This window comes from Oscarella lobularis, chromosome 1 (genome assembly GCF_947507565.1).
Source record: "Oscarella lobularis chromosome 1, ooOscLobu1.1, whole genome shotgun sequence".
NCBI lineage: Eukaryota > Metazoa > Porifera > Homoscleromorpha > Homosclerophorida > Oscarellidae > Oscarella > Oscarella lobularis.
The window spans coordinates 1787270-2029159 of record NC_089175.1 but is presented as its reverse complement, the minus strand read 5'-3'; the positions used below and the strand labels follow the sequence as shown (position 1 = coordinate 2029159).

Here is a 241890-nt window from a genome sequence, read left to right as displayed (position 1 = left end):
CCTCTTTACTCAGAATATGCGAGTCGTAAAGACGCTGGAGATGAGGACGCCAAATTTCCACTAAATCTGGCAAGAGCACTTGAACGACGTGCATCCATTGAAAAAGATCAACCCTCAGAAAGAGAAACATGCCACGAGTCAAAAATGACTCCTCCCAGTCCTCGAGCACATGGACGATGAACTTTATTTCTTTGCTTCTCGGTAGCATCGCGAGAAAGGTGCCGTAAGCCCCGCGTCCTCTCTGTGGCAGAATGTCAATGAGCAACGTTTCGCATAGTTCGAATCGAGAAAGAGAGTCAGGCAAGTCGTTCTTATCAACACGGAGCGCAGCGTAAAGCTCGTCGAGATCGGGAGTCCAAACGTCGGCCAACTCCTGCAAGAGCGGTCGAACAAACGACTCCCAGTCGGATCGGTATTTAGGCTTCTTCCTGTACGGATAACCTTCCCAACTGGCCTTCTCTCGCCGAAGCATCTTCGCGATGACCTTTGATTCGTTATTCCTCTCCAAAACCGCGAGAAACGTGTCGAACGCGCCCATCCCCTTCTGCGGCAGAGATACGAGGAGTAGATGATGGCATTGTTGAGATCGAGAAAGAGAGCGCAGCAATTCGTATTCCTCGCTATTGACGAGACCAAATTCGTACAGCTCATCGAGATCGGGAACCCAAAGATCTTCCAATTTCGGCAGAAGCGGGCGAACTGACTTCCATCGAAAATCCATCCGGGACTTCAAGAAATGCTTTCAACACAAGAAAGACTGCAGCTACACCCACGTTCACTTTCAATCTTATATCGGCCACGTAAAAAACGTTGGATTCTACGTTAGAGCCTGAGTATATCTACTTTTAGTCCGATCTAGTGGTAACGCGGTTGACACAGTATGGAATCGGTAGATTTTGCAGAGACAAAGAAACTTTACTACTACAGTATCACAAACTGAAGACAGCGGCAGCATGCATGCAGAAAGAGAAAAATTTGCTGTTAGAATTCCGACTCAGTGATTATAGCTATAGAAGCTATAACCTACTTGTAGTAGACTTCAGTCGGCGCCTGGTCGGTGGCTTTGACTGTCGGTGTAAGGGCACCCCAGCACATGGCGGTCAAATACTTATATCCGTAAAACGTCCACGAGCGAGCATTTCCGCTCACGTCGTATAGAGAAATGTAAAGACCGTCGGTTTGCGGGTTGATGGTGTGAAAGCCAACAATTCCTTCGAAATCGACGACGCAGTGCGGGTCTTTGAGATACGATTGCTCAAACGGTAAGAAAACCGTGTTTCCGGAGCTGGTTGCTGGCAGTTTGAAGTTGGCTCCTCCGTTGAACGAATGTCTGGGCTCGTAGAAGACTTTGCCTTCGTGGATTGCGCCGTAGAGAGAGCTGACGCCGAAAACAGCGTCTTTCTCCGCGTCGATCACGTTTGCCACTAGCAAATCAGAGTGGAAAATTGGGAGCGGCGAAGTAGCGCAAAAGGACAGGAACGAAAGAAAAACCAAAAACTTGAACATTCTGACTCGGACTTAGGTGATATGTGAATATGCCAGCGTGCAGCGCAAATTTATAGCCTTCCGAAAGGCTAAAGTGATTAGGTCGTGCTTGCGTGACTGCGTGGGTGGTCAGGGAAGCTGACGTCACTAAAAAATGCAAATTTTACTAAACGTTTCCGTGGTATGCACGTCAGTAGGATCCTTAGCTAAAAATGTAAAGTTCCTACTATTGTTCTACTGTTATCAATGGCTTCCGTTCGTAGGATCCTTAGCTAAAGTTCAATCCGTGGTTCAATTGTTCTACTGTTCTCAATGGCTTCCGTTCGGTTTGCGTGATCTGGTCCATGACGTCATCGTGCATCACAATCCTTTTCCTTGTTTTGCACGGCTCTCAGCTCCGTACGCATGAAGAGGGAAAGCATAAACTAGCGGTTAGAACTTTTACTTGAGGGAGACAAAAATAACTGAATAGGTTAGAAGCTGTGCGTGCAGTACTGTATTCGACTCTGACTTTTAGTGCGCTGAGAACCGAGTCTGCACTTAGAGAGATCAGAAACACATCTGCGGTAAGAAGAGAGACGACAGCACCATAGAAGAGTTAGACAAATGCACAATAAACGCACATGCAACAACTTCCAATGAATCAAATAAAGTTGAACGCTAACACAACCAAAGCCAGCGTAGAAACAGCCGTCGCCACTTTGTCCGCTTTCGAAGAAGCTTCGAAAAAGATAACAATTTCACCGTGAGGGACCGCGTACGCGTAAAGCAGCAAGTCGTACCTTCTGGAAAGCAGCCCATTTGAATTTTCGTCTGTTTCGTCGTACAGTCGGCGTCGTCCATCGGACAGATGCACATTTCGAAGTCGGGCGAGGACAAGACGAGATTCTTCAGATCGTCGCGGCAGGCCTGCGAGCAGTCGCTCGCCTCGCCCGAACTCAAGACGGACCCGCACGACGTCAGATATTTCGTAAGCAACGAATTGCACGCCGAATCCTTACTGCACGCTTCTTCGAGAGCCGAGCAAGACTGCGGCGTCGCCTGGGTCAAATCTTCGAGAGACAAAGAAATCGATTACGTATATTTCTCAAAAGACGTCGCTATCACTCGCCGTAGCACGCTATTCGAATGTTGACCTGCGCTTTACTGCAGGTCCGGTTTCCGCCGCAGATGCAGGTCTCAAGGGGAGGCAAGGCGGCAACAGCGCGCTCGAGATTGCCTTTGCATTCGGCCGTGCAGTCCACGACATCGGATTCGAAGACTTTGGCGCACGAGTCGAGGTACGTCTCCACGATCGATTTGCAAGTCGAGTCGCTGCCGCAGCCGTCCTCGACGAGAGCGCTGCAGAGTTGAGGAACACCTATAAAAATAGAGGCGGTAAGCGAAGGCATGAAGACTACAAAGGAAAACAACAAAACGCTGGATTCCTCACCGGGTCCGCTGTCGACGCACGATCCATCCGGGACTTCAATAAATGACGTACAGAAAAACAATTATTAAAAAATTAAAAATCTAGAAAAAACCGATTCAAAATACAGCGTTTCATTCAAAGAAAGACGAGTACTTAAACACCTTATTCGCTGTTGCTTTTAGACTCACCGATTCTAGAGCTTTGCACAGCTCTTTGACTGTTGCAGCATCGCCTTTGCACTCCTTCCAAATAGAAAGCATTTGATACGCTTGTTCTCTGACGTCTCCCTTTGCGTCTGCTGAAGCGGCAATGACGTTCTTTTCTTCGACGTCAAGGTACCTAGCCACAAACTTCCATCGATCAAGGATTTCCTGTGAAACGTCAAGGAGCTCTTTTTTAGTGGGGAATCGGTTTAGTTCAGCATCTGTTAGCATATTAGTGAAATTAGCATCGGTCTTAGGAAATGCCTACCTTGTTTAGAAGGTTCCATCGAAGATCGTCCTATAACAATCAACATCGAGTAAATACCAAAAACTATTAATAATCTACTCACTTCTTTCACTTGAAGACACGGAAGATGGAGGAGTCTAGGTAAGCAAGAACATGACTTTAGTTCACCACTCAAGAGCTCCTATTTAGTCTTACATGGAGTGAAGCATATTCGTCTAATAGGAGTATACAGTCTGTTTTCTCTTCATCTGTTAGACGAATTTCTAGCCAAGGCTTTTCTGCGTCCTTCTCGATTTTTTTCAACTTAAAAAAGCGAGTACAGAACTTGGACAAGTGCTTCTTTGCTCGAGTTAGTTCTTCCTTCTCAATAGACATTGGAGAGGAAGATTGAAGTTCCCAGCCGTAGCTAATCTTATTGACTTCAATATTGAATCTGCCTGAGCATTCTTTCTTTGAAAAGTAGATTGTCGCATTATCCTTCAGAAGTACAGGCATTCCTCTGTTGCATTTTTCCACGTAGTCAACATACTTCCGTCTGGTAGACGTGAAATGAAGATCGATTGTCGCCGTTTGCAAATGCAAAGATTCTCCCTTTGTCCACCTACCAAACGCCAAGGTACGATAGCAGTGTCCAATGCAGCGACGAAAGCACGCAAAGAATTTGCAGAAGTGCTTCGTATTAATATCAAGACGGGATGGATTAAGTATAGCCGTCATGTTATCAAACACCGTGGACTCGGCTGGTTCCACAGGAGAGGGCAAAAACAAGCCTGTTTCTTCCTCATCATATAGAAGGGTGGGGATTTTTTTTTCAGAAAATATTACAGTCGTTAGGTTGAAAGAGACTGTGACGTTCTTTGCAAAGCATGTGCCACGTGGATGTAGCACAAGAATATCTGTTATATAACAATCATCTTCAACTCCTTCTGCCGCCTCCGGCTGATATTCATAAATGGTGAATCCTATTCTGACAGGGTTTCCCATAACTGCTCCACGAGGAATAGTCAATGAGAAAAACTCAGACTCAAGCTTGCCGCCCAATTCATCAATTTCTTCTTCCACAGTTGTCGTTCTTGTGAAGCTCAGTGTCATGTTGTGGAATCGAAGAGAAAATGTAGTAGAAGACTCTTCGCCTTGAAGCACAGCATCCTAAACAGTATAGATGTACGTACTTCGGCGTTTAATTAAATTAAAAGACAGTATTAGACCTTTGCAAAAGCAGTCTGTGTAGCCGTCGCTGCTTCTTCCAAGGACGGGACATAATAAGCAATGCCGGACGCAGCAAAGTGCAATATGGGCCATACATCTAATTGTTCCGTTTGGCCATCTTTCAGTACATTAAGAAAGTCGTTGAAAGAAGAAGAGCCTTTTTTCGGTAGAAGATCAATGAGCAGCTTTCGGCACTCGCCTTCACGAATTCTGCTATCAAGATCTTCTGGAGAAATCGACCCTTGGTCATACTCATTCTGCACTTCCTCTCTATCACTCAAAAGTGATTCATACTCTTCGAAACTGATTAGCCCAATTTCGCAAAGAGCACTCAAAACGTAGCTACGGTAGTTCCAAGTGCTCACCACTTTCGAATAGAGCGGCTCGCGGATTAGAAACCAACGCCTGTCCATCGGTTTAGAGTCAAATTTGATCCTACCAAGAACTCGTTACCACCGCGCGTTCTCTCCCCTACTTTAGCTCTATACCTTCGTTCTTCCTCGCGTTTCCTAAGCATGTTGACAACAACGGAATCTTCTCCTTCCGTTTCCAGAAGCACATTCAAAAATGCATCGTAGCATCCTGGTTTCTTAAACGGAAGAATTTGGATAAGCAGCTTTTTGCACTGTTCCAAACAAGGAAGCCCGAGCAGCGTGCCATATTCCTCTTTACTCAGAATATGCGAGTCGTAAAGACGCTGGAGATGAGGACGCCAAATTTTCACTAAATCTGGCAAGAGCACTTGAACGACGTGCATCCATTGAAGATCAACCCGCGGAAAGAGAAATCCCTTGGTCAAAAATGACTCCTCCCAGTCCTCGAGCACATGGACGATGAACTTCATCTCTTCGCTTCTCGGTAGCATCGCGAGAAAAGTGCCGTAAGCCCCGCTTCCTCTTTGCGGCAAAATGTCGATGAGCAACGTTTTGCATAGTTCGAATCGAGAAAGAGAGTCAGGCAAGTCGTTCTTATCAACACGGAGCACAGCGTAAAGCTCATCGAGATCGGGAGTCCAAACGTCGGCCAACTCCTGTAAGAGCGGTCGAACAAACGACTCCCAGTCAATCTCGTCGGATCGGTATTTAGGCTTCTTCCTGTACGGATAACCTTCCCAACTGGCCTTCTCTCGCCGAAGCATCTTCGCGATGACCTTTGATTCGTTATTCCTCTCTAAAACCGCGAGAAACGTGTCGAACGCGCCCATCCCCTTCTGCGGCAGAGATACGAGGAGTAGATGATGGCATTGTTGAGATCGAGGAAGATAGCGCAGCAATTCGTACTCCTTCCTATTGACAAGACCAAATTCGTACAGCTCATCGAGATCGGGAACCCAAAGATCGACCAATTTCGACAGAAGCGGGCGAACTGACTTCCATCGAAAATCCATCCGGGACTTCAATGATTGCAACACCCACGTCCACTCTTACCATTCGGCCACGTAAAATTAAACGTTGGATTCTCGTACATGACGTTATATCTACGTTGGAGCCTGAGTATATCTACTTTTAGTCTGATCTAGTGGGTAACGCGCTTGACACAGTATGAAATCGGTAGATTTTTGCAGAGACAAAGAAACTTCACTACTATCACAAACTGAAGACAGCGGCAGCATGCATGCAGAAAGAGAAAAATTTGCTGTTAGAATTCCAACTCAGTGATTAGCTAGAAGCTATAACCTACTGGTAGTCATATTCATCGCCATTCGACTTCAGTCGGTGTCGGCTGGGGGACTTTGACTGTCGGTGTAATGGCACCCCAGCACATGGCGGTCAAATGCTTAGTTCCGCTAAACTTCCACGAGCGAGCATTTCCGCGCACGTCGTATAGATAAATGTAAAGACCGTCGGTTTGCGGGTTGATGGTGTGAAAGCCAACAATTCCTTCGAAATCGACGACGCAGTGCGGGTCTTTGAGATACGATTGCTCAAACGGTAAGAAAACCGTGTTTCCAGAGCTGGTTGCTGGCAGTTCGAAGTTGGCTCCTCCGTTGAACGAATGACTGGGCTGGTAGAAGACTTTGCCTTTGTGAATTACGCCGTAGAGAGAGCTGACAGCGAAAACAGAATCTTTCTCCGCGTCGATCACGTTTGCCACTAGCAAATCAGAGTGGAAAATTGGGAGCGGCGAAGTAGCGCAAAAGGACAGGAACGAAAGAAAAACCAAAAACTTGAACATTCTGACTCGGACTTATGTGATATGTGAATATGCCAGCGTGCAGCGCAAATTTATAGCCTTCCGAAAGGCTAAAGTGATTAGGTCGTGCTTGGTAGAATCCTGGTGAACTGCGTGGTCGTCAGGGAAGATCCTAGTGAACTGCGTGGTCGTCAGGGAAGATCCTAGTGAACTGCGTGGTCCTCAGGGAAGCTGACGTCACTAAAATGCAAATTTTACCGTGGTATGCACGTCAGTAGGATCCTTAGCTAAAAATTTAAAGTCCCTTCTATTGTTCTACTGTTATCAATGGCTTCCGTTCGGCATCTGGTCCATGACGTCATTGTGCATCACAATCATTTCCTTGTTTTGCACAGCTCTCAGCTCCGTACGCATGAAGAGGGAAAAGATAAACTAGCGGTTGGAACTTTTACTTGAGGGAGACAAAAATAACTGAATAGGTTAGAAGCTGTGCGTGCAGTACTGTAATCGAGTCTGACTTTTAGTGCGCTGAGAACCGAGTCTGCACTTAGAGAGATCAGAAACACATCTGCGGTAAGAAGAGAGACGACAGCACCATAGAAGAGTTAGACAAACGCACGATAAACGCACATGCAACAACTTCCAATGAATCAAATAAAGATGAACGCTAACACAACCAAAGCCAGCGTAGAAACAGCCGTCGCCACTTTGTCCGCTTTCGAAGAAGCTTCGAAAAAGATAACAATTTCACCGTGAGGGACCGTACGCGTAAAGCAGCAAGTCGTACCTTCTGGAAAGCAGCCCATTTGAATTTTCGTCTGTTTCGTCGTACAGTCGGCGTCGTCCATCGGACAGACGCACATTTCGAAGTCGGGCGAGGACAAGACGAGATTCTTCAGATCGTCGCGGCAGGCCTGCGAGCAGTCGCTCGCCTCGCCCGAACTCAAGACGGACCCGCACGACGTCAGATATTTCGTAAGCAACGAATTGCACGCCGAATCCTTACTGCACGCTTCTTCGAGAGCCGAGCAAGACTGCGGCGTCGCCTGGGTCAAATCTTCGAGAGACAAAGAAATCGATTACGTATATTTCTCAAAAAGACGTCGCTATCACTCGCCGTAGCACGCTATTTGAATGTTGACCTGCGCTTTACTGCACGTCCGGTTCCCGCCGCAGATGCAGGTCTCAAGGGGAGGCAAGGCGGCAACAGCGCGCTCGAGATTGCCTTTGCATTCGGCCGCGCAGTCAACGACATTGGATTCGAAGACTTTGGCGCACGAGTCGAGGTACGTCTCCACGATCGATTTGCAAGTCGAGTCGCTGCCGCAGCCGTCCTCGACGAGAGCGCTGCAGAGTTGAGGAACACCTATAAAAATAGAGGCGGTAAGCGAAGGCATGAAGACTACAAAGGAAAACAACGATTCCTCACCGGGTCCGCTGTCGACGCACGATCGAACGCGGCCTTCATTTGCTGTGCAGCTCGAATCGGCTCCGCAAACACAATTGCGACTATCTGGAAGATACTCTTGGTACGCCTTAATGCTCGATTGACACTGAGCCGTGCAGCCTGATCCCGCGAATAAAGAAGCGCAACTGTTTGAATAGTTATCCAATAGCGGCTTGCATTTGGCATCGTAAAAGCACTCCAAGCCCCAAACGCTGCAAAAGTTGGGACTCGGCGCAGCAGTAGTATCACCTAAAAAAAACTGAAACAACCTAATCGAATGATTGACCTTTTTTTAGCTACCCAGACAAGCGCGAACATGAGGTTCCGCCGTAATGCAGGTCTGATCCGAACCGCAACGGCAATCGCGAAACGCCGGCCAGATTTCAAACAACGCTGCCGTGCTGGACGAGCAAGCCGACGTGCAAGGTTGTCCCGTGAACACGCCACTGCAATCAGACAAGTACTTGTTTAGTCGGGGACTGCAGTTGAGATCGAAGGAACAACTTCCTCCGATAGTACTGCACAAGAATCCTGACGTCGACGGGGTAGCAGTAGGCGGAGCTGGAGTAGCTAAACAGATAATGATACGACGCTAAGACAAAGCAGCCCCCACGCGAGGGGGATTTATGTAAAATCGATATATGGGCGTTGGTCCCAGGATTTCAGTGCAAAATCTTAGAAATGGCCTCACCGAAACAGCCCTTTAGGATGTTGGCTCGGTATTGCTGGCTTATAGGTGACGTGACGTTGCACGTTACGAAGGCGGGCTCCATTTCGTTGGAGGCGTTGAGTTTCGCTAGGCAATCGGCCGTGCAGTCGCCTGGAAGACCCGAGTTCAGGACTCGATCGCACGCGGTCAAATACGCCGTGAACGTCGCGTTGCACGACGGATTTTGGATGCAGTTGGCGGCGACGGTATCGCAGTCATCAGCACTGGCCACGAAAGACGCTTTGAGAAGAAGAAGAAGCGAGGCGGTCAGGACGAGCATGACGTTGAACCATATGGTTGAACCGTACTCACTAGTAGATCCGGGACGGCGTCGGCAATGCACGTGCTTTCAGACGATTACATACCGTAGACTCCCAAACGAAAGAGGGGTGCGCTCCTCAACGCTATCGTGTACAAAAAGAGCTGCCATTAGACTCCATTTTCTGTAGTTACCACCTCAATTTAAGTGCAGACTCACGTCGTAAGACTTTGACAAAGTCTTACGACGTGAGTCTACAGCTGTACACTTAGAGAGATCAGAAACGCACCTGCGGTAAGAGAGACAACAAACAGCACATCAGACAAACACACACACACAAAATAAACGCGCATGCAAACCCTGCCATTGAATCAAATGAAGTTGAACGCTAACACGACCAAAGTCAGCGTAGAAACAGCCGTCGCCACTTTGTCCGCTTTCGACGAAGCTTCGAAAAAGATTTACGTAGCAACAAGGAGAAGCGGGAGCAGCGAGTGAGTCATACCTTCTGGAAAGCAGCCCTTTTGAATATTCGCCTGAGTCGTCGTACAGTCGTCGTCGTCGTCGTCGTCGTCGTCCGTCGAACAGAAGCACGTGTCGTGGGCGGGCGAGGCCAAGACGAGATTATTGAGATCGTCGCGGCAGGCCTGCGAGCAGTCGCTCGCCTCGCCCGACTTCAAGACGGACGCGCACGACGCCAGATATTTCGTAAGCTTCGAATTGCACGCCGAATCCCGACTGCACACGTCTCCGACAAACGAGCAAGATAGCCCCGACGCCGGAATCAAGTCTTCAAGACAAAAAAAAATCAATTATTTGTATTTCCCAAAAGACGACGCTATCACTCGCCGTAGCACGCTTTCTGAATGTTGATCTGCGCGCGAGTGCACGTCCGGTTTCCGCTGCAGACGCAAGTCCCAAGAGAAGGCAAGGCGGCAACAGCGCGCTCGAGATTGCCTTTGCATTCAGCCGTGCAGTCCTCGTCATCGGACTCGAAGACTTTGGCGCACGAGTCGATGTACGTCTCCACGATCGATTTGCAAGTCGAGTTGCTGCCGCAGCCGTTCTCGACGACAGCGCTGCAGGCCTGAGGAGCAACTGAGAAAAATAAAAAAGGGTAATTATAATTAGGACAAAGCACGATTTAAAAACGAACGCCGGGTTCTTTACCGGGTCCGTCGTCGATGCACAACTGAACGCGAGGTTCATTTACTGTGCAGCTCGAATCGGCTCCGCAAACGCAATTGCGACTATCTGGACGATACTCCTGGAACGCCGTAACGGTCGAATGACACTGAGCCGTGCAGCCGTGTGGAGATCCCGTGAACAGAAAAGCGCAACTGTTCAAATAGTTTTCCAATATCGGCCTACATTCGTCATCGTAACCGCATTTTAGGCCCAAAACGCTGCAAAAGTTAGGACTCGGAGCAGCGGTAGTATTACCTACAAGCAAAAAAAGTTTCAACAACTTAGTCACGCTTTTTTTGGCTACCCAAACAATTGCGGACATGAGGTTCCGCCGTAATGCAGGTCTGATCTGTACCGCAACTACACTCGCCAAACGCCGGCCAGATTTCGAACAGTGCTGCCGTGCTGGACGAGCAAGCCGACGTGCACGGTTGTCCCGTGAACACGCCACCGCAATCAGCCAAGTACTTGCCTACCACGGGACCACAGTTGGGGTCGATGGAACAACTTGTTCCGATAGCACTGCACAGGAATCCTGTGGGAGCTTTACTAGTAGGCGGGGCTGGAAGAAAGCACGAGTGACTGATGACGCAATTAGGATAAATCAGCATATGCCCTCGTTGGTCCCCGACACTCACCGATGCCGAAACAGCCTTTTAAGATGTTCGCCTGGAATTTCTGGCTCTGAGGTGTCGTGACGTTGCACGTTACGAAGGCGGGCTCCATTTCGTTGGAGGCGTTGAGTTTCGTTCGGCAATCGGCCGTGCAGTCGGCTGGAAGACCCGTGTTCAGGACTCGATCGCACGCGGTCAAATACGCCGTGAACGTCGCGTTGCACGACGGATTTTGGATGCAGTTGGCGGCGACGGTATCGCAGTCCGCCGTAGTGGCCACGAAAGACGCTTTGAGAAGAAGGAAAAGAAGAAGAAGACGAAGCGAGGCGAGCATTTTTCGAAGCATGCAGGTCTATCCGGGACGGCGTCGACGATGACGTGTTTCAGCCAGAACTGATGGGAACTGGACAGCGGCTCCACAAGCAGCGTAGCCAGGGCTGCAGCGTAGCCTACTTCATCTCGCTGGCAGGCGTTTGCGACAGCATGCACGGCAAAAGGAACCCCAAAAAAGTCAGCTACAGTCTAGTACCGCTCTTGATCTAAATAACTCGTATTGAGAGTCATTGATTTTTTTATTTCTCGAACACACACACACACACACGAAGCTATAGACAGACCGTCAGCCTATAGATACTTTCATGCTTGAACAACGTACGCACTATAGTCGTCTATCTGAGTTTAGTTGGGTCAAAAAATCGCGCGTAAACAGGATAATGGTCAGAAACTTCTTTCCAAGACGAAAACGCTTTCATTCTCGTGGTAGTGTCTGGAAACGTATATGTTGACCCTCTTTTGTGCAGTTCGGGATTGATCACCCTGCAACCGGTCTGCCCAGGATTTTTGTTTCCCACGCGCCAGATATAGTCTCGAGAATTTTTCGAGTTTGGCATTGTAAAATGCCACTCAGAATCTGATCCCCTTTCATGTTCACATCTATATGATTTAGACGATAGCCATTTATCGACTTGCGTGCTTTCTCTAGTGTTTCGATCTAACCTGGTCGATTGCAGACTTTCAGTGACATAAGGCTCATCAACATTAAAATCTCCTAAGACAAAAGCAGGCGTACTTGCCAATCCGAAGGCAGCATACGTCACTTGAGCTTCCGCTATGTATTCCCTTGCAACGGCGAGAGTGCTTTTAGCGTTGAGAACGTGAACGGAAACAAGGCTGAATTTCTAAAAGTTGGTCTCAATTTAGTTTTGATTCTTTTCTTTCCGCACCTTATTGTCGTCTTTCCTTCTAAAACTACAGCCAAAGCCGTCACGATAAGGTTTATCGCCCTTGTTCGTTTTGAATGTATGTTGTGACATGTCGAGCTTCGAGCACGAAACGACATTTAGAATCCCTTCATCGTAGGCGAATTCCAGTTCACTGACATCTCTACTTATAAGCCAAGTTTTGCCAAATAATTTTTGGCCACTGACACGATAGGGTTTCGTAGGGTCGTCATAGAGTTTGCTTGAAGCGAAATTGGACGAGAGCTCCTGAACGGCTAACACGTTGAACAACTTAAAAATGGTTTCAAATTTATCCCTGTGCTCTCTCTCCTTTCGATCGGGGTTCGGATCGTTTGGCACGGTGACGTCAAAATGCTCAACGTTCCACGTACCTATGGCCGTTTTGCCGTCGAGCTTGTAAATGACAGGCAAATGATCACTAAGGTCGGTGTTACGAAAATCTGGAGCAAACTCGCGGAGAGTAGTCGGCATGAGCGGAATATAATTATTCAGGTAAAATCGGATTCGGTCCGATTGGGTACGTATTCCCCTGGACTGACCAACGTCACCGTACGGCCAGTAATGGTGCATCAATCGTAGGTTTTCGCTCACGAGTATTCGATCGTAATGAGACTCACCGCCCACTTTTGGAGTCGTCGGACCTGGATCGTGAAAACGCATGTTGTTCCTGAAGTTAAAAAGCGGTAGTTCGTATATAAATAGAAAATAGAATCTTCTTACAAATTTTTTAGTAGGAATTCTGCATCCGTTATTTCGTTCGGTGGGTTATTTCCGCCTCCTGTGTTAAAGTCGCCTAAGCAAAGAACGACTTTGGAACAACCACTCGGTGCTTTATAATTGTCAATAAATGTTCGCAGTGATTTGATTTCCGAGTTTCGTTTCGTAGGTTTTCCGTACGTAAGATGAACGTTGATCATAGCAAAGCACTTCGACGCTCTCTTAAACTAAGAGTACAAGATTAATTAATTAATTAATTAATTAACGTAAGAGCAGTAGATGTATATTGACGCACTCACTTTAAAAAAGCATATCTTACCAAAATTTTGAACAGGTTGGCATGTGCCCGTCGGGTCAACTTCAGTCGTTTTGTAGAAAAAGACCAGATTATTGACCACGTCTGTGTGAGCCATCGAAACCCAGCTTAATATGTCGCTTCTAAGGAACTCTTCAACGGTAGATGTTCCCTTCATGGCTGGGACCTCTTGCATGGCCATAATCGACGGTTCGGCTAGAATTTCTCTTACGCTTTCCGCTAAAAGTTCCTTCGTGTCACGTGCATATCGAGCCAAACCGTTCATATTCATCGTTCCGACTGTCGCGGCGAAAAAACATTACCGGTATGAGCAATGAAATCTTATAACTCTGAAACGTACCAATCTTTTGCGACGGTATGACGTCCAAATGCGAAGAAATACGACCGCCAGACGAGACTTCATTCATAGTGAGAAGAATGTCTCTGACGGCGTTCGCATTCAATTGTCTGCCACACAAATAGCCCTTACTACCCAAAACTCCCAAACCGAGTCCGGGTGTCGCATTCGCAGGAGCGTTCCTGCAACGGCTTTTCGCCGATTCTTTAAGATTGACAACTCCAAGTACGGCAATGCTTCGCGTATTCCCCGTCGCCGTGAGCTTGAAAAACGCCGCACCGCTGTAAACCAGCGTTTCGACCGTCTTGGACCTGCACTCTAAAGCGATGCGTTCGACCCGTTTGACAAACTCACACGAGTCCAACGCCGACTGGAGATTATTCGCGCGACTGCTCGACTCGTCGGCAGCGTACCACGACGAAAGCCGGACGGGATTGTCCTCGACTTCCTCCGCACGAATGTTCCATTTCAACGAGTTCTTATCGGTCGATTGATCGTTTCCGTCCCACGACGGAAACGCGTAATAAGCCTGCTTGACCGAACGCGATAGATAAATAATCGCATGGGCTCTGTCCATGGTACCGCGAACGGCTGTCTTATCAAAGGAATTTTCGGCACCCCTATGCCGAAAGGAGAACGTCTGGTCTGTCCCATCGGGAATGAGATTGTCGCTCAGCGCCTTATCCGGCGAGCACGCCGCCGAGGTCAGAACGTAGCGCTCGCCTAAGAGAACGCCTTCGCAGTACGGCACGCTTTTCGGTTGACCGTTTTGATCTTTGTACGTGTAGACGAGGATGCCGAAGACTTGCATTGTCTCCCTGTTGGTTGCCGTTCTCGTTCGGAATTCTTTTCGTTCGGCGGCGTCGGGCGCCGGTTTTTGATAGCTGCCGGACGCTTGACGAACGAAGAGAAGAAGAAGAAGAACGATCGTGCAAAGGCGACGTGCAGAGTGCATCTTGTTCGGATTGCAGCTCCGAGTGCACTGGAGAGGATGTGAAAACGTTGAGCATCTTGAAGGGCGAATTAAAACATCATTATAATGAGTAATTGATCATTTGCCGCAAGAGAAATAAAGACTTGGGAGTCAAGAAGCCGCGACAGACGACCTCTGTTTGGAAGACCCTAGCTCCATTAGTGAATTCCTAATCCCACGCAGAGGCACGCACAATGCGCAAACAGCATCGCACAAAAAACTGTCGGACGTCACGTCAAGTTATATAGCAAAGAGGCGTTTTCAGTCGTTGGCAATCCAATGGGAGTGACATTATATCAGTTTGTTATGCAAATAACTGATAACGGTAACGTCTGCGCTATTCCAAAAGCACAGATCTCTTCGACAAAAACACTCCACAGCGATGACTTGAGTTCCAGTTCCAGAAATTTGCAATAACTGTATATATATAGGTTAGTGTCAGTTTCAAAACGTCAAAGCACTAGTCAGCGCCGGTCTGCGCTGTTGACTTTCTGCACTCACTCACTCACTCACTCACTCACATCGTAATAGTAAATTTAATCAGCCCACGCAATGGACGATTCAATAACAACACCGAAGAGGCTTTCGTCTCGCAAATAAATTCAGCAGACATGTCCCTAGCAAAACCAGTCGACGTCCAGCATCGGATCGAGCTAGGTCACGATGCTGCAGCTGATCGGCGTCGTCGTCGTCGTCGTCGTCGTCCTGCTGCTACACAAAGGACAATGCAACTTTCTCGGCGATCCAGGCGTGTTAGACCAAATGGCAAATACGTACGGCAGCGGTTTCGACACGTTGAACGATGATAACGTTCAGATATACATGAGAGGCAATGTCATGCTCGGCGTCGTCGCCGAGCAAAGCGATCTTCGCGTGCTCGGTCTAGTCGAGCTCATGCTGCCCAGCGTCCATTGATCGCTCGGAATCAGCTCGGCGAACGTCGATAATCCGTTCCATTTTAAAATTGCGAATTTCTCGCTAGATACCGAGCGAAACGAGTGGTCCGTCGGCACGCGAGAGTTTCCTACGTTCACACTCGTGCCCGATTTTCTTCTTCTGGGCGACGTCACCGTCGTCGTGGCGATGGAGCTCAGCCCCGAGGTGCAGGCGCTCAGCGACAAATTCTCTATACAGGGGTTCGCTCTCGCTGGCGTATGGCAAGTCGGCGACATCAACTTCGACTTCAAAATAAGCCAGCAGGGCGATCGATTTTACTTTCGCGGTATTCCAAACAATGGTGATATCCCAGTCGGCGAACTGATAAGGCTTCTCAGCGAAGCCCTACTTCCTGCAGAGATGGAGGGGCCCCTTCGGGAAGCCGGACTCGATCGCTTCAGTCTTCAGAACTCCCGATTCGTTGGAACGTACGGCGAAGACGGCTTTGCTATCGGACTGTCTGGAAATCCGACGATAACCGGTTGGGGCAGCTTTCGGTGTCATCTCCTCGTGACGCGATACAAGAAGACGGCTCTTCAGGACGCGAGAACTGCCGTCACAATTGCAATCAATTTGCCGTCGTTCTCGCTCGCGGGTCTAATTAGGAAAATATCCGGGTTGGACGTCACTGACGTGCCTCTCATTGGCTCTCTCACCGTTCCGGAAACAGGTCTCATTATATCAACAGGAAGTCTGACCCCCAACTTTCTTCCTGAGGTTCTCGATGGGATACTGACGCAAGTGCGTCCCATCAACAAAGGGGTCACTCTAATCGCTGCCATACCCATCATACCGGATAAACCAGCTGTCGTCTTCTCTGTCAGCATCGGTCCTGGTGGCTTGCAGTTCTCTTTCGTCGACCCAGGCGCTGCGTTGAAGCTCTCAAATTTATTGACTGCAATAATACCCGACTTCGATGTTGAAGAACTCGATCTTCCGCCCGGCGTTTCGGGCTTGCTCGACGTTCAGTTGTACGGCTTTCAGCTGACGATAGCGAAGAAGATAAAAACGCTCGCAATCGAACTGAAATTCGGAGATTCATTAGAAATCACTCCGGGTATAGCGACAATTTTGAACCCGTCCATTCTTATAAACATAACGCTTTCCAAACCGAGAAAAACCGTCTTCAAAGCCGACGGTTTCTGGCAGTTTGGCTCGGCCGATTTTCCCGTGACCATACAGCCGGCGGCGTTAGCTCCCATTTCGCCTGCGGCACCCAACCGAGACAAACGCACGGCCAAAGGCTTCATACTATCGGGCGAAGGTAACGATCTCAATGTCGCTGCGATTCTGCAGAAAATGGACGCCGACTTCTTACCCGATGAACTCTCCTCCGTTCTGCAATCAGCCTCAATGGCTGACTTCTCCATTCTCCGACCGTCATTTGAAATTCCGGTCGGAACCGGTGCTAAGGGTTTTCAATTCAAACTGGCCGGCACTCCTCAGATCGCCGGTTGGGCTGGAGCTACAGTCAACTTGGTCGTAAGCAAGCAAACTGGAAAGGCTGCCATGGCTGTCGGCATTGAGTTGGGCAATATTGGATTCGCTGATGTCATAGAGAAGTTGACTAAGAAAAATGTCAAAGCGCTATCTTTGCTCGACAGATCGCTCAAGGTCGCCGTAGTGATATCGTCGAAGACGATGGACGGAGTTACTCTCAGCGGCGAAACGCTGAGCCGAATTCCTATTCAACGCGGACTCACTTGTTGCCGTATTTACGTTTCCCGACGACTGTCAAGGAGATGCGTTCTGCGACTTCGCCAAAGGAGCGCTCGGTAGTGACGCCAGTCTGCAAATCACGACAACCATCACGTCGCTCAAACAAATTCTTATCAGCGCCGGTGTGAACAACATACGATTAGGGGACGGTCTAATTCTGAGCGAGGCGGCGTTGGAGTTTGCTTTGGGCGCCGAAACGTACGTTGGAATACGAGCCGTGTTAGCGCTAACAAATCCTCCTATATCATTCACTGGCGCAGTGCGATTTGGTCTTCAGGGACTAGAGCTGTCGATGAATATGAAAGGCATATGGAAACGAGCTTTTGGTATTAATTTTCTCGCTTTCGGCAATGCGATTCTCTCGGTCGCGCTCAAGCCGGGCGTGCCGCTTGTTGGCATCGAAGTGGGCGGCGAATTGCGCGTGGGAAAAATAGACAGCGGTAAAGAAATCATCGCCAAAGTTTACCTCGGCATCGACCCGCTAATGCCGAGACGCAACTACTTCTACGGTTCGATTAATAAACTTACATTGGGCGCCGTGCTAGAAGCATTTGAAATTGACCTGAGTTTGCCAACGTGCTTGAGAGACAGTGGACTTCCCAAAGGCCTCGAGGTGTCGTTTTCTCTCGATGCTCGAGAACTCGTTCCGTCGGGCATCGTCATTCCTCAAGGCTTCGTTCTCAACGGAACAATCGATATACTCGGTTTTCAACTCTCCGCTTATATAGATATCGGACTTCCGCGCGGCATCAAGATCGACATTCGCATGACTCCTCTCAATTTGGCTGGCGGTCTCCTTCAACTCTACAAGTCGAGTAGCGACAAGAGCAGCGGTCCTATATTGGTCGCCGATATTCAGGCGTTTCCACTCCCGAAGGTGAACGTCACCGCCCAAGGGTACGTGAGTTTGTTGAAGGGTATGATTGAGCGCGAGGTATTTTTGCAAATTACGAACACGCAATTCGTGTTTTGGATTCGCGGGCGGCTTATCCTGTTCGATGCGCTCTTGCGAGTCTACGCTCCCTACGGTTCCCTTCAAGAAGCGTCGTTTCAAGTGTACGGGCTCCTTTCGACAGAGTGGATGGAAGAAATTCGTAAAAAAGCTCTCGCTGTCATTGACGAAGCCGCAAAAGATGCCGCAGCAGAAATCAGCAAAGCCCAAGCGAAAGTGCGAGCTGCGGAACCAAAGTTTGACGCCGCGGTTGCGGACTTGAAGAGGAAAAAAAACAACGTGAATAATTTGTGCAGCATTCGGACGTGCCACAAGAGTAAGCATAACAATCGCTGTTATACGTTGAACTTACTGAATTTATAGTTTGCATTGGGTGCCCGTCTTGGAAATCGTGCTGCAAGAGATTTTGGGGTGCGTGCATAGGATGCCCGGGTTGGAACAAGTGCTGTAGGAAAGCTCCCGATTTGATTTGCGAAGCGGCAAATCTTGCCTGCAAGGGTCTGCGAAAAACTGCCTATGCAGCTTTATGGCTCGCAGAAAAGATCGTCGATAGCAGCAGGTGGACTCTAGACGTGGCCACTGACGTCTTGGAAGCGGCAAAAGTCGCGGTCAAAATTGGAGCCGAAGCGGCGAAATTTATAGTCAATTTAGGACTCGGTGGTATTATAAATATCAAGAAGATCGAATTCGACGTGAAAATTGGGCTCGTGACTGAGGGCCATTTCAAAGGAGCGATCGTCGTGTCGTTTCTCGGTAAACACGACGTGGAACTGAAGTTCGAATTGCGACTGAAAAGCGTTAAAGACATGGCTTTGGACTTGGCCGATGCGGTATTTCCCGGAATATCTGGAAGAAAACGTCGCGAAGTCACCGAACAAATTCGTCGTTCGCTTCCCGACTATAGCCGACGTCATTATCTTCCTGAACTGTACGTCTACAGGCCCGGAAAAAAGCGTCGCTCCATTAGAGCGAAATCGATTGCGACGTCTACGAGCTTTTCCAAAAGAAATGCCGACGTTAACAACGAAGAGCAGCTAACGGCTCGGGAAGTAGAAGATCATCTAAAATATTTTAATGAACAAGTCCAATTGGCGAACTCTGCTCCTGCGATTCCGGACGACGTCATGAACTCAGACGACGAAATTCAAGTCATAGATGTCGCTTTGCCGTCTGCTCTAGGTATGAGTTTTGTACTTACAGAGGTAATTATATATCACGTTGCTGATTTCTATAGACACGGACGAGAAAAGGTGTCAGCATTTCGATCACTTGAAAAACCTTGTTTCGGAAATTCCTAAAGCCATCGAAACGGTCTACGCCGGTTGGTCCCAATCAGTCAAGTTCTACGAAGAGACGAAAACGGTCCTGGATTCCGGTTTTCAAAACCTGACGAAAATAGAAGAGAGAGCTGAAGCAGATGCTGGCGAAGCTCGTCAAAAACTCGAAGCACTGAAGACGGAAGAGGACGAGCAGGCGAGATTAGATGACTTGAGCGAGAAACCTGACGCTTTGACGAATGAAGAGATCGAAGAGTTCACAAGGAATACGACTGCAGAAGAAATCAACAAAGTCGTCGTCGAAGATGTCGGCAAAGGTAGTGAATAGTGAAAGGCAAGACCTTGTTTAATTAATTAATTAATTAATTAATTAATAGGAATTGATAACTTGGAAAAGACCGTGAAAGGACGCCTGACCGAGCAAAATTCAGCCGCTATACGTAGTCTACTGATGAAATACGGAAATGGAATCAAGAGAAAGACGGGATTGGAACTAGGTGTATACATTGAGAGATTGTGCCGGGAATTGTCTCGGCCATACAGAGACATTGCTCCAAATGATCCGAGGAAGGCGTCGGCTTTAGACCTTCTCGAAAGCCTTGACAAAATTGAAGTGGTACGTACAAGAAAATCGCTACTACTGAACTTCCTAAGAGAGATCGATATTTTAGAATCTTCTGACGATGATACGGCAGACGGTGTTCCAAGCGAAGCAGATTTCGAAAATTCTTCAGGAGGAATTGAAAGAAATTGAAAACATCAAAATTTTCTGCCTGTAGACTCTTCCCACCTCGTTATGTATCGAGTAGGCGTGAGTCCGTGAGTAGAGTGCATAGGGCTGATAGATAAACTGATTGTCGCAAGCGTACGACCGAACCCCGTCGACGATCCTCGACGAGAGCTCGAGAGGCGTCTTGATCTTCTTCTTTCCTTCTCCGGCACCGCGAGGAACGTTCCTTGGCTCTTCTGCGGTAAGGATGTCGATGAGCAGCATCTTCTATTGCTCAGATGGCGCAAATCGTCGACGATGCGACGTCCTCAAAGCGTTGAACGAAGAAACTATACGGGTCCTATTGTTGACACGTCACCGTTGCTCCGTCACCGTTGCTCCGTCACATATAATTCGTATTAGAATGTGATTCTTTTTATTTTTCGAACACGCAGAGATAGACAGACTGGCCACTCTAGATACTCTAATGCTTGCGCAAGCAACTGAACGACACACTTGTTTTCTAGTCGTCTATCTGAGTTGGGTCATAAAATTGCGCGTAAACGGGATAATGGTCAGAAATTTCTTTCCACGACGAAAACGCTTTCATTTGCTGGCGAGTGCTCGGAAAAGTAAATGTTGACGATCCTTTGTGCAGTTCGGGATTGATGACTCTGCAACCGGTTTGTCCAGGATTTTTGTTTCCCACGCGCCAGATATAGTCTCGGGAATTTTTCGAGTTCGGCATTGTAAAATGCCAGCTAGAATGTGAACCACGTTCATGCTGACACCTATAATCAATAATAACCGTTTATCGACTAAATACACGGTGTATTTATGCTTTCTCAACCTGGACGATTGTAGAATTTGAGCGAAATAAGGTTCGTCGACGTTAAAATCTCCTACGACAAAAGCAGCCGTGCTCCCCGGTCCGTAGGGAGGATACCTCACTTCAGCTTCCGCTATGTATTCTCTTGCAACGGTGAGCGTGCTTTTAGCGTTGAGAACGTGAACTGAAACGAGGCTGAATTTCTAAAAGTTTGATTTCACATAGTTTTGTCTAAAATTGCTGCTTTTCTTTTCGCACCGTATTGTCGTCTTTCCTTCTAAAAGTACAGCCAAAGCCGTCACGATAAGGTTTATCGCCTTTGTCTGTTTTGAATGTATGTCCTGACATGTCGAGCTTCCTGCACGAAACGAGATCTAGAACCCCTTCATCGTAGGCGAAGCCCAGTTCTCTGACATCTCTACTTATAAGCCAAGTTTTGCCAAATAACTTTGGGCCACTGACAAGATAGGGTTTCGTGATGTCGTCATTGAATTTGCTTCCATCGAAAGCGGACGATAGCTCTTGAACGGCTAACACGTTGAACAAATTGAAGATAGTTTCAAATTTATCCTTGTGCTTGTCTTCCTTTCGATCGAGGTTCAAATAGTCCGGAACGGTGACGTCAAAATGTTCGACGTTCCACGTACCTATGGCCGTTTTTCCGTCGAGCTTGTAAATGACAGGCAAATGATCGCTAAGATCGACGTTACGAAAACCCGGAGACAACTTGCGGAGAGACTCCGGCATGAATGGAATATAATTATTCAGGTAATATCGGATTCGGTCCGATTGGGTGCGTATTCCCCTGGACTGACCAACGTCACCGTTCGGCCAGTAATAGTGCATCAATCGTAGGTTTTCGCTAACGAGTATTCGATCGTAATGAGACTCGCCGCCCACTTTGGGAGTCGTCGGACCTGGATCGTGAAAACGCATGTTGTTCCTGAAATATAAACGGTACTTTGTATATCAAAGGAAGCCGGATCTTCTTACAGATTTTTCAGTAAAAATTTTGCGTCCGTTATTTCGTCTGGTGCGCCGCTTCCGCCTCCTGTGTTAAAGTCGCCTAAGCAAAGAACGACTTTGGAACAACCACTCGGTGCTTGATAAGCGTCAATAAATGTTCTCAGTGATTTGATTTCCGCGTTTCGTTTTGTAGGTTTTCCGTACGTAAGATGAACGTTGATCATGGCAAAGCACTCCGCTGCTCTCTTAAACTAAAAGTACATTATTTACGTGAGTAACAATAGACATTTCTGTAATATAGACGCGCTCACTTTAAAAAGGCATAGCTGACCAAATTTTTGAATAGGTTGGCACTTGCCTTTCAACTCAACTTCAGCCCTTTTGTATAAAAAGACCAGGTTGTTCATCACGTCTGTGTGAGTCATCAAAACGTCTGGGTGGTTTAGTATTTGTTGGCTTTTAAAGAACGTTTCGGCGGCAGATGTTCCCTTCATGGCTGGGACCTCTTGCATGGCCATAATCGACGGTTTGGTAAGAATCTCCACTACGCTTTTCGCTAAAACTTCTTTCATGTCACGCGCGTATCTAGCCAAACCGTTCAAATTCATCGTTCCGACTGTCATGCAGAAGAGAATTGAAGGTCATGATAATGAGCAATGAAATCCTAACTCTAAAAACTTACCAATCGTTTGCGACGGTATGACGTCCGAATCCGAAGAAATATGACTACCAGACACCTCGCTCATAGTGAAGAGAATATCTCTGACGGCTTTCTGATCCAATCGCTTGCCACACAAATAGCCCTTACTACCACCCGAAACTCCCAAACCGAGTCCGGGTGTCACAGTAGAAGGAGCGTCCCTGCAACTGGTTCCCGATGCCTTGAGATTGACGACTCCGAGTACGGCAACGCTTCGCGTACTCGCCGTTGTCGTAAGCTTAAAGAACGCCGCACCGTTGTAAACCAGCGTTTCGCCCGTCTTGGAACTGCACTCTAAAGCAATGAGATTCACCCGTTTGACGAACTCACACGAGCTCAACGCCGACTGGAGATTACTCGCGCGACTGCTCGACTCGTCGGCAGCGTACCAGGAGGAAAGCCGGATGGGATTGTCCGCGACTTCCTCCGCACGGATATTCCATTTGTTATCGCTCGATTGGACGTTTCCGTCCCACGACGGAAACGCATAATAAGCCGGCGGTCGCTTTACCGAACGAGAAAGATGAATAATCGCATGGGCTTTGTCCACGGTAAGGCGAATGTTAGTCGGTTCAAAGGGATTTTCGGCGCTCCTATGCCGAAAGGAAAACGTCGACGAACTCGGGTCTGCCCCTCGGGGAAAGAGATTGTCGCTCAGCGCCTGCGACGGCGTGCACGCCGCCGAGGTCAGAACGTAGCGCTCGCCTAAGAGAACGCCTTCGCAGTACGGCACGCTTTTCGGTTGACCGTTTTGATCTTTGTACGTGTAGATCAGGACGCCGAAGACTTGCATTGTTTCGCTGTTGGTTGCCGTATTCTTTCGGAATTCTTTTCGCTCGGCTGCGCTGGGCGCCGGTTTTTGATAGCTGCCGGACGCCTGACGAACGAAGAGAAGAAGAAAGACGATCGTGCAGAGATGACGTGCAGAGTGCATCTTGTTCGGATTGCAGCTCCGAGTGCACTGGAGAGAGTCTGACAAAGTTGGGCGTCTTGAACTGTCCAAATTACATTATAATATATGTGTGACCTTTTTGCTGCAAGAACAATAAAGACTTAGAAGCCAAGAATCAGTGACAGACGGCGTCCGTTCGGAAGCCCCTCGAGGAATGCATCCCTGATCCCACGCAGTGGCACGTGTAAGGTGAAAGCAGTGGAGTAGGTCCTCGTACAAAAAATTGTTGAACGTCACGTCAAGTTGTATAGAAAAGCGACTCTTTCCAGTTGTTGACAAATCCAGAGTGAGCAAAAGTCTTATCAGTTTGTTATGCAGAAAATACAAGCTGGCGACCACCAACGCCCTTCTGAAGTCTGCGCTATTTCCGGTTCCATGCAAATGCGCGTAAAACTAACAGGGCAAATTTGTAAAGAACACCCCAAATCATTGTGATAAGTTCTAGTTCCAGGAAAGGGCGTAAAGGTGGATTAGTGGTCGGTTTCAGGGCGTCAAAGCGACAATCTGTCCGCTGGCTTCATGCACTCACATCGTAATTGCAAATTGAATCAGCCCACGTAAAGGACGATCAAATAGCAACACTGAAGAGGTTTCCGCCTCGCAAATAAGTGACACAGACATGTCCCAAGCAAAACCAGTCGACGTCCAGCATAAGATCGAGAAGGTCACAAGATGCTGCAGCTAATCGGCTTCTTCGTCGTCCTGCTGTTACACAAAGGACAATGCAACTTTCTCGGCGATCCAGGCGTGTTGGGACAAATGGCAAATACGTACGGCAGCGGTTTTGACACGTTGAACGGCGATAACGTTCAGATATACATGAGAGGCAATGTCATGCTCGGCGTCGTCGCCGAACAAAGCGATCTTCGCGTGCTCGGTCTAGTCGAGCTCATGCTGCCCAGCGTCTATCGGTCGCTCGGAATCAGCTCGTCAAACGTCGATAATCCGTTCAATTTTAAAATCGCGAATTTCTCGCTAGATACCGAGCGAAACGAGTGGTCCGTCGGAACGCGAGAGTTTCCGACGTTAACGCTCGTGCCCGATTTTCTTCTTCTGAGCGACGTCACCGTCGTCGTGACGATGGAGCTCAGCCCCGAGGTGCAGGCGCTCAACGACAAATTCTCTATACGAGGTTTCGCTCTCGCTGGCGTATGGCAAGTCGGCGACATCAACTTCGACTTCAAAATAAGCCAGCAGGGTGATCAATTTTACTTTCGCGGTATTCCAAACAATGGCGAAATCCCCGTCGGCGAACTGATAAGACTTCTCGGCGAAGCCCTACTTCCTGCAGAGATGGAGGGGCCCCTTCGGGAAGCCGGACTCGATCGCTTCAGTCTGCAGAACTCCCGATTCGTTGGAACGTACGGCGTCGACGGCTTTGCCATCGGACTGTCTGGAAATCCGACGATAACCGGTTGGGGTAGCTTTCGATGTCATCTCCTCGTGACGCGATACAAGAAGACGGCTCTTCAGAACGCGAGAACTGCCGTCACAATTGCAATCAATTTGCCGTCGTTCTCGCTCGCCGGTCTGATTAAGAAAATATCCGGGTTGGACGTCACTGACGTGCCTCTCATTGGCTCTCTCACCGTTCCGGAAACAGGTCTCATTATATCAACAGGAAGTCTGACCCCCAACTTTCTTCCTGAGGTTCTCGATGGGATACTGACGCAAGTGCGTCCCATCAACAAAGGGGTCACTCTAATCGCTGCCATACCTATCATACCGGATAAACCAGCTGTCGTCTTCTCCGTCAGCATCGGTCCTGGCGGCTTACAGTTCTCTTTCGTCGACCCAGGCGCTGCGTTGAAGCTTTCAAATTTATTGACTGCAATTATACCCGACTTCGACGTCGACGAACTCGATCTTCCGCCCGGTGTTTCGGACTTGCTCGACGTTCAGTTGTATGGCTTCCAGCTGACGATAGCGAAGAAGATAAAGACGCTCGCAATCGAACTGAAATTCGGAGACTCGTTAGAAATCATTCCGGGTATAGCGACAATTTTGAACCCGTCCATTCTCATCAACATAACGCTTTCCAAACCGAGAAAAACCGTCTTCAAAGCCGACGGTTTCTGGCAGTTCGGCTCGGCCGATTTTCCCGTGACCATACAGCCGGCGGCGTTAGCTCCCATTTCGCCTGCGGCACCCAATCGAGACAAACGCACGGCCAAAGGCTTCATACTATCGGGCGAAGGTAACGATCTCAATGTCGCTGCGATTCTGCAGAAAATGGACGCCGACTTCTTACCCGATGAACTCTCCTCCGTTCTGCAATCAGCCTCAATGGCTGACTTCTCCATTCTCCGACCGTCATTTGAAATTCCGGTCGGAACCGGTGCCAAGGGCTTTCAATTCAAACTGGCCGGCACTCCTCAGATCGCCGGTTGGGCTGGAGCTACAGTCAACTTGGTCGTAAGCAAACAAACTGGAAAGGCTGCCATGGCTGTCGGCATTGAGTTGGGCAATATTGGATTCGCTGATGTCATAGAGAAGTTGACTAAGAAAAATGTCAAAGCGCTATCTTTGCTCGACAGATCGCTCAAGGTCGCCGTAGTGATATCGTCGAAGACGATGGACGGAGTTACTCTGAGCGGCGAAACGCTGAGCCGAATTCCTATTCAACGCGGACTATCATTTGTTGCCGTATTTACGTTTCCCGACGACTGTCAAGGAGATGCGTTCTGCGACTTCGCCAAAGGAGCGCTCGGTAGTGACGCCAGCCTGCAAATCACAACAACCATCACGTCGCTCAAACAAATTCTTATCAGCGCCGGTGTGAACAACATACGATTGGGCGACGGTCTAATTCTGAGCGAAGCGGCGTTAGAGTTTGCATTTGGCGTCGAAACGTACGTTGGAATACGAGCCGAGCTAGCGCTGACGAATCCTCCCATATCCTTCACTGGCGCCGTGCGATTTGGCCTCCAGGGACTGGAGCTGTCAATGATTATGAAGGGTATATGGAAACGAGCTTTTGGTATTAATTTTCTCGCTTTCGGCAATGCCATTCTCTCGGTCGCGCTCAAACCGGGCGTGCCGCTCGCCGGCATCGAAGTGGGCGGCGAAGTGCGCGTGGGAAAAATAGACAGCGGTAAAGAAATCATCGCCAAAGTTTACCTCGGCATCGATCCGCTAATGCCGAGACGCAACTACTTCTACGGTTCGATTAATAAACTTACATTGGGCGCCGTGCTAGAAGCATTCGAGATCGACCTGACTTTGCCCACGTGCTTGAGAGACAGTGGACTTCCCAAAGGCCTCGAGGTGTCGTTTTCTCTCGATGCTCGAGAACTCGTTCCGTCGGGCATCGTCATTCCTCAAGGCTTCGTTCTCAACGGAACAATCGATATACTCGGTTTTCAACTCTCCGCTTATATAGACATCGGACTTCCGCGCGGCATCAAGATCGACATTCGCATGACTCCTCTCAATTTGGCTGGCGGTCTCCTCAAACTCTACAAGTCGAGGAGCGACAAGAGCAGCGGTCCTATATTGGTCGCCGATATTCAGGCGTTTCCACTCCCGAAGGTGAACGTCACCGCCCAAGGGTACGTGAGTTTGTTCTGGGGTATGATTGAGCGCGAGATATTTTTGCAAATCACAAACACGCAATTCGTGTTTTGGATTCGCGGGCGATTTTTCCTATTCGATGCGCTCTTGCGAGTTCACGCTCCCTACGGGTCTCTTGAAGAAGCGTCGTTTCAAGTGTACGGGCTCCTTTCGACGGCGTGGATGGACGAAATTCGTCGAAAAGTTCTCGCTGTCATTGATGAAGCTGCAAAAAAAGCCACAGCAGAAATCAGCAAAGCCCAAGCGAAAGTGCGAGCTGCGGAGTCAAAGTTTGACGCCGCGGTTGCGGATCTCCGAGCGAAAAGAAACAACGTGAATAGTTTGTGCACAATTAAGCATTGCGGAAGGGGTAAGCGTAACAATCGCTTATACGTTAAACTTATTTATTTCTTTATCTTAGTTTGCGTTGGGTGCCCGTCTTGGAATTCGTGCTGCACGAGATGGTGGGGTTCGTGCATAGGATGTCCGGGTTGGAACAGCTGCTGTTGGCGAGCTCCCAATTTGATTTGCGAAGCGGCAAATCTCGCCTGCAAGGCTCTGCGAGGAATCGCCTATGCAGCTCTGTGGCTCGCAGAAAAGATCGTCGATGGCAGCAGGTGGACTCTAGACGTGGCCATTGGCGTCTTGGAAGCGGCGAAAATTGCGGTCAAAATTGGAGCCGAAGCGGCAAAATTTATAGTCAATTTAGGACTCGGTGGTATTATAAATATCAAGAAGATCGAATTTGACGTGAAAATTGGGCTCGTGACTGCGGGCCATTTCAAAGGAGCGATCGTCGTGTCGTTTCTCGGTAAACACGACGTGGAACTGAAGTTCGAATTGCGACTGAAAAGCGTTAAAGACATGGCTTTGGACTTGGCCGATGCGGTATTTCCCGGAATATCTGGAAGAAAACGTCGTGAAGTCACCGAACAAATTCGTCGTTCGCTTCCCGACTATAGCCGACGTCATTATCTTCCTGAACTGTACGTCTACAGGCCCGGAATGTCTGTTCAGAAGCGACGCCCGATAAGAGCAAAATCGATTGCGACGTCTACGAGCTTTTCGAAAAGAAATGCTGACGCTAACAACGAAGAGCAGCTAACTGTTCAGGAAATAGAAGACCATCTAAAATATTTTAATGAACAAGTCCAATTGGCGAACTCTGCTCCTGTGATTCCGGACGAGAACTCAGACGACGACATTCAAGTCATAGATCTCGCTTTGCCGTCCACTCTAGGTATGGGTAGTTTTGTACACTTACAGAGGTAATTATAAAACACGTTGCTGATTTCTATAGACACGGACGAGAAAAGGTGTCAGCATTTCGGTCACTTGAAAAACCTTGTTTTGGAAATTCCTAAAGCCATCGAAACGGTCTACGCCGGTTGGTCCCAATCAGTCAAGTTGTACGGAGAGACGAAAACGGTCCTGGATTCCGGTTTTCAAAACGTGACGAAAGCAGAAGAAAAAGCCGAAGCAGATGCTGGCGAAGCTCGTCAAAAACTCGAAGCACTGAAGACGGAAGAGTACGAGCAGGCGAAATTAGACGACGTGAGCAAGAAACCCGACGCTTTGACGAACGAAGAGATCGAAGAGTTCACAAGGAATACGACTGCAGAAAAAGTCAACAAAGTCGTTGTCGAAGATGTCGGAAAAGGTATGGAAAATGCTACAAGGCTTCGTTTAATTATTTAATTAATTAATTATTAGGAATTGATAATTTGGAAAAGACCGTGAAAGAACGCCTGACCGAGCAAAATTCGGCCGCTATACGTAGTCTGCTTATGAAATACGGCAATGGAATCAAGAAGAAGACGGGATTGGAACTCGGTGTATACATTGAGAGACTGTGCGAGGAATTATCTAAGCCCTACAGAGACATTACTCCGAGTGATGCGAGACACGCATCGGCTCTAGATCTTCTGGAGAGCATTGACAAAATCGAATTGGTATGATATACAGGAGAATTGCTACTCGAACTTCCTAAGAGGGAGATTTTAGAATCTTTTGACGATGATACGGCAGACGGTGTTCAAAGCGAAGCAGATTTCAAGCGTTCTTCTGGAGGAGCTGAAAGAAATTGAAAACATCAAGATTTTCTGCATGTAGACACCCCGTTTATGTGTATGCCTGTGGAGTACGCGTGAGTAGAATGCATAGGGCTGATGGATAAACTGATCGTCGCGAGCGAACGACCGAGGATCGGATCGACGAGAAGCGTCTTGGCCTTTTCTTTCCTCTTCGGCACCGCGAGGAACGTTGCTTGGTTCTTCTGCGGCAAAAACGCTTCGATAAGAAGCTTCTTCCATTGGTTAGGTAGCGCAAGTCGTCGAGATTGGACGATTGGATCAGGATCACGAAGGATCACGATTGTCTCAGCGCGGAGACGAACAAAGAGCCTTCTTATACGGGTCTTACTGATGAGGAGGCAAAACGACGTCATTGTTGTGCGATGTAAATAGAGACGCTGCAACTCCACAACGACTGCAAAAAATGGCCTTGGCAGACGAGAGAGCAAGCTTGTCCAGAGCAATACGCTCAAAATACGGCGAAGACGAGGAAACAGAGGACGTAAACGACGAAGGACAATCAGTGGCGATAATCATTCGCTGCCCGGCACGAGGTGAGACTACTATCGACCCGTGCAGTGCATTGGAACGTGCAAATAGGAACGTCGCTTCGATTTCTGCGTGTCATAACGCTGAACAGGCAACGTATCGCGACTCTGGGCGACGTTCCGTGGCTCCAAACGAACTGCCAAAGCGTTTCCGAGCTCGATCTCGCCTGTAATGCGTTTTCTGACTGGCAAGAAGTCGGGCAGGGGGCTGGGATCGATCGATCAGGGGCTTATGGAGTTGATTTAGGTTTTCGGTATTTTTACGGCGTTTCCCCGACTCGGCTTTCTCAACTTGACGGATAATCCGCTCGACGACGATCCGCCGGAGTCGACGACGCCTCGAGTTCATTCGGAATTGCGCACGTTGATATTGAACAAAACGAACGTCCAATTGAAAGCCTTGGACACACTTCTTAGCGTACTAGAAGGGTGACGTGAAAATTATTTAATTGTGTAATTATTTATGGATTTTTTAGACTTCAAGAGCTTCATATTAGCATGAATGGGTACAACGTGATTGAATTGGAAGGAGAGTTTCCCCAAGTGAAGCGGCTGCACATGAATGAAAACCCTTTGGTCGATATAAATAATCTGGGGAATTTCTTTCCTCAATTGGAAATTCTCGTCGCTCATCACGTGCCCGTTGACCACGTAACCCCGCATACATTCCAGCAGCTCCAAACTCTCAGTATATCGCACTGTGCGATTAATGATTGGCGAGCCATTGAAGCATTGGGAGAATTCACGTCACTAAATGACGTCAAATTGCAGGGAATTCCACTGACGGAAAGGCACGAAGAAGACAAGAGACGTCATCTCATAATAGCTGCTCTTCCCAATATAGCACGACTCAATGGCAGTCCTGTAAGTAATCGATAAATAAATAAATAAATTGATTTATAAAGATGACGTGTTGTAGATTACTGAAGATGAACGCGAAGAATCGGTGCGTCAATTCATTCGCTTCTTTTCTGAGGAACCGTTAGATGCGCAGCCGTTTATCTATAAGAGTCTTGTCAAGATGCACGGGACTACTTCTCCTCTAGCTAACGTTGATATGACACCAGCAACGCATGTTACACTTTGGGTAGTCTATGAGGATTTGGAGCCATTTGAAAAGAGAGTCAGTTTGAAACTGACTGCTGCCCAGTTGAAGAGGGAAATTGCTGAGGAAGTGGTTGGCTTGCCGCCAGAAAAATTCGATCTGATCTACGTTGATTTGGAGGATGGAAAGAGGTATTGGTCAGAGCTGATGAATTCAGAAATTCGACAGCTGTTCAGTTATAAGATGAAAGATAACGACAGATTGGAGATTAGGAGAAAAATTGAGACTAGAAGGAACAAAATGAGGCATTTGTAGAGTTGAACTCTCGTCGTTGTATATATATATATCATTTAATCTGTGTGGGCTTGCCATATCCGGGTACAGCATCGTGCATACGGGTGTCGTCATGGCCGAATATTTGGCTTCGATTTTCGGCACCGAGAAAGACAAGTAGGTTCTGAAAAGTGTGCCGAACGACTTCGCGCACTAAGCCTCGTCCATTCGATACGGATTCATAAAATCGAGGCCCCTTTAGGGTCAACTGCTCGTTCTACTTCAAAATCGGCGCCTGTCGCCACGGCGACCGATGCAGTCGCATTCACAACAAACCGACATTCAGTCAAGTACGTTCGATCTCTCGTAGAGTAGCTACAAACGACATACGGGTTCGCAGACGATTGTGATGCCGAATTTGTATCAAAATCCGCGAAACGCTACGACAATGGACCCGTCACTAAGTTAGAAAACCGAAATATAGAGAAATAACTACTTATAGAGAGTTCTAGCGTGTAGTATGTCGGACGCAGAGCTCCAAGAACATTATGACAATTTTTTCGAGGTGACGTCATAGAAATGATATCAGGGAAAGGTGTCTATATTCTTGTAGGACGTTTTTCTCGAGTTGGACGAGAAGTACGGATCGATTGAAGAAATGAATGTTTGCGATAATCTCGGAGATCATCTGACTGGAAACGTCTACGTCAAAGTAATAAAAATAATGACTATTATTTATTTATATTTGGGGGTGATACTGCGGATTAGTTTCGACATGAAGAAGACGCCGAAAAGGCGGTCACTGAATTGAATAACAGATGGTTTGGAGGTACGAGAGAGAGAGAAAAGACTATTGATATTTAGACCTGATTTTAAAAAAATATTAGGCAGGCCCATACATGCCGAACTATCACCAGTGACTGACTTTAGGTGGGAGCGAAATTACTAGTATCATTTATCTCCAACTTTGATTTTAGAGAGGCTTGCTGTCGTCAATACGAAATGGGAGAATGCACTCGAGGTGGATTCTGCAATTTCATGCATTTGAAGCCAGTGACGAAAGATCTCGAGTACGTTGGTTGCACCTGTGATCGACACATTCACTTTTCCGATAATATGATTTCACAGAAAAAAATTATTTGGGAATCGGCCGCCGCGTTGGGGACGTCGTCGCGGCGGCGGCGGCGGCGGCGGCGGCGGCGGTGGACGCGGTGGCGGCGGCGGAGGTCCGGGCGGCGGCCCGGACGGTGGCGAAGGCAATCGATCGCGCTCTCCTATTAGGAGAAACGAATGGGGAGACAAGACGTATGGTAACTATTGAGAATTGAAAGACGAGGGCGGAGAGCTTGGCAGAATATTTGCGCGCGGGGTTCTACTAGTCGTTGTTTGTTATCCCTAAGAGAAAATAGACACGTGACGGACTGATTGTACGTTGTGTTTGCTGTAGAGAACGGGCGCGCCCGACGCGTGGCACGCTAGTTCAAAAACGATTACGCTCTTCAATTCTTCCGGCGTTTCTAATTCGCTGGGCGTTGGCCGATGTAGCGCTGACGTTTTCCTTTGTCACAACAATGGCGACTGGGAGTCCTATAATCTCATTACGGCGCAGTTCTAAACAATAGGAAACGCATTGCATGTGCATTCGCAAGTCGCGAAGTGACGTAAATAGTGACGTCATTAGCGGCAAAGACATCGAAGAGCGTGCAGCAGAGTGAGAGATGGCCGAGTCCCTGCCATCCCCGTTGCGCGTAAATCCGCCGCCGACGTCGCGAGCACTTAGCCCGTCGAGGTTTGCCTCGCCGACGGCGAAGGATTCGTCGCGCTACGACGCGAGCGTCGTCGTCGACGAACAAATGGCATACGAACCGGACGCGGTGATCGGTCGCGTCGTCGTTCCGGAGCCGACGCTCGTCGGATCGTTGTCGCTGACGGGCGACGAGAAGGGGCGCGAAGGGACGCCGATGGACGAATTTCGCGCACGAAAGGGGACGGGCCAGTTCGATATGAGTTCAGTTCCTTACGATCGGGTTCGCGTTGTGAGCGACAACGATACTCACGTGAGGATTTTGTGTCTTTTTCGCATTTGGAGGTGTGGTGACAGTGGGCGTGGCGGGGTACGTTCTTTATAGGAGGCGTTTGACGGGGAGTTGTGCGAGGACTTGGTTGCCGCTTTGAGGATGCGGGAGAAGTACATGAAGTGGAGTCTTCAGGACTTCTGTCCGTTGAGCACGAAGGAGTTGCACAACGGAGAAAAAGAAATTGAAATTGTGAAGAAGTTCGAGCCAGATTACGATGGTGATTGTACACCTAAATAATAAATAAATAAATAAATGATTTTATTAAAGGAAAGACACCTTCTCCTTCTGCTCCCTATGATCCGTGGAATCCGCCTCGTCGCGGCAGCTGTGGCTATCGCGTCTCCATGAAACAAGGCGTCGTTCACGTTTTTGAAAACGAGGACGATCTGCTCAATGAGAGACCGTGGTCCGGAACGCCGGCCTTTTCTCTGAGTGAATTTTCATCCGACATGGAATTTCTTCTTCATATGTCCGTAAAAGGGCCCCTGTGAGAGAAAGCGAAAACTATTGGCCTTTGTTGTGACTTGTTCTAAAATTATTCATTTTAGGAAATCGTTTTGTTTTCAAAGACTCAGCTACCTCGAGTCGAAGTATAGCCTGCATCGAATATTGAACGAGCACAAGGAACTGCAGGAACAGAAGACCGTGCCTCATAGAGATTTCTACAACGTTAGAAAGGTCAGTCTCATAAAGACGTACAACAGTACATACGTGTATGGATGATCTTTAGGTTGATACGCACGTCCACGCCTCCTCTTGCATGAACCAGAAACATCTCCTACGATTCATCAAGAAGAAAATAAAAGTGGACGGCGACAAGATAGTGCTTCTTAGAGATGGCAAAGAGCTGACCCTCAGAGAGGTAGGTATCCATGGATCAATAAGCAGCTTAATTAATATTATTGATTCTTTCTATTTTCTATTAAGGTGTTTAACACTCTTGGCCTTAGCGCTTACGAATTGAATGTCGACTCGTTGGACGTCCACGCTGTATGATTGATTACCCGGAAAAATTCTCCTTTTAGGCGTAAGAGAGTTTTTGCTAGGATCGTAGCACTTTTCATCGATTTGACAAATTCAATTTGAAGTACAATCCAATAGGTAGACAATAGATCTACTGTATATCATTTGTGGAGTACCTGTGATAGGTGAAAGCCGCCTTAGAGAAATCTTTCTCAAGACAGCCAATCGCATTGATGGCCGTTACTTTGGTGAACTTCTAATGGTATAGAAAAATCTCGTTGGTAGGCTACTTGATGAACGTTTCCCCCCCGTTCTTAGGAAGTGGCGTCGGATTTGGAAGAGAGCAAATATCAGAAGGCCGAACTTCGTATTTCCGTATACGGTCGTTCGCGTGACGAGTGGGACCGCTTGGGCTCGTGGGCGGCGAAGAATAAGGTCTATTCCGATCACGTTCGCTGGCTCATTCAAGTGCCGCGACTCTAGTGCGTAAAAGGATATTTTCCGAAAACGAAACTGATACCGTAACGTCGATTTTTTTCCTCATTCCAGCAACGTGTATAGGGGTGGGAAAAACGGCTTCGGCTGTTTTCAGGAGATGCTGGAGAATCTCTTTCTGCCGCTTTTTGAGGCGACAATTGACCCGGAAAGCCACAAGGATCTGCACGCTTTCCTTCAGCAGGTAAAACCGATAGGAAGTCTAGAGCAGGAAAGTATTCCATCGAACCCCCCCCCCCCCCCCCCCCCCCGCTTTCCTTATTCATACTCTTCATACCTTAGAAAATCCCCCCTACGAAGTCTCGCGCTGGCTTCGCACTTAACTCCGCCTTTGGCGCAATTTGTAGAGACACCCTATTGATTTGTTTTACACACATTAGAGAAAGCGCGTCTGCGAGTTCCGCTTTTACTGTACCTTTTTTTCCTCCTTTCTATTCTCGAAGGTGATCGGTTTGGATAGCGTCGACGACGAAAGCAAACCGGAACCGAACGCATTCCAAGAGGAAACCCCAACGCCGGACCAGTGGACATCCACGGCGAATCCTCCCTACGCGTACTATCTCTACTACATGTACGCCAATATGGCAACGCTGAATCACTTGAGGAAGTAAGAGTTTCGCTAGCCTGGGGGGAGCCCTTCGGGTGATTTCGTCTCCGTTTACGCGCGAAGGGAGAGGAATCTCAATACGTTTGTTTTTCGTCCGCATTGCGGCGAAGCGGGCCACGCTCATCATCTCGTACCCGCGTTCATGCTCGCCCAGAACATCTCGCACGGTCTGCTGCTCCGAAAAGTGAGAAATTGCGTCATGCGCGCGCATTGGGGGGCTAAATTGAATTTGCTAGACACCTGCTATGCAGTACCTCTATTATCTCGCCCAAGTCGGCGTCGCCATGTCGCCGCTGAGTAATAACCTTCTTTTCTTGGATATTCATCGCAATCCCTTGCCGCAATTTCTCAGTCGCGGTCTCCACATATCCATATCGACCGACGATCCTTTGCAGTTTCATTTTACGAAGGTATGCTAATGAATAGGGATATCCTCGTTTGATCTTTTCCTAAGGAACCGCTTATGGAAGAGTACAGTATAGCCGCTCAAGTGTGGAAACTAAGCCCCTGCGACATGTGCGAACTCGCGAGAAACAGCGTTCTCATGTCCGGCTTCGAGCACCTGGTAAGATCTTATTACACTGGGAAATATTTCGAATCGGTCACGCCCTTTCCCACGCCATTCACACAATAGACAAATCCTTCCCACGCCGCTAATGTCTCAGTGTCGATTTTCCCCCCTCCGGTTTAGGTAAAACAGTACTGGTTGGGAAACGATTACAATCTAGACGGTCCCAAGGGAAACGAAGTCGCCAAAACGAACGTTCCCGATATTCGCGTGACGTATCGACACGAAACGCTTCGCGACGAACTCGAATTCATCTGCCGCGCCGCCGCCTCCCTTCGTCGCGATCGAAACGAATAGGAAAGAAAAGGAAACGAATTGTTATAATAAATGAATAGACAGAAACTTCGCGCTATACTAAAAAAAGGATTTCGAATGAACCATTACGTACGGCACTATACAGCCTTTGAAAACGAATAAACTATAGTATAGTCATACGCGACGTCTTTCTCTTCCGTAAAGCTTGCCTAAGACCCTAAAGGAACTACAAGAGCGTTCAGTCAGCGCTACCGGCTTCCGGGTTTGTCAGTCGCCTTTTGAAACAGTGAGGAACAAAGAAGGCCGGTGGCGGTGGGAAAAAAAAGGTGGGATGGTACGCAGGATAAGCGATACGCGTTCCCGCCGGCGTATCAGGCGGTGTCATCGACAGCGGAGTTGGCGCGGGAATAAGCGGCGGTGGAAGACCGGGATACTTCAAAAGATTCGCATGGGACTGTGTGGATGGGGGCGGGGGAGAATTCCGCAGCGATAAAAGAATCGCCGCCGCCGCCGTCGATTCCGTCTCTTCGTCGACGCTCGCGACGCTCGCGACGGTCGCCCGCGGCGATTCGACGCTCGTGTGATCGTCGTCGCGACGCACGTGACCGGCAACGATCGCGCTCGACTGCTGAAGATGCCGCGAACAGAGCCCACGTCTTTGCGACTCTTTCATGCAGCCGGGCTGCGCGCAGAGACGACGCCACTGTTTACCGTTGAACTTCTTGATTCCGCCCGTCGCCGTCACGACGAGTTCGCCTTTCTTGTAGCGTTTCGGCGGGCTCTTCGGTTTGGAGCGCAAAGCGGCTTCTTCGTCATTGGACGGTGAGCTGACTGACTTTTGATCGGCCCCGCCCTGACGCATCCACGACCAAGGGCTGATCGCCGCTTTGACGCTCTCGCGCTTGAGCCATTGTCTCGTTCCGTCGGCGTATTCGACTTGCACGGCGAGCGGTTTGTATCGCTTGTCGACGATCGTGCCTGGAACGTAGGAGGGGCTATCGCCTTCCTCTGTCTCGCACTCGTACGTGTCGACGGGCGGGTACGGTGCGAAAACCGGCGAACTTATGGTCAAATGCTTCGCATTCGGTACGAAGTCGAGAACGACGTTGGGAACGTCGGGCTTGGAAAATTCTTCGACGACTTGAACGATGAGTTTCGCGCCGTTTTCGTTCGTCGTTTCGAGGCGAACGCGTCCGTCCGGCTGGAGCGCGACGAGCTTCATGCGACGGTAGAATCCGCTCGACTCGTGATCGACGATCACCGAGGCCGTGGGCAACAGTTTCGACATCGTTTCTACGCGTTACGACAGATTATGCGACCATCGTGAACACGTGGGTGTGGTGGGATACTCCTACGCGCGGGGACAGGACCCCGCTTGCTCACGCGCTGGTTCTAGGTCCCCGAAATGCTTTCGCGTGACGTGGCGTTGCATAATCCACGCGTAGCACGTACGAAGCGATCGCGATCGTAGCGGAACGTGATTGCAACGCCGATGCGTTCTGCTCGCGATTGTTCGGGCCCTGGGCATGTTCGAGCGCGTCGCGTGTTCGCGGAAGGCGGTGCTTCGATCGGTTGTCGTGCGAAGCGAAGCCAGGTTCCAGGCCGATCCCAGCTGCTTGGGCTTACCAAGGTTTCGCTTCGTTCTCGAACGCTTCAACTGAGTTCACACGGTCTGGATCGAGAGTCGACTCAGTCGAGAAATGACGAACTGTTCGGTAGTACGGGCACATATATGGATGTGATGATGTCGGCATTACTCACACCCTGCTCTGATTGGCTACGGGTTGGTCACAAGCCCGAACCTGCACCTAGGGAAATCCCCATTCAATTATAGGGGCGTTACTCACTTTCAACCTCACGGACAAGGAGGACACCCTTTTAATATTCGTAAACAAAACACACGCACACAATGCGTGCAAAAATCAACTGCTATCAGTCGAAATTGCTGTCGAGTCGTTCAATTCGCGATAAGCGCTTCCGGATACGGTTCGTCGTCGCCGTCGTTGTATACGTCCCATCGCGCAAACGATTGCTATAGCAACGATCGCGACGCCGATGATGGCAGCCGAAACGTAGATCACAACTAAGCTTGCCGACGTCACCGAATGGCTGTCGTATCGGCAGTCTTTTGCATCTGGAAAGAACGAGTTAGACCAACCCGGATGTGGTTCTCGCTCTCCTACCTTGCCGTGTGAACGGGCCGGCAACGGTTGGCTTCTCGAAACTAGAGTCCCGAACTAAATTGGAAGAAGGGGAGGAGTTAGTTGGGATCGACGAGGAGGGGGAGGAGGAGGAATGTGCACGAGCGCGGAGTCCTTTCGGTTCGGAAGTCGCACGGTGGGAGAGCCGGATTGTGCCAGCGCCAAGCGCAACCGCGTAGGAAGCGGACGTCTCGTCAAAAACAACGCGGGGGAGATCGCGAGAAAACGACGGCTTACTTTCGCACGTCGACGTCGCAAAGCCGACGCGCTCGTTTTCGCGATCGAAAACGACGTAGTAGCCTTCCATGACGACGGCGCCGAGAACGGTTCCTAAGAGAGAGAGAAAACGATTCGATTGCCCCTCTTCCATACTTCGTAGAATAGCTGCTCTCCATTAGGAAGAAGAACAAACGAACGCATGCATATTTTCCCCCCAGCTGACCGGACGTTGATGGCAGTATGCTAAACTTGTAACAATCCCTTTCGTCGTCCTCCACGCTACGATAGGCCTGCAGGTACATCTAAGAGGACAAATGGCCCATTAGCGACGGCAAAGATCTCGTTACGCGTCGACTATCCATGGGAAAAAAAGGCGTGGAACCCTTTAGGGGTGATTACCTGCGGTAGGACAGTGAGACGAAAATATTTGTCTCCGTTGTCGCCCTCGCTAGACAAAAAGTCGAGCGTTACCGTGGGAAATCGATCGAATTCGGGACGATCCGGATTCCAACAGTAGAGCGTTCGACCGCCCTGCCAAAACGACGACGACGAGTTGATGAGCGTCTGAAGAGAAAAACGTTGAGACGTTCGTTGATTTAGTCAAGGGGGCGACCGTTTTCGTTTTGATAAGATCGACGACTTTCCCGTGAACGAGCGTGGGGAGACGAAGCGTCGTCGTGCCGCTGTCGACGATCGTACGATCGTTATTCAACTAAACAAACGATTTCCTGCTAGATCGCGCACGTATGCAAAGGAAAAAAAGGGGCTCTTTGTGGGGTCCATAGAGGCGGTTTATCTATTCTTGAATATATAGTACAGTACCTCGGTGCAATCGACGTCGACGTCGTCGTTATCGACGCGCATTCCCGTGAGAACGACGTCGTAGTACCACGCTCTTTTCAACGGCGTATAGTGAATGGAACCGCGATGCAAATCGGGGTCAATACCGCTAAAGACCTTAACACGATAACGGAGCGTTTTAAAACGAAAAGGATCTTAGGTTCTCATACTAACCATCGTTCCCCCTACGCTAACGTCGAGATGCGTTCCCTTATCGACGGTTCCGCACAATTGCATGGAGAAAACGTTCGCCACGCGTTTCGCGTCGACGAGCGTGTCGAAAACGGGCGTAACGGAATCGTCCGGCTACGCGTACACATACAAAAACCGAAAGGTCATCGCATCCCCCTTTCTCTCTCTCTGCCCCTATCTATTATACCTTAGCTAATGATTTATATGCGAGACCGAGGAGACCTTGCATGGGAAGATCTTTGAAGAGTTTCTCCGATTTCGCGATCGTTGCGAGACGAACGCGAATTGGCGACGACACGTTCGACGATAGGGCATCCGGCGACGTGATGACGTCGGTGGCGAGCGTGCCGCGCCAAGAACCGCCCGTGTAATCGACGCCGACCGATTTGCGGAGATTTTCGTACGTCGACGAACTGGAATAGAAACTCCGGTTAGCGAAACTAGCTTTAATTCATGTTATTTCCGTTCTTACTCTTCGATGTGAAAGTAGGATGTCACCTGTTCCACGGGGGCGGCGGCGACGGCGAAATTGCTGCTACCCGTGTCGAGAAGAATTTTGAACTAGATGATCCAAATATTTTTTTTCCAGAAAAGCAATGAATTCATTTTCTACCCATTGTTTTGGCGTTCCGATTGAGACGTTGAGCGTGTAGCCCGTGCCCGGTTCGCCGCGGAGGTTTTGGTATGCGCAATTGTGAGGAACTGTCGAAACGATTCATTGAAAGTGGGAAGGAACGCATGCATGAATTATACACGACGGACTACCACCCGAGTCCCCCCGGCCCTTCATGAATTTTTCGCGCGAAGGGTATGATTCGTTTAGCCTAAACGATTCGTCCTCCTACTCCTCCTCCTTTCGGCTTCCTCGTCTTGTGTAAGAGGCTAGGAAGTTTTGAGGCTTTAGGGCAAACGAGGAAGCCGTCCAGGAACACGGAAACTATGGTGTCAGGGAAACGAACTAGTCCCTATCGTAAGAATCCCGACTATGCACTGCGAAAGAGGAAAAGGAAACTAAGGAAAAGGAAGTCTCGAGGAGGAAGCAAAAAGATAAATACGGTCTGGTCTGTAAGCATCTCCGGTAGACGCTCATTTCTAAAGAGGTGCAAAGGTCGGGTTTGTACAAAATCCGGTGTACACACGCAGTCCGTGGTGGATGGCGTGATCTCATTAATTAAGCAAGGATTCCATTGGAATTCTTACTTTGCATATACGAAGTCCCCCGCTGACATTCTCCCACTTACCTCGCGAGACGGGAGCGTCGACTCTCGAAGACAGTTGAGACGCTGCATCCGCGGAAGGAAAAAGAAAAAGATGAGTTGGCGTTTTTAAAAATAGCGATTATTTCCTGTTATTCCAACCTTTTTCTCCTTCGCACGTCGCCTTGGCGAAGCCGATTCTTTTATTAGCTCGATCAAAAGCGACGTAGAATCCGTCCAAAGCGGCCAATCCCAAAATAGATCCTTTATGTAATCATAACCATAACCTATTTCCTCTCATTCTATTTTCGAAGCTCCTTTACCTGTATTAGAAACTCCGACGCCGAAACTATAACAGGTCCCATCCTTATTGTTCTTCGACTGGAATCGAAGATAGGTCTATATTAGGAGAAAACGTTCTATTACGGGGTCGCCCAGCGGATTTCTATTTTCTCGTCGTCCTACTTTGGGTCCGATGACCAGATTGAGTTCCTTATCGAGTCCCTGGCTCGAGAGAAGGCTAATTGATATATCAGGGAATGCGGAGAAGTCGAAGTTGGGGTCGCAGCGGAGTTGCGTGCCGAGACGCCAAAACGCTTCGGGGGCTAGGACATTCTGAGAGGAGGAGAACAATCAGCGTGAAATCTATTCATCTATAGATTTCTTTTCTTACCGAGTTAGCTTTGATCAAAGATACTAAAGAATTATAGACATTTTCCGGAAATAGCAGTTTATCCGTCCCAGTATCAACTATGGTATTTTTACTATTATACTATAGAAAGAGATGTATATAATTTCAATTTTTGAGCGTTACGTAGTAATATTACCTGTGAACAGGGAATGTTTAGGTCAACCCCGCCCACACGGATTCTCGTTATAATGACTTCGTAGTGCAATTCCCTCTTGATGGGGGTATAATAGATAGGTCCCACATAAAAACTAGAATTACTCCCCCCCAAAATCTAAAAAGCCACTCGTCTAATGAATATATGAATAAATAGTCGATTATCCTACTATTGATCCCACGAGATTCGAAGTGGCGTTGACACCGCATAGTCTTATAGAAAATTGATTTTGAAGTCCGCCCGATGACACCAAGACGTCAAAAAGAGGCGTTACGACGCCGATAGGCTATAACCACGCCCACGACACGTCAAGCGAAAATCGACTTTTTAGAAATTATTTTTACTTTCGCCAATCCGGAATAGGCTAATCCCAATATACCCGTCGCCGATTCGCTTACAACGCCCGGCAATGGGTCTTCGGTTACGAGAAACGATGCGTTCGCGACGAAATCGAGCGATTTCGTCGAAATGACGTCAGATCCGACGTGCCCTACGGCGGATCCGCTCATGTAGGCGATGATGGCGGGCTTGCGCGTGGAAACGTACGTCGACGATCTGCGAGAGTGCGTTTTTTCGGGGAATCGACGACTCTTGTTTCTAATTTGGGCTACTTGTTTGGCTGGAAGTGGTTCGTGCCTATTTTTGGCGTTCGGAGGACGAGATCGCCGCTTCCCGTGTCCAATATCACTCTTACCTGCGATTGGATAGGGTCATGAGATCGTTTGGGAAGGTTTCCTGGCTTTCTTGCCTTCTGTGGAGGTGTTCCAACGCTCAGAGTGATCGTGTATCCTTGGGTAGGAGTCCCCGAGAGGCTATCGACGTACGGAGATGATTTTGCCAATAAAGCAGTGCTGAGAGTAGCGACAAGAGAGAGAAAGAACCGTTCCATACTACCAATTTTTTTACGAATGCGTAGGTAACGCCTCTCCGTTGATATAAACGCAGAGAGAGATCAGAGAATGTTTTTTTACGGCTACAAAGAATGCTCTCGTATTTCGGCACGTGTTTTCTTGAAGACAAAGGACGACTGCGTGAAACCGCGGCAGCGCGGCTGCGAGGCTAAGTTGACCGTACCCGAGCAAAGATATGAACGCTAAGAAAGCCGTGACGACGTTATCACCCCATTCCGAAACGGATGGGCCGACTATCGTCGATCCAAAAGGGCACCCAAAACACATCTTTGTGACCGAGGATGTCATTCAAGACCGACTTCTTTGTTGCCACTGCACACTTGTGCTCAAGGACCCTTTTCAAGCCGAAGTTTGTGGTCACTCGTTTTGTGGAGCCTGCATTGACTTTCTGCTGTGGTAAGTGCCGTGACGCCTTTATTATTTATTTATTTATTTATTTATTTATTTATTTATTTGTTGTTTTGAACTGTAGGCAAGGAAACGACAAATTTCAATGCCCCAAAGACAGAATGACAATTGAAAAGGTTTGTGCCGCCGAATCAGTTTAGTGCCGTATCTAAAAACTTGATATTCAATTTAGAAATTTAGAGATAAAAAAGTCAACGACGAAATTATGTTAATGAAGATTTGTTGCACGGAGAAAAACAATGGATGTCCCGAGACATTTCCACTAAAGGATTTAGAGGTATCTTAGTTCTGCTTATTATCCAGTACCATGACTAAACTATGAGTCTGCGCAGAACCACCGCAAAGTATGCGATTTCGCTGAGGTCCATTGTCCTGATTGCACTAAAGTGTTGCGCCGCAACGTCTTGCCCAATCACAAAAAAACCACCTGTCCAAAACGGACAGTCACCTGCAAACACTGTGAGAATGAAATGAAATATGAGGAACTGAACGTACGGTAACCCAGTGACTAATTTGCAAACAATCACGGATTGTAATTACAGAAGCACAACAAAAAGTGCAAGTATTTTCCAGTACCTTGCGATTTGTGCAGAAATACAATAAAGCGATGCGAGGTACATGTGGCTACCTAATGAACAGAATAGTCTAAGACTTGATAAATAGATAGAGGAACACAAGAAGGACACATGTCCCGAAGAAAAGGTACAGTGCCCTTACTGGGAAGTTGGCTGCCGTTTTGAGGTATGACATAGAGTTAAAACGATTTCATTGTTCCAGTTTAGAGTTGTCTTTTTTTAGCGCGAGCGAAAACATTTGCAGGCCCACATTAAGGAAGATGCCAATGAGTATGAGCACATGAAGAAAACAATTAACGTCGTTACAGATCAAAGGAAACTATTAGAACAAGTTAGAACTGGCACACCCAAACAAATAGCAAGTGAAGCAGAAAAGTGCGCTGAGAAAAGAGAAAAGGACAAGAAGGAACTGTCTCGTCGTCTTGTTGCCGAAGCAAAAAAGTCTGATGATGCCATAAAAGAGATCAAAAGAGAGCTGGAGGCAAAAAGAAAAAGAGAGCAAGAACTTCAAAACAAAGTGCAGAGGCTTGAAGCAGAATTCGAAAAAGCTAACAAACAGCACGAAGAAGAAATGGAAAAGCAGCGCCAACAACAACAACAACAGATGAATGATTTGAGACAGAATCTTATTATTTTTGTTCTCGCTTGTGTGGTGTTTGTGGTGTTTGTTGTTATTCCATTCTGTTTCTTCTTCTTCCGGAAAGGCTAAAAGTGGCCTTTGCACGTGGCTACTGCAGAACAGTGGGCTAATCAGTCGCAATCCCGCCTTTTCCCTTTTTTTGTGGTGCTAGTTGTTTGTGCGCAGTTTGTTGTTGAACGTAAGTGCTGATTTTTGTGTAATAATTGTTCACTTGCCGGTAATTTGGTTCAGAGGAATCTAGGGCAATGGAGCTTTTATTAGATGCATATGTAGGCTACTTTGACCGTCCAGCTATTGGTAGACGTTACGTTGATTTTATTTACAGTTTAATGGTTTTTTTGTCTTGAGAAACGATATACCAGTTTGGAGATCGTTCGCTTGAGCTAAGCCAATTGAAGTCGTCAACGCAGTCCCAGTGATTCCCCTCGCTGTTCAGAGACGGTAATCCACACTCCTAAGGCAACGTGATACAGACAACAGATCGTCTAATCCGAAACGTACCTGGAAATGCCTCTCTATCCCGCTGTAATCCCAGTTATAGGGAGCGAAGCCAACCTGACTGCAATCCTCGATAATTGCCCGACTTGATACGTGAATAAAAAATCGGCTATCGGTTGTAGTATGAATACGTAGCTAAAAAAAACAGAAAGACCTTCAAGGATCGAAGTAAAGGCTCCAGCTAATTTTCCAACCTGTTGACACGCCAAAACGAAGCTACACGCCGTGCAGTTGTCTAGAAAAACAGACGTGGCAACGGGACCGCTAAAAACTCTAAAATAGAAATCCCAATCACTATTAGCATACAAAAATGAGAGAAGCAACATCTGTGCCACAAAGCAAGTGTCTGATGCGTTTCCACTCTGGAAAACGCACACCATCAGACCCCTTCTTTGTTCATTGCGAGAGGAGAAATAGTTCCAAGTTTAAGCCAACATTGTGTTAAATTATGGGTCTGACGTCTCATCGATTTAACAGCCCAATATTTAAAATTGACATTCTACGCGCAATGAACTCCTCCTGTTCACTTACTTTGAATTCGATATGTGGTGCATGCGAATTGCCATTGGCGTTCCAAATATTTTCACCACGCATCCGTTTAGCTGAGACAAGTCCACTTCTTTGCCAGACACATCGTCTGCCTTAGACAAATTCGTGTCTAAAGTATTTCTCCTTTTCATCTGAAACTAAACCTACCTCTAATGTTAAAGTCTCTCCATCTCTATTATGAAATTTGAGTATTCGCGCATCATCGGAACCGAGTAAAATGACTAGAAAAGCGCGTGCTGAGCTACTAATTGCCCAAATGAGACTTCCGTCCTTTTTCACCTGAACATGCTGCTTCTACATTAATTAATTATATATTTATTTAAATTAGTCACTGTGGAGAAGATTGGCTTGCTACCTTCTTGGATCTCTTCCTTTTCTGTTTTCTCGTTCTCAACGGGTTTCTCTGCCTCTTTTTTTCTCGATTTGAAAGCAAATTTCTTCTTAGGCATTAGAACGTCCCTCTTTTCTCGAATGACTAAATCTAAGGCATCTAGTTGCTACAATAAATTAATTAAATTATATCAGAGGATTTTTCGTTTTAGAGTGATGTGGAACCGTTTGAGCCGTTTTGATGCCGAATTCGGGCAGAAACGACGCGGAATCAGAGAGGTGCTTTTTCAATTTTTGCATTGAAAGAGCTAATGCATCGAAATGGGCCAAGAGATCAGATTTCGATATTTCCAGCGATTTTTCCACGAGACGCTCGATTTCTGAATCAAAAACGCGTTTATCAACACCTGCTGTGAATGTCTAATTCGTTACCCTGCTTTTCGGTAGCGAATTCTTTGTTGAAAAGTTCGATGGCTCCTCGCGATTCGTTTTGAGTGATTCTTTCTTCTTTCTTGCGCTCCATTTCGGCTTTTCGTTGCTCGAGCCGCATTCTAAACTTCTCTGACCGATCCTGCAGTTACACAGTTATTGAAAAACGAGGCCAATACCAGAGTTTCGCCCACCGCCATTTTTCGGACAACGCACGCTAAGATTTGAATTATTTTTTAATTATTTCACCCAGAGATAGAGAACAACTCCAAGTTCATTGATTTATCATTCAGTAAAGAACCAAGTAAGCGAAACACAATTTTATAATGATAGTCTATGCTATGCTGAGTATGCTAAAAAAGTTTCATCAAATCATCAAAGTCTGTGCATCCAAATGCTGTCACTGGACCTATCGATAAACAATGCAATTCTGAGCTGCAGTAGCTTGATCAATTATTTGATCCACAATCAGTTGAAGTGACTAGAAATAAAAGAACACTGTAGAATAAGATTTGAAAGTGAGATTGATGATGGCATTAATTAATCAATCTTTTATTCAGTCTTAGCCATGTTTCTTTATCACTGGTGCTTGACTGTGTGTGCAAATCCAAGAGTGTTACAACACAGCTCAATTCCAGTGACATAAAAATGCCACTAAAATCTAATGTGCTATATTCTCACCGATAGATTCCAGATTTCTGCTTGAGAATGGTTTCACTACAGCGTCAATCGATTTTCTTCCATTGTTGACGTACATCCTCCGTAATTTCTCAAGTCGAATTTTTAGGAAGCCTCAGGTCGAGATCTAAGGTTATTAGACTCTTTCGGCTTCGCTTCTAGAGGAGAAGAAGCCTCAATCGCCTGCTAAATCGGAAAAAAACATTTTTTTCTGTCGTTCCCGGATACTCTAAGAATCATTCCCGTATCGACTCATTTCGGCGAACTTCGCGCGTGGGGGAAAGTCCCGAGTTTTGCTAGGCAGCGAAGGGAAAACACCTTCTCGGGGCTGCGACAGAGTTCGTCGTGTACTATCCGAAGTCTCGTCTCGTCTCCCTTTCCCTCATGTCGACGGAAAGCGAAACGAAAGCGGCGTCTCGCTATAATCCGGTGATGGCGCTCGATCGAAGCGGCGTGCCATTCGTCCACGCACCGCCGTTCGCGACGACGGACAAGGAGCGCGCTTCGCCGCCATCCGGCGAAGCGACTGCAAAACGTTCGGCGAACGAAATCCAGTCAACGGACGCGTCATCGCGCAAGAAACGACGACGAAAGAAAGCCCCGAAACCGGAAAAAGGTAGCGCGACCGAGGGAAAAAAAGCGCACGATCAGAAATAGAACGCGAGCGAGATAATAAGACGAGCCCATAAGCGCCAACTCGTGCACGAGAAACGATGCATGGAATCACCACTAATCGACGTCGTTTTCGCGATTCTCGGGTGAGAAGACTCCCAGCGAGTTAGCGCACGCTGCCCCGCCCACAACGAAAATCGACGACTCGCATCGCTAGAAGAGTCGAAAGTCGCTCGAGCTCGATTTGTTTTCGCGCCTCGGCCCTTTTTTTCTTCATGCATGCCTGTCTGTACCACGCACGATGACTCGTCCGTCGCGTCTGACCACGCCCTCTTCCGCTAATCTCACCCCTCCTGGTTTATTTAAATTAGATGACGTAGAATCGCCGCCGGTCATACGGGACTCGTCGCCGACGTCACCCACTGCCGTCGCACCGGCGTCGTTGCCGCAGTTGCGCTATCCGCCGGCGCCGACGGCACCCGTGCCGTATTTTTCGCCGTTGCTCATGGCTCGGCCGCAGTATCCGCCAGCCACGTTCATTCATCCCATGTACAATCCTTTTATTTCCGGCTATCGTTTGCCTTATGCGTTTCCACCCGTTTCTCCTCCCACTTTTGACCCTCGCGTACTTCCTTCGCCACCGCTACCTCCTCCGCCGATTCCTGTTCCCGTATCGGTTGCCCAGCAACCGCCATCGCAACCGCTCGTGTTGTCTCCGAATCCGAATTCTCGGACTCTCGGTCTGCCGGCTTCTCTCAATACGGCGAATGAGCGAGCAGCCGACTCGGGGTTTGTTAGCGATCAAACGAATCAGAGTTCACAAGGGAGCAGCAGGCAAGGTCCTCCAAAGGATGGGCCCTCGTCGAGTTCACAGCCAATGGAAGAATCCTCTCAAAGTCCTATACGCGAAGAAGAAGAAGAAGAAGAAGAACAAAAACAAAAACAAAAAGCAGGAGAAAACGAAAAGGAGAAATCCGAAGTTCCGATGACGTCAGAATCACAACCGGCGCCATCTGCTTCGTTTCTCGATGCAACGTCCTTGCTCTTTTCGGCGACGGAATGTCACTTGGCGACGTTACAAGACGAAGACGGAGACACGTGAGAGTCATTACATCCTAAATATGCTGTATAATGGAATTGGCTCTTTTCGAAAGGCCTCTTCATTTGGCCGTGGCTCAAGAGAACGCTCCTCTCGTATCGTACCTAGTATCTCTAATCAGTGGTGCGAAAATGAACCTAGACATTTATAATTATCTCAGACAGGTAATCGAATTGGACTAATAATTCCTAATTAATATGCTTATTTATTTTTTCTTTCTCAAGACTCCGCTTCATATTGCTGTTCTAACAAATCAACCTCAATTGGTTTTGATTCTTGTCAATGGCGGGGCGAATGCAAATCTCCCGGATCGACTCGGACGCACGTGCGTGCATCAGGCAATCATTATGGGAAATCTCGCTTCGCTGCAGGCAATTGCTCAGGCGAAAAATCCGCCTCCAGATTTAGAAATCAAAAATTTTGATGGCAAGAAATCGATTATTGATTAGTGGGGGTGAGGGAAAATTATTTGGGAATTTAATCCCCTTAGGATTTACTGCCCTTCACATTGGCACACGGTCTCCTAATTTACCCCTAGTCGAATTGCTCTTACGTCTCGGAGCCAATATAAATGCAAAGGTAATAAGTTATATGAACCCTATTTGTCAATACATATTTACATCTCTTCCCCAGGATGGGAAAAGTGGAATGACTCCCCTACATGTTGCCGTTGAGAGTGGTTCCACTGAAATGATACAGTTCTTGCTTCAAAACGGCGCCCTCACGAACGTCGCGAATGACGGCGGTTCGACGGCACTGCACATGGCTGTTGCCAATCATTCCGTCGATGTGGTCAGAATTCTGTTGGAGTCGGGTGCCAACGCGCGTGTTTCTAATGTTGAAGGATTCACACCTATTGATTTAGCGGCGTCGTCTACAGTAAGTGCATAAGTGAGCATTTGTTGGATTGGAAATTCCTCTCTCTGTCTTTGTTTCAGATCAAGCAATTGCTAAGGAGTGCTGATAAGAAAAAAGTTTAGTTGTTTCTGTTTCTTTTTTGGAGTTTCTTTTGTACATACAGTAAGCCTTTTATAATTTTTTGCCTGGTGCTGAAAGTACAACCAGTTTTTAAATGGGACACATGAAATAATGAGTTACGTTTGATCGTAGATGTCACTTTTCCGGATTCAAAATGCCTGAAAACAAGCGACGACAAGCTAGAATCAACGCAATAACCGCAATCTCGCGGGGAATGTCAATGATGGTGAATGGGCTCCTTTTGAGGTACAGCGATATACTACAGTAATAAGTTTTCTTCTAATTACTGTAATTTGTCATTAGAACACTAATAGTCGTGTTAAAATGAACGTATCTATTAGTTTGTAGATATATAGCTTTCGCTTTCGCTGCCAGGAATTTCCGTCGACATGAGCGGACTCTCGGAAATATCTGCGAGCGGCAACGGCTTTCCGCACTTGAAGCGCAGAGCAATCCACACATTACGCACGGAGACGAAAAACGGCTTTGAAAAAATCGTGAAAACGAGTGGGTTCGAAATTGCCATCGTCGAAAGAACGACGAGCGACTCGAAAGTGCGCTGCTTCATTACGAGCGGAATATAGGCAATCCAACAGGCGAACGTGAGAAACGCAATGACGACGAGCCTCAGTCCCAAACCGATCGCAGCAGACCTATCCATGCCTACATGGCTCACTTTTCGCATTTGAATCAGCATGGTGACGTAGGCGATAGAGGCTAGAAAGAGAAGCAGAAGCACGGCGAGACTGATGAAGAAGGGTATACTGAATATCCTTTGCAGTCCGTTGAGAATTCCACTCGTGTAGACCATAGGTACGCAGAGCTGCGAGTTATAGTGTTCCGCGATTCTTCGTTTCCCCGGAATCGGCTCCTTTATTGATCCTCGCATTCTGAACGGCGTCACTTGTAAATATTCGAGTGTTAGAAAAACTCCTATTGCGATCGCAGCCACCCATTCGAGGAGAAGCACGACCAGTATTCCCTTGCGCGAGCACTGGGGACGACAGTGACAACAACGAATAAATATTGCCGTGGTATTATAAAAGGCTATTGTTGCCGTTATCATTCCCGACAGAAGCATGCTGATTATTTGAATCGACGCGGAAATCGTGCACAGTTTCTCGGTCGCGTCGAAGAGATTAGGATCGGCGAGCAGTAGACAGGGCCATTTGAAGAGAAGCAGATAGACGAGCATTTGAATACCGAGAAGAAAATCGGCCGTTGCGAGATTGACGACGAGAAGGGAGAGCGTGCTGTTTCGTTGCTCGCGACGACGCGTGCAACGCCACAGCAGAACGAAGACGTTTCCAACGAGAATGAGCGCGGTGCAGAGTAGCCAGGCGTAGCCCTTTTCGGTTTCCATACCGGAGAGCGGGTAGAAGTCATCGTAGACGGCGTACGTTGTGTTTGAGTCAACGTCTTTTGTGCATAGTCGCGTCACCGTGTCCGGTGCGTCGGTCACTGTCGCGTTGGTAGTCGCTGGCATCAGTCGAATGGGCTAGCGTACGTATACGTATACGCGATTGTGTAGGAGGAGAATTAAGTTGAATCGCGCTGGGATGCGGTGGCGTGCAGGCGTAGGCATTCACAATTTTATTCTATGAAACCGTGCTAAAAATTTACTCTAGCAGTATGTCCGTGGTCGGCGGCTAATCTCAGTCATGGTCACAGAAGCAGCGACAGGGTTTTAGTTTGTAGACTCATATATTTCGCTAGCCAGCATTCCCGTTTCTGTTATAGAATAGTTCTCCATATCCTCAAACGGCATTGGCTTTCCGCATTTGAAGCGCAGAACGATCCACAATTTACGCACGGAGCGGTAAAACGGCTTGGAAGACAGAGTAAAAATTAATGGATTTGCAACTCCTACCATCGAAAGAATAATAAGAGAGTCGAAATTGCGTCCCGTTTCCTGCAGCGGAATGTATACAGCCCAAAAAGCAAACGTCAAAAAAGACGTGGCAATAAGCCTCAATCCCACGCCCATCACAATCGACGTATCCGTGCTCTTCTTAGTCACACTTCGCAGTTGAATCAGCGTCGCAACGCAGGCGATAACCGCTAAAAAGAGCAGTACAAGTATCCCAATATTTATATAGAAAGTGCTCCGGAAGGAAATTCTCATATCATCTGTATCTTTCGTGTAGGCCATTGGGATGCACATGAGCGAGTTATAGCGTTCCGCTTCGACGGTTTGCTCTGCGTCCGGCGTTTCGGTCGTTCCTCCCGTTCGGAACGGCGGAACGACATCACGCGAATGGTACCTGAACGCTTGCATGACTCCCATCACAATTGCCGCGATCCATTCGCTGAGAAGTAAGCCGATTACGCATTGTTTCGACCAGCTGCAATGACGATAACTAAATAGTATTGTCGTGTAGTAGAAGGCAATCGTTGCCGTTATCATTGCCGAGAGAGGAAAACAGGCTGATTGAATCCCCGCGGAAACCACGCACATTCTCTCGGCGACGTCAAAGAGATTAGGATCGGCGAGCAGGAGACAGGGCCATTTGAAGAGAAGTAGATAGAGGAGCATTTGAACGCCGAGAAGAAGATCTGCTGTGGCGAGATTGATGACCAGAATGGATGGTACGCTGTTTCGTTGCTCGCGAGAACGCGTGCAGCGCCACAGAAGAACGAAGAGGTTCCCAATGAGAATGAGCGCTGTTAGGGTCGCCCAGGCGTAGCCCGTTTCGGTTTCCATGCGAGGCGAGAATTGCATGTCGTAGACCACGTAGACTGTGTGGGGATCGAACATCTTTGCACATAGTGGTACGTGCGGATTGGCCAGGGTCGTGTTGTTGAAAGAAGGCATCATCATCAGTAACACAGGTTGGACTTCGAATTGCGTAGGGGGGACTTGGAGAAATCAACGTGAATCAATGTGATTATTTTGTTTATTCTAAGAGCAACATCTAAGAGGGTTTTCCATAATGGATGATTGATTGATGGTCATCTTCATCACGAGCTTCCATGCCAGAGAACGTCCTTTTCTCTTCAATAACTTCTCTTCGACAGGTACATTTCAGTGAAAACAAGCACCAGATAGCCAGTTTGACTGTTGATAGTCACGCTGGATGCATTGTCTCCAAAATGGTGGCTTGGATGGAGGTCATATTGCCGTAGATTGATTGCAGCGTACGGACACTGTGCAGGCGAGATTTTGACGAAGTGAATAGTTGGCTAGGCAGCCTTTGTTGATTCCTTTTTGCCTGACTCTTCGCCTTGTGTCTCTGTGTTGATCTTTTCTAGCGCGCGTCACTAGTGATGGCTCATTCCGACGTTCGCGACTTGATCGCACAAAAGGATGCTATAGAAGCTGAAATTAAGGCTTTGTCAGACGTATTAGACTCGGTAGCTATACAACAAAGATGCACGAGTCGACCAACACCTGTTCTCCGCTTAGCAAAAGGGCGTGGGAATGAACGAGCCTTTGGTGGACACAGAAGGCTTTCCTCGAGCCGACATCGACATCTATTCGGTCCGAACAGCTCGAAATAAAATCATACGTAAGTCCACGGCCACGCTTACCTACCAAATTCAATGAAAAAATTTGTAGGTCTGCACAATGATCATAAATCGCTCATGTCCCAAATCGAACGCAGTCTTCACGCAATGCACGCGCGCGAACGCGACGACACAGACAAAAACAAAGACTCTGAAGGCAAAGCAGCAAATAGGTCATAGTCAGTGGTTAAATGATCTGATACGGAGTTCTTTAGATGATAGGAATTTGGGTTTGCGTAAACCGTTTCTGAAAGTCAATCTTGTGTCTGAAAATTCACCTGCATCTGTTTGCGTGCGTTTCGTGCATTGCACAGTGCTTCTATTGCTCTAGGTCGAGAATTTATAGGAGTTGAAAGTTGGCGACTGCGTTCTTGAGTTCGGTAGCATAAATGCGGAAAATTTTCGTAGTCTTCAAGACGTAGGGGAGCTAGTGAAAAACAGCGAAGGAGTAAGGAGTAGGACGACGCCGATGATGAGGATGTAGCACGTTTGCATGTAGACAAAAGTCTGGATTAAAATCTTAAGAGATGGTGAAGAAATTCGACTTGGTTTGATACCAAAAAAATGGTCCGGAAGAGGTTTTTTAGGGTACGTGGATTTACCGTCCTTGTGACCTAAAATCTCATTATGTTATTACTAGCTGCAACATTATACCTATATGAAAACTGCAAGGTGATCATCAGCATTGTTATATGATTGCATGTCTTTACGTTATGAAGAAGCCAGACTAATGATTCAATCCCAGCACAACGTTTAGTGTCTTGAACAAAGCATTCACGTTTATCAATACTCAAGTGAACAGCAATCGGTTTGGAAACACAATTTACAGGACATATGAGGACAAAAGTTGACTCCTTGCAATATCTTCAATAGATGATGGTTTTCCACACTTGAAACGCACCACAACTTTTTATAGGCGTGTGCTTTCACAATTCGGTACTGCCAGTTTCAATATTAAATTCATTGCTACTACTGGTGGGAAATAACGCTGATCGCAGCACCGGAGTCTCTCCAGCGGAATGTACCTTCTTGCAGGTTACAATCCAAAAATTCTGAACACTTCTAAGGAACTGCGATGAAATTATTGTTAGCGCAAACGGGTTGACAATTGCCAGAGTAGAAATAATCATCAGTGAAGCAAATGTTAGTCCTTGCAACACAAGGAGAACATACGCAATCCAAATAATGACTGGAAGAAACGCAACGACGGCAAGCCTTAAACGGAGATGCCTAACACTCAGGATACTGACCTCAAGTTGTGATTGAGGTCGATATCCTACTAGGATGCCAGTATAAGCAACAGCAGCTAAAAAACTCAGCACCAAAAGAGTGAAAGTTACAACAAGGGGAATTCCAGTTACCGTCTCTTGAAGCGGGGAATGATCCTTGTGCAAGCTTCCTACGTTTACGATTGGCACGCAAGCCATCAAGATGTAGTTCTCTTGAATGATAGTCTCGCCTGCTGACGTGAATATTGGCAATTCTTTTCTGACTAAAAATCCCGGTTTGTTAATAGACGCTGCCATAACACTTCCAACAACAATCGCCAGAGTCCATTCAATGATAAGCCCAACAGCTATTTTTGTACGCGAAAAATCAATTCCTTGAACAAAAGCTGGACCAATGCAAAACATACGCCAAATAGCCATTGTGTAGTAGAAGGCTATCGTTGTTGTTATTAGTCCTGACAGTGGTATGCTGATCATTTCAATCAAGGCGGAAACTGTACAGAGTATTTGAATTAGACTAAATGATTTCGGATTTCCAAGTAAAAGGCACGGCCATTTGAAGAGAATCGTATATATAAGCATTTGAACACCAAGGAGAAAATCCACTACAGCTAGGTTGATAATGAGAATCGACGGTATGCTGCTGCGATCTTCTTTGCGACGGATGCAGCGTCCCAGCAAGACGAGAACGTTGGCAACAAGAATAACTACAGTGAAAGCAAGCCACACGTAGCCCATCTGGCCGTTGATAGTTACGTTGGATGCATTGTCGTGAAAAATGGTGGCTTGGATGGAGGCGAGATACGTTACATTGCCGTATTGATTGCTGCACACGGACACTGGTACAGTAGTGTTGTTGACGGACGGATTTCTTGGCATAATCTCACAAGAAAAGCGTTAAAGCAACGTTGCGTGCTTGGGTATTACCCCGAGGAAATGACGTGTCGAAACTCACTGACTGCTCCGCCTGTTGCCAAGGAGTGCAGGGCGTGTAGATTATCTCTAAAACATAAGAAAAAATCAACTATGTTGCGAAAGAGACACATATGATGATGATGATATTGTCGGTATTCGGAGCATGCATTATCTTTTAGCCTCACTCACTACCCGAGTGGTGGGGACGAGGCTAAATTTAGGTCTACCCGGTGACGTCTCAAACTCGCATAAGTTCTGATGCTTTTTCTACGAGTCACGACATGGACCCACCGTATGTATGGAGCGCCGATATGGAGCGCCGAAACCGCCAAAATCGATTCACTTGCTTTCGATGAGAGATTTGCTTTCGATGATTGCAGTTTGCTTCAATCGTTTGGAGCAAAGTTTGCACTAATCGTTTCAAGCAAAGTTTGCTCCAAACGATTGAAGCAAACCTTGCTCTAAACAATTGAAGCAAAGTTTGCTCTAATCGTTTAACCCAAAGTTTGCTCCAAACAAATGAAGCAAAGTTGGCTATTTGCAAACTCTACTGTAATATGATTAGCCCGCGATGGTCGCAGTTCATGTCATTAATTGCCCTTATTGATATAAACAAACGCCATCGCCTCCAAAAAATGTCTATGCCGAACTGCCAACTATGGGGCGCCATCTCGAGGTTAATTACCTAGCAGGGAATGGCGGTCCGCGAAAGAAGTGCTTTAATTAAAATTAATCGTTTGCTCAATCCTGTCACGCGTACAAGATTTGAGTCATTTGACGAAGCAGCTATTATGAGCAAAGCAAGGGCCATGGTTTTCGCTTTTTTTTTGTTAGGAAACGTTTCAGGCATGCCTTTTAGTATAAAGTGTAAAATAGCGTCACTGCGCGTCATATATTCCTGTAGAATTAAGTTTGCAAATTGTCTTAAGATTTTAGTATTAAAATACGGTAATAAACACATTGAAGAGCCATTATGACAAAAAAGTACTCATGTAACTGGTGTTTTGCAAGTAAGCAAAGAAATGAAATGAAATGTCTTTGCTTCAATCGTTTGAAGCAAAGTTTGCTTCGATCGATTAGAGCAAACTTTGCTTTCATCGATTAGAGCAAACTTTGCTTTCATCGATTGGAGCAAAGTTTTGCTTCCATCGATATATCGATTAGACCAAACTTTGCTTACATCGATCGGAGCAAAGTTTTGGTTACATCGATGGAAGCAAATTCACTTTTCTTTGTTCGAAGCAAAGACGACGCCATTTGAGTAAGAAAAGTGCTAAAAATAGTTGCTTTAATCGACTGACCAACAATCGATTGAAGCAAACTGCAATCGTCGAAAGCAAATATCTTATCGAAAGCAAGTGCATCGATTTTGGCGGTTTCGGCGCTCCATACGGACCCACCCGCAGCGGGCCCCCGCAGCACGGATTCTAGAATCCGTGCCCGCAGCGCCCCCCGCAGCGCGGGCAAAAGAGAGTCCCGGATTAACACATCTTCTTTGGGCGTCAATGTGCGATTGCGGCCCGTTCGTGGGCGCTTTAGATCAAGGAACGACGTTGGCGCGTTTTATGGTAGCTCTGAGTAGCACTCGTACTGTGATTAGTCGTTAGATAAACACATCTCCAGGGTTTCTCCGCTAAAACTGGGGAAGCCATCAAGGAGGGCGACTCATCAGATCCCTTTCTCGCCGTCGCAGCACCTTTAGCGGTGATCGCCGATCTCTGAGTAGTCCGAGAGCGGCCAAGAAGTAAGAAATGGTCTCATGATCGTTTTGGAGCAGACAGGCCAACACAAACCGTCGTTATAGCGTCGACATTCTTGCCCAATCTCGGGTTCTCTTTCACCGAGTCAATCCGACGAGTTTCACAGAACATGAAACTACGCCAATCGTATGTGCGAGCGCGAAAGAAAAACGTTTACGAGCGTCAGAGAGGCGACACCGTCTCTGACATTGACAATGAAGTGAAGTCCAAACGCGTCTTCACTCTGACCTTGACGTTATACTGGGGGATGTTCGCAAACAAACAGACTGAGAGAGCGAGAGCGGACGATAAACAGAAAAAACACAGAAATCAAAAAGAGTGTTTCACTTGCACTCTTCCCCACAGCGAGAATCCTACTTCTTCTTGTCTTCGTCCAGTGCATCCATCTGCAAAGACAGCTGAATTTTCCATACACATCGACGTATTATGCAAAAACCTCGTCAACAAATCTCTCTTCGTCTTCAAAGTCCTCCACCTCCTATTAGAATATGAAAGCGTGCTCTAAATATCAACAGCACTGCGTAGTCTTATTTTCTTCCTACGTCATCCTGCTCCAGGACATTTTTTGCATGATTCAACAGTTGCTTCGCTTTCTCCAATGCATCCACAGCTTCCATGGCAGCCTGGTATCTCGATTCCTACAGCAGCTGTCAATTTACTAGGCTGCTAACCTTATGATTACCTTAGCTAAGGCATCCGGCAACTGCATCACCTCTTCCTTAGTTAATTCCTCGGTTTCGCCGTCGTTGACCTTCACAGTTGAGAACCGTGTGATAACGACAACGAATCTGTAGACAATCTCACCACAACTAGCTCTTCACCGTCTTCTATCTCTTCCTCCTCCACTTCGAAAGGTGGCGATACCGTAAGCTCTTCTTCCGTGGTTTCCTCCTCTTCATCGTCAGGCTCCACTTCAAATGGCGGTGGTGCTCCTTCCGTGATTTTCTCCTCTTCCTCCTCGTCAGACTCCACGTCAATAAGTTCTTCTTCTGGCGTGAAGTCGATTTCCTCTTCCTCGTCGGGCTCGATATTCGCCTCAGAAGTCGGTACTTCCTCCGCGAATTCTTCCGGTACTTCCTCCGCGAATTCTTCCGGTACTTCCTCCGCGAATTCTTCCGGTACTTCCTCCGCGAATTCTTCGTCCTCGCGGAATTCGTTGTCCATTTCTTCGTCCATTGGCATTTCTGGTTCCGAGGCCACAGTCGCGACTGGCTCTTCGTCGGTCGGCTGAGCCTCGGTCGGTTCTTCGTCCTCTTCTTCCAGCACATCGCTCACTACATTTTCTGCCTGCGACGGCAAATTGTACCATAACGAAAATCTCGGAAAACGTGAAAGAACAGACCTCTTGCTCGCTGATTTCGTTCATCGCCACTTCCGAGCGCAACTCTGGCAAAACGCCTTGCAGTTTCTACCATTACCACACCATGAATTAACAACGAGCAATTTTAGAGAATTTGGTCGGAATCTGAAGACCGCAGTCAAGGCGGCCTTTGATTCCGCAAAGATACGTCTATAATCAGCAGAACAAATAGAATCCCCGCTGGAGGTTAAATATGTGACCAAAGCATGCAACTCGATTCCAGCGAAATCAAAGGCCGCCTGCGCATCACACGGATTCGTACCTTCAACGCATCTTGCTTCGGTCGGCGAAGTCCTGCATGTACGTAAAAGAAAAACGGTTTGTGGTGTGAACGAAGAACGCGAAAAAACAGCGGCGCGGGGGTCAGTCCCGAACTGACTTCCGCACGTACCTGGTGCTGGAGCCGCGACGGCAAGCGAGAGAATTCCGAGAACGGTAAGAAAATACGGAAACAGCTTTCTTGAAGACTGCGGATGCATGAGAATTATAGGGACGTTGTTGCCTCCCGCGACCATAGCAAGGAAAACCTTACCTCCATTGAAGTTCGCAGCGCTTTGTACTTCAGAAATGCGACTGGTTTGATCTGGGAACAGATTGCGACTGGTTCGATCTGGGAACGGATTGCTAGTAATTTGCTATAGGGGATGGACGAGTAAATAAAGCCCCGAATTACGTACATACGTTCTCGTTGGTGGTGTATTCTATCCACAAACGTGACTCAGCATAAATTAACTTAATTGCATGAAGCCGACATGATCGATACTTCTCACAACGTGGCCCGAGGTACGAGCAGATCTGACTTCAAGCTGGAGTTAAGAGCTGTACAATATAATCCCAGGATTTCGCGTGGAACAAAGTAAGACCCATGAAAGAGTGGCCTCTGAGTGGGAACCGCGACTCGTAAATCACTTATATGCTTCACAAGTTTGACAAGAGGTTAAGAATTCTATTTATGAAGTCGGAATTTACCACCACAAGCTTTGGCAGAGGCCAAGAATTTAAACCCGTCACTTAGGGTTATAAGGTTAGGGTTCAAACTTGCGTGCAAGTGCAAGAATGAGCCCCCGCTGCATGGGGGACGCCGGAAGCCGCGCGACAGCATATAAGACACGAGCATCGGAGAGCGCTTTCACACATTCCACCGACGCAAACGAAAGCCCAAATGAAAACCACGACGTCTGCTTGTCTCATCGGAATCACTGCAACCTTGCTGACCCTTTTCGCCGACGGCAACAGCGCTCCAGCTCCAGCTCCAGCTTTACCGGCCGGCTTACTCGTCAAAAACATGCACGGAGGAGAAGTCGACGAGACTCTGTTTATGTCCACCCTCTACGGGCATATTTACAAGGGCGGTGTGTATCCAGAACCCGGTCATTTTTCTAACGGTAGGGCAAACATCGTTCTTCCGGTGAAAAGTAAAGGAAACGAGGTGATTTTCAAATTCGAGACGCCGTACGCAGCCGACCCCGTGTGCTTCGTCAACTTTGAAGCGTTCGTGGGTCTTTACACCATAAACCCGCAGAGAACAGGACTCCACGTTAAAATCTTCGACACAAATGGACGACCTAAGTCGTGGAGTTTTTCCTCGAATGCGTGGATAACCGCCGCGTGCTGGGGTACTGCGGCCATATGAACAGAACCGCGAGTCCGACCGCGCGAAATCAAAGACTCGGATACGCTGGCTAATTGCTGAATGCATGCTTCTCGTCTTTTTGCTGCACGCGTTGAATGTTTGCTCTCATAATAAACTTGCTTGTGGTTAGATAATTTGCAGCCGTGTTATCTTCGCACAGAGGGGCAAAGCGCCTACCGTTCTCCACTTGTAGTACTGTACATACGCGTTTTGTCGCTAAAGAGTCCCGGATTAAAACTGCTGATGTCTTCTTCTTCTTTGAACGATTGCGGCCCGTTCGTGGGCGCTTTAGATCAGGGAACGACGTCTACGCGTTTTATGGTAGCTCTGAGTAGCACACGTACTGTGTTTAGTCGTTAGATGAGCGCTTCTCGAGGTTTTTTCCGCTAAAACGGGGGAAGCGATCAAGGAGGCGACTCACCAAATTCCTTTCTCGCCGTCGCAGCCCAATCCAGGGTAAACTGTGCAGCAGTACTTGTAGATTCTCAAGTTGGTGGCCTATTTAGATGGAGTCAAGTCGATCCGACGAAATTGCTTCAGACATCGTTGGATTGCATCGAAAATTCGATGAGAAAATGCCAAGAGCTAGGAATCGACACGAGTCAGATAAAAGGCACAGATTCTAAATAGGAAAAAAATGAACGCATAAAACGAATATCGGATTTCAGCTATTGGAATTACGAATCAACGCGAAACGACCGTAGTGTGGGACAAAACAACAGGAAAACCACTACACGACGCAATAGGTATATTTAGCACCTTAATTAATTAATTAATTAATTAATTAATTAATTAAATCGTGGCTTTTCCCAAAGTTTGGCTTGACATGAGAACGACTGATACGGTGGATTCTCTTATCAAGGCGACGGCTCTAAAAACCAAAGACGCGTTGCAAGTGAGTCAATACTCTAGTCGCTTATGTACTTTTAATTTCGTGCATGATATAAGCTCATATGTGGTCTTCCAATCAATCCGTACTTCTCCGCTGTGAAACTGCGTTGGCTACTTGATAACAGTGATGTCGTGCGGAGCGCTGTTGCCAAGGGCAACTGCATGTTTGGCACGGTCGATTCTTGGCTAATCTGGGTAAGCCGTGATACATCGACATGCGAGTTTTAATTTTTGCTATACCTAAGAATTTGACGGGTGGAATCGATGGGGGTGAACACGTGACTGACGTCACTAATGCCAGCAGAACGATGCTGATGAGCATCAAGAGTCACCAGTGGGATAAATCGCTAATGAAGTGAGTATTTACGCTAATAAAGAAAGAAAGAGCTCCTGATGTTTTCTTTAGATTTTTTGATATTCCGGGTGGGGTTCTATTTCCTAAAATTAAGAGTTCTTCTGAAGTCTACGGTCATATTGTAAGTAGATCAGAAGCAGAGGACTCTCTCATCACGCAAGCTCTTTTTGTTGCTATAGGCGACCGGACCACTAGAAGGCGTTCCCATTGCCGGTGTAAGTGAAAGAATAGTATAGAAAAAAATGAAATATGAGAGTTCTTTTAGTGCCTGGGTGATCAATCAGCTGCTTTATATGGGCACACGTTTGCGAAGACTCCCAAGAAAGGAGATGCCAAAAACACGTTGGTCTTTCTTGACTCCCTTTAGTCATATATTTTTTAATCCCTATTGTCTAGATACGGAACTGGTTGTTTTCTTCTCTACAATACCGGAAGCACGGTATTTGATTTTTTATTCAAGATTTATCACATAACGTAGTTCCTCTCTTTTATATTAGCCCGTCTTTTCTCAGCACGGTCTTCTGACTACTGTGGCGTTTCAACTCGGTCCCAATGCTCCCATTCAATATGCCTTAGAAGTAAGTCATAGCGCTATTCCCGTGTAGAAGGTGTTTTATCAGTGGATTAGGGATCTGTTGCTATTGGCGGCGACGCAGTTCGCTGGCTGCGAGATAACCTTCAAATAATTCGAGAATCATCCGACGTAGGTAGGCCGGAAAAATCAACAAATAATATGAAAATTTTTAAGTGTAAATTTTAGAGGAGCTCGCCAGTCAAGTCACCGATACGGGTGACGTTTATTTTGTACCGGCCTTCTCGGGATTATTTGCACCCTACTGGCAGCCAGATGCAAGAGGGTATCTGCAAATTCAATAAACTAATACATAAGTAAATTAGCGTTACGTCCTTCTAGAGTTTTAGTCGGTCTTACTCAGTACACGAATCGGTGTCACATAGCTCGGGCTACGTTGGAAGCGGTCTGCTTTCAAACGAGAGAAGTACGCTAATAATTTATTTGGTAATGAAACACAGTAACTAAGACGTATCAGATTCTTGAAGCAATGAACAAAGATTCGAAAATTCCGCTCACCGAGCTACTTGTCGACGGGGGGATGACGAAAAATAGTTTGCTTCTTCAACTTCAGGCCGATCTTCTTGGAATTCCTATTGGTATTTCGCTCAAAGCTCCCATAAATATTTTTGATGCGTGTTTTTTCAGTGAGGGCTCCTATGTCTGAGACGACCGCTTTGGGTGTTGCCATGGCGGCAGCCAGAGCGGTTGGGCTCAATCCGGATGCTGCAACGTGCGAGCGTCAAGGCGACACGTTTAATCCACGCGTTCAAGTGGAGGGTTAGTAGGCAATTGATTTTGCTTCTCTGTTCTAATATTTTTTATGTATGAAGTGAGGGATCGGAGGTATTCTCGGTGGAAAATGGCCGTGCGCAGGTCAATGAATTGGGTTGATAAGTCGAACGGAGAAACAAAAGTTGACAAACTGAAAGGTTAGTCAAAGTCAATTTTTGAACATTCTCTAAAGGCAATGACTTTTTGAAAAGAAGGTCGATATCACAAAACGGCGTTTGTTGCGCTTTTCCTTTGCTCGTCTGCAGCGGCTCTTCTTCTAGTTGCCATCATGAAACGGCGCTGAAGTGACCATTTTTGCACATTGCAATACGGGAACGCCACCACAGTATTTCCCCCAGCATTCATTTGTGACATTGAGGCGAGCACGTGAAAGATTTACACCTTTATTTTGAATGGTATGCAGGTCCACTAAAACTATCCTACAAGATTTCTGAAGGAAAGCTAAAAGATTTTGCAGTGAATGCCAAGCGAGCGGAAAGAGCTATAAGGTGAGAGCTTCAGAAAGAGACTTGAGCTGAACAGAATGAAAGAAAAACAGTAGCTAAAGAACCAAGATGATGCTTTGTCCAACTAATTTCCCGCGCTGTTGGGCACCTTAGTCAAAAGGCCATGACGGCGGTTCTGGCGGTTGCAGTTGCCAGGGAACGTAAGGCGGTCTCAGCCGTGGCCAGGTCGGTTCAGGCGGCCAGGGAAACTCCGTCGGTTCAGACGGCCAGGGAAACTCCGTCGGTTCAGGCCTTCCTGGCAATAATCCCAGTCTTGACATCAGCAGTGTACGCAGATTACCGCCGTAATCGAAGCGCGCATCCGCATGCTGTCGTATGGTGTTCACAAAACGACGACTTGCACTTCTATCTGTCTCAGACGCACCAAACAACCGGATGGCGGTTTGATTTAGATCACTGACACGTCTTTGGGGCAAACGAGAGAGCATAGACGTGGACTGCCTGGAAAGCGTTCTTTCTATATCAGATACTGAAGGGGTTACAGCATACTTAACGCTCACTCCACCAGGCAAGCGGCAGTTATCAAGAAACTGCCTTGGTGTAGCACCTGAAGCCGCAGTCATGGCCGAGTCTATATTTCCAAAGTAAGTAGTTCTACAACTTCCTCTTTTATTTTGCCAGTCTTCCCACAGTTTATCGATAAATGCGTGATGAAGGAAAAATTCTGGAGCGTACGCAGCTGACAATGAACACATGGTTCCTCCAACATGGCAATGAACGTTGTTGTGCATCTGCACCCTGAGGATACTTTCAAATTCGGTCAAATTATTTTCATTTAGGAGGCGAGCAACGGCAACGTAGTCCGGAAAGATAGCTTCGTGGTCGAAGTTTCGCTCAAGGTACGAACGATCTGGAAGACTCCATTGACTTCCTTGAAATGGCCCGTTTGTTACACACGGCTGCCCGTTGCCACCAAAGTAGTTATGATGCCACATTGATGACGATGATGTTGAGAGTGGTCTGTCTCCTCTCCAATCCCAAAAGGGCAGAGTTATACGAGAATCAATGCGACGAAGTAGATTTTCGTATTGCAACAAAAACCATCTGTGCCAGGGAAGGAATTCGTCTCGCCGATGGATCATGGTGTCAAAATTGTCATGATGGATGCCCAGCAAGTTATCATATTCTCTCTTGTATCGGGAATTAGTAGATGCCAGGACCACTGCATTGATGTAGCGCCTCTTTTCAACTGAAGACATTGACATGAAGTCTTTACGCACACGAGACCATGATGAACAAGGGGGCGGAGTTGGAGTCAGAAGCTGACAAACTACCCCAGCATCCTCGCTATGATGACAGTTGTGATTTCCCCAACCGTTGAATCTGCACTGGTCAAGGCTTGACTCACTGCCTCCGCACTCTACATTGTCCATCCATATTGGCCCGCTTCCCCTACCAAAATATGCCCTACTTCTGGACTCGCCACTTGAATATCCTAGCTGACGACACACCACGGCAGTATCGTTAGAGTCCCAGGAATCGTCACAGACCGTGCCCCACTGATTTTCGTAATTAATTTCAACTCTTCCTTCGTAACGAGACGAACCACCTGCCAGTCTCACTCTGGGTGGTTCAGTAGTAGAATCTAAAAACGACAGTCATCAGTACTTAGCTCTATCCCGCAGCTACTAGTACTATAGTCTCACCGTGGCATGCAACTTGTGCTTCTCGGCATCTTGAAACGGACAGTCCTCTGTCTTCCAGTTGACAATCTTCCATCTTTGACTCTGTACCTCTGCACACAACGTCCATTCTTCGGAAAATACGACTTCTAGAAAAAGAGCTGTTGGACGTTTGTCCGCTTTCGTATCCCAACTGTCTGCAAAACACAGTTGCGTCTCTTGAATTCCACGAGCGATCACAGAGAGCAGCCCATCGATATCCACTATAGACTTCAACTCTTCCAGAAGAGGAACCGCCCGCAAGTCTAAATCTGTAGGGTGGATCAGTAGTTAGTGGTGGAGTAGTAGTAGTAGGCTCGTCTAGAAACAACCGTCACCAACGCTGAGCTCAATCCACTCACAGTCAGCCTTACCGTAGCATACAACTTTTGCTTCTTCTCTGCTGTAACCGCAACTTGAATTTGACAGTCCTCCGTCTTCAAGTCGGCAATCTTGCACCCTTGACTCTCTACCTCTGCACTGAACGTTCAGTCTTCGGAAGCTTCGAGAGCCTCTGGAAAAATATTCAGACGACCTTCGTCCGTCGTCGTATCCCAACTGCCTGCAAGTCACAATTGCATCTTGCGAACTCCAGGAACTGTCGCAGAGGACAGCCCATCGATATTTATAATAGACTTCGACTCTTCCAGAACGAGAGGAACCGCCCGCAAGTCTGAATCTCAAGAAACGGAAAGGCGATTCGGTCGGTGGTGGAAGCGTAGTAGGATCTGTATATACGTCTAGAAAAACAATTCGTTACCAACGTTGAGGCAGCTACCGTAGCCCTCTAGCCCACCGTAGCATGAAACGTTTGCTTGTTCTCTGTTGTAACCGCAAGAATATGACTGTCCTCTGTCTTCAAGTTGGCAATCTTGCACCCTTGACTCTGTACCTCTACACACGACGTCCATTCTTCGAAAGTAATAACTTCTGGAAAAGTCTCTATCTGACGATTGTCCACTGTTGTATCCCAATTGTCTGCAAATCACAGTTGCGTCGCTTGAACTCCAATAACTGTCACAGAGGACAGCCCATCGATATCCACTATAGACTTCAACTCTTCCAGAGGAGGAACCACCCGCAAGTCTAAATCTGTAGGGTGGATCAGTAGTTAGTGGTGGAGTAGTTGTAGTAGGCTCGTCTAGAAACAACCGTCACCAACGCTGAGCTCAATCCACTCACAGTCAGCCTTACCGTAGCATACAACTTTCGCTTCTTCTCTGCTGTAACCGCAACTTGAATTTGACAGTCCTCCGTCTTCAAGTCGGCAATCTTGCACCCTTGACTCTCTACCTCTGCACTGAACGTTCAGTCTTCGGAAGCTTCGAGAGCCTCTGGAAAAATATTCAGACGACCTTCGTCCGTCGTCGTATCCCAACTGCCTGCAAGTCACAATTGCATCTTGCGAACTCCAGGAACTGTCGCAGAGGACAGCCCATCGATATTTATAATAGACTTCGACTCTTCCAGAACGAGAGGAACCGCCCGCAAGTCTGAATCTCAAGAAACGGAAAGGCGATTCGGTCGGTGGTGGAAGCGTAGTAGGATCTGTATATACGTCTAGAAAAACAATTCGTTACCAACGTCGAGGCAGCTACCGTAGCCCTCTAGCCCACCGTAGCATGAAACTTTTGCTTGTTCTCTGTTGTAACCGCAAGAATATGACTGTCCTCCGTCTTCAAGTTGGCAATCTTGCACCCTTGACTCTGTACCTCTGCACACAACGTCTATTCTTCGGAAGCAATAACCTCCAGAAATGTATCTATTGGACTTGTGTCCGCTGTTGTATCCCAACTGTCTACAAAACACAGTCGCGTCTCTTGAACTCCAATAGCTGTCACAGAGGACAGCCCATCGGTATCCATTGTAGACTTCAACTCTTCCAGAAGAGGAACCACCCGCAAGTCTAAATCTGTAGGGTGGATCAGTAGTTAGTGGTGGAGTAGTAGTAGTAGGCTCGTCTAGAAACAATTAACCGTCACCAACGCTGAGCTCAATCCACTCACAGTCAGCCTTACCGTAGCATACAACTTTTGCTTCTTCTCTACCATAACCGCAACTTGAGTATGAAAAAATGCTTTCAAATCCTTGGCAATATTGAATTCTTGACTCACTGCCCGCACACTCAACGTTCATTCTTAGAAACCCCTGGGAATAGCTTGAATAGCCTCTGGCCCTGTATTCATCCATTTTTCGCCCGCTGGCATATCCCAACTGCCTGCAGATCACATCCGCATCCTCGTCTTCCCATGACCTGTCGCAGATGGAGTTCCATTGTCTCCAGACGTTTTGTACTTCAACTCTTCCTTGAGTCTCTCCTCCTTCGACCGTCCTGTTAGCAAGTCTGACTGTTGCTAATAACAAGAAAAGGTCAGTCAAAAAATAATGAAATATTGATCTGTACCGCTGGATTGCTGGAAGACATGCAACAGTATCAATGTTACTCCTCCCGCTAAAAGTGGCATTTTCATGGTGAAATTTTGCTCAGATAACTTGTCTTGTAAACTGACCGGACGCAGAACAATAAAACCTCTCCACCAACAAGCGCTTAGATTTATAGCAGAAGAGACGAAGGCGTGTCATGCTTTACAGAAAGTAAAACAGCCTGAGCAAAATGCCTACACAGTTCAATAGCGAATTGTTTGGGTCTAATTACTCGTGAGAAACTAAAAACCGCACTTCCAGTCCGCCAATGACAGCAATTGAATGAAAAATATTAAAAAACTGTGCCGTACACGGTGACCTTTCCTCGCAGCTAGACAATCGAGCAAATTTGGTATAGTTCACATCCGGCTTTGCACTTAATTAAAAGAACCCAATTAGGACACCGATAACGTCACGCTGACGTGCCTAGCTCCTACAAACAAACTCTGTGGGCTCACGCAACGGATGTTCAATTGACGATCCATCGCGGTGATCGTTTCTACGTTGAAGCTGAGGGTAGCTGATCCTCGGGATCGTGCTGATCGTCTCGCCGAACTTGATACAGAAAAGGATTGTCGTTTTTCCGGCCGAATCGACGACGATTCGCCACGGATTGCCTTTTGCGAGGCGTCCGAGCACTTTACGAAGGCTTCGCAACGTTGATCATCGTCGTGACGGTCTACATGCGGAGGACGGACGACGGAAACCGAGTAAGTGCCGTAGGCGAACACGAAAAACGATCCTGAGACCAAGCGATCCCTGAAGAGATCATATTTTCGACCGTACGCACGCTAAGAGCTATATTTTTTTTTCTCGTTTTTGTACTATAGTCTGCACTGTACGTAACACACACAATGCAATCGACTCTGACTGTCTACGTAATTTTTCTCGCCGACATATATCTCCGCTTTTCAGTTGATCGCGCGCCATGCACGGTGCCACGCGAATTGCCGAAAACGTCCGGAAGCTATATAAATCAAGCAGGTAGAACCAGAACCACTTTGAACTTACGAAACGATACGTTATCTGCTGCATGGCTTTTTTCTTCGCCTGTACGTGCATGACTTGATCGAAGCGCGCGGATCGTCTTCGTCGCGATCGAAAATCTAAAAAAAAGACAAGATAAAATCTGTTCAATCTGCCCGTGTACGTACCTTTTTGCGATGCGTTCGTATTAGCGTGATCCAGGCTGCACCACGCGGAGGTTCGAACGCAGTTGCAGCCCAAAAATGTTGGAAGCGAGACCTTGCTTCAACGGCTCAAACACGACCGGTACGGCCTGGATCGAGAACGGCTCTCCCACACCGTCCCCCCGACCGCGTCGTACCGGGGCCCCAGAGAGGCCGTAGACTTTCGCTTAGATAGGAAACGAGTCTACCGTGATGAGAGAGGAATTACGAAGCGATCGCCAAGTCCACCAATAGAGGGTCAAGCGTTCGTTGTCCTGGGGGTCAGGTCATCTTCAGGGTATAGATCGTTAAACCGAGTGAGGAAATACCACGAGACACTGGGCCCCCACACGTTTCTTTGGCAGTAGAGTGGCAAACCTTAGCCAGACGCTCGCTCAGCATAACGCGAAACGCCTGACTTCACGACCCAAGCCTTTCAACGACCTTATATGACCCCCAGTGCCGATCTTAGCGCCGCAAAGCGACGCCCGTCCACTGCGCCTGACAGTTTCGGTAAGGATCGACAAAAGACGACGACGCTTTGGTGACCAACCATCAGCTTCCCCAGCTCACGATCAACCTCTAGGGCTAGCCCGTTGGCATCCCCCACCCTTTAGCAAGACTGAAGATTGTGCGTGGGCCCCGTCGCTTTTATACTGAAGATGATGCAATCGTGATGCAATGTCCGCTGGTGACCTCACTGTGTTCGATTCACCAAGGCAACGAAACGCTGGTTGGCCGAGGCAGTTCACGCCAATTTTGCACGTGGGCCTTGCAAGGCAAGATTTGGCGCTAGAAAAATGGCTGCTCCCTCGACGACAGTGCACGTGTTTCTGTAGTTCCATGAACGTCTTCCTTTCGATCTGTAGATGAACATGTATGGGGCATGTATGGTCCTTTTCGCGCGCTCGTGGAACTCCCGGCAGTGAAGATATCAACTGAAATGGCGGCTGATAGATTTCTTCTCGTCGCAGCGATTCTCGAAGGTTCCATCGCTCGTAACGAATCGAAAAGGACTAATTCGAACGTAGGTCGTCACTTTCCGAAGCGCGCGCAGCGTCGACTCGTCGTCGAAGCGCGTTTCAACGACGAATCGCTCGCGACCGATCCCGTTTATCACGAAACGACGCCCGACATCAACACGGAGCTCGCCTGGGAGATAACCGGTCGCGAATTGAAGCACCACCGTCTCCAGCGAACGCCGATCAAACTCCAGGCGAGCGATTTCTCATTTTTCTTTGAAAAAAAGGCGACCACGCCCTCTCACGCAGTTCTACGCGCACGACATCGGATCGACGTCTCGCGAGCTGGTCGGCTACGTGATGCTCGATTTGAGAAGCGTTCACAAGGGACCCCCAACGGTTAATTCGAATATTTATTTTAAATTTCAAATTTAATTTATTTATTTTTAGGTTGCTAAGTGGTATGCTTTGTTGAATTCGACGTATGCTAAGATGAAGCCGGAAGTGAAGATACGTTTGAGTCTGGAAAGCGACAGCGGACCTCCGCCTGTAGAATCTAAATCTAAACCTGAAAATGAACCCAGGGAACAAAGTAATGATTTTAATTTTATTGATTTTTAACTTTTATTGATGTAATTAGAAGACGATCTTGTTCTGATGTTGAATGAGGACGAAGGCTGTTTTCAACTGGGAGAAAAGTCTGATTTGGATAGAACCTTCCTGTTGTCATTGACTATAACGGAAGCCAATAACCTAATCCAGGTAAAATAAAACATCTACAAGAACCCTTTTGACGTATTTTCTCTCCACTCTTGTAGCTCGTTTCTCCCGACGTCCGACTCGATCCCAAATCTCCGTATCAATTTTCCTTCAATCTTCTCGGCAACCAAATCGCCAACAAACCCTTCCTGGATCTCATTCGCCCGGAATTCTCCATAGAAAAAGCGATGCTACGAATCCGAGCACAAACGGAGCCACTTCTCTCCTTCATATCAACCCAACCCGACATCGAAATCACTTTGATTCGCGACGGCGAAACGTTGGCCATTGCTAGGATACCATTCAAAACGCTCTCCATGCAATCCGGTTGGTGCATCGAGAATAGTTATTCACTTATTCCCCACCCCGGTAATGTGCGCGGTCGAAATGTCGGAAGCGTAGGCGTGGTCCTTAGACTTGAACTTGAGCAAGAAGAAAATTACAATAGTTATAATCAGGAAGAGGAGGATGAGGAGGAAGTGGCTCCGCCTCCTCTTTTAAATAGCAGCGAAGCCACTGAATATCTTCTCGATATAACCCCACCTAATATGGATCACATCACGCCGTTGAAATCGAATCCCGAGCCCGGTTTGATATCGACTCCCCACGAAATTCCTTCTGTTGAACAAATTGGGGATTACGTTGACCCAGAACGAGATATTGGGGTTGCCGTGGATACGTTATGGCATCAGTTCTCGTTCTCAATCGATTTGAAAAGTGTGAAGATTTTCGACGTTTCCAAAGTGGGCACAGTCGCTTGGATATACCTCAGGTTTGAAAATCACCGATAGAATTTATTTAAGAGTAGCTGTGCTTTCTGTACTAGTTATTCGTATCCGTTCTTTGGAAGCCCCGCTCCCATTATGACGCGCCCGGCTGTCGAAGTGCAGCGTCACGTGGAAAAGCGACTTCCGCGTTCGTTTTGCTCCTTCGATTTCGCCTCATTGTCTCAGCAGCTGGAGAATCAACTAGAGAAGTGAATAAGGGGGGAAAAACCAGCAGGGACACATAGACTACCCTCTATTGTATATACAGAGTTCCCTTGGACGTTGAAGTGTGGCACAAGGATAAGCACTCCAAAGACATTCTTCTCGGTGTAAGCCGGATATGGCTATCCAATGTATCCAAAGAAGAACGACACGCTCTCACGGTGAGAAGAGGAACATCAACGCGGCGCAGAAATTCAATTTTATTTTTTTTTCTTATTTAGCCTAATGGTAGAACTATTGGCTGGAAGCAGACGCACTCTGCCGCATATAGGATCTCAGCTGGCGAAGGGTATGTACATTAGATGTCTGAGTATGTTGAATTATTCCTTTTAACTTTTTCAGCACGTCTTCCGGCTCGAAAGTGGGCGAATTGAAAGTCGCTTTGGTATTAGAAGATCATGGCCCAGTCCCACCTCAAGTCGCGGAGAGCCTCGTAAGAGAATTAAATAAAGGAGACAATGACGTAGATCAAAGGGGGGTTATCATGAGATAGAAGGCACGGTACGGTTCCAGTGAGTATCCAGCGGAGAATACGGAGCCACAGCAAGCTGTAGTTCCTCAGGAAGAGCAGAGGCAAATCGTAATACGACAAGGTAAGAATCAAAACAAAATTTCGTAGTAATGTTTATATGTATGAGTTTGATTTTCGTTTCAAGACGGACATCAGCATAGAGATATAGGTTTGAAGACCGTAGAACGTTCTAGGAGGTTGATGGATTTTTGAAAAATCTTCTTTTTTAGGACGTGGTGGTCCTGAATACGAAGCCGCTCTCGAATTGGAAGTCTGGAAGGACGCGGAGGAGCGAAAATTCGCCGAATCGCTCAAATCGAAAGAGGCGGCTCACATGAAAGCGTTAGCTAGCGAATGGAAACGACGCGAAACGGAAAGAGAAATGCTAGTCCAGAAAAGAGTAAGAGAAACAAACAAGGAGACCCTAGGCATCAAGTACCAGTCCTCCCCAGGTGGACGAGTATAAGAAATTGGAAGATAAACTAAAGGAAGCATTACGAGATATCGAAAAACGGAACCGCGAATTAGCGTCAAGCGAACAGCAAGTGCGACGACGACGACGAATCCCAGAGGGAGTCTTGTATTGGTTCTTTTAGTTGCATCAGGGCTGGGCTGCTTTGCAGCAGGAGAGGGAAAAGAACGAGCGGCTTGAGCTCGACGCTGAGCGTCGTGCAAAGGAGCTATACGAACATCATTTGGAAATCGAACGGTAGGATGGCCGTGCGGGGGTCTCGTAGCGTGTTTTGATTGAGACGTGTACAGGTCTAAGATACGTGACCTGGAAGAGCAGAGGAAGCGTTTATTAGCGCAGGTACTAGAGACTTGGATCTCGCGTCATGCTCCCCGTAGTCTTGATTTTCCTGTTTGTAGAATAGTGATTGGGAGCGTCGCTATGACGCCAAGGTCGAGGAATTTTCTACGTATCGAAGTCAGCAGAGCAATAGGCCGGAAGTTCATCTTCAAGCTGACATCAACGTCCTAAAACTAGAAAAGGTTTATTAGAAGAAATCATTGTATTTGGTCCTTGATCAATTTTTTGGTCAAAGGCTGAGCTTGAACGCAAAGTGGACGCTTTGACGAAGTCGAAATTGCACTATAAGCAGCAGTGGGGACGCGCGCTCAAGGAGTTGTCCGTCCTGAAGCAGCAAGAGCAGGCCGACGCGCGTGCACGATTGCTGCGGCAACAACGCGAGTTGGAGCACATGAGACTTCGTTATTTGGCTCACGAGGAAAAAGAGGTGCAGCAGGGAAAAAATCAATAGGGTGAAAAAATAAATAAAGTGTTCTCTTATAAAGATGATGCGTTCTGAACGGCAAGAATTTGTGGACATAAAACAGGAAGTGGAGAAACTGAAGGAGGCGCGTGAGCGAGAGAAACGCCAATCGGAAGAAGAGCTCGAGCGACGGGAACGCGAAAAGGTACGTGTCGACGATACTGTTCCGGATGTAAGCGAGGTGGACGATCGAGTGGCGCGGCTCATCGAAGAGCGCGACACGCTCCTCCAGACGGGCGTTTACACGCACGACGATCGCATCATAAAGGAACTGGACCGACAAATTAGAGAAAGTCTCGCATTGAAGGGAAAAATCACGTAATCAAAAGCGTGTAATTAAGTTAGATGAAAATTAAATAGACCAGCTACCACATTCATCATCATCATTATCAAAGCAACACAATGATGTTGATTTTTCCACTCTAATTATTGTCAGTTGATACAAGGAGACAGTCTTCAGAATCAGTGGGAGTAAATTGCAGAGGGGCCATATGCTGAAATGCCGCAAAGCGTCTTCCCTTCGAGCTGGAGGGCGGAGGGACAGGACACTCGACTTCGACGTCATACCGCGGCTGCATTCTCAACATGAGTGAATTGCCAGCCGGCCCGATATCACAATCGTCGAAATCGTCATCATCATCATCATTAGCGTCAGTGACGTCGATGTCTTCCATTGGCATTGTGGCTGGCCAGCGGCGCTCTTGAGGCCGTCTCAGCGCATGCCCGGTGCGCGGTTTTTTGGCGCGTGACTGAGCTGCCGCCGCCGCCGCGGGGAGCTCAGCTGCGGGGGCGGCGGCGTCCAGCATTGGCTGAAGAATTCGCCGACGCGCGTTAATAAACCTACGAATCAATGAAAACAAATTTCAATTCATTTACTCTTCATTCGGCGCGTTACCAGTTATTCACTTGTAGTAAGGTGAGATTCGTTATGGCTGCGAGTCTCCGCTTTTCGTCTTCACTCGGATAAGGATGCTGAGAGAGGACAAAGGTGGAGGCCCCCCCTCTGACGTGCGATCGCCCGCCCGCCCTTACGGCTAAATGTTGAAATAGCCACGCTTTCATAACGTTCGTCGCCTGTTTCGGCAAGACGCTGCGTCGGCTCTTGCGCTTGGGTTCGCTCGGTGCGGCGACGGTCACGACGACCTGCTCGTCCTCCTGTACACGGGGTAAGACAGAATGCGCCATTAGTCCAACATCTCTTCTTTGATACCAACAAAGTACGAACATCACATGATTCGCTTCAGTTGTGAAAATCGGAAGCGAGTGTGTTATGCATGTGCGCGAGTTTGTGAGAAATCTGCCGCGTTCGTGCGGGCCACGCCCTGTGATAGAACTAAGACTAAAGAGGTGATTGGTTGTTAAGTGATTAGCGGGAGCCAATCAGTGTGTCCCGTGCAGCCTTGAAGCATTTCTGTGACGCGGAAAACTCCTACGCGAACTACGCCGCTTCTAGACTCTTTCACGATCGCGTACTAACGGGTAGCGATGCCGCGGACGCGGAGGGAGCCGACGTTCCGTCCTCCGCGCTGCTTCCGGCACTTCGACTGTCGTCATCGGGCGTGGGTGACGACATCGACGCCCGGATTCCACTTCCGCTTACAACGCGACTGAGCGCCGCCGTGTCGACGACTGGCGACGGTTGCGGCGAATGATCGCCGAGCGGCTTTAGAAGGTTGTCACTCTGCATTTTGCTCTTGAGACAGGCGATGTAGCGCTGGCAGAAGTCCTTGCACAGATCGCCGACCTTTTCCAACTCGAGCAGATTCATGCGTAGGACTTCGATTGAATGAACCATCTGGAAAAAAATTAGAAAACGTGAGAACATCCGGTAATTGACAGGAACAAAGAAGAAACTCGCGGGGCTCTCGTCTGCTACAGCGTTCCGCATCCTGCACGCGCGCGGCGCGGGGGGGAAGATCTATGGGTGCATCCGGGAAGTGACACAGTACAAAAGAAGGAATTCTCGTTAGAGAAGCACGCTTTAGCACGCGGAAGTAGCATCCTCAGAAAGAAACCACGCCCCCGCAATCGACCCCCCATAGAGCGCGTGGCCCACACGACGGCAAAACTAACCAGACTATCGACATCGTCGCTTTCGGCGAGCAACGACTTTCCCGTCGTCTGCATCTGCGTGATAAAGAGCCGTATATCGCTGTCGATCGATCGCGCCGACGGGCACTCGGTCGTCTGCGTGGCGAGCTCGCACTTTTCGAACAGCATGAGTAGGAGGGGAAAGAGCGGGTGCTGGTAGATCGTTCTCTTGTCCGCGTCGGTGACGTCGCCGGCGGACGGATCCGCGACGTTCGATTGACGTCGAACGAACGATTCCTGCTTCTGATGGATTCCTTGGTAGGCGCCCGGGGGAGGATTCATAATCGTTTTCGAGGCGACGATTCGATGATACTGTAGAGTTGGGTATACAGGGGCTCCTTTCTTCTCTTCTCGAACGCTTGTGACCTCGAGCTCGCGCGCGAGCTCTTTTCCTCTCTGGTGTCTCTCTGGTGTATCGATGTGTGAGCGTGAGCGGCGCTTTGGCTCCTGGGGTTGGTGAAATGTGATTGACGCTGTCATGCGTGACGCATACCTACCACGTGATCCTAATGACGGCGAAAAATGTGTATTGATATCAGTCGCAGAGAAATTGAAAATTAAAGATGGTGCGTTAATTACGTGAACATAGACCAGAAAATAAAAGGCGACGAATCTATAGATCCGTCATGTGACTGTGTAAGCGTTGATATCAACACGCGATACGATAACAACGCTAACGACGTTTGATTTGGCTTTCCACCTTTGTCATGCTCTGAAGTCGCTTTCTAAATGTCTGACGAGATTGCTGGCCGAACGGTCGTTCGGGACAGATGGAAACTGGTGCGCTTAGCGACGATAACGCGTCGAAACCGAGATTTCCTTTTATTTAGACGAAGAAAATCGGCAGCGGAGGTTTCGGTAGGGAATCCCTTTGCCGTAAAACGATACTTCTATAGTCGATTGTATTTCGAAAAGGTGAAATCTACGAAGCAATCGATGGAAAGACAGGCAACAAAGTGGCTCTCAAATTGGAAAAATTGGAGCAGCGAAAACAAATACTCAAGATGGAAGTGGCAGTTCTCAAGAAGCTCCAAGGTAGTATAGAGAGAGCAAAAGAGCTAGACGAAGAACCGAGAAGCGAGAGAAAGCAAAATAGAAACTAGATACAATAACATAATATTAGCATAGGCTCTAAACCCCTCCTTCGTAGCTTAGGCGATCATTACACTGAAGTACCGCAACCTAATCAAAGAATTGTTAGGATTTCACCACATATGCGAGTTGCTTGGTTACGGTCGCAACATGAAATTCAACTACATGGTAATGACGTTGCAAGGACGAAATTTGGCCGAACTTCGCAAAGAGCAGCCGGGCTGTCATTTCTCTGCAAGCACGGCGCTTCGTCTTGCGCAGCAGGCGCTCAAAGCCATTCGCAGCATTCACGCGTGCGGCTTTCTTCATCGAGATATTAAACCCGTATGAAGTAGACATAGCCTCTGGTTGAAAATTGATTTCTTTCTTTCCGAAGTCTAATTTTGCTGTTGGCGCATCGCCAAGTACTCGACATACTGTGTATGCGTTGGATTTTGGCCTGTCTAGGCAATACGTTGATTCGTCTGGAAAACTTAGAGAGGTTCTAAAAATAAATCATAATTGGCTAGTATTAATTAATTAATTAATTGTAGCCAAGAAATGCGGCTGGTTTTCGCGGAACAGTTCGATATGCCTCTATTAACGCGCATCGCTCTGTGGTACGATTTATGACGTCATCACATGGATTTTTGAGCGTTGTTTAGGAGCTCGGTTGTCATGACGATTTGTGGTCACTCTTTTACATGCTGGTTGAATTTGTAGTGGGCCAGTTGCCGTGGCGAAAAATCAAAGAAAAAGTAGCAGCAAGATCAATCGAAACAAAAAAAGTATTTAAAAAAAATGTGTAGGAGAAAGTAGGTTGGGCCAAGGCGCGCTACAATCACCAAGAATTTCTCCAACATCTTCCAACTGAATTGAAACCGTTTTTGCTACACATACAAAGTCTCACATATTTCATCAAACCTGATTACTCTGTATGGGACTCATTCCGTTTATTTATTTATTTATTCCTAATTCCATCTCTCTCTCTCTCTCTCTCTCTCATAGTTGCTTTTGTCTTGTATTGACAAGGCAATCATATCCCGTGGGTACAAGGATACGGATCCGTTTGATTGGGAGAGAAAGGGTTGCGGCGATGGATCGGTCACCACGACAACGACCATTTCTCCTCCCGTGGGCGACGGTAGCAAGGGAGTTATCTGCGATGCCAACGTGACGTCAGAACACATCGAAAGGTACGTATAGCAAGCCACGTAATCGTCAAAAATAAAATAATAAAATAAATCAGTAATAGTAGCAGAAAAGTGAGCGCAGACGAAAATGAGGAGAAGGAGGAGGAGGAGAAGGAAGAGCCATCTCTGATGCCGCGCCCACCACCGGGTCGTGCCACACACCCATGCATCGAAGCAAGGTGAAATCAATGTATCTCACTAATTATGTTCACATTCATTTCCCTCACTTAGAAAACGAAGATTCATTGTTTTGACTTCAAAACGATTAGACTAAAAAGCGACGACGACACCCGTTGCGCAGTCCTTTTTTAGTGAATTTTTATATCATTTATTTATTTACTTACATCCATCCGACGCGGAGTCAAGCAGAGAAGCTGATCGTCTGCGAAATTGTCGGGAGGCAATAACATGAGACAACCGGCCTCCGCCTCGTTTTCTTTTTCCCCCCAAAAAGATGAATTTTGTTCGAACGAAGGTCTCCAAAATGAGTTGGTTCCGTCTTCGTTTAGAACGAAAGCGGAACTTCGACGATTTTCGTTGGCGTTGTCTTCTTTTTCAAAATCTCGCTCAAAGGAATGAAAATCAATGGCTTCATCGTCATCTTTTTCTTTTTCTTTTTCTTTTTCTGCGGAGTTAGACCTTTGAATAGCGCGCGAATCGTCTAAAAATTGACGTAAGAAAATCATCAAACGTTTACATAGCGATTATTTACAGTTACATCTTTGGGGTAATAGGTTAATGATTTGATCTTCTTCGTTGGACCAGCTACCAAGATTTTCCTTCTCATGGGTGGCAACAACAACAGGCTCCCTCTAAAAAGGTACACATCAAGTACAATGTAATAATACTACATATATTTTCTTACGGCTGATTCTGTTTCTCTTGTTGTTGGTATATCTATCAAACAGATGTCGTCGTCGTCGTCGTCGTCATCATCGTCGTCGTCCTTCTCCTTCTCCGTCTCCATTTGATCGTCAATCCATGTCTCTGTCAAGCCTATCTCTGTCAAGCCTTTCTCATAACCTTCCCAACTATCCGAAGTGGACAACGCATCCGACTCCTTCTCTTCGCTTTCTCCTTTGTGCAAAACCAGAGAAGATTCCAGCACGTGTCGCGGAAACGCTGCCGTCCGATTTTCCACCGATATCGCATCCATGGGAACCAAAACGTAGGATCTCATTGGGCTGAGATTGAGCCAAGACGACGGAAGACCATCGCAACCACCACCACCACCATGACTGGGGTTAGAGAAACCTGACAACTGCTGCTTCTGAAGAGGTCGCATTGGTGTCGCAATGGTGTCAATCCAATTGAAACTAAACCGGGGCTTAGGAATAAAAGACCTGAAGACAAAAAAATCAATACTTTAATTAATTAATCTCTCTGCTATCTTACCCGTTCAGAGAAGAGTCTAAGCAATCATCAGAGACGAGGCCTAGTGAAACAACAAGTGAAACTTTATTCATTAGAAGATTTGTTCCTTTTTTTTACTGTCATCTGGCATTTCGTCGACGGCTGGCGGATTTCGAAATCGGCCTATCGTCTCGACTTTTTGCTTTTGACGACTCGGATAAAGCCAGTCGTCGATTACGCGCAACTCTATAAAATCCTCTTTGTCCTCCTCCTCCCACCTAAAAATTTTAATTAGTGGAAACATAATGGTGATGATGTCAATAGATGATGAGACCCTCGCGGTTTTTCGTTCGTCAGCTCTCCTTCGCCTACGTAATCAGTTACAAATGCTCGCGAAAATTCGCGAAGAGATTTACTGTTTTCGTAGATCGATTTCCCCAAATCGATCTCGATGTAGTCCTCGTCCTGTTGTACGAACCTTTAGCGCGAAAGACTCGTACGACGCTTTAACTTACGTCATCGGCTTCCTCGTACTTGCGGCAGATCTCTCGAAGGGTCGCTTCCAAGGAGCTCATAGTTTCGGCACATGCGCGATTGCGCGCGAAGGAGCGACTTCACGCGCGCTAGTCGCAAATCCGTCCTTCGATTCCTCGCGATGGATGCGGCCGTTCCGCCGCCAGACAGCGTCGATTCGTCGCCGCCTGTCGACAAAACGCCTAGCGATCACCAGCATCCCAACATCCTCGTCAACACGACGCCAGAAATCGTAACGACAACACTGACGTCACGTAATCCCGTCTTCGCGAGAGCGTTTCTCCCCTCTCAATTCGATCGCAGTCGTAGGAATTCTGGAACAATATGGCTGGTTCATTCTGATCGGCGCGATTCTCGCCTACATCGTGTGGACGAACTATCTCCGACGCCACTTCATCGCCTGGAAATATCGAATCGAAGAACAGCCGAGAGCCTATAGTAAGTACAGTGTATCTCGATATATTGATAGAGTAAATCCAGCAGTAGCTCGAAAAACAATACTTCCGGGTGTTATTAATTATTTCTTTCTTTCTCTCTAGGTTCTGCTCATGATGATGTACTAGCGGTGAGAGCTCGCATGCAGGCTCAGTTGGATAAGAAAGCAGCTGATCACGCTATCAAGCGTAAAGAGGTCTGAAACCTTCCTACTATCACAAGTACTATTATTTGGGAATTTTTTTGTTCTCCTAAGATCGAGGAGGCAAAGAGATTGGAAAAGATTGAGGATTGGGAGAGGCATCAAAGGGGAGGCGGATACAGAAGCAAAGGGCATCGTCCTCCTGAGAGTTCGTCCGACGAGAAGAAACCGCCGCCTAAGAAACGATTTCTGCAGTCAGGTGAGAGAGGAAATATTTGAGAAAGCGATACTTATTAATTAATCGATAAATCAAAAAGGGTACAATCCTCTCATGGGACACAGTAGTGGCTCCTCATTTCGTCCACAACGTCGAAGGGGTACAGTAATACACACAGAGCCTAGAGTGTATCTAATCAATTTTTAACTAATCAAGGTGGTGGTCAAGGTGGAGGATGAGGTTAAAGATCCCCATGCTTGGCTTGGGCAAATTCTTTCTTGTTAAAATAGTTTTCTTCTTTATGACGCTTTGATACAAAATTTCTTACGAGAAATGTATCATAGCTGAACAGGAAGTATATTAATTAATTTATATTTGTGCGCGTGTGTATGTATTTCTTTCTAGAATATAAATATACAAAGTCTTCACTATGTGCTTTCCGCGGAGATACGGGCAAGCTAAAGCGCTTTGATCATGTGATCGTGTTCTTTCGTCGTTTTCGGGTCTATTCCGTCGTCGAACTATACGCTCTACGCCGAGGTGGTTTATCATTGTCAGTGCATGGGATTGGGAAGGTAAACTGAAGTTGGGGGCTCTCTTTGGGAACTCAGTTCTTTTCGACAAACGGAAGAGGCAATGCAAGCGCTTCGTACGCTATAGGCATTAAGAAACGTTCTGATGTTCTTTCGTCGTGGCGAAGTCTCGCTAAACAGCGTGTCGGCGTAAAAGTCGGGCGTGTTGTATCAAAATGCCCACGAACAATTCATTATTTGGCAGTAATTGATAGAATCAGAAGCGATGAAGAGGTAGACCGCGGTCCCAACGTCCTCAGCACGACGGGTCGGTCCATCTGCCGGACCGCGGGGATTTGCATCTCAATTCCATAGATGCAGTCTTCTAAAATGCTTGTATGCCTCCTGGATAATTGAGGCCATAACGTCTAAACTGTCCCGCCTCCTGGGTAGGCTTACATCAACCGCTGAAGCGGTTGTGCGGCCACGAGAAGGAAAACTGCCCACTTATACGGCGCGTATCTCCAAACTATGCTACTATCTTTATTGGTAGTCTCCCTTGGAGAATGGCACCTAAAGCAAAAATATGCCTGGTTGCCTATTGATTTTTATGAACAGCAGCAGGCATACATCTAGCAAAAATGACAAGCTTAGCTTCATGCGCTGAAGAATATTGAAGAGCTTTGGTATGGTATATTTCTTCTCTTTTTCAGTTTCACATTGCTTTTCTTTAGGAGAGCGTCCTGGGCATGACGTTATAAACTGCTCCGGGGTCCTGAGCACGACCCCGTCACAAAAAACTGCTCCTCCGGGGTCCTGGGCAAGACCCCGTCAACAAAAACTGTCCGCGCTAGAAGAGGGAGAAGGCTGTTTGTTTTTTCGCTTTTATTGAAATAAAATTTCTGTACTTTGCCCTTTTCTCCATGGCGGCGGCAGCGCACGCGGGGTGCACCACCCCGCCGGTGTCCTATCTAACCTGTGTCTACCTACCTAGGACGCGTCAAGGAGGCAAGGCGTGCTAATCGTGTTATGCGCCTACTACACATGCACCACATGCCTCTTAGGACTACAAAAAAAAGTTCTGTCTTCAGCTCAACTTTTCTTCCGCTCTTTGCCTAGGCTGATTGGACCTAGACACTTCCGTCTTATCCGTTGCTTCTTTGTCATTCTGATCTGAAAAAGACAAGAACCCCATCTTAGTACGACAAAACGTTTTATGGGGTCTGTGCAACGAATGGATCCACTAGTGAGCTACAAGACAATCACGTGTTCCCTAGAGAGTTTCCTGCAAAGTTTCGCTGCAGCCCTCAAAACTGCATGGTTTCTCTAAGAGACGAGACATTTTTCTGCAAAAATAAATTTAGTGCCACGGTTCGCAATGCAAAGCCAAGGTACCTGTCAGGCTGTGGAACGTTCTAGCGTACGGAAGTAGACGTGCTCCCTGTTTCGAGGCGACGGCTCGGCTTGCACGTAGGACGGGCGAACATCTTCAGCAGGGACCCCCAAGTAAGAAAAGGCCGCGCGAGGATATTCACGAGGCTTGTGGTCTTCAGTAGGAGAGCCTTTTCGCAACAAGCGATCGCCTGCACAAACGCCGACCGCATGCAAATGAACGACGCGAGGTCGAGACAGGGCGTTTCGAGCTTACCTATTTGTATGCTCTGCACTCGACGTTGTAGATAGCCTTGCATGACAGCGAGAGGCTCTCCTCTTCGGCCGTGTTCGCAGACACCGTGCGCGAATGACAGAACCACGTGACTGTGCCCCTAATGTACAGCGAAAGATTATGACTAAAAAGATGGAACGCCAAAGGTCTTACCATTGCTTGTTTCATGCCAAACAGATGGCTGTCAAGCTAACAAGAGTCTAGTTATGGTAGAAGAATCCCCACTAAACTAATTAAAAAATAACGATGCCGCAATTTTTCAAATGCAATCCATCAAATCTTCAGCTTCTAGTGATTCGGCCTCTTCAACTTGCTTAGCCTTCTTCCTCGTCTGGCTGCTGCCGCTGCTAAAATAATAAATGATCTAATTAGTACATAATAACATTTATCTTGTAATGTTATCTTACCCTGTGCTTGCAGTAGACGATGCCGATGCTGATGACGTTGTACGCGTAACACGTTTTACCGTCGTAGGCTTTGGCATGCTAGCGGCGGCTGCCTTCCTCGTTTTCCTCCTATAAAGCAGCTTCTAGAAATCAATACTTATCACATGCCTATATTGCAACTTTTTGGGGAGTGGATCGGCCGACTTTTCTTCTTGGTCAGAGTCCTCTCCAAGGAGTTGGGTTGCGCCCGGCAGAGAGAATCGATTTTCAGCTGATTTGCGAGGCTGAGACACAACAAAGCAATGTAGCAGAGGCAATAAATTGTATTCGGAATACCTGTTCTTTCTCTTCTGATCCCGAATCAGGACTTCAAAACCAAAGTCTTTATAATGATAATTACGCGAGTTTATTAGCACTAACTCGTCGGTTTCTTGATCTAATTCCCTTTCCTCTTCTTCTTCTTCTTCTGCTGCTGCTTCCTGTTGTAGCTCGGGAGTTGCCGCAGGAGCAACTTCAAGAGGAAATTAGATATATCAAAGGCAAACACAGGGATGCATACCACCTGGCATATGAAAACACTAATAATCTAACTAAAACAATAGGGGGTTTTTTCCTATACCGCGTTCTTTCAATTCTCGTATCTTTGCCTTTTTGGCATTGAGAAGAAGTTTGAACTAAAAAGACTAAGAATGAGTGGACCGGACCGTAGGTAAAGATATCTGCTTAGCAACCTTAGAATACAAATCCATTTCTAAAGATTCTTTTGACTCAACAGCCTTTTCGAAACTCTGAAAAAAAAACCAATTAGAAAAAACTAAAAAAATGTTTTCCAACCTTCAGTGCTTCGTTTCTTTCCGCCGACAATCGCGACGCTTCGGACGTAGCGCGCGCAACAGAAACCTGCCAAATTTTCAAAAAATATACGATTTTAATTAATTAATCGATATTGCCAAGTACCCTCGCTTCCTTCAATTCTTCGACACAGTAGCGTAGAATCGCGGCGATAGTCTCTTTCGAATCGAAACGACTTAGCGTCAACGTACCCAAGTCGAACTAGAGTCGCGAAGCAAAGGAATTGGCCTTAGGAGAAGCCAGAGCCGAGAGGGAAGCGCAAAGAGTCGAAGACCTTGATCGTGTCCGGTTGTAGGACTTTCTTTACTGTCAACTAAAGCAAACAATGTGATACTACTGCGTCGAAAAGAAGCGGAAATCGTGCCTGAAGGCGATCGCGTTCCGTTTTTATTTCGAACGCGAATTCATCGCGTTTCTCGCGTTTGTTCGACGTGAGCGCGTCGATGAGCGTGCGGAAGAACTCGCTTTGAGTCATGCTCGCCTCGGCGGCGAGCGTTTTGATTTCGCTGGCGGAGACTTGACGAGAAAATTCGTTCGAAAAGCGAGGCACGTGGGTTCGAACCTAAAAGGGGGGCCCCTTACGGTTTGTTTCGTAGGCATCGGCTCCGTCGCTCAATGTAAGATCGATCCCGGTTTTGTTGTCGTCGCTCCAGCTGGTTAGAGCAAAATAACGCCCTTTCGAACCAGCAACGAAGTCGGAGAGAATTTTGTGTTGAGACATGGTGATATCAATAGTAAAAAGTGACGTCAAATACTAGTGTGCGTAAATATGTAATTTGAGCAAATTGAGACTTTTACGTAGCGTATTTAGATTTCCAAAAGCGCTGCATTTCACCTAATGCTTTTATCATGCACTGGTACTACTATGCCACAGAGTGAGTAATCAATTTGCTTGAAAAAAGAGTATGTTGACAGCCATTAGAGCACAGCATATACCTACGTAAGGACTGAGCCGTTCTCCTAAAACAAAACAAAATAAATAATTAATTAGATCTACAAGTCCGTTCTCTACACTAACCTATTCTCGCGCACTTCCAAAACGTTCCTAGTAGTCTAAAGTGCCTTGATAAGTACCAATTTGTACATTGAAGGGTGAATTTGGTCTACCCAGTCTTGTGTCGATCGAGAAGCGATGGAGCGACTCCATGGACGTAGGTGCACGTGCAGATGAGCAGTAGAACGACAACGAGCATGCTCTGAAAGTCGAACAGAGCAGACTAGGCAAGAAAAGAGCTGTAGTTAGAAGGAGAAACGACGAAAGAAACAAACCATGACGAAGGCTTAGCGCACGCTAACATTGTCGAAAAAATGTTGTGGTGAAAAAAGATCCTCCCCTCAATTAATCTCTGGTACAATCTCTGAAACAAGACAGACAAAGCGTGCACTTCCAAAATTCTTTCTTATAGAAGAAGGCCATCGACTAAAGAAATACCAAAAAATTTTTTGGTATAAATCCAATTAAATTAGATAAATGCCGAGAAAATGCTCGCAGCCCAGTGTACTGACTCGACGCGCTATAACACCAGCTTCACATAGCTGCTTCACATCTATGATCACACAGCCTAGCACGCTATCGTCAACGTACAGTAGAACCACAGATATATGAGAGAACGGACAAAAACACTACGAACGAGACTGGCTCCAACAACAAAAGACAAATAGACAAACAAAAAAAGTGCGCAGCACGCATTCTTCTTTTACGGCGGGCAATTCTGGTTGTTTTCTTTGATGGTAGGTGAAGCAATGCCAATCTAAAGAAATCAAATGAGACATTTAATTTGAAGTAGTGGAAAAACTTACGCCATCCCAGAATGACAAAGTCACAATTTGACCGCACAGTTCCGGATTGGCTTGAATTATTACGCCCCCTGTAACGGCGGTGAGGCTGAGAGGAAACCCGGACGTATCCTCTAGCCTCTCGTTTCCATACACCACCACAGAAAATGAATTGAAATCAGCTGTTCCTGTGACGGTCACCAAAGAACCGAGCCCACCGTCAAAATTCACCAAGTCCTAAATAACGAACAAGTTGTACATCCAAGTATCATTTACACGAGAACAGCCTACGTTGTTATTTTGGATGCGAATGGAGCCCACGCTGGTGACAGCACCGAGTCCTTCCAAACTGGACAACGAATCAATGTTGAGAATTGTTATCGACCCTCCGACGGTCATGAGACTACTGAGCGAACTCAAAGAAGTTACAGGCATAGCCTCAAGTTTGAAACTTCCGCCAATACTCTTCAAAGATCCTAGTCCTGCGGTGTCCAAGTCTTGCAGCCCCTTTATCTCGACGTCACCTACAGAGAGACAATGTACAAACTCTTACGGCGTGCTCGCGCTCTTAGCCTCGTACCAGTGACTGTCATGATTCCTTTGAGACCGTCCACGTCGTCGAGCCTCTGCTGATTCACCACAGTGACACTTTCTACGTTTTTGAGTAGATACTCGGCATTCGTGTTCATTCTCAGGTGACTGGTCGTCATCAATTCCGTGTTGTCGGTAATTTTCAGCGATCTGAAACTCTTGACGTTCTCGAGGCCGGTCAAGTACTTCAGACGATTGTCCTCGATTATCAGCGCTCCCGTGATAATCTAAAACCCAAGAGAAAATTGGTCGCAAAGTGCATAAACAAAAGCATGCCACACCTGTATATTTGTAAGATACGTGAGGTTAAAATTGTTGAAGCAATCCTCGACCGAACGGTCGCAAGAAATCACGAGATCTCCAGTTACAACCTGACACGATCCAGCTGCCAGACTGTCCACTTTAGCTTGAGTTGTAAGAGGACTAACTGAACCGCAGGAAGTCATGCCCGTAGTGTCAGGCATTGTAACGTCAATCATAGTAGCTGATCCATTGGTCGGAGCTGCCGTTGTCACGTCGAGAGTTGTCGGAGTTTTCGTTGTCACGTCGGGAGTTGTCGGAGTCTCGGTCGTTGAAGGTGCCGTTGTGTCTAAACGAAAAACGAATTCTGTCGGTGTGGTCGGCGCTGCTGTTGTCGCTTCGGGAGTCGTCGGAGCTTCTGGAGTCGTCGGAGCTGCTGTTGTCGCTTCTGGAGTCGTCGGAGCTTCTGGAGTCGTCGGAGCTTCTGGAGTCGTCGGAGCTTCCGTTGTCGTTTCTAGAGTCGTCGGAGCTTCCGTTGTCGCTTCGGGAGTCGTCGGTTTTGCTGTGGTTGGCGATTCGGTGGTAGGATTGAATGGGCACCTCGGGTCTTCATCGCCGTTGCCGACAACTACCTGTACCGTTATCACGTTACTCATCCGCTTCAACGGTGAGTCCCACACGACGACGGTGATGCGACGGTCGCAATTCTTCTGCGTATCGAATGAATCGAATTTCACTTTGCGAAGAATGGCCTCGAAATCAGCGGCTTCGATGTTTGATACAGGACCGTCGTATTCAAGTATGAGCTCGGGACCATTTCGATCTGGAGATATCGTAATACCTTGTGAAGTCACCCAGGCTACGTCATCAGGATCAATAAGGACGAGATCGTTAAAATTGTCTGAAACGGAGCTTTGAATTGCATTTGTAATCGTTATTTGAGCCTTGTGCATAAAGTGAACGTCTCCTGCTATCAGACCAAAATCTGAACGATCCAACAAACTAATGTCACCACCTCCAGAATATTTCACTATAATGCTAAAATAATTTGAATCATTCAAAGAGGGATTAAAACAAGATAACCTGATCTGCATACCTTTCATTCAAAGATAGTGTTGGTCCAACCGGATTTCGCTGATAGTAGATGATAGCCATTCCTTCTCCCGTATCTTCACCGTCGCTCACAGTCACGATAATCTTTCTCATCACTTCGTACGGACATTCGGCTTCGTTAATGTAATAGAGACTGCGAATCAACATCTTAAAATACATAATCGGAGCGGTGCCGTTCGAATGGTAGATGACATAACGAACGACGTGTTCATCGACTTCGACCTCTTTGTAATGCAGTCCGGTCATGTTTATTACAGTTTCATTGAAATAGATTCTTTCGTCGGGAAAATCGGGCGCGTCCATGATGGTAACGTTGATTTGCGCCAAATGTCCTTGTATCGGTCCGTCGCAGTCGTCCACTTCGAAATAGGGAAAGACGTGCAAGGAAGACGGATTCGTATTGGCGACACCTTCCACAACGTACGTGTGTCGAATGGACTGCCTCGATCCCGATCGAGGAAAAACGATAGGCGGATCGTTGTTGCGACGAATGTTAATCGTCACCGTCCCAAAATTTGTCCATGCGCCGCAATCGTCGAGAAGACGAATCGTCACCGTACGCGGATCAACTTCGCGGCATTCGTAAGTATTGCGAAATTGAATCCACGTTATGATATTCTCGGCTTTCGTGAGTGTAAACATGCCGGTGATCCGCAAACCCATTCCAAAGTTCACGGCGGTCACGCCATCGCCATCTACTCTCAGTTGATCGTTGCCTTGATCGTAATTATGTGTGATAATGACTTCGATTTCTGTGATGATTTCACTGTCATTGTTTCGAATCATGACGGGCCCTTCCACCAGATTAACATACGTTTCTGGACTGAATTCGTCAAAAACGGCCACCGCCGTCGTCGACATGTCGGTCGCGTTCAGATACAGTCGTCCTGGATCGCAGATATGAATGACTGTGACCGTTGCGTAAGAAATTCCAACGAGTCCATCTCTATCCGTAAGTTTGAACATGACGCGAACTTCATCTGCTATTTTAGGCGGTTCACGACGATGGATGACAAAGGTCACGTTACGAGCAAATGCGGCGACCTCTGCCGCGGACCAAGAGCAATTCGTAGGAACTGCATCAATTGTTTGCGGTGATAGATTTACTACCGAGACGTTATTGCAAGCTTGACAACCAGGACAATCAATAATAGCGCCTGAAATTCGAGTAAAGCAGTTTGAAAACAACGAAATAGAGATCTGCACGTACCTGTTTCATTTCCCAAAACGGTTATTTCCAAATGATAAATTGGAACATCAATCGGCTGCAAGTCATCGTCCATCCACATAGCATAAGGAGCCAGTCGAATAGGTGGCGATCTTTCGGTATAGTTGACTGGTGCTGAGACGTCAAGCAACGTCGGACTGTCATTCACCCCGAAAACGTCAACGTAGATCGTCTCTGTCACATCGTTAGCAGGTGGAATAGCGTTGCTCGTAATCTATATAATTTTCAAAAACAAAAGGTACGATTTGCCATCTGGTCATCATACTCTAAAGAGAATTCTGCGACGCCCAGGTCCTGGCTCGGGGTTGTTGTTCATGTAAGACAGCGTCTGCAAGACTTGGTTGAACTTTGAAAGAAGGTCACCATCGTTAGGCCCGTCAATTTCCACGCGAGACGGAGAAATTCTCGTGACCGTAATACCATCAGGCAGAACAGTGGTGTTCATTTCCACGTAGAGGTGCTATAAATAAAAATCGTAACGCCGCAACACAAACACAAGACAAGCAATTTGAGAAAAGAACCTCGTCCGGTGCATTGAGCTGATCCGCAATCCACACTTCAACTAAATTTGCTTTTTGGTGCTCCTCGTTCGAATCGGCGTCCGTCAAATGAATGCTGTCAAACGGAACTGGAGGACCGTTCTCGGTGAAATTGTAGACCATATGAGGTGAATTGAGCACTGGCGGCTGATCGTTGCGACTAGTTAAAGCGACGGTTATCATTTGCGGAACACTGTAGAATTCTCCATCAAACACGCTTATCTACACAGACGTGCTACGAGTAAATCAGAGACGACGCACAAGCGCGTTTTTTACCCAGATATAGCGGTCGCTCAACGTAGGTTCGTTCAAAGTATTTTGATAACGTATTGATTGAATCGCAGCCTAAAATTAAACAGTTAGTATTCTCCTAGTGGTAAATTTGTAAGACAAATTTACAGCGTAGACATGAGCATCGACATTGCCCGTTAGTTCGATGGTTTCCGTTCCATCTCCATTGGCCATTCTACTGGCCATCGTTATGCCGGTGTCATCCTGCATAAGAGAACGTCACATCCGTCGTTATTCTATGAAGCGTTCATCTGTACCAGACTCAATAGTATTCCGTCGTCTGCTCCATCAGGAGCTGTCACATTCACTTGTGCTCCCTGCATTACGAGGGTATCGCATATCATATCCCTGTCTGACACTCGAGCTTGGAACAGAAGGTGTACAGGCGGTCCGTCCTCTGTAAACGAATGGCCCGTTTCACTGATGGAGAGGACGGGTCTGAATTGATTATTGGGTTCGATGACGACCGGCACGTCTTTTTCCGTCATATTTCTGCGAAACACGAGTCACACAATGCGTGCGCGCGTTCTGCGCGTCTATAGCGAAAGGCTTTGTCTTACACTCCATCATAAGCCTTGAGCTTTATGATACGTCTCACTGGACAGCTGATGTTCTCGTTTCTGTTATCGTATGTCAAAGTGCGTAGCACTCCTTCAAAGTCTGCGATAGGAGCGTAGAGTCGTCCATCTCTGGGAACCAATATAACGTGCTGCTGGGTAGACTCGTTGCTTTTGGCAATAGAGTCAACAAACGAACCGGTATTGACTTCCTATAATATAGAAACGTGTTAGTTCTTACTGCTGACGCGCTACGATGGTCGTACGAGAAATTCGTCTACGAAATCTGGCGTCCGAATGGTGATACTGGCCTCGACTCTTGTCCACATGTGTACACTGTAGAAAACAACATAACTTCATATATAATCGGCGTTCCCACATTTCGTCTCCTACTCGTTGTCGTCGCAATCTTCTAAATCGATCATGTTGGTGACTAAAACTGGGTCTTCGTCGGGGATGAAAACGGGTTCACTCAGCGGTATTCCTTCAATCTAAAAAAAGATTAAGTAAACGTCAGTGTAAAGTGCCTCATTGCCAACACGCACTCGTGGTGGACTATCGTTGATAGTTTTAATGTGCAACGTAGCATTTGCCTCGCTCGTGAAGTTGCCATCGTTGATCTTCACTTTGATCGTCACTGTACCACGAGGCGGTTCCGGGCCAACAGAATGAAACGTCGCTGTTTGAATGATGTGCTGATATACGGAAATGCTCGCGCTTCCACTCAAATGAATCATTGGAGCGGGGTTATCAGAAAGCAGTGTGACCATGCCGGCATATGAACCAAGATTGACAGTGATGAGCTGTTCACCAAAACACGGACCGCTATAATCGCCATAAACCCAAATCTGCATTCAAAAGAAAGCGAATTAGTAAGACAGACATTTTTCCAGCTCTCTTCATTACCATGGCTTCTTCCATTAGAAATTGGTCAGGGTGATCCAAGTCATTGACGGTAACGCTGGAAAACACGTCGATTGGATCGCCGTGCTCCATGTACGTCTTTGTAAATAAACGATCAAATGAAGCGAGCAAAACCCTAATAAGACAAATTCGTTACCTCGTTGTTAGCAACCACGTCTATAGTCGGCGGATGATTGTTGACAAAGACAACCCGGACTCTGGTCACGTATTCGGGACTCCAGAAGTTTCCGTCAAAAATGCTGAACGCAATGCTACAAAGCAAACAAAAAGAATAGAAGAAGCCTTCGACTCGGTTAGAGCGATAGCAAACGCACAGTCGAGTGTCAGATGAAGGAGTGGGTGCCGTGCTGCTGAAAGCAATCGTTGCAATAACCTGACACGGTTAATTAATTTAGCCGAAGAGGGCGGGCCACGATACGGGACGACTTGCCTGGTCGTACTTGTAGGCGTCGTCCAAACCCATTAGAACCAACTCTGTAAAACAATAAATAATAGTTAGCCAATCCACGCTGGAGAGAGAGTTTGTCCAGAAAGGCAGCCCTAATATTATGTCGGTCTTCTTACTTCCTTCACTGGGATAATAGTGCTGCGTTATGTTGGTTCCCGTTACGTTTGCCCAGAGAGAGACGAAGTCGGCGTCCATGTACTCGCCTATGTCGTCGATATAGAATTCGGCCATCTGCAAACGATACGCGTGCCGCATTATCTATCCATGAAAAACGACGTCAAACCTCCATCTTGTGAAGCTGGTTGTGATCGCCGTCGATGACCGAGACACCGTCTCGAAATAGGACAACAGGTTCTCCGCCCTAAGCGGGGGAGAAAAATCAGAAACACGGCTCTGCTAAAATACGTCGCCGTTTCCAAAAGAAATAGGCGGAGTCGTCGAGTGCAAACTAATATGCGCCTGACTGCAATGTGATAGCTCCCGTGGTTACGTGCGTAATTCTAGCAGGGAGGGGGCGCAACGAAAACGTTTTTATTGTCTCCGGTGACAGCGACGTGTGCGTAAGCTAGAGTCATCTAATTACAACATCGGTCCCTGATTGGGCGGCACTGCACTGCGTGGGGAGGACCAGTATCGAATGGCCCTGATACCAGATTCTTTCCCCCACGGAAAGGGCTGGACTCTGACCCTTTCTTCCGAGAAAGGGAGGCTAAAGTAGCTCTAAACCATTCCTCTAGCGAATGAGACTACGCCCTCGCATGGTAGGTCCCGCTCCGTTTTAAGTCTTTCTCACCTCGATGAATTTGGGGCAGCCGGGACAAGTCGCATCTACGATGCATTTGCAAAGAAAGGAAGATGAACAAGACGACTGCATGGACTATTTCCGTAATCTTACCGGGACACGGATCGTGCATGTGAGCGGCAACAAGTGCCAATAAAGAGAAGAAATGAAGAGCTCTTTCCCCCGCCATCCTCGATCACGTCGCTTTTCTCTCTCGACGAGCTTCGGATTGCAAGTGAGACGGCACGCCCAGAGCGTTTCCTTACTTAGGCGTCGAAGCAACGTGATTGGTTCAAACTTGAATGACGTCATGATGTGAGCCTGCGCAGTACACTGTTTTTTCCATATCATAACAGCCAAGGTCAGCTGACCCTCCACGCGTGTAGTCTTCGTGGAGATCAGAAGCAATACCAATCAATGACGTTTGGCGTAGCGCGCTCTACCAAAACGTTGATGACACCCCCATCAATCGATTCATACTGAAATTACAAGCACGCTTCTAATCAAAAGCTTTTCCTTTAATTAATTGATATTTTTGCTCCCTAGTCTGTTCGGCACTCGCCTTCAGCATGGAACAAAAGAGATCAGCGACGCAATACATTACGAACACACCCGAGATGTTTTTTTGTCATAGTCTTTTCTACAGTAGTCCATTGCGTTATTCATTGTCAAGCACATTTGCGTTCATCTATTGTGAAGGCGTGTTAATTTTTAGAAGAAGATAAAACGATGCCAACTAATTAGGTTTCTTTGACATGTGTACTGCACACCGCAATGAATAACATCTTTTGGTTAGAATAAGCTGATCTCTTTTGGTCGCTGATCTCTTGTGCTCTCACTCTCAAGAAGGGTGCAAAACAGATCCCAGAGAAAAAGATCAACGACAGAAACGTTTTTCGACCAAAAACTGCGTGCTCGTAATTTCTGTACGAGTCTTTTGACAATTCTTACGATTGATCTGGATCTATTTCGGTTCTAGATGTGACATGACGTTGAACCCTTCCCACAGCCACACATCGCCAATTGCTTCGGTTTAGCCACACTCGAAATCTAGAATAAGTCGCCTCGAGTCTTATTAATGCCATAAAGCCGAAAGAGCGCCGATTCGTCTCCGCATTTCCCGAGCAAGAAGCAGATACGGACGATTAACGCGCGCTAGGTAGATGCACGTGTAATACTCAGGTAATACTAGAACCACGGAGAACGAAACGAAACACCACAGACAGACAAAACACTGCGAACAAACTGACTCCAACAACAATAGACGAATAGACAAAAATCTGCGCGCACGCATTCTTCTTTACGGCAGGCAATTTCCTGCGATGGGGATGGGTAGGCCACCGCCAGTCTAAAGAAATCAAATGAGACACTTGATTTGAAGCAGTGGGAAAGACTTACGCCATCCCAGAAATCAGAATCAAGAATTTCTGAAGGATTGCACAGCACCGGATTTTCTCCAATCATTATGTTTCCTGTAACGGTGTTGAGGCTGACAGGAAACCCGGACGTGTCCTCTAGCAGAGCGTTTCCATACACCACCACAGAAAATGAATTGAAATCAGCTGTTCCTGTGACGGTCTCCAAAGAACCGAGCCCACCGTTGAAATTCACCAAGTCCTAAATAACGAACAAGTTATCCATCCAAGTATCATTTACACGAGAACAGCCTACGTCGTTATTTTGGATGTGAATAGAACCCGCGCTGGTGACAGCACCGAGTCCTTCCAAACTGGACAACGAAACAATATCGAGAATTGTTATCGACCCTCCGACGGTCATGAGACTACTGAGCGAACTCAAAGAAGTTACAGGCATAGCCTCAAGTTTGAAACTTCCGCCGATACTCTTCAAAGATCCTAGTCCTGCGGTGTCCAAGTCTTGAAGCCCCGTTATCTCGACGTCGCCTACAGAGAGACAATGTACACACAGTTTTTAATTATGGCGTGCTCGCGCTCTTAGCCTCGTACCAGTGACTGTCATGATTCCTTTGAGCCCGTCCACGTCGTCGAGCCTCTGCTGATTGACCACAGCGACACTTTCTACGTTATCGAGCAGATACTCGGCATTCGTGTTCATTCTCAGGTGACTGGTCGTCATCAATTCCGTGTTGTCGCGAATTTCCAGCGATTTGAAACTCTTGACGTTCTCGAGGCCAGTCAAGTACGACAGACGATTGTCGTCGATTATCAGCGCTCCCGTGATAATCTAAAACCCAAGAGAAAATTGGTCGCAAAGTGCATAAACAAAAGCATGCCGCACCTGTATATTTGTAAGACCCGTGAGGACAAAATTGTTGAAGCAATCCTCGATCGAACGGTCGCAAGAAATCACGAGATCTCCAGTTACAACCTGACACGATCCAGCTGCCAGAGTGTTCACTTCAGCTTGAGTTGTAAGAGTAGTAGTAGAACCGCAGGAAGTCAGTCCCGTAGTGTCAGGCGCTGTAACGTCAATCACAGTAGCTGATCCATTGGTCGGAGCTTCAGTTGTCAACTCGGGAGACGTCGGACTTGCGGTTGTCGTTAAGGTCTCAGTCGTCACTTCGGGAGTTGTCGGAGCTTCCGTTGTCGCTTGAGGAGTAGTTGGAGCTTCCGTTGTCGCTTGAGGAGTTGTCGGAGCTTCCGTCGTCGTTTCTGGAGTAGTCGGAGATTCCGTTGTCGCTTTGGGAGTCGTCGGAGCTTCCGTTGTCGTTTCTGGAGTAGTCGGAGCTTCCGTTGTCGCTTTGGGAGTCGTCGGAGCTTCTGTTGTCGCTTCGGGGGTAGTCGGAGCTTCCGTCGTCGTTTCTGGAGTCGTCGGAGCTTCCGTCGTCGTTTCTGGAGTCGTCGGAGCTTCCGTTGTCGTTTCTGGAGTCGTCGGCTTTGCTGCGGTTGGCGATTCGGTGGTAGGATTGAATGGGCACCTCGGGTCTTCCGCGCCGTTGCCGACAACTACCTGTACCGTTATCACGTTACTCATTCGCTTCAACGGTGAGTCCCACACGACAACGGTGATGCGACGATCGCAATTCTTCTGCGTATCGAACGAATCGAATTTCACTCTGCGAAGAATGGCCTCAAATTGAGCGGCGTCGATGTTTGATACAGGACCGTCGTATTCGAGTATGAGCTCGGGACCCCTTCGATCTGGAGATATCGTAATACCTTGTGAAGTCACCCAGTCTTCGTCATCAGGATCAATAAAGACGAGATCGTTAAAATTGTCTGAAACGGAGCTTTGAATTGCATTTGTAATCGTTATTTGAGCCTTTTGCATAAAGTGAACGTCTCCTGCTATCAGACCGAAGGATGAATAGTCCAAAAGACTAAATTCAGTAGTCCAAGTCAATAATTCACTAAACAATAGAAATATCAGATAAGTCAATAAAATGAGATATTTTGAACGTACCCATCTCCGTTTAGCGTTGGCCCAACCGGATTTCGCTGATAGTAGATGATAGCCATTCCTTCTCCAGTATCTTCACCGTCGCTCACGGTCACGATAATCTTTCTCATCACTTCGTACGGACATTCGGCTTCGTTGATGTAGTAGAGACTGCGAATCAACCGCACAAAATACATAATCGGAGCGGTGCCGTTCGGATGGTAGATGACATAGCGAACGACGTGTTCATCGACGTTGACCACTTTGTAATGCAGTCCGGTCATGTTCAATACCGTTTCATTGAAATAGATTCTTTCGTGAGGAGAATCGGGCGCGTCCATGATGGTAACGTTGATTTGCGCCAAATGTCCTTGTATCGGTCCGTCGCAGTCGTCCACTTCGAAATAGGGAAAGACGTGCAAGGAAGACGGATTCGTATTGGCGACACCTTCCACAACGTACGTGTGTCGAATGGACTGCCTCGATCCCGATCGAGGAAAAACGATAGGCGGATCGTTGTTGCGACGAATGTTAATCGTTACCGTCCCATAATTTGTCCATGCGCCGCAATCGTCGAGAAGACGAATCGTCACCGTACGCGGATCAACTTCGCGGCATTCGTAAGTATTGCGAAATTGAATCAACGTTATGATATTCTCGGCTTCCGTGATCGTAAACATGCCGTTGATCTGCAAACCCATTGGAATGTTCGTGACGGCCACGCCGCCGCCTAGTACTCTCAGTTCATCGTTGCCGTGATCGTAATTATGTGTGATAAGGACCAGGATTTCTGTGATGACTTCACTGTCATTGTTTCGAATCATGACGGGCCCTTCCACCAGATTAACAAACGTTTCTGGACTGAATTCGTCAAAAACGGCCACCGCCGTCGTCGACATGTCGGTCGCGTTCAGATACAGTCGTCCTGGATCGCAAATATGAATGACTGTGACCGTTGCGTAAGAAATCCCGACGAGTCCATCTCTATCCGTAAGTTTGAACATGACGCGAACTTCATCTGCTATTTTAGGCGGTTCACGACGACGGATGGCAAAGGTCACGTTACGAGCAAATGCGGCGACCTCTGCTGCGGACCAAGAGCAATTCGTAGGAACTGCATCAATTGTTTGCGGTGATAGATTTACTACAGAGACGTCATTGCAAGCTTGACAACCAGGACAATCAATAATAGCGCCTGAAATTCGAGTAAAGCAGTTTGAAAACAACTTAGACATCTCCACGTACCTGTTTCATTTCCCAAAACGGTTATTTCCAAATGATAAATTGGAACATCGATCGGCTGCAAGTCATCATCTATGGGCATAGCATAAGGAGCCAGTTGAATAGGTGGCGATCTTTCGGTGTAGTTGACTGGTGCTGAGACGTCAAGCCACGTCGGGCTGTCATTCACCCCGAAAACGTCAACGTAGATTGTCTCTGTCACATCGTTAGCATGTGGAATAGCGTTGCTCGTAATCTAGATAACTTTTGTCGAAAAGAAAAGGTATGATTTGCCATCTGTCATACTCTAAAGAGGATTCTGCGACGCCCGGGTGCTGGCTCGGGATTGCTGTTCATATAAGACAGCGTCTGCAGCACTTGGTTGAAATCTGAAAGAGGGCCACCATTGGCTGGTCCGTTAATTTCCACGCGAGACGGAGAGATTCTATCGACCGTAATACCAGCAGGCAGGACAATAGGGTTCATGTAGAGATGCTATAAAATAAAAATCGTAACGCTGCAATGAAAAGACAAGCAACTTGAGAAAAGAACCTCGTCCGGTTCATTGAGCTGATCTGCAATCCAAACTTCAACAAAATTTGCTTTTCGGTCGTCTTCGTCCGAATCGGCGTCCGTCAAATGAATGCTGTCAAACGGAACTGGAGGACCGTTCTCGGTGAAATTGTAGACCATGTGAGGTGAATTGAGCACTGGCGGCTGATCGTTGCGACTGTCTAAAGCGACGGTTATCATTTGTGGAACGCTGTAGAATTCTCCATCAAACACGCTTATCTACACAGACGTGCTACGAGTAAATCAGAGACGACGCACAAGCGCGTTCGTTACCCAGATATAGCGGTCGCTCAACGTAGGTTCGTCCAAAGTATTTTCATAACGTATTGATTGAATCACAGCCTAAAATTAAACAGTTAGTATTCTCCTAGTGGTAAATTTGTACGACAAATTTACAGCGTAGACGTGAGCATCGACATTGCCAATTAGTTCGATAGTGTCCGTTCCATCTCCATTGACCGTTCTACTGTCCGTCATTACGCCGGTGCCAGCCTGCATAAGAGAACGTCGCATCCGTCGTTATTCTATGAAGCGTTCATCCGTACCAGATCGAATAGTATTCTGTCGTCTGCTCCATCAGGAGCTGTCACATTCACTTGTGCTCCCTGCATTACGAGGGTATTGCATATCATATCCCTGTCTGACACTCGAGCACGCGACAGAAGATGTACAGGCGGTCCGTCCTCTTCAAACGAATGGCCCGTGAGAGTGATGGAGAGGACTGGTCTGAATTGATTATTGGGTTCGATGACGACCGGCACGTCTTTTTCCGTCATAAACCTGCGAAACACGCGTCACACGATGCGTGCGCGTCTTTAGCCAAAGGCTTTGTCTTACACTCCATCATAAGCCCTGAGCTTTATGATGCGTCTCACTGGACAGCTGATGTTCTCGTTTCTGTTATCGTATGTCAATGTGCGTAGCACTCCTTCAAAGTCGTCGATAGGAGCGTAGGGTCGTCCATCGCTGGGAACCAATATGACGTGCTGCTGGGTAGACTCGTTGCTTTTGGCAATAGAGTCAACAAACGAACCGGTATTGACTTCCTAAAATATAGAAACGTGTTAGTTCTTACTGTTGACGCGCTACGATGGTCGTACGAGAAATTCGTCTACGAAATCCGACGTCTGAATGGAGATCCTGGCGTCGACTCTTGTCCACATGTGTACACTGTAGAAAACAGCAGTTATATAATCGGCGTTTCCATATTTCTCTCCTACTCGTTGTCATCGCAATCTTCTAAATCGACCATGTTGGTGACCAAAACTGGGTTTTCGTCGGGGATGAAAACGGGTTCACTAAGCGGTATTCCTTCAATCTAAAAAAAAGATTAAGTAAACGCCAGTGTAAAGTGCCTCATTGCCAATACGCACTCGTGGTGGACTATCGTTAATAGTATCAATGTGCAATGTAGCATTTGCCTCGCCCGTGAAGTTGCCATCGTTGATCTTCACTTTGATCGTCACTGTACCACGAGGCGGTTCCGGACCAGTAGAATGAAACGTCGCTGTTTGAATGATGTGCTGATATACGGAAATGCTCGCATTTCCCCTCAAATGAATCATTGGAGCGGGGTTATCAGAAAGCGTGACCATGCCGGCATATGAACTAAGATTGACAGTGATGAGCTGTTCACCAAAACACGGACCGCTATAATTGCCATAAACCCAAATCTGCGTGTAAAGAAAAACAGTGAGGCAAATACGCGCGGTATTGCGCTTGCTTCAATATACCATGGCTTCTTGCATAAAGAATCGATCCGGATGATCGGCATCGGTGATAGTGACGTTGGCAAACACATCGACGGGAGGGCCGTGTTCCACGTACGGCTTTTCGGATAGGATAAAAGAATGACGCCACGTCAATCGACAGGATTCGTTTTACCTGTGAGTTGGCCACGACGTCGATGGATGGCGGATGGTTGTTGACCAACACCGTCGGGACGGTGACCACGTACTCGGGACTCCAGAAATCTCCGTCGTTGATGCTGAACGCTATGCTATTATACGATAGCAAAAAGAAATATGCCAATGATATATCGAACAATGCTTCAGTCAATAATATAAATATGTATACCGGCGGGCTGTTGGAGGCGGAGTCGGAGCCGTACTTGTGAATGCAATTGTGGCGATAACCTGACGTGTAAGGACATTCGAAAAAAAGAGACGAGCACATAACGGAGCATCTTGCCTTGTCGTAGTTCGTAGCGCGATCCCAGCCCCGTAGAGACAACTCTGCAATTGAAAGTTTTGAGACACGATTTCCACGGGAGGAAGACCTCAACTTCCTTACTTCCTTCATTGGGATAATAGTGTTGGGTGATGTTCGTTCCCGTTACGTTCGCTTCGAGAGAGACATACATGCCGTCCATGTGCTCGTCGATGTCGTCGATATAGAATTCGGCTTCCTTCGGAGAGAGAAAATTAATTAGTACAGAGTTTGATGATGACGCAGTAGAGAAGCGCACGAACCTCCATCATATGAATCTGATTATGATCATCGTCTCTGACCTTGACTCCAGTGGCAAATAGGAGCACAGATCCGCGATCCTAAACAAACAGACGATAGGTAAATCGAGGCACAGGTGTGCCTGACATAGGAATGTTGTGGTAACCCAAACAAAGGCAGGAACTAGGCACTTCCCGAGCGATCGCGATCGTTGGCCTTACCTCGCGAAAAACTGGGCAAAGAAAAAGGCAATCGTCCTCGGTTGGTCCTATAATCGAGAGAAAGGACGCGTTGAAGCGAGCGCGCGATCAATTAGACTACTTCCGCGTTCTTACCCGAACAAGTTCCAAGGGCACATGCTTCGTCACACATCATACAGGTACTGTTTTCGCGAGGAAATCGACCTAAACCAGACATCGATAGCGTTGGTTTTAGTTTCAAAGTTTGTTGTTTCTAACGACTGACCGTAGCCGACGTCGCACGGCGGTAGATCGTCAAGGTGCATGTGCGCCACCAAGAGCGCGAAAAGGGAAAAGAAGTGAAGAAATCCCCCTCTCTTCATTGCCCGCGCTTTGTTCGCCCGTCTGTGTCGTCGAGGGCTTCAGGCAGAAATGAAAGGCACGCGAGCGTGTGTGCGCGCAGTGCCCGTTACGAACGAACGCGATTGGTCGGTTGAAGGATCGCGTCACGTCTCCGTGACAGGACGTGTTGAATATGCATAATTAATTCAGACACCTTGACCCCAAGGCGTCGCTGGGTATGGATTCGATGCATTACCCGTGCCTATGGCTACATGTAGAGGGTTGGTTCCTCAACGACTAACGTAATTAGGAGAGCGAAAAGCTGGACGCGGAAATAAGAAGGAGCTCACCTACAGCAAACGTTTTCGAATCCTTTAGTGTTCAAGTGCGACTCGTCGACAGAAAACGTCCAGTGAAACAACTACAATCACAATCAAAAGAAGAACAGACAAAGATGCACAATCAGATGAACGAAGTTATCGGAGATGAACCGTGACTTTTTTTCTCCACGACTAGCAGTCGTCAACGGCGACGACACTTGCCGTTGGATCGGATGCGAATCTTTCCAGCCCCGGTCTAAAACGTTCTCAGCTAGTGAATGCCATGGCTGCGAAAAAAATTACTTACCTCTCCCCAGAATGAAGTGGAAAGCGCATTCTCCGAGCCACACAAATTGCCATTGTTTCTGACGAGAATTCCTCCGTCTACCGAGATGTCATCCGATGGGAAATCAGACGTGTCCGTCAGCTTCTTATTTCCGTAAATGACAACCGAGTAGCCGGAGTAGCGATATTCTCCCGTGACCGTTTCAAGAGAACCGAGACCGTTGCCAAACGTAAGGAGATCCTAGAAAGAAATTCAAACGAAAAGGCAAGGAATTCTATTTAGTTAATAGAGACCGTATTTCTGATATTGATTGCACCCACACTGGTGACTCCATCAAGTCCATCCAGAGTAGACAAAGAGAAAACGTTTGTGATACTGAGAGGCCCTCCAACGGTCGTCAATTGAGAAAGCGAAGCCATCGAACTCAAAGCCAAGTTGTTAAAGAAGAGTAGACCGCCGACAGAGGCCAAGTTTGCGAGCCCATCAATGTTCAGTTCTTGACGCCTTGACATGGATTCAATTCTAACGTAACCTGGCAGACACACAGAGAGAGAGAGAGAGACGTAATTAGGGCAACATAAAAAGCAGTCCCCCCACGCATCGTACCTGCAACCGACTGGATCCCCTTCAGTCCGTGTAAATCAGTTAGTCTCTGATTATTCGACACCCGAATGTTCTCCAAGTCGAGTCGAAACATCGCGTGCGTGTTTTTCCTCAGATGCTCTGTCGTGATCAATTCCGTATTGTCCCTTATTTCAAGAGAAGCGAAACTCCGCACGTTCTCGAGACCAGACAAGTCGCTCATGCGATTGTCCAAAATTTTCAGCGCTCCAGTAACAACCTAAAAAAACAAATCTTAATGTTGTAAAAACGTAAAACAACCAGCGTCTCACTTTTATCTGCGACAGACCGCTGAGAACGAAATTCTCGAAGCAATTAGAACGCCTTCGATTGCAGCTAATTGTCAAATCGCCATTAATAACATCGCACGCGAGGTTTTCCAACCAATCGATATCAGACTGCGCCCGAACGACAAAGGAACTGGAACCACAGCTAACAAGTCCTTCAGTCGGTTCTTCAGTAGTCGGTTCTTCAGTAGTCGGTTCTTCGGTAGTCGGCTCTTCAGTAGTCGGCTCTTCGGTAGTCGGCTCTTCCGTAGTCGGTTCTTCAGGGCGACACCAGCGCGGTTCGCGACCTCTTCCGACGATTACTCGCACCGTTATCGCGTTGCTCGGTCGCTTCAAGGGCGAATCCCAGACTTCGACCGAGATTCGACGATCGCAGTTTTTCTGCGGATCAAACGAGTCGAATTTGACCTTGCGTAGAATTTCGGCGAATTGAGAAGCGTCGACGTTCGAGACGGGACCGTCGTATTCTAAGACGAGTTCGGCGCCTCTCACATTGGGCGACATTCGAATGCCGAGCGATTCCACGAAACTCGCGTCGGCATCGTCAATATAGACGATGTCTTTGAAATTGTCCGAAGGAGAGCGTTGAATCGGATTCGTGATGTTTATTAGGGCCTTGTGCATGAATGGAACATCGCCGGAAACAAGACTGAAGTCGTCACGATTCAACAGATACAGAGATGTAGACATCCACGTCAACGGCATCCTGTGAGAAAAACGAGAGAGAAAAAAATTCAGAGAAACATAAACGAATTTTCCTCCAAACGTACATTTCGTTCCAAGTGAGCGTCGGTCCGATCGGATCGCGACTGTAACGGACATTCGCCGCGCCTTCGCCAGCGGCCCCGCCGACGTCGCTCACCGCCACGACAATCCTTCGCGTCACCTCGTACGGTCGCGTGGCGCTGTTCACATAGACGAGACTGCGAATCAAAGAGACGAAGACGTTCGCTGGCACTGCGCTGCCGCTCGAATGACGTATGTCGTAGCGAACGCTGTCGTCGTCGACTTGGACGACGCTCATGCGCAATCCCGCCGCATTCAAGAGCGTCTCGTTGACGGAAAGACTCTCGCGAGGCACATCGGGCGCATTCGTGAGAGCCACGTCAACTTTGGACAGATAGCCTTGCATGGGCCCGTCGCACTCGCGCACGTCAAAGCGAGGAAAGACGTGCAAAGGCGACGGATCGGCGTTGGCAAAGCCTTCGATCGCGTACTCCTGCCAAAGCGGCTGTCGCGATCCCGACTGGGGATAGACGATGGGAGGATCGTTGCTCGGCACAATGACGACGGTCACGACGCCGTAGTTCGTCCACGCGCCGCAATCGTCGAAAAGACGAATCGTGATCGTTCGCGACGCGACGACGCGACATTCGTACGCATTCCGAAAGCGAATCGTCTCGACGAATTTCGCCGCGTCGACGAGCGTTTGCATGCCGACGACGCGCAGTCCCGTCGACGTGGAATTTAGTTCGAAATTCGCGTTCGCATTCCCGACGTCCAATTCGTCGTGACCGCGATCGAAATTTTCCGAAATCGATATTTCCACTTCGACGATCATTTCGCTGTCGTCATTTTCGATCGCGACCGGACCGGCGACGAGAGGCACCCACTCCGTCGGACGTTTCTCGTCGAATTGAACGACCGCCGTCGTCGACGCGTCGTTCGCGTTCAAAACGAATCGGCCTGGATTGCATACGCGAATGACGCGCACCGTCGCGTAGGTCGTGCCCTCGAGACCGTCCCGATCCGTGATCTTGAACTCGACGCGAACTTGAGCGGCGAGTCGAGGCGGCTCCGAACGCTCGATGACGAACGTCACTTCTCTCGCCACGGCGACGATCGCCGACGAGTCGCACGAATCGCACGTCGCCGTGATCGCGTTTCGAGCGACGTTCACGGTGACGTCGCCGCTCGCTCCGCAACCGGGACAGCCGAGAACGGCACCTAAAAAAAAACGAACATTGCGAAAATTGACGTCGACTATATAGGCTAAAATAATCTTTTTACCTGTTTCGTTTCCCATAATGACGACTTCCAATCTCGATACAGGAACCTCGACCGGCTGCAAGTCGTTGTCGACTGCCACAGCGCCGGGAACCAAAGGAATAGGCGACGATCCTTCGGTGTAGTCGACCGTCGAAACTTTGAGCGATGTCGGACTGTCATTAACTCCGACGACGTCAACGAAAAAATCGGCTTCCATCTCGTTGGCCGGAGGCAAAGCGTTGCTAGAAACCTAGAAAAGAAATCAATAATCAATTAATTATCAGCACTAATGGTACCTTGAAAACGATTGTGCGTCGACCTGGTATCGGTTCGGGATTCGCATTGACGTAGGAGAGCGTCTGTAGGACTTGATTGAATTTCCACAAAGAATCGCTGTCGTCGCCGCCGCGAATTTTCACTCGAGACGAGGCGATTCGTTCGATCGAAATTCCCTCTGAAGCCATCGACGCATTAACGAGAATATTCTAAAGGACGGGTTTTTTTTCTTTCGAAACGATGACGGCGCTTGCGGAAACCTCGTCGAGGGGTCCGTTCGGCGGATCGGAAACCCACACTTCGATCACGTTCGCCGTTCGATCGTCTGGGTCCGAGTCGGCGTCGGTCAGTCGGACGCCTTGAAATGAGACGGGTTCGCCGTTTTCGGTGAACGTGAAAGAATTTTGAGAATATTCCAGCGTCGCCGGTTTGTCGTTTCGACTGACGATTTCGACGTCTAGCGATACGGGCGCAAGACCGCGAAATTCTTCGTCGATAATAGTGATCTGGAGAATCGATTGTGTAAAAAGCGAAGAGTGAGAAATAATGCGATGTATTACCCAGACAGTGCGTTTTCCCAAATCCGGTTCGTCGGCAAGATTTCTGTACATAATTGACTCAAGAACAGTCTACAAAAGAAAAAAGTCGTCATTTTGCATGAGCGGGGCCAATTTGTCCACACGTACAGCGTAAGAACGAGCGTCTGCACGGCCCGACAGCCTAACTGTAAACGTCCCATCGGCGTTATCAGTTCGACCAGCTACCGTCACGTTAGTCTCACCCTGTAAACAAAAAAATATATAATTTTTTCGGGTTTCCTTTGAGCTTACCAAAGTGAACTCTATCATCTCATTTGCTCCATCAGGTGCAGTCACTTTTATTTCGGCTTCCACAACGACCAACAGGGCGCCGCACGCCAGATCCCGGTCCGTCATTTCAGCGCGCGATATAAGTCGAACGGCGACGCCGTCTTCGTCGAACGCGTGCCCCGTCGGAACGACCGAAAGCACCGGTTTGAATTGGTCTTTGCGCTGAATATAAACGGTGGTCTCCTTCCTCGCCGTGAAACTTCGAGAGATGGCCAAGTGCATTTATTATAAAATTGATGCGAATGATACGATCGATGCTCACATTCCATCCCAGGCGCTCAGTCGGATAGCTCGTCTCGCCGGACAGCTAATGAATTCGTTTCGATTTTCGTACTCCAACGTGCGTAGAACTCTTTCGAAGTCCTTGACCGGAGCGGAAGATCCTTCTCCGCTCGGCACCAGAATGAGATGTCGTTGAGACGAGTCCGCGCTCACAGAGATCGAAGCAACGGAGCCGGTGTTAACCTCCTGCGCAGAAACGATGCAACGATGAACGATCAATCAATCAATCAATCGTACGTTAACTCGCTCACCAGAAATTCGTCCATAGAATCCGACGTTTGCGTCAGAATCTCCGCATCGACTCGAGTCCACATGTGGACGCTGTGGGACGAAGAAAACGTTTTTACTTAATAATATTTTTTCTCCAACTAACTTGATGTCATCGCAATCGTCCAGAACAACCATTTCCGCAACTTTCACTTTTCCTTCGTCGGGAATAAATACGGGTTCCTCACTCGGCGGCACTCCTTCGATCTATTTCAAACGTTCAAAAAAAGTATTGAAATTACAGTCGAAATCATCACGCACTCGAGGCGGACTGTCGTTGACTGTTTCCATAGACAACGTGACACTCGCTTCGCCCGCGAATTTTCCATCGAAAACTCGCACTCGAATTGTCGCCGATCCTCTCGGCGGTTCCCCTTCGGCTCCCATCGTACGAAAGAGTGCCGTCCGAAGGATTTTCGCATACGCGTTAATCGACGCATTTCCTCTCAGATGAATCATTTGCGCTGGAATGCCTGAAACGACTTGAACCTGTCGATTGGCGCCGAGCTCAACGGAAATGAATTGCTGGCCAAAGCACGGATCGCTAAAATTTCCGTCGACCCAAATCTAAAAAAGGCAAAATAATTTTCCCCTTTGGAATTGCAATTAATTTACCATCGCCTCTTCCATGAGGAACATGTTCGGATGATCGGCGTCGGTGATGTCAACTGAATCGAAGATGCGGAGCGGACGATGGTGTTCGACGTATTTCTATGGAGAACAAGAACAAGCTGTTTGGCGTTTGAGAAAAAAAGAATCGATAGCAATGTTACCCGGGCATTAGCCGTGACTCGTACAACGGGCGCGTGATTGTTGACGAGTCTCGTCTTCACTTCGACGGCGTACTCGCGACTCCACAAATCGCCGTCAAAGACGCTGAACGCCACACTGCGATATAGAGACGGAGACGATTATAAAAAGAGAAGCAAAGAGTGCGATTTCCCCCTGTACAAGCGATTTGCATTCGGTGGAGTAGGAGCGGTATTGAGAAAGGAAATGGTCTTGAAGACCTAAAGAAAGAACGCGACTATAGAAATTATCCATCGAACAAGAGATTTGCCTTTTCGTACGCTGATACATAATCAGATCCCGTCAGAACAAGTTCTGTCAATCGTTGTACATATGGGACACGTGCTAGCCTGTATGAGTTCGCTTACTTCCTTCAGTGCGATAATAACGTTGATTGATATTGGTTCCGTTCACGTCCGCCTCAAGAGTGACGTACTCGGCATCTCCGTATTCTTCGAGATCCTCGACGATAAATTCGGCAGACTACGACAAGAAAATTCAGTTTGAAAACCTTGCAATTGGAAACGGTGTCTACCCGACCTCCATCTTGTACACTTGATTGTGATCGTCGTCGCGAATCTTGAGTCCAGATGGAAACAACAAAAGCGGCTCGGGACTCTAAAACGGCGACGCGTGCATTCACGAGAAATTCGCCAATCACTTTTCCCACCTCGCGGAACACGGGGCAGATGAAGAGACATTGGTCCGGTCCAGGTCCTGTTGTCGTGAGAGAAAAGTGCATTACATCAGACGGAAGCAGTTCTCTCTTCCTCATTGTCTGACTAAGGCGAAACTTGGGGATCGTCCACTAACAAATCGGATCGCGGGCAACTGAAATCGTTCTATTCTACTTCGAATGGCGAGAATTATTAGTAAAAAATGCAAAAGAGGCACGTGTGTAGTAAGAGGTGCGAGATACCACTATCCATGGTATTACTACTAGTTGGCCTACCTGAGCAACCGCCGCCTTTGCACGCAGCGTTGCACGGTGCGCACACGCCGTCGTTGTCGAACTGACCTTGAAGACAAGACGAAAGTCGTTCATCTGTTTTTCTCCCATTCGTACACATCTAACTAACCTCTTGGGCATCGCGGTTTGTGCATGTGTGCCGTCGCGACGGCGAAGAAGAAGAGAAGAGCCAGCATACTCTGCTAATATCTCCCCCTCCGTTTGTGCGCTGTTCTCTCCCCGTAGGCTAGCGGTCAAATGAACGGGCCGCAGTGCGCGCGTGTTTAATCCATTCACACGTTAAATGCGTCACACGGCAAAAAGAATCGCACCTAGTCTCGTGCTATCGCAAGCCAGCGAATCTCTACTATCTCTTAGCAGTGGGTTGCTTTCGCCTTTGTGGCGCGGGCTGCAACTGAAACTGCTTAGCCTGCTGCTGTTCACCTAAAGCTAGGCCTCCGACGCCCAAATCAGTAGACCCAAGTCCAGTTAGGCCCATTCCCCTACCCATAGCGAGTCCGCTCGTGGTACCACCTCCACCTAAGGAACCCTTGTAGATTCCCGCTCGCGAAGGGTCGCCTACAGTCTAACCTGCGAGTCCGAGTCCTAATGTTGAACGCTGCTGCGTCGAAGAAGTCTGCTGATTTGCGACCGCGAGAGCGGCCGTGCCAGCCATTCCTCCAAACGGAGATGGGCCGGCTAAGACTTTTTTGGAGGCGTCTGTGAAAACATCGTCTCAGGAGGAATTTTCTTAATTAATTATTTCGATCCATCTACCGCTTTTCGCTCTGCGACGCGTGGCGAAAACGTCTTTCGTGTCTTTGTGGAAAACTCGCCTGTAATTCAGATACTGCTCCTTTTGTAACTAGAAAGCAAAGAAAAAACAATACATATAACAACAAATCACGTAGCGTTTTCGTGACAAGAAAACCGACTCGAACGGCTTCGTGTATCGCTTGTATCTGAGCGGCCAATCCGACAAAAGATTCATGTTGCTTGCGCAATATTTCGCCCAAAACTACACAAACACCGGAGACGTAAAAAAGGTGATGACATTTTTATTCGCAAAATTTCGTAATATGTTTTTCGCACTTTGCGGTGTAATAGACGGATCGTTTGCCAGGGACGCCATATGATTTTCCATTTCTTCAATTTGCTGACGATAAACTTGCATCTGGCGTTCGTACAAGTGAACCAAACCAACGAAATACCTTGCAGCAGACAAATTTAGACACCACTAAAAAATTGATCAGGTGCCTCACTAAACTAATTACTTACTCGTGCGGAGCGAAATTCTCGTGTTGAAGACCGGGAGGCGTGTCTCTCGTCCTCTGCGCGATCTCAACATGTTTTAATTCCTTAGTAGATTCGAATTGTTTGAAAAATAAATCATATAATTACGCTGGAGAAATATAACCTTGACAGTTTCTCCTCGCAAGTCTCTCACTGCGTACGAGTCTGCTTTGACCATGTGGACCAAGTGAGACAAAGCCTAAAGTAGCCCTGAAATCAAAAAGAAAATGCAGAGGTAAAGTTTTCTCTCTAACCTGGCTCATTGTCTTCGCATCTTCGTTGACTTTCTTCAGTCCGCGATCCGAAGCGTGACTTATCTCTTCTCGGATTCCTTTTTGCTCTTTTATAAATTTCCTAACACAAAAAAAAATAGTTTATCAAAAGAACAGATTAGAGAAGCTGTGGAATCGCTTACGTGAAATTTTCATAAATCGTTTGCACAGGATCGGGCAGTTGCTGATTCGTCGCTTTTCCAACACTGCCTCCACTATCTAAAAAGGAAATCCTTCGAACCAACGCTCAAATACAAAAAACAAACAGATTTCCCCCCATAACCTTTACTCGGTTGAGGATCGACGCCTCCCAGACCTCTCCCAATAGTGCCCCCCGCTGACGCAGCAGCTGAAGATAAAGAAGAAGAATTGGAGAGCAAGCTTCCACCAGCTGCACCAGTCAAGCCTAATCCAAGGCCACCGGCCGCACTGCTCCCCGCGGTCGACGTCGTCCCAAGACCGAGGCCGAGACCAAGACCCGTGCTACCACTCGTAGCCGTTGTCGCCGTCATCGTCGATGAGCCAAGGCTCAAGCCACCTGCGCCGCCGCCGCCAAGAGACAGTCCCTTTGAGCCGGCTGATAGAGAGAGTCCAAGTCCAGATGATGATAAAGACGAAGACGATGCAGGCGCTTGAAGAGACAATCCCCCTGTCGTCATCGTCGTCTTAGGTTGTTGTTGTCCAAGAGAAAGACCACCACCGATACCGGTGCTGGTGGCAGTCAGAGACGTCGTTCCCATCCCGAGATTCAATCCGCCTCCAATCGTCGGTTTGGTAGCGCCGAGAGTCAACCCTCCGGCGGTCTGCTGACCTCCTAATCCCAGCGTGAGACCTGACGTCGACGTTTTTTGGCCTCCGAGCCCGATTCCCAGCGGCTGAGACGTCGAGGACAACGACTGAAGTCCGGCTACGCCGCCGCCTAGGGTCAAGCCTCCAGATGCGCTTAGAGAGCTCGTCTGGGCTAAGAAATCGTTCTCTGCTTGGTTTTATCGATATGGTAGAACTTACCACCTAGTGTGGATCCTGTTACGGTCGTTCCGAGTTGCGTTCCAAGTCCCCTGCCGAGTTGAAGTGTCTGTTGGCCCGTCGATGCGGCCGATTGGGCCGCTAGTTGCGATAGTTGTGACGTGCCAAGACCCGTTCCTAGTCTTAGGCCTCCTCCGATTCCCAGAGGCTGGTTTGGGTTCGCCATCGTGCTGCTTTTTCTTTTGTTTTGGTATGTCTACCGCACGCTAAGCCGTAAAATGACGATCTACAATCTCTACATTTTCGACGGTAGTGGCACCTGCTTGTTCTACAAAGAATGGAAGAGAACGAGAAAGACCCAAATGTCAGAAGAAGAGGTGAGGAAACATTGGCCTAGAGAGCAAGACCAAAACTATCCCCCTCCTCCTGAAAGGAAATGAAACTTGTGTACGGCATGCTTCACTCGCTCAAATCCTTCGTAACTCGAATGTCTCCAGTAGATGCGTAAGTTCGAGACCCCTCCCTTCATCCCTTCCTTCGCACTTACCCCTTTTTTGTGCAGTAAAGATAAATTCATTTCGTATCGAACGAGCACGTACAAACTCAACTTCTACGAGACACCGACGGGCTTGAAATTCGTGCTCAACACCGATCTAAACGTCGGCGACGTGAAAGAAATTCTTCGGGAGCTTCACAGCAAGGTGCATCATTAAATCATTAATTAATTAATTAATTAATTAATTAATTTTCGGCTTAGATTTATGTTGAATGTGTGATCCGGAATCCCGCTTGCGAGTACGGAGAACCGATTAACAGCGACTTGTTCGCGTCGCAGTTGCATGCATTTCTTAGCAATCTAAAAATATTCTAAATATGTGCCTGTACTTGCATCGGTTTCATCGAACGTATTAGTCTGATCTTGCTATAAGCCCGTTCACTTCTGGCTGAAGAAATTCGGCAACCAAACTCTTGACCATATCGTCGAGCAAAGCTATTAAATCATCTCTATTGACCCTTTGTGAAAAAACGATACGTTCAAATACCAATACCAATTAATCACATGTTTACTGACTTTTCGCCGGGCTTGTTCTTTAATTCGGTATAGTACTTTATCTTCGGTTCTGTGCCGCTCGTTCGCAGCGTTGCCACGCACCCGTTTTCGAACGTAAACGTTATCATTTGACTTGACTTCGAAGTGGGCAAAATCGCCTTATTGTCCGGCTTGGAGTCGTCGTAGCCTGTCGTGAGATCGCGAACGTGAAGAATCCGATATTGGCCAAGAGATCTTGGATACTACGAAGAAAATAAATAGTGCTCAGAAAAATGACTTGAATCTACTACTGTACCTTGTCGTCTTTTCGAAGTCGATCAAAAATGCGTTGAATCGTTGGCTTGGAATGACATATGAAATACGAATTTTGACTCACGTGGTATCCGTATCTACAAATAAGAAAAAAATTCATTATCTGTTCATACGCTCATCAGTCGACTCTCTCATATAATTAATTACTTTTCATATAGCTCGTTGAGTTTACTTGAAAGCGTTTTTCCTTCCATTTCGAGATGAATAGCGAATTGAGCGAGTGCAGCTGCCGCGCTCACGCCGTCCTTGTCCAATACGCTCGTTCCGTACATAAATCCTGAGTCAAGTGTGAGCACTAACGGTCTAATTAAACTCGACTTTCCTTGTCTCACCGATGGCTTCTTCGTAAGCAAACAGAACCGTTTTTCCGTTCTCTTCCAGTTCCTTTGTCCGATTTCCCATCCACTTGAAACCCGTCAGAGTCTCTTCGAATTGAAATCCCTCCACGCTGGCCATGGATCCAATGAATTTGGACGACACCGTGCTAGCGAGCATGTAGACGTTTTCACCTAAAGAGCAAACAGAACAAATATACGTTAATCTCAAAAAAAAATTTCGTTTCATTTACTTTCAAAGCCTTCTGGATTCGATTGCTTGTAATTGTATAAAGCCCAGTAGCTAAGCAAGGATCCAATTTCGTTGCCATTAAAGACTTTCCACTGATTGCTGCGAAGAGAGTCAAGTCAGTATACGAGACAACGTGTACTTGTTTGTTCGTTTACTTGGGCAGCTTCTCGGCTAATGCCAGCCGATCTGCATCCGGATCATTTGCCAAAATGATTGTGGCGTTGCGCCCATTGGCCGTCTTGATTGCCAAATCGAGCGCGCTCTTTCCCTCCTCAGGATTGGGAAACTTTACAGTGGGAAACTCGGGATCGGGATCGACCTGGAGTAAGAGCTCAAATCAAAAACGCCCCATTACCTACACTCACCTGCTCCGTCACAGGAATGACGTTGGGCAAATGAAATTCGTCAAAAAGCCTTTGAATAAATCGATATCCGACGCCGTGCATTGCAGTATAAACGAACTTCAACTTCGTCTCTTTGCCAATTAAACTACGCCAAAATTAGAAACAACTCTCAAGTAAACACGTTGTTAATTGATACTTTTTGACGGCAATGCTTTGTCCTATTCGACTCGGATATGCTTGATTGATTTCGGCAAGTGGATCCAGACGAAGATCGCTTCTGGTGGCGAGTTCGCTGTCCCACGACGACGGCCACGGTTCCAAGTTTCTAAGAATGTGACTCGATATCTCTTTGTCGTGGGGCGAAACGATTTGGGCTCCATTTTCCCAATACACCTTCGATTAGGATCGTACTGGAGTCAAAAATTTCAGAAATGAGTTTGAAATTACCTTGTAACCGTTATCTTCCTTAGGATTGTGCGACGCTGTGACCATGATACCGGCAACTGCATTGAAATGAGTCACACTGAACGGCTGAAAAATGAAAAAAAAAACGGATCATCTACAATGTGTGAAGCGACCCTGCAAAGAGAATATCATACGACGTAGGGAGTCATTGCAATGTCCGAGAATAGTTGAACTCGAATGCCTTGGCTAAGAAAAACGGCTGCAGCCAAATGCCCAAATCTATTAATTAAAATGAATAGATTATTTATTTATTGGATTTTTTATGCAAAATCGTCCGGAACCTTTTGCTGTTGTGTCTCGCGTCGTATCCAATAACAACGCCGCGTCGGTGCACGGATTCCGGAAATTTCGATTCGAGATATCGACAAAAACCCTGAAAAGGAGAAAAATGCGCGTACGAACGCACGAGAAATCCGCGCACCTGTGTACCTGCGTCGTTTGGACGATCGTCAAATCGTTCATCTGCGAATACCCGGGTCCCATTCGAGCTCGTAATCCTGCAAACGTACAGTAGAATCAAAATCGATTTCTCGAGTCCAGAAAGCGAGTTTACCGGCCGTTCCAAACGCCATTCTATTCAGAAGAAGTTCTTCGAGCTTTCCGGTGTCTTTTCGTTGCGCTATTTCGAGCATTTCTTGGCTAGTCGTCTCATTCTGAGCGCGGAGACTTTGTCAAATGACACGCCCCTTTGTCGGACCTCCTTACTTTATCCCACAGAAGCCATTCTTCTAGCTTAGAATTTAGCTCCGCATTCATGACGTCGCTTTCGTCGTCCTTAGCTCTCTTCGCGGCTGACATATAGAGGCGAATTTCCGTTTCTGGCAGAGCGAATTCACTTTAGCGTGCTCTAGATCTAGCAGAAGACTTTCAAGAGTCGTTGTTGTTCGCATGCGAAGGGAGGAGCTCGAGGACGCGCTCGTGACGCCGACCGCCGTCAACGCTTCCAGCGTCAATGTAGATCCAGACGACGAAACGATTCCGACGATGCAGGAAGACACCAAACTTCGGTTCGTCCCCACTGAATGCTCAAAAACTTGACGGCTCCATGTCCGCAAATAGAAAATTCAGACGCAAAGTTCGAAAATTCGTCGAATCGCTGCCACTTAGGTCATTCGCAAACAATGCTGAAAATGAAATTAATTGATTAATTAATTAATTTAATTAACTTCTTTTATATAGAATTCTTACGATACTCGTGTTAATTGCTGACGTCGTTGTGGTTATTATTGGCTTAGCTACAGACAGTGACGACAACCAGGTTATCCATAAAATGAATCTGAAACTTCAGTATCTATAAAATGGGTTCTAGGACTATGAAATAGTTTCTATTGTTTTCGTAACTTATTTTGGGGTCGAGCTTCTTCTCAGAATATTTGCGCGAGGGTGAGCTAAATATTCTAATTTTGGTCGTACCTGAACATCTTCTCCCCAAAGACGAAACTTCTTTCGAAAGTGGTACGAAGTACTCGACACGTGCATCATCATCGTTTCCATTGTGCTGACCATTGTTTACGTCGAATTGAACGGTCACAGCTATGTGAAGTAATGCGAGAGACGGACAGCTTCCTGCTCAGACGCGTTCTCTTGTGTACAGACTCATCACGTTGGCACGAGTCGTGCGCTTCGTTCTCTGGTTTCGAATTTTCACGGAGCACAAGCAGCTGCAGGCGGCTTCAAGACATATGGTTGAATTTTCAGATCCGTTCAAAAAAGCAGATAGGAAATGTTATTCTAGGTGTCTCAAAACAAGCGTCGTTATCGTGAGGACGGGTTTGATCTTGATCTAACCTACGTGACCGGTAATCCGCCAATGTTCATATGAAACAAGATGGGTAAATACGTTCTGCATTGTTATAGACAGGGTGATTGCCATGTCATTTCCGTCGTCAGGCAAAATGGGGTTTTATAGAAATCCAATCAGGGTCCTTCTACTTATATTGAGCAAATTTCTGCGACTTACTTGGTTCTTTGGTTTGTTTAGGAAGTGGTTCGATTGCTCGACACAAAGCACGCCAATCACTACAAAGTCTACAACCTTTGCAGTAGCGCCAAGTAGCATTCGCTTTTCCCCTATCAATTCAGAGTTGAATGTAGGTGAAAAGGCTTATGATTCATCTCACTTTCACGGCAACGTGGAGAGAATTCTGATAGACGATCACACCGTTCCTCCTATAAAGCGAGTGCAACTATTGAGTCGATTATTAATTAATCAAAGTAGTTACTGTACATAATAGAGAAATCGTTCGCTTTTGTGAGAACGTCCAAAAGTGGATGGAAAGCGATCCGAAGAACGTCATTGCCATTCACTGCCGAGGCGGAAAGGGTCAGATCCAAAGAAACGAAGAATTATTCAATAATAACGTGTCATATTGTTCTACTGGCAGGACGAAGTGGTACCATGGTGTGCGCTTATCTGCTCCGCGCGGGACTCTTCGACAGAGCCGACGAGTGTTTGGAGTATTTTGGCAAAAGACGCACGGATTTTTTGGAAGGATCGAAATTCCAAGGAGTCGAGACGCCGAGTCAGGTGAGCGATGTTCTTTCGCGTAGGCCTCGTACTGTACGAATCGCGCGTTTGCCGCAGCAACGCTACGTCGAATACTACAACTTCATATTGAAAAACGGCGGCGTCGTACCCGAGCCTATACCACTTCGAATTCGATCAATACAAATAGATGCGATTAAAGGTCGATTGATTACTTGAACGTCAATTTTTGTTTCTCATGTCGAGCTTTTTCTTTTTTTCTAGGCGTTGGCATGGGCGACGGGTCCGATTTGAGAATGCAAGTTCTCGACTCCGAAAGACGACTTCTACTCGACGTTGATTTGAATTCGACCCCCGGCGTGGAACCGTTCTTCAACTCGGGCGAGGATTTCGCGCTGTTTAATTTTAAGGACGACGTTTGTCCTCTGTTTTCCGGAGACGTTGCCATCAAATTTCACTGCAGAACGGTGAGAGCTGCCTCAATATTTCGCCTCTAATCTGTACGTGTTTCTCCAGAAAGTGAAGCTGCGAAAATTGTACGGACACTGTCTCTTCTTTTTTCATTTTAATACCGGATTCGTAGGCAAGGAAACGAAGTACGTTCATGTGCTCCATGGGCGTTGTTGTTGCAACTGATAAATGCATTTTCTTTCTTTCTTCAGATTGCGATTGACGAGGCAGGAACTCGACAATCCTCACAAGAAGAAAACGCACGCTGTTTTTCGACCTGAATTTGCAGTAGAACTCTACTTTGTCTAATGTCGTTAGACTTGAATCATACATACAACAAACGTTGCATGGATGGTTCGAGCGAGCACCTTACCCCCTCCCTCTTGTTGGTGGCACGTTTGCAAATATAGTTTCCGCGTTTTCACATTTGTCTTGTGTCCGCGGATAAATAAAGGGCACGAGGAAGCTTTCATTTGACTTGATCTCGTTAGTTTAAAATCGCATGAAAAGGAGCAGGGAAATTACTCACACGTAGATTTTCCTCGCCAAAAATTTTTTCAATGTTTTTCCCTCTGATGCTGATGCTGATGTCCGGCACCGCCGCCGCTACTACCGCTGAGAAAATAAAGTCAAGGGCAAACGCGTGCACAAAGAACGGCTTTTTTGAAAATGAAAGGATACTGCCTTTTGTTTGGATCGTCGCCGCCGCCGCCGCCGCCGCCGCCGCCGCCGCCGCCGCGTTCTCTCGACGCTCTCGTACTGATCACACTTCGACCGTCGCGAATCTTCGGATCAGAGTTTCCCCCGCTCCCGCGAACAGACGACTCACGCGAACTCCGAGTCGGCTAAGAGAACGAAAGGGGAGAGGGGAAGACAGCGTTACAACACAGGTCCCTTTTTTTTGTATTCGCGCTGACTTTCTTGTCGGCTGGCGACGGAGCTCGATTGAGACGAATCATACGCTTCGGCTAAAAACCGTTCGTCCACTTCGGGAGAAAACTCGATTCAATCTACCTTTGCTGGTTGATCCTTCGCGGTCGACGATCCCCCGGCGGCTCCTCCGGTTCCTGCTTGAGATTCCGTCTCCGACTTGTGACGCTTAGCGTCTCCATTTGATTCCTTTTCTCTGTCCTGAAAAGATACGATTGACTCGTTGCAGCGAGACACGGGCACGTTGCCTCACAGCGGTCGCTCTTTTGCGTTCGTTGAGCTTAAGTTTATCCCTTTCTCGCTCCTTTTCATTTCCTTCGTGACCCTTGGACGAGAACGTGAAGTTGAGACGGACGAAACTGTGTGCGATAAATTTAAGACCTTATCCTTGTCGCTTCTGTCGCGATCGCGACCAACGTTTCTCGGCGACGGTTCGTCCTAAAAATCGCTACTCAACAAAAAAATCGCGCTCAAGGAAGAAATCACCTTTGAAGACACTTTCCGTCTTTTCGAATCTACAGAGAACATTTCGTCGATTGGCCACGTACACGAAGTCCTTTCCCCGTTCTCACCTCTGACGTCGTCATCGGGGTCGTGAAACTTTGCGTGCACGGAAGGCGAATGCGTATCTTTTCCTCCTTTCTTCCAGTCGTCGTCGAACTTCTTTCCGGACTCTTTCGACGATCGTCCACTCGCCGCCGTCTCCTTCGAAGAATCTCGACTCGAATCGCGACTTCGTCTCTTGTACTTGTCCCTTCTGAGAAGATTAATTAATAGAAAACGCAGCGAGAGTAGGAAAACAATCCTACTCGGAATCGTGATCGACTTTGTCGTCTCTAGACGACGACGACGAAGAAAAAGAAGGCGGCGCGTCGTGTCCGCGAGCGCTCTCGCCGCGATCCCTTTCCCTTCTTCCAGGCGAAACGGCTCCGTCGTCTTTTCGCGAATTGCCGCCGCTAGGTCGAAGGCCCTGCTGCGATTGTTGCGACTGCGACGACGGCCTCTTGTCGTCGCCGGCACTCAATTCCCGTCCACCGCCACTGCGTCCTGGACTCTGCATCGATTTCGCCGTCGCCGACGCCTCTTCTCTCACGACGACGCGAGGAGTCGAACTCGGCGACGAAGACGGCGTCTTTTCCTTTCTGAGACTAAAATCGTACCAAAATTAATTAATTAATTAATTAAAAATTAAAACTGACCTGTGCAACTTTGACTTCTCTGCATTAAACATGGAATGGAAAGGAAGGATGAGAGGACGTACCGTGCAATAATTCTAGTGTGGATTCCTGTACCCTGATTGGACGAGCCGCCTGTTTCTCCGTCCTAAGGGCACAAAAGAAGATCAATCATCTGGCAATACTCTAATCTCTCTCTCTCTCTCACTGTTTGCTTGGATTCGCTCAATCCGGACGTGGATTGTCGCGCTTGCTGAGACGTTCGCCCAATTGGTACCAAGCCGGAAACAATAAATTTCGGATTTCTTACTGCTGCTAGTTCCCTTTCGCTTTTTATGTGAAACTGACTTTCGGGAACGTATCGTTTCTGGCAATTTCGAAGCAAACCTATGTATCTAAAATAATCAATCGATTGGACGCCGCCCGTCACAAATCTTGCGCGCGGGGAGCGGAATACCCGAGAGCAAGAGCGTGCAAATCCTTTCTCTCCTCTTTCTCCTCGTCGCGAATTCTCAAAATTCGCGTCTCCAACGCGTCGCCGAGACTCATTATAACGGGGTAGAATTCGACAATCTGAATAGGAGAACGTCAAATTAAACAAATCGTCGACGCGCCGGAAAATCGCGCAGATACCTTTTGCAAGATGAGAAGAGAATTTCGTATCTGGGTGAATTCCTTTGATTCCAAACACGAAACCAACGACTATGCAAAACGCACGTTTAGACGCGCGTTTTCGTCCACCAAAGGATTCATACCTTGGTGAGTTTGAAATGCCATTTGAAACAGATGTGTCGAAAGCTCTCATAATCTAAATATTCGTCGTCCGACGTCGATTTGGCGTGAGAATCGGTTCCGATTTTCTTCAGGAAACCCGGAAACCTATCGCACTCCTAAAGACGACAAATTTTGTTAGCAATATATTTATTAAACGCAGTAGAAAAAGTACCTGCTCATACATCTCTTTGGATCCGTGCCACCTCGCTATCAGTTCAAGAATGCCACAAATAAATCGACCTATTAATTAGAGAAAATTTTTTTCTCAAAATAAAACGTTGGCGACGAAATATTTTTGTTACCGTAGCGACTCGCTTCGTGCTCGGTGCAACAGGCGACGGTACGAGCGACGTCAGAAAAAACCTGAAAATCGTTATACGTCACTTTTCAAAATAATAATAATATCCGATTTTTTTACTCTATCTGAGAAGAGGAGTGTTGAAAAATTGGGCGTTTTGAGTTGGTGAAGAATGTGTATAAACTTGGAACAGTAAATGGCGTCCAAAGCTGTAAAACAACATCGTGGAAAAATGCAAAGTTGCAATAAATGCGTTATCATTCGATTCTTGTGAATTTCTGCAAAAGAGAAAATTAAAAACGAACGGCGGTGACCTGTTCGATTATTTTCTCACTATTATTGAACCAATTCTCTTTCTCTTGCTGCAATCTAGCCATCACTAAATCGTGATTATCCTGTTGAGAAAGCTGCTCGTCTTGAAGTCGTTTTATTAGCACTTCGCATCGCTCTCGTTCGCGTTTCTTCTTGCCGGACGTCTGGACAACGAAACCGGACTATCAGAAATTTCTAGAGTAAGAAACGTTGGCAATCGTACCAAGTCAGGATTCAAATCGGCGTCTTCAGCGATTCGTTGCAGCTTGGCGACTTCAATTTCGTATTGTTCATTCGGAACGCGGAGGTCGTAAAGCGAAAGGGACCAGAAGGTCACGTAGAGCTGAGGACTAAAAAAATACAGTTATTATAATCGATTCATTAGCCGTCGAAAAAAAGCGAAGACATTACTTGATGTCATCCCACACTTTCGACGTGTGCAGAGCTCTTGCACTGACTACTATTGGTTGAATCACGTGCTCAATAGCTCGAATGTAACACTACAAAGGAAATTATTAATTGCAATAATTATGAATGCAGCGGTTTTCTCACTCGGTTCAGTGCATCGCGTTTGAGCGATTTCTGACTTTTGCCGCTGCTTCCTCTCAACTCCAAAAATTTCGTCTTGATTAAAAATAATAAACTACGTAATCCCATAGCCGTTTTTATTTACCTTGATAGCGTGCACTAGTCGTGGTCGAGTCAAGAAGAAGGCAACGTCCGGTTGCAGGTGAAAGTTTTTGCACAACTCCTGAATTCCAGGCATTCGCGATTCGTAGTCCTCCGCCGACAAATTCGTGGCCAAGAATCCGCCAAATTGAACCAGCGTGTCTTGGCACTGATGAAATAACAGTATAATCAATTAGTGAGAATATTTTGAGATCGGGACTACCTCGTCGTACAACTTTCCGACCAGTTTCAAGTGTTTATCGTTGCCTTCGTTGAAGACAATGCTATTGCGCTGTTGGCCCATCAGGAGACAAAGGGGCACGCCGAGATTGCTTTGAAAGAGGGTCTCGCACAGGCGTTGCGACGATTTCTTCGTGTTTCGCACTTGCGCAAAATAGCCCGCCTATATAAAAGAAAAAAAGCCCGATCGACCCTGATGGGACTCGAACCCACAGTCTCTGGCTACCATACGGGACTTTACCAAAACCGGAGGCCAGCGCCTTACCATTAGGCCACAGGGCCAAGCCGATGCAAATTCGGCTAATTTCGTCATTTTATAGCGAGAGCATGCAACGCGTAGGAGACCCGAAACGACGCGTACCTCAGCTTTGAGCAGTTCTCCTCCCGACAGAGCGGCCAATTGATTAACAGTCACGTCTTCGGATATTTCGATTCCAGCCATTCGTTGTACGACTTCTTTCAGCACCAGCAAATCGAAACTAAGGAACGATTGCGTCAAAAAGCATCCTGTACATGATATCTCGCAATGCACCTTTTGCCAGCTTTCAGCTGATTAGCGACGTACTGAAATAAGCCGGTCAAGTCTATGGCGTACTTACGAAAAACCGAGCCGGCAAAATTAGCAAGACCTGAAAAAAAAGCCCAATTAATTGACATAGAAACACATCCTTTCTCCCCGTACCTTGCAGCCAAGCAGAAACGTTTGTATCTGCGTGCTTCATTCTTTCTTTTTCGGGATTGGCCAATGCTTCGATGAGACAGTCTAAAAAGGAGTCACTCTTGGAAAGGAATCGACCTCATTAGAAATCGATCTTACAGGCTAAAACGTCATAGGCCAACGAAGTGAGATACTTCAACGAATCCACAACGGGTCCAATAAAATTATCAAATCGTTGAATTTGAGTTAAAAGCTACAACAACCAACCCCCCTAATTTGCGAAAATTCGACGTTTCGAAACGAAGACTCACGTAGTTGAACATGATCGTCGGATTGCTGTGACTTTCCTTGCCAAGCTGCCTCCCAGAAGGCTTCACGTTTTCCTTCGACAAACGTCTAGAAAACGAAGATGAATAAAAATAAATAAAAAGGTCACGTTATACACAGCCTTTCAGCACTAGACATTAGAAGACAGAGACAGGTATCCTTACGTAGACAAAGGTAGCATTGCAACTAGTAAACGTATGGTTCTAACTATCTCTCATTGCCTGCAGTCTCAAAAAGGATAAGGACCCTAAAGGATTACTTACTTCATAACGTATTTCGCTCTTCCGATTGTCGCAGCCTTGGACAAGATCAAATGAGGACATAGCGAGTACGTCTCGTTCTTCCACTGTCCATAAAGACGATATCTGCAAGCATAATATTATTATAACAAATCCTAATACAGCTAGCTAGTGAAACGTCTTGGCAGACAATCTACTTAGTATAGTGGACACTGTCAAACATAGTCTTCCACTAAGCCCAGAGGTTTCACTGCATCGTTTCTACGAACCTGACTGTGTATGGCAAGTGCCGAAAGAGAGACCAGAGTTCTTCAGCCAAACCGCAGTTGCAATGGAGCAAAGAGAGAGCGGGCAGCAACGCCCTGTCGGCCACGCCGCAAATTCCAGACCAAACGTCATTCTGAAAACAAAGAGCAAAAAAATGTAATGACGCTTCAAAGTCTCGTTCATCTCACGTATTTCTCCGGCTTGTTCGCCGTTCGATTGTACTCGACTAAAAAAGCGCGACCGATTCGCACGATTTTCGAAAAGAGAAGCGAATCGACGGCCAAGTAGGGCCCCAAGCAATTGAGCATGGGAAAAACGCCGTCGAGCAACTCGACGAACGACGAACAGACGGAAAACGACGTCGAAGAGAGAGACAGTTCGAGCCGCTTCGACATTCCCCGACTCGTAGCTGGCGCAAAATTCCTTTTAAAAAAATAAAAATTAGATTTTTCTTAATTAATTAATTAATGTCTGATGTATTACGCTCTGTAGAAGGCTTCGATTTTGATGTGAATGAGACGAGCGAGAGCTCTGGCCGCGTCCAATTGCATCGTGACGCAATAGGGAGGAAGACGTTGAATAATGAAACTGGCGTCGCGCCAATCTCCGATTTTCAACAACGACTCGCAGAGACTGAACTTCTGATTGTTCTCAAACGCCTAAAGCAAAACCAGATGCTACAAAAAATTGGAAATAATCGATCGCTATTACTTACGTCTTGGGCTGAAGTATTGACGCCTTGCTCTTCGTCCTCCTCTTCAGCAGCTTTTTCCTTTATTTATTTCAATAGCATATATAATTGAAATATTACTTTTTTTGTTTTTACGGCTAGTGAAGGATTGGCTATTTTGCTTGATTTCAACTGAGCTTCCTTCATCCGCTTCTCGTCCTTTTCTCTAATACTCTCGTCACTCGGACTCAACTAAGACAAAGACGTCACTTATGCATAATACATCGAACTCCTCTCTTACATGAGAATAAAGTTCGCTGAGATCGATGACGTTCTGATGCAATAGCAACGCGGCAACGTGAAGCAGAGACTCGGGAGTAAAAGAATCCTAAGATAAAAAAAAATATTTCAAACATCAGCAAAGTGGATTTCTTTATTATTGCTTTATAGTGTTGAAATTTGAAGCCGATGATTTGGCAAACAGTCGATCCCTTGAATCCGTATTGGCTCAGAAATTTGAAATAAAATTCCTTCCTCTCGGGACGACACTCAAACGACTCCAAGGCGACATCCAAAACGCGACTTGGATCCAAATTAAAACGCCCTAGATATTATAAAAAATAAGTAAATGAATAAATAGAAAATAATATACGCCACCTATCAGAGATTTTATATTGTCAAGGAGACTAGCTATAGGGATGGAATCGAACTGTTGATTCAGTTCGGTTTGAAGTTTGGCGTAACCCTCATTATCTTCTCGCATCAAATTGTACTTCTGCTGTTTGTAACTGCATAAGAAAAAAACGGTGAAGCTCCCCATTTGTGTCCTGAGGCCGATTCTCACAATAATTTCGTTTTTGTTCGAATGCAGCGCTGATTGAACATTTTCGCCGATTTCAGAACTTCCAGCGCTTCGAGAGTGTCCGGCTCGAGTCGATCTTTCAACACGTCCTCACTGACGAAACTCTAAAGAAAAAGAAAAACCTCCTACATTTAATTTAATTTAATTTTCACGAGCGCACTTTGCACGATGCAGCCCATTCTAAAAATCGCGTCTTTCGCTCGTCCCCTTCCTCCCCTTTCCCGCCAGCCGATAATTCAACGTCTTCAAAAAAAAAAAAAATCTCAAAAAAAATAGTCTGACTCCCTCTTTTCTCGTGCGCACCGATAATCGTAAATAAATCGGCCAAGACGGCGGCGAGACGATCGTTTCGACTTCGAGCGGGGCTCCTTTGTTCGCCGTCTTCGCGTTCGTCGTTTTCCGCTTCTCTGTCGTCGCTCGTCTGCGTGGAAGGGCGTTAGACGATCGGCGGATAAGCCGCGACGCGATCGTTCTCGCACGATTTCACTCATCGAATCGAGAAACTCGATTGCGGCGTCTTTTTCCACGCGTCCCGATAGGACGTGATGCGATAGGTCGTATACGAGTCGTTGGAGAGCTATTCGGCGAGGATTCGATTCGTTCGGGCCGATATCTTTGGGGTTTTTCTACCTTCGTCCGTACTGACTCCTCCTCTCGCCCGTTCTCGCCATTTCTTTACGCTTTGGGGCAACGAGAGCACTTTCGTTTGTTCTAGACACGCGTCTTCTCATCGCTTACACATCGTCTAGTCGATCTGGATCGGAAATCGACGCGAAGTCGTCGGAATCTTCACCCAACTTGGCCGCCATCTTAGACGTGCGTGTGCACTCGCGAACGCCCCGGATAAAGAGATCAATAACAAGACGTTGCAGACATATCACCACCAAAACAGCACAATTAACGCACCAGAACATAAGTCATCAAATATCTCTCACTCTTCTAGTCATATTTCACTGAATTTTAGCATCATCTTGCAGCAGACTCACTTTCATCATGACCTGCCTGGCTCTGAGTCTTCCCCACAACGTCGAATTCTCCTTATTCGACGCCAACATCTGAGCGGCGCACAACGCCGCACCGTCGGTGGAGAGCACGGTCGAGCAACCGAGACCAGACGGCAAACGCAATGACGACCAAGCGTCGAGAGAACCAGCCGATTCGCTCCACGGCGGACAATTGATCACAGGCAAAATCGTATTCCCGGCGAGAACGGGACCGAGACCGTTGCTTCTTCCCGCCACCGCAATCAAAACCGTGGACACGTCGTCTCCCTCGTAGCGAGCCAACACCTTCAAGGTGTCCACAGTTCCCTTGTGAGCCGAGCACACATGCTGCTCCACGTGGACACCGAGGCTTTGAAGGACTTTAGCGATTGCGCTCACGTGGCCCGCGTCCTTAGCCGATCCCATGAGAATGGCAACGCGGCCCGTGATGGGACGAGACAGCTTCTTGGCCTGTTCGGCGACCCATTCGAAATTCTTCTTCACGACGGCGAGACCTTCGGCCGTGATTTCCTTCATGTCGCGATAGACCTGTTTGTCCTTTTGAAGTCGTCGATCGCCGGACGGCCAAAGCCTCCAGGAATCGTTATCGATGATATCGGCCAATACGATTTCTTTCGTCGCGTTGACGACGCCGAATTCGATTTTCATGTCGATGAGACTGCAATCCGTGACCGACCAGGCTCTTTCTAGAATTTCGAAAATGCACGCGGTCATGTGATTGATCTGGGCAATCTCATTGGCTCCTATAACCACGCCCCCTATATCGAGCTTCGCCTCGACGAGCTGCTCATAGGACCATTGGGGATCGTGATTAGCGTCGTCCTTGAAGAAATACTCCAAGAGAGGCGGACAAAACCTATACCCCTCCTTAACGCCCGGATGACGACGTAGAAAGGATCCCGTAGCAACGCGTCGCGTCACAAATTCTATGGGAATCATGTGACAATGTAGGGCAATGAATTCTTTGGCGGAGTGACGTCGAACGTAGTGAGTCGGCACGCCGCATTCGTTCAAAAGACCGAATATGCTCGTCGCCGTCGACGTGCTGATTTCCGCTTTGCCGATCATTTCGTTCGCTCGCGCGCCGTCGCCCGCCGTGATGCGATCTTTCGAGCGAATTAGGACGTGACCGCCGTTCGGAGAGTCGGGCAGCTTGAAGACGATTTTCGTCTTGCCTTCGATGACTTTTTCGCCGATATTGATTGGGTCTAGGAACCGGAATGAGAATTTTCGCGCCAACGAACCTCGGAAGGAGCTCATGGACGCGTCGCGAGACGACTCGCTGAGTGTCGATGAGAGACCCGAGAGCTACGTTACTTACCCGACATGCTGTTGACCAGAAGAAGTCCCTAGAAGTCGCGTTTTCGGGTGCAAGTGCAACCGCAGGAACACGTGGAAAGCGTGTGATCAGCGTCTCCCGGATAATCTAATCTTTGACGCATTTTTCTCGGGAAGTGACGCTGCTCAGTTTATTTTACGCCCGTTCCTCTTCTTCTCTCTTATCGATGAACGTTGTCGACGCAGCGAACGACGAAATGCGACACGAATGCGGCGTATTCGGAATCGTTCTCGCCGATCCTCCGTACAGCGACGAAATCGAACTATCGTCGACGCTCTACACGGGCCTCCTAGCCCTACAGCATCGGTAAAAAAACCCGAACATCGAGAGAAAAGTAAATATATCATACATACGGGCTCATCCTCCGCAGCGGGCAAGAAAGCGCGGGAATCGCGGTGAGCGACGGCGGAACTGACATCAAACTCCACAAAGGCATGGGTCTCGTGACGTCGGTATTCTCAAAGGAAACGCTTCAAAACGTAAAAGGAACACTGGGCATCGGTCACACGCGCTACTCGACACTGGGATCGTCGGACATCGGTCACGCGCAGCCGCTCGTCGTCGACACGGTTCACGGTCGAATCGCCGTCGCTCACAACGGCGAGCTCGTCAACGCGAAATCGCTTCGCACGTCGGTGATGCAGAGCGGCGTCGGTCTCTCGACGAAGACCGATTCCGAGCTCATCGCTCAGTTGTTGACGATAACGCCGTCGCACGGCGAACGGGACGGGCGTCCCGATTGGCCGGCGCGCATACGAAATTTCATGGATCGATCCGAGACGGCGTATTCGATTGTCGTCATTGCCGGAAAGAGTCTTTTTGCCGTTCGCGATCCCGTCGGCAATCGGCCGCTTTGTCTCGGCAAATTGATCAAATCGGATTCGTCGACGTCGCCTTCTCCCAAGCGAATGTGTTTGAATGGCGGCGGTGGCGCTGGCAATTCCGCTTCGTCGTCGCCCGGTTGGGTCGTGTCTTCGGAATCGTGTTCGTTCTGGAGTGCCGGCGCCAAGTTGGTTCGCGAACTTCTTCCCGGCGAAATCGTCGAGATTCGAGCGTCCGGTTTCGAATCGCACGGCATCGTTAAACCGAAGGCGAACACTATCAGTCCCGCCCTGTGCGTGTTTGAATACGTCTATTTTGCGCGACCTGATTCCGTCCTGGAAGGTCAGATGGTGTACAGCGTGAGAAAGCAATGCGGAAAGCAATTGGCTTTGGAGTCGCCCGTCGATGCCGACGTCATCAGCACCGTTCCCGAATCGGCGACGCCCGCCGCGATTGGCTACGCTGAACAGAGTGGGATTCGTTACGCTGAAGTTCTCATGAAGAGTCGCTATGCCGGAAGGACGTTTATTCGTCCTGATGAACGAAGTCGGCGGCTCGGCGTCATGCACAAGTTCGGTCCGTTGACGGAGAATTTCAAAGGAAAGCGCGTCGTTCTTGTCGACGATTCGATTGTGAGAGGAACGACCATTGGGCCTATTATAAGAATGCTCAAAGTGAACGGAGCCAAGGAAGTAAGAGAACGTTTAGTTGATACTAAAAAATATATGCTTACCGTTTTTTTGCCTTTCACTTCAGGTTCATATTCGAATCGCCTCTCCTCCGTTGAAATACGCCTGCTACATGGGAATCAATATTCCCACCCGTGAAGAATTGATAGCCAATCGTTTGGATGCAAATGAGCTGGCCGACTACATCAACGCCGACAGTCTCGCCTATTTGTCGCATGACGGATTGATACTGGCCGTTCAATCTGGCATCGACCGAGACAAAGAGGGCGGAATCGGTCACTGCTCTGCATGTTTGACCGGAAAATACCCCGTTGAACTGGAATGGTAGACGCTTTTAGAATATATACACAAATACAATTATGATGATGCTGTAAGGAGCACACTCTTTCTCTTTGGCGTCTTCTGTCAGGTGCTTCCGGTGAGGTCAATGAAGATGTTTCTGCTCTTGTACCTGCCTGGGGAGTGGTGACCTTATTGCAGGACTTGCCGGGTTAGGTTGTCTTGGCTTCTGAACTTCTTCATTCTGGAGCAATCTCTTCTGGAAAGCGGATCTTTGGACGTCATTTTTAAGTGCTATATGGACAGCAGCAAATTTCCAGTCTACATTTTTGCTCAATACCAATGTGACCTGCATAAACTAGCTTACATGTGTAGACCAGTTCCAAGAAATTGTGCACTACTCTTCTCTGGATGATGCACAGATCAAGCTCAAAATCTCTTTTCACAGAAATTTAGCAAAGCTTGTCGTCGCACGTTCGCCTGATCAATTAATTAATTAGATAATGAAAAAGATCGAGTCTTCAGAACTTGAAATCGCGATAATCTTTCACCCGATGTCTCCCTATGATTGCGCTGCATTCGAGGGGTAGGTGCATCGTCGTTTTCCGGCAAACGCAAGCTTCTAAGCTCCTCTTCCTTCTTCCTGTCGTCGTATTTCTTCCGCGAACCCGATGTCGGACATCTTTGATCGACGTGCGCTACTAAAAGAACGTCTAATCGGATGAATTATTTACTACACACTCTTTGCACCGAGATAGCGTCCCAGGGCGGATATCGCTTCCACCTTCTCCTCGCTTCCACGACTCGATCGAAACGCTGCACGTACCGTGACTGTAGCACTTCCAATTCGCTGCCACGCGCTTGATTCCACGTCGTTATCTTTCCCTTTGACTCGTCGGAGTCGTTCTCTCGTTGTTCGAGCTTCGCGTAGACCACGAGGTTCTTTTCGATCCGCCATCTTGAAGTTGTCGCGTTGCTTCTGATGCGCGGATATGTTATGCAATCAATAGTCAAAACCGGTTTGGAAACCTGTTTGCGTTTGACGCCTCTATGTTTCGAGCCAATGAGTGGGCTAGGTGAGCCCACGTGACCCCATCGGGCCAATCAGCGCGCTGGGCGGGGCTACGCCGTTCAAAAGCGAAGCGCACACCGATTTCCACTCAGTTGCGGCTGAGGGTGGATGCGTCGCGGTTCGCTGCGTCTCGTTCTTGATCGGACCGGCAGGGGGAAGACATAAGGCAAGTTCTGGGTTGTTGTTTCAGCGTAGCCCACGGATAATCCGTGCCGGAGCCCGTAGGCAGGGCGAAGGGGGGCTTCGGCCTCGGTTTACGCACTGGACGGAATAGTCGCCAATGTCTTATTGTTGCCTAACAAGCACGGCCCGCGCTAGGCTCGAGCGGGCACGACTTGGAGGGGGTGTCGCAAGCGGTCTGGTTGCCGGCACTTTTCTCACCAAAGGCGCGATTAGACGGAGGATGACTTGGTTCAGGAAACCTCGACTTAGACATTGCACTGCCTTCCCTGTCGACTCTACAAGGTCGGCCTGATCTCCACTTCCACAAGGCCCGGTTCTTCCGAGGAAGACATACCGAAGGCTTTGGTACCAACGAGCCGGGGGACTCGGTATCAGGGGCCGACTCTCGTCCAGGCGGTACTGATTGGAGTGGCCGATGACCCGCAACTCGCCCTAAATTTTTGGAAGGGAGTCATCGCTTTGCGAAGACTTCCTGGGCTACGACGCGTCCGAACCTCCACGTGGTGTAGCCTGGGTGGCGCTAATACGGACGCAAATCAAAAGGTACGTACAAAATTGAATTTTCAGCATCTTACTTTGTGTTTTTAGGGACAGCGCCATCATCAAGTTGGAGCGAAGTTTCGACAAAGGACACGAAAAACAACGTGAAGACTATTGTACTCGGTGCTAGTGCTTGTTGTCTAATCGTACGTTTGAGTCTCTAATAAAAATAAAAGATTACAGTGTATTATCTTGAAAACCGTAGCGCGATCGTCAATCCGGGAAAGGCAGCGAGTTTTTACGACGACCTGAGCAGTTTTGCGTCTGAAGACGAGCTAGAGCGAAAAGCTAGGGAGCGCAACATTTTTTGAGGACCGCAGATCGCGTAATTAGAGCTTTCTGATCGATAGAGGGCGAAGCGTTCAGTTTTATCAAAGATCTGAACATTCGTTTATTCCGTACAGCGCACCCTGATCGTCGCTTCCGTGTGTTCAGCGCATGCACGGATGATTTCATGTTTATCCATGTGAAGGTAAAGAATTTGTGCAGTTTTAATAATCTAATTGCCAGCATATTGCTTTGGAATTGCTCTGACGCCTCTATATCAAACGCATGCATGTCAAAGACGTGTGCTATTTTGGACAAATGGAGCCTTGCATCATCAGGAGGTGGTGTGGATGGAGGATCTTCTTGTGCTGTAGGCTCCTTCTTTTCTCACGTCGGAATTAATAATTTCAAATGACGCTCCCTTTCCTCGTGGCGTAATACTTCAATTGTACACTGTTTTAGAAAAATGTTTGCCACATATATTTTCAATGCAGCATCAATTGACTGCCACGAATGCTTGACCAACCTAAAAAAATACAATTTGAAAAAGACATCCGATAACACGCTGTTCCACTGTGACTGTCTATTCTCCGTCTCTCCACTCCGGATCTTCCTGTTCAGTGCGGAGAGACACTCCACCCGTTCTCGCACTCGCTAAATCTTTGGCTCCCGTGTAGACATGGTCCGGATCAAGATGAAGATCTTGAAGACGATGCAGCACGTCTTCCTCTCGTGACCTGGGCTGGTAATGACAGCCCGTATAGCCCCCATTCGAACGACAATATTCCAGCATTCTATTAATTCAGAATAAGATACGAATGACAGGACATTTAGATTACTCACTCATTCCAGTATTCGTCCATGCTCAGCAGGTAAGGATTTCCAATGATGATCAGCAACGCTTTGGCTCTCGTCACGGCCACATTGAATCTCTACATCACAATGTCAAAAAAAGACTAATAACTGTCATCGTCAAACCTTGGGATTCTTCAAAAATCCCAAACTGTACTTTTCGTCCATTTCCAAAAACCCCTTACTACTTCTGACCGTCGAAATGATAATAATTCGACGTTCGCTACCTTGAAATTCCTCCACCGATCCCACTTTCACCGAATCCATATTCTTACCGCGCAACAAGGTCCGAATCTTTTGAACCTAAGGGAAAGAGCCATTAGAATCGCCTCTGTTCCCTCATCACTAACCTGTTTTCGGTAGGGTGATATGACCCCAATTTGCCCCGATTCGATGTGAATACGTCGCGTGTCTCTCAGCATCTCCACGTACTTCGCCACTTGAGACGCTTCAGCTCGATTGAAAAAAGACGGACTCCTTCCCTCGCGTTCGTCTTCGCCTTCAATTCCGTGAAAGATAATAGGAAAGCCTTCTTTCGGCAGACGCTCCCACTTGCACAGCGAACTCCGCACCAATTCGTCTGCCATCACCTTCAGACTGCCGTCGTAGAAAAGCCGATTCGGTAGCGTCAAGATGTCGGGATGAGATCGATAATTTTGCACGAGCTTCGTGGCGACGCGCGGATCGAACGGCTCCCGGTACACCTCGCACCGTTCCATGAGCCGTTCCAGAAGAGACAGCTGGAGCCCGTTTTCGATTGATATCGGCGAGCGCAAGATGGGGCCGAGTTGCTTGGGATCGCCGGCCAAGACGAGCTGACCGCCGCGGGGATTGTAGACGTTGAGAAGACCCGCCACTGGAATGATACATTCGGGTTCGACGGCGTGGCCAGATTCGTCGATGAAGACGTGAGTGAAGTGGTTGGGAGGAAACGAAGCAGAGACGAGTCTGAGGAGGGGGGGGGGGGGGGGGGGGGGGGGGAGAAGGTTCAAAATGACGGAATATTCAATGAGGAGCGTTTTACCGTCCCGCTGTAACCAAGGTGACAACAATGATCCGATACTTTTTCAAATCTTCCAACGCCGGAAACCAGAAATTTCCCGAACCTCTGTCATACTTGGAAATTTTCTACAAATTCATATAATTGCTTAGGCGTTTACGTTCTCGTACGAACGTACAATGATCTTTTCGATAATGAGAGGATCGATCGAGTGTGGGCTTCTAGAGAAGGCGTTGAGACGAAGTATTTCCTTCTCGGGAATGTGAACAAGGAGACGACAGGCGAGATCGTCGGCGGCACTGTTTGAAGGCGTGCACGCAAGAATTCGGCTTCCGGACATCTTTTTCCACACCTGAAGAAGACAAGTCGACGTTAATGCGACGATTATGTCAATTACCGTACTTGCTTAATCGCTTCGACCGTCGTCAGAGTTTTACCCGTCCCCGGGGGCCCGAAGATGAGATAAGGAGCTGGACGAGACAAACCGGCTAAGATGTGCTGAACTGCGAGATACTGCTCGGGGTTGCGACCGACCTTTGGATCAAACAGTCTAGAGAAAATAGAATTAATTGTCGCTGCAGAATTAAATATTGGCTTTCGCTCACGCGAGTTTTTCGATGCGGTAGAGTGGCACTTTCTTTGCAATCGAACGACGAGTGGGAAACGCAAGCTGCTGGCACGCGATATCGTCCCCGAAAAGATTTTCGACGGCTCGATGTTGGAGTTGAAGAGGAAGACGATTGAACGCGAAACGAATGTTAAACCTCTGGACCTTCAAAAAAATGAAGGACTGATGAAACCTAAAGGCACGTAGTCGAGATTTCTCTTCGACTAGAGACGGCTCCGTTACCTCTCTGCAAAGCGAAGGAAAACCTCTTCTTTGTCTCTCTGAACTTCGTGGACGAATCCCTCATATTCAATTGTACTACCAGTAGTGGATGCATACAGCCGATCGCCTTTGAGAAGGGAGGGCCTATTCTCCGCCAAACCAGGCACCTAGGGTCGTCATAAATCAATCTTCCTCCATGTCTAATTGTGAATACCTTCATATTCAAATATCTTCCGCTGATAAATTGTAGTTCGGCGTTTTCCATGTCGTAGTGCCGAATATCTACTTCCATTTGGAGCTCCTCAACGTGCAGCAACGCCTTGAATTTTTCGCCGTAATTAGCAGCGGCAAGTTCCGCCTCCACGCGCTCCTTGTAGTCGCCCTCGATTTCTTCCTTAGTAACGCAATAGCGCAAATTAGGCGGAATCAAATAGTCATCCAGACTTCTCTCCAATTTTAGCCGATTATAGGAAGACCTAAAAGAAAGACAAAAAAGTAGAAATAAAATAGAAGATATCCTGACTGCTGACTGAGGCGGTGGTATCCCTTCAATCACTTCAGTCGCTTTAGGTTTCTCCTTGACAGGAGGCCTCTCATAAGGAGCAGTGGGTTTCAACAGCTCGGCATCGGCGTCCGTAACGTTAGCCAAAAGAAATCGAACGATATGATAACTGATCCCCGATTCGCCATCTTCGAACTCGAACGCAATCGTCACGCGCGGATTTCCCAGACCCAGCGGTTGAAATCGAATTTCGATTTCATATGCATTACCTGGTAGAACGTTCACCGTACCCAAGCCCTTGCAGACGCGCCGGACGTCGGTGAGAGTGTACTCACGAACCGAAGCAAGAGCGTCGCAATTGACCAACTTCTGCGCTCGACCGTCGCGAGCCACGCTGATGCGAACGGGAACGACGACGACCGGATCGCCGACGTAGTATTTCCCCAAAGAGATTTTTCCATCTTTGCGATCGTTTTTCGACTTGACGGTGACGCCATTTTTATTTTGAATTAGAGCCGAACTAAAGCGCCCGAAAAATGACGTCAGAAAATTTATTTATTGATTTTCTGGGCGTTTTACCGATGTCTGCGCATCTGCGCGAGAACGAAATCTATTCGCTCCTGTTTCGGGGCGCCGACGCTCGCCTGCGGATTCTCGCGTCGCGACGTCATGTATTGAGTGAGAGCGAGCTTGGGCGTTCGAGAATGGATCTCCGGCCACTCGCGAATGGTGAACATGTCGTTGTTTTCGCCCCATCGCACGCACGCCTCCAATTTGCGCAAGATGAACATGATTTGCGACCATCCCATGTGACCGTAGCCGACGTGGATGTTCTTTTCGACGCAGAATAGCCGAAAATAGGTGAGGCAATTGTTCTTCGACAGCGACGCGTCGAGGAATCCCTTTTCGACGAGGAACGTGTGAAACGGTCGGCTCTCTTTCGTTCGCTGGGCTTCTGTGAGGCGTCGAAAGCGACGCTCCGACGGCGAGACGGCGAAACGCGATCTGCTCGCCATCGTTGCGCTTTCTCCACATGCGCGGTTTAGAGGCGGAAAATCCCACACTGTCACGTGATGGATTGAACGGTTCTCGGTATAATGCCTGCACTGTTCTTCAATTTATACTCAAATAAGAACACAAAACGCCAGAATACCAGCTATCAGGAGGACGCCGATGAATTCCCAAATTCCAACACCAATTCTAACACCAATGTATCTTGTCAAATTCACATGCAGAGGTCAGCTCGATCCTAAGAAATTCTCAATTCGATCTCGAGATTGACGGCATGCCATTGATTGCCAGCACTACGTCTCTCTGAATAGCAAACAAATCTAGCTCAAAATCGACTGCATTTTCAGGAGGATCTACTCCGTGAAACAAACGCTCGTATGAGAAGACCAGCACATGGGTTCCGGGTCCAGTACAGTGAGGAGGCGCGAACTCAACGTTGCGCGTTGGCTCCTCGGCATCCTCTTCGTAGACTTTAGCTGTCAGCGAACTAAGCGATGTCGAGTCTGCCGGGACGTATTCTTTGATGTCGATCTCGAGATAGAATTGCACATTGGGATCTTGCACATATGAGCGACGCTTTTCATCGGCGATGGATTCCATATCTAATACTTCACAAACAAAGGAAGCATAGGGAACTTTCCACGGCCCAGCCGAAAAATCCGGAAACCAAATAGCCTTTCCAATACAGAGCTGGCACTTTATGCCAGCCCCCAAACAGTCTCCAACAGAAGACGACCACTTTAGGAACAGACTGGCCACCCTCATCACAGTATGGCCATGCGGAGAGTTGTATGATCCTGGCGTCGCAACGGTCTTCCCCTCTGGTGATCGCTCCACCATCATGCCGATGTCACGAAATGGCTTGTACAAAAATCCGAAGTCTTCTGGAGAAACGTCTTCCAGAGCCCTTTCTAACGTTTCCGAAAGGCGAAACTCCTTCCAGAAGATCATATTGGGCTCAACCTATACAATTAAATTAAATGCATGATAATTAGAAATGACGTTCGCCTAAAATGTCACGAAATAAAACTCTTAGGTCCAAACGGTCTTGCCTACCACTATTTGAGACTCTTAGGGAGAAAGAGGCTGGGTAACCTCGCCCAGGAAATTAATTCGATCGACGCGCCCACGATGAGGGGGCCCCAATCATCGGCTCCTCTCGGCTCCTGCAACTACGCAGATCTCTTATGCCAATTCTCTCTGTCTACCGAGCTCGAGTTTGGCAACGCTGATGAGGCAGCGACTCGGAATTGTACTATTTACAAAATAAGGTGACCCGTTCCGCATCTACCTTGAACGATGAAGGAAGTACCGAGGCAAGAGCAGAAAGGATCCTGTCACGCGCCCACGATGAGTCCATCTGAGCCAGTCGAGGAAAAAAGCTGTGAGTGTGAAGCATGCGCCTTTGCTTGCACGCGCTTGAAAGCTACGCCCTCGAGCTTCTGTCGTTACGTGGTTACAATACTATAGATCAGCTCCCTAGAAATTGTCGGTGTCTAAATGAAAGACACTGCTCAATTGACGGCATCAAGTATTGCGAGATCTATCATACAAAATCGGCCGGTTGAAGTTTCAAACAGCCGGCTATCTATTTTATACATGCACACGTGTACAAATACATTTACAACACACCCACCACTGCTATACATGTACTGATTTGATCACATCAGTACGGCTATTTCCTTAGGCATCGACTACAGCCTCTCTACTTACACAAACTAAACATCGACATCTGACACATAACAAGAAGATCTTAGACAAAATAAAACAAACGTTAGGCTCGCACAAAGAATATACTCTTCGCAACACTTTTTTCCACAAAACACTCATCCTCTTTGTAAATTGAGATCAAATCTCGCCACATTTTACAGAAGCTAAGAAGCCTCTCATTTCCTAAGATCGTGCCACTTGATAAAATAATGACATCTAGCTGTGTTGCATACCAATAATAATCAGCCCGTGCTTAGCCCTCGTCAGGGCCACGTTCATTTGATGTTCATCCGACAAGAATCCGATGTTCTCTTCTCTCCAATGCCTAGTAGGAGCCTCTATAATACGACAATCTGGAAGAGATCGCACTGTTGATAGCACAATGAAGTCCGCCTCACCACCTAAACTTTCGATCAGTTAAATAAAGCGGCAAGCAATTAATAGCGTAACCTTGAGTTTCAAAAACAGAACAAACCCGGATTTTGTCAGACAGGTTCGACACAGACCGCAGCTTTTGTTCAATCATGCACTTCTGTGCTGTGTATGGAGTAAGAACCCGAATGCTACCAGATGTAACTTCATAGGAAAACACTAAGGATCGAACAACATGAACCTAGACAAAGAGGTAGTATATTTCACATATTAAAAAAGAGCTCCGCTCACCACAAGGTCTGCTTCGTCTACATTAGCCTTTGATTCTTCGCCGCCTTTTTCGTCTTTAGCGACAGGATTTACTTCTTCAGATCCTTTGATGTTGATAAAGCAGTAGGGTTTCGGTGACGACCGCTTCCAAACGGACGACCATAAGTAAGGCGCAGGAGATCCTCTCCTTTGAACTTCGACAGACGTTTTTAGCTTTCCTTCATAAAACTTTCGTGAAGGAAAATCACACAGATCTTTGTGCTAAAAAACGATGATAAACGAAAACGTTCTAATTGAAAATAATCTCATACCATTCTGTACTGCTCGGTAAGCATCATAGCTTTCTTGGATAACCGCTCAAACATGGATTTGCTAAGCACATCGGTGACTCGACTATTCTGCACGACTGGCTGAAGTTGCCTGTGGTCTCCGATCAGCACGATTTTGCTTTTAGCAGCGATAGTAGCAACTACAGTTTCAGGTTCGGTACACTGTCCGGCTTCGTCAACAATGCAAGCGCGAACGACGGCTTTACATTCTTGACTCTGTCTTAGACGAGGGTTTCCCGCTTGTATGCACGTACAAAGAATGACGTCAGCGGCAATAATCTCGAGCCGCTCCGATTCCCTAATGAGTGCCATGTACTGCTCAACTTCTTGCACCGTGGGTTCCTCTCCGGATGCTTTGTATGTACGAAACTCTTTTTCAAACCTCCTAATTTTTGCTGCATTATTACGGACGCTCTCGTCTAGATGGGCTTCGTCGCGAATGCGATGATGCAGAGCAATTTCTTCCAATTCCTTGCTTTCTGCCTTTTGCATAACAGATATGCCACCTGGAGCATACCTCTTGAATATGGACAAACCCGGGTACTTTTGCCTTTCAATTCCACTGCCATATACTCGAAGAAGATTGAAACGAAGACCATCATTGTGAGTTCTTTTCTTTATCAGATTCAGGAGCATTCCTGCAGATGTAATTCATTCGCAAGTACTGATTCTTTTTTTAATAATATCGCTTACTCGCCACTACATCGACAGCTTCGTTGGAAGGAGCGCAGTAGTAAAGTTGGCTCCTTTGCCTCGTTTTGCGTTTTAGAGCCTCTGCATTTTCAGCCAAATTTTCACAAGCCAGCCACCACGCAATATGAACACCAGTTATTGTCTTTCCGGTTCCTATCAGTCAAGAACAACAGTTTAATACTAAAGTAAGGAGTTAACATTTATCTGATCGCCCATTACCTGGAGGGCCTTGTATAAGTGTGACGTCGTTTTGTCGTGCGCGAAGCACTGCTTTGTATTGATCGGTGTTGAGAGATCTTCTCTCACCAAGAATTTCCGCAAGAGACAAACTGGAGCTGTCATCTAAAGAGAAGTAGTGTCACATATAAACTAAACATGTACATAAACTAAAAACATAAAGCTTGCATGCCTACTTTGCTTAGTTTCAGCCTTCGTCTTAGCCTTTGTCTCAAACGTTTCTGTTACAAGGCTTCTCAAAAGACTAGTACCAGTACCGCCTTTGTCAGTATCTGTGAGAGAGTTCAAACTGTGTTTCATTACTCTAAAAAAGCCCTTTTCAAAAAAGACACAACAAAACTGAAGGAAAACGCTCACTTGGACGGAATGCTTGAGTGAATAAACTGTGCACTGCAACGCAAGCCCGTAAAGTTTACTCCTCTTGAGTCGTAGCACCTGATCCTTAGCGAGTACCATCTTACATCCGGCTCGCCGGCAGCTTTGAAGAGGTCTTCGTCTACAGAAATCACTTGACAGTGGAGAACGACGTTATATTTGTCGCTGGAGCAAAACGGGCTGTTTTCTCTCCAAAGCATTCCTCTACTTCCTTCTTCCTTTCGACCTTCCTTTATGTCTTCCGGTAAGTCCAAGTCAAAGTATCTCAAGCAAACGTAGCTCCCTCGTTGATATGCAATTTTATAGCACTCTGCAAACTGTTTGCGAATTTCCAAATATCCTATCATGTCTCCGTTTTCAAGGTATTTCCACTCAACAGCCATGTCACGTATTAAACACGCAGAAGCTCTTCCAGATGCTTTAACACTGGTTGTAGCCGACTCTATTTCAACAACAGGAGTCCAATATCGTACGTATTCAGACAAGGAGGAAAATGACGAAGGCTGAGGAGGTACGGAAAGAGTCGAAGAAAAGCACTCAGCCGGCCGAGTGTTGTGCTCAATGCAAATGCTCAACCCATCCGAAAGCCGCAAAAGCTGAACAAAGGGCTGCAACATTCCCCGCTGCATGCGGCTTGCCACTTGAATCGAAAGTAGGTCGCTCACAGAAACGCGTTTCTCTATTATGCTATTAGAATCGTCCTGTCCGTCAAGACCAATTTTATCTGCTTTTGACTTTTGACGAAGAACGACTGTACTCCGTTTTATTTCACCGAGCATTCTCAGCACGCTTTCTCTGGTCGCTTCGCTTTCTCTGTTTCTGCACTGAGCCGCCAATCTCATCCATAAGCCAAAATCAACCAACGCAAACGTCTCCTCCGGAAGATTCTCATTTTCGATTTCGTCGTCCCACCGCGAAGAAAGTAAGGAAATTTCCCATTTAAGATATGCTGTCGGTGGATCGACTGCTCTCTCCAAGTTGGCATCAATAGCATTTAGAGACGAGAATCGAATTCTTCCACCACCGTAAGGAAAACTAGGGCAATCAGGAACAAACAAATCTATGTGACTTCCAGTTATATCTTCCACCACAGCAACGGTAGAAACAGGATAGAATTGAACGTCGCAAGCAAGTTTCAACGTAAGCGATTGTCTCCCAAACTTTTTCGCCAACTGACGTCGGCTAGAGCAGTCAAAGCTGATTTCCGTCGTTTCTTTGGTGTCATAAGTCGCTGCAGAATTTGCCAAAACGCAACGCTTGAGCAATCTGTGAGTAACAAGATCGACAAAACGACGTAAAGGAGACGTGAAGTGACAGTAAAACGTCCCAAACTGATGATGTTTGGTAGGATAATCAACGTCATTCAGCACGGTCACATAACGAGCTCTTCGCTGCAGTTTTCCGTACTTTGAGAGCCACAAGGCAAGCTGAGGAAGAAGGCGATCGCTAGACATAAATCTATTGACGCACATTACTGCGTTTTCGTCATCGGCGATGGAATCAATGTCCCTTACGAGCTCGTCAAGGCCAACTTTTGGAACATGTACTGTACTTTGAAATGTAGATCTCGACGAAGGCTCCGAAATTCCAGCTCTTCGCGCGGCTTCGAACAACGTTGGAAAAGCCAAGGCATATCTGCCCACTTGCTGACTCCATTCGTTCAACTTGGACTCGCTGGGAGGACTCTGCGAATTCAAAATGCACTCGTTTCTGCACTTTTCCAGAAGCTCTTCTGCAACTGCTTGATTTGTCATAATCATAAACTCTTCGACAAGATGGTGTGCAAACGCGGCAGAGCCCGTTGCGTCGGAACGGCCAGCGCCACTCCTGTTACGGCCAAAGCGGCGCGCTCTGATATTCAGACTCATTTTATGCAGCAGACGAACCCTGGAATAAAGGTCATCTCTGGAAACCCCGTAACAAATAACGTCAGGCGTACGACCAGCAATGACGTCTTCCGCTGCTTCGTAAGACAGCTTGCAGCAACTTTGAATAATTTTAGAACTGAATTGGTATCCTTTCTGATTCCCTTCAGCGTCGAGAGTAAACGAAACGGCAATAACTCGTCTCGGTCTGTTTGGCAGAAGACTGCACTTTTTTGCGCTGATCCATTTGGGAAGCATAGGCAGACGCACACCTCCTTTGTAGTCGTACACAGACGTAGCTAAAGCGCGAGCTCGCGTATCATCAGGACTTCCGCGTTTAACGATGGAATCAACATCAGTAATAAAAACGTCAACCTGATACAGCCCGCCCTCTAGCGACCGCACAGCGAGAGCATCATCTAAATCCTCCGCCTGAGGTGGGTCAATTGTAAAGGCGTTGCTGATAGAGGGGATGTCATCGCAGTCTGCTGTCTCCATTTCATTTTGTTCACCGCTGTATTCTTGTAGCTCGTTGTAGCCAATTGTCTCGATGTCCAGCACTCCAAGACCCTGCTGGTATGTCAGCCCCGGATCCACGACATCAATGACAATGCCCATAGGATAGGTGCACAGCTCTTTCCATTTAACATATTCCACAACAAAGAGGATATTTCGAGACTTTTTCAATCGAATACACCACTTCTTTTTCTCCCAAAGTTTCTTCGATTCTCTTAAACTCTCAAACACGTGTACACAGTCGCCGTGGCGATTATGATAATCTTCAAATCGGCTCGGACAGTTGATCAAAATAGGATGAGATGAATCAATAGGCGCAAATCGGTGCGTCTTCCCATCCATTAACTGACACACAAAATGAGTAGGTCGTTGCTTACGAAAGATGCCTCGAACTTGGCCGATTCTCGGGCTATCGTTCTCAGTGGAGGAGCTAACGGTTTCCACTAAGACAAGTTCTCCATCGTAAGCACGATTCCGACGACGATAACCCTCAATTAAAATTTCATTTTGAGAAGGGTCGATAGGGATTCCTCGGCAATTGTCTCCTCTTCCGAGAACCTTTAGATGACACCGAACGTACTTTGCAGGGTTATCCGCATTTGCCTTTTCCATCTCTTTTACTGACCAATGAGTCTCGTAAACGGCTTCTTTGTTGTCTCTTCTCCGCGACAGTTGCCATTCAACGTTCTCAAGTCCCTCTTCCTCTTCTACTCTAAGCCATGCATCATCGTCATTCGCAGCATTTCCACTTCCAGTGGAAGTTAAGCGTTTTACAGCAACGCGATTTAGGTGCTGTCCGAGACTTCTAACCATCACTTCGTCGTCAGAAGAACAGTCGTCATCGCTATCGGTACATTGAGCGGCAGCGGTAGCAGGAATTGCATTAATTGCTTCCGAATTTTGCTCCAAATTAGAGAGCCTTAATTCAGATAGCTTCAACTCTTTTAGATATTTAGGTGTATCTCTGTCGCCCATTAGACTTCGAGCCTTCCAGGATTCGCGAATAAACTGCTTCCATACATTGCCTATTTTGCAATTCGTCAAACTGTCGGTCTCGCCGAAAGCAAGAACTAGGGATCTTGCTCGACTGAAAACAGTGTTCAGCATTTTTCTGTCCGAAAACAGATTGGGCTCCGTCTGATAGTTCTCCACATTTCCCTTCGAAGTCATTACAGTGCTGACGAGAACGACGCGAAATTCTCTTCCTATACGCGTAACTATCATTTACGGTGCGTCCACAAATCAACCGAGATCGTACCTTGAACAGACCTCGAAGTGAGTACGGAGACGTCTTTCAGTTTGGAATCATCCAATAGCTTCCTAATATGTAAAACCTAAAACAAACACGAGACAAAATCCAGCCAATGGTTGCAAGTAATATGTGTATAGTACCTGCATATATTCGGACGACACAATGCAGATGTCAGCAAATGTTAACTCTCTCCAAGCTTTTTTGGGCCACTTCTTAATAATGTCCTTCACGTAGGCGATAATAACCATCGCTTCAGCTCTGTTTACGTACGAACCATCTCTCCCCATTTGTTCAACACTGTTACCACGTTCAAGACTGACAAAGCCAAACGGATGAAAATTTGGGTGGGCTTCCTGGCCTTTCGCTATGGCAATAGCCGATTCCCCGCTGTCATTGCATAACGATGGCAAGTAGAAAAGTCTCAAAACGAGATTGACTATTTGGTGATGACAGCGATAATTGTAAACAAGATCGATAGCGTCAGAAGACAGCAGTGAGTAGAGTCGACGAAACAAGGACCACTGAAGCTTTCCACGTCGAGCACTATGCGATATAACAGAAGGGTTTACCTAAAATACAAATCAGCGAAAAAAAGTATATGCGTGTGTAGGAGGTACCTGTTGGTGATCTCCGGCCAGCACAACACGAGTGTTTTCACAAGCCAGAGCGAGAGGTATTATAGATTCTGGCTCACTTGCCTGGGCTGCTTCGTCAATGATGATGTGCGAGAAAAAGCCTTTTGTTTCGTCCGTTATCAGAACTCTAGCTGTTGTGAGCGTCGTGACGACAACTAATTTCTGGTGTTTTCTTAGTTCGTTCATGTCTGGATCACGAAAACAATCTTGACCGTCTTTTGTTTTGCCTAGAATGCAGTACTTTTTCCGAATCTTGGCAGGAACAGTCACCGGTTTCCGCCATTGGTAGCAAACGCGGATCATCTTCGTCGAGAAATTTAAACACTTGTCAAGTTCTTTTACGTAAATGTCAGCCGCGTGGTTTGACTGGGTGCAGACAAGAATACGAGCACTGGCAGTTGCCTGAAGGCACAGCAAAACGATGGCTTCTTTCAGAAGCATGGTTTTTCCTGTTCCAAAAGGACCGTTTATGATGACTAGGCGACGAGAGGATTCAGAACAAATGTACCCAACAGCCCTACTTTGCCTTTCGTTCGTCCAAACAGGTGATTTGGGATACAGAGATTGAAGGTCCGACAGTTTAACCGGTGAACTGCCCGCAGAAGAAATTTCACATAAGTGACTCCGCAAAACTTCGCGTGATACGCGATCAATGCCGCGGTGAAGACTGCAAAAGTGAGTTCGGTCGTGTTTTAGCTGAAAATCAATCAGAGGGTCGGCATTGTCCAGATCATTGATTTTAGTCCAAAATGAACGGTTTCTTTTCACGTCGAGCACAACAATTCCCTGATCCTTGACGTCGTGTACGGGTATTTCATAAACTTCTTTTTCCTGAGACAACCTCACGTATGCCATTGAGTCCTGCCCTGTTACTGGTGGTAGACTGCAGTCTAGTCCAACTACCCGTAATTCCTCAGCTTCTTTGCTCTTCAGAAGTCGTAAACCCTTGCGTGAATATCTATGCCGCTTCTTTTTGCACTCTAATTCCTCCAGATACAATAGAGTGTGAAATCGGTTCTTGTACTCTTCCACCTTCAGTCGTAATGGTTTGTTTTGTAAGTCTATGCTGTTCAAATTATGACAAAGCCGCTCGGTATCAGGTATATCGTAGTGTTGCATTTCAGAAGCCGAAATGCCGAGCGACACGACGCTAGATGGATCTGCATCCCACTCCTCTGAAAGTGGGTCTGCCAGATGCCTTAGGTTGTCCAAAATTCGTCTGTTCGCTTCGCTTCCGACGTAAACGTAAGCTGTGCGCAGCAAGTAAGGAGATGACTCGCAGTCAACGATCATGTCCACTGAACGAGATGCAACTGTTAGAGGCTGACTGGAACGTAAGCTAAATCTCAGTTCAAAGCTCGCTCTTCTACACCCTTCTGGTAGGACAAGGCAAGAAGAGTGATTTAGATTCTTTGACCACAGTTGAAAGTTGGCGGCGCCTTCTTGCAAAAGAACAATTCTTTTTAATGCTTTCTGCATTCGTGGTTAAGATTAGAACCTGCGCACAACATCTATAGTTTAACTTACACCAGTCGAGCAAACTGTGAATAGGAATTTGCATTTGTACGGTGATAGGGACTTCTCAGAGGAAATAAAAGAAAAAGTTTCATTAGGCTGGCACGTCACTTCGACATCTCTGAGGTAAGTGACAACCTATAAAAGCAGAATTACTGTATCGCACACCCACAGAATTTTAACAAACATACTTGCAGATAGTTCTTATTAGACAGCGCGTGCCTAAGCTCCCAGCACAGCTGCTTTATCCCAGAAGATTCCGTGCTCGTTACCGAAGTCATTTGGGCGTCAGTAGCTTCCGACAGACGCTTCCACACCCGCAGCTCTTTTTCGCCATGCGCATACTTGCAACGCTCACCATAAGCACACCATCTGTACCTAAGGTAACTGCACAGAAAGAAGCATTATTAGAGAAAGCATTTCGTCGCTAAGCCTACTTTTTGCACATAAAAAGACGATGTCTGAGAGGAGGAAAACGGCAATCCTTCAGACCCACTGTATTAAAACTCTGGTTAGTTTAGGATATATATTTCTAAAAATATATTTCATTACTCCTATCCATATCCCAAGCTGTTTTCTCTTCTTCGGAATGAGGGTGAGTGCACGAAGGAACGCACGGACGCGAGCGCGTGCAGGGTGTGAATGGTCCACAAACCTGCTTTGGGCGTGGTCTAATGTTCACCCACGAGTCTTTCTTTGGCCAGAGGAGAACAGGAGGACGGTGAGATGCGTAGGTGTGCCTTTTGCAGGTACTATATAATAGGTTGACTTTCTCAATGACGTTTTTTTGCTCGTAGCAAACGCAGCACGCTAGAATTCCAGCTTCGATCACCTCCGGATTCTGAAAGCCGAGTTGTCCTGCAAACTCCAGAATGAACAATGTTTACCCATGCACTAAATACAACGCTTACCTATCAGATTGTTCTCTGGCAGTCTGGCAACAAGCCCCTATAGTAAGACAACGTCACAGGGTGTTCATACACAGCTTCGGTGATGTACCTCCAAAAGACGCCTGCCTTTCCTTTTCAAATTGGCTTCACTATCACCTGTTGTTAGAAAACGATCTAAAAACAGGAGAACAAAGGATTCTTGTGTATTGCAGACCAAATTGTATAAGTGCCTTTTAATGTGATTTCCACTGGTGGAAGTCTTCCCTTCCTGCTTTTGCCGACTACCTTAAACTCTCCTTCATCATCTGTGTCTAGCGTATTAGACTCAGGAGAGGGCTTCTGGATCTCAGCATCAGATGGTGTATCGTCAGAGTCCTTCTCACTAGTAAGTGATTCTGCATCCTCGAGCTGGAGTCAACGTGTAAGCACTCAGATTGCTAAAATAAAACCAGACCTTTGTTTCTTTCTTAGGCATTTTCTTCCTTTTCCTTTTTCTTTTCCTTGTCTGCTTCTTTTTCGCCTCAGCAATTTGTGGCTTTGTCACGTCCTCCTAATACCGTCATTTACAGAAAAGTGAGCCACATGTAGACGGTAACGGTAAAAGAAATTTACGTTCAGCTGTTCATCAACTACTTCCGGAACTTCCTGTGCAAGCAAATACATCGCCATTAACTATTTCTGAATTTTTAGTTCTGAGAAGCGCCTCACGTTTGGAACTGGCTGTTCCTTTGAGATATCCCCGTCATCTAAACTGTTCGTTTCTTTTTCGTTTTCGTTTTCAGGGCTTTTCTTCTTCTTTTTCTTTTTCTTTTTCTTCTTCTTCTTCTTCTTTCTCTCTGTATCCTCCAGCTCAAGACACGTCGGCAATTCAGCTTCGTGCACTCTTGTTTGCATCCGCTGGAGACTGCTTTGAATAGCGGAACTCTAGAAAGGTCAGAATAAAATTATATTCATTTGAAGACCTTTATTTTAGACCAACGTCTTGAATAGACAACAAAAGACGATAATCCTCAGCTGCCTTGTCAAGGTTTCCCAACATTTCAGCCGCAAAAGCACGAGTTCGAAAAAGGAAGCGAAAAGAAGGCGCGTCTTTGTCTCTAGACACAGAAGGAAGTTCTAAGAAAACAAAATAAAGTATAACAAATAGCAACCACAAGAAATTACCCAAACACGCCGACGCCCACCATTCCACGATCTCCCACCGCTCCTAGAAGAGAATAACTGTTGGATTACGCACGGTTCGCGTTCTGAAAAGCGTTGTGGAGCCTTGTTTGGACAAAGCCCGAAATGGGCTCCAAACGGATTTAGCTCACCAAGCGTCTATTGCATTCGACGATATTGAAGACAGTTCTAAACCGCAGAGCAACTGCAGAAAGCCATCTACTCCAAGTGATGAAAGGACCGTAGATGACTAATGAGATGCTTTTGAGCGCCGCTTCCAAAGCAACAAGAGCGTCTTCAAGTCGATTTTCCTGAAGATCGCTAAGGCCTCTGCTCTTATACCGAAGAGCTAGTCCATAGTAAAAGTCAGCTAAGACCCTGCGTCTCCGCTCTTCCTCTTGTTTCAGAGGATCCTATACAGAAACGGTTGCTTTTGAGTGATCGGATGATTCGCGTCAAACTGGACCCAGTGTAATCCGTTTCTGTTCATTCTAGCAGCGAGTGGTCTCGTTTGGTTCGATAGACAATAACAAGTGCGAGACGCTAACGTTGGACGCGAAAGCTGCAAGCAAACTGGCACGTTGCTAAGGAAAAAAAACCGCAAAGTGGGAGACGTTATCCTGCTTCTCATACCTCCCACGTTCTTTTCAACTCATCAATGCATACTGTAGAGATACTGATAACAACGACTCGCAGCTGGAGCCACGAAGAATGCGTCTCAGCAATATCAGATGAAGATATCATACAATGCGTCAATCATTTGTAGCTTGCGCAAAACGGCTAAATAAAAATGACGTTTGTGCAAATGACGAGGGATGATGATGTCAGATGATGACGATGAAGGGACACGTGATCAACGGTTTCCAAGCCCTAGTCGAGTCTCTACCCTCTCCTATGCCGATTTTTGCTATCTATTTTAGTGTACAATTCTTCCTATCTCTTTGAGTCTACTGAACTCAGCTAAGCAACGCTAATGAGGCGCGAATTATAGGTAAAGGAACTGCTTACGGTGTAAAGGGATGTCCAGATCTTGCCAATCGCATAACTTAAACGATGAAGGAACGCTAGAGCGGAAAGCACAGAGGAACGAGCGGCGAGAGAGGGAACTGCCACAGTTGCGAAAGATTGTGCTGTAGGCATGCGCGCTCGCAGGCGGTCCCTCGAAGCAGGGTTCTTGAACAGTGCAGTTGGTGGCAGGGTCTACATTCCGAATGCTTGACGAAGCAACTAATATTACGATTTCAATCAGAGATACGATAATAAAATTTAATACGACACTAACACCAATGTATCTTGCATAGTCAAATTCAGAGGTCAGCTCGATCCTAAGAAATTCTCAACTCGATCTCAAGATTGACGGCATGCCATTGATTGCCAGCACTACTTCTCTCTGGATAGCATACAAATCTAGCTCAAAATCAACTGCATTTTCAGGAGGATCTACTCCGTGAAACAAACGCTCATACAAGAAGACCAGCACATGGGTTCCGGGTCCAGTACAGTGAGGAGGCGCAAACTCAACGTTGCGCGTTGGCTCCTCGGCATCCTCTTCATAGACTTTAGCTGTCAGCGAACTAAGCGATGTCGAGTCTCCCGGGACGTATTCTTTGATGTCGATCTCAAGATAGAATTGCACATCGGGATCTTGTACATATGAGCGACGCTTTTCATCGGCGATGGATTCCAAATCTAATATTTCACAAACAAAGGAAGCATAGAGAACTTTCCTCGGCCCAGCTGAAAAATCCGGAAACCAAATAGCCTTTCCAATACAGAGATGGTCCTTCATGCAAGCCCCAAAACAGTCTCCAACAGAAGACGACCAATTTAGGAACAGAATGGCCATCCTCATCACAGTACGGCCATGCGGAGAGTTGTACGATCCTGGCGTCGCAACAGTCTTCCCCTCTGGTGATCGCTCTACCACCATGCCAATGTCACGAAATGGGTTGTACAAGAATCTGAAGTCTTCTAGAGAAACGTCTTCCAGAGCCCTTTCTAACGTTTCCGAAAGGCGAAACTCCTTCCAGAAGCTCAACCTATATAATTAAATTAGAAACGACGTTCGCCTAAATTCTGACGAAATAAACATTTAGGTCTAAACGGTCTTGCCTACCACTATTTGAGACTCTAGGGAGAAAGAGGTGGGGTAACCTCGCCCAGGAAATTAATTCAACGCGCCCACGATGAGGGGGCCCCATGCAGGATGGTCATCGGCTCCTCTCGGCTCCTACAACTACGCAGATCTCTTCTGACAATTCGCTCTGTCTACCGAGTTCGAGTTTGGCAACGCTGATGAGGCAGCGACTCGGAATTGTCCAAAATAAGGTGACCCGTTCCGCATCTACCTTGAACGATGAAGGAAGTACAAAGGCAAGAGCAGAAAGGATCCCGTCACGCGCCCACGATGAGTCCATCTGAGCCAGTCGAGGAAAAAGCTGTGCCTCACGCGCTTGAAAGCCACGCCCTCGAACCTTCACGTGTTCTTCGCTGCCATTAATTATGTGGTTACTATAGACATAGATGTATCTATTACATCTATGCTATAGATCAGCTCCCTAGAAATTATCGGTGTCTAAATTCAAGACACTGCTCTAGTGTCATCAATTGACGGCATCATATCATCAAGTATTGCGAGATCTAGTAAAAACTTGAAACTGCCCCAGTTAATTGGCCAACGTATAGAATAGCGGAATACGGAGCCATTGGCATATACAACGTTGTGAGGGTCTTCCCCTTCAATGCACAATAAGACAAAGTCAAATACCGTTTCTCAGCAACAAACGATACCAGCAAAATGCACACAAATTCCAGCTACGAAGTTACGAGACTATATACCTAGAAACAAGATGTACAATTAATTAAAAGAATTTGCCTAGCCATACTTGTACCATAAAAATTGACGAGAAGAAAGTGAGCAGTTATTTTACATTGTCAGGATTACAATTGAAAACGTCTGAAATCAATAGGCCATAGCCTTCTTCTTTCAGAGCAATTATGAGCATTGTTCTTGTGGCTTTTTTGTGATGCTTTTCTGCCCAAGCATCAAGCATTGCCTGGGCCCGATCTCGATTGTCTCTCTTCTCTTCAAAGCCGTCCAATTCGTGGTCTTCAAAGGTCGGGTCTGGTCCAAGAACCTGCCCAACGCGCCTCCATTTAGCTCTTATCCTTTGGGCCACAGCTCGTCGTTCTACTTTAGACACGATCTCATTAAGATATGAACCTAGCGCCAAATATAGAACAGTCATGTTAAAATAAACCCACGTACCGTTAGCCGGATCAACTTCTGATGAAGAAATCATCCTTTTGACAAAACAGACGGTAAACATCTTATAAGATCAACATTTCAAAAGCCTGACCTTGGAGCTGCTCCAAACCACAGCTTCATGCAATGAAGCTCGTCGTTATTTAGCTGAATCAGACTGGTTCCGTCAGTCCGCAGGGTCCATGTCGTCGTTTCCATTGAAAAACTTTCTTCCTCTTTTTCCATTGGAGCGAAGCTTTGCAACGGAGAAGAACCATCTTGGATTTTCTTCACCTGGCAATAGAATTCCGCCCGCAATCCCGCCATGCCTCGTTGCTTCGCGTCATTCACGTTCTTGATAAGCCACTCGCGTAATTGGCTGCAACGCGAGGAAAGACTGACCATCTGCTCTTCCGTCAGTGGCCTCCCTTCAACAGCAGGGAAAAGTGTGAGACTAATGTAGTTTCTAGAGCCTTGGTAAAGAAATTCTGCGTTTACGCCCGACGAAAAAGCGAAAACCAGTCTATTTCTCTTGAGCGGCACGTCGGATAGACGGTAATCTCGAATAAAACGAGTAGCCAATCGAAAGAAAAGTGCTTCCGGGAAAAACACGACGTCCTTGGCATAAACAATAAGTGGAAACGAAAATGACGCTTTCTGAATAAACGCTTGACTGTATTTCGTTTCCTGCTTGAAATTATCCTGTAGAAAGCAAGGGGCGTAATAGCCCTGATCTTCCGATCTTTCACTCTTTTGTACAAGAACGTCAAAATGACAAAGAATGTCTTTAGCTGATGCGTAGTCCCGCTCTTTCACCTCGGCTTGGCTCAGCAAACAATTAACCAATTTCAGAGAAAGAAAGCCACAATCAACGGCTACATCCCAGTCAGCGGCAAGATTGACTGGGAGACTTGACTTTGAATGTGCCGAGCCAACAAAAGAAACCAAGAGCTTGCACAGCCAATCAGAATCGTGAAAGATGACTTTCTCAAGCCGAGGAACGTCTGGGAAATAGTAAACAGCCCCCACGTGAGTTAGGTGCAACAAGGCATCCTTCAATTCCTCGTCATCGGCAATGTAACATTTTTCTGCGACTTGTTTTACTTCCTTGAGCGTCGATACAGAGCGTCCTGTTATTTTGACAAGTTGCCCCATAATGACTTCGAATTTCAGCCAGCGTGCTGGTTGCATCGTTTGTTTCTTCCAGTAGTCATCCGTCATTGCGTCAACTCGACTCCTAATTTCCTTGGCAGTGAGATCTTCATTAGCTGTACCGGACGTCTTGTTCTCAACAAGAAAAAAACCGAGTCCCGATGAAGGTCGAACAAAATGACATTGAGAGGCTTGCTTTCTAAATAGCTCTGTGAGATATTCATTGTTTTTTTCTAATGAAATCGTCAACGGACGCTTCGCCCTTTGCGCATTCAGCTGCGGCTTCTTCGGCTTCCAAGCGATGAGTTGCAACGCAAAAAATCGCCGGAAAGTTTACTCCTTCCGCCGCTCCAAGAAATGCACCACCCTGCTGTTCTGCAGGATGAGCTATGTGCACGGAAGAAGCCCAGTGCTTGAGGAAATCGCCATTCGTTTCCATTCGGCAAAGCTTCTGTTCAATTGGATTAATGTTCTCGCCTTCTAATCTTCGGTAAGTGGACTTTGCTTTATCGGTGAGAAGCTCGGCGCCATTGAAAACAAGCATGTAGACAGAGAGAGCGCCGGGAGGCATCAGGGCTACATGAGCCGCCAAAAACGGTTCTTGCCCGCCGAAATCGCATATCGTCATCAAGGTCACTTCGTCCTCGCCGCCGAAAAAAAGAAGATCCTCGTATAATATAGCTTCTATTTCGTCGAGATGCTCTACGGTCAGCTTCGCTTCTTCTTGGCTAGAGTCTGAAAAGACGGTTAATACAGCGCGCTAGACAACAATACAAACCTTCCGTGAATCCAACAGACCTCCAAAAGATTGACGGTGAAGAACTCGTGGCTCCCTCTCTAACATAAACGTTATTCTAATTAATTATTTAAACAATGAAATACCTTTTAAGGCCTGCTTCATCGGTGCAAGCATTTCTATAAGTCTTGCTCAACTTTTCTTTGTGCTCTTCACAATTCAATAGCTGCCACTTCCCAGTATTGGTATCGGCATGGGATTTCATCATGGTGACAGCCTTCGTAAGAGCAACGCCGCGCGTGCTAGGCTGCTCTTCAAATTTCTGGCCAAAAAGAAGACGAACGAGACATGTCTTTCCAACTCCGTCTTGGCCAATCATATTAAGACGAACTCGAGCGACTTTCAATCTGCCCCTTTTCAGGCGAGAAGCGCTCAAAAACCTAAAATAAAGACACATTACCGGTAATTATTTACTTTGAGTAGGTCGTCTCCAGCAAATCATGTGTTAAATTAATATTAGTATGCAATTCCGCTGGACAATTCGTCTTACCTTTTCCTATTCGTGTGTTTCAACGTAAAAGAAGACACAAATTAATTTGAGTATGAAATCTCCATAGATAATTCGTCTTACAGCCTATTTGTGTGTTTCAACGTAAAAGAAGGCACAAATAAATTTGAGTATGAAATCTCCATAGATAATTCGTCTTACCTTGCCCTATTCATGTGTTTCAACGTAAAAGAAGACACAAATTAATTTGAGTATGAAATCTCCATAGATAATTCGTCTTACCTTGCCCTATTCGTGTGTTTCAACGTAAAAGAAGACACAAATTAATTTGAGTATGAAATCTCCATAGATAATTCGTCTTACTCGTCGCTATTTGTGTGTTTCAACGTAAAAGAAGACACAAATTAATTTGAGTATGAAATCTCCATAGATAATTCGTCTTGCCTTGCCCTATTCGTGTGTTTCAACGTAAAAGAAGACACAAATTAATTTGAGTATGAAATCTCCATACATAATTCGTCTTACTCGTCGCTATTTGTGTGTTTAAACGTAAAAGAAGACACAAATTAATTTGAGTATGAAATCTCCATAGATAATTCGTCTTACAGCCTATTCGTGTGTTTCAACGTAAAAGAAGACACAAATTAATTTGAGTATGAAATCTCCATAGATAATTCGTCTTACCTTGCCCTATTCGTGTGTTTCAACGTAAAAGAAGACACAAATTAATTTGAGTATGAAATCTCCATAGATAATTCGTCTTACCTTGCCCTATTCGTGTGTTTCAACGTAAAAGAAGACACAAATTAATTTGAGTATGAAATCTCCATAGATAATTCGTCTTACAGCCTATTCGTGTGTTTCAACGTAAAAGAAGACACAAATTAATTTGAGTATGAAATCTCCATAGATAATTCGTCTTACCTTGCCCTATTCGTGTGTTTCAACGTAAAAGAAGACACAAATTAATTTGAGTATGAAATCTCCATAGATAATTCGTCTTACCTTGCCCTATTCGTGTGTTTCAACGTAAAAGAAGACACAAATTAATTTGAGTATGAAATCTCCATAGATAATTCGTCTTACCTTGCCCTATTCATGTGTTTCAACGTAAAAGAAAACACAAATTAATTTGAGTATGAAATCTCCATAGATAATTCGTCTTACTCGTCGCTATTCGTGTGTTTCAACGTAAAAGAAGACACAAATTAATTTGAGTATGAAATCTCCATAGATAATTCGTCTTACCTTGCCCTATTCGTGTGTTTCAACGTAAAAGAAGACACAAATTAATTTGAGTATAAAATCTCCATAGATAATTCGTCTTACAGCCTATTTGTGTGTTTCAACGTAAAAGAAGACACAAATTAATTTGAGTATGAAATCTCCATAGATAATTCGTCTTACAGCCTATTCGTGTGTTTCAACGTAAAAGAAGACACAAATTAATTTGAGTATGAAATCTCCATAGATAATTCGTCTTACAGCCTATTCGTGTGTTTCAACGTAAAAGAAGACACAAATTAATTTGAGTATGAAATCTCCATAGATAATTCGTCTTATTCGTCGCTATTTGTGTGTTTCAACGTAAAAGAAGACACAAATTAATTTGAGTATGAAATCTCCATAGATAATTCGTCTTACAGCCTATTCGTGTGTTTCAACGTAAAAGAAGACACAAATTAATTTGAGTATGAAATCTCCATAGATAATTCGTCTTACAGCCTATTCGTGTGTTTCAACGTAAAAGAAGACACAAATTAATTTGAGTATGAAATCTCCATAGATAATTCGTCTTACTCGTCGCTATTCGTGTGTTTCAACGTAAAAGAAGACACAAATTAATTTGAGTATGAAATCTCCATAGATAATTCGTCTTACCTTGCCCTATTCGTGTGTTTCAATGTAAAAGAAGACACAAATTAATTTGAGTATGAAATCTCCATAGATAATTCGTCTTACTCGTCGCTATTTGTGTGTTTCAACGTAAAAGAAGACACAAATTAATTTGAGTATGAAATCTCCATAGATAATTCGTCTTACAGCCTATTCGTGTGTTTCAACGTAAAAGAAGACACAAATTAATTTGAGTATGAAATCTCCATAGATAATTCGTCTTACTCGTCGCTATTCGTGTGTTTCAACGTAAAAGAAGACACAAATTAATTTGAGTATAAAATCTCCATAGATAATTCGTCTTACAGCCTATTCGTGTGTTTCAACGTAAAAGAAGACACAAATTAATTTGAGTATGAAATCTCCATAGATAATTCGTCTTACAGCCTATTCGTGTGTTTCAACGTAAAAGAAGACACAAATTAATTTGAGTATGAAATCTCCATAGATAATTCGTCTTACAGCCTATTCGTGTGTTTCAACGTAAAAGAAGACACAAATTAATTTGAGTATGAAATCTCCATAGATAATTCGTCTTACTCGTCGCTATTCGTGTGTTTCAACGTAAAAGAAGACACAAATTAATTTGAGTATGAAATCTCCATAGATAATTCGTCTTACCTTGCCCTATTCGTGTGTTTCAATGTAAAAGAAGACACAAATTAATTTGAGTATGAAATCTCCATAGATAATTCGTCTTACTCGTCGCTATTTGTGTGTTTCAACGTAAAAGAAGACACAAATTAATTTGAGTATGAAATCTCCATAGATAATTCGTCTTACAGCCTATTCGTGTGTTTCAACGTAAAAGAAGACACAAATTAATTTGAGTATGAAATCTCCATAGATAATTCGTCTTACAGCCTATTCGTGTGTTTCAACGTAAAAGAAGACACAAATTAATTTGAGTATGAAATCTCCATAGATAATTCGTCTTACAGCCTATTCGTGTGTTTCAACGTAAAAGAAGACACAAATTAATTTGAGTACGAAATCTCCATAGATAATTCGTCTTACCTTGCCCTATTCGTGTGTTTCAACGTAAAAGAAGACACAAATTAATTTGAGTATGAAATCTCCATAGATAATTCGTCTTACTCGTCGCTATTCGTGTGTTTCAACGTAAAAGAAGACACAAATTAATTTGAGTATGAAATCTCCATAGATAATTCGTCTTACTCGTCGCTATTCGTGTGTTTCAACGTAAAAGAAGACACAAATTAATTTGAGTATGAAATCTCCATAGATAATTCGTCTTACCTTGCCCTATTCGTGTGTTTCAACGTAAAAGAAGACACAAATTAATTTGAGTATAAAATCTCCATAGATAATTCGTCTTACAGCCTATTCGTGTGTTTCAACGTAAAAGAAGACACAAATTAATTTGAGTACGAAATCTCCATAGATAATTCGTCTTACCTTGCCCTATTCGTGTGTTTCAACGTAAAAGAAGACACAAATTAATTTGAGTATGAAATCTCCATAGATAATTCGTCTTACAGCCTATTCGTGTGTTTCAACGTAAAAGAAGACACAAATTAATTTGAGTATGAAATCTCCATAGATAATTCGTCTTACAGCCTATTCGTGTGTTTCAACGTAAAAGAAGACACAAATTAATTTGAGTACGAAATCTCCATAGATAATTCGTCTTACCTTGCCCTATTCGTGTGTTTCAACGTAAAAGAAGACACAAATTAATTTGAGTATGAAATCTCCATAGATAATTCGTCTTACATTGCCCTATTCGTGTGTTTCAACGTAAAACAAGACACAAGTTAATTTGAGTATGAAATCTTCATAGATAATTCGTCTTACATTGTTGCCCTATTCGTGTGCTTCAACGTAAAACAAGGCAAAATTAATTCGAGTATGAAATTTCTGTCAACAGCCAGCCTTACGTCAGTTTGCTTCTAAAAATTAGGCCACAAAGAATATTGTGTAAGCAACGTCAAATTTGTCAACAATTGATTAGGGTAAAAGTTTTATCTGTAAATACTCTATCGCAGAAAGGATTCGGCGTCACGAACTCTACTGATCAGCGGTAGAGTACTGTAAGAGACTAAAACGGTCGTTCGTGCCAGGTTACGGCGAAATATACTACGGTAACTGACTAAAAAGAACCTACCGTAGACGTCAAAATTTAGCGCACCCCGTATTTGCTGTATCTATACCTTTATCTATACCTTTAAAGCCCAAACGACGCCATTGCCGATACGGGACCGAGCGCCACGTGATCGCCCTCGATAATTTTACGGTGCCGTCGCGTTCCCCCCGTGGCCTGCCGGGACCGCGCGGCGATGACGGCGATGCCCCACCGCGAACGGGCGCCGTCGAACAGCCTGCACTAGCCCGTCGCTCGGCTTACGCGCTCTTAGTATGCGTAGCTTCGAGCGTACGCCCGAGAAAGGCCCCGCCGAGAAAGGCCCCGCAGAGCGTCAGTGGGCGCCCGCTGGAGTATTTCGGCGATGGTGCAGTGATCCCGGAAAATCAATTCCGTAGAATTGGTGTAAATGAAGTGATTGGCCTAGGCGTCCTTCGTGTAGCCTCTACAGATCTAGCGAACGCCCGAAAAAAGCTTGCGGAGCGTTAGTACGTGGGCGCCGCAGTGAAGTCATCTCCGTCAGATTCCGGTAATGATAAATACCAGAAGTGATTAGCCTTCGTGGCCTCAAGCAAAAGCCGAAAAATGGCCACATACGCGGTAGCGGGCGCCGTAGTGGAATCATTCCCGGAAAATTCCGGTACTGATTAGGGAACGTGAAAAAATCTTATTCGCCAAATTTATTATTTTGTGAATATATTATAAGAGGGGTGATTAGCGGACGCGCCCTCAGTAGGCCTCAAGCGGTCGCACCACAATGGCCTGCGGAGCGTTAGTGGGCGCCGCAGTGAAGCCATTGCCGACAGATTTTGGTGATGTTAAAGGGACGTCGGAAAATCATATCTGTCAAGTTTATTCCGCTTTGAATAAATTGTAACAGACCTGATTAACCAAACCGCCCTTCACACCAGAAAAGGCCTATAGGCGTCTTTCGTGTAGCCTCTTCTACAGATCTAGCGAACGCCCCAAAAGAACCTGCGGAGCGTTAGTACGCGGGCGCCGCTATGAAATCATCGCCGTCAAATTCCGGTTATGATTAAAGGACGTCGGAGATTCATAACCGTCAAATTTATTTCGCTGCGAATAAATTATAACAGAAGTGATTGGCCGACGCGCCCTTCGCTGCCTCAATCAATCAAACGCCAGAAAATAGCCTCTAAAGCGGTAGCGGGCGCCTTAGTGGAATCAGTCCCGGCAAAGTCCGGTCATGATTACAGAGCGTAGAAAAATCTTTTTGTGAAATTTATTAGGTTGTAAATAAATTAGAACAGAGGTGTTAGCCGACACACCCTCAGTAAGCCTCAAGCGGACGCCCGACAATGGTCTGCGGAGCGTTAGTGAGCGCCGAAGTGAAGCCATTGCCAAAGGATTTGGTGATGATGAAAGGACGTCGGAAAATCATAACCGTCAAATTTATTCCGCTGCGAATAAATTATAACAGAAGTGGTTAGCCGACGCGTCCTTCGTGGCCTCAAGCAAACGCCAGAAAATGGCCTGTAACGCAGTAGTGGGCGCCGTAATGAAATCATTTCCGAAAAATTTCGGTACCGATTAATTAAGGAACGTGGAAAAATCATATTCACAAAATTCATTGTTTTATAATTAACAGGGGTGATTAGCTAAGGCGCCCTCAGTTAGCCCCTCAAGCGGTCGCACGACAATGGCCTGTGCATGGAGCGTTAGTGAGCGCCGCAGTGAAGCCATTGCCGACAGATTTTGGTGATGGTAAAGGGACGTCGGAAAATAATATCTGTCAAATACATTCCGCTTTGAATAAATTGTAACAGAACTGATTAACCAAAGAGCCCTTTACACCAGAAAATGACCTGCGGAGCGTTAGTGGGCGCCGCAGTGGAATCATCACCGGCAAATTCCGGTAATGATAGAGTGACACTGGAAAATCTCATTTATTCGGTAGTGAAAAATTATAACAGTAAACGGATTTGGCCCATGCTTATTTCGTACGTAGCCTCTATAGATCCAGCGGCCGCCCGAGAATGACCATTAGAGTTAGTGGGCGCGCAGTCAAATCACCGACGGCCGATTCCGGTGATGGAGAAGGGACCTCGGAAAACTCTGGTGAATAAATTATAACGTTTAAACTGACGTCGGTAAATCCCGTGTTTCAGATATCGAAACCTTAATTTACGGGTTCGATATTAAAATTATTTGATTTATACACCAGTAACCATACCTTTGGCTCCAGGTATAATAACTTAATTAGCAGTGAAAGATTTGCCAGAAAATGAAAATTCCCTACCCGTGCGAAGCACGGGTACAGCAGCTAGTTTGCTGTATTTGCTGCTCGTTTTCACCCACGAGACCTACGAATGTCCCGCGCATGCTCGACCTTTGTCGCTGAGGCATTCCTTGGGATCTCCGTCGAGCTCAATCGACGACTTCCCCGATTTCTGCGTTCGCTCGAAGCAACCTAAAACTGCATTTCACTTTGAGGACGTTGGACGCGGTATTTCAGGCCCAACGTCTCGCACGACTCTTTCAACATCATACAGGGTTTCTCGAAAGTTCAAAAGGATAAATACGTTGGCGCCTATACCCAATCACTACACGAAACCTAAAAAATACAATTTCAATCGGAGTCGTCTATTCCCCGTCTCTCCATTCCGGATCTTCCTGTTCAGTGCGGAGCGACACTCCGCCCGTTTCTGCGCTCGCCAAGTCTTCGGCTGCCGTGTAGACGTGGTCGCGATCGAGATGAAGATCTTGTAGGCGATGCAGCAGATCGTCGTCTCGTAGCGACCTGGGCATGTAATGACAGCCGGTATATCCCCCATTCGAACGGCAGTATTCCAGCAATCTATAAATTCAGGATAGATCACTTGCCCTATCACATTATTACTTACTCGTTCCAGTATTCGTCCATGCTCAGCAAATAAGGATTTCCGATGATGATAAGCAACGCTTTAGCTCTCGTAATGGCCACATTGAATCTCTAAACCTCGACGTTAATTAAATTGAACAAGGAGCTTTCATCGTCTAACCTTGGGATTCTTCAAAAATCCCAAACTGTACTTCTCGTCCATTTCCAAGAAATCCTTACTACTTCTGACCGTCGAAATGATAATAATTCGGCGTTCGCTACCTTGGAATTCTTCCACCGATCCCACTTTCACTGACGCTATATGCTTGCCGTGCAATAACGTCCGAATTTTTTGCACCTACAAAAGGAACAATAAAGCAGCCAATCAAATATCCTCTTTTCATTTATACCTGTTTTCTGTAGGGCGATATGACTCCAATTTCTCCCGACATGATGTGAATGCCTCGCGTGTCTCTCAGCATCTCCACGTACTTCGCCACTTGAGACGCTTCGGCTCGATTGAAAAACGAAGGGCTCCTTTCCTCGCGTTCGTCTTCGCCTTCGATTCCGTGAAAAATAATAGGAAAACCCTTTTTCGGCAGATGACTCCACTCGCACAGTGAACTCCGCGCTAATTCATCTGCCATTGCCTTCAGATCACCGTCGTAAAATAGACGATTCGGTAGCGCCAAAATGTCAGGATGAGATCGATAATTCTGCACGAGCTTCGTGGCGACGCGCGGATCGAACGGCTCTCGGTACACCTCGCACCGTTCCATGAGCCGTTCCAGAAGAGATAGCTGAAGCCCGTTTTCAATCGATATAGGTGAGCGTAGAATTGGGCCGAGCTGCTTGGGATCGCCGGCCAAGACGAGTTGACCGCCGCGGGGATTTTTAACGTTGAGAAGACCCGCGACTGGAATGACGCACTCGGGCTCGACGGCGTGGCCAGCTTCGTCTATGAAGACGTGAGTGAAGTGATTGGGAGAAAACGAAGCAGAGACGAGTCTAGGGGAGGAGGAGACGATCAAAAATAATAGCAAACCCGCCAAAGAATGTTTTTACCGTCCCGCCGTGACCAATGTGACAACAATGATCCTATACTTTTCCAAATCTGCCAACGGTGGAAACCAAAAATTGCGCGAACCTTTATCATATTTAGATATTTTCTGAAAAAATATACTGTATATGGAGGTGTACTACAAGCATGAGCGCACCATGATCTTTTCGTAAACGAGAGGATCAATCGATTCTGGGCATCTGGAGTAGGCATTGAGACGAAGAACTTCCGTATACGGAATGTGAGCGAGGAGACGGCACGCGAGATCGTCGGCGGCACTGTTCGAAGGCGTGCACGCGAGAATTCGGCTCCCGGAGATCTTTCTCCACACCTGAAGAGAGGCGACTTTCTCACCCAAGATACGACGGCTATTATATCAATAAACGCACCTGCTTTATTGCTTCAACAGTCGTCACAGTTTTACCCGTCCCCGGAGGCCCAAAGATGAGGTAAGGAGCCGGGCGAGACGAACCGGCTAAGATGTGTTTAACTGCGAGATACTGCTCCGGATTACCGCCGACCTTCTCGTCATCAAACAGTCTATAGAAAAAGTAAACAATAACCCTATTGCCAATTTCCTATTGTCGGTCTCGCTTTTCTTACTGGAGCTCTTCTATGACGTAAAGTGGCACCCTTTTCGCAATCGTACGTTGAGTGGGAAACACGAGTTGCTGGCACGCGACTTTGTCCTCCAAAAGAATTTCAACGGCTCGATGTTGGAGTTGCAGTGGAAGACGATTGAACGTGAAGCGAACGTTATAGAGTTCACCACGGATAAAGGACCGATGAAAACTAAAGACATACATAGTCGAAATTTCTTCCCTTTCATTTAGAGACAAACGTTCCGTTACCTAGGTGCGAAGCAAAGGTCGACCTCTTCTTGATGAACGTCGTGAACGAATCCCTCGTATTCGATCGTGCTTCCGGCAGCGGATGCATACAGGCGATCGCCTTTGAGAAGAGACGGCCTATGCTCCGCTAATCCAGGCACCTATAAAGTCATAATATATCTTCCTTTGTATTCAAATATCTCATGCAAAGTACCTTCAAGATCAAATACTTCAAATTGGCACTTGGAATGAGCTTAGCGTTTTCTATGTCGTAATGCCGAATATCTACTTCCATTTGGAGCTCTTCGACGTGCAGCAACGCTTGAAATTTTTCGCCGAAATTGGCATCAGTGAGCTCCGCTTCCACGCACTCCTTATAGTCGCCGACGATATTTCCCTTATTCACGCAATAGCGCAAACTGGACGGAATCAAATAGCGATCCAGACGTCTTCGAAACGTCAGCTGATTATAAGACGACCTGAAAGATAAATAAAAATAGAATTAAAAGAAACGCACCTGACTCCTAACCTAGGCGGTGGTATCCCTCCAATCACTTGACTCGCTTTGATCTTCGCCTTGACAGGAGGCCTCTCATAAGGAGCAGTGGGCTTCAACAGTTCGGCATCAGCATCGGTAACATGAGCCAAAAGAAATCGAATAATATGATAAGTAATGCCGGATTCTTCGTCCTCGAACTCGAACGCAATAGTCATGCGCGGATTTCCAAGACATAGCGGTCGAAATCGAATTTCGATTTGATACACGCCGCCAGGTCGAATGCTCTCGGAGCCCAAGCCCCCACAGACGAGCTTGACGTCGGTGAGAGTGAACTCGCGAACCGAGGCGAGAGCGTCGCAATTGACGAACTTCTGCGCTCGACCGTCGCGCGACACGCTGATGCGAACGGGAATGACGACGACCGGATCGCCGACGTACGACTTCCCCAAGGAAATTTTTCCGTCCTTGCGATCGTTTTTCGATTTGATCGTGACGCCGTTTTTATTTTGAATCAGGGCCGTGCTAAAAAAATTAAAGGCGCGATAGTCGACGTTCGTTGTTTGTTTTTTTTCGTTGGCTTACCGATGTTCGCGCATTTGCGCGAGAACACAGCCTATTCGTTGATGCTCGGGCGCTCGGGCGCTCGCGCTGCTCTCGTTCGACGAATTCGCTCGTCGCGACGTCATGTATTGACTGAGAGCGACCTTGGGCGTTCGAGAATGGATCTCCGACCATTCGCGGATGGTGAACATGTCGTTCTTTTCGCCCCATCGTTCGCACACTCCCAATTTGCGTAAGATAAACATGACCTGCGACCATCCCATGTGGCGGTAGCCGACGCGGATGTTCTTTTCGACGCAGAAAAGCCTGAAGTAAGCGAAGCAATTTTTCTTCGATAGCGTCGCGTCGAGGAATCCCTTTTCGATGAGGAACGCGTGAAACGGTCGACTCTCTTTCGTTCGTTGGACTTCTGTGAGGCGTCGAAAGCGACGCTCCGATGGAGAGACGGCGAAACGCGATCCGCTCGCCATTGGTTTTCCTGCACATGCGTGGTTCAGCTGCGGAAAACCCACGATCGCGTGACTCACTGTTGAATACCTCCATAGAATTCTGTGATGCAAAAGGCTACCGTAGACATAAAAACACTAAAAAAAGGAATTAAAAATGCGGCCATTTAATTTTTACTCGTTTTCGTTGCCTAGCAACGTTCTTCTGAATTTGTTCGATTTCTTTTCTGTGCATTTGACTGCATCCAAAAATATCTAAATGCCTAAGTCGGCTCATTCGTGCCAGCACGAAGTGAAGCATTTGCAAGTCAATTGAGAGCACTTGGCCAAACTCAATTTGACCAACGACTGGGCACACTTCTCAAACGCACTTCCCAGAATGTCTTCATCAGTCAATACATCCGAGCCATCAAAATGCAGCGTCTTTACATCTCGAAACGATGCGACGATGTCGAGACAGCTCTGCCTCGAATCAAACGTAGCAAAACGCAGACTGACGTACTCCAGAGAATACCAATCAAAGGAGTCTCCGATGCGATAGGTGGAGCAATTTGGCGCGAAAGTGGTTTCGCATCGACGACAGTATCGGCGGTAGAATGCCCGAGAGTTGCGTGCCGCTTCGCCGCTGCGGCACGAACGCGCCCGGATGGCTTCAAGGGACTCATCCCATCGAAATCGGCGTCGAAGTATCGGACAAGATATGCTATCGTTGGACTAGAAGCTGTTGTCAGTGGAGTGTCAATGTGAAGATCGTCAACTGCGGGAGCTACTACGTTTACTACGTCCCTAAGTTCTCGAATGCCTGCTACTTGGCTTTCTGTGGAGACAAAGACTAAAACTCAGTGATATACTGACTTGGTCTCTATGTGCTATGGCTAGATATGCTCAGTGTCGGTCTTCGTCTGCTATGTTGTTTCTATTATTGTGTGTGCATGCTGTTCATAAGCCACGCCTACGTATAGTCATTGAAAACCGCTTGTGGGTCCTTAGCAACCAGTTTACGTACGTCTTTTACTATCAATCGCCCTAAATTCTAACGTACCTACAGCTGGGCCATGGCTTTTGGTAAAACATGAGCCAAGTCCCGCAAAGAACTTACTGTACGGCGACACCCTTTCTCATCGATCAACACGTCTATGAATAGATCTTGGTGTGGAGTACATGTAATTCATTTCCAATGCACAAGGAAGGTGTAGCTGAAGAGTACAGTTAATCTGAGAAGGCAGAAAGCAGAATAAATCAGCCCGCAGTTTCATCAGTTTCTCGTGAAATAGAGTCAAAGTACTGTGTATACGTAATTAATTGACGCTCTGAAAGAGCTGAATCCAGCAGACGTAGCTAGGGGCGTACTTTTGTTGTTCCCCGCCTCCAGGAGTTGAAATTAGCATAAAGGCGCTGCACCCCGTTTCAGGTTTCAGTTCGGTGATCAACTTTGTCAGTGCCGGACCAACTTACTTTTCTTTCGGTGGCAGAATGAACAGAGTACTGTTGTTGCTCGTTTTCATTGCCACCACTCTCGTCATACAAGGAGACGCGTTTTACAACAAACGCGGCGGACACTTCGTTCATCGCGGCGGACACGTTTATTGGAGACTTGGCCCGAAACCGAGACACGGCGGTAAATGTCTCCTCTCACTCATGCATGCAGTCCTCCATATGTAGTCTTCTCGTAATACTGAGTTGCCTAACGATGCTGTAAGGAGGGCGTCGCTTAATTCTACGGCTAATTTCCTTTGATTACCACTAGACTTTCGTACGAGACCTCAAAAAGAAAAAAAACCGATTCACAGCGACGTTCGTCAGGAAGCGACTCCAGCGCCCCAATGCGAAAACGAATACGACGTCGTGATCGTCGGAGGCGGCTGCGGCGGAGTGTATTCCGCTTGGCGCCTCGCAAACGACGCCACGACGCCTGGCCGATCGATTCTGTTAATCGAGGCGACGAACCGGATCGGCGGGCGTGTTTTGTCCGAAACCATGCCCAACGTGAACGTGTCGGAGGCGGAACTGGGCGCCATGCGTTTTGTCAGAACTGCTCACGTGAAATTGGCCGTGGTCGTCGATTATCTCGGTCTCGAAACGGCTGAGTTTCTCATGGACGAAGGAAACGATAACAGGCCCTATACGATTCGTAATACAGTTATCAAACAAGGGGAGCTGACGACGAGCGATCTGCCGTTCGCGCTCTTCGACGACGAAGTGAGAAAGACGGCAGACGAAATACAATAGTATAAAATGAAAAATATATACATAATTTTCCCTCGATTTATCCGGCCATTTAGTGACGTTTTTGAGGCAACTGTACCATTGGAAGACCGCGACAAGCCAACAGACCAAATGATGACAGTGTACGGATATCCTTTATATAACCTCGGGTAGGTGCTCCTTATAAAATAGTCTTCAACTAACTTCTGTTTGCAAACAGGTTCCGAAATGCCTTCACTTTGGCTAATGCGAGCGAAGACGCGATACATTATTTCGAAGCTATGAAGGGCTACAGCGTCTTTCTCAATAATCTCAACGCCGCTTGGCTCATGTATCAGCGCCCATCGCAGTCCGAGCGGCCCGCATCGACGCGTGAAAGAGTTGTCGACGGCATGGAACATATTCCTCAAGGGCTCTACGACGAATTTATGAATGACGCTTATGCCGCCTCGCAGATGGGAAAAACCGTCACAGAAATCAATAAGTTGGACAGTGGAAAGTATGCCGTCATGTACGAGGACACAAAAGAGCCGGCATTGAAGGTAAGATATCTAGATGGTTTCGCCTTTAATTAACATTGACTTCATTTATTTTTTCCTAGTCTGTAGTTTGTGCCAGTGACGTCATACTTTCACTTACTCGTCGACAACTGCAACGCATCAAGTGGAACGCCTTCAAAGAATCGAAAAAAGCGCCTCTTCTCGATTCGGTCTACTCGGACATCGCCTATAAAATGTTTCTCTCCTTCGACTCGCCGCCGTTCTGGAAAGACTCCGAATTCGACGAATTTAGTCTAAATCAAGGACGAACCCTTTCGACTCTTCCGTCGCAGAATACGTACTATTACACCGGCGAAGGAGAAGATGACAGTATGATCATGATGTACGGAAACAACGCTCAAGCTCAATTTTGGGCCGATCTCGCTGTCGATACTGACGATGATATCACTACCGTGCCGGGTCCCGAAGTTTTCTTTCCGACCACCGAACCAATGGTTGCGCAGGCACTGCGTCAATTGGCAATCAATCACAACACAACGGTCGATAGGATTGGTACACCTAACCGAGCCATGTTTCAACTGTGGAGCGCTGAAAAGCCGATTCGCGTAAACAACAATGCACCAGAAAAATACAGCATCTACTATCCAAGTAGGTCATCGATGAAAAGATGAGACAATTAATTAAATTATTTAACTAATTAAAATTAATTGCAGGCGAACCGTGGCACGTGTGGAGAGCCGGGTACAATTTCACTGACATATGGGACGACATCATTCAATTGGATCCCGATCAGAACGTCTATCTCATCGGAGAGGCCTATTCGCTCAGTCAGGGCTGGATTGAAGGCGCCTTTGAGACAGCCGACGAAATGCTGAATAACGCGTTTGACATACCGCCCATAGAAAACGAAGGACGCAGAAGAAGAAGAAGTCCGAGGGATATTCCCTAGAGCATGAGGAGTGAGACAAGATACGTTTTTGTTTGTTCAGACACGCTGTCTTCTTTTTCTTTTCTTCGCACACTTTCTGGCTTATTTCGGTGACAGTAAGGCATGAACTCGTCTTTGCGCACTCTCTCTTTGATAACGTCAAAAAAACGGTAACCGTAGGAATGGAACCACAAGAAAGTGCGCCTCTCTGAAAGTATGGCATATACGAGCTAGGGAGAAGCTCTTGAGCGTATGGATTAGCTATGTATATGGAACGATCAGGAAGCTCCCATTGTCGGAAAATTACGAAGAGAAGGAAGACGTCACCCCTAACTACTAATAATACCTGGATGGGACGTCCGTCGTAGCAAACGATAGCACACTGCAAACAAAAAACGATTTGCAAACAGCGAATCGCTTCATTATTACAGCTTACCCTATTTCCTAAAACGTAGAAACGAGGTCTGTGCGAGTGCAGAAAAGCCTACAAAACCCAGCTGTACTGCGTCAAATGTGACATATGCATATCACCTTAGGCTTCTTTGTCGACGTTGTTTCGGAGATACCCTGTCCAAGGATACACTACGTACCCTCTTAGAAGTGACGTCAAAAAATCCGTAATGTTCTGACGAGTCCGATCGTCTTCGCTCGAACGCTTCGACGCGTACGTCAGCGCGCCCAAGAACCCAATCGACTGACTCTAAACGTCAGACTTGAACAGAAGGAAAAATAACTTTTTCAGTCGCGTCGCAGTTTCGCCGGATTCATGTAGACTACTGTAGTAAGCGGCTGGTAAGTAATTCACACTTCGAAGGACACACGAACCCTATAAGCACCTGCATCCAATCAAACGTTGCTAGGGGACGTACTTTTGGGCAGTGAGCAACTTGACTTGGACTTTTCATAATGAACGGAGTACTGCTGTTGCTCGTTATCGTTGCCGCCAATCTCGCCATTCAAGGAGACGCCTTTACCGGTCAGCATAATTTTACACTGTACAAGATTGTAGAACGTCATCTAATATCATGAGCAGCAGGAGGAGAGGTTAGACTTCACAGAGGACTCGTTCCTGGAAAATTTCGTCAGAAACCGAGACCCATCGGTAAGGTTCTTTCTCCATTCAGCCCTCCGCGCAAACAATCACCCGGTGGGTGCAATGATTTGTTTATAAAAGGAATGCTGTATGGAGGATGGTCACAGATACTTGTAATTTTTCCTTCAGTGATCATAGCCTTTCATGTTTCAATTTTCATGCTTATCTTACATGATTTGCGACCATCCTATGTGGCGGTGGCCGACGCGAATGTCCTTTTCGACGCAGAAAAGCCGAAAGCAGGCAAGACAATTTTTCTTCGATAACGTCGCGTTGAGGAAACCCTTTTTTCGACGAGGAGCGCGTGAAACGGTCGGCTTTCTTTCGCTCGACGGGCTTCTGTGAGGCGGTGAAAGCGACGCTCCGATGGGGAGGAGGCGAAACGCGATCTGCTCGCCATTGGTTTTCCTGCACATGCGTGGTTCAATAGAAATCCGATGGGGAAAACCTACACGGTCGCGTGACTCACTTTGAATAGAACTGAGTCAATTCTGCGATGCCAAAGACATAAAAATTAAAAAGGCAATTAAAAATGCGGCCACTTAATTTTTACTTGTTTTCGTTGCCTAGCAATGTTCTTCTGAATTTGTTCGATTTCTTTTCTGTGCATTTGACTGCATCCAAAAATATCTAAATGCCTAAGTCGGCTCATTCGTGCCAGCACGAAGTGAAGCATTTTGCAAGTCAATTGAGAGCACTTGGCCAAACTCAATTTGACCAAGGATTGCGCACACTTCTCAAACGCACCTCCCAGAATGTCTTCGTCAGTCAATACATCCGAGTTATCAAAATGCAGCGTCTTCACTTCTTGAAACGACGCGACAAGGTCAAGACAGCTCTGCCTCGAATCAAATGTAGAAAAACGCAGACTGACGTGCTCCAGAGACGCGTGAACAACCCTTGGCAAATCCAAGCTACTGCTATACCTAATATTGGAACACTCGTCGAGAACGAGACGCTTCAGCGCGGGACATTTGACGAACAAACATCGGCAGTCGACATCGCTAATAGCAGACAAATCTAGACTAACAACCCATTGCAGTTTCCCTGCATCGACGAGACTTTCCTGCACGGCAAAGAAGGTGAGAGAAGAGCAATGAGCCAAGAGCAATTCCTCGAGATCGACCAACGTCGCCAAGTGACTTACCGTGGTAACCGTCAGTTCTTTGGAATGCACGGGACCAGACAAATTGACGCTTTTCAAATGAACCGCTTTTTTACACAGCAATCCAATTGCTGCGTCACTAATCGAATTAAATGACAAGTCGATTCGCCGCAGACGAAGTTCCCACGAGACGAATTGCCACGGATCGGTCACGTGCTGGCAGAAGCTAAGCGAGAGCCACTCCAACGAGGTCAAAGTGAGAACGGCAAAGCCAACGCACTCGTCCGTGACGGACGTATTTGCTAGATCGAGCTTTCGAATCGATTCGCAGCAGGGTTGACTCAGGAAAAAACCGATGTCGTCTGATAGAAAACGATGGCAATCTCTGATGGAGAGACTCTTGAGATGAAAAGGAAATTGAACGGATGCCGAGGTGAATTCTGAACCGATGCCCGAGCAAGAGGAAATGTCGAGATGAGAAAGAGAGGGAAGGTTCGTTAGACAGGAAGCGAGTTTTTCGCCGTTTATAGCCGATCCTTTTATATTCAAATATTTTAAAAGCTAAAAATTCAAAAAATGATTACATTTTTTCGAGGTGCCAGGGCTTTTCGTCTCTCACCTTGCATCGATTCGATATCAGTTTCATTGCGCTGTGAGTGACGAGAGACGGACTGTGACCTAGATCGAGATGCGTGAGATTGTGATCGACGATCCACCCGATGTGGGGGCCCCGAAGTCGATTCGAGCCCGCAAGAAACTTTAGCAGATCGTTGCGATTTTCGGTCGCTAAAGAAAGAGCCGATAAACGCGGTGAAAGAGGGAAACTATTTCGACGACGACGAACTGAGGCAATCGAAAGGATCTCCGATCACGTAGAGTGCAGTGCATGCATCAATAGAATAATCGAGATATCGATCGATGCAATAAGCGATCGTCTTCAAGCAAAGACGACTCAGACAAATCTCTTCCTCCGCCATTGCTTATCCGGGAATCAGGAGTACATTTATTACCTATTTACTTATTTTGATTGAGTGGTTTCATTTTGGACAGGGCAGTACGTTGCAGGCTTGCTCTTGCATAGCAATACCAGTACAGCTTATTCCTCCGTGCTGTGGAAAAGGACTATTGCACTGCCTCTTACGTAGTCGTACGATCCCAAGGCCACACGTTTGGCTGCATAGAGACCAACTGCTCCAATGTCCCCACTCGCCATCAACTAAAAAAATCAGTTAGATAGGCACTGTTTGGCCATAATGTATTCACTCACTTGGAGGGCAGTCCTTGCTAGTGCATATTTTCAAGTCGACGTCAGAACCCATGCAACTCCTTCCTCCATATTCCGGAACTGGATCTGTGCAATTCCGCCTTCGCATCTGCACTCCACTACCGCACGTAGAACCGCACGCCGACCAGTCTGACCACACAGACCAAGCGCCATCAACTAAAAATAGAACTAAAATGCAATGCACGCGACAAACGAAAAACAATCGCATACCTGAAGAACAGTCTTCTTTGTGACATTGTCTGCTCTCCACAGGCAAACCTCTGCACAGACTCTCGTCGGTCGGCGCGTTACACTCGCGGTATCTCTGCTGAGCTCCCACTCCGCACGACGTCGAGCAGGAGGACCAATTGGTCCACGAGCTCCAACCTGCAAGTGCAATACGATACTATAGCATTCAAGTCGACGATCAAAAAAACAAACAGCTCACCGTTGCTATTGACTCGGAGGGCACTGGGAGGAGCGCGTGTCACCGAATCTTGATCGTATGCAAGCATCATTTACGCGAGACTCCGAGGAATCATAAACGAATACCTTCCTGGCTTCCTTTCTCCTCCTTGAACGCCACGAGCCACAATAGAGCAAACAAGAAAGCCAGGCAAAATCCCACGCAACACGACAAGTACAAAAGACGTCGTTTTGTCTTGCCGCGGCCACGACAACACCGCGGAGAACTGTCAGGCGTTGGAACGGCACGATTATCGGATGCGGCGGAGCCGCCGCCGCCGCCGCCGGCTGCTACACGCGTCGGAGTCCTCATAACCTCGTAATGATTCTGCATGTAAAAGACGTTCGTTTTCACGCAGAGACGTACATATCATCGCTTCCACGTACCGTATCGTCTGCGATGAGCGCGGGATGGTAGTCGTCGGCCAACTGCAAGTCGTCGCTCTGCGGAACCCATATCTCCACGATGGACACCTTTTGCGAACTGGAGCACGACGGCTTTAGCTGCGTGCTACGAGCTAGCGGATTCTCCAGCACGGTGGCGGTGCGCGCCTCCTCGGGAAGCATCCCATCATTGATTCCTCGTTTCTTCGACATGCAGTGAGTCCGTCCAGAAACCGCGACCGCGATGCTGATAATGATGATGCTGATGTGTTGATGATCACTCTCGCGCTGCACGCGAAGGAATGAAAAGATGGTCCAACTGCTACTTGCCATATGGGCACAGGTGGGGGCCGTTATAATTAGAGAAGGAGGAACACCAGTTCCGGGTTCCACCTATCCAATTATTATCGGTCGTTTCTTCCAATAGCGCATATAAAGACCTCACTCGTTTGCAGCTATAATTTAAAACTCTGTGATTTTTTTGTACTCGGGGATAGGAGCTCTCCTCACGGTATATACGAATTCGGTTCTGCGATTTGGGACTCACTGTGAGTCAGTGACACCATCACCTATTCTCGGCCGTAGGGGAGGGCCTATCTTACTCGACTCGCGAAGCCTGAGCGACTAATAAGATAACCGCCTATCCGCTTTATTTACGCAAGTGCGGTTTTCTCTACTGTCAGCCCCTTCATGGATCAATTATCTCGTCTAGACTGTAGGAATCGCACTCCTTGCCATTTAATGCAATCGTCTCATCGACAGAATTAATATGCTTCGATCAGCGTGGCACTGACGCTCCTACCTAGATGACCTTTGGTCTCTGCGGCAAGCAAAGATTGTATCGGTCCTGAAAATAGGAAGAATTAGGGAGAGTGACGTCATATCACAAGAGATCCTACGTATTTATTCCAGAACGTCACGTCCTTCCACGCGCACCAACCCTGCGAAGATACAGGGTTATTACGTCGCCCACGCAGAAACCATTTCACAAATCTACGTACTCCTTTTTGAATGGCTTTGACGTCGTCTACTCCTGTATAGTGAGGATCGAGAACGAGAAATCTGCAAAGGAGGAATACACGCTTATTTCGTTTGTGATGAAATTATTGCTCCACTTTATTTGCCCGGTTTGGTCGCTATAATCAACTCCCAATATGGTGTGAGCCAACACGCCTCCTCCGATCATCACAGGAGTGCCGTGCACTTGGAAATGCATGCGAAGTTCGCGACCTCGGTTCTCGAGTTCAGCTCCCTGGTTCAAACTCATAATTTTAAACGTGACCTATTTTTCAAAAAAAGAACGACGTGCACGTGGGGTCATATTATCACGTACGGTTCGCTTACTCCAAACAGCGTGTCCAAACACGTTCCCACTTCGAATGATCCAATCCACTGCTTTGAACCAATGAACTTGGCTTCTTTGTCTCCAACGGACACGAGAGTCTATCGATTAATTAAGTAGCACAGAGTAGCGTCAATCCGTTCGATCCTGTACCTCTTGAATTTCTCTGTGCGTTGGAACGCCTCTATTTGCGTATCCCTGGTGTTTGAACCACGAGCAAATAGTCTGCAGTGATCTGTACGCGCATCCCCAGCCCTAGTCCAATACATAGTATACAGATTTAAAAAGACGTTTTATGGCTTTTCCTTACGTTGTCGTCGAATTTGTCCTGAAGGTAATGATAATAGGAGTAATTTCCTTGAACGAGCGATAGTGTTCCCTCTTTCACTGCAAGTCTCTGGCTTTGGAAATACTAATTCTATTATTACTAAATTACCTCCTGAAAGTAGGCCAATGTGAGGATTTACAATGTGACCATCTACAGTAATTGCAGCTGCTACGTCTACATTTCTCAAGAACTTGAAGTAAAAATTCTTACCGAATATCTCCTTTTCAAAAGTCAACGCATTGACAGTCCTAAACAACGGCCTGTCACATGGTAAACAGAACATTTGGTGCACTCGTCGTCGGACGGATTCTTTAATTGAACAAGTCAATAAAATTATATGCAATATCACGCACACCAGCCTACCGAGATTGGATTCTTGTGCTTCTTCCCCAGAGAAAAACCTCTGAGGATAAGACACTGATATGGTATGATGTATTTGAGGCGGTCTAAAGTGCCACGACTTTGGAACGTACGGTGAGCCAGACTATACAAAAACAATTAATTTTAGGTATGCGTCAAAGATTGGAGTCAGTTTGGTACACGCACTTCAATCGACGCTTTCACGTCAGATAGCAAATTTTCTATTCCTTTGCTCAAGCATTTTCTCAACAGCGAAAACAAGGAAGAAACTTCAGAGGACACGTGAGACGACGCGAGAGCATCAACACAAAGGTCCAATCGAAGATAATCTTCACAAGCTAAAGAGAGCAATGAGCATATAGCCCTTCTCATAGTTTTTCCCCCCAACGCGCACTCTTGCTGATAGTGACAGATGGACATGGAAGCTTCTCATCATCATCATTCGGCAGAGAGGCTTTGGTTAAATAAGAGACATCAATAATATCCTAAAGAGTCTCGCGCTAATGATTGCGATAAACATCTTCAAGTAGTTTACTCTGACGTCTGTATTGTGGCCTTTCTTTTGCGTTCTTATTAGTTCTTGGATCGTTGTACTTGGCGTTATTTTTGCATCCCCGAAACACGTGTCCTCCAACAGGAGAAAGTCGAAGGATGGAAAGAAGAAAGCGGTGTTCGTATCTCGAAGCCCTCTCTCGAGTCTCTCCGCTTCTAGACTCACTAATAAATAAATATTTCAATTGAACGTTTATAGAGAAAATTTCTCTTTGAACCTCGGTGAGAATTCAACGCTTTTTGAGGTAGAATAACAGGAAACTGAGCCGATATTCGAAATGTAGCCACTTCGTTCGAAATATTTTCTTCCGTTAGTTCAGCTTGAGAAATTGATTTCGTTTTTGCGTCAAAACTGTACACTTTAACATTCTCCGCCGTTTTTGAACACGCCACAATGACAATCACACTAGGAAGAAAAGAACACTACGCAAATAATCACAATAGCCAATATACCATAACACTACGTACGTCTCTGATTAGATCAACAGCCCGCTTCTGAATCTCGACTTCAACGCACTCCGCGTCGAAAAGACACGCCCCAATCGGTTCAATTCCTACGAGAAATCCATCTACTACAACCCAAACTAAATTTCCCGACACTTTTTGGTCCAACAACCTACAATCTTTCCCCCGGAGCACGCGCTCAACTGGATATAAGAGCTGAGTGCTATTATTATTTGCTCGGATGAGCTTCGGTGGTCCGGGGTGCAGGCTTCAAACCTGTAGCTGACTAGCGTCAGAGTGGTTCAATTCCACCTTCCGAGCGCATTTTTTTTTTCGGTACGATGAGGCGGGGCCCCCGACGCGGATCCCTCGCGCTTTACCGTGAGCGAAGTGTTTTCTTGCACTTTCGTCCAATGCTGTGCGTCCGAGTACGATTGTTTTATTCGACGATGCCGCGAAGAAGCCGAAAAGGAGTTTCGGTTCGCCGCTTTCTCGAAATGCGTCGAACAGCTACGTCAATCGTCAGAATCGCTTCTAAATAACCTCGCGGACAACATACGCTCTTCGACGGGACGACTACGTGCATTTCTCCGTCGTTCTAGACACAGACTAACGCGCGCTACTTTAATTTGATAAATCTGACGTCAAAGGCTTTTGTCGGTTCGTCGAAAATTACCTTTTCTTGAATTCAATTTTCGCTTTTTAAAGGCCGTTCCCTGACCAGGCTCCAACTTCACGACAGAGCAAGTGTCTGATGGGAATGATTTTTCAGCAAACGTGACTCTTTCTTCTATTTCTTCTTCGTCGATGGCGGCTTCTACTTCGGTTTCTTCTACTTCTTTGTTAGATATTTCTTCCTCCTCTTCCTCCTCCTTCACTTTGATCTCTGAGTCTTCCTCTCCTTCGTTGGGGACGCCAGAAGATATGAGGTTACTCGTTTTCGCTCTAAAACGCCAAATATCGAAGCACTTCTTCAAGCAGACATCGTGCCTTACAGAATGTTGACCGACTTCCACGTGCTGCGCTGTTCGCTCTTTGGCTGATTATGAGACTTCCAAGCTGCAAGCTGCACGTCAGTCTGGGGCCTTCAAATGAAAGTCATTTCTTTTGGCGAGAGAGAGATACTCAACGCTTACGCTGTGTTGACGACTTGCCAAGCACCGTAAGGACCACACTTGGATGTCAGCAATTCCTCCGCAGCAGGACTCTCTTCTTCTTCCTCCTCCTCTTCTTCCCTTTTCTCTTCTTTCAATTTATCCTTCTCGTCTTCCTTGCTCTGTTCTTGTGACAGATCAGCCGACTCATTCGTTTGACTAAGACAAAGCATTTCTAGACCTCAGCTAACAAACAGTTTATCTACCCTACTTTTCCTCAGGAACATTTGTTTGCTGTTCCTCACTGAACCCTTCCGGCTTCTCCCACGAAGACACTTAAAATATTCCACTAAAGGAAATGCACAGAGACACGCACAAGTACCCACCACCAGTTTTCGTATTGTAATAGTATGTGTAGCCTTCTGGACTAACGCCGGCCAGCCATTCCAAAGTAGAGGCAGTCGGAGGCCCAGACTGAGACTGATCTTCTCCTTCCTTCGTCCTCTTCTCCTTTTCCTGTTCCTGCTGCTGCTGCATCAACTTAAACTGAATAAACTGCTTCTGATAGGCAGTAAAATCTCTCGGACGAGTCGGTGGCGGCGGTGGCAACGACTCAAACCCTCCTAGAACGAATAATCAAAAATTTTCTCCCCAAGTAAAAATTCTCTGACCCAACGGTCGCTTTCTCGTTGGCATGCCAGAGAATGACTTTGTTTCGTCGCCCATGTCATTAGCAATGTACGATTGAATTGCAGCCTGAACGAATCAATCCCTCTCCATTGTCCCGCAATTATTTCCTACACTAAGCTTACCCTCTCCATCTCTCTCAACGTCTCCGAAGCGTCTCGCATCGCCTCTTGTTTCTCGCGTCCCTTTTCTCGCGCCTACGGAACCGGTTCTGTTGGATTCCTTCGCGTTTTTATCGTTTCTCTTACTTCCTTGAGTCGCTTCTGAACCATCATTCGATGTCGATTGCCGCGTTCGTGGAAATCTATGCTCTGAATGCTCGTCAGCGACGTCGTTTTTGAGAGAGCGCTTCTACTGTACTTACCGCGCGATTGTCGGCCATCCAGCATTTGCACACGTCGCACATACGCTTCGGTTGCGATTTCCAGTACGTCGTCATCGTTCGATTCGCTTCAGATAGCTTCAGTACTTTAGGGACTCTGCTGAGAAAGTGAGAAAGAGTGCGCAGTGCCGCGCGCTAAGACAACGAAATGGCGGACGGCGCCAAGGTGCCTTTTCACCCGTTTTACGGTTTTCTCGTATACATATACTTCCTAGCCTGACGTTAAATCCGAAACTGATGACCACATTAATCTAATAGTCACCTTCGAGGTTCGGCGTCTTCGTAGCTAGCGAATCTCATGTTCAGAAATTGTTTCTCGGCAGAATGGTCCATGTACGGAAGTGCATTTCAAAATGAGAAAAACCGCTTCTTTCAAAAAACTCATGCTTGCATTTAGCGATAGACAGGTAGGCATAAAGCGAGACGTACGACGGCCGCCCGTAATGTCGATTTCAGGGAATACAACGAAACACTTTACGATTTCTTTTCGATGGAAGACGCATTGCAGAAAACGATACACCAGCCAATGTACATACGTCACTAATTATTTTAATCATTTAATAATTTAATTTTTTTCTACTAGCTGGAAATGGAACAGGAAGAAGATACTGAAGGTGTTACTATAGAAGCGCATCTAAGACAAATCGCAGGCTAATTAATACAGTGAAGTCATCAGCGTGAGAATTGAAGTAGTTTCTAGTATTGCAGGCTTATTAATACAGTTAGTTGAGACAATCGTCAACGTGAAAATTGAAGTAGTTTTTAATGTCTTTGGCAATTAAATCAAGGAATTCACGCTGAAATCTAGAACGACAGTACTTCGTTTTCTGCTCCCTCCCAGAATCTGTGTGGCTCGATCAAACACAGACTCACAGCACAATCGCTGAGCGTGGAGAAATGAATCAGAGCCTCCACGAAGATCGGCTTATAGGTTAATGAGCCGTACGAAGCGAGATAACGTGCATCGCAGTGGGAGTATCTACTGGCTCTATCAGTTTCATAAACTTCCTCCCGTGTTTTCACAACGGACCCCACATCCTGGTGTTCTTTCACCGCATCATGGCAGAGGCAGAGAAACCCTTGCTACCTACTGAATCGCCCAGCGCACCTCCTGGCGCCTTCAGTCAAGACCAACGTACCTTCAGCACAGAGCCTATATGTACCCCCACCGCGGTCTTGTTATTCTTTAGCTCCGCCATATCCGCATCAAACGGCGTCAAGCGGCACGTCGACGACGACGGTCGTGGTTGGACAACCGCAGGGAATCCCGCCGACTCAAGTGGTCGTCGCTGGATCCGATTTGTGTCCTACTTGCCAACGCGGCGTTCTCGAAAGTCACTGTTCGCCCATAGCTATTCTGATGTGTTTTCTGTGTGGGCTCATCGGTCTAGGAATCTACTGTTTGATTGCTAAACCGAAACAATGCCCGGTTTGCCACGCCACTTTCGATTCGTGTTAGGCGGCTTTTTGACCGTCGACTGACTTTGCCAGCTGGCTTGCCTTTTGCTATAGGTTTTAGGAGAATGTGCATGTATACGTGTTGCTTCAATATACGAGAAAGAATGGGATGCTGCTCTATTAGCAATGCTGTCATTTCTCGACGTCGCAGAAGCCGTTCATAAACCGGATCTGAAGAAATTCTTCGCCGACTCGGTCAGCTGCAGCAGCCAAAGTAGGGGTAAAAGAGATCATATCAAGGCACGTGGTCAAACGCGCCTTGGTTCTTTGGATCGGACGGGATTTTTTGTTGGCCGGAGGTTTTGTCTTCCAGTTGAGCTCCGATTCTTACTTCCTTTCGCCCCGCAAAGCGTCTCGCACATCGCCCCCTTGTTTTTACGACGTCATTCTATTGGTCCACGCGTCTTTTTTTCGTTTTCTTACTTCTTGAGTCGCTTCTGAAGCATTATAACATGTTCACTGCGCGATTGAATGCTCGTTAGCGACGTCGCTTGGGCTAGAAGCCAAAAAATTCTTCGCCGTACCGCACGCTAAGGCTAACGAAAATGGCGGACGTAAAGGTACAAAACTCTTTCCGCCTCCAATGACTTCTCTCTTATACACTTTCCTAGCCTGACGTCAAACACGACATTCAAGAGCACATTAATCTAAAAGTCGTCGGCCAGGTTTGGCGTTCTTCGCGGCGAATCCCCGCCGCAAAAACGTGTGAAAAAATGATTTTTCCTCGCGCAGAATGGAGCATGTACGGTTCACTTTAAAATTAAGAAGCACACGTCCTTCAAAAAACTCATGCAGGCATTCTGCGATAGACAGGTGAGCACTAGGACCCCTATGCAATAAATAATTACCCCTGGTAATTAATTGGTCAAATCGTTTACGACTTCAGGGCGTACAAAGAAACACTCTGCGATTTACGTTCGACGGGAGGCGCATCGCAGAAGACGATACACCTGCCAAGGTATCTATACCTACATATTTATTAGATGAATCATGATTTATTTTTTTCCCTACTAGTTGGAAATGGAAGAAGATGATATTATTGAAGCGTTTCAAGATCAAACCGGAGGCAACGAGTGAATAGTACATATGAAGATTGTTTTTGTGTGCATGTACTACTGACTGCTTGCCTCTCTGTAGTTTATTGAAGTGGTTTAGGCTAGCTAGATCTCAGTATACCGAATGCTGCTGTGTTGCATCGTAGATTCGTTGCGTGCGCACGTTTCACCCATGCAAGACGCCCTGGGAGATTTCATATTCTGCAGAATTAGGGTTCAGAGTGACGTTCTCTAATAAAGTGCACTGTACTAAGACGGCCCTCGGTCCGACCGTTCACTCTAATGACAAGCCTATCAAACTTCCTAGTGCCTCCTTCGCAAGCGACATGCCCAACGTGTCTTACTAGCTTCAGAAAAGAAGTCAATTGCTCAACAGGTGTTCAGTGGGGGCGTTCGAAATGCAAGAACCGCTCAGATCGACTCTACATATCTTGTCAGAAAGGTACCTAAGTGGGGTGAACAAAAGCTTACTTTCTCTCCTTCAGCTGTTCGTCTCGTCGGTCCAGCTGAGCGCGCTGCCTGTCAGATTGAATACTTGCAGCAGCAGCATGCAAATGGGCCATCTGAGAGTACAGTGTAGTGCTACGCTGCAGCATTGACCACGGATTCTCGGCGATGTGCGTATGCAGACCGGAAGTGACAAAGCTGGGAATAGACAAACTGCGAATCAATGTGCATAAGACGCATCTTGCGCATCAACAAACACGTCTTGCACACATATGCGAGGAGCATTAGGGAAGAAACGCGCAAGGTGTGGTTGGCTTCTTGCGATATTAGATCGCTGAGACACGTGCAAATCTGTAACTTCGCAGACCAACTTGCTCATCATTTTGCATAAATGTACTAAATGGAGAACGCATTAGAAATGCGCGCAAGATGTGTTTGACAAGAGCATCTTGGACACTTCGCCAAACTCATTTTGCCTAAACTTACAAACAACTTACTAATTAAAAGCCGGCGCCGTGAAAGCCTTACCCCGAGGAAGAACCCCGTGTCTAAAACCAGGCCGACCGCACTATAAATCGTAGTGCCGACTTCACACCTGATTACTTCTTCAATTCTCCTTCGACTGCAAATGAAGAAACTGCACTGTTTCATCGTTTTTCTGTGCGCCTGTGCGTACGGCTCAGCAGAAAACTTCCGAATCTCTGCAGTGAAACTAAGAAACGCCTTCTTTCCCATCTTCGCTGCACCCCGCTCGATTGCGTTTATTTACGGACCAACGGCAAACGGCGGCGTGACGAACGTCGATCTTCTCTTTGTCATGGACAACTCTGGCAGTATTTCTGCAGACAACTTTTTAAAGCAGAAGTCTTTTGTTGCACTGATGATAGACCACGCATTGACCATAGGATGTAAATGCTCCACAAGAGTGGCCGCCATCACGTATGCTACGTCTAGTCAAACAAAAATAGAGTTTGATTTCGATGACTATTCAACTGGCTCCACACCTCGAGCAAACCTCAAATCGGCTGTGAATTCAATTTCATACGTCGGAGGTAGCGCAACAAACACTAAAGGAGCTCTCACCTTAGCTCACTCGCTCCTAAATGATTTCAGCAAAGGAGCTCGATATGGAGCTAATAAGGTCGTTTTTGTTCTAACCGACGGGTGGTCTAATCAGGGCGGAAATCCCAAGCCGGCTGCTGACGTGTTGAAGGGAACGGACAAGGCAACAGTTTTTGCCATGGGAGTGGCGAATTTTCAGTCTGTCTACAGTCAGCAAGAATTGATCAATATAGCCACACCGAAGAACAGTGATAGAGAATACGTTCTGGTTGTTGACGATTTTGACGACATGAGTGGCATTGCTGAAGAGTTCGGATCCAGTAAGTCAATCATATTAGCTTCAACCGCAGTGCAGCCGCGTCTTCTCTCGTAGAGGCTCGATGCAATTTGATCGACATGGCAAAAAATCGCCCTGAAGACTGGAAGTTGATAATTGAAGGATTTAAAATCCTAAAAAAAAACGGTGTTATCAATAAGATGAACGGCCTTCACATGGAGACCTGGACAGAAGGCTACGCGCACGGGTACTATATAACCAATCACTTTAGTTCTTTGACCAAATCTTTTCTTAGAAGCGCTGGTTTTCTTCCTTGGCACCGCGCCTTTCTGTCTATGATAGAAAGAGCTCTACAAATTGCTCTCAACGACGACGCTCTTCGTCTTCCTTACTGGAATTGGGCAGGGGAAAGTCCCGTAACGTCGAAAATTTGGGAACATCTCGGCGGACAACAGAACGGCGATGCAAACAACGCGTTCTGCGTTAATACAGGTCATTTCAAAAAATCTGACTGGCATCCAGACCCGTCAGAATGCATAAAGAGAAATTTCAACACGGGGTTACTAACCGCACCTCAAGCGTCTCAGTCAGAGCTTGACAAAGATAGAGAAGGAACTGACTCGTACGAAAATTTCAGAAGTAAAACAGAAAGTGGACCTGATCGACACAACCATTTACACGGAAAATTCGGAACCGGATCGCATATGGCAAATGGCTTCACAGCACCACTTGATCCAATCTTTTACTTTGTAAGACAACAGCAACAAAGTAATTTATCTTTATCATGATCTTTCTCTTATAGCACCACTGCTTTATCGACCGTCTTTGGTATGATTGGCAAAAGCAGCACGGTGAAGGACCTAACAACTATCCATCATCAGGAAACGGGTACACTCTGTACTCACACATGATGCACCTAAATCTCGACTATCCCGGAACAACGACTCCGCTCTTGCCCCATTCTGATCAGCCCTTGAATCGCCCGGTTGATTTGCTCAATGTTAACGATCTCGGTTACACGTACGACAAAGAAAGCAAGACCATTATTCAAAAAAACGACCGGCGCCGACGTGGCGTAATAACATCAATAGGATCTGTCTATCGACCGTCAACGACTGTCTCGGCACTTCGTTCAGCAATGCTGCTTCGACGCAAAATGTCGCCCAGTCAAGTTCTCCAAATGAAAGCGAATACCCAGTGTTCGTTTCTCAGCGATCGCCTATCTCCATCTCAACTGACGGAATGTGTTCGCCGGCGAGCAACGCCAGGAGTCCGCCTTGCATCCGGCCCAAACCAATTTGAAGGCCGAGTCGAGGTTCTAATAAACGGTGCGTGGTATTCAATCTGCGACGCCGGATGGAGCGATGCAGACGCTGCCGTCGTTTGTAGACAGCTCGGATATTCAGGAGGAAAGGCCGTAGATTCTCCCAAGTGGAAGTACCAATACAGCAGTAATCTGCTGACAAATTTTCACTGCCGAGGAACAGAAACTCTTCTTCAAGACTGCTCGTACAGTAAAGTGACTCCGATTCGGTCATTTTCCTGGTACCGTTCATTTCGCCGAAATGGCTATTGCTCCAACTACGCGTACGCTCAAGTTCAGTGCAGTCCAGGTGAGTCAGAAGGCAATTGCTAATCAAAAGAACAGTTTCTAATTTCGCACCTTAGGCGTCCGATTGTCAACCAGTGGTCGTTCCAACGGCTATCTTCAGGTGTACAATCCAACTAAAAAAATATGGGGTGCCGTGTGCGGCGCAAATTCGTGGGGAAATCGCCAGCGCTCAACGGCGTGCGAAGCCGCCGGTTATGGTCCGTCTTACCCCCGCAGCTACCGAAGCTCCGGCGTCCAATTGCAGCCTTTGCAAGCAGCGTATCCATCGTGCCTTACCAGCTACAGAAAGGAAATAGATTGCTCCACGGGCGTTCAGTGGGGACGTTCATATTGCACGAGCCGTTCAGATCGATTCTACGTATCTTGTCAAAAAGGTAAGCCTTTGATATCGTCCGAGAACAAACGTAAAACGCTTACATTTTCTCCTTCAGCTGTTCGTCTCGTCGGAGGTTCAGGAAGAAACGGAGGCCGAGTTGAAGTCTACCACAACGGAGTCTGGGGAACAGTGTGCGGTCGGTGGTGGGGAAAATCCGACGGCGACGTCGTGTGTCGTCAACTGGGCTTCAGTCTCGGAGCAGAAACGACGGCCATTTCCTACGGACCCGGTTCGGGCATTGTGTGGCTCGATCAAGTTCAGTGCGTTGGAAATGAGAAGTCGCTCGACAAGTGCCGCCATGCCGGGTACGGAACATCGACGTGCGATCATTATCAAGACGCCGCCGTCAATTGCAAAACGGCGTCTAGCACGTCGTTTCTAGCATCGCTGAAGTTCCCTGCCCGAATAAACTCGTTCATCATGCATTAGCTAGTTGAGTTGAGTCACCTTCTAGTTGTTATTGCACGAAATTTCTGTGTTTCCTTTCACCTTTGACGTTGTATTAGAAAAGAGTCAGCAGCACAACAAGCGTCTTTTCGCGTACAGCTAGTTTTCCAACAAGAAGGACTTCAGGAGTAGACTACAGGTAGGCCTGAGAACTAAAAAAAGCAAGATCTGCGCAGACACAAAGGAGCAGCGCTGTACGTTACCAAAACACTCGATGGCACGTTTCGGCCTTCCCTGATGCATATGGAAGCTGAGCGTGCAGTCTGCGCTTCGTCTTGGAATGGAAAAGTGAGTCGAGACGGGCCAAAGAAACACCGATAACAGAGCCTAAATGAATAGCAACTTAAACTTCCTCTGGGTGTGGTGACAGAAAAAAATACAATCCACCAATCACGTCCACTAGCCCTAACAAACTTACTAAATAGGAGGAGCCTTCCTAATGGAATTTACGCTGCCATCGTTTGAAGACAGCTCAGAGTTTTGGGAAGAAGAGCCATCGATTCTTCGGTCTTCTAATAACTTACCAGATTATTAGGCGATTGTAGAGTCGTCGTGCACGTGATCCATTCCTCTAGCTATGTCCTTTGCTTTTCATTCCATTCTTGCATGCTTCCTCCTTCTTGGTTCAGTAAAGACACTGTACCTTTCACCGTGCGGCCAAGCACGTCCCGGCCAACACTGGCGACTGCACGACGACGGCACAGTGCGACCGGCAGCCGATGACTCTCGATGCTTGACCGCTGTCGTCCTGAGAGGACACTACGGAGCGTCGGTGCAAGACAAAAATCTCGTCGTTGCCGCCGATTGCAGAAACGACTCGACCGCTTTCGTGCAAGAGTGGAAATACTCCAACACGACTTCCCTATTGGCGCTCGCGAACGACACCACCTTCGTACTCCAAGCAGACAGCTTCACAACAGGAGCCCAAGTTTCTCTCAGAAAATGCGACGACTCCAAATGCGTGTCGCTCAGTCGCTGGAACTACACGAGCAACGAGACGTTCGAAACGCACGACATTTTCTGTCTAGACGGCACGTCGACATCGTCACGATCGTGCGACGAAAATTCGCCGTCGCGATCGCTCCCCTTCTGCAACGCGTCGCTCCCGCTCGCCGAACGCGTCGCCGATCTCGCCGAACGCGTCGCCGATCTCGCCGGACGCGTTTCGCTCGACGATCAAATCGTCCAATTGAGCGCCATCTACGCCGCTCCCATACTCGATCTTGGCATCCCCTCGTTCTGGTGGGATCAGACGTGCATTCACGGCGTCGCCGACGACTACGACATGTCGCACTATTCCATGCAGACGCGTCTCGCTTCGTACGTGACCATCTTTCCGCACGCCATCGCTCAGGCGGCGTCGTTCGACGTGACGCTGGCGCGACGCATTACCAAGGCGACGGCGGACGAGGCGAGAGCGTTGAATGCGAGACGATATGCGCTCGGCTATTTGGACGCGAGCAATGTGTGTCTCATAGGCATCGGGGGTCCTCTCGCCAATTTGGTTCACGATCCGAGATGGGGACGGACTTCGGAGACGAAGACCCGTACGTCATCGCGTTTCGCCTCTCAGGTTCGTCGCGACACTTTTACTCTTGATTGGGCTCATTGGACGTTTCTAGAATAGCTTGAAATCGGATAAATAGACCACCTCGAGACGATGTCATTTCTCCGTCTTCAGTGGTCCCACCAACGAGGGCACGTTCAGTTCAAACATAACGGAACGTGATCTCGTCGATTCGATACTGCCGGGATTTCAAGCGACCGTACTGTGGGTGGGTCTTTGCGAGTGGAGTTTGTACACGGGTGTCCGGATAAGCGAGGATTTACCTACTGTGTGACTTGCCTATTCAATTTCCGTCGCTTCAGTTATGTTGGTTCCATCACGTCAAACGTCGACGACGATGTATAGACTCGTCTGCGGCACTAGTGTGCAATTTGTTTCGTCTTAAAAAAACCTTGGACGCGCCAAGCATTTGCCAAATTCCGATCACTTGTGAAGGCGGTCAGAGTCTGTCCGTTTCCTCTTCAACCAGCAACACCGAATAGGGTCTGGTGTAGAATAGAAAGTATGATCACGAGTAGAAGCGTTCACAGCCAAAGGATTGAGTGCCAAGACGTCACCACGGATTCTCTCTAGAATCAATCTGCATTTGCACAAAAGAATTTTCTATTTGAAACTTCCTGAGGATGCGTCACGCGTATTCTCCCACTTAGAAAAGGTAATCCTACACACCGTAATATCCTATACGTCCTACACACCCTAATGTCCTATATCCTCATTTGCATACCTAAGTCTACGATTTTCTCTCTAGAATCCTCATTTGCACAAAAGAATTTCTATTTGAAACTTCCTCCGCGCATTGTAACCGCCACTTGGAAAGGGTAATCCTACACACCGTAATATTCTGTACTACGTCCTACACACCCTAATGTCCTATATCCTATTTGTATACCTTATTATCGAAAAAGGGCGTCTAGAAAATTCTTAGAAGCTGTTATCTGCTTCTTAGAGTATCTTCACTCCAACGCAGGATGATGTTATCTAAAGGCCAGAGTGGCCATATATAAATTCGTACCAATTTCAGATCCATCATACCCTCCTTCGAGTTCAATGACAAAACTTCGGTGTTTTATCATTCTCCTGTGCACCTGTGCGTGCTGCTCAGTGTCAAATTCCCAAGCCTCTTCGAAAAATGCAGCGAAACTAAGAAACGCCTTCTTCTCCATTTTCGCCGCACACTCGAATTCCTTCAGTGACGAACTAACGGAAAGCGACGGCGTGACGAACGTTGATCTCCTTTTCGTCATGGACAACTCTGGCAGCATTTCAAGAGACGACTTCTCGAAGCAGAAGTCCTTCGTCGCTCTTACGATAGATCACGCGTTGACCATAGGATGCCGCTGCTCCGTCAGGGTTGCTGTCATCACATTCTCGACGTCCAGTCAAACAACAATTGAATTCGATTTTGACGACATCTCAGTTTACTCTACACCTCGAGCAAACCTCAAATCGGCCGTCGATTCAATTCCGTACATCGGAGGTGAATCGAGGAACATAAAAGGAGCTCTCGCCTTAGCTCACTCACTAATTAATGATGCCAGCAAAGGAGCTCGATCTGGAGCCGATAAAGTAGTTTTTGTTGTAACCAACGGAGGCTCGACTGAAGGCGGGAATCCCGAGACAGCCGCTGACGTGCTGAAGGAAAGCGACAAGGCAACAGTTTTTGTCATGGGACCGGCAAATTTTCGATTTGCCTCCGATCAGCGAGAGTTGATCAATATAGCCACGCCAAAGAATGGTGACAGAGAATACGTTCTCGCTGTCGACGATTTCAACGATATGAGAAACATTGCTCACGAGTTCGGACCCAGTAAGTTCGTGACATTAGACTGCATGTGGCGTAAATTTAGCAACATCTTCTCTCGTAGAGGCTCGATGCAATTTGATTGACATGGCAAACAACAGACGCGAGGACTGGATGTCAATAATTGAAGGATTCAAAATCCTGAAAAAGAACGGCGTTATTAACGAATTAGCTGCTCTTCATTCGGACGGTTTTGACCAAGGGGCGCACCGGTACTCAGGGAATTCGCCTCCGTTTTCTTGACCAAAACGTCTCGTTTTCTTAGTGATCCTGGCCTTTTTCCTTGGCACCGCGCATTTCTGACTATGTTAGAAAGAGCTATACAAATTGCTCGCAACGATGATGCTCTTCGCCTTCCTTACTGGAATTGGGCGGGAGAAAAGATCAACGATTCAAAAATCTGGATACCTCTCGGTGGAGCACAAAACGGCGACCCACCTGACTACTGCGTTAACACAGGTCACTTCAATAAATCTGAATGGCATTCAGACCCGTCAGAATGCATACAACGAAACATGATTGGCTCCGAGCAAGCGTCTCAGTCGCAGCTTGACGAAGATCAAAAACTCAGCTTGTACACTAAATTTAGACCGCCAACAGAAAGTAAACACAATAATCTTCATGGAGCGGTCGGCGGTGATATGGCAAGTACGAAATCGCCACGTGATCCAGTCTTTTACTTCGTAAGATTCAGTTCATCGACAACCAAATTTCTCTTATAAGAGTTTCTTCATAGCACCACTGCTTCCTTGATCGTCTCTGGTACGATTGGCAAAAGAGACACGGTGACGGGCCAAACAACTATCCATCATTTGAAGGTAAGTATACTCTGAACTCAACAATGAAGTATCTGAGTCTCACCTATCCCGAAACAACGACTCCGCTCCTGCCCCAACCGACCTGGAATCGCCCAATCAATTTGCTTAAAGTTACCGCTCTTGGTTACACGTACGACGAAAGGAAAAGCCTTCTTCAACAAAACGGGCAACCTCCTACTTTTCATCCGTCAGCCACCAACCTGTCGTCAAGTCAAGTTCTCCAAACGGAAGCGAATGATATCCAATGTTTCTTTCTCAGCGATCTTCTTTCCCCGGCTCAAATGACAGAATGCGTTCGTCGAAGAGCAACGCCGGGAGTCCGTTTCGCGTCTGGTCCAAATGAATTTGAAGGCCGAATCGAAGTGCTCACCGACGGCGCTTGGTATTCGATCTGCGACGCCGGATGGAGTGACACAAACGCTGCCGTCGTTTGTAGACAACTCGGATATTCAGGAGGAAAAGCCGTAGATTCTCCCAAGTATAAGTACCAATACAGCAGTAATCTGCTGACGAACTTTCACTGCCGAGGAACAGAAAGTCTTCTTCAAGACTGCTCGTACAGTAAAGTGACTCCGGTTCAGTCGTTTTCTTATAACAACTGGGCTCGTTCATTTCGCCGAAACGGCTATTGCTCCAACTACGCGTACGCCCAAGTTCAGTGCAGTCCCAGTGAGTCAGAAGGCAATATTAATCGAAAGAAAATTTTATAATTTTCACCTTAGGCGTCCGATTGTCAACCAGTGGTCGTTCCAACGGCTATCTTCAGGTGTACAATCCAACTCAAAAAACATGGGGTGTCGTGTGCGGCGCGAATTCGTGGGGAAATCGTCAGCGCTCAACGGCGTGCGAAGCCGCCGGTTATGGTCCGTCTTTACCGCGCAGCTACCGAAGATCCGGCCCCTCATTGCAGCCTTTGCAAGCAGCGAATCCATCTTGTCTTACCAGCTACAAAAAGGAAATAGATTGCTCCACGGGCGTTCAGTGGGGACGTTTCTATTGCACAAACCCTTCAGATCGATTCTACGTATCTTGTCAAAAAGGTAAGCTTTTGATATCGCCGGAGAACTAACGTAAAACGCTTACATTTTTTTCCTTCAGCTGTTCGTCTCGTCGGAGGTTCAGGAAAAAGTGAAGGCCGAGTCGAAGTCTACCACAGCGGAGTCTGGGGAACGGTGTGCGGTCGATCGTGGGAAAAATTCGACGGCGACGTCGTGTGTCGCCAACTGGGTTTTTATCTCGGCGCGGAAACGACCGCCATTTCCTATGGACCCGGTTCTGGCATTGTGTGGCTCGATCAAGTTCAGTGCGTTGGAAATGAGCAGTCACTCGACAAGTGCCGCCACGCCGGGTACGGAACAAATACGTGCAATCATTATGAAGACGCCGCCGTCAAATGCAAAACGGCGATTCGCTGAAGTCGCTCCCTGCCCAAATGAACTCGCTTATCAGCAATTAGCTAGTTGAGTTGAGTCACCTTGTAGTTGCATGCAGGACATTTCTGTGTTTCCTTTCACCTTTGATGTTGTATCAGAAGAGAGTCAGTAGCACACCAGCCAACGAGCTTCGGTCTCGGAGCGGAAACGACGTACACTCGATCGACGTTCTACGGCGAACGTACGTCAGGTCTACACCCTGTCCGCATAAACTCATTCATCAGCAATTAGCAGTAGTGAATTTAGGGGTCAACTTTTGGCTTCATTTTAGTTACGGCGTGTACGAATTTTTTTAGTTACGGCGTCAACGAAATTACTGTTCTGTACGAAAAGAGGCCCCGCGACTGAATCACCGCTGTCTGCCTCACAAGACGGTGTTTGAAGATCAAGCACGCATAGAAAGCCCATCAACTTGCTTTAGAATCCTCGTACTGTACGCATAATACACTTCTCTTCGTTAATCCGGGGTACATGTAGAATGCGTAGGGCGGAGCCGAATTTTTTACGCTAGTAACGAGCAAATAAACGACTCTACAAACAACAAACAAAATCTAAAAACAACAAATAAAATCTACAAAACAAACGAACAAAATCACGATTCTTCTCACTCATATTCAAACAACCTCTTCCGCTTGCATGGCCTCGCAACTTCCTTTGGCAGCCAGTCTCCAATGCACGTACGGGTCATCCTCGTCTGAATTCACATGGAAATAATTCCTCTTCTTTGTCAGATAATCCTCAAGAAAATCAACCTTCCTACTGTGGGTGGGTGGATGGATGAGTGGGTCTTTTTGTACACGGGTGTCCAGATAAGCGAGGATTTACAGTACTGTATGACTTGCCTATTCAATTTCCGTCGCTTCAGTTATGTTGGTTCCATCACGTCAAACGTCGACGATGTATAGATTCGTCTGCGGCACTAGTATATACAATTTAGAACCTTAGACGCGCCAAGCATTCGCCAAATTCCTATCAGATCTTCACCTTGTGAAGGCGGTCAGAGTCTGTCCGTTTCCTTTTCAACCAGCAAAATCTATAACGTCAACACCGAATAGGGTTAGAATTTTCTATTTGGATCTTCCTGAGGATGCGTTACGCGTATTCTCCCACTAAGAAAGGTAATCCTACACACCGTAATATCCTATATGTACGCACTACGTCCTACACACCCTAATGTCCTATATCCTATTTGTATACCATATTATCGGAAAAAGGACGTCTAGAAAACCAGATTCTTAGAAGCTGTTGTTATCTGCTCCTTAGAGTATCGTCACTCCAACGCAGGATGATCTAAAGGCCAGAGTGGTCATATACAAAGTCGTGCCAATTTCACATCATACCCTCCCTCGAGTTCAATGACAAAACTTCGGTGTTTTATCATTCTCCTGTGCACCTGTGCGTGCTGCTCAGTGTCAAATTCCCAAGCCTCTTCGAAAAATGCAGCGAAACTAAGAAACGCCTTCTTCTCCATTTTCGCCGCACACTCGAATTCCTTCAGTGACGAACTAACGGAAAGCGACGGCGTGACGAACGTTGATCTCCTTTTCGTCATGGACAACTCTGGCAGCATTTCAAGAGACGACTTCTCGAAGCAGAAGTCCTTCGTCGCTCTTACGATAGATCACGCGTTGACCATAGGATGCCGCTGCTCCGTCAGGGTTGCTGTCATCACATTCTCGACGTCCAGTCAAACAACAATTGAATTCGATTTTGACGACATCTCAGTTTACTCTACACCTCGAGCAAACCTCAAATCGGCCGTCGATTCAATTCCGTACATCGGAGGTGAATCGAGGAACATAAAAGGAGCTCTCACCTTAGCTCACTCACTAATTAATGATGCCAGCAAAGGAGCTCGATCTGGAGCCGATAAAGTAGTTTTTGTTGTAACCAACGGAGGCTCGACTGAAGGCGGGAATCCCGAGACAGCCGCTGACGTGCTGAAGGAAAGCGACAAGGCAACAGTTTTTGTCATGGGACCGGCAAATTTTCGATTTGCCTCCGATCAGCGAGAGTTGATCAATATAGCCACGCCAAAGAATGGTGACAGAGAATACGTTCTCGCTGTCGACGATTTCAACGATATGAGGAACATTGCTCAAGAGTTCGGATCCAGTAAGTTCGCGACATTTGACTGCATGTGGCGTAAATTTAGCAATGTCTTCTCTCGTAGAGGTTCGGTGCAATTTGATTGACATGGCAAACAACCGACCTGACGACTGGATGTCAATAATTGAAGGATTCAAAATCCTGAAAAAGAACGGTGCTATTAACGAATTAGCTGCCCTTCATTGTGCAGCTTTCAGAACAGGCGCGCACGGGTACACAGGAAATTAGCCCCGTTTTCATGACTAAAGCGTCTCGTTTTCTTAGTAATCCTGGCTTTTTTCCTTGGCACCGCGCATTTCTGACTATGTTAGAAAGAGCTATACAAATTGCTCGCAACGATGATGCTCTTCGCCTTCCTTACTGGAATTGGGCGGGAGAAAAGATCAACGAGTCAAAAATCTGGAAACCTCTCGGTGGAGCACAAAACGGCGACCCACCTGACAACTGCGTTAACACAGGTTACTTCAACACATCCGAATGGCATTCAGATCCGTCACAATGCATAACCCGAAACATGGGGGATTTCTATGAAGCTCAAGAGTCTCAGTCGCAGCTTGACGAAGATCAAAACCTCAGCTCGTACGATGAATTTAGAAAGAAAACAGAAAGTGGCGGCAACAGACACAATAGTCTTCATTCGAAGTTTGGTAAATCAGATATGAGATCACCCTTATCGCCACTTGATCCAGTCTTTTACTTCGTAAGATTCAGTCCATCAACAACCAAATTTCTTTTATAAGAGTTCTTTCATAGCACCACAGCTTTATTGATCGTCTCTGGTACGATTGGCAAAAGAGACACGGTGACGGGCCAAACAACTATCCATCATCAGGAGATGGGTACACCTTGAACTCAACTATGAATCATCTGAGTCTCACCTATCCCGAAACAACGACTCAGCTCTTGCCCCAATCGACCTGGAATCGCCCAATCAATTTGCTCAAAGTTACCGCTCTTGGTTACACGTACGACGAAAGGAAAAGCCTTCTTCCGTCAGCCACCGTTTCCGCACTTCGCCGCAACCTGTCGTCAAGTCAAGATCTTCAAACGGAAGCGAACGATATCCAATGTTTCTTTCTCAGCGATCTTCTTTCCCCGGCTCAAATGACAGAATGCGTTCGTCGACGAGCGACGCCGGGAGTTCGTTTCGCGTCTGGTCCAAATGAATTTGAAGGCCGAATCGAAGTGCTCACCGACGGCGCTTGGTATTCGATCTGCGACGCCGGATGGAGTGACACAAACGCTGCCGTCGTTTGTAGACAACTCGGATATTCAGGAGGAAAAGCCGTAGATTCTCCCAAGTATAAGTACCAATACAGCAGTAATCTGCTGACGAACTTTCACTGCCGAGGAACAGAAAGTCTTCTTCAAGACTGCTCGTACAGTAAAGTGACTCCGGTTCAGTCATTTTCTTATAACAACTGGGCCCGTTCATTTCGCCGAAACGGCTATTGCTCCAACTACGCGTACGCCCAAGTTCAGTGCAGTCCCGGTGAGTTAGAAGGCAATATTAATCCAAAAAACATTTTACAATTTTTCACCTTAGGCGTCCGATTGTCAACCAGTGGCCGTTCCAACGGCTATCTTCAGGTGTACAATCCAACTCAAAAAACATGGGGTGTCGTGTGCGGCGCGAATTCGTGGGGAAATCGTCAGCGCTCAACGGCGTGCGAAGCCGCCGGTTATGGTCCGTCTTTCCCGCGCAGCTACCGAAGATCCGGCTCCCCATTGCAGCCTTTGCAAGCAGCGAATCCATCTTGTCTTACCAGCTACAAAAAGGAAATAGATTGCTCCACGGGCGTTCAGTGGGGACGTTCCTATTGCACAAACCCTTCAGATCGATTCTACGTATCTTGTCAAAAAAGTAAGCTTTTGATATCGCCGGAGAACTAACGTAAAACGCTTACACTTACATTTTTTTCCTTCAGCTGTTCGTCTCGTCGGAGGTTCAGGAAAAAGTGAAGGCCGAGTCGAAGTGTACCACTGCGGAGTCTGGGGAACGGTGTGCGGTCGATCGTGGGAAAAATCCGACGGCGACGTCGTGTGTCGCCAACTGGGCTTTGGTCTCGGCGCGGAAACGACCGCCGTTTCCTACGGACCCGGTTCTGGCATTGTGTGGCTCGATCAAGTTCAGTGCGTTGGAAATGAGCAGTCGCTCGACAAGTGCCGCCACTCCGAGTACGGAGCAAATACGTGCAATCATTATGAAGACGCCGCCGTCAAATGCAAAACGGCGATTCGCTGAAGTCGCTCCCTGCCCGAATGAACTCGCTTATTAGCAATTAGCTAGTGAGTTGAGTTATCTTGTAGTTGCATGCACGACATTTCTGTGTTTCCTTTCGCCTTTCATGTTGTATCAGAAGAGAGTCAGTAGCACACCAGCCAACAAGCTTCGGTCTCGGAGCGGAAACGACGTGCACTCGATTGACGTTCTACGGATCCGGTTCTGACATCGTGCGGCACGATGGAATTTAGTGCGTTGTCAATGAGACGTCGCGCCGCCACGCCGCCACGCCGCGGGTACGGAAAACCGACGTGCGATCACCATACAACGCCGTCGTCAAATGCAAAACCGCTTCTAGTACAATCTCGTCGCTGGGATCGCTGAGGTGGTACCCTGCCCGATCAAATCGTTTAGTCTTGTTTAGCGTTTGTACTGTAGGCTTTTCATAAGTTTCATAATAAAAGCCTTAACCAAGAAATTCTGTCACAGGCGTACGTGAAGACCTGCCGCCAAAAAGCATTATAAATTCAAACTTGGGCGAAGTGAACAGGCGGGGGTATTGTACTACTATGACGTTCTTACTAGCAGTTGCTGCGATGCTCTCTGTTGGCAACGCCAAACGTTGCTGCTGAGTTCACAAGACGTACTTCGGTCTTCAGCCTTCCCTAAAGCTGATGAGTGGAAAGCCAAGCACGCTGTCAGATTCTCACATGCCTTTAAACAGATGACTACTAGATTAGGCCTCGGTTGCAAAGACGTCTGTCTCCTTGCACTTGCACTTGATCCACTCAAGTGATGAAGCGACAACGATTTGCGATTTACGTTCAATGAGAGATGAAGACGACATGCTTTGTTTCGTTTTTCTGCAAAAGAGAGGTACCGGTATGTACTTGAAGCATCTAAGAAAACGTAGGCTAATAGTGAATATTACAACTCAATGGGCAACTCTTGTCGTCGCGAGGTTGTCGAGAGAAATAGGACCTAGCAGATATCTGAAGGTTATCGTCACTGTTATTCTGCGCGTCAGTTGACGGCACCTGGGTTAATTCACGCCATCTTGCGAGATACAGCAAAATGACGGACACAGGACAACTACTGCGTTCTTACTTGACAGTTTCTTGTGCTTCTACGCTATCCAATACTGATACTCAGAGATAACGTGTTCAAAGCGTCGTGAGTCGAAAGTTTAAGCAGTTCTTCTCGTAACCAACACGGTGTTGAATTCAGCTTTCCCTGTATTACCACAGCAGTCGACTGAGCTTAGTCTCCATGCACGTGATCCCTTCCTTTAGTAATGATGTTCGGTCTTCGTTTCCTTCTTGCGAGCTCCATTGTCTGCTCGGTGAAGATGCTGTATCTTTCACCGTGCAGCCAAGAACGTTCCGGGCAACACCAGCTACAGAAAGGAAAAAAGGTAAGCCTTTGATATTGACGGAGAACAAACGTAAAACGCTTTCATTTTCCCCTTCAGCGTTCGTCTCGTCGGAGGCCGAGTTGAAGTCTACCACACGGAGTCTGGGGAACGGTGTGCGGTCGGCTGTTTGGGAAACTCCAACGGCAACGTCGTGTGTCGCCAACTGGGCTTTGGTTTCGGCGCGGAAACGACAGTCATTTCCTACTGGCCCGGTTCGATCTGGAATTGTGTGGATCGACCAAGTTCATTCAGGGAGAAGTCGGTCGACAAGTGCGGCCACGCCGGGTACGCAACAAAGAGACGTGCGATCATTATCAAGACGCCGCCGTCAAATGTAAAACCGCGTCTAGCCACGGATATTAGGCCGCTTTTCGTGGTCTATAGCTAGCACGTTCGGTCGCTGAGTACTGTACCCTGTCCGAATAAACTCGTTCATCAGCAATTTGCAGTAGTGAATTTAGGGATCACCCTCTGGCTTCAGTTAGTTACGGCCGTCGTCGCGTGTACGAAATCACTGTTCAGTACGAAAAGAGGCCCCGAGACTGAATCACCGCTCTCTGCCTCACAAGACGGTGCTTGAAGAGCAAGCACCCAATCAACTTGCTTTAGAATCTTCGTACGAGTGCATAATACACTTCGCATGATGTTAATCCGGGGTAGACGTATAGGAGCCTGGCCAGAGCCCTTGATTTATCCATACATCTATGATTTATCTAGGCCTGGCATACGAGGCTAGGGCGAAGTCCAATTTTTTGCAATTTTTTCTACGCTAGTAACGAGCAAACAAACGAGTCTACAAACACACAAACAAACGAACAAAATTACGATTCTTCTCACTCACATTCAAACGACCTCTTCCGCTTGTGTAACATAATCATTGGCCTCACAACTTTCTTTGGCAGCCAGGCTCCAATGCGTAAGGGTCATCCTCGTCTGAGTTCACATTGAAGTAATTCATCTTCTCCGTCAGGTAATCCTCAAGAAAATCAACGATTTTCGTGAAAGACAGACGATTTTCGGGCTTGACTGACCAACATGAAAGCATCATATTGTATCTGAAAGGAAAATCAATACAAGAATTTCAAAAGACAAATACTCCTACACTTCCAAAGGACACTCCTCTGGCTTTGCTAGGCGTTGACCAGACTTGACAAACGAGATCACTTCCTGGTTAGATGTACCTGGATAGGGCACCATTCCAAGTGTCATCACTTCCCAAACAGTAATTCCAAACGACCACTAAAGACAGGAATATTCAATGAGAATAAATTTCAAGTTCCCGATTACCACGTCGGATTTCGGTGTGAAAACAAAGTCAAGAAGACATTCGGGTGACATCCATCGAATAGGAAGCGCTCCTCCTTCACTCGCTCGGTAATAGTCTTTGCCTGCTGCCAATACTTTTGATAAGCCGAAGTCGCCGACTTTGACTTCCAAACTCCAGCTCACCCTTTCAATTAAAATGAATTATGATGAGTGAACATTCCTTTCTTACATGCAATTTCTTGCGGCCAAATCTCGATGAACTACTCCTTTATTAGATATGTATTCCATTCCGCTAGCAATCTGCAGCGAAAACTTGACCAGCTGTATCAAACCAATCTTCCCCTTTAATTAAAAAAGAACGTTTCGTCGAGCAACAGTGATTACAATTTCGATCTTTATACCTGTAAGGGGATTTTGTCCTGAACAGATGCGGCTGGCTCTCCAGGTCGGCATTTTCGAAGGTACATTTTGAGATCGCCAAGTTCCATATAGGGCAGAATGATAAGAGGAGACCGATGATAGGGATTCGACGGATTGTCGGACCAGCATATGCCTAATAGCTTAATCACGTTTGGATGGTCGAATTGGCGCATTCGAAGGCCTTCGCGAACAAAATCATTTACTTCTCTGCGATTCATTTCATCTACGCAAACTTCAAGTCAAAATGGAAAGCAAGAAATGATATATAAGAGAGTACCTAATACTGACTTCATTGCAACTACTGCATTGTTCATTGTACCTTTGAACACCGCTCCAAAGTTTCCTTTATGTGAGAGAGAGAGATCCGTGTTGTTATTACTCAAATATTTATTACGTATCGTACCTCGGCCAATCCAAGCCTCCTTCTGAATTCGGGAAGGCGATATGATGACTGCACTGATTTGTTGTACTATGTCCTCGTCCCAGTAGACTACTTGGTCAACTTCGGCGGCATTATTTTTTAGGCTACTTCCAGAAGCGCTGCGAAAAGAGAGTTCTATAGGTAAATTTGTTCCTAAACAAAACTAATCTCAACAAAATAAACGGATTTAGTGGGCAACTTTACCTGATGTGTACTTCTTAGCAAACACATCTTTAATGAGTTTAAACGTAAGTACATGAAGTGTCAGTAGAGCCGGAAACGTAGCAAGAACTATCATAAAATGATGCTGTATCTTGCAGTCGTGTTCAAAAGTAACAGTCACCAAGGCTGAAAGATAAAGCGCCGCAAGAAATGTTAGTGTCAAACATTCGAGAAAAGATTGGCATTTTGGCCGATGTTTATATTCCTTGAAATACGTTATCCAAATAACGAGTCCGCTTCCCATTGCCAGTGCGCCGTTTAGCCAATATGACAAGACGATTGAAGAAAATGTGTCACCTTCGCTGCAATCTGAGTCGGAAAAAATGAATGAAGACAAAACCCCGATCACGATCTCAACAATTACGATAAAAGCGATAAACATAAACTTTCTTGCTTGTCTGTTAATCGAGTTGCCGATGAGATGAAATAGAGTTTGAGTGAAAAACGGCGAAAGGCACAAAACGGTATCCGCATTAACAACGGCCTCTACCACCAAGGGTGTGGAGTAGGGCCCAAAATAAGTAGCAATAAGTATAGCAAACAGAAAAGAGCTTGCTGTTAGTAGGAGGTAGTAAATACCGCGAAGAGAGAATATGAATTTGAAATTGTTGGTAAATCTGATGGTGAGTCCGGAAACAATAAGGAAGAGCAAGAGTGTGAGAATCGGAATAGCTAGGGAGACTGTAAAAGCAAATAATTAGACTGGAAGCAATTTAACGAGGTAAAGTATATAAAACCTACTTAATTAAATTTTTGACTTAGCATGTATAGTAACATTATGCCATGGTTATAGGGCTTTACAAAACGATGCTTGTAGTATCTAAGGAACGTACACAAGACGTGCAGTCTCAGCTACTGTATGAGTTCCGCGCTTTCCGCAGGACTTTTAATATGAGAGGATGAGATAACTATAATCATACATGCAAGGATATTTCAAACGACTCACCTGGAACGCACCGTGGTGCATCTTCAGACCATTGGCTGCTTTCCAAACACCAAATGCTCGAAGGACCAGTCAGTATATAACCGTTGTCGCATGCAAAGTTCACTTTCGTAGTAGAAAAGTTTTCTTCGTCTTTTTGAGTCTCCGACGAGACCGTCAAAGTCAAATTCCACAACCCAAACATGTCAGGGCAAGCTAAAGGCTGCATTAATTAAAAGCATTAATTTCCTCCGTTCTACTAGAGCCGGGCATTAATGAAGTCTCACATGCGAATGGCTAAGTACCGTGACGTATAGTGCAAATACTCTCGCGACGGAGGAAGTAGTGCATGGTATAAAATCTGCTCACCTGGAATGCACTCTGGTGTATCATCAGACCACGTGCTGTTTTCTAAACACGAAACTCTCATTGGACCAGTCAGCTTGTATCCACTCTTGCATGAAAAAATCACATTCGTTGTATCAGCGTTCCCGGAAACTTCTGCAGAAGACAAATACACATAGAGTTCCAAACATCGACCATCTAAAAGAATTCACATCGAACTATACGCGACGGCATAATTATACCACATATTTTACCCTCGCACGATATATACACATCATCGGAGTGACTACAATTGCCAGATGTACGACGAAATACACCGTCGGAGAGACACTGCGCAAGCCCTTCTTCTGAACCATTGCAGCGTACCCCACTGAGCAAAATCGAGCCCTTTCCCGGTATGCTGTTGCTGTATGTAAGTGCACGACCCAGTCCCAGCTGACGGCACACGACGTTACTGTCTCGTAGATCCCAGTCAGTATCACACACAGTTCCCCACTCCCCGTTGTAGTATAATTCCACGCGTCCTTCGTTCGACCGAGACGATCCAGTGAGTCGAACAGGAAACGGTTGATCTAAAATAATTAAAATCATAATATTAGCGAGGTTCTACCGTCTGTACTCACCTTTTGGACGACATGTGCAGCATCTACAGCTGCCCCACGTGCCACTGCCGGTGCTGCACCACGGCAGACCTGGCTTTACCGCGTCACAGGTGGTGCACGATTCATAAACTTTTGATTTGTATATGAATGGAAACTTACACGGTGCTCCACCTCCCGTTCCTCCGCACGTTCTAGTTTTACCTATGCAAAGAAGATTTACAGAAAAAATGCAGCGGCAAAAACGCTTGTTCGTTTTAAGCCGACCCAAGTCTTCTGCTCTCTCTTCTTGGCAAGAGAAATTTCCCGAATATTTGCGGTCTTCGTAAGTTCCGAGCTCGGTTGCGCACCAGTGCTGATTGTTATCCTCGCTCGTACAGTTGTGCCATTCTACGCCAAAGGAAAGACGCAGTTACTTCCTTCGCACGTCGTAATGCCTTAATTAACTAAGCGAGACGAAAAACGATCAGGCAAACTACTAGCTCAGCTAGGACGCTCCATATTGGCGCATTGCAACCTTGTCAAACCCGGGCTACGCCACTAAGTCTCGGGATCTATGCCATGCATACGTTTTCCAGTATTAATTATCGGTGGAGTACCACGTACTAACGTGACAATTTCTCACCTGAGATGCAGACCGACCATGTGCCGTCTTCCAAACACGAGACGCTTACCGGACCAGACAGTTCAGATCTACTTTGACATGAAAAAGTCACTTTCGTCGTAGTAGCGTTTCCAGAGATCTCAGCAGAAGATAAAGGTACGTGGAGTTCCGAGCATCGACCATCTAAAAGAATTCACATCGAACTATACGCGACGGCATAATTATTCCACAAATTTTACCCTCGCACGATATATACACATCATCCGAGTGGCTGCAGTTGCCAGATGTACGACGAAATATACCGCCGGAGAGACACTGCGCAAGCCCTTCTTCTGAACCATTGCAGCGTACCCCACTGAGCAAAATCGAGCCCTTTCCCGGTATGCTGTTGCTGTATGTAAGTGCACGACCCAGTCCAAGCTGACGGCACACGACGTTACTGTCTCGAAGATCCCAGTCAGTATCACACACGGTTCCCCACTCCCCGTTGTAGTATAATTCCACGCGTCCTTCGTTCGACCGAGACGATCCAGTGAGTCGAACAGGAAACGGTTGATCTAAAATAATTAAAATCATAAGATATGAAGAACAACTAGACGCCTTTACCCAAGCAAACGACTCCGGCTGTGTTTCTAACAGAGCATAAACCAGAACTCCCGTGTGAACACTCTTGCAACCGAAATTCCTTTCCAGGACACCGAATTTCAAGCACCAACAAACTTGGTCCCGATTCAAACGAATAGCCCACGGTGAAACGCGCAGGAGGCGTCGAAAAGAGTTCACGACAAACAACGAACGCTTCCTCCATACCGAAGTCTTTGTCACAAACCAATGCCCACCGGTCGTCGTAATACGCTTCGAGTTGCCCTTCGTACTTAGACAATCCACCCACAAGACGAACATCTATCATTGAAAAAAAACAGCAATGTGAAAAACTACACTGTAAGTGCGCTTCTCGTTTTGATGCTGTGAAGACCTGCGAGAGGTCGCGTATAGTGTAGTGTAATATATTGCTTCGAGAATAGCTCCTATAGAAGCTCAAGTAAGGCGCCTACAGCTTCTATAGGAGCTACCATATAGAGTCGTCCGTAATCTGTCTCGCTAGTGGGAGTCCCACTATAGCGAGAAAAATTACGGATGACGTTCCAATGAGTTCAAGTCCTTCGCCCCACTGAAAAACGACTGTCTTAATTAGTAAAGACAAAACAACGCCTTTCCATCGAGAGACGGCGTAATCGGATCGCAAATAACTTCTAAGAGGAACCGCACACAAAAATATAACTGAGTACGAGGAAATGCTGATAGCTCGTGCAGTTAGCGAGGTTCTACCGAACGATCAGGCAAACCTCTTAGATTACTAATAGTTCGGTCACCCTATACTAGCCTAGGACACTCTAAGGACTTCTACCTTCGTATTGGTGCATTTCATATCCAGACTACGCCACTACCACGTACGTCCTCAAGATCATACCTTTCCCAGTCAAGTGTCTCACATGCACGTGACAATTTCTCACCTAAGATGCAGACCGGTGCATCATTAGACCATGTGCCGTCTTCCAAACACGAGACGCTTAACGGACCAGACAGTTCAGATCTACTTCGACATGAAAAAGTCACGTTCGTCGTAGTAGCGTTTCCAGAGATCTCAGCAGAAGATAAAGGTACGCGGAGTTCCGAGCATCGACCCTCTAAAAGAATTCACATCGAGCTATACGCGATGGAATAATTATCTCACATATTTTACCTCTGCACGATATATACACATCATTGGAGTGGCTGCAACTGCCAGATGTACGACGAAATATACCGTCGGAGAGACACTGCGCAAGCCCTTCTTCTGAACCATTGCAGCGTACCCCACTGAGCAAAATCGAGCCCTTTCCCGGTATGCTGTTGCTGTATGTAAGTGCACGACCCAGTCCAAACTGACGGCACACGACGTTACTGTCTTGTAGATCCCAGTCAGTATCACACACGGTTCCCCACTCCCCGTTGTAGTATAATTCCACGCGTCCTTCGTTTGACCGAGACGATCCAGTGAGTCGAACAGGAAACGGTTGATCTAAAATTATGAAAATCACAAGATATGAAGAACAACTAGACGCCTTTACCCAAGCAAACAACTCCGGCTGTGTTTCTGACAGAGCATAAACCAGAATTCCCGTGTGAACACTCTTGCAATCGAAATTCCTTCCCAGAGCACCGAATTTCAAGCACAAACGAACTTGGTCCCGATTGAAATGAATAGCCCACGGTGAAACGCGCAGGGGGCGTCGAAAAGAGTTCACGACAAACAACGAACGCTTCCTCCATACCGAAGTCTTTGTCACAAACCAACGCCCACAGGCCGTTTTCGTAATACCCTTCGATTTGCCCTTCGTACTTAGACGATCCACCCACAAGACGAATATCTATCATTGACATAAAACACCAATGTGAAAAACTACTCTGTAAGTGCGCTTCTCGTTTTGATACTGTAAGACCTGCGAGAGGTCGCGTATAGTGTAGTGTAATATATTGCTTCGAGAATAAATATGTATATGTTACACGGCGAGTGGGATACGCTATTTAGAGCACTCGGGCGGGTCTGGCCCTCGGCGAATGAAGTCCAACGCACACCGTTAGACGCGGTTGATATTCGTAACGGGCGGGAAATGTGCCGCGCGCGCGGCGCGCGATCCGGGTAGGGAGGGCATTGGGTCGCTAGCCTGCTTGCGAGATAGGTGCTTTTTCCTCCCGACCCTCCCTGCGATCTGGGGGCGCGTGTACGTAGTTCTCCGCTGGCTTGCCAGCGTGACGTGCCATTGGGGGGTGTTAATCTGGAACCACTCCCACGGAGGGAGGGGCGCGGCCGGACACCCTCCGCGCACCTGCCAACCCCCTTGCTGGGCAAGGGGATTTTAGGGGTGGGTACGTTGGAATATCAAACGAGCATTAGTATAATCACGGATACTAGAGGATACTAGTATCCGTGGTATAATGGGACGCGATTGCGAGCCCATCAGGAGCGCGAATTCAAACGCGATCTGCTACTTTTAACCCGGATGAGTGGTATACGCCGGAAGGTGTATACGCCGGAAGAGTGGTATATAGACCGGAAGAGTGAGATAACCGAGATACACCACTCTAATGAGCGCTCCTGATTGGCTCGCAATCACGTGCATTATATAAAGCTCCTATAGAAGCTCAAGTAAGGCGTCTATAGCTTCTATAGGAGCTACCATATAAAGTCGTCCGTAATCTGTCTGTCTCGCTAGTGGGAGTCCCACTATAGCGAGAAAAATTACGGATGACTTTCCAATGAGTTCAAAGTCCTTCGCCACACTGAAAAACGACTGTCGTAATAAAGACAAAAATAACGCTGTTCCATCAAAAGACGGCGTAATCGGATCGCAAATAACTTCTAAGAGGAACCTCATACGAAAATATAACTGATTACGAGGAAATGCTGATAGCTCAGTTAGCGAGGTTCTACCGTCTGTACTTACCTTGGAGTTTCGGAGGACATAGGCAGCATCTACAGTTGCCCCACTTGTAACGGTCAGTCATGCACCACGGTAGATCTGGCTTTTCCGCGTCGTAGGTTGTACACGCTTGATAGACTTTCCCCTTGTATGTGAATGGAAACTTGCACGGTGCTCCGCCTCCCGTTCCTCCGCACGTTCTAGTTTCACCTATGCAAGGAGGGCCCATAGTAAAAATACGGTGACAAAATGCTCGCTCGTTTTAAGCCGACCTAAGTCTTCTTCTTTCTCATCTTGACAAGGGCAATTTCTCCAAGATTTGTGGTCTTCGTAAGCTCCGGGCTTGGTTGCGCACCAGGGCTGATTGTGATCGATGTTCGTACAGCTGTTCCATTCTACGCCTTTGTAAGTAAAGGGAAAGACGCATTTTCTTTCTTCGCACTTCCAAACGTCTTAAACGAGACAAAAAACGATCAGGCAAACCTCTTAGATTACTAATAGTTCGGTCACCCTACTAGCCTAGGACACTCTAAGGACTTCTACCTTCGTATTGGTGCATTTCAAACCCAAACTACGCCACTACCACGTAAGTCTCAAGATCTTTGTCATGCATACCTTTCCCAGTCAAGTGTCTTACATGCACGTGAAAATTTCTCACCTACGATGCAGACCGGTGCATCATCAGACCATGTGCCGTCTTCCAAACACGAGACGCTTAACGGACCAGACAGTTCAGATCTACTTTGACATGAAAAAGTCACGTTCGTCGTAGTAGCGTTTCCAGAGATCTCAGCAGAAGATAAAGGTACGTGGAGTTCCGAGCATCGACCCTCTAAAAGAATTCACATCGAACTATACGCGATGGCATAATTATCTCACATATTTTACCTCTGCACGATATATACACATCTTCGGAGTGGCTGCAACTGCCAGATGTACGACGAAATATACCGTCGGAGAGACACTGCGCAAGCCCTTCTTCTGACCCATTGCAGCGTACCCCACTGAGCAAAATCGAGCCCTTTCCCGGTATGCTGTTGCTGTATGTAAGTGCACGTCCCAGTCCAAGCTGATGGCACACGACGTTACTGTCTTGTAGATCCCAGTCAGTATCACACACGGTTCCCCACTCCCCGTTGTAGTACAGTTCCACGCGTCCTTCGTTCGACCGAGACGATCCAGTGAGTCGAACAGAATACGGTTGATCTAAAATAATTAAAATCGTAGAGAGAGCTGAATTCAAAATCATTCGCAGACAATGAGGAAGTTTAGCTCCAGAATATACATGCAGTACTGTACCTAGCCTCGGAGACCCAGACCCTTCCCCAGCGCCGCGCCTCGCCGCGCCTCGCCGCGCCTCGCCCAGTAGCGCGCGCGGAGAGGGTCTGGGTCTCCGAGGCTATACAGAAGTCTACATAATGAAGACTTCAAGGACATTCCAGCGCAATAACATAGACATAACCTTTCACGCAAGAAGGAAGGCGATTTGACCAACTGCCGTTTTCTTGACACACAACTGACGCTGCTCCATGAAGGACGTATCCTTCTTCGCACATAAACTTGACTACCGCATTGACGGCCGTTTCATTAGTCGACTTGGTTCCATTTTCCATCCGAGGAAGGGCGTTGCAGTGAAGCACTATACTGTAAGCATAACAAACGTAGGAAGGATATCATGTCCGTATAGTACTGACAGTGGCTTATTTCGGTAGAGTTAGCCCCAGAGTAGCCACTGACGCTCGCGTTGAAGAGAAAAAGACAAAAAAGAAGAAGAAGACAAAAACGCCTAGAAACAAATGACTTAGGTCGCTGCAGCTCATCCAGAAATAGTCACCACTCACTTCAAAATCATCACAGAGTCTACGGATGACTGCGAGAGAGACTGCCAAGGACTGCCAAGACGGGCCAAAGAAAAACCTAAAATAGAGCCTAAATAAGCCTAGGCTTCCTCTGGGCGTGGTGCTGGTACGTCCATGACACAATCCACCAATCACGTCCACTAGCCATAATAGACTTCCGTCCCCAGCAAAGTTGATCTTCATGCAATAACTGTATGGAACGATATGCAAAGTTTGAAGAAACCTCGAAGTTTCCGGAAGAAGAGCCATTGCCTCAGCAGTCGGCTGAGTTTAGTCTCCATGCACGTGATCCCTTCCTTTAGTGATGATGTTCGGTCTTCGTTTCCTTCTTGCGAGCTCCATTGTCTGCTCGGTGAAGACGCTGTACCTTTCCCCGTGCGGCCAAGCACGTCTCGGCCAACACTGGCGACTGCACGACGACGGCACAGTGCGACCGGCAACCGATGACTCCCGCTGCTTGACCGCTGTCGTCCTGAGAGGACACTACGGAGCGTCGGTGCAAGACAAAAATCTCGTCGTTGCCGCCGATTGCAGAAACGACTCGACCGCTTTCGTGCAAGAGTGGAAATACTCCAACACGACTTCCCTATTGGCGCTCGCGAACGACACCACCTTCGTACTCCAAGCAGACAGCTTCACAACAGGAGCCCAAGTTTCTCTCAGAAAATGCGACGACTCCAAATGCGTGTCGCTCAGTCGCTGGAACTACACGAGCAACGAGACGTTCGAAACGTACGACAATTTCTGTCTAGACGGCACGTCGACATCGTCACGATCGTGCGACGAAAATTCGCCGTCGCGATCGTTTCCCTTCTGCAACGCGTCGCTCCCGCTCGCCGAACGCGTCGCCGATCTCGCCGAACGCGTTTCGCTCGACGATCAAATCGTCCAATTGAGCGCCATCTACGCCGCTCCCATACTCGATCTCGGCATCCCCTCGTTCTGGTGGGATCAGACGTGCATTCACGGCGTCGCCGACGACTACGACATGTCGCACTATTCCATGCAGACGCGTCTCGCTTCGTACGTCACCATCTTTCCGCACGCCATCGCTCAGGCGGCGTCGTTCGACGTGACGTTGGCGCGACGCATTGCCAAGGCGACGGCGGACGAGGCGAGAGCATTGAACGCGAGACGATACGCGCTCGGCTATTTGGACGCGAGCAATGTGTGTCTCATATGCAACGGGGGGCCTCTCGCCAATTTGGTTCACGATCCGAGATGGGGACGGACTTCGGAGACGTACGGCGAAGACCCGTACGTCATATCGCGTTTCGCCTCTCAGGTTTCGTCCGCGACAGTTTTACTCTTGATTGGGCTCATTGGACGTTTCTAGTATACGGATGCTTTGCAGAATAGCTTGAAATCGGATAAATACCTCGAGACGATTTCCGTTATTCGTCATTTCTCCGTCTTCAGTGGTCCCACCAACGAGGGCACGTACAGTTCAAACATAACGGAACGTGATCTCGTCGATTCGATACTGCCGGGATTTCAAGCGACCGTACTCGACGGAAACGCTCTGGGAATGATGTGCGATTACGGAGCTGTCAACGGCACCCCAGGATGTGCCAATGAAAAGGCATCAGAAGCAGAATAGAAAAAAATCACTTATAGGCGTGGACTTACTCTAGATGATGTCTGGTGTTCTGCGTGGTGATTGGGGATATTCTGGCTACGTCGTTGATGACTGGGGAGCTGTTACTAGAATCAACACTGGTCATCATTTTGTCAATTCAACTTCAGTAGGCGTTCCTACTGTTATTGTACAGAGATTACTTTTGATTTTCTGATGCGTAGGACGCTATTGCTGTCGGATTTAAGGCCGGTGTGAATCTTCTTTACAACGACGAAAACGCACTCAAAAATCTTCAAACCGCTGTCACTAACGGAGCAATATCCAAGTCACAGATAGAGGAAAGGTATGGCTGCAAGAGAAGGAAGCGGCTATATGTCTAATAGTCGATACTGCGACTTAGTTTTAAATTGCTTTTCGCCATAAGAATGAGACTGGGAGAGTTTGATCCACCAGAGATGAATCCCTACGCTCAGATACCACAGAGTGTGATCGATTCCAGCGAACATAGGTTGACACGATAGTTCCTGCGGAAATTTAATTAATTAATACCGTGCTGCATAGAATGCTCGCCAAGCTAGCAGCTCAGGAAAGCATTGTGCTGCTACACAACGTCGACGACACGCTCCCACTTTGCCTCGGCGGCTCAGAAACGATCGCAAAGCTGTGCATGGGAAAGAAGCCAATATACAATCGAATCGCAGTCATAGGGCCCGCAGCCAACGCCGATGTTGAACAATACACGCACTCTTACGCTGGTTAGTCGCAAATCTTAATGCTTATCATTACCTTGATTTCGTGCTAGGACTCCCCAGTTACGTTGTGACGCCGTTTCAAGGAATTTCAGACGTTGCTTCTAATATTTCGAGTGGAAAAGTCGTCGTTTCGTTTGAACAGGGTTGCGACATAAACAGCCAGTCTGAAGCCGGTTTTTCAGCCGCATTGGACCTGGCAAAGAAGTCCGACGTCATCGTTTTCGTTGGCGGCCTCTCGGCGGGAGTATCACGAGAGGGCCTAGACAGAGAAAACTTAACGGTGAGAGAAAAAAAGGAAAAGCTTAGCAGGAGCGTTTCAACTTGAGCTTTGATAAAAAGTTACCTGGAGTGCAACCGATACTCCTGCAAATGTTGAGCCGGTTGGGAAAACCCGTCGTCGTCTGTCTTGTAAACGGTGCTCCTTTATCACTAAGCGTTGAAGGTATATAGAGAAGTAACGCTTCAATTACATACGTATACCAAATCTAGGAATTGGAGCCGTTGTTGAAGCGTGGTACGGGGGTCAGGAAGCCGGCTCAGCTATTGCCGACGTCCTCTTCGGATTGTATAATCCGGGAGGAAAGCTGCCTTTGACGTTTTTCGATCAAACGCAGCAACTTCCCGACATGACGTCATATGATTTTACGGTACAGAAAAAAATCAGCGTGATATCTGATCGCTATACATAGAAAATAAACCACAGACCCCGCCCGGGAGAACTTACAGGTACTTCATAGGAAACTCGCAATGGGAATTCGGGTCAGCTGATAATAACACATAGGCGGGGTTCGAGTAATTGTCATCTTCAGGTACGGTCTGTCTTACACGACATTCGCCTACTCGAATTTGAAGTGGAATACGTCGTCGACGGTGAACGCGTGCGATCCGGTTAGTTTATCCGTTACGGTCACCAACAGCGGATCAGTGGACGGCAGCGAAGTCGTTCAACTTTACGTCACCGCTCCAAGTCAGGAGTACAAGACTCCCAAGCTCAGCCTCCAAGGTTTGTATGCAAATAGATCTACGAAGGGGCTGCTAATTTTCTAATTACATTTATCAGGATTTAGTCGCGTCTTCTTGAAAGAGGGTGAAGCTACAACGGTATCGTTTACTCTTCAACCTTACCAACTATCACTGGTTGACAATACGTCACAGCGAGTCATTCCTTCGGGTAAGAGGACTCTTTTCGGTTAATTCTTCGATGCGAGCTAAATCTATTCTACTGAAGGGGTATACTCTCTCGTCGTGGGTGGGCACCTGGCTTACGATACAACTGCCCCCGGAAACACCTTAACAGGCCTACTCACAATCAAAGGAAACAACGGATTCATTGACAGTAAACGGCAGTGCCACACGAATACTTGAGAAAAATACCTTCGTGCCACACGAAACTATTTGATATCGGCGTTCTTTCAACGCCATTTCTGCGCCCCGCATGCTGTGTCCTAGCTCTTAGCTAAATTACGCGCTCCCAACGTAAGTCTCGATCGATAGATACACTCTAAGTATAGTGAGGAGGCAGCTAGCAGAGCAGGCAAAACGACGTCGACATCCAATTGACGATCGTATGACCACGATCTTTGATAGGCGTAGATTTTCTTCAGCGATCCGGCTGAGAATTCCGTACACCGTCTTATATATGTTCGCGTAGCCGATTCCCTTCAGACATTTCTCCGCACGCCACCGTGATTCATCTCGGTCCTGAATAAAATCGCCCAGTAGAGGAAAAGGCGAGCCTCCAAACGATTCAGGTGGACGACTGTAACAAGAAGCATCTTTACGAGGAGGCTTAGTCTTAATATGAACTCGATACACTACTCTACTACCTAAGCTTTCTCGAAAGTATCCCGCTCTCGGTCGGGAAGGCGAGAAGCGCCGAGAGGACGAGATCCAACACGGAACTCTTCTACGCCAGTCTTCTACTAACGCGCGTCGACAGAAAACTGCGCATAATCGACCGTCCACGAGCCTGGCACCACGGATACTAGTATCCGTGCTGGCACCATAGATCTCTCATACATCTATGCTGGCACGAGGCACGAGGCACGAGCCCCGCGAGCACGCGGAGAGTTCACGCAATGAATTTGGGAACGCAACTCGATAACAATAGCTTCGACGACTTTCCTGTGGTCAAGGAAGGATTGACACTGGCGAAAACGTTCATCGAGAATAGGTACGGTCTCTTCAAATCTCTCGACGATTCGAAAGACGACGATGCGACCGTCCCAAGCCACGTAAGTGGTGACAATCTGCCGCCAGTCATCCCTCTGCACGGTGATGAGGGCCTCAGGGCTAGGCGGTCTGACCGTTACATGAGCCTCATAAGAGAACCGTACTTCTCCGACGAGTACAAGATGCCGACGACAGCGGAAGGAGGAGTCCTTATCTACAGCGACTTTTCGAAACAGTTGCAGACGGCGTACACTCTTCCAAAAGACGATTTACGCCGCAGAGTTTACGTGTGCCTCGTGGCGTGCGGCTATATTCACGAACTAGCTCACAGCAAAGTTCACGTGAAGGGCAGCGGCGGAGATCAATTCCTGAACACACCAACGAAATTTCGTTCCATATCTTCCCAGGTAGAATCAGAATACTATGCCGAAGAATTGATGTTTGGCGGCAGCCTACATATCAATAAAAGGAAAAATCTGAACGAACATGATATCGTACTTCTGCTTCCGACCTCACGAAAGAAAGCTGCCTTTCTCGGAAACGTAGACGTCGTGTTAGGCGTAGTGAAAGACAAAACCGTTCGCACACCAGCCACTGAGGAATACATCAGTTTACTTGAGAACATTTTGCGAGGTGAATGCCAATTTGAAGAAGGCGATTTGCTGCTCAGGGATGCCGTTAGAAAGTCGCTGGGAATTGCTGAGCAGCCTGACGCAAAGCGAAAGCGCAGTGACGGTGAATGGGATGACTCTGATGATGTCAAGTACAAGGACCGCTCGACGGTGGAGTCAGTTCAAGACGACTCTGACGATGACTGGCCGGACTGGCCGGATTCAGGACCTTGGGTGCCGTCTTGGACTCGCACGCCAGACATTGTTTCTCTGGCGTCTCCTGCAAAAAATGAACTTGTCATAGAAATCCAAGACAGGTGCAGGAAACCTTTTGCTTTGTATCTTTCGGGAGAATATGAAAAGGAAGATGTGCCGGATATTGACGACGACGGCATTTATCGCATCCGCTCGAGTCTTCCGAAAAGGGTCATTAATCCCGGCCGCAGTGAATATAAAATAGATGAATTATTTCGCATACAAAAGAATTTTGACTATAATAAAGTCACTGTTGGCATTGGTTCAATTTTCGAAGATTATATTAGAGTTGAACTGTAGTGAAAGAAAACTAAATAAACGTGCATGTAGTCGTGAGCTGTTTCAAATCCTCGCGCGCGTTGACTCGACAGCGAACTGCGCATAATCGACGAGCACGCGGAGAGTTTGGCGGAAACACAACTCCGTGGAAGTAGCTTCGACGACATCCCGGTGGTCAAAGAAGGCTTGACACTGGCGAAAACGTTCATCGAGAATAGGCACGGTCTCTTCAAATCTCTCAACGACGACGATGCGACCGTCCAAACCCACGTAAGTGGTGACAATCTGCCGCCAGTCGTCCCTCTGCACGGCGGCGGGAAAGCTAGGCGGTCTGACCCTAACATGAGCCTCATGAAAGAACCGTATTTCTCCGACGTGTACAAGATGCCGACGACAGCGGAAGGAGGAGTGCTTATCTTGGGCGACTTTGCTGAAAAGTTGCGGGGGGCGTGCACTTTTCCAAAAGACGATTTACGCCGCAGAGTTTACGTGGTCATGGTGGCGTGCGGCTATATTCACGAACTACTAGCTCACAGCAAAGTTCGTAGATTTTACGTAAAGGACGGTGACGAAGATCAATTTCGTTCAAAATCTGACAAGGTAGGATACTATGCCGAAAAGTTGCTGTTTGGCGGCAGCCTACATATCAAGAAAATGGGAATATTCAACGAATATACCGTAGCTCTGGCTTGGGGCAAACCAGAGGAAGCTGCCGTTATTTTAAACGTAGACGTCGAGTTAGACGTAGTGGAAGACAAAACCGTTCGCGCACCAGCCACTGAGGAATACATTAGTTTACTTGAGAACATTTTGCGAGGTGAATGCCAATTTGAAGAAGGCGGATTGCGGCTCAGGGATGCCGTTATGAAGTCGCTGGGAATTGCTGAGCAGCCTGAGGCAAAGCGTCCAGATGACTCTGATGACGAGTGGCCGGATTCAGGATTACTTCGGCAGCCGTCTTGGACTCGCACGCCGGACTCTGTTTCTCTGGAGTCTCCTGCAAAAAACGAACTTGTCATAGAAATCCAAGACAGGTGCAAGAAACCTTTTGCTTTCTATCTTTCAGGAGAATATGAAAAGAAAGATGTGCTGGAAATTGATGACGACGGCACTCGTCGCGTCTGTTCGCGTTCTCCAAAGAGGCTCATTGATCCTGGCCGGAGCGAATATAAAATAGATGAATTATTTCGCATACAAGAGCATTTTGACTATATTGAAGTCACTGTTGGCATTGGTTCAATTTTCGAAGATTATATTAGAGTTGAACTGTAGTAAAAGAAACTAAATAAACGTGTAGTCGTGAGCTGTATCGATAGGAAGGCTCTCGTCAACGCATGCTTCCAAATACTCTAAGTAGTGAGGAGGCAGCAAGTCTCGGCCGCCATTCAAGCAAATCAAGGCGTAATCGCGTGCCGGCTTTAAGCCCTCTCTTACTGTATCTTCGTTTGCCGCATACGTTACGGCGCGAACTCTCCGCCCACCTAGAGCAGGCAAAACGACGTCGACCTCCAATTGACGATCGTATGACCACGATCTTTGATAGGCGTGGATTTTCTCCAGCAATCCGGCTTTGCACGCGTTGAGAATACCGTACACTTTGCAGCCGAGTCGCGGTCTTACGTTCGCGTAGCCGATTCCCTTCTCGGCTTGAAGCGGGCTCTTTGCCAGCTTGCAGAACGTCATCTCATAGTCTCGAAGCTCCGCTAGGAAGCGTTGGGAGGACGCGCCCGTCCTCTTCGCTACCAAGTCTGCGTCCATGTTCGATCCGTAGGCGAAGAAAAGGTCTGCAGTGTGCGGCCAAGGTAAAGGCTCCACCTGCGAATAGTCTGCAGGATTCCTAATTAAATGAACCTCTTTGAAGTCGTCGTCCAAGTCGTCTTCCGAGACGTCTTCTGCGAATGCGGACAGGAGGTCGCACGTTTCGGATGCTTCGTCGAGAGCCCGACTCATTTCTTCGTCTGTGATAACGTCCTCGTTCTTGAGAGAAAGAGGGTTCACGTGTGGGGGAATCGATTTCTCTAGAGACGTAAAGTATCACGTTATAGATCATCATAGGCCCATTGTATTACCTGGAGACCTATAATTGCTTTCTCGACATTCGGGGTCGAGACACTTCTGATAAAAGACCCCATTCTTACAATCGGCAATCAGGCTATAAAATGCAATTATTAAAAAATTTCTCTATCGTATTCTCAACTCACATCGTGTGATTGCTTTTGTGAGCTCGTCCCACGTTCCAGCACCACCGATTCCTTCCGACATTGTACACGACCGTATTTCCCTCGGAGAAATACACGACGGAGCGAATGCAGCCCTGCACGCCGCCGTGATTCATCTGGGTCAGCATAAAGTCGTCCAGTAGGGGAAAAGGCGAGCGTCCAAACGATTCCGATGGACGACTACTATCACTAACTGCGACCTCTTTACGAGGAGGCTTAGTATGAGACATTGAGCTGACGTGTGCCTTATTTTCGAACGTTAGAAGACGAGGAAATTTTCCCATTGTACCTCTATTATACCTAAGAGATGAGTTAAGTGTTTAGGGAAAAAGGTCTGTCTCTCTCTAGTCATACTGTGTACTGCAGACGAGAGACGAAAGTAAACGATCAAACAGCGTATCGCGTTTCACTTCCTTGTGCCTGCCATCCTGCCAAAGAGACTTGAATTCCCTTAGATGCTGCGCCTATGTACACAAAGAATCAAACGCTTCCTGCACGAGTGAAAATCAAACTGATTGACTGACTTTGTAGGAACTCGGTTTGAAATATTTAAGAACTGCTGTTTTGCCCAATTTCGATGACCCGAGTATTCGAAAGTTTCGATTTCTCGTGTAGACGCCTGACGAGGCAGATCTTCAAGAAAACGAATCGCGAGGGTGAAACCAATCAGACCGGAGTCAATAAATAAGCTGTCCGAGCCCTTTTCAGTGCAAACACGCAATGTCTTCAACGTTTCTAAAGACGTACTGTAATTATGTATAGAAAAAGGTTTGACCAATGATACCGGAAGTAGAGGTTTTGATTTGATCAACTAAATAATGAACAAAAGCCCCTACCGGAGGAAAAGGCTCAATTACTAGCAAATCCTTAGATAATCCTGTTGTCGTACCTACGTGACTGTTGTCTGCAAATACAGCCTCTTTTACGTTAAAAATGAGATGACGAGAAAATTTAGCCTCAGTGCTAAGCCACGTTTATTTAGTCTTCGTTCAGCTATCTGGCTGTTTTTACCTTGAGTCTAAATCAATAACGTCTTCACTATCAATTGAATTTACGCGAAAAACGGTTTTCATTTGGTCACAAACGCACTGCATAAAATAATAGGTCTAAAACGTACAATTGAGTTTATTTCTTACGGCAATGAACGTTTCGACCATGGCTGACCCGTCAAGACTCGGATTGCGAGCTCGATTGTACTCCAAATCGAAGTAAAGTTTACACGCGTGGCCTTCAATAATTAATTAATTAATTAATTAATTAATTACGGGTTAGACTGATACTACAAAACGGACCTTCAGCTATGACTTCATAAAAATGCTTATCAGATTTTTTCGTTTTTCTTTATAAAAGAATTTTAGAATTTGACCAATTTTCTTTGACTAGTTTTACCGATATTTTTCAAAGAACGCTAGGTATGTAGTCGAGATGAATTTTCGGCATCCCGAATCGCCCAGCGCTTCAGATTCAAACGAAAATACGTGATGGTCCTTCAAAAGAAATTGATCTCATGATTGAGTGCAATTTCGTCGTACTGGATGGCTATTCGCGTGTTGGAGAGCGTCCTTCTGCTTGGAAAAGATTCGCCAAGGTAGAGGTGGCAAAAGTAGACTAGAAAGAACGATGGATGTACGGCTAGAAGTCATGAAACCATGCTAACCGCCGTTTCTTCGGCAAAGACTCCATGTTTCTACCGTGCGCTACCAAACGAAAACAACGTCCCGGCATCCTACAATGGCAAACGTGCGAATCGGCTTTATCGGCGCAGGCGGAGTCAATTTCGGCAGCAACGTGGGCTCGTGGAACCACGCGAGCCGACTCGAACAAATCGGCGGCGTTGAAATCGTCGGAATCGCCGACATCGACACGACGAGAGCCGAACGCGCTCTCGCCGAACGAAAGCGAGCGACGAACGCAACATCGATCTACGCCAACTGCAAAATCTACTCGAGCGCTGAGGACATGATAGAGCGAGAGAAGCTCGACGGTGTATTTGTCGGGCTTCCACCCGGATGTCACGGTTCCCTTGTAAAAGGCCTCGACATCGAGTTAGCGTGCGTCAAGGCGGGAATCCACACGTTCATTGAGAAACCGCTGTCGCTCGTTCCGCCGGAGAACTTCGTCGATTTCGCGCGAACGCTCGCCGCCGAGCAGGCCAAGTCGAACGCAATCGTTTCGGTAGGATACATGTTTCGCTATCATCCGGCCGTCGTCAAAATGAAGGAATTCATAACCGAACTCCATTCGGCGGGAAAACGAGTCATGTGCGTAAACGCGCGCTACAATTGCGCGTATTCGGAATCGACGAAGCCTCATTGGTGGAACGTGCGCAGCTCGGGCGGGCCCATCATCGAACAGGCGACGCATTTTTGCGACCTAGCACGCTATCTCGCCGGCGAACCGAACTTGGGAACCATATCCGCTTTGAATGTAAATGCATCGGAACCGTCAGGGAAACTGTCTCACATAGGAGAACACATCAGAGAGGATGAAATCAGGGATGAACTACGTATGCCTCGGTAAGATGGATTAATTAATCAATACGGATATATCAATATGGGAGATGTGTTTTCTATAGAGCTACTTCGGCTCATTGGAAATTTGAAAGGAATGGTATAGGGTCGCTTATGCATGGCATAAGCTTGTTGGGGACGTCGTATGAGACTTCGTTTGACGTCTGGGCCGACGGTTTACGCATGTCTCTTATTGAGCCCTATCGATCGACGTGCGAACTGCGTGTTCGCTCGGGAAAGTCTGAATCTGAACGCGTTTTCACGTTTGAGGACGCGGACGCTTACCTAGAAGAAGATAAAGCGTTTATTGAAGCAATACGGACAGGTGAGTTGGTACAGAGAGCAAGAGGCGGAACGATAACGAGTTTCTTCTATGTCTAGGGAATCACTCTCTAATAAAGTGTCCCTATTACGATGCAGTCAAGACGTATGATTTTACGTGGGCTATTCGCCGTGCCGGTGAAGAGAATGACTGTTTTTAGTTTGGTTGAAAAATTTCTTTTACGTATTTTGTATCTCTGTTGTATGTTAGTTGCCTTCTTAGTTCTTATACTTTCATCAGGACTACTGTACGAGGGTTTCTCTATAGCGTGCGCTACTCTTCATGTGTTTTCCCTAGTGACGGGTCAAAAATGCCTATGGAGAAGGACTCGTTCCTACTGGACATGTTCAGGAGTAGGGACAGGGGTTTTAAAGGATTTCTCACCGTGCAGGAGCTTCACGACTTGTACGGGGAACTAAGAACGGAGATGCTCTCTCCTGCTCAAGTGCAGGCGTCCGTGAGAACGGCGTGCCTCGGTGACGTATGCGTCTCAGATGAATTCATAGCCTGCTTAAAAGCAAGACATTATATAATGACGATAAAAAATACTTATATTCTCTTACTGTAGGAAATGGATAGGCGATACGTTCTGGTACAGGATTTGCAATGGGAATTCTGCATGCTGGCCGTGGAAGGAGGCGGTGGATTGGTATCTGAAAGGCAGGCCGAGTTTTTGATGAGAGCTGCTCACAATGAGGCGTTCTCGTCGAAGAGATGGAATCGATGGTTGAGGAAGAGAGGACCGCAGATTGGAAGTGGGATTTCGTTTGAGGAGATCGAAGTGGAATTGTGTAATCTTTATGGCGATGGGTTGAGTATTGAGGAAGAGGAGGAAGAGGAGGAGCTGCCAGAAGAGAAAGTCATTCCAACGTTGTCTCGTGCAAGGAAGCTTGCAGCTGTAATGCGCCCTGAAAGACAAAAAGAAAATGAGACAATAACAATTAGGCCAAAGAAAAGCGTTGAAGAGGCGCCACCGACGAAAAAGCTTTCCAGAGTAGAGAAGAAAGTAAGTATAAATAAGGAAGAAGCAAAACGGAAAGACAGCAAGAAAAGGGAAGAGGAGCTTACTGGAATTCCGCCAGTTACGAAGCCTCAGCTTGAAGTGTCAGCTGCACCGTCAAAACTACAAGAAAAAGATAAAGATAAAGATAAGCCGAAGCCACCCGAAGTACCTGCACCATCGAAACCAAAAGAAAAAGACGAGCCCAAGCCACCTGAAGTAGTTCCTGTACCATTAAAACCAAAAGAAGAGCCTCAACCAGCAGCCCCATCCAAGCCAGAGGAGAAAGGCAAAGGCAAAGGCAAGTCTGCCAAAGAGGCTGGAGACGCTGAAGCTAAAAGAGCAAAAGCCAAAAAAATCAACGCTCAACTCGATCACGCTCTTACTTCCAAGAAAATTGACGATCTTGAGCCTGCTGTCAAAGAAGCTGAAGAGAATAAGAAAAGCCTCGGCAAAGACTTGGACGTTAATAAACTCGAGGAAGCGAAGGCGCTCCTGAAGAAACTAGTGGCGGCGAAAAACCTAGACGACGCCGTCGCCAGAAGAAAAATCGAAGAACTCCAGAAGGCAATGAGCGACGTCAAAAGCGCCGGACTGGAAGAGAAACTCGCAAAAGAAATGGCCGAAGCGAATCAATTGCTCACACGACTGAAGAAACTAGAACAGTTTAGAAAAGAAGTAAGTAGAGGTAGTAGACTAATGGGGGTCCTGTACCACTGTACCACTGTACCACTGGCATTCTATGACTGTCACTCTACCCCTCGGACCCCAGTTTTAGTCAGGAGTACAGTGGTACAGTGAAGCAGTAGACTTTGAGTACACCGGTTTACCTTAATCTTTCCTTCTAGGTACTCAATCTCGATCAGCGCACCATAGCCGAATTGAAGAGCTACGGCAAGCCGCCTCAGGTCGTCCACGATGTCATGATGGCCGTCTTCATCCTTCTCGGACACCCCGAGAAAGAGATGCGCAAGTGGCAAACGGTGCAGACGCTAATCGGCCGAACCGGCAAGGAGAACCTAAAACGACGCGTGGGAAGTTGCGATCCGGCGAACATCGGCCTCGACGCGGCGACGAAAGCCGAACGCATTATCAAAGCAGACGATTTGTCCTCGGTGTCCGAAGCGAGCAAAGGAGCCGCCGTCTTCTACGTTTGGGTGAGTGAAACGAGTCGGTTTCTTGCTTCGAGAGACAATCAATCAGCTTCTGAATCGTTTTTAGGTCGATGGAATGATTGAGGAAGTGAAAGAGCATGCACGAAATAAAAAGACTTAGAGAGGGATGCGAGAGGTATTACCTATTGAATTTTGCCTAGTTCGTAGTAGAATTGTTCGAAAGGCGAGTCCTCTTGCTCAAGACGATCTTTGTCCTTTCTCTTAGTCTGTGTAGACATGTGACAGAGAGTAATATAGAATAGGAGAGGAAGGAGATCCCTCTCCCTCCCGTAATACTGTACTCGCCTGTGAAGGACGTAGGGGCGTCGGGGTGTTGAACTCGTAAAAGCTTTGCTTCACGGAGGGAGATCTCCTAAGCGCAAAACGGACTCCAAAAAAAGTGAAAGTGCTCCCCACTTGGAAAACTTACTCGTCAGCAAGACTGACGTTTATCAAACGTTTCTGCCAACAAAAGATACAACAGGGGTTTTTTCTACCCAACACATGATCCAAACCTGCGACGGTTTTCTTGACGTTCTCCGTCGTCGTCGTCGTTGCCCTCGTCGCGGTGTCCGCGGCGACGTCGCATTGTCAACGCCGCTGGGACGAAGCGGTTTCAATTCAAACTCTTCTTGATGATTTGACGACGATTTGGAAGTGGAGACGAATCGCTTCAATCGCTCCAGCCACCCAAATCCCGTCGCCGGTTGCGGACGAGACGCGTCGCTCTCTAGAGAACGAGACTGTCGAAACCGCGAGCACGGATAAAATAATTTACCGTCGTGGCGCTTTCGTCGCTTCGTTGCGCCGCCGCCGCCGTCTGTGCTCAACTCCTCGTCGTCGTCCTCCTCCTCTTCACGAGGTCTCTTTCTTGACTTGACCACGACGTTGGGTTTCGAATCTTAATATTACAAAATTTGAATACTTTACTTTACTAGTTATATAGTAAGTGTAGAACCGGTCGATGTGGACGACTCTGTTTTGGGGATTAGCAACCCGTCCAGTTGCCATTTTGGTATTTTCGTTGACCAGAAAAGTGAAATGAATTTATCCCAGAAATCGCTGGACACAAAAAATACTAACTTTCAATTTGACGCCAATCAGCTACGACCTACCTGTCTTTTGGAAGATTAGTCAAAAGGAGTAACGCCTTGCCGGTTTCCGTTATCGCCAATAGGTCATCTATCTTAGCCCATTTCTCCAGGAATCAAACTAAAACGCTATAGTGGTGACCTGAGCAAAGTTGTAGTATAGCGATAGCTGCTTGAAATACAGCAACAACGCCTTTAGAAAAGAACAGTTTAAAACCAAAAATTTACTCCTGAAGTGTAAGTAAACATACCTTCTAGCATGAAATAATCCCAAATCGAAAGTACAGCTCTCCAACAAGGCAAGCAAGTGAAGAGAGAAAGAAACCATTGAGTGACGTACATCAACGGCAGAACATTCAATGTATCCTGCAGCATAGCGAATAGGGTACAGGTATCTTCTGCTCTATATATTCTTATTACCAGATGCTTTGCAGTAGAAGGGATGTGGTGATGAAGAATCTGGCGAAATACGTCACTATGATGGTGTAGTCTGAAAATATTGGCCTCAGTATCGTGACACTTCATCAAGAGGGTTTGCTACTTTGATAGGTTCTTTGAATAGTAGCCTGACAGATGCTTCTCTCTTTCCAGCATTGATGCCATCATCCAAAAGGCAGTCTAGACAAAAAAGCAGTCAAAAATCCTGTACACGATTCTTTTAGCATTACTTCTTCATCCTCATTCAAAACAAGCATACCAGCAATAAAAGACATCCCTGTAAAAGAAAACAATTAATTAAATTCATTTTGTCAAAGTCATTTAGAATAGAACCTTGGCAGTAGCCTATACTCGGGTTATAAATTGAATACACACCAAGAACGAAAAAGAGCTGCTCAAGTTTGTCTTGCCCAAAACCGTTCTCAAATATAGAGAAAGAGCAAAACGTTCGATCTAGAAAAAAAATCGAGATAAAGCCACGCAACAACATACGCAATTATCTATTGCATCTAACCCAAATCCAATAAGATTTGGTAAATCGATTTCAGAAAGCGAACGACAGCTGAAAGCTCGCACGCGGCATCGCTTCCCCGCGAAGACTTCTTCTCCGCGCCAACAAGAAGAAATTCGACTAAATTCTTGGCGGGATGACTCTCCTTGGACACTTCGTCCAACTCAAGAGATTCCAGGTCATCTAAAAAGCCCAAAAAAGTCAGATCAAAATAACGTCGAACAGAAAGAAATATATATCTACTGTACCAATAACTTTTCTCAATTTTCTGTTGGAATCCGGAGTATAGTCGAGAGAGTAATAGGTGAAGAGACACTCAATCATCTCCTTCGCTTCCTTATAATAAAGGTATAAATTAAATAATAGAGGCTCACAGTAGTTTTTTACCTTGTAATCGAAGGGGCTTATGCCGCGAAGTTTCTCGGGCTCGATCAAACATCGCCACAACGGTCCGTGACCTTCTGGGCTGACCTGCTTCTCTATGAAGCGTCGTAGCTACGACGACACAAATTGACGAGTCAAAAATGCGCGACTCGTCGGCTGGGAGATCGCGAAGCGAAGGATGCGACCGTTTACGTGCCTTTAGAGGCGATGCACTGCCGCTTTCTCTCCATTCGCACACGAGTTTGTTCATTCTACGCGAGAAATTGCTAGAACGACGCTTCGAAAGTTTGAATTGCTCGCCTGGAGTTCATCGCGACTTTTGAATCGTGCGTTAGCAGCCGATCACGTGAGAATCACGTGCCACTATAGCATAGATAGAGGAGAGACTATAGATCTATTCAAATTTGAGGATTGAAGCAGACTCGGAGAAATTTTCGAGACAATGCAAGATCATACGCTGCGTCGAAGTTGCGAAGAGAATGCGGCTCGCTGAACAGCTCTTCATATGGGTACTTGTCCACCGTTCGTGAGAGGAAGTCGACGGCAGCGGAGAGATGACGAGAAGAGTAATTGTGAACTCCTTAGTATCGATACATAGAAAAGAATTATCTACGATAGTACAAGTTCACCTTTTATTGTGAGGCATTTGCTGATGATTTGGAGTCCTGTGATGTCGAGTTTCGACTTGGGATGCACGAGACCGGCCAAGATGTAAACACCACCGGTTCGAAGCAGTTTGATTCCCTGCTGAACAACCGATGGCACGCCGCAAATCTAAACAAAAGAATTCAATAAAAGAAACAAAGAGGTCCTATTATTATTATTATTGCTTCAATAACAGCATCGACTGAGTTTTCGGAAGGCAAATCGTCGTCATTCTTTCCTGTCAAATAAACGTAAAAATTGTCCTTCATATGAAACGAATCGTACCAATGCAAATTGTGGTAGCTCCAAATTTTCGAGCCAATTCGAGACGACTTTCAACGGCATCAGTACAGTACACCTTATCGAATCCCGACTCTCTAAGCAAGGCACACGCAAAAAGACCTAACATTCCTGAACCCTACAAATACAAAGGCTTTATAAAAAATATCTTCATAAACGTACATATACTTGTTACCTGAATAACAACCGATTTTCTTTCGTCACTTCGAAGGCATTTCTCCACTTCCTCGAGAACGTTGACGACGGTCGCTAGAGCGCAGTTGATAGTCGCCGCGATGTTGTCCGGAACGTTGTCCGGTATAGCAACGCAAAACGTTCTCGGGTGAATAACGATATGAGTTGCGAAGCATCCGTTCAATTCGGATCGCAATCCTAACAAGGACTGACCATACTAAATTAAAAAGAAAAAGTTTTAATTAATGAAATGTGAATTGAATCTAATTATTTTTTTGAGTTCCTTGAACAAATTGATGCACTTTTGTTCGATGCCTCGATTGCAGTTCTCGCACTCTCTGCAACAATCGGCAACTTGAAATGTGATTCGATCTCCGCACTTCAATGTGCTATCGGCTCGACGATTTTCCACGATTTCGGCAATGGCTTCGTGACCAAGAATGCTGCGTGGGTGTGGACAACATTATAAATTATCGTTCCTATCCGACTCCGAGTCACTAACCAGGGCGTCGCCGGACTTCGTCGACCCTCTATCGTATGAAGGTCCGATCCGCAGATCGTCGCCATTCGTATTCGAGCGAGAATACAGTTTTCGGGAAGCGGACGCGGAAGATCGACGTCTTCGACGCGAAGCGACTTGTCGCCATAGAAAACTAAACGCAGAGCCATCTCGCGTGCCAAAAGATAGAGACGAACGCGTGAGTCGAGCGAGCAAGCAGAAAGGACAGTAGAATCAATGCCCGTAGGTACAAAACACGTGCATGTACTACACCGTGTATTTGTACAGTACCCTTTCTCCCTACTATGTTCTCATACACTGCCCCCTAAAGACGCGAAGCGCCCAATATACCACTTTAATAAAAGATAACTCGATTCAATGATCATTGAGATCCATCATTTCGAGCTGCTTCTCGAATAATTCCACAGCGAAAGAGTACAACTCCACTTCCAATTGGTTCTCCCTCAGCAAGAAGTCGAAATCGCCCTCGCTCACAAAATGAACGTCGCTCGTGTCGCGCAGCGCCGCGACAGCCTGCTCCAGCGCCAACGATTCCGCCGAGTCGCTTTTCCAGCTGAAAAGTCGTCGAAACAATCGCAGAGTATCGTTCATGCGTTCTCGTATGCCGATCGCGTCGAAATCGCGTAGATTCCGCTTCGCCGTCGCCAAGAGATCGCGTCGCGCCTCCGCCGCCGCTTCGGCTCCGTATAGACTACATCGTTGGAGAACGCCGGCGAATTGCCTCACCTGATGATTGCGCGATCCGTACTTCTGAAAGTGGAGCGCTTCGCTGACGGCGAACTCGCGCAGCGATACGACTCGACGCGCGCCGCCGTCGCGGTAAGCGTTCACAAGTCGATTGACTGGATGACGTAAGACCGTAACGAGTCGAAACGTTTTGCGACTCAGGACGAGTTTCTCGTCGACGAGACTGTAGTCCCAGTTCATTCTCAAGCCGTCGCACTGCGAAACGCCGTCTCCGTCGCCGCCGAAAGCGATCGCGACCTGATCGGCGGCGACGGCGACGCTTTCGGACGTTCGCTCGCACACGTGATCGAGTCGGGGCGTGGGACGTCGCCACGGCTCGTTACGGCACCACGAAACGTTGTTGTATAGACGAGCGTTGGCGACGAACGCGTCGAAGAACTCGGCGCTGAGCGTCGACGGGACTTGGAGGAGGAGAAAGCGCATGGGACGCACGAGAGCGAAAGCCGATGTCCTTTTCGCGACGTCGTCGGCGAGAACGAACGCTAAAGCGTCGTGTTCGGACGCCGGCGGCGCGTTCTTTTGCGTTTCGAATAGACGTCGAAGGTTTTCCGAGTTCTTTCGACGCGCCGCGGACGTGTGGGCTTCCTTTCCGGTCGCGATCCGCGACGAAGCGTCGAAATAGAGAACGGCGGCGACGTAGAGAGCGGTGACGACGAACGGCGTCGCCGCGTATACGACGACGGGATGAACGCGAAAGAATATCGTCTTTCCCATGACCTCTTTCAGGGCGCGGTTCGCATGCTGCTTTACTCGAATTTCTATCCTGCGATCTTGCGCGCGCGCGCGTTTACGTCATCAACAAGTTGGGGCGTTTTTAGATGTGATCTATCTTTTGCAGCTGTTCGGCTAGGCGATTGACGACGGATGTCACGTCGGAAATCTAAACATATAAATGCTTAGGAAAGGAAATCGCGATTGTGGTCGTGTACCGTCAGTTCGAGGGAGTCATCTGATAGAATGAGCGATCCGCTGGCGCCGGCGCTGCGAGGAAGAGACGATTCGAGGAGAGAAAGCAGATCCTGAAGACTAGGAAAAACATATAATTAATTAAATAATTAATTAATTAATTAGGCTCTGCTGACCGAAAATTTTCGGGAACGAGTGACCAGACTTGAGTCTGATAGTCTTTTAGGACACCAGCCTGCAGACAATAAAAGACACGTTAAGCATATTCACAGCAGCAATAAAAAATATATAATACCTCCAGAAATGCAGCAAGCACTTCCGTGAAGATTTCAAAATGAGTAGTGTGCTAAATTTAGAGTTAGTCATATTATTCAGAACCATGTACAATTTGTCGATCAATATACCTGGCCGGCTAGCTTCTTGGCCAAATCGAGAGCGTTCTGCCACAAGCCACATTTCAAGTAGAGTCTCAGCGACCCAACCTCAACGTGAGATTCTCCACTGCAAACGATTCCAATTTACATTCAATGAAAATAAAAGAGCCCCATACCTGGAAAGCATTAGTTGAACTCTCGCCTTGACGGCAGCGATTGACGTGGGAGTTACAGTCGACGACACAAAAGGCGGCAGACAATCCAAAGCACGTTTGCAAAAGGGATACTAAAAAAACGCCGTAATAGTGGCACAAAACAAGAGAAACTTTCACACGTACTTCTCGAGTTTGTCGAGCAAAGAGGGAGTCGCCAGAAGTCGCTTTGTAGTTTCGTGCTTGTTGACAGAGTTTAACGAATTGAACGAGCATTTCAGGACGAACGCGATACAAGAGGCAACAGGTCAACTCGAAGATTCCGGCATAGTGAAAATCGGCTGTCTCCAGCGACGCTCCAAGAAAATTTTTCCAGTCCACGTCGCTTTCCCACGTGTGATTCTTAATGAGGTCAATGGCTGTAGAGATGGAATTAGATAGCGAGCCTGGATTAATTAAGATATTTGCACCTTCGTCTAGATTATTGATTTTCATGTAGTCAAATAGGCCGTCGAGAGTTTCGTTAGGAAAGTCTTCGGAAAGGCTTTGAAGTCGGAGAGCTTGAGCACCTAAGAAAAGAAACACGTCGCCAAAAGTGAGAAGGCTTGCACTCTACTCACTTGGTCCTGTCACCGATGAGTCGAAAAAATTTGTCTGAAGGATTTGAAGCACCTCGTCGCGAACTTTTAGAGCACCGGTCGATTCCTGCAAAATTGAATAAGCATAGAGCGTGTACGTTAATAGTCAAGCGCACTGTTGAGATAGAGCCTCTGAGTGTGGCCTCGAATTGATCAGATAGAGCGACATAGTCTTCCAGCAAAGGAACTGAAACGGCATCAAGTGATACGGTACGTTCTGCTACTTTTCGCGCATGCTAACCCATTTCGGCGTTCAGTTTCGATGATAAGGGAATAGGCTCTGTTGATACTGAAAAAGATTCAGCCTAATTGAGAGCAACGGACACAGGACTCTATACCTGGAAGCAAAGAAGACTTCGGTTTTTGACCTAGAATCAACGCTGTACGCAATTTTCTTAACCGTAAAAAAGAAAAGTTCACCTTCGGTTTTGTAAGATTTCAAAAAAGATTTGACCTTTTCGACTACCCACTGCCGATGATAAGGAAACTAAAGAAATGAGATTTACAGCAACTTCTGTCTATGTCTATCAACAACATACGTGCACCAGCATAGTCACTAATAAAGCAGGACTCTGCAAACACTCAGTGGACAAACTGTTCAATAGCTGCAGAAGCATTGATTCAGTAGAAAATAGCCATACATTAAAACACAAGTTTCTACCTTGTCAGGAACTCTTCCCTCCCCTCCACTAGATTGCGTCTTTTAAACGTAGACCACTTATAAGTGTTTGCTGTGCTTAATTACCTAAGCTTTACCTTTATAAGTGTATAAAAGCCATCTAAAGCAAACTTGTCCGCCCAAAGTCGTAGTCCCCACATGTGGCACAATTTTGAAGCCTCCGCGTGACAATCAACTATATTTATTTCACCGGTCACAGGAACCTTGAAGCGCCCACATTTTTTTATAAAACAACACATTGATATTTTGAATTACGGGAAACTGCCTGCTGTCCATTAGTGCATTTCCTGACGCAACGAGCTGCGCTTGTTCCACAATGGGCCGGCTCTTGACGTGGTACAACGTTTCATTTGTCCACAGCCCCACACCTAGGTTTGATCCATTAGCAGTCCACATCGAAACAGATCTTCCTAAGAACTGAGACGATTGCCAAATCATCAGCCCCGTAGCCAGCAAAAACATTCTAGAAAAATGAACATCATAGATAGTCAGTCTAAAGTAGCTCTTTCTGCCTACTGTACCTCACTAAACCGTTTGAAAAACAGACGCCAACAAAATTTCGGAAGGAAAAAAGCTGACAATTTTCCATGACCGTTTTAGATGCTTCGTCGAGAAATGGAGTCAGCTGGCATAAGTATTCAGAATGCGGCGTTTCTAGAGCAGCACGTGGGTACAGTAGAAATGATTTATTTACAAGACAAAGAACCTTCGTCAAAATCAAAAACGAAGATTTCTCCTAGAGACGAAAGAGCAATCAATTGATTGGTAATATGATGCGAATGCAGACACAAAAGACGACTTTTCTCCAGTGTGCACTAAAAAAAGTTAGAGGAACAGGTGGCCAGGAACTACATATAGCCACCTTTTGAACAGTGTACTCCAATCTAGATGAGAGTGTCTTAAAATCTAATGCGGGAGTGGATTTGATCAACGGAACTCCATAGTTCCATATAAAAGGCTGAATAAATAGTTGCGTCATTAAAAATGATTACCAAATATGTGCGTATGCACTTTAGTCTGTCCTGTTGCTGAATGATGAAAGAGCAGAACGTTTTCTTCGTCTGAGTGTCTGTCTCAATAGATAAATACTAATGTCTCCTCAAACCCATAGGTTCATACTGTACTTACAAGCAAATTCCTGCGGTCGTCTGATGAATGCTCAAAAGAGGACAGTTTCTCATTATTGAAGTGGCTTTGCCAATGCTCGCAGATTCCCCGCGCACGTCAAAAGATCGCGTGTACACAGTCCATCGTCCAACGCCGCTTTCTAAGAAAATACACGTCTGACGTCTCCCTCTCCTTAATTAATTAAAATAACTCACCCTTTCTGTCTCTTTCGCACCAGACAAAAGAGCCGTCGAGCGCGTTCAGCAGCACAGAGCCCACGCTGATATCTGCTCCAACGGCCAACCGAAGTGACTCTAAAAACACAGTTGACTAACAACGTCGACACACGCACACAGACCCACGTGCCTTGTAGAGCCCACGTATATCCCGACAAGTTGAATCTCCACACATCAGCAGTCCCATCCAAGTGAATCTGTAGGAAAAACAGTTACAACCATACCAGTGATAAAACCCAGACTCTAACCACAATTGCAACAGAAGGACGATCTTTCAAAAACACCAAGTCCACAATGGGCGAAGTTTCGTCGACGTAAGCGAGCAGACCAGAGAACAGCTAATAAATGGGGGGAGGAGCATCTACAAGTGTCCTTGACGTCTTTAGGCTTTTCAAACCTCTCTCGTTTTTTTGCCCTTTGTCATGGCATCGGTGAGCGCTCGACAGTTGACGAAACGTTTGACGTGGGGCGTGACGTCAAAAGCGAGCAGCGTTTTACCTTTATTTTTTGCACGATGCGATTACTATGAATCATTGTTTTCTGCTGCACCTTTGTCGAAAGCAACGTAGAGATGACCGGGATTCTCCCAGACGCGAAAAACGGATAATTTCGAGTCGTTTTCGCCTCCTTGCCACGTAGCATCGCGAAGGAACTGAACCAAAGCAGACGACGGTTTACAAGCATACGTATGACAACTCGCAGACGTGCCTGAATGCCTCTGAGGCTAGGAATCGCCTCTGCAATCTTCCTCACGTTCATAAGTTAGGGTCCAGAGGTACGCGTGCGCACTAGGTTTCATCACACATGGCAATGTAAACTAGAGAATGATGGCCCGGTGTTCACCGTGTTGCCATCATGCAGAGCCTCCCACCGCTTACCGTACGCGAGTGCATAACATAGTGTGACGTCATAGTTTTTATGCTGTCACATATTCACGTTGTCATTACAGCCGTTAGCTACTACTAGTACAGCTCAGTCCTACCTACATACTGTAAATACAGTACTTGTATGATTGCTGTGTTTTCCTAATTAGGCGCTTTTCTGACGTACAGTACAGTGCGTGCCAGCATAAATGGCCACAAAATGTGCGCTAAGATCACTGTAGATCACTCGCTGCAAGACATACAGTGTCACTGTGTGTCAACGAAAATCACTCTAATGCCTATTTTAAACAGGGATGTCAGTTTGATTTTTGTGGGACGTACACTCCCAAAGATTTAAATTTTTTGCAAGTTTAGCGCGCGCTAATAAAAAGTTTCTGAAATGGCAAATTTTGTAAAGGAAAGAACATTTTCAAATTCGCCGATAATAAATTTCTAAACAATGCACGTGAGAAGCCATTTATAGAGTGAGTTTCTTTCTAACTTGATCCCTAACGGAAAAAAATGCATTTCTATTTACGTCACGTGACATCCGTTTCTTTCCACCGAATTACTGTATTGAAAATCAAAGATAATGAAGTTTTAGAAAATGGTATAAAGTGACAGATAAGTTTATGAAAGCCGTCATATGTTGTTTGAAACTGGAAAAAAACGAACTTTTCTGTGTCTTAGCAAAACGTATAGAAACGTTGTCTGCGGTGAAATCAAAACCGTTTTCTTACAAAATAGACGTAAATAGAAATGCTAGACTTCATTGGAAATCCTTGATGTGACGATCAAACGTCAAAACTACGCCAAATGTAAACTACGCTCTGAATTCCTCGCGCGCTACTAAAAGTCCCGTTTGGCCATTTATGCTGGCACGCACTGTACTGTATTTGATAATGTGCTCTGTATTTGAGGAGGACCTATGCATGTGTACGGGAAGTGTACGGGTCATATTTCCTGTTACCCGTACACGCGTACATACCCACCCATATACTGTACATGTGACTGGATACTTTTGATTGTGACGTCAGAGCGTGACAATAAAAACTGTTGTTTCGGTTTCTCAGCGCATTTATAACACGGAAAATAGCACAGATCAATTGGAAATAAGGGTTTCTAAGCATTTTTTTCGTTTCTGAAAGAAAAAACGCTTTATTCGCGCCGTAAATCGCCTTTTTCGGGTCACCGTTTTCGGCCCTATGTCACGCATGCGCTTTACAAAGTGAGGGTTTTTCTTATGTGACGTCACAATGCCGAGCGTGACGAACAGACAGACAGACAGACAGACAGACAGACAGACAGACAGACATACAGACACTTCCGGCCCTAAGATCACGTTTGAAAGAGCCTCCCTCCGTCGTTATACGGGCTCCACCCGTACAACTGTGGTGGTCGGCTCCACAATACATGAACGGGACGTGAACGCTCATAACACGCAAACAATAAGCACATAAATTAGTCAAGCCACGACTCACACGTCACTACAGCGTTCAACGGCATACAATTCATTTGTCCTTCCTGAAAATCTTCGTCAGGAATTCATTGAAAAAGATTCCCCTTTCGTCTGCTTTGGATTCGTTCAGGAGACGCAGGAACTTTGCCATGTTGTCTTCGTTGTTTTTCCAAAGATAATCGACCGTCTTGTCTGAACTTCCCAGCTCCGACATCTTCCCCCAGTGTGGCAGAGGTTTAACACCGGCACAGCCTTCCCATTTCTAAATTAAATATTTACGCCTATACGCTAACTGGATCAAACAATACGAGACCTACTGCTGCCACTTCTCGAGCAAACTTCTCCCACATGGTTCTGTTGGCTGCAAGGCCCAGTACTTCAATGTACGCGACTTTCAGATAATCAGATTCATGTGAGTTTCCAACCACTGCCGGACACAAGTAGCTCTTGCTGTCAGACATGAATCTCATTTCAAAGCACATAGACATTGGATACTCTCCCATTTTGTGATATTTCTTTACAACGTCAACTACGGCCTAAACGTTTAGTCCAATTTTACGCAAACTACCTGCTAATTTGCTGATCACCTGACAAGCATCGGCAATGTTTTGGTAGTCTGAATCAATTTTGAATGCATATTCTAAATCGTAAACGTGAAATCCTTGAGTAACCCAAGGTTGGTAGTGAATTGCACGAGGTAGTTCCTGAATAATTCTAAAAAAATTAGCGTTTTCTTTGGCACTTTTCCTAACAAGCATGCGTTGCATACTTCTTTTTCTCGCCTATCTCGAATCCATAGACAGGGATAGCGCTCATGGTGTAGTGTGCCAGCGTTGTAAACAAAGGAGTTAGGTGTAGATACTTGGATAGATAAGATGGAATGTCCCTAAAAACTATTGCCTGGAAAAGCCCAATGGCACACTTTGCCCAATAGTAGAGCTCGCCCTCTACTGGTTTATCAGCCTCTGCAAAAAGTTACGTATATTATAAAGAGAAGTCTTTTGATTTCCTCAAAAGCACCTGACTCGTTTTTCTCTCGGACCGTTTTCACAACGAGCTTGTCTTTTTCCGCAATCCACTCTGACTTAGAACGTTCCTTGACATCTGGAGCAGCGCTGAGAAGAAGTTGTGCCAATATATTTTCATCCGGTGGCGAATCCTGTTTCCCTAAACTTGCAGCTGCATATGGATTGCTGTTGTACGGAAACCAGAAAATTTCAGATGAAATATTGGACGTTTCCACTAGTTTCTAGAAGATCAAATTAAACGGGCAAAAACCCCAAATGAAGATTTACTAAAGTATCCTCAAACCTAAAATAGCTACCGCTAGCTTAATTAACAAACTGTAGCTGCCGTTAATTATCGTATCTACTATTGGTTACTATTACACCTGTTCAAAGCTGCTAAGCCTACCTTTAGCGCTGACGGGACGACCAAAGTGTCTCCGACTGTGTGGGACTTGTTATCGTTGACCGTCACGACGATTCTCTGTTCGGGAGTGATTTTGAACGTGATTTCGTAAATGAAGCCAAAAAGGCCCATGCTCGTCGTAACAGCGTTCAGCAGATCTTCGTTAGATCTGGAGTACGTCTGCAAAACCCCGTCACTGTTGACAATCGTTATTTTTTCGACCAAATCAGGGTGGGCCTTGCACCCTCTACCAGTACCCTAAGAACACGAAATGCTTACAATGACAACTATTCTGTAACTTTTAATTACTCACATGACAACCAGTGCCGATTATTCCCCCATAGGTGACTCCTCCCAAAACTGTGTTAAAGGGAAAGCAGTAATCGTTCTCCAGTTGATGGCGTTTGCACTCATACGTAGTCACGTTGCATTTGATTGTGACGTGTTCCCCAGAAAGCCGAATTCGCTCGCCGAAAGAACACAGCTCAAAAAGATCTGTTCTGATAAGTACTTGGTCCGGATCGGGATAAAGGTTGGTCCAGCTATGAGTTGAGCCGCACACGCGAACTTTCATTTGCGCCTTTTTGACCCAGCGGATCAAAGACTTGACCGCGTTAAGGTTCCACGGAAAGAAAACTAGCACCGACGCCTCTACGTTTTCAGCCCAATTTGAAAATTGCATCCGCACACCTAAAAAAGCAATATAAATTATTTTCGCCTGTCGGGACACAGAATTTACCGAGTGTCTGTATGCGTCTTTTAGCTTCTTCCCGTGTCAGGCCTTTAGTCGCCGATCTCTCAATTTCTGATGAAAGACTGACATTCTTTCCCGTTAAGGAGATATCCTCGAAACGTTCGCCTATCTTCAGGCGACGAAGTTCAGATTCGCGAATGACTAAAGAACACCGTCGAACTCATTCTAGTTGTATTGCCACGTTCTCACCCTTTCGATCAAGATAAACTCGCCTCTGACGACAATCGTCTCTGCTGTAAGAAAACCACTCATTGCAAGGAAAGCAGTAGGCCGTTTCTGTGAATAGGTCTTCAATCGTAATCGAAAGCAAGTGCCAACTGCGGTCGAGCAGCGGCGTGACGCGATGATCCACCTCCACCAAGTCGACATGTCCCACGCTCTGGCTCGAAAGCTCAAACACGTCTTCCTGAGAAAGCCAAAGCCACGCGGATATTAGCAGAATTTGCATCAATCTATAAAGTGCCTACCGATTGAGAAAGGAACAAGGCGTCGTCGTCATTCACAGCGTGCTTTTTGTCAAGGTCGAATTTTAGAGTTCCCTTTGCGCCCGTGATTGTCACGGTAACGTTCGTGTTGGCGCTCTCATCGCTGTCACCAGTGTGAACACGAATACGGTAGCCGACTTTGCCTGTTGCCATTTCAAATCTAAGTGATTAAAACAGCGAATTATTCACCACAAACCTATATAATAACGCTGGCGAGATTCATTAATTAAGTTAGGAGCTCACTTTCAGGTAGGCCACCGAAGATGCCGAATTTGTTTCAGAACGGCGGTGCGAGGGAATGAAGAAGGAAAAGAAGTCGCCCCCCTATTTGTACTCTCTTCGGAGCCATTCCTCTTTCCTTATATGGTCTTCCGCGAGCCACTCATTCCTTATTCAGTCTGGAAGCTAGGCGCGCGCTTCGCTTCCACCGCAGCGAAGGGCCCACCTCCATATACTTTTCCTTATAATAATAATAATATGGTCTTCCGAGCCACTCATTCCTTATTCAGTCTGGAAGCCAGACGCGCTTCGCTTCCTACCCGGTCCCCAGCGAAGGGTCCGCCTCCAGACTATTCCTTATTTAGTCTGGAAGCCAGACGCGCTTCGCTTCCTCCCCGTGCAGCGAAGGGTCCGCCTCCAGACTATTCGGATAGTACGCGGTGACATCAAAAGAGCCGTCGAGCGCAGCAGAGCCCACGCTGATATCTGCTCCAACGGCCAACCGAATTGACTCTAAAAGCCAGAAAAACACAGTTGACTAACAACGTCGACAAACGCACACAGACCCACGTGCCTTTGGTACATCTGTAAAATTTATTTCTGTAGGAGACATCAACTCAGACAAGTCTCAATAAGTGGGGGGAGGAGCATCTGCAAGTCAGTGTCCATGACGTCTTTAGGCTTCTCAAACCTCTCTCGTTTTTTGCCCTTTGTCATGGCATCGGTGAGTGCTCGACAGGTGACGAAACGTTTGACGTAGGGCGTGACGTCGAGAGGCGTTTGACCTTTATTTCAAAATGAGTAGTGTGCTAAATTTAGAGTTAGTTATATTATTCGGAACCATGTACAATTTGTCAATCAATACCTGGCCGGCTAGCTTCTTGGCCAAATCGAGAGCGTTCTGCCACAAGCCACATTTCAAGTAGAGTCTCAGCGACCCAACCTCAACGTGAGATTCCCCACTGCAAACTATTCCAATTTACATCAAATTTACATTCAATGAAAATAAAAGAGCCCCATACCTGGAAAGCATTAGTTGAACTCTCGCCTTGACGGCAGCGATTGACGTGGGAGTTACAGTCGACGACACAAAAGGCGGAAGACAATCCAAAGCACGTTTGCAAAAGGGATACTAAAAAAACGCCGTACTAGTGGCACAAAACAAGAGAAACTTTCACACGTACTTCTCGAGTTTGTCGAGCGAAGAGGGAGTCGCCAGAAGTCGCTTTGTAGTTTCGTGCTTGTTGACAGAGTTTAATTAACGAATTGAACGAGCATTTCAGGACGAACGCGATACAATAGGCAACAGGTCAACTCGAAGATTCCGGCATAGTGAAAATCGGCTGTCTCCAGCGACGCTCCGAGAAAATTTTTCCAGTCCACGTCGCTTTCCCACGTGTGATTCTTAATGAGGTCAATGGCTGTAGAGATGGAACTAGATAGGGAGCCTGGATTAATTAAGATATTTGCACCTTCGTCCAGATTATTGATTTTCATGTAGTCAAATAGGCCGTCGAGAGTTTCGTTCGGAAAGTCTTCGGAAAGGCTTTGAAGTTGAAGAGCTTGAGCACCTAAGAAAAGAAACATGTCGCCATAAATGAGAAGGCTTGCACTCTACTCACTTGGTCCTGTCACTGATGAGTCGAAAAAATTTGTCTGAAGAATTTGAAGCACCTCGTCGCGAACTTTTAGAGCACCGGTCGATTCCTGCAAAAATGAGTAAGCATAGAGCGTGTACGTTGATAGTCAAGCGCACTGTTGAGATAGTGCCTCTGAGTGTGGCCTCAAATTGATCAGATAGAGCGACATAGTCTTCCAGCAAAGGAACTGAAACGGCATCAAGTGATACGGTACGTTCTGCTACTTTGCATGCTAACCCATTTCGGCGTTCAGTTTCGATGATAAGGGAATAGGCTCTGTTGATACTAAAAAAGATTGAGTGTAATTGAGAGCAACGGACATAAGACTCTATACCTGGAAGCAAAGAAGACTTCGGTTTTTGACCTAGAATCAACGCTGCACGCAATTTTCTCAACCGTAAAAAGAAAAGTTCACCTTCGGTTTTGTAAGATTTCAAAAAAGATTTGACCTTTTCGACTACCCACTGCCGATGATAAGGAAACTAAAGGAATGAGATTTACAGCCATTTCTGTCTATGTCTATCAACAACATACGTGCACCAGCATAGTCACTAATAAAGCAGGACTCTGCAAACACTCAGTGGACAAACTGTTCAAAAGCTGCAGAAGCATTCAGTAGAAAATAGCCATACATTAAAACACAAGTTTCTACCTTGTCAGGGACTCTTCCCTCCCCTCCACTAGATTGCGTCTTTTAATTAAACGTAGACCACTTATAAGTGTTTGCTGTGCTTAATTAACTAAGCCTTACCTTTATAAGTGTATACAAGCCATCTAAAGCAAACTTGTCCGCCCAAAGTTGTAGTCCCCACATGTGGCACAATTTCGAAGCCTCCGCGTGACAATCAACAATATTTATTTCACCGGTCACAGGAACCTTGAAGCGCTCACATTTTTATAAAACAACACATTGATATTTTGAATTACGGGAAACTGCCTGCTGTCCATTAGTGCATTTCCTGACGCAACGAGCTGCGCTTGTTCCACAATGGGCCGGCTCTTGACGTGGTACAACGTTTCATTCGTCCACAGCCCCACACCTAGGTTTGATCCATTAGCAGTCCACATAGAAACAGATCTTCCTAAGAACTGAGACGATTGCCAAATCATCAGCCCTGTAGCCAGCAAAAACATTCTAGAAAAATGAAGATCATAGATAGAAATGGCTCTTTCTGCCTACTGTACCTCACTAAACCGTTTGAAAAACAGACACCAACAAAATTTCGGAAGGAAAAAAGCTGACAATTTTCCATGACCGTTTTCGATGCTTCGTCGAGAAATGGAGTCAGCTGGCATAAGTATTCAGAATGCGGCGTTTCTAAAGCAGCACGTGGGTACAGTAGAAATGATTTACAAGACAAAGAACCTTCGTCAAAATCAAAAACGAAGATTTCTCCTAGAGACGAAAGAGCAATCAATTGATTGGTAATATGATGTGAGTGCAGACACAAAAGACGACTTTTCTCCAGTGTGCACTAAAAAAAAGATAGGAACAGGTGGTCAGGAACTACATATAGCCAGCACCTTTTGAACAGTGTGCTCCAATCTAGATGAGAGTGTCTTAAAATCTAATGCGGGGGTGGACTTGATCAACGGAACTCCATAGTTCCATATAAAAGGCTGAATAAATAGTTGCGTCATTAGGGTGGGCCTTGCATCCTCTACCAGTACCCTAAGAACACGAAACGCTTACAATAACAAATATTCTGTGACTTGAATTACTCACATGACAACCAGTGCCAATTATTCCCCCATAGGTGACTCCTCCCAAAACTGTGTTAAAGGGAAAGCAGTAATCGTTCTCCAGTTGATGACGTTTGCACTCATACGTAGTCACGTTGCATTTGATTGTGACGAGATTGCCCGAAAGCCGAATTCGCTCGCGCCTAGGTCGCAGCTCAAAATGATCCGTTCTGATAAGTACTTGGTCCGGATCGGGATAAAGGTTGGTCCAGCTATGCGTTGCGCCGCACACGCGAACTTTCATTTGCGCCTTTTTGACCAAGTGGATCAAAGACCCGACCAGGCGAAGGTTCCACGGAAAGAAAACTAGCACCGTCGTCTCTACGTTTTCACCCCAATTCGAAAATTGCATCCGCACACCTAAAAAAGCAATATGAATTATTTTCGCCTGTCGGGACACAGAATTTACCGAGTGTCTGTATGCGTCTTTTAGCTTCTTCCGGTGTCAGTTCTTTAATCGGCAATTTCACAATTTCTGAAAGTCTGACATTGTTTCCTGTTAAGGGGATATCCTCGAAACGTTCGCCTTTCTTGAGGCGATGAAGTTCAGATTTGCTAATGACTAAAGAACAGAGAGTCTGGAACTCATTCTAGTTCTATTGCCCACGTTCTCACTCTTTCGATCAAGATAAACTCGACTCTGACGACAATCGTCTCGGCTGTAAGAAAACCACTCATTGCAAGGAAAGCAGTAGGCCGTTTCTGTGGACAGGTCTTCAATTGTAATCGAAAGCAAGTACCAACTGCGGTCGAGCAGCGGCGTGACGCGATGATCCACCTCCACCAAGTCGACATCTCCCACGCTAATCTGGCTCGAAAGTTCAAACACTTCTTCCTGAAAGCCCCGCGGACATTAGCCGCATTTCGCAGCAATCTATGAAGTGCATGCCTACCGATTGAGAAAGGAACAAGGCGCCGCCGGCATTCGCAGCGTGCTTTTTGTCGAGGTCGAATTCCAGAGTTCCCTTTGCGCCCGTGATTCTCACGGTAACGTTCGCGTCGGCGCTCTCATCGCTGTCACCCGTGTGAACACGAATACGGTAACCAACTTTTCCTGTTGCCATTTAAATCTAAGTGAACAACAGAGCGAATTATTCACGACAAACCAACTAGACTACTATAATAACGCTCGCGAGATTCATTAATAAGAGCTCACTTTCAGGCCACCGAAGATGCCGAATTTGTTGCAGAACGGCGGTGCGAGCGAATGAAAAAGGAAAAAAAGTCGACCCTATTTGTATTCTCTTCCGAGCCACTACTCATTCCTTATATGGTCTTTCCGAGCCACTCATTCCTTATTAGTCTGGAGGCCAGACTCTTTCGCTCCTCCCCAGCGAAGGGTCCGCCTCCAGACTATTCATATATGGTTCTTCCAAGCCACTCATTCCCTATATGGTCTTCCGAGCGACTTATTATTCCTTAATTAGGGGGCGTGGTGCGCGCTAGTGGGTCTGGAAATCGAGGCTACGTGCGGCGGCCGTGCTTCACGGTGCTTGGCCCATCGTGGATTGAGACTGAGTGCTTATCTGGTACCAGAAGCATAGGCAAGCACCTAACAAATAGGACGAAGACTCGGTGAGAAATGTTATCTTACCCCCGTACGGCGGTTCTTCCTAAGAACTGAGACGATTGCCAAATCATCAGCCCCGTAGCCAGCAAAAACATTCTAGAAAAATGAAGATCATAGATAGAAATGGCTCTTTCTGCCTACTGTACCTCACTAAACCGTTTGAAAAACTGACACCAACAAAATTTCGGAAGGAAAAAAGCTGACAATTTTCCATGACCGTTTTAGATGCTTCGTCGAGAAATGGAGTCAGCTGGCATAAGTATTCAGAATGCGGCGTTTCTAGAGCAGCACGTGGGTACTGTACAGTAGAAATGGTTTACAAGACAAAGAACCTTCGTCAAAATCAAAAACGAAGATTTCTCCTAGAGACGAAAGAGCAATCAATTGATTGGTAATATGATGTGAGTGCAGACACAAAAGACGACTTTTCTCCAGTGTGCACTAAAAAAAGTTAGGAACAGGTGGTCAGGAACTACATATAGCACCTTTTGAACAGTGTACTCCAATCTAGATGAGAGTGTCTTAAAATCTAATGCGGGAGTGGATTTGATCAACGGAACTCCATAGTTCCATATAAAAGGCTGAATAAATAGTTGCGTCATTAACAATGATTACCAAATATGTGCGTATGCACTTTAGTCTGTCCTGTTGCTGAATGATGAAAGAGCAGAACGTTTTCCTCGTCTGAGTGTCTGTCTCAATAGATAAATACTAATGCCTCCTCAAACCCATAGGTTCGTACTTACAAGCAAATTCCGGCTGTCGTCTGATGAATGCTCAAAAGAGGACAGTTTCTCATTATCGAAGTGGCTTTGCCAATGCTAGAAGATTCCCCGCGCACGTCAAAAGATCGCGTGTACACAGTCCATCGTCCAACGCCGCTTTCTAAGAAAATACACGTCTGACGTCTCCCTCTCCTTAATTAATTAAAACAAAAGAACTCACCCTTTCTGTCTCTTTCGCACCAGACAAAAGAGCCGTCAAGCGCGTTCAGCAGCACAGAGCCCACGCTGATATCTGCTCCAACGGCCAACCGAATTGACTCTAAAAGCCACAGTTGTGACTAACAACGTCGACTCACGCACACAGACCCACGTGCCTTGTAGAGCCCAGGTATATCCCGACAAGTATCTCCACACATCAGCAGTCCCATCCACGTGAATCTGTAGGAAAAACAGTCACAACCATGCCAGTGATAAAACTCAGACTCTAACCACAATTGCAACAGAAGGACGATCTTTCAAAAACACCAAGTCCAAAATAGGTGAAGTTTCGTCGACGTAAGCGAGCAAACCAGAGAACAGCTAATAAGTCGGGGGAGGAGCATCTTCTACAAGTGTCCATGACGTCTTTAGGCTTTTCAAACCTCTCTCGTTTTTTTTCCCTTTGTCATGGCATCCGCCAGCGCTCGACAGTTGACGAAACGTTTGACGTGGGGCGTGACGTCAAAAGCAAGTAGCGTTTTACCTTTATTTTTTTGCACGATGCGATTACTACAACCAATTGTTTTCTGCTGCACCTTTGTCGAAAGCAACGTAGAGATGACCCGGATTCTCCCAGACGCGAAAAACGGATAATTTCGAGTCGTCTTCGCCTCCTTGCCACGTAGCATCGCGAAGGAACTAAACCAAAGCAGACGACGGTTTACGAGCATACGTATTTCAACTCGCGGGCATGCCTGAATGCCTCTGAGGCTGGGAATCGTCTCGGCAATCCTCCTCACATACAGACCCACCAACGCATGCGCATTAGGCGTTTCATAACATACATACGTACATTTGGATAAATCCTTAAAAACACATTAGATAAGGAAAAGTTGGGAAGGGGAGCAAAACACACACACAAACAATCACACAAAGAGAAATAGCGAATGTCTGTGTCCGGGGGCCCCAAAGATGGGCGATGGTTAGCGCTGGGCACGATGGCCATACATACATACATACATACATACATACATACATACATACATACATACATACATACATACATACATACATACATACATACATACATACAATGAATGAAGTCCTCAGCACCTGTGCAAAGAGGCAGACTGCACGAACTAGACTAACATTTTCCAGCACAATCACTAGTATCCCTAACATCATTATCTATATCATCTTCAGATCTAAACAGCAAAATAAGAGTTCCATTCATTCGAATCATTCTCGGTTGATCAATCTTAAAACCAAAAGGGATGTGGAAAATTTGACTAAATGTACCATAGACACATGTATCTGAAGAAACGACTTTACTGGCTTCATAATCAGCTTTACCAGCTGGAAGAAACTCGTTTCTATCAGGGTCTAGTGATTCGCTTAGCATGTCAAAGAGCCTTGGCTCTGTCTTCATTCCCGTCACTTGGACAACGACATGTCCAGGCTTTGTTTCAGAGTGGTCACATTTTTGAGATACGCGAATATCGTTTAGCGATCCTGGCACTTCAAGAAAAACGAACCTACACGGCTGTCCCTTTTTCGTCCTGTACGTTGCGACGAAAGCCTATAAACAGTAAAGACAATTGAATAATGCAGACAAACCATGAGCAAGCATAGAACTATATTTACAACGACACGCTCACATACCGATGGATTGTATTCTTTAATTTTTCCGTAGAAATGATCTGGATGAGGCACCACCAACTTAATAGGCTGATCTTCTGCTCGTTTTATCGGTCTAAAAACCAATGTGTTTGACTCGATATTGATGTCTGTTCTAATCTTTTCGACATTGCGAAGAAATCCCTTATTTAGCAAAATAGTAGCGTGAAGGGCAATTTGCTCAGCAACCGCACAAAGAGACTTTGAGCCGCTGTCAAGGCGTCTCAGAACGGTAATCCATTTTCGAAGTACTAGAAACACTTTTTCATTGTAATTCCTTCCTTCCCCTTCGTTTAGCATTAGGCAGACGTGTCGTACACCAACAGTATTATCCTCAACTCCTCTACGAAAATAATTTATGCCCTCATCAGGGTCTAGGAAATACCTGCCTTTATAAACAGCAGTCACGTTTTTCTGCCAAAAAAGATGATTTAGAAAGTAAAATCATTTTTTATATGCTGCTCACTTCAAAAAGGGTATCTCTTTCGTCAGCATTTTTAGAAAAGCGAAAGTTGTGAATGACAAAGATTTCCTTACATTTTGAGTGGTCCCCTCTGCACAAGCTTGACCATCTGTCAATTAGGTAAAGCAAAAATAGCTCATCACCAAAGGTCATCTCGTTCATGATAAAAATAATAAATTCAGAAAGCTGTAGAGCCATTGAATGAATGAAATCTTCATACAACTTTGATGGAAATCTTAAATCTAAAAGTGAAAGCATTTATAAAAAAACAGACGATGTTATTTCCTATGAGTCTTTTATGAGTCTCTCAAAAAGTCAAACAGAAGCCAATTTCTAAGCAGGCAGAATGCCTGCTAACTCTTAACTATTTAATGAGCACATTATTGCTCTTTGTACTGCTACCGATAGCACACAGCATATAAACCTACCTTTATCTTTCCAAACAATAGGATGATTCGATCCAGCGGTATCAATTAGTACGTGATAGTGAGCATTCTGAGTTTCACTACTACTTCCATCAGTTGTAGAGATCCACTTGAAGCTGAGGCCTTCTGTTTTGGACGTCATGCCTTGACTGGGTAAATCGTATTTGGCTAGTCGACTCGTGATCCATGTCTTCCCACGGTTAAAATGACCTAATATTCCAATTGTTACCCCGTTTAGCGGTTTCATTTTGAGAGCATCATGGCCTCTGGGTAGCTCAACTTGCCACTCCCCGCGATCTCCACAAAGATCACTAACGTTGCAAGAAAGAACGGCGTCATAAAATCTTTTTGATTCCGATCCCCCCTCAGAAACAGAAGATCCTGATGTGGACGAACCCAATTCGTATGACCTTGATTCAGGTGACCTCAACTCAAATGGCCCCACAGAGCGGGATGACTCCGCAGAGACGAATGAACCCTGAGAGATCTAGCCTCTCTGAGCCATCGTTCGTACTGCTATAGACTTACCTCGTTATTAGAAGAGGCAGATGTGCGTGAAGCGCTACAGAGATCTTCGTCAGTTTGAGTGACGAAAGACGACATCAGATTTTCGCGCTTTTCTCGTATCAGACGAGAAAGGTACGTATTCGGCGGCATCAGAGCTTCCAAAGCATTGCAGAACGCTTCCAACGATCCTGGACCTCTCTTCGAGAGATACTTCCAAATCAAAGTGTGCACTTTGTCTCGAGAAGTTGGCTGACATTCAATATCCTCCCACTCCATTTCATAAATCAGAGACTTCTCCATCAAGCAATGACAAAGATTCAGCGACAAGACAAGATGATTCGTTATTTCATTCATAAGTGGACCAACTACGGAATCCCATTCGCTACGGATCCCGCCAAGGACAGCTGGATGGGCAGACAAAAGCTTGATCTTCTGCTCAGACTGAGACACGGTGTGGATGACCTCGCGAGAACGTTTATGTTGGGAAAAACTTACTTCTTCGAGTGTCTTCGAAAGACGTTCCATTTTTCCTCTCGTAATCTACGAGAAGATGTTGCATTATGAAAAGTGCACACTAATTCGCTTAACCTGAGTCCGAAAACGCGTCAATTCATCACTTTCTTCGATGGATCTTTTCGCTATTGCTAGCTTTTCAGTGTGAATCTTTGTTTGAAGATTAACGAGATCGTCTGCGCTCATTCCGAACTGCGAAAACACTTGAAGAAGCTTATACAGAGAACTTAGGTCGGGCGAACGGCGAATGTACTCAAAGATGACGTCCATATTGCCTAGTCTGGAGACCACACCCTTCCCTATGCCACGGTCACGTGCAAGGGTCAGGTGACCTGACTAATTGCAACCTCCGGTTGATTCCCCACCCACCAGGGCGCGCGCGGGCTTAGCCCGCGCCCGCCTTGGACTGTACACTGTCTGTTTCATACAGATGGTTGGTTACATTGAGTATCTAGATAAGCGACCGCGTAAACAAAACATCGTCAGTAACAGTACAACGATAATTACGGCCAGCAACAAAATCACAAAACTCAGTCAGAAGAGTCGTCAGAACTTTCGAGTTCGGATTTAAACAGAAGAATAACGAGTCCGTTTTTGCCTATAATCACTTTTGGATTCAGTGCCCTAAATGTGAGAGAAAAGTGAAAATATTGACGAAAGGTGCCATAAAGACACGCATTTGCATGAGGAGCACCATCCGCAATATTATTGTAAGTGTTATCAGCTGGAAGGAACGCGTTCTCATCATCCGCTAAATTTGCCTTTATAATGTCTAAAATTTCTGGCTCTTTTTTCTCTCCCGACACTTCAATAGCACAGCATCCCGGTGAAGTGGGGTGATGCACCTTTCGACACACACGAAAATTTATTGGCTCTAGATTTCCTGGCAATTCAAGTAGAACAAGCTTGCATGATGTGCCACATTTTGTCTTATAGGTTGCCACAAGACTCGGAGCCTAAGAGAAACTTTTTAATTCAAACCTCAGCTCCGAGTTTTCCAAGCAAGTATTGGTGAAGGTTACATAAGCGCTAATCACAACTACATAAGTAAATATGTTTGAGAAACTCCTATCGGATTAAATTTTTTGACCTCTCCAGCTAACGCTGGCTTTATAAGAAAGAAGAGAGGGAGGAAGGGAGAGAGGGACAGGGAGGAACAGGGAGGGAGGGACACCGTGCGCATTCACTCACCGATGCTTTGAATCCTCCCACGCCTCCGTAGAAACGATCCGGGATATGTCCGTGAAACTTCGCTACCACAACAGGCTTATCTGGTACTTCTTTTATCGGCCTATAACGTATTCCTTCTTCGCTGATGTTTGTTTCAATCTTTTTGACGTTGCTGAGAAATCTCATATTACTGAGAAAAGCAGTAGCGTGATGGCCAATTAGCTCAGCCACCTGACGAAGAGAGGTCCTCGGGCTGCTGTAGGGAGGTTTCGGATGGGTGATCCATTTTCGAAGTACTGTAAACACTTCGTCATTGTAATTCCTTCCGTCTCCTTCGTTTAGCATTAGGCAGACATGTCGTAAACCAATACTACTTCTTTCTTCTCTACGAAAATAATTTATGCCATTGTCCAGGAAATGCCCGCCTTCATAAACAACAGTCGTGCTTTTCTATCAAAAAATGCTGACTTTAAAACTTGGAATTATTTTTATATGCTTCTCACTTCAAAAAGGGCATCTCTTTCCTTAGCATTTTTAGTACAGCGAAAGTTGTGAATGACAAAGATTTCCTTACATTTTAAGTGGCCCTCTCTGCACAAGCTTGACCATCTGTCAAGTACATAGTCCAAAAATAACTGATCCTCAAAGGACATCTCGTTCATAGCAATGATAATAACTTCAGAAAGCAGTAGAGTCATTGACATCATGAAATCGCCATTTAACTCCATTTTATCTAAAAGTAAAACTATTGATAAAAACAGACGATGTCATTTCCCTATGTCTTTAATTAATCAAAGAACACATTCCTGCTCTTTGCACTGCTACCAATAGCACGCTTTATACTGTACAGTGTATATCCCTACCTTTATCTTTGTCGCCAATATGATTCAGTCCACCGGTATCAATTAGTACGTGATAGTAAGTGAGAGCATTCTTAGCTGCACCACTATTTCCATCAGTTGCAGAGATCCACTTGAAGCTGAGGCCTTCTGTTCTGGACGTCATGCCTTGACTAGGTAAATCGTATTTGGCTAGTTGACTCATGACCCACGTCTTCCCACAGTTATGCTGGCCTAAGATCCCGATTGTTACCCCGTTTAGCGGTCTAATTTTGAGAGCATCTTCATGTAGCATCAGTTGCCACTCCCCGTGATCTCCACAAAGATCACTAACGTTGCAAGAAAGAACAGCGTCATAGAATGGCTTTGGTTCAGATTGCTCTGCTGAAACGGAAGACCCTGATTTGGATGAACCAAATAGTCCCTTTATCTTCCTGAAATTGAGGTATTTAATTATTTTGATTGTTCTTTATTTACATACAGTACCTATACAATTGGGATGACCCTGATTTGGGTGACCTCAACTCAAATGGCTCCACAGAGTGGGATGACTCCGCAGAGTGGGATGACTTCACTGAGACGGATGAACCCTTGATTAGAGATATAACATCGTTGAGCCGTCGTTCGTCGTACTGTTATAGACTTACCTCGCTATTAGAAGAGGCAGATGTGCGTGAAGCGCTACAGAGATCTTCGTCAGTTTGAGTGACGAAAGACGACATCAGATTTTCGCGCTTTTCTCGTATCAGACGAGAAAGGTACGTATTCGGCGGCATCAGAGCTTCCAAAGCATTGCAGAACGCTTCCAACGATCCTGGACCTCTCTTCGAGAGATACTTCCAAATCAAAGTGTGCACTTTGTCTCGAGAAGTTGGCTGACATTCAATATCCTCCCACTCCATTTCATAAATCAGAGACTTCTCCATCAAGCAATGACAAAGATTCAGCGACAAGACAAGATGATTCGTTATTTCATTCATAAGTGGACCAACTACGGAATCCCATTCGCTACGGATCCCAGGTGGGTGGGCAGACAAAAGCTTGATCTTCTGCTCAGACTGAGACACGGTGTGGATGACCTCGCGAGAACGTTTATGTTGGGAAAAACTTACTTCTTCGAGTGTCTTCGAAAGACGTTCCATTTTTCCTCTCGTAATCTACGAGAAGATGTTGCATTATGAAAAGTGCACACTAATTCGCTTAACCTGAGTCCGAAAACGCGTCAATTCATCACTTTCTTCGATGGATCTTTTCGCTATTGCTAGCTTTTCAGTGTGAATCTTTGTTTGAAGTTTAACAAGATCGTCTGCACTCATTCCGAACTGCGAGAACACTTGAAGAAGCTTATACAGAGAACTTAGGTCGGGCGAACGGCGAATGTACTCAACGATGACGTCCATACTGCAGTCGTACGGGGTTGCAAACAAAGCAGCGTTCGCAAGCCCTGCGCACGATTACGCATTAGCCTACGCACACCATGGACGATGAACGGATTCTTCGCAAAGATTGGCTCGGCTTACAAGCGCGTTGGCTTCCTCGTTGGAAAAGACGATGTGCCGTTCTAACTTTAGTGCAACTGGCCTTCTACACGGACGATCCAACCACGGTAAGGCACTTTCAGATGTCTTAGTTTCGGTTGGAACATTGCGCGTTTTCAAAGGCAAAGAGAAACGCGAAATTGGACTGCGCATTTCGCTTGAGCGACATTGTACGCGTGCAGTGCGACGAGGACACGGTGCTCGAATTGTCGCTGTATGGAAAATCGAAAAAGATCTTTATTGATTGCTACACGGACGAAAGAACGGAGGACTGGCGAAAAGATATATCGTATCATGCACTGAAAAAAGACAAATAAATAAATAGATAAATTTACGTAAATAATTTGATTCTTCCACCTAAGAAAAAAAATAAAATCACCTCATGTTTGGTGCAGTGTAATTACGGCTATATATCTAATTGATAAACGTCGCTGTC

At 46.7% G+C, this 241890-nt stretch overlaps 61 protein-coding genes, 6 long non-coding RNA genes and 2 other non-coding genes across 103 annotated transcripts in view; 24 read left to right on the top strand and 45 right to left on the bottom strand.

Annotated features, from left to right (window-relative positions):
• Window positions 1–721, bottom strand: part of LOC136198514 (uncharacterized) — a 3241-nt gene extending 2520 nt beyond the window's left edge. Inside the window, exon 1 of the mRNA XM_065988482.1 lies at window positions 1–721. This exon is cut by the window's left edge and continues 175 nt beyond it. Within this exon, the coding sequence (XP_065844554.1) occupies window positions 1–721 (721 nt within the window).
• A 1326-nt stretch (window positions 722–2047) lies between these two features.
• Window positions 2048–5942, bottom strand: LOC136198504 (uncharacterized). The gene is made up of 9 exons (XM_065988471.1): window positions 5044–5942; window positions 4555–4990; window positions 3542–4495; window positions 3450–3483; window positions 3368–3397; window positions 2918–3320; window positions 2597–2845; window positions 2268–2537; window positions 2048–2205 (listed from the first exon to the last, which is right to left on the bottom strand). The coding sequence occupies exons 1-6, from the start codon at window positions 5940–5942 to the stop codon at window positions 3028–3030; spliced, it is 2646 nt and encodes an 881-aa protein (XP_065844543.1). The 3' UTR covers window positions 2048–2205; window positions 2268–2537; window positions 2597–2845; window positions 2918–3027.
• A 155-nt stretch (window positions 5943–6097) lies between these two features.
• Window positions 6098–9169, bottom strand: LOC136190469 (protein eyes shut homolog). Of its 5 annotated transcripts, XR_010670571.1 has the most exons (8): window positions 8827–9169; window positions 8436–8705; window positions 8118–8384; window positions 7806–8054; window positions 7476–7745; window positions 7319–7415; window positions 7207–7256; window positions 6098–7120 (listed from the first exon to the last, which is right to left on the bottom strand). XR_010670571.1 is itself a non-coding variant. In XM_065978646.1 (7 exons), the coding sequence occupies exons 1-6, from the start codon at window positions 9122–9124 to the stop codon at window positions 7339–7341; spliced, it is 1431 nt and encodes a 476-aa protein (XP_065834718.1). In that variant the 5' UTR covers window positions 9125–9169; the 3' UTR covers window positions 6098–7256; window positions 7319–7338. The 5 variants fall into 5 exon arrangements, 2 of the variants coding, with proteins under 2 accessions (XP_065834718.1, XP_065834704.1); XR_010670569.1 differs by having other exon boundaries at window positions 6098–7139; window positions 7207–7415; XR_010670567.1 differs by having other exon boundaries at window positions 7207–7415.
• Window positions 9170–9366: 197 nt separating this feature from the next.
• Window positions 9367–11272, bottom strand: LOC136190929 (uncharacterized). The gene is made up of 6 exons (XM_065979227.1): window positions 10930–11272; window positions 10596–10853; window positions 10274–10546; window positions 9953–10201; window positions 9609–9893; window positions 9367–9551 (listed from the first exon to the last, which is right to left on the bottom strand). The coding sequence occupies exons 1-6, from the start codon at window positions 11249–11251 to the stop codon at window positions 9475–9477; spliced, it is 1464 nt and encodes a 487-aa protein (XP_065835299.1). The 5' UTR covers window positions 11252–11272; the 3' UTR covers window positions 9367–9474.
• A 228-nt stretch (window positions 11273–11500) lies between these two features.
• Window positions 11501–14471, bottom strand: LOC136198456 (uncharacterized). Its single transcript, XM_065988403.1, has 6 exons — window positions 13520–14471; window positions 13163–13458; window positions 12867–13090; window positions 12129–12813; window positions 11902–12083; window positions 11501–11838 (listed from the first exon to the last, which is right to left on the bottom strand). The coding sequence occupies exons 1-6, from the start codon at window positions 14469–14471 to the stop codon at window positions 11574–11576; spliced, it is 2604 nt and encodes an 867-aa protein (XP_065844475.1). The 3' UTR covers window positions 11501–11573.
• A 6024-nt stretch (window positions 14472–20495) lies between these two features.
• On the bottom strand, window positions 20496–27428 carry LOC136186277 (uncharacterized). The gene is made up of 6 exons (XM_065973555.1): window positions 22560–27428; window positions 22189–22493; window positions 21905–22128; window positions 21170–21854; window positions 20933–21114; window positions 20496–20873 (listed from the first exon to the last, which is right to left on the bottom strand). Exons 1-6 carry the CDS (start codon window positions 23509–23511, stop codon window positions 20606–20608), a joined length of 2616 nt encoding a protein of 871 aa, XP_065829627.1. The 5' UTR covers window positions 23512–27428; the 3' UTR covers window positions 20496–20605.
• A 2089-nt stretch (window positions 27429–29517) lies between these two features.
• LOC136198648 (tubulin-specific chaperone cofactor E-like protein) lies at window positions 29518–31110 on the top strand. The gene is made up of 5 exons (XM_065988656.1): window positions 29518–29707; window positions 29754–29896; window positions 29949–30130; window positions 30178–30565; window positions 30621–31110. The coding sequence occupies exons 1-5, from the start codon at window positions 29578–29580 to the stop codon at window positions 31059–31061; spliced, it is 1284 nt and encodes a 427-aa protein (XP_065844728.1). The 5' UTR covers window positions 29518–29577; the 3' UTR covers window positions 31062–31110.
• Window positions 31111–31131: 21 nt separating this feature from the next.
• LOC136198688 (splicing factor U2AF 35 kDa subunit-like) lies at window positions 31132–32444 on the top strand. Its single transcript, XM_065988700.1, has 9 exons — window positions 31132–31196; window positions 31282–31369; window positions 31420–31483; window positions 31532–31584; window positions 31633–31731; window positions 31788–31848; window positions 31907–31949; window positions 31997–32089; window positions 32148–32444. Exons 1-9 carry the CDS (start codon window positions 31153–31155, stop codon window positions 32338–32340), a joined length of 738 nt encoding a protein of 245 aa, XP_065844772.1. The 5' UTR covers window positions 31132–31152; the 3' UTR covers window positions 32341–32444.
• On the bottom strand, window positions 31850–34744 carry LOC136198704 (uncharacterized). The gene is made up of 4 exons (XR_010672849.1): window positions 33809–34744; window positions 33677–33759; window positions 33374–33626; window positions 31850–33326 (listed from the first exon to the last, which is right to left on the bottom strand). It is a non-coding gene; the product is annotated as an uncharacterized lncRNA (long non-coding RNA).
• LOC136198638 (AMP deaminase 2-like) lies at window positions 32694–36164 on the top strand. Its single transcript, XM_065988648.1, has 15 exons — window positions 32694–33076; window positions 33149–33314; window positions 33365–33584; window positions 33646–33775; window positions 33828–33959; window positions 34025–34087; window positions 34144–34198; window positions 34246–34322; window positions 34379–34542; window positions 34610–34739; window positions 34999–35162; window positions 35226–35346; window positions 35399–35572; window positions 35617–35727; window positions 35854–36164. The coding sequence occupies exons 1-15, from the start codon at window positions 32738–32740 to the stop codon at window positions 36025–36027; spliced, it is 2220 nt and encodes a 739-aa protein (XP_065844720.1). The 5' UTR covers window positions 32694–32737; the 3' UTR covers window positions 36028–36164.
• Window positions 34808–35336, bottom strand: LOC136198697 (uncharacterized). The gene is made up of 3 exons (XR_010672843.1): window positions 35155–35336; window positions 34971–35102; window positions 34808–34909 (listed from the first exon to the last, which is right to left on the bottom strand). It is a non-coding gene; the product is annotated as an uncharacterized lncRNA (long non-coding RNA).
• On the bottom strand, window positions 36025–37752 carry LOC136198669 (protein capicua homolog). Its single transcript, XM_065988676.1, has 2 exons — window positions 37612–37752; window positions 36025–37278 (listed from the first exon to the last, which is right to left on the bottom strand). Exon 2 carries the CDS (start codon window positions 37271–37273, stop codon window positions 36224–36226), a length of 1050 nt encoding a protein of 349 aa, XP_065844748.1. The 5' UTR covers window positions 37274–37278; window positions 37612–37752; the 3' UTR covers window positions 36025–36223.
• Window positions 37753–37840: 88 nt separating this feature from the next.
• On the bottom strand, window positions 37841–42405 carry LOC136198620 (beta-secretase 2-like). Of its 2 annotated transcripts, XM_065988629.1 has the most exons (21): window positions 42227–42405; window positions 42090–42172; window positions 41823–42033; window positions 41648–41764; window positions 41461–41595; window positions 41307–41405; window positions 41099–41248; window positions 40957–41032; window positions 40796–40897; window positions 40679–40720; window positions 40051–40139; window positions 39910–39998; window positions 39625–39850; window positions 39420–39551; window positions 39228–39362; window positions 39019–39117; window positions 38805–38969; window positions 38629–38707; window positions 38424–38516; window positions 38169–38222; window positions 37841–38119 (listed from the first exon to the last, which is right to left on the bottom strand). In XM_065988629.1, the coding sequence occupies exons 1-21, from the start codon at window positions 42365–42367 to the stop codon at window positions 37908–37910; spliced, it is 2529 nt and encodes an 842-aa protein (XP_065844701.1). In that variant the 5' UTR covers window positions 42368–42405; the 3' UTR covers window positions 37841–37907. The 2 variants fall into 2 exon arrangements, with proteins under 2 accessions (XP_065844701.1, XP_065844709.1); XM_065988637.1 differs by lacking the exons at window positions 39228–39362; window positions 39420–39551.
• LOC136198711 (uncharacterized) lies at window positions 37856–41357 on the top strand. Its single transcript, XR_010672850.1, has 2 exons — window positions 37856–40991; window positions 41042–41357. It is a non-coding gene; the product is annotated as an uncharacterized lncRNA (long non-coding RNA).
• Window positions 42022–44342, top strand: LOC136198658 (TNF receptor-associated factor 6-like). The gene is made up of 7 exons (XM_065988665.1): window positions 42022–42785; window positions 42862–42913; window positions 42970–43074; window positions 43130–43288; window positions 43340–43411; window positions 43461–43538; window positions 43596–44342. Exons 1-7 carry the CDS (start codon window positions 42565–42567, stop codon window positions 44079–44081), a joined length of 1173 nt encoding a protein of 390 aa, XP_065844737.1. The 5' UTR covers window positions 42022–42564; the 3' UTR covers window positions 44082–44342.
• LOC136198678 (tubulin-specific chaperone C-like) lies at window positions 44258–46018 on the bottom strand. Its single transcript, XM_065988688.1, has 10 exons — window positions 46013–46018; window positions 45822–45960; window positions 45615–45769; window positions 45415–45556; window positions 45339–45353; window positions 45207–45280; window positions 45042–45151; window positions 44705–44783; window positions 44514–44645; window positions 44258–44466 (listed from the first exon to the last, which is right to left on the bottom strand). Exons 1-10 carry the CDS (start codon window positions 46016–46018, stop codon window positions 44332–44334), a joined length of 987 nt encoding a protein of 328 aa, XP_065844760.1. The 3' UTR covers window positions 44258–44331.
• A 731-nt stretch (window positions 46019–46749) lies between these two features.
• Window positions 46750–49300, top strand: LOC136188498 (NF-kappa-B inhibitor epsilon-like). Its single transcript, XM_065976238.1, has 7 exons — window positions 46750–47112; window positions 47480–48206; window positions 48263–48371; window positions 48432–48633; window positions 48698–48786; window positions 48841–49086; window positions 49146–49300. The coding sequence occupies exons 1-7, from the start codon at window positions 46881–46883 to the stop codon at window positions 49185–49187; spliced, it is 1647 nt and encodes a 548-aa protein (XP_065832310.1). The 5' UTR covers window positions 46750–46880; the 3' UTR covers window positions 49188–49300.
• A 157-nt stretch (window positions 49301–49457) lies between these two features.
• LOC136188508 (relaxin receptor 1-like) lies at window positions 49458–50675 on the bottom strand. Its single transcript, XM_065976248.1, has one exon. It carries the CDS (start codon window positions 50669–50671, stop codon window positions 49523–49525), a length of 1149 nt encoding a protein of 382 aa, XP_065832320.1. The 5' UTR covers window positions 50672–50675; the 3' UTR covers window positions 49458–49522.
• Window positions 50676–52417: 1742 nt separating this feature from the next.
• On the top strand, window positions 52418–53548 carry LOC136199880 (26S proteasome non-ATPase regulatory subunit 9-like). Its single transcript, XM_065990178.1, has 7 exons — window positions 52418–52539; window positions 52592–52694; window positions 52745–52849; window positions 52908–52984; window positions 53039–53140; window positions 53192–53280; window positions 53333–53548. The coding sequence occupies exons 1-7, from the start codon at window positions 52453–52455 to the stop codon at window positions 53352–53354; spliced, it is 585 nt and encodes a 194-aa protein (XP_065846250.1). The 5' UTR covers window positions 52418–52452; the 3' UTR covers window positions 53355–53548.
• Window positions 53549–56813: 3265 nt separating this feature from the next.
• Window positions 56814–58566, bottom strand: LOC136199715 (aspartic and glutamic acid-rich protein-like). Its single transcript, XM_065989999.1, has 9 exons — window positions 58489–58566; window positions 58348–58423; window positions 58219–58250; window positions 57939–58004; window positions 57401–57883; window positions 57279–57347; window positions 57139–57234; window positions 57033–57074; window positions 56814–56982 (listed from the first exon to the last, which is right to left on the bottom strand). The coding sequence occupies exons 1-9, from the start codon at window positions 58492–58494 to the stop codon at window positions 56950–56952; spliced, it is 903 nt and encodes a 300-aa protein (XP_065846071.1). The 5' UTR covers window positions 58495–58566; the 3' UTR covers window positions 56814–56949.
• Window positions 58567–59797: 1231 nt separating this feature from the next.
• LOC136199899 (glycerol kinase 3-like) lies at window positions 59798–62626 on the top strand. Of its 2 annotated transcripts, none has more exons than XM_065990206.1 (19): window positions 59798–59910; window positions 59966–60045; window positions 60096–60202; window positions 60258–60335; window positions 60405–60484; window positions 60538–60675; window positions 60726–60835; window positions 60887–60956; window positions 61015–61050; window positions 61101–61177; window positions 61232–61274; window positions 61333–61413; window positions 61464–61542; window positions 61596–61692; window positions 61749–61833; window positions 61885–62005; window positions 62055–62186; window positions 62240–62338; window positions 62393–62626. In XM_065990206.1, exons 1-19 carry the CDS (start codon window positions 59833–59835, stop codon window positions 62482–62484), a joined length of 1683 nt encoding a protein of 560 aa, XP_065846278.1. In that variant the 5' UTR covers window positions 59798–59832; the 3' UTR covers window positions 62485–62626. The 2 variants fall into 2 exon arrangements, with proteins under 2 accessions (XP_065846278.1, XP_065846277.1); XM_065990205.1 differs by having other exon boundaries at window positions 59821–59910; window positions 62396–62626.
• LOC136199898 (deleted in malignant brain tumors 1 protein-like) lies at window positions 62569–67570 on the bottom strand. The gene is made up of 11 exons (XM_065990204.1): window positions 67048–67570; window positions 66879–66986; window positions 66773–66820; window positions 66387–66722; window positions 65985–66329; window positions 65563–65928; window positions 65165–65509; window positions 64743–65108; window positions 64354–64689; window positions 62796–64292; window positions 62569–62742 (listed from the first exon to the last, which is right to left on the bottom strand). The coding sequence occupies exons 2-10, from the start codon at window positions 66949–66951 to the stop codon at window positions 62797–62799; spliced, it is 3711 nt and encodes a 1236-aa protein (XP_065846276.1). The 5' UTR covers window positions 66952–66986; window positions 67048–67570; the 3' UTR covers window positions 62569–62742; window position 62796.
• Window positions 67571–68885: 1315 nt separating this feature from the next.
• Window positions 68886–72839, top strand: LOC136199734 (centrosomal protein of 120 kDa-like). The gene is made up of 19 exons (XM_065990027.1): window positions 68886–68947; window positions 68993–69177; window positions 69233–69322; window positions 69374–69515; window positions 69564–69685; window positions 69742–70454; window positions 70509–70658; window positions 70718–70832; window positions 70893–70960; window positions 71014–71104; window positions 71165–71264; window positions 71328–71351; window positions 71413–71582; window positions 71635–71727; window positions 71779–71891; window positions 71945–71993; window positions 72053–72175; window positions 72229–72420; window positions 72479–72839. Exons 1-19 carry the CDS (start codon window positions 68905–68907, stop codon window positions 72776–72778), a joined length of 2883 nt encoding a protein of 960 aa, XP_065846099.1. The 5' UTR covers window positions 68886–68904; the 3' UTR covers window positions 72779–72839.
• LOC136199735 (homeobox protein PKNOX2-like) lies at window positions 72771–75023 on the bottom strand. The gene is made up of 5 exons (XM_065990028.1): window positions 74530–75023; window positions 73934–74251; window positions 73489–73611; window positions 73352–73428; window positions 72771–73296 (listed from the first exon to the last, which is right to left on the bottom strand). Exons 1-5 carry the CDS (start codon window positions 74827–74829, stop codon window positions 72879–72881), a joined length of 1236 nt encoding a protein of 411 aa, XP_065846100.1. The 5' UTR covers window positions 74830–75023; the 3' UTR covers window positions 72771–72878.
• A 176-nt stretch (window positions 75024–75199) lies between these two features.
• Window positions 75200–77394, top strand: LOC136199732 (tau-tubulin kinase 1-like). Of its 2 annotated transcripts, none has more exons than XM_065990025.1 (11): window positions 75200–75327; window positions 75378–75405; window positions 75463–75582; window positions 75749–75963; window positions 76016–76120; window positions 76173–76238; window positions 76284–76376; window positions 76428–76553; window positions 76627–76814; window positions 76874–76990; window positions 77043–77394. In XM_065990025.1, exons 1-11 carry the CDS (start codon window positions 75277–75279, stop codon window positions 77083–77085), a joined length of 1152 nt encoding a protein of 383 aa, XP_065846097.1. In that variant the 5' UTR covers window positions 75200–75276; the 3' UTR covers window positions 77086–77394. The 2 variants fall into 2 exon arrangements, with proteins under 2 accessions (XP_065846097.1, XP_065846096.1); XM_065990024.1 differs by having other exon boundaries at window positions 76868–76990; window positions 77043–77390.
• On the bottom strand, window positions 76441–78849 carry LOC136199731 (uncharacterized). 2 transcript variants are annotated; one of them, XM_065990022.1, is made up of 8 exons: window positions 78680–78849; window positions 78581–78629; window positions 78499–78532; window positions 78303–78442; window positions 78207–78246; window positions 77677–78154; window positions 77524–77623; window positions 76441–77472 (listed from the first exon to the last, which is right to left on the bottom strand). In XM_065990022.1, exons 1-8 carry the CDS (start codon window positions 78737–78739, stop codon window positions 77144–77146), a joined length of 1230 nt encoding a protein of 409 aa, XP_065846094.1. In that variant the 5' UTR covers window positions 78740–78849; the 3' UTR covers window positions 76441–77143. The 2 variants fall into 2 exon arrangements, with proteins under 2 accessions (XP_065846094.1, XP_065846095.1); XM_065990023.1 differs by having other exon boundaries at window positions 76443–77472; window positions 77530–77623; window positions 78680–78790.
• LOC136199733 (selenoprotein S-like) lies at window positions 78780–79923 on the top strand. The gene is made up of 6 exons (XM_065990026.1): window positions 78780–78952; window positions 79002–79136; window positions 79238–79329; window positions 79390–79534; window positions 79593–79652; window positions 79709–79923. Exons 1-6 carry the CDS (start codon window positions 78820–78822, stop codon window positions 79729–79731), a joined length of 588 nt encoding a protein of 195 aa, XP_065846098.1. The 5' UTR covers window positions 78780–78819; the 3' UTR covers window positions 79732–79923.
• A 1476-nt stretch (window positions 79924–81399) lies between these two features.
• Window positions 81400–83629, bottom strand: LOC136198447 (DNA repair protein XRCC4-like). The gene is made up of 14 exons (XM_065988393.1): window positions 83491–83629; window positions 83273–83424; window positions 83183–83221; window positions 83014–83109; window positions 82891–82956; window positions 82788–82844; window positions 82676–82730; window positions 82477–82567; window positions 82393–82423; window positions 82237–82340; window positions 82078–82185; window positions 81824–82017; window positions 81653–81770; window positions 81400–81587 (listed from the first exon to the last, which is right to left on the bottom strand). The coding sequence occupies exons 1-12, from the start codon at window positions 83627–83629 to the stop codon at window positions 81930–81932; spliced, it is 1026 nt and encodes a 341-aa protein (XP_065844465.1). The 3' UTR covers window positions 81400–81587; window positions 81653–81770; window positions 81824–81929.
• An 812-nt stretch (window positions 83630–84441) lies between these two features.
• LOC136193551 (uncharacterized) lies at window positions 84442–91665 on the bottom strand. Its single transcript, XM_065982470.1, has 24 exons — window positions 91511–91665; window positions 91409–91443; window positions 90899–90976; window positions 90732–90846; window positions 90598–90641; window positions 90482–90540; window positions 90304–90418; window positions 90150–90245; window positions 89789–90091; window positions 89637–89734; window positions 89510–89579; window positions 89247–89455; window positions 88944–89178; window positions 88795–88890; window positions 88672–88740; window positions 88378–88617; window positions 88122–88316; window positions 87839–88070; window positions 86612–87785; window positions 85557–86553; window positions 85265–85502; window positions 84976–85208; window positions 84709–84921; window positions 84442–84659 (listed from the first exon to the last, which is right to left on the bottom strand). Exons 1-24 carry the CDS (start codon window positions 91584–91586, stop codon window positions 84606–84608), a joined length of 5274 nt encoding a protein of 1757 aa, XP_065838542.1. The 5' UTR covers window positions 91587–91665; the 3' UTR covers window positions 84442–84605.
• An 886-nt stretch (window positions 91666–92551) lies between these two features.
• Window positions 92552–99619, bottom strand: LOC136193542 (uncharacterized). Its single transcript, XM_065982457.1, has 25 exons — window positions 99464–99619; window positions 99334–99402; window positions 99220–99266; window positions 99022–99099; window positions 98843–98957; window positions 98741–98784; window positions 98627–98685; window positions 98435–98549; window positions 98284–98379; window positions 97924–98223; window positions 97771–97868; window positions 97651–97720; window positions 97388–97596; window positions 97096–97330; window positions 96947–97042; window positions 96824–96892; window positions 96530–96769; window positions 96284–96472; window positions 96002–96233; window positions 94781–95951; window positions 93656–94727; window positions 93364–93601; window positions 93068–93300; window positions 92795–93013; window positions 92552–92744 (listed from the first exon to the last, which is right to left on the bottom strand). The coding sequence occupies exons 1-25, from the start codon at window positions 99558–99560 to the stop codon at window positions 92697–92699; spliced, it is 5439 nt and encodes a 1812-aa protein (XP_065838529.1). The 5' UTR covers window positions 99561–99619; the 3' UTR covers window positions 92552–92696.
• A 258-nt stretch (window positions 99620–99877) lies between these two features.
• Window positions 99878–106707, bottom strand: LOC136193560 (uncharacterized). The gene is made up of 25 exons (XM_065982478.1): window positions 106585–106707; window positions 106458–106523; window positions 106176–106222; window positions 106046–106123; window positions 105874–105988; window positions 105777–105820; window positions 105668–105726; window positions 105490–105604; window positions 105332–105427; window positions 104978–105283; window positions 104823–104923; window positions 104701–104770; window positions 104430–104635; window positions 104129–104366; window positions 103985–104080; window positions 103859–103927; window positions 103559–103804; window positions 103319–103507; window positions 103044–103272; window positions 101804–102980; window positions 101019–101739; window positions 100732–100966; window positions 100419–100657; window positions 100147–100365; window positions 99878–100095 (listed from the first exon to the last, which is right to left on the bottom strand). The coding sequence occupies exons 1-25, from the start codon at window positions 106649–106651 to the stop codon at window positions 100042–100044; spliced, it is 5082 nt and encodes a 1693-aa protein (XP_065838550.1). The 5' UTR covers window positions 106652–106707; the 3' UTR covers window positions 99878–100041.
• Window positions 106708–106806: 99 nt separating this feature from the next.
• On the bottom strand, window positions 106807–109256 carry LOC136193599 (nucleoporin p58/p45-like). The gene is made up of 11 exons (XM_065982518.1): window positions 109028–109256; window positions 108303–108980; window positions 108163–108238; window positions 108002–108101; window positions 107872–107946; window positions 107733–107812; window positions 107547–107665; window positions 107390–107472; window positions 107232–107319; window positions 107046–107174; window positions 106807–106994 (listed from the first exon to the last, which is right to left on the bottom strand). Exons 1-11 carry the CDS (start codon window positions 109209–109211, stop codon window positions 106822–106824), a joined length of 1785 nt encoding a protein of 594 aa, XP_065838590.1. The 5' UTR covers window positions 109212–109256; the 3' UTR covers window positions 106807–106821.
• Window positions 109257–109678: 422 nt separating this feature from the next.
• Window positions 109679–114181, bottom strand: LOC136193588 (phosphopentomutase-like). The gene is made up of 18 exons (XM_065982505.1): window positions 113952–114181; window positions 113845–113893; window positions 112913–113794; window positions 112430–112848; window positions 112278–112377; window positions 112154–112221; window positions 112006–112097; window positions 111859–111943; window positions 111707–111790; window positions 111456–111652; window positions 111281–111404; window positions 111071–111234; window positions 110917–111014; window positions 110681–110857; window positions 110496–110625; window positions 110332–110425; window positions 110058–110278; window positions 109679–109999 (listed from the first exon to the last, which is right to left on the bottom strand). Exons 4-18 carry the CDS (start codon window positions 112520–112522, stop codon window positions 109894–109896), a joined length of 1833 nt encoding a protein of 610 aa, XP_065838577.1. The 5' UTR covers window positions 112523–112848; window positions 112913–113794; window positions 113845–113893; window positions 113952–114181; the 3' UTR covers window positions 109679–109893.
• On the top strand, window positions 112590–115121 carry LOC136193608 (phosphatidylinositol 3,4,5-trisphosphate 3-phosphatase TPTE2-like). 2 transcript variants are annotated; one of them, XM_065982534.1, is made up of 16 exons: window positions 112590–112731; window positions 112784–112831; window positions 112904–112982; window positions 113034–113107; window positions 113159–113266; window positions 113319–113409; window positions 113460–113523; window positions 113582–113646; window positions 113706–113766; window positions 113819–113900; window positions 113959–114047; window positions 114109–114251; window positions 114309–114411; window positions 114474–114676; window positions 114726–114805; window positions 114872–115121. In XM_065982534.1, the coding sequence occupies exons 1-16, from the start codon at window positions 112613–112615 to the stop codon at window positions 114966–114968; spliced, it is 1506 nt and encodes a 501-aa protein (XP_065838606.1). In that variant the 5' UTR covers window positions 112590–112612; the 3' UTR covers window positions 114969–115121. The 2 variants fall into 2 exon arrangements, with proteins under 2 accessions (XP_065838606.1, XP_065838598.1); XM_065982526.1 differs by having other exon boundaries at window positions 114109–114411.
• LOC136193572 (THO complex subunit 2-like) lies at window positions 114319–122911 on the bottom strand. Of its 3 annotated transcripts, none has more exons than XR_010671385.1 (46): window positions 122819–122911; window positions 122711–122760; window positions 122560–122657; window positions 122384–122501; window positions 122241–122323; window positions 122063–122184; window positions 121876–122006; window positions 121662–121822; window positions 121520–121606; window positions 121375–121470; window positions 121264–121320; window positions 121032–121207; window positions 120737–120971; window positions 120551–120681; window positions 120306–120407; window positions 120027–120111; window positions 119875–119968; window positions 119740–119820; window positions 119590–119686; window positions 119419–119536; window positions 119041–119220; window positions 118822–118986; window positions 118701–118772; window positions 118560–118648; window positions 118372–118498; window positions 118171–118312; window positions 117957–118114; window positions 117841–117901; window positions 117711–117778; window positions 117520–117654; window positions 117398–117466; window positions 117222–117337; window positions 117075–117159; window positions 116973–117017; window positions 116882–116912; window positions 116789–116807; window positions 116399–116737; window positions 116162–116346; window positions 116076–116104; window positions 115971–116027; window positions 115843–115914; window positions 115674–115790; window positions 115577–115627; window positions 115341–115504; window positions 114425–115274; window positions 114319–114374 (listed from the first exon to the last, which is right to left on the bottom strand). XR_010671385.1 is itself a non-coding variant. In XM_065982488.1 (45 exons), the coding sequence occupies exons 1-45, from the start codon at window positions 122887–122889 to the stop codon at window positions 115217–115219; spliced, it is 4827 nt and encodes a 1608-aa protein (XP_065838560.1). In that variant the 5' UTR covers window positions 122890–122911; the 3' UTR covers window positions 114319–115216. The 3 variants fall into 3 exon arrangements, 1 of the variants encoding a protein (XP_065838560.1); XR_010671386.1 differs by having other exon boundaries at window positions 114319–114936; window positions 115033–115274; XM_065982488.1 differs by having other exon boundaries at window positions 114319–115274.
• On the bottom strand, window positions 119246–119339 carry Trnar-ccg (transfer RNA arginine (anticodon CCG)). The gene is made up of 2 exons: window positions 119304–119339; window positions 119246–119281 (listed from the first exon to the last, which is right to left on the bottom strand). It is a non-coding gene; the product is annotated as a tRNA-Arg (tRNA).
• Window positions 122912–122924: 13 nt separating the features above from the next.
• Window positions 122925–124517, bottom strand: LOC136193532 (multifunctional protein ADE2-like). The gene is made up of 2 exons (XM_065982448.1): window positions 124406–124517; window positions 122925–124292 (listed from the first exon to the last, which is right to left on the bottom strand). The coding sequence occupies exons 1-2, from the start codon at window positions 124410–124412 to the stop codon at window positions 123031–123033; spliced, it is 1269 nt and encodes a 422-aa protein (XP_065838520.1). The 5' UTR covers window positions 124413–124517; the 3' UTR covers window positions 122925–123030.
• LOC136193526 (amidophosphoribosyltransferase-like) lies at window positions 124511–126308 on the top strand. The gene is made up of 3 exons (XM_065982435.1): window positions 124511–124729; window positions 124794–125937; window positions 126002–126308. Exons 1-3 carry the CDS (start codon window positions 124590–124592, stop codon window positions 126260–126262), a joined length of 1545 nt encoding a protein of 514 aa, XP_065838507.1. The 5' UTR covers window positions 124511–124589; the 3' UTR covers window positions 126263–126308.
• Window positions 126309–128402: 2094 nt separating this feature from the next.
• Window positions 128403–132490, bottom strand: LOC136189594 (putative helicase MOV-10). The gene is made up of 12 exons (XM_065977606.1): window positions 132038–132490; window positions 131487–131978; window positions 131171–131432; window positions 130978–131123; window positions 130733–130927; window positions 130530–130677; window positions 130306–130479; window positions 130152–130255; window positions 129478–130075; window positions 129254–129430; window positions 129119–129207; window positions 128403–129069 (listed from the first exon to the last, which is right to left on the bottom strand). Exons 1-12 carry the CDS (start codon window positions 132472–132474, stop codon window positions 128859–128861), a joined length of 3033 nt encoding a protein of 1010 aa, XP_065833678.1. The 5' UTR covers window positions 132475–132490; the 3' UTR covers window positions 128403–128858.
• A 1476-nt stretch (window positions 132491–133966) lies between these two features.
• Window positions 133967–145420, bottom strand: LOC136199131 (3'-5' exoribonuclease HELZ2-like). Of its 3 annotated transcripts, XM_065989284.1 has the most exons (28): window positions 145298–145420; window positions 144923–145249; window positions 144756–144873; window positions 144442–144702; window positions 144293–144335; window positions 144108–144244; window positions 143837–144052; window positions 143741–143773; window positions 143583–143678; window positions 143359–143536; window positions 143238–143302; window positions 143150–143186; window positions 142791–143096; window positions 142676–142733; window positions 142430–142625; window positions 142251–142376; window positions 140706–142196; window positions 140229–140657; window positions 140095–140170; window positions 136438–140041; window positions 136257–136384; window positions 136063–136185; window positions 135844–135996; window positions 135133–135788; window positions 134843–135082; window positions 134630–134792; window positions 134413–134580; window positions 133967–134362 (listed from the first exon to the last, which is right to left on the bottom strand). In XM_065989284.1, the coding sequence occupies exons 3-28, from the start codon at window positions 144777–144779 to the stop codon at window positions 134244–134246; spliced, it is 9126 nt and encodes a 3041-aa protein (XP_065845356.1). In that variant the 5' UTR covers window positions 144780–144873; window positions 144923–145249; window positions 145298–145420; the 3' UTR covers window positions 133967–134243. The 3 variants fall into 3 exon arrangements, with proteins under 3 accessions (XP_065845356.1, XP_065845339.1, XP_065845348.1); XM_065989267.1 differs by having other exon boundaries at window positions 144756–145249; XM_065989276.1 differs by having other exon boundaries at window positions 144756–145069; window positions 145298–145405.
• A 1520-nt stretch (window positions 145421–146940) lies between these two features.
• LOC136199155 (uncharacterized) lies at window positions 146941–150057 on the bottom strand. 2 transcript variants are annotated; one of them, XM_065989316.1, is made up of 8 exons: window positions 149972–150057; window positions 149813–149861; window positions 149568–149743; window positions 149464–149522; window positions 147649–149420; window positions 147558–147592; window positions 147181–147512; window positions 146941–147127 (listed from the first exon to the last, which is right to left on the bottom strand). In XM_065989316.1, the coding sequence occupies exons 5-7, from the start codon at window positions 148752–148754 to the stop codon at window positions 147211–147213; spliced, it is 1443 nt and encodes a 480-aa protein (XP_065845388.1). In that variant the 5' UTR covers window positions 148755–149420; window positions 149464–149522; window positions 149568–149743; window positions 149813–149861; window positions 149972–150057; the 3' UTR covers window positions 146941–147127; window positions 147181–147210. The 2 variants fall into 2 exon arrangements, with proteins under 2 accessions (XP_065845388.1, XP_065845380.1); XM_065989308.1 differs by having other exon boundaries at window positions 149568–149861.
• Window positions 150058–155817: 5760 nt separating this feature from the next.
• LOC136199167 (uncharacterized) lies at window positions 155818–156261 on the bottom strand. Its single transcript, XR_010672997.1, has 2 exons — window positions 156124–156261; window positions 155818–156068 (listed from the first exon to the last, which is right to left on the bottom strand). It is a non-coding gene; the product is annotated as an uncharacterized lncRNA (long non-coding RNA).
• A 154-nt stretch (window positions 156262–156415) lies between these two features.
• LOC136199147 (putative helicase MOV-10) lies at window positions 156416–160173 on the bottom strand. The gene is made up of 12 exons (XM_065989295.1): window positions 159722–160173; window positions 159170–159661; window positions 158855–159119; window positions 158662–158801; window positions 158414–158602; window positions 158200–158350; window positions 157968–158141; window positions 157816–157919; window positions 157161–157758; window positions 156932–157108; window positions 156794–156882; window positions 156416–156747 (listed from the first exon to the last, which is right to left on the bottom strand). Exons 1-12 carry the CDS (start codon window positions 160168–160170, stop codon window positions 156534–156536), a joined length of 3042 nt encoding a protein of 1013 aa, XP_065845367.1. The 5' UTR covers window positions 160171–160173; the 3' UTR covers window positions 156416–156533.
• A 1384-nt stretch (window positions 160174–161557) lies between these two features.
• Window positions 161558–163921, top strand: LOC136192644 (L-amino-acid oxidase-like). The gene is made up of 6 exons (XM_065981323.1): window positions 161558–161764; window positions 161894–162374; window positions 162429–162521; window positions 162572–162893; window positions 162953–163499; window positions 163565–163921. Exons 1-6 carry the CDS (start codon window positions 161620–161622, stop codon window positions 163798–163800), a joined length of 1824 nt encoding a protein of 607 aa, XP_065837395.1. The 5' UTR covers window positions 161558–161619; the 3' UTR covers window positions 163801–163921.
• Window positions 163922–165312: 1391 nt separating this feature from the next.
• LOC136199249 (F-box/LRR-repeat protein 2-like) lies at window positions 165313–166964 on the bottom strand. The gene is made up of 3 exons (XM_065989426.1): window positions 166822–166964; window positions 166597–166763; window positions 165313–166538 (listed from the first exon to the last, which is right to left on the bottom strand). The coding sequence occupies exons 1-3, from the start codon at window positions 166952–166954 to the stop codon at window positions 165399–165401; spliced, it is 1440 nt and encodes a 479-aa protein (XP_065845498.1). The 5' UTR covers window positions 166955–166964; the 3' UTR covers window positions 165313–165398.
• Window positions 166965–167014: 50 nt separating this feature from the next.
• On the bottom strand, window positions 167015–168718 carry LOC136199277 (uncharacterized). Its single transcript, XM_065989452.1, has 7 exons — window positions 168601–168718; window positions 168094–168545; window positions 167794–168034; window positions 167690–167737; window positions 167473–167628; window positions 167245–167418; window positions 167015–167193 (listed from the first exon to the last, which is right to left on the bottom strand). The coding sequence occupies exons 2-7, from the start codon at window positions 168421–168423 to the stop codon at window positions 167015–167017; spliced, it is 1128 nt and encodes a 375-aa protein (XP_065845524.1). The 5' UTR covers window positions 168424–168545; window positions 168601–168718.
• Window positions 168719–168729: 11 nt separating this feature from the next.
• LOC136199228 (ufm1-specific protease 2-like) lies at window positions 168730–171734 on the bottom strand. Of its 3 annotated transcripts, none has more exons than XM_065989415.1 (17): window positions 171676–171734; window positions 171497–171626; window positions 171141–171226; window positions 170891–171095; window positions 170656–170828; window positions 170515–170605; window positions 170307–170458; window positions 170124–170244; window positions 169971–170069; window positions 169869–169910; window positions 169743–169819; window positions 169586–169687; window positions 169435–169533; window positions 169206–169372; window positions 169092–169152; window positions 168990–169031; window positions 168730–168937 (listed from the first exon to the last, which is right to left on the bottom strand). In XM_065989415.1, the coding sequence occupies exons 1-17, from the start codon at window positions 171700–171702 to the stop codon at window positions 168893–168895; spliced, it is 1719 nt and encodes a 572-aa protein (XP_065845487.1). In that variant the 5' UTR covers window positions 171703–171734; the 3' UTR covers window positions 168730–168892. The 3 variants fall into 3 exon arrangements, with proteins under 3 accessions (XP_065845487.1, XP_065845472.1, XP_065845480.1); XM_065989400.1 differs by having other exon boundaries at window positions 168732–168937; window positions 170656–170837; XM_065989408.1 differs by having other exon boundaries at window positions 168732–168937; window positions 170662–170837.
• On the top strand, window positions 171352–171438 carry Trnastop-uca (transfer RNA opal suppressor (anticodon UCA)). The gene has a single exon. It is a non-coding gene; the product is annotated as a tRNA-Sec (tRNA).
• Window positions 171727–173399, bottom strand: LOC136199258 (WW domain-binding protein 4-like). Of its 2 annotated transcripts, none has more exons than XM_065989434.1 (9): window positions 173262–173399; window positions 173146–173208; window positions 173023–173094; window positions 172882–172966; window positions 172597–172833; window positions 172482–172545; window positions 172253–172429; window positions 172112–172201; window positions 171727–172061 (listed from the first exon to the last, which is right to left on the bottom strand). In XM_065989434.1, exons 1-9 carry the CDS (start codon window positions 173334–173336, stop codon window positions 171761–171763), a joined length of 1164 nt encoding a protein of 387 aa, XP_065845506.1. In that variant the 5' UTR covers window positions 173337–173399; the 3' UTR covers window positions 171727–171760. The 2 variants fall into 2 exon arrangements, with proteins under 2 accessions (XP_065845506.1, XP_065845513.1); XM_065989441.1 differs by having other exon boundaries at window positions 173146–173201; window positions 173262–173358.
• Window positions 173400–173422: 23 nt separating this feature from the next.
• On the top strand, window positions 173423–174084 carry LOC136199197 (small ubiquitin-related modifier 2-A-like). The gene is made up of 5 exons (XM_065989355.1): window positions 173423–173445; window positions 173495–173548; window positions 173603–173686; window positions 173736–173807; window positions 173863–174084. The coding sequence occupies exons 1-5, from the start codon at window positions 173428–173430 to the stop codon at window positions 173932–173934; spliced, it is 300 nt and encodes a 99-aa protein (XP_065845427.1). The 5' UTR covers window positions 173423–173427; the 3' UTR covers window positions 173935–174084.
• A 149-nt stretch (window positions 174085–174233) lies between these two features.
• Window positions 174234–174857, top strand: LOC136199216 (uncharacterized). The gene is made up of 2 exons (XR_010673001.1): window positions 174234–174414; window positions 174470–174857. It is a non-coding gene; the product is annotated as an uncharacterized lncRNA (long non-coding RNA).
• Window positions 174858–175254: 397 nt separating this feature from the next.
• Window positions 175255–175937, top strand: LOC136199207 (small ubiquitin-related modifier 2-like). Its single transcript, XM_065989366.1, has 5 exons — window positions 175255–175297; window positions 175349–175402; window positions 175470–175550; window positions 175624–175695; window positions 175752–175937. Exons 1-5 carry the CDS (start codon window positions 175283–175285, stop codon window positions 175812–175814), a joined length of 285 nt encoding a protein of 94 aa, XP_065845438.1. The 5' UTR covers window positions 175255–175282; the 3' UTR covers window positions 175815–175937.
• An 849-nt stretch (window positions 175938–176786) lies between these two features.
• LOC136198334 (uncharacterized) lies at window positions 176787–179995 on the top strand. Its single transcript, XM_065988250.1, has 6 exons — window positions 176787–177621; window positions 177675–177825; window positions 177874–178327; window positions 178381–179191; window positions 179247–179564; window positions 179622–179995. Exons 1-6 carry the CDS (start codon window positions 176868–176870, stop codon window positions 179993–179995), a joined length of 2862 nt encoding a protein of 953 aa, XP_065844322.1. The 5' UTR covers window positions 176787–176867.
• A 1672-nt stretch (window positions 179996–181667) lies between these two features.
• Window positions 181668–185773, top strand: LOC136199187 (uncharacterized). The gene is made up of 7 exons (XM_065989343.1): window positions 181668–182235; window positions 182329–183387; window positions 183446–183593; window positions 183647–184064; window positions 184118–184868; window positions 184922–185239; window positions 185298–185773. The coding sequence occupies exons 2-7, from the start codon at window positions 182628–182630 to the stop codon at window positions 185612–185614; spliced, it is 2712 nt and encodes a 903-aa protein (XP_065845415.1). The 5' UTR covers window positions 181668–182235; window positions 182329–182627; the 3' UTR covers window positions 185615–185773.
• A 372-nt stretch (window positions 185774–186145) lies between these two features.
• LOC136199222 (uncharacterized) lies at window positions 186146–192021 on the bottom strand. 2 transcript variants are annotated; one of them, XR_010673003.1, is made up of 8 exons: window positions 191848–192021; window positions 190897–191793; window positions 190548–190828; window positions 189655–190468; window positions 186973–189593; window positions 186830–186922; window positions 186617–186665; window positions 186146–186551 (listed from the first exon to the last, which is right to left on the bottom strand). It is a non-coding gene; the product is annotated as an uncharacterized lncRNA (long non-coding RNA). The 2 variants fall into 2 exon arrangements; XR_010673002.1 differs by having other exon boundaries at window positions 190548–191793.
• On the top strand, window positions 186925–190385 carry LOC136199176 (uncharacterized). Its single transcript, XM_065989332.1, has 6 exons — window positions 186925–187747; window positions 187806–187953; window positions 188006–188441; window positions 188495–189233; window positions 189288–189605; window positions 189670–190385. Exons 1-6 carry the CDS (start codon window positions 186988–186990, stop codon window positions 189984–189986), a joined length of 2718 nt encoding a protein of 905 aa, XP_065845404.1. The 5' UTR covers window positions 186925–186987; the 3' UTR covers window positions 189987–190385.
• Window positions 192022–192140: 119 nt separating the features above from the next.
• Window positions 192141–204347, bottom strand: LOC136187056 (deleted in malignant brain tumors 1 protein-like). 3 transcript variants are annotated; one of them, XM_065974569.1, is made up of 32 exons: window positions 204313–204347; window positions 204176–204261; window positions 203867–204105; window positions 203281–203604; window positions 203131–203205; window positions 202880–203048; window positions 201484–202833; window positions 201337–201428; window positions 201105–201281; window positions 200531–200848; window positions 200301–200474; window positions 199915–200094; window positions 199667–199852; window positions 198290–198589; window positions 197923–198240; window positions 197693–197866; window positions 196785–197081; window positions 196418–196735; window positions 196200–196361; window positions 195842–195964; window positions 195599–195778; window positions 195230–195547; window positions 195000–195173; window positions 194655–194846; window positions 193691–194389; window positions 193469–193639; window positions 193343–193408; window positions 193047–193288; window positions 192875–192987; window positions 192667–192829; window positions 192482–192618; window positions 192141–192434 (listed from the first exon to the last, which is right to left on the bottom strand). In XM_065974569.1, exons 7-32 carry the CDS (start codon window positions 201492–201494, stop codon window positions 192263–192265), a joined length of 5457 nt encoding a protein of 1818 aa, XP_065830641.1. In that variant the 5' UTR covers window positions 201495–202833; window positions 202880–203048; window positions 203131–203205; window positions 203281–203604; window positions 203867–204105; window positions 204176–204261; window positions 204313–204347; the 3' UTR covers window positions 192141–192262. The 3 variants fall into 3 exon arrangements, with proteins under 3 accessions (XP_065830641.1, XP_065830648.1, XP_065830656.1); XM_065974576.1 differs by lacking the exons at window positions 203281–203604; window positions 203867–204105; window positions 204176–204261; window positions 204313–204347 and having other exon boundaries at window positions 202880–203210; XM_065974584.1 differs by lacking the exons at window positions 202880–203048; window positions 203131–203205; window positions 203281–203604; ... (1 more) ...; window positions 204176–204261; window positions 204313–204347 and having other exon boundaries at window positions 201105–201286; window positions 201484–201496.
• On the top strand, window positions 201809–205328 carry LOC136187075 (beta-xylosidase-like). The gene is made up of 13 exons (XM_065974595.1): window positions 201809–202786; window positions 202838–203083; window positions 203136–203246; window positions 203302–203423; window positions 203481–203588; window positions 203642–203835; window positions 203883–204112; window positions 204172–204274; window positions 204322–204479; window positions 204536–204591; window positions 204642–204835; window positions 204893–205003; window positions 205061–205328. Exons 1-13 carry the CDS (start codon window positions 201809–201811, stop codon window positions 205195–205197), a joined length of 2748 nt encoding a protein of 915 aa, XP_065830667.1. The 3' UTR covers window positions 205198–205328.
• A 3056-nt stretch (window positions 205329–208384) lies between these two features.
• Window positions 208385–211148, bottom strand: LOC136199691 (DNA-directed primase/polymerase protein-like). 2 transcript variants are annotated; one of them, XM_065989960.1, is made up of 14 exons: window positions 211026–211148; window positions 210901–210976; window positions 210758–210855; window positions 210661–210707; window positions 210505–210596; window positions 210380–210456; window positions 210258–210331; window positions 210153–210200; window positions 210041–210103; window positions 209893–209987; window positions 209723–209832; window positions 209351–209668; window positions 209219–209301; window positions 208385–209167 (listed from the first exon to the last, which is right to left on the bottom strand). In XM_065989960.1, the coding sequence occupies exons 1-14, from the start codon at window positions 211091–211093 to the stop codon at window positions 208431–208433; spliced, it is 1986 nt and encodes a 661-aa protein (XP_065846032.1). In that variant the 5' UTR covers window positions 211094–211148; the 3' UTR covers window positions 208385–208430. The 2 variants fall into 2 exon arrangements, with proteins under 2 accessions (XP_065846032.1, XP_065846033.1); XM_065989961.1 differs by lacking the exons at window positions 210661–210707; window positions 210758–210855; window positions 210901–210976; window positions 211026–211148 and having other exon boundaries at window positions 210380–210474; window positions 210533–210598.
• Window positions 211080–212455, top strand: LOC136199695 (uncharacterized). The gene is made up of 3 exons (XM_065989965.1): window positions 211080–211884; window positions 211944–212203; window positions 212260–212455. Exons 1-3 carry the CDS (start codon window positions 211100–211102, stop codon window positions 212358–212360), a joined length of 1146 nt encoding a protein of 381 aa, XP_065846037.1. The 5' UTR covers window positions 211080–211099; the 3' UTR covers window positions 212361–212455.
• On the bottom strand, window positions 211855–218597 carry LOC136199694 (USP6 N-terminal-like protein). Of its 10 annotated transcripts, none has more exons than XR_010673142.1 (30): window positions 218400–218597; window positions 217899–218340; window positions 217709–217841; window positions 217609–217661; window positions 217408–217552; window positions 217235–217358; window positions 217079–217172; window positions 216975–217029; window positions 216782–216889; window positions 216643–216730; window positions 216398–216577; window positions 216217–216336; window positions 216114–216160; window positions 215987–216063; window positions 215866–215935; window positions 215697–215811; window positions 215588–215638; window positions 215470–215536; window positions 215313–215416; window positions 215133–215255; window positions 214870–215084; window positions 214785–214816; window positions 214661–214727; window positions 214498–214581; window positions 214031–214382; window positions 213373–213857; window positions 213269–213323; window positions 212764–213108; window positions 212585–212707; window positions 211855–212163 (listed from the first exon to the last, which is right to left on the bottom strand). XR_010673142.1 is itself a non-coding variant. In XM_065989964.1 (23 exons), the coding sequence occupies exons 6-23, from the start codon at window positions 217087–217089 to the stop codon at window positions 214498–214500; spliced, it is 1614 nt and encodes a 537-aa protein (XP_065846036.1). In that variant the 5' UTR covers window positions 217090–217358; window positions 217408–217552; window positions 217609–217661; window positions 217709–217841; window positions 217899–218340; window positions 218400–218597; the 3' UTR covers window positions 214405–214497. The 10 variants fall into 10 exon arrangements, 1 of the variants encoding a protein (XP_065846036.1); XR_010673136.1 differs by having other exon boundaries at window positions 211856–212163; window positions 213373–213534; window positions 213587–213857; window positions 217079–217358; XR_010673140.1 differs by having other exon boundaries at window positions 214031–214406; window positions 217079–217358.
• Window positions 212489–214623, top strand: LOC136199693 (triadin-like). Its single transcript, XM_065989962.1, has 4 exons — window positions 212489–212717; window positions 212769–213878; window positions 214049–214357; window positions 214422–214623. The coding sequence occupies exons 1-4, from the start codon at window positions 212511–212513 to the stop codon at window positions 214473–214475; spliced, it is 1680 nt and encodes a 559-aa protein (XP_065846034.1). The 5' UTR covers window positions 212489–212510; the 3' UTR covers window positions 214476–214623.
• LOC136198252 (uncharacterized) lies at window positions 217177–218566 on the bottom strand. Its single transcript, XM_065988168.1, has 7 exons — window positions 218400–218566; window positions 218213–218340; window positions 217899–218095; window positions 217709–217841; window positions 217609–217661; window positions 217408–217552; window positions 217177–217358 (listed from the first exon to the last, which is right to left on the bottom strand). The coding sequence occupies exons 1-7, from the start codon at window positions 218564–218566 to the stop codon at window positions 217177–217179; spliced, it is 1005 nt and encodes a 334-aa protein (XP_065844240.1).
• Window positions 218598–218655: 58 nt separating the features above from the next.
• On the bottom strand, window positions 218656–219878 carry LOC136199696 (uncharacterized). The gene has a single exon (XM_065989966.1). The coding sequence runs from the start codon at window positions 219876–219878 to the stop codon at window positions 218772–218774; it is 1107 nt and encodes a 368-aa protein (XP_065846038.1). The 3' UTR covers window positions 218656–218771.
• LOC136199690 (uncharacterized) lies at window positions 219866–224038 on the bottom strand. 2 transcript variants are annotated; one of them, XM_065989958.1, is made up of 28 exons: window positions 223965–224038; window positions 223806–223908; window positions 223654–223754; window positions 223505–223594; window positions 223387–223453; window positions 223236–223334; window positions 223042–223180; window positions 222925–222982; window positions 222776–222871; window positions 222620–222728; window positions 222435–222567; window positions 222169–222376; window positions 221991–222116; window positions 221896–221934; window positions 221774–221839; window positions 221655–221721; window positions 221573–221602; window positions 221476–221523; window positions 221351–221421; window positions 221217–221301; window positions 221067–221165; window positions 220783–221015; window positions 220621–220730; window positions 220475–220571; window positions 220366–220416; window positions 220247–220305; window positions 220094–220190; window positions 219866–220044 (listed from the first exon to the last, which is right to left on the bottom strand). In XM_065989958.1, exons 1-28 carry the CDS (start codon window positions 224013–224015, stop codon window positions 219979–219981), a joined length of 2598 nt encoding a protein of 865 aa, XP_065846030.1. In that variant the 5' UTR covers window positions 224016–224038; the 3' UTR covers window positions 219866–219978. The 2 variants fall into 2 exon arrangements, with proteins under 2 accessions (XP_065846030.1, XP_065846031.1); XM_065989959.1 differs by lacking the exons at window positions 223806–223908; window positions 223965–224038 and having other exon boundaries at window positions 223383–223453; window positions 223654–223698.
• A 1194-nt stretch (window positions 224039–225232) lies between these two features.
• LOC136185619 (uncharacterized) lies at window positions 225233–233292 on the bottom strand. 3 transcript variants are annotated; one of them, XM_065972804.1, is made up of 23 exons: window positions 232986–233292; window positions 232723–232899; window positions 232445–232664; window positions 232239–232391; window positions 231813–232189; window positions 231611–231758; window positions 231453–231561; window positions 231272–231404; window positions 231014–231221; window positions 230838–230963; window positions 230739–230777; window positions 230621–230686; window positions 230502–230568; window positions 230421–230450; window positions 230324–230371; window positions 230203–230273; window positions 230069–230153; window positions 229919–230017; window positions 229631–229867; window positions 229469–229578; window positions 229312–229415; window positions 229021–229255; window positions 228477–228959 (listed from the first exon to the last, which is right to left on the bottom strand). In XM_065972804.1, coding segments are annotated over exons 5-19 (1398 nt in total). In that variant the 5' UTR covers window positions 231815–232189; window positions 232239–232391; window positions 232445–232664; window positions 232723–232899; window positions 232986–233292; the 3' UTR covers window positions 228477–228959; window positions 229021–229255; window positions 229312–229415; window positions 229469–229578; window positions 229631–229700. The 3 variants fall into 3 exon arrangements, with proteins under 3 accessions (XP_065828867.1, XP_065828859.1, XP_065828876.1); XM_065972795.1 differs by lacking the exons at window positions 229919–230017; window positions 230069–230153; window positions 230203–230273; ... (13 more) ...; window positions 232723–232899; window positions 232986–233292 and adding exons at window positions 225233–225840; window positions 225896–226114; window positions 226166–226292; ... (5 more) ...; window positions 227932–228148; window positions 228210–228423 and having other exon boundaries at window positions 228471–228959; window positions 229631–229674; XM_065972787.1 differs by lacking the exons at window positions 229919–230017; window positions 230069–230153; window positions 230203–230273; ... (13 more) ...; window positions 232723–232899; window positions 232986–233292 and adding exons at window positions 225233–225840; window positions 225896–226114; window positions 226166–226292; ... (5 more) ...; window positions 227932–228148; window positions 228210–228387 and having other exon boundaries at window positions 228471–228959; window positions 229631–229673.
• Window positions 233293–235154: 1862 nt separating this feature from the next.
• On the bottom strand, window positions 235155–238208 carry LOC136185600 (uncharacterized). Of its 2 annotated transcripts, XM_065972781.1 has the most exons (8): window positions 238161–238208; window positions 237983–238110; window positions 237890–237934; window positions 237416–237835; window positions 236891–237365; window positions 236466–236704; window positions 235985–236413; window positions 235155–235901 (listed from the first exon to the last, which is right to left on the bottom strand). In XM_065972781.1, coding segments are annotated over exons 1-8 (2172 nt in total). In that variant the 5' UTR covers window positions 238162–238208; the 3' UTR covers window positions 235155–235466. The 2 variants fall into 2 exon arrangements, with proteins under 2 accessions (XP_065828853.1, XP_065828846.1); XM_065972774.1 differs by having other exon boundaries at window positions 237983–238199.
• A 140-nt stretch (window positions 238209–238348) lies between these two features.
• On the bottom strand, window positions 238349–241305 carry LOC136185710 (uncharacterized). Its single transcript, XM_065972893.1, has 8 exons — window positions 241122–241305; window positions 241029–241073; window positions 240564–240974; window positions 240403–240506; window positions 239941–240350; window positions 239581–239810; window positions 239099–239527; window positions 238349–238863 (listed from the first exon to the last, which is right to left on the bottom strand). Exons 1-8 carry the CDS (start codon window positions 241230–241232, stop codon window positions 238438–238440), a joined length of 2166 nt encoding a protein of 721 aa, XP_065828965.1. The 5' UTR covers window positions 241233–241305; the 3' UTR covers window positions 238349–238437.
• A 364-nt stretch (window positions 241306–241669) lies between these two features.
• LOC136187573 (GDP-Man:Man(3)GlcNAc(2)-PP-Dol alpha-1,2-mannosyltransferase-like) overlaps window positions 241670–241890 on the bottom strand; it is a 2165-nt gene continuing 1944 nt past the window's right edge. Inside the window, exon 2 of the mRNA XM_065975203.1 lies at window positions 241670–241811. The gene's annotated coding sequence lies outside the window, so the exon portion shown is untranslated. The remainder of the gene's footprint in view (window positions 241812–241890) is intronic.

What these genes read in the sequence shown, in the direction of transcription:
- LOC136199695 (XM_065989965.1), top strand. Translation starts at nt 211,100, where the DNA reads ATGGCAAACGTGCGAATCGGCTTTATCGGCGCAGGCGGAGTCAATTTC. An exon ending in GATGAACTACGTATGCCTCG is followed by an intron (nt 211,885 to 211,943) that starts GTAAGATGGATT and finishes TGTTTTCTATAG; the next exon opens with AGCTACTTCGGCTCATTGGA. An exon ending in TATTGAAGCAATACGGACAG is followed by an intron (nt 212,204 to 212,259) that starts GTGAGTTGGTAC and finishes TTCTATGTCTAG; the next exon opens with GGAATCACTCTCTAATAAAG.
- LOC136192644 (XM_065981323.1), top strand. Translation starts at nt 161,620, where the DNA reads ATGAACAGAGTACTGTTGTTGCTCGTTTTCATTGCCACCACTCTCGTC. An exon ending in ACGGCAGACGAAATACAATA is followed by an intron (nt 162,375 to 162,428) that starts GTATAAAATGAA and finishes CCGGCCATTTAG; the next exon opens with TGACGTTTTTGAGGCAACTG. An exon ending in ATACAGCATCTACTATCCAA is followed by an intron (nt 163,500 to 163,564) that starts GTAGGTCATCGA and finishes AATTAATTGCAG; the next exon opens with GCGAACCGTGGCACGTGTGG.
- LOC136185600 (XM_065972774.1), bottom strand. Translation starts at nt 238,177, where the DNA reads ATGGACGTCATCTTTGAGTACATTCGCCGTTCGCCCGACCTAAGTTCT. An exon ending in TTTCGAAGACACTCGAAGAA is followed by an intron (nt 237,836 to 237,889) that starts GTAAGTTTTTCC and finishes ACCGTGTCTCAG; the next exon opens with TCTGAGCAGAAGATCAAGCT. An exon ending in TTAAAGAATACAATCCATCG is followed by an intron (nt 235,902 to 235,984) that starts GTATGTGAGCGT and finishes TACTGTTTATAG; the next exon opens with GCTTTCGTCGCAACGTACAG.
- LOC136199735 (XM_065990028.1), bottom strand. Translation starts at nt 74,829, where the DNA reads ATGAATCCTCCCCCGGGCGCCTACCAAGGAATCCATCAGAAGCAGGAA. An exon ending in GCGACGATGTCGATAGTCTG is followed by an intron (nt 74,252 to 74,529) that starts GTTAGTTTTGCC and finishes ATTTTTTTCCAG; the next exon opens with ATGGTTCATTCAATCGAAGT. An exon ending in CGTCCGCGGCATCGCTACCC is followed by an intron (nt 73,612 to 73,933) that starts GTTAGTACGCGA and finishes CCCCGTGTACAG; the next exon opens with GAGGACGAGCAGGTCGTCGT.
- LOC136199258 (XM_065989434.1), bottom strand. Translation starts at nt 173,336, where the DNA reads ATGACGACGTACTGGAAATCGCAACCGAAGCGTATGTGCGACGTGTGC. An exon ending in GGATGGCCGACAATCGCGCG is followed by an intron (nt 173,209 to 173,261) that starts GTAAGTACAGTA and finishes ACGAGCATTCAG; the next exon opens with AGCATAGATTTCCACGAACG. An exon ending in AACGAGAAAGCGACCGTTGG is followed by an intron (nt 172,834 to 172,881) that starts GTCAGAGAATTT and finishes TATTCGTTCTAG; the next exon opens with GAGGGTTTGAGTCGTTGCCA.
- LOC136193608 (XM_065982526.1), top strand. Translation starts at nt 112,613, where the DNA reads ATGCGAAGGGAGGAGCTCGAGGACGCGCTCGTGACGCCGACCGCCGTC. An exon ending in TTTATAGAAATCCAATCAGG is followed by an intron (nt 113,647 to 113,705) that starts GTCCTTCTACTT and finishes TGGTTTGTTTAG; the next exon opens with GAAGTGGTTCGATTGCTCGA. An exon ending in CAAAGTCTACAACCTTTGCA is followed by an intron (nt 113,767 to 113,818) that starts GTAGCGCCAAGT and finishes AGTTGAATGTAG; the next exon opens with GTGAAAAGGCTTATGATTCA.
- LOC136198678 (XM_065988688.1), bottom strand. An exon ending in GCATCAAAACGGCTCAAACG is followed by an intron (nt 45,557 to 45,614) that starts GTTCCACATCAC and finishes AATTTATTGTAG; the next exon opens with CAACTAGATGCCTTAGATTT. An exon ending in TCGTTTTGGCGTGTCAACAG is followed by an intron (nt 44,646 to 44,704) that starts GTTGGAAAATTA and finishes TGTTTTTTTTAG; the next exon opens with CTACGTATTCATACTACAAC.
- LOC136193551 (XM_065982470.1), bottom strand. Translation starts at nt 91,586, where the DNA reads ATGGCGGGGGAAAGAGCTCTTCATTTCTTCTCTTTATTGGCACTTGTT. An exon ending in ACGTGGTTGCTAACAACGAG is followed by an intron (nt 90,246 to 90,303) that starts GTAACGAATTTG and finishes TTATTTACAAAG; the next exon opens with ACGTACATGGAGCACGGCGA. An exon ending in CTTTGTCATTCTGGGATGGC is followed by an intron (nt 84,660 to 84,708) that starts GTAAGTTTTTCC and finishes TGATTTCTTTAG; the next exon opens with ATTGGCATTGCTTCACCTAC.
- LOC136199734 (XM_065990027.1), top strand. Translation starts at nt 68,905, where the DNA reads ATGGCGGCTGATAGATTTCTTCTCGTCGCAGCGATTCTCGAAG. An exon ending in GTCGCTTGGATATACCTCAG is followed by an intron (nt 70,455 to 70,508) that starts GTTTGAAAATCA and finishes TTTCTGTACTAG; the next exon opens with TTATTCGTATCCGTTCTTTG. An exon ending in ACATCAGCATAGAGATATAG is followed by an intron (nt 71,352 to 71,412) that starts GTTTGAAGACCG and finishes CTTCTTTTTTAG; the next exon opens with GACGTGGTGGTCCTGAATAC.
- LOC136198688 (XM_065988700.1), top strand. Translation starts at nt 31,153, where the DNA reads ATGGCCGAATATTTGGCTTCGATTTTCGGCACCGAGAAAGACAA. An exon ending in CTGGAAACGTCTACGTCAAA is followed by an intron (nt 31,732 to 31,787) that starts GTAATAAAAATA and finishes ACTGCGGATTAG; the next exon opens with TTTCGACATGAAGAAGACGC. An exon ending in TCACCAGTGACTGACTTTAG is followed by an intron (nt 31,950 to 31,996) that starts GTGGGAGCGAAA and finishes CTTTGATTTTAG; the next exon opens with AGAGGCTTGCTGTCGTCAAT.
- LOC136193572 (XM_065982488.1), bottom strand. Translation starts at nt 122,889, where the DNA reads ATGGCGGCCAAGTTGGGTGAAGATTCCGACGACTTCGCGTCGATTTCC. An exon ending in CCAAAGAGATGTATGAGCAG is followed by an intron (nt 117,655 to 117,710) that starts GTACTTTTTCTA and finishes TGTCGTCTTTAG; the next exon opens with GAGTGCGATAGGTTTCCGGG. An exon ending in GCGAAAGGGAACTAGCAGCA is followed by an intron (nt 117,018 to 117,074) that starts GTAAGAAATCCG and finishes CGAACGTCTCAG; the next exon opens with CAAGCGCGACAATCCACGTC.
- LOC136193542 (XM_065982457.1), bottom strand. Translation starts at nt 99,560, where the DNA reads ATGAAGAGAGGGGGATTTCTTCACTTCTTTTCCCTTTTCGCGCTCTTG. An exon ending in GAAGATTGCGATGACAACGA is followed by an intron (nt 97,721 to 97,770) that starts GTAGGAGAGAAA and finishes TGTTTTCTACAG; the next exon opens with TGTACACATGTGGACAAGAG. An exon ending in TCGATGCTCACGTCTACGCT is followed by an intron (nt 96,893 to 96,946) that starts GTAAATTTGTCG and finishes GTTTAATTTTAG; the next exon opens with GCTGTGATTCAATCAATACG.
- LOC136199691 (XM_065989960.1), bottom strand. Translation starts at nt 211,093, where the DNA reads ATGCCGGGACGTTGTTTTCGTTTGGTAGCGCACGGTAGAAACATGGAG. An exon ending in TTATGAAGTCATAGCTGAAG is followed by an intron (nt 210,597 to 210,660) that starts GTCCGTTTTGTA and finishes TAATTATTGAAG; the next exon opens with GCCACGCGTGTAAACTTTAC. An exon ending in TCTCTCGTCTGCAGTACACA is followed by an intron (nt 209,669 to 209,722) that starts GTATGACTAGAG and finishes CTCATCTCTTAG; the next exon opens with GTATAATAGAGGTACAATGG.
- LOC136199880 (XM_065990178.1), top strand. Translation starts at nt 52,453, where the DNA reads ATGGCTCATTCCGACGTTCGCGACTTGATCGCACAAAAGGATGCTATA. An exon ending in AGCTCGAAATAAAATCATAC is followed by an intron (nt 52,695 to 52,744) that starts GTAAGTCCACGG and finishes AAAAATTTGTAG; the next exon opens with GTCTGCACAATGATCATAAA. An exon ending in ATTCACCTGCATCTGTTTGC is followed by an intron (nt 52,985 to 53,038) that starts GTGCGTTTCGTG and finishes GAGAATTTATAG; the next exon opens with GAGTTGAAAGTTGGCGACTG.
- LOC136199197 (XM_065989355.1), top strand. An exon ending in ATCTAATAGTCACCTTCGAG is followed by an intron (nt 173,549 to 173,602) that starts GTTCGGCGTCTT and finishes GTTTCTCGGCAG; the next exon opens with AATGGTCCATGTACGGAAGT. An exon ending in TTGCATTTAGCGATAGACAG is followed by an intron (nt 173,687 to 173,735) that starts GTAGGCATAAAG and finishes TGTCGATTTCAG; the next exon opens with GGAATACAACGAAACACTTT.
- LOC136199694 (XM_065989964.1), bottom strand. An exon ending in GCAGTGCATCGCCTCTAAAG is followed by an intron (nt 216,890 to 216,974) that starts GCACGTAAACGG and finishes GTGTCGTCGTAG; the next exon opens with CTACGACGCTTCATAGAGAA. An exon ending in GGATTATTTCATGCTAGAAG is followed by an intron (nt 215,639 to 215,696) that starts GTATGTTTACTT and finishes TCTTTTCTAAAG; the next exon opens with GCGTTGTTGCTGTATTTCAA.
- LOC136199732 (XM_065990024.1), top strand. Translation starts at nt 75,277, where the DNA reads ATGTCTGACGAGATTGCTGGCCGAACGGTCGTTCGGGACAGATGGAAA. An exon ending in TTAACGCGCATCGCTCTGTG is followed by an intron (nt 76,239 to 76,283) that starts GTACGATTTATG and finishes AGCGTTGTTTAG; the next exon opens with GAGCTCGGTTGTCATGACGA. An exon ending in ACGTCAGAACACATCGAAAG is followed by an intron (nt 76,815 to 76,867) that starts GTACGTATAGCA and finishes AAAATAAATCAG; the next exon opens with TAATAGTAGCAGAAAAGTGA.
- LOC136188498 (XM_065976238.1), top strand. Translation starts at nt 46,881, where the DNA reads ATGTCGACGGAAAGCGAAACGAAAGCGGCGTCTCGCTATAATCCGGTG. An exon ending in CAAGACGAAGACGGAGACAC is followed by an intron (nt 48,207 to 48,262) that starts GTGAGAGTCATT and finishes TCTTTTCGAAAG; the next exon opens with GCCTCTTCATTTGGCCGTGG. An exon ending in AGAAATCAAAAATTTTGATG is followed by an intron (nt 48,634 to 48,697) that starts GCAAGAAATCGA and finishes TAATCCCCTTAG; the next exon opens with GATTTACTGCCCTTCACATT.
- LOC136199228 (XM_065989400.1), bottom strand. Translation starts at nt 171,702, where the DNA reads ATGCACGTAGTCGTCCCGTCGAAGAGC. An exon ending in CTGTTGATCTAATCAGAGAC is followed by an intron (nt 171,096 to 171,140) that starts GTACGTAGTGTT and finishes TTATTTGCGTAG; the next exon opens with TGTTCTTTTCTTCCTAGTGT. An exon ending in AGCGTTGAATTCTCACCGAG is followed by an intron (nt 170,838 to 170,890) that starts GTTCAAAGAGAA and finishes TTTATTTATTAG; the next exon opens with TGAGTCTAGAAGCGGAGAGA.
- LOC136198334 (XM_065988250.1), top strand. Translation starts at nt 176,868, where the DNA reads ATGAAGAAACTGCACTGTTTCATCGTTTTTCTGTGCGCCTGTGCGTAC. An exon ending in TGCTGAAGAGTTCGGATCCA is followed by an intron (nt 177,622 to 177,674) that starts GTAAGTCAATCA and finishes CTTCTCTCGTAG; the next exon opens with AGGCTCGATGCAATTTGATC. An exon ending in ACAGAAGGCTACGCGCACGG is followed by an intron (nt 177,826 to 177,873) that starts GTACTATATAAC and finishes ATCTTTTCTTAG; the next exon opens with AAGCGCTGGTTTTCTTCCTT.
- LOC136199147 (XM_065989295.1), bottom strand. Translation starts at nt 160,170, where the DNA reads ATGGCGAGCGGATCGCGTTTCGCCGTCTCTCCATCGGAGCGTCGCTTT. An exon ending in TGAAGTATTTGATCTTGAAG is followed by an intron (nt 158,802 to 158,854) that starts GTACTTTGCATG and finishes ATGACTTTATAG; the next exon opens with GTGCCTGGATTAGCGGAGCA. An exon ending in ACATTGGTCACGGCGGGACG is followed by an intron (nt 157,759 to 157,815) that starts GTAAAAACATTC and finishes CTCCTCCCCTAG; the next exon opens with ACTCGTCTCTGCTTCGTTTT.
- LOC136198447 (XM_065988393.1), bottom strand. Translation starts at nt 83,629, where the DNA reads ATGTCTCAACACAAAATTCTCTCCGACTTCGTTGCTGGTTCGAAAGGG. An exon ending in TTAGATCAAGAAACCGACGA is followed by an intron (nt 82,424 to 82,476) that starts GTTAGTGCTAAT and finishes TTGGTTTTGAAG; the next exon opens with TCCTGATTCGGGATCAGAAG. An exon ending in GCCGATCCACTCCCCAAAAA is followed by an intron (nt 82,186 to 82,236) that starts GTTGCAATATAG and finishes GCTGCTTTATAG; the next exon opens with GAGGAAAACGAGGAAGGCAG.
- LOC136199898 (XM_065990204.1), bottom strand. Translation starts at nt 66,951, where the DNA reads ATGACACGCCTTCGTCTCTTCTGCTATAAATCTAAGCGCTTGTTGGTG. An exon ending in TGTCTTCCAGCAATCCAGCG is followed by an intron (nt 66,723 to 66,772) that starts GTACAGATCAAT and finishes TCTTGTTATTAG; the next exon opens with CAACAGTCAGACTTGCTAAC. An exon ending in AGCAAACGTTTCATGCTACG is followed by an intron (nt 65,109 to 65,164) that starts GTGGGCTAGAGG and finishes TTGTTTTTCTAG; the next exon opens with ACGTATATACAGATCCTACT.
- LOC136199690 (XM_065989958.1), bottom strand. Translation starts at nt 224,015, where the DNA reads ATGAACGTGAGGAAGATTGCAGAGGCGATTCCTAGCCTCAGAGGCATT. An exon ending in CAGCAACAGGACAGACTAAA is followed by an intron (nt 222,872 to 222,924) that starts GTGCATACGCAC and finishes CTATTTATTCAG; the next exon opens with CCTTTTATATGGAACTATGG. An exon ending in TGGAGTACACTGTTCAAAAG is followed by an intron (nt 222,729 to 222,775) that starts GTGGCTATATGT and finishes AACTTTTTTTAG; the next exon opens with TGCACACTGGAGAAAAGTCG.
- LOC136193588 (XM_065982505.1), bottom strand. Translation starts at nt 112,522, where the DNA reads ATGTCAGCCGCGAAGAGAGCTAAGGACGACGAAAGCGACGTCATGAAT. An exon ending in CAAAGCATTGCCGTCAAAAA is followed by an intron (nt 111,405 to 111,455) that starts GTATCAATTAAC and finishes ATTTTGGCGTAG; the next exon opens with TTTAATTGGCAAAGAGACGA. An exon ending in TGCTTACGAAGAAGCCATCG is followed by an intron (nt 110,626 to 110,680) that starts GTGAGACAAGGA and finishes CACTTGACTCAG; the next exon opens with GATTTATGTACGGAACGAGC.
- LOC136199731 (XM_065990022.1), bottom strand. Translation starts at nt 78,739, where the DNA reads ATGAGCTCCTTGGAAGCGACCCTTCGAGAGATCTGCCGCAAGTACGAG. An exon ending in AGTACGAGGAAGCCGATGAC is followed by an intron (nt 78,630 to 78,679) that starts GTAAGTTAAAGC and finishes TTCGTACAACAG; the next exon opens with GACGAGGACTACATCGAGAT. An exon ending in CAAGAGAAACAGAATCAGCC is followed by an intron (nt 77,624 to 77,676) that starts GTAAGAAAATAT and finishes GTACCTTTTTAG; the next exon opens with AGGGAGCCTGTTGTTGTTGC.
- LOC136193526 (XM_065982435.1), top strand. Translation starts at nt 124,590, where the DNA reads ATGAACGTTGTCGACGCAGCGAACGACGAAATGCGACACGAATGCGGC. An exon ending in CTCCTAGCCCTACAGCATCG is followed by an intron (nt 124,730 to 124,793) that starts GTAAAAAAACCC and finishes CATCCTCCGCAG; the next exon opens with CGGGCAAGAAAGCGCGGGAA. An exon ending in AAGTGAACGGAGCCAAGGAA is followed by an intron (nt 125,938 to 126,001) that starts GTAAGAGAACGT and finishes CTTTCACTTCAG; the next exon opens with GTTCATATTCGAATCGCCTC.
- LOC136193599 (XM_065982518.1), bottom strand. Translation starts at nt 109,211, where the DNA reads ATGGCGAACCCAAACCAGCCTCTGGGAATCGGAGGAGGCCTAAGACTA. An exon ending in AACAGGATCCACACTAGGTG is followed by an intron (nt 108,981 to 109,027) that starts GTAAGTTCTACC and finishes ACGATTTCTTAG; the next exon opens with CCCAGACGAGCTCTCTAAGC. An exon ending in ATTAGGACTCGGACTCGCAG is followed by an intron (nt 106,995 to 107,045) that starts GTTAGACTGTAG and finishes AGGGTTCCTTAG; the next exon opens with GTGGAGGTGGTACCACGAGC.
- LOC136193560 (XM_065982478.1), bottom strand. Translation starts at nt 106,651, where the DNA reads ATGCTGGCTCTTCTCTTCTTCTTCGCCGTCGCGACGGCACACATGCAC. An exon ending in TTATTATCGCACTGAAGGAA is followed by an intron (nt 105,821 to 105,873) that starts GTAAGCGAACTC and finishes AACGATTGACAG; the next exon opens with AACTTGTTCTGACGGGATCT. An exon ending in CATTATGGGAAACGAAACAG is followed by an intron (nt 102,981 to 103,043) that starts GTAAAAAGATTA and finishes GTTTTTTTTTAG; the next exon opens with GTGCCGTTCTCGGCTGTCCC.
- LOC136186277 (XM_065973555.1), bottom strand. Translation starts at nt 23,511, where the DNA reads ATGCACTCTGCACGTCATCTCTGCACGATCGTCTTTCTTCTTCTCTTC. An exon ending in AAATTTTTACTGAAAAATCT is followed by an intron (nt 21,855 to 21,904) that starts GTAAGAAGATCC and finishes TTTATATTTCAG; the next exon opens with GAACAACATGCGTTTTCACG. An exon ending in GAAGGAAAGACGACAATACG is followed by an intron (nt 21,115 to 21,169) that starts GTGCGAAAAGAA and finishes TCAAACTTTTAG; the next exon opens with AAATTCAGCCTCGTTTCAGT.
- LOC136185619 (XM_065972795.1), bottom strand. Translation starts at nt 228,380, where the DNA reads ATGGCAACAGGCAAAGTCGGCTACCGTATTCGTGTTCACACTGGTGAC. An exon ending in ACATTGCCGATGCTTGTCAG is followed by an intron (nt 226,115 to 226,165) that starts GTGATCAGCAAA and finishes CTAAACGTTTAG; the next exon opens with GCCGTAGTTGACGTTGTAAA. An exon ending in TTGCTCGAGAAGTGGCAGCA is followed by an intron (nt 225,841 to 225,895) that starts GTAGGTCTCGTA and finishes TATTTAATTTAG; the next exon opens with AAATGGGAAGGCTGTGCCGG.
- LOC136199693 (XM_065989962.1), top strand. Translation starts at nt 212,511, where the DNA reads ATGCCTATGGAGAAGGACTCGTTCCTACTGGACATGTTCAGGAGTAGG. An exon ending in TAGAACAGTTTAGAAAAGAA is followed by an intron (nt 213,879 to 214,048) that starts GTAAGTAGAGGT and finishes CTTTCCTTCTAG; the next exon opens with GTACTCAATCTCGATCAGCG. An exon ending in CCGCCGTCTTCTACGTTTGG is followed by an intron (nt 214,358 to 214,421) that starts GTGAGTGAAACG and finishes AATCGTTTTTAG; the next exon opens with GTCGATGGAATGATTGAGGA.
- LOC136199207 (XM_065989366.1), top strand. An exon ending in ATCTAAAAGTCGTCGGCCAG is followed by an intron (nt 175,403 to 175,469) that starts GTTTGGCGTTCT and finishes TTCCTCGCGCAG; the next exon opens with AATGGAGCATGTACGGTTCA. An exon ending in AGGCATTCTGCGATAGACAG is followed by an intron (nt 175,551 to 175,623) that starts GTGAGCACTAGG and finishes TTACGACTTCAG; the next exon opens with GGCGTACAAAGAAACACTCT.
- LOC136190469 (XM_065978632.1), bottom strand. Translation starts at nt 9,124, where the DNA reads ATGCTCGTCCTGACCGCCTCGCTTCTTCTTCTTCTCAAAGCGTCTTTC. An exon ending in TCATGTTCGCGCTTGTCTGG is followed by an intron (nt 8,385 to 8,435) that starts GTAGCTAAAAAA and finishes AGTTTTTTTTAG; the next exon opens with GTGATACTACTGCTGCGCCG. An exon ending in CATTCAAATAGCGTGCTACG is followed by an intron (nt 7,746 to 7,805) that starts GCGAGTGATAGC and finishes TGTCTCTCGAAG; the next exon opens with ATTTGACCCAGGCGACGCCG.
- LOC136188508 (XM_065976248.1), bottom strand. Translation starts at nt 50,671, where the DNA reads ATGCCAGCGACTACCAACGCGACAGTGACCGACGCACCGGACACGGTG.
- LOC136187056 (XM_065974569.1), bottom strand. An exon ending in TGAGAAAGAAGAAGACTTAG is followed by an intron (nt 199,853 to 199,914) that starts GTCGGCTTAAAA and finishes CTCCTTGCATAG; the next exon opens with GTGAAACTAGAACGTGCGGA. An exon ending in TGCTAAGAAGTACACATCAG is followed by an intron (nt 193,640 to 193,690) that starts GTAAAGTTGCCC and finishes AGTTTTGTTTAG; the next exon opens with GAACAAATTTACCTATAGAA.
- LOC136199131 (XM_065989267.1), bottom strand. Translation starts at nt 144,920, where the DNA reads ATGAGAAGCAGGATAACGTCTCCCACTTTGCGGTTTTTTTTCCTTAGC. An exon ending in TTTTGTTGTCTATTCAAGAC is followed by an intron (nt 144,053 to 144,107) that starts GTTGGTCTAAAA and finishes TGACCTTTCTAG; the next exon opens with AGTTCCGCTATTCAAAGCAG. An exon ending in TAGACGAAGCAGACCTTGTG is followed by an intron (nt 134,793 to 134,842) that starts GTGAGCGGAGCT and finishes CTCTTTGTCTAG; the next exon opens with GTTCATGTTGTTCGATCCTT.
- LOC136199899 (XM_065990206.1), top strand. Translation starts at nt 59,833, where the DNA reads ATGTCTTCTTCTTCTTTGAACGATTGCGGCCCGTTCGTGGGCGCTTTA. An exon ending in CGACGTCTACGCGTTTTATG is followed by an intron (nt 59,911 to 59,965) that starts GTAGCTCTGAGT and finishes GCGCTTCTCGAG; the next exon opens with GTTTTTTCCGCTAAAACGGG. An exon ending in AAAGGAGATGCCAAAAACAC is followed by an intron (nt 61,178 to 61,231) that starts GTTGGTCTTTCT and finishes CCTATTGTCTAG; the next exon opens with ATACGGAACTGGTTGTTTTC.
- LOC136198504 (XM_065988471.1), bottom strand. Translation starts at nt 5,942, where the DNA reads ATGGATTTTCGATGGAAGTCAGTTCGCCCGCTTCTGTCGAAATTGGTC. An exon ending in AAACGCGAGGAAGAACGAAG is followed by an intron (nt 4,991 to 5,043) that starts GTATAGAGCTAA and finishes AGTTCTTGGTAG; the next exon opens with GATCAAATTTGACTCTAAAC. An exon ending in ACGAATATGCTTCACTCCAT is followed by an intron (nt 3,484 to 3,541) that starts GTAAGACTAAAT and finishes TTGCTTACCTAG; the next exon opens with ACTCCTCCATCTTCCGTGTC.
- LOC136190929 (XM_065979227.1), bottom strand. Translation starts at nt 11,251, where the DNA reads ATGCTTCGAAAAATGCTCGCCTCGCTTCGTCTTCTTCTTCTTTTCCTT. An exon ending in GTGCATCGACGACGGACCCG is followed by an intron (nt 10,202 to 10,273) that starts GTAAAGAACCCG and finishes TATTTTTCTCAG; the next exon opens with TTGCTCCTCAGGCCTGCAGC. An exon ending in AAAGGGCTGCTTTCCAGAAG is followed by an intron (nt 9,552 to 9,608) that starts GTATGACTCACT and finishes TCTTTTTCGAAG; the next exon opens with CTTCGTCGAAAGCGGACAAA.
- LOC136198658 (XM_065988665.1), top strand. Translation starts at nt 42,565, where the DNA reads ATGAACGCTAAGAAAGCCGTGACGACGTTATCACCCCATTCCGAAACG. An exon ending in TTCCACTAAAGGATTTAGAG is followed by an intron (nt 43,075 to 43,129) that starts GTATCTTAGTTC and finishes GAGTCTGCGCAG; the next exon opens with AACCACCGCAAAGTATGCGA. An exon ending in AAGTTGGCTGCCGTTTTGAG is followed by an intron (nt 43,539 to 43,595) that starts GTATGACATAGA and finishes GTCTTTTTTTAG; the next exon opens with CGCGAGCGAAAACATTTGCA.
- LOC136185710 (XM_065972893.1), bottom strand. Translation starts at nt 241,232, where the DNA reads ATGAGTGCAGACGATCTTGTTAAACTTCAAACAAAGATTCACACTGAA. An exon ending in TGACGCGTTTTCGGACTCAG is followed by an intron (nt 241,074 to 241,121) that starts GTTAAGCGAATT and finishes ATCTTCTCGTAG; the next exon opens with ATTACGAGAGGAAAAATGGA. An exon ending in GGGTCATCCCAATTGTATAG is followed by an intron (nt 240,351 to 240,402) that starts GTACTGTATGTA and finishes CCTCAATTTCAG; the next exon opens with GAAGATAAAGGGACTATTTG.
- LOC136198620 (XM_065988629.1), bottom strand. Translation starts at nt 42,367, where the DNA reads ATGGAACGGTTCTTTCTCTCTCTTGTCGCTACTCTCAGCACTGCTTTA. An exon ending in CATACTGCCATCAACGTCCG is followed by an intron (nt 38,517 to 38,628) that starts GTCAGCTGGGGG and finishes TCTCTCTCTTAG; the next exon opens with GAACCGTTCTCGGCGCCGTC. An exon ending in TGCGACGTCGACGTGCGAAA is followed by an intron (nt 38,223 to 38,423) that starts GTAAGCCGTCGT and finishes CTTCCAATTTAG; the next exon opens with TTCGGGACTCTAGTTTCGAG.
- LOC136199696 (XM_065989966.1), bottom strand. Translation starts at nt 219,878, where the DNA reads ATGGGAAAGACGATATTCTTTCGCGTTCATCCCGTCGTCGTATACGCG.
- LOC136199176 (XM_065989332.1), top strand. Translation starts at nt 186,988, where the DNA reads ATGACAAAACTTCGGTGTTTTATCATTCTCCTGTGCACCTGTGCGTGC. An exon ending in TGCTCAAGAGTTCGGATCCA is followed by an intron (nt 187,748 to 187,805) that starts GTAAGTTCGCGA and finishes CTTCTCTCGTAG; the next exon opens with AGGTTCGGTGCAATTTGATT. An exon ending in TTGATCCAGTCTTTTACTTC is followed by an intron (nt 188,442 to 188,494) that starts GTAAGATTCAGT and finishes GTTCTTTCATAG; the next exon opens with CACCACAGCTTTATTGATCG.
- LOC136199715 (XM_065989999.1), bottom strand. An exon ending in CGTCGCGGCTCCAGCACCAG is followed by an intron (nt 58,251 to 58,347) that starts GTACGTGCGGAA and finishes ACGTACATGCAG; the next exon opens with GACTTCGCCGACCGAAGCAA. An exon ending in ACGAAATCAGCGAGCAAGAG is followed by an intron (nt 57,884 to 57,938) that starts GTCTGTTCTTTC and finishes TTGCCGTCGCAG; the next exon opens with GCAGAAAATGTAGTGAGCGA.
- LOC136199733 (XM_065990026.1), top strand. Translation starts at nt 78,820, where the DNA reads ATGGATGCGGCCGTTCCGCCGCCAGACAGCGTCGATTCGTCGCCGCCT. An exon ending in GAAACGATTTCTGCAGTCAG is followed by an intron (nt 79,535 to 79,592) that starts GTGAGAGAGGAA and finishes TAAATCAAAAAG; the next exon opens with GGTACAATCCTCTCATGGGA. An exon ending in TCGTCCACAACGTCGAAGGG is followed by an intron (nt 79,653 to 79,708) that starts GTACAGTAATAC and finishes TAACTAATCAAG; the next exon opens with GTGGTGGTCAAGGTGGAGGA.
- LOC136187075 (XM_065974595.1), top strand. Translation starts at nt 201,809, where the DNA reads ATGTTCGGTCTTCGTTTCCTTCTTGCGAGCTCCATTGTCTGCTCGGTG. An exon ending in ATTTTGTCAATTCAACTTCA is followed by an intron (nt 203,247 to 203,301) that starts GTAGGCGTTCCT and finishes TCTGATGCGTAG; the next exon opens with GACGCTATTGCTGTCGGATT. An exon ending in TAGACAGAGAAAACTTAACG is followed by an intron (nt 204,113 to 204,171) that starts GTGAGAGAAAAA and finishes TTTGATAAAAAG; the next exon opens with TTACCTGGAGTGCAACCGAT.
- LOC136199155 (XM_065989308.1), bottom strand. Translation starts at nt 148,754, where the DNA reads ATGACGGATGACTACTGGAAGAAACAAACGATGCAACCAGCACGCTGG. An exon ending in TGGTTTGGAGCAGCTCCAAG is followed by an intron (nt 147,593 to 147,648) that starts GTCAGGCTTTTG and finishes TTTTGTCAAAAG; the next exon opens with GATGATTTCTTCATCAGAAG. An exon ending in AGAAGTTGATCCGGCTAACG is followed by an intron (nt 147,513 to 147,557) that starts GTACGTGGGTTT and finishes ATTTGGCGCTAG; the next exon opens with GTTCATATCTTAATGAGATC.
- LOC136189594 (XM_065977606.1), bottom strand. Translation starts at nt 132,474, where the DNA reads ATGGCGAGCAGATCGCGTTTCGCCGTCTCGCCGTCGGAGCGTCGCTTT. An exon ending in GAAGGGATACCACCGCCTCA is followed by an intron (nt 131,433 to 131,486) that starts GTCAGCAGTCAG and finishes TCTTTCTTTTAG; the next exon opens with GTCTTCCTATAATCGGCTAA. An exon ending in TTCCTTCGCTTTGCAGAGAG is followed by an intron (nt 130,928 to 130,977) that starts GTAACGGAGCCG and finishes ACGTGCCTTTAG; the next exon opens with GTTTCATCAGTCCTTCATTT.
- LOC136198252 (XM_065988168.1), bottom strand. Translation starts at nt 218,566, where the DNA reads ATGGCTCTGCGTTTAGTTTTCTATGGCGACAAGTCGCTTCGCGTCGAA. An exon ending in AGCTACCACAATTTGCATTG is followed by an intron (nt 217,662 to 217,708) that starts GTACGATTCGTT and finishes TTTATTTGACAG; the next exon opens with GAAAGAATGACGACGATTTG. An exon ending in CAGTCGATGCTGTTATTGAA is followed by an intron (nt 217,553 to 217,608) that starts GCAATAATAATA and finishes TCTTTTGTTTAG; the next exon opens with ATTTGCGGCGTGCCATCGGT.
- LOC136199187 (XM_065989343.1), top strand. Translation starts at nt 182,628, where the DNA reads ATGACAAAACTTCGGTGTTTTATCATTCTCCTGTGCACCTGTGCGTGC. An exon ending in TTTGACCAAGGGGCGCACCG is followed by an intron (nt 183,594 to 183,646) that starts GTACTCAGGGAA and finishes TCGTTTTCTTAG; the next exon opens with TGATCCTGGCCTTTTTCCTT. An exon ending in CTACGTATCTTGTCAAAAAG is followed by an intron (nt 185,240 to 185,297) that starts GTAAGCTTTTGA and finishes TTTTTCCTTCAG; the next exon opens with CTGTTCGTCTCGTCGGAGGT.
- LOC136199249 (XM_065989426.1), bottom strand. Translation starts at nt 166,954, where the DNA reads ATGGCGGAGGAAGAGATTTGTCTGAGTCGTCTTTGCTTGAAGACGATC. An exon ending in AGATCCTTTCGATTGCCTCA is followed by an intron (nt 166,764 to 166,821) that starts GTTCGTCGTCGT and finishes CTCTTTCTTTAG; the next exon opens with CGACCGAAAATCGCAACGAT. An exon ending in TGATATCGAATCGATGCAAG is followed by an intron (nt 166,539 to 166,596) that starts GTGAGAGACGAA and finishes TTGAATTTTTAG; the next exon opens with CTTTTAAAATATTTGAATAT.
- LOC136198456 (XM_065988403.1), bottom strand. Translation starts at nt 14,471, where the DNA reads ATGCACTCTGCACGTCGCCTTTGCACGATCGTTCTTCTTCTTCTTCTC. An exon ending in GAATTCCTACTAAAAAATTT is followed by an intron (nt 12,814 to 12,866) that starts GTAAGAAGATTC and finishes TTTTAACTTCAG; the next exon opens with GAACAACATGCGTTTTCACG. An exon ending in GAAGGAAAGACGACAATAAG is followed by an intron (nt 12,084 to 12,128) that starts GTGCGGAAAGAA and finishes ACCAACTTTTAG; the next exon opens with AAATTCAGCCTTGTTTCCGT.
- LOC136198638 (XM_065988648.1), top strand. Translation starts at nt 32,738, where the DNA reads ATGGCCGAGTCCCTGCCATCCCCGTTGCGCGTAAATCCGCCGCCGACG. An exon ending in ATGTCCGTAAAAGGGCCCCT is followed by an intron (nt 33,585 to 33,645) that starts GTGAGAGAAAGC and finishes TATTCATTTTAG; the next exon opens with GAAATCGTTTTGTTTTCAAA. An exon ending in ACGGTCTGCTGCTCCGAAAA is followed by an intron (nt 35,347 to 35,398) that starts GTGAGAAATTGC and finishes TGAATTTGCTAG; the next exon opens with ACACCTGCTATGCAGTACCT.
- LOC136198648 (XM_065988656.1), top strand. Translation starts at nt 29,578, where the DNA reads ATGGCCTTGGCAGACGAGAGAGCAAGCTTGTCCAGAGCAATACGCTCA. An exon ending in CGTTTTCTGACTGGCAAGAA is followed by an intron (nt 29,897 to 29,948) that starts GTCGGGCAGGGG and finishes GAGTTGATTTAG; the next exon opens with GTTTTCGGTATTTTTACGGC. An exon ending in CACGACTCAATGGCAGTCCT is followed by an intron (nt 30,566 to 30,620) that starts GTAAGTAATCGA and finishes GACGTGTTGTAG; the next exon opens with ATTACTGAAGATGAACGCGA.
- LOC136198669 (XM_065988676.1), bottom strand. Translation starts at nt 37,273, where the DNA reads ATGTCGAAACTGTTGCCCACGGCCTCGGTGATCGTCGATCACGAGTCG.
- LOC136199277 (XM_065989452.1), bottom strand. Translation starts at nt 168,423, where the DNA reads ATGGCAAGTAGCAGTTGGACCATCTTTTCATTCCTTCGCGTGCAGCGC. An exon ending in CGCTCATCGCAGACGATACG is followed by an intron (nt 168,035 to 168,093) that starts GTACGTGGAAGC and finishes TTTTACATGCAG; the next exon opens with AATCATTACGAGGTTATGAG. An exon ending in TAGCAAGGACTGCCCTCCAA is followed by an intron (nt 167,194 to 167,244) that starts GTGAGTGAATAC and finishes TGATTTTTTTAG; the next exon opens with TTGATGGCGAGTGGGGACAT.